At 55.1% G+C, this 262,023-nt stretch overlaps 109 protein-coding genes across 109 annotated transcripts; 67 read left to right on the top strand and 42 right to left on the bottom strand.

Annotated features, from left to right (window-relative positions):
* Positions 1–175: 175 nt before the first annotated feature.
* On the bottom strand, positions 176–5,108 carry PG998_012921 (uncharacterized protein; the record flags this gene model as incomplete). Its single annotated transcript, XM_066879737.1, has 2 exons — positions 176–2,053; positions 2,124–5,108. 2 exons carry the CDS (start codon positions 5,106–5,108, stop codon positions 176–178), a joined length of 4,863 nt encoding a protein of 1,620 aa, XP_066726121.1.
* Positions 5,109–5,736: 628 nt separating this feature from the next.
* PG998_012920 (RNA recognition domain-containing protein) lies at positions 5,737–7,218 on the top strand (the record flags this gene model as incomplete). The annotated part of the gene is made up of 1 exon (XM_066879736.1): positions 5,737–7,218. The coding sequence occupies one exon, from the start codon at positions 5,737–5,739 to the stop codon at positions 7,216–7,218; it is 1,482 nt and encodes a 493-aa protein (XP_066726120.1).
* A 3,170-nt stretch (positions 7,219–10,388) lies between these two features.
* PG998_012919 (uncharacterized protein) lies at positions 10,389–12,189 on the bottom strand (the record flags this gene model as incomplete). The annotated part of the gene is made up of 3 exons (XM_066879735.1): positions 10,389–11,609; positions 11,690–11,797; positions 11,989–12,189. The coding sequence occupies 3 exons, from the start codon at positions 12,187–12,189 to the stop codon at positions 10,389–10,391; spliced, it is 1,530 nt and encodes a 509-aa protein (XP_066726119.1).
* Positions 12,190–20,963: 8,774 nt separating this feature from the next.
* PG998_012918 (uncharacterized protein) lies at positions 20,964–22,471 on the top strand (the record flags this gene model as incomplete). The annotated part of the gene is made up of 2 exons (XM_066879734.1): positions 20,964–22,352; positions 22,415–22,471. 2 exons carry the CDS (start codon positions 20,964–20,966, stop codon positions 22,469–22,471), a joined length of 1,446 nt encoding a protein of 481 aa, XP_066726118.1.
* A 6,441-nt stretch (positions 22,472–28,912) lies between these two features.
* On the top strand, positions 28,913–29,997 carry PG998_012917 (uncharacterized protein; the record flags this gene model as incomplete). Its single annotated transcript, XM_066879733.1, has 3 exons — positions 28,913–28,984; positions 29,124–29,268; positions 29,348–29,997. The coding sequence occupies 3 exons, from the start codon at positions 28,913–28,915 to the stop codon at positions 29,995–29,997; spliced, it is 867 nt and encodes a 288-aa protein (XP_066726117.1).
* A 1,676-nt stretch (positions 29,998–31,673) lies between these two features.
* On the bottom strand, positions 31,674–33,389 carry PG998_012916 (mitogen activated protein kinase 2; the record flags this gene model as incomplete). The annotated part of the gene is made up of 5 exons (XM_066879732.1): positions 31,674–32,296; positions 32,365–32,679; positions 32,760–32,889; positions 33,059–33,191; positions 33,277–33,389. The coding sequence occupies 5 exons, from the start codon at positions 33,387–33,389 to the stop codon at positions 31,674–31,676; spliced, it is 1,314 nt and encodes a 437-aa protein (XP_066726116.1).
* Positions 33,390–36,334: 2,945 nt separating this feature from the next.
* On the top strand, positions 36,335–36,721 carry PG998_012915 (uncharacterized protein; the record flags this gene model as incomplete). Its single annotated transcript, XM_066879731.1, has 1 exon — positions 36,335–36,721. One exon carries the CDS (start codon positions 36,335–36,337, stop codon positions 36,719–36,721), a length of 387 nt encoding a protein of 128 aa, XP_066726115.1.
* Positions 36,722–37,385: 664 nt separating this feature from the next.
* On the top strand, positions 37,386–39,081 carry PG998_012914 (Pkinase-domain-containing protein; the record flags this gene model as incomplete). The annotated part of the gene is made up of 2 exons (XM_066879730.1): positions 37,386–37,479; positions 37,778–39,081. 2 exons carry the CDS (start codon positions 37,386–37,388, stop codon positions 39,079–39,081), a joined length of 1,398 nt encoding a protein of 465 aa, XP_066726114.1.
* Positions 39,082–40,970: 1,889 nt separating this feature from the next.
* PG998_012913 (ADP-ribosylation factor 6) lies at positions 40,971–41,873 on the bottom strand (the record flags this gene model as incomplete). Its single annotated transcript, XM_066879729.1, has 3 exons — positions 40,971–41,134; positions 41,287–41,433; positions 41,624–41,873. 3 exons carry the CDS (start codon positions 41,871–41,873, stop codon positions 40,971–40,973), a joined length of 561 nt encoding a protein of 186 aa, XP_066726113.1.
* Positions 41,874–44,311: 2,438 nt separating this feature from the next.
* PG998_012912 (DNA-directed RNA polymerase I subunit RPA43) lies at positions 44,312–45,710 on the top strand (the record flags this gene model as incomplete). The annotated part of the gene is made up of 2 exons (XM_066879728.1): positions 44,312–45,611; positions 45,673–45,710. The coding sequence occupies 2 exons, from the start codon at positions 44,312–44,314 to the stop codon at positions 45,708–45,710; spliced, it is 1,338 nt and encodes a 445-aa protein (XP_066726112.1).
* Positions 45,711–46,953: 1,243 nt separating this feature from the next.
* On the top strand, positions 46,954–50,355 carry PG998_012911 (uncharacterized protein; the record flags this gene model as incomplete). Its single annotated transcript, XM_066879727.1, has 3 exons — positions 46,954–47,426; positions 47,596–49,663; positions 49,708–50,355. 3 exons carry the CDS (start codon positions 46,954–46,956, stop codon positions 50,353–50,355), a joined length of 3,189 nt encoding a protein of 1,062 aa, XP_066726111.1.
* A 1,119-nt stretch (positions 50,356–51,474) lies between these two features.
* Positions 51,475–52,306, bottom strand: PG998_012910 (40S ribosomal protein eS24; the record flags this gene model as incomplete). The annotated part of the gene is made up of 4 exons (XM_066879726.1): positions 51,475–51,554; positions 51,626–51,707; positions 51,779–51,872; positions 52,224–52,306. The coding sequence occupies 4 exons, from the start codon at positions 52,304–52,306 to the stop codon at positions 51,475–51,477; spliced, it is 339 nt and encodes a 112-aa protein (XP_066726110.1).
* Positions 52,307–52,806: 500 nt separating this feature from the next.
* PG998_012909 (uncharacterized protein) lies at positions 52,807–54,007 on the top strand (the record flags this gene model as incomplete). Its single annotated transcript, XM_066879725.1, has 3 exons — positions 52,807–53,037; positions 53,212–53,339; positions 53,386–54,007. The coding sequence occupies 3 exons, from the start codon at positions 52,807–52,809 to the stop codon at positions 54,005–54,007; spliced, it is 981 nt and encodes a 326-aa protein (XP_066726109.1).
* Positions 54,008–54,723: 716 nt separating this feature from the next.
* On the bottom strand, positions 54,724–55,014 carry PG998_012908 (uncharacterized protein; the record flags this gene model as incomplete). Its single annotated transcript, XM_066879724.1, has 1 exon — positions 54,724–55,014. The coding sequence occupies one exon, from the start codon at positions 55,012–55,014 to the stop codon at positions 54,724–54,726; it is 291 nt and encodes a 96-aa protein (XP_066726108.1).
* A 620-nt stretch (positions 55,015–55,634) lies between these two features.
* PG998_012907 (uncharacterized protein) lies at positions 55,635–56,977 on the top strand (the record flags this gene model as incomplete). The annotated part of the gene is made up of 2 exons (XM_066879723.1): positions 55,635–55,752; positions 55,815–56,977. The coding sequence occupies 2 exons, from the start codon at positions 55,635–55,637 to the stop codon at positions 56,975–56,977; spliced, it is 1,281 nt and encodes a 426-aa protein (XP_066726107.1).
* Positions 56,978–57,641: 664 nt separating this feature from the next.
* On the top strand, positions 57,642–59,069 carry PG998_012906 (GTP cyclohydrolase II-domain-containing protein; the record flags this gene model as incomplete). The annotated part of the gene is made up of 3 exons (XM_066879722.1): positions 57,642–58,550; positions 58,637–58,906; positions 59,022–59,069. The coding sequence occupies 3 exons, from the start codon at positions 57,642–57,644 to the stop codon at positions 59,067–59,069; spliced, it is 1,227 nt and encodes a 408-aa protein (XP_066726106.1).
* A 3,485-nt stretch (positions 59,070–62,554) lies between these two features.
* PG998_012905 (uncharacterized protein) lies at positions 62,555–63,055 on the bottom strand (the record flags this gene model as incomplete). Its single annotated transcript, XM_066879721.1, has 1 exon — positions 62,555–63,055. The coding sequence occupies one exon, from the start codon at positions 63,053–63,055 to the stop codon at positions 62,555–62,557; it is 501 nt and encodes a 166-aa protein (XP_066726105.1).
* A 4,590-nt stretch (positions 63,056–67,645) lies between these two features.
* Positions 67,646–68,077, bottom strand: PG998_012904 (uncharacterized protein; the record flags this gene model as incomplete). Its single annotated transcript, XM_066879720.1, has 1 exon — positions 67,646–68,077. One exon carries the CDS (start codon positions 68,075–68,077, stop codon positions 67,646–67,648), a length of 432 nt encoding a protein of 143 aa, XP_066726104.1.
* A 42-nt stretch (positions 68,078–68,119) lies between these two features.
* PG998_012903 (uncharacterized protein) lies at positions 68,120–68,413 on the top strand (the record flags this gene model as incomplete). Its single annotated transcript, XM_066879719.1, has 1 exon — positions 68,120–68,413. One exon carries the CDS (start codon positions 68,120–68,122, stop codon positions 68,411–68,413), a length of 294 nt encoding a protein of 97 aa, XP_066726103.1.
* Positions 68,414–68,904: 491 nt separating this feature from the next.
* On the top strand, positions 68,905–70,008 carry PG998_012902 (phosphoesterase; the record flags this gene model as incomplete). The annotated part of the gene is made up of 1 exon (XM_066879718.1): positions 68,905–70,008. The coding sequence occupies one exon, from the start codon at positions 68,905–68,907 to the stop codon at positions 70,006–70,008; it is 1,104 nt and encodes a 367-aa protein (XP_066726102.1).
* A 282-nt stretch (positions 70,009–70,290) lies between these two features.
* PG998_012901 (uncharacterized protein) lies at positions 70,291–71,220 on the top strand (the record flags this gene model as incomplete). The annotated part of the gene is made up of 2 exons (XM_066879717.1): positions 70,291–70,407; positions 70,501–71,220. The coding sequence occupies 2 exons, from the start codon at positions 70,291–70,293 to the stop codon at positions 71,218–71,220; spliced, it is 837 nt and encodes a 278-aa protein (XP_066726101.1).
* A 62-nt stretch (positions 71,221–71,282) lies between these two features.
* Positions 71,283–72,898, bottom strand: PG998_012900 (uncharacterized protein; the record flags this gene model as incomplete). Its single annotated transcript, XM_066879716.1, has 2 exons — positions 71,283–72,689; positions 72,797–72,898. The coding sequence occupies 2 exons, from the start codon at positions 72,896–72,898 to the stop codon at positions 71,283–71,285; spliced, it is 1,509 nt and encodes a 502-aa protein (XP_066726100.1).
* Positions 72,899–73,480: 582 nt separating this feature from the next.
* PG998_012899 (D-serine dehydratase) lies at positions 73,481–75,423 on the bottom strand (the record flags this gene model as incomplete). Its single annotated transcript, XM_066879715.1, has 4 exons — positions 73,481–74,132; positions 74,225–74,558; positions 74,633–75,085; positions 75,156–75,423. 4 exons carry the CDS (start codon positions 75,421–75,423, stop codon positions 73,481–73,483), a joined length of 1,707 nt encoding a protein of 568 aa, XP_066726099.1.
* A 416-nt stretch (positions 75,424–75,839) lies between these two features.
* Positions 75,840–78,632, top strand: PG998_012898 (subtilisin-like protein; the record flags this gene model as incomplete). The annotated part of the gene is made up of 5 exons (XM_066879714.1): positions 75,840–76,088; positions 76,165–76,637; positions 76,693–77,983; positions 78,034–78,227; positions 78,275–78,632. 5 exons carry the CDS (start codon positions 75,840–75,842, stop codon positions 78,630–78,632), a joined length of 2,565 nt encoding a protein of 854 aa, XP_066726098.1.
* A 654-nt stretch (positions 78,633–79,286) lies between these two features.
* Positions 79,287–80,153, top strand: PG998_012897 (uncharacterized protein; the record flags this gene model as incomplete). The annotated part of the gene is made up of 1 exon (XM_066879713.1): positions 79,287–80,153. The coding sequence occupies one exon, from the start codon at positions 79,287–79,289 to the stop codon at positions 80,151–80,153; it is 867 nt and encodes a 288-aa protein (XP_066726097.1).
* A 134-nt stretch (positions 80,154–80,287) lies between these two features.
* Positions 80,288–82,106, bottom strand: PG998_012896 (uncharacterized protein; the record flags this gene model as incomplete). Its single annotated transcript, XM_066879712.1, has 4 exons — positions 80,288–80,484; positions 80,573–81,308; positions 81,373–81,755; positions 81,806–82,106. 4 exons carry the CDS (start codon positions 82,104–82,106, stop codon positions 80,288–80,290), a joined length of 1,617 nt encoding a protein of 538 aa, XP_066726096.1.
* A 944-nt stretch (positions 82,107–83,050) lies between these two features.
* On the bottom strand, positions 83,051–85,227 carry PG998_012895 (Melibiase subfamily; the record flags this gene model as incomplete). Its single annotated transcript, XM_066879711.1, has 2 exons — positions 83,051–84,776; positions 84,848–85,227. The coding sequence occupies 2 exons, from the start codon at positions 85,225–85,227 to the stop codon at positions 83,051–83,053; spliced, it is 2,106 nt and encodes a 701-aa protein (XP_066726095.1).
* A 410-nt stretch (positions 85,228–85,637) lies between these two features.
* On the bottom strand, positions 85,638–87,604 carry PG998_012894 (uncharacterized protein; the record flags this gene model as incomplete). The annotated part of the gene is made up of 2 exons (XM_066879710.1): positions 85,638–87,269; positions 87,413–87,604. 2 exons carry the CDS (start codon positions 87,602–87,604, stop codon positions 85,638–85,640), a joined length of 1,824 nt encoding a protein of 607 aa, XP_066726094.1.
* Positions 87,605–88,670: 1,066 nt separating this feature from the next.
* Positions 88,671–89,575, bottom strand: PG998_012893 (endo-1-4-beta-xylanase; the record flags this gene model as incomplete). The annotated part of the gene is made up of 2 exons (XM_066879709.1): positions 88,671–89,325; positions 89,424–89,575. 2 exons carry the CDS (start codon positions 89,573–89,575, stop codon positions 88,671–88,673), a joined length of 807 nt encoding a protein of 268 aa, XP_066726093.1.
* Positions 89,576–91,078: 1,503 nt separating this feature from the next.
* Positions 91,079–92,502, top strand: PG998_012892 (FAD binding domain protein; the record flags this gene model as incomplete). Its single annotated transcript, XM_066879708.1, has 3 exons — positions 91,079–91,583; positions 91,684–92,053; positions 92,142–92,502. The coding sequence occupies 3 exons, from the start codon at positions 91,079–91,081 to the stop codon at positions 92,500–92,502; spliced, it is 1,236 nt and encodes a 411-aa protein (XP_066726092.1).
* Positions 92,503–92,725: 223 nt separating this feature from the next.
* PG998_012891 (uncharacterized protein) lies at positions 92,726–94,072 on the bottom strand (the record flags this gene model as incomplete). The annotated part of the gene is made up of 1 exon (XM_066879707.1): positions 92,726–94,072. One exon carries the CDS (start codon positions 94,070–94,072, stop codon positions 92,726–92,728), a length of 1,347 nt encoding a protein of 448 aa, XP_066726091.1.
* A 1,184-nt stretch (positions 94,073–95,256) lies between these two features.
* Positions 95,257–96,588, top strand: PG998_012890 (uncharacterized protein; the record flags this gene model as incomplete). Its single annotated transcript, XM_066879706.1, has 4 exons — positions 95,257–95,587; positions 95,647–95,961; positions 96,025–96,326; positions 96,355–96,588. 4 exons carry the CDS (start codon positions 95,257–95,259, stop codon positions 96,586–96,588), a joined length of 1,182 nt encoding a protein of 393 aa, XP_066726090.1.
* Positions 96,589–97,113: 525 nt separating this feature from the next.
* PG998_012889 (uncharacterized protein) lies at positions 97,114–99,242 on the top strand (the record flags this gene model as incomplete). The annotated part of the gene is made up of 3 exons (XM_066879705.1): positions 97,114–97,381; positions 97,500–97,555; positions 97,614–99,242. The coding sequence occupies 3 exons, from the start codon at positions 97,114–97,116 to the stop codon at positions 99,240–99,242; spliced, it is 1,953 nt and encodes a 650-aa protein (XP_066726089.1).
* Positions 99,243–100,088: 846 nt separating this feature from the next.
* PG998_012888 (uncharacterized protein) lies at positions 100,089–100,818 on the top strand (the record flags this gene model as incomplete). The annotated part of the gene is made up of 2 exons (XM_066879704.1): positions 100,089–100,250; positions 100,351–100,818. The coding sequence occupies 2 exons, from the start codon at positions 100,089–100,091 to the stop codon at positions 100,816–100,818; spliced, it is 630 nt and encodes a 209-aa protein (XP_066726088.1).
* Positions 100,819–102,649: 1,831 nt separating this feature from the next.
* Positions 102,650–103,816, top strand: PG998_012887 (acyl-CoA thioesterase II; the record flags this gene model as incomplete). Its single annotated transcript, XM_066879703.1, has 3 exons — positions 102,650–102,727; positions 102,837–103,226; positions 103,286–103,816. The coding sequence occupies 3 exons, from the start codon at positions 102,650–102,652 to the stop codon at positions 103,814–103,816; spliced, it is 999 nt and encodes a 332-aa protein (XP_066726087.1).
* Positions 103,817–103,951: 135 nt separating this feature from the next.
* On the bottom strand, positions 103,952–105,116 carry PG998_012886 (FAD/NAD(P)-binding domain-containing protein; the record flags this gene model as incomplete). The annotated part of the gene is made up of 2 exons (XM_066879702.1): positions 103,952–104,237; positions 104,323–105,116. The coding sequence occupies 2 exons, from the start codon at positions 105,114–105,116 to the stop codon at positions 103,952–103,954; spliced, it is 1,080 nt and encodes a 359-aa protein (XP_066726086.1).
* A 1,076-nt stretch (positions 105,117–106,192) lies between these two features.
* Positions 106,193–107,978, top strand: PG998_012885 (nonribosomal peptide synthase GliP-like protein; the record flags this gene model as incomplete). Its single annotated transcript, XM_066879701.1, has 2 exons — positions 106,193–106,323; positions 106,523–107,978. 2 exons carry the CDS (start codon positions 106,193–106,195, stop codon positions 107,976–107,978), a joined length of 1,587 nt encoding a protein of 528 aa, XP_066726085.1.
* A 335-nt stretch (positions 107,979–108,313) lies between these two features.
* Positions 108,314–110,710, top strand: PG998_012884 (nonribosomal peptide synthase GliP-like protein; the record flags this gene model as incomplete). The annotated part of the gene is made up of 1 exon (XM_066879700.1): positions 108,314–110,710. One exon carries the CDS (start codon positions 108,314–108,316, stop codon positions 110,708–110,710), a length of 2,397 nt encoding a protein of 798 aa, XP_066726084.1.
* An 881-nt stretch (positions 110,711–111,591) lies between these two features.
* PG998_012883 (cytochrome P450 monooxygenase) lies at positions 111,592–113,200 on the top strand (the record flags this gene model as incomplete). The annotated part of the gene is made up of 2 exons (XM_066879699.1): positions 111,592–111,767; positions 111,898–113,200. Coding segments are annotated over 2 exons (1,479 nt in total), but the record flags the coding sequence as incomplete, so codon positions are not given.
* Positions 113,201–114,005: 805 nt separating this feature from the next.
* PG998_012882 (uncharacterized protein) lies at positions 114,006–114,868 on the top strand (the record flags this gene model as incomplete). The annotated part of the gene is made up of 2 exons (XM_066879698.1): positions 114,006–114,051; positions 114,141–114,868. 2 exons carry the CDS (start codon positions 114,006–114,008, stop codon positions 114,866–114,868), a joined length of 774 nt encoding a protein of 257 aa, XP_066726082.1.
* Positions 114,869–115,648: 780 nt separating this feature from the next.
* Positions 115,649–116,797, top strand: PG998_012881 (FAD binding domain-containing protein; the record flags this gene model as incomplete). The annotated part of the gene is made up of 1 exon (XM_066879697.1): positions 115,649–116,797. One exon carries the CDS (start codon positions 115,649–115,651, stop codon positions 116,795–116,797), a length of 1,149 nt encoding a protein of 382 aa, XP_066726081.1.
* An 82-nt stretch (positions 116,798–116,879) lies between these two features.
* Positions 116,880–117,613, top strand: PG998_012880 (Tryprostatin B 6-hydroxylase; the record flags this gene model as incomplete). The annotated part of the gene is made up of 2 exons (XM_066879696.1): positions 116,880–117,196; positions 117,325–117,613. 2 exons carry the CDS (start codon positions 116,880–116,882, stop codon positions 117,611–117,613), a joined length of 606 nt encoding a protein of 201 aa, XP_066726080.1.
* A 170-nt stretch (positions 117,614–117,783) lies between these two features.
* PG998_012879 (uncharacterized protein) lies at positions 117,784–119,161 on the bottom strand (the record flags this gene model as incomplete). Its single annotated transcript, XM_066879695.1, has 2 exons — positions 117,784–118,022; positions 118,075–119,161. 2 exons carry the CDS (start codon positions 119,159–119,161, stop codon positions 117,784–117,786), a joined length of 1,326 nt encoding a protein of 441 aa, XP_066726079.1.
* A 1,677-nt stretch (positions 119,162–120,838) lies between these two features.
* PG998_012878 (uncharacterized protein) lies at positions 120,839–121,750 on the bottom strand (the record flags this gene model as incomplete). The annotated part of the gene is made up of 1 exon (XM_066879694.1): positions 120,839–121,750. One exon carries the CDS (start codon positions 121,748–121,750, stop codon positions 120,839–120,841), a length of 912 nt encoding a protein of 303 aa, XP_066726078.1.
* A 998-nt stretch (positions 121,751–122,748) lies between these two features.
* Positions 122,749–124,207, top strand: PG998_012877 (methionine aminopeptidase; the record flags this gene model as incomplete). The annotated part of the gene is made up of 3 exons (XM_066879693.1): positions 122,749–122,791; positions 122,867–124,011; positions 124,064–124,207. 3 exons carry the CDS (start codon positions 122,749–122,751, stop codon positions 124,205–124,207), a joined length of 1,332 nt encoding a protein of 443 aa, XP_066726077.1.
* A 567-nt stretch (positions 124,208–124,774) lies between these two features.
* PG998_012876 (uncharacterized protein) lies at positions 124,775–126,126 on the top strand (the record flags this gene model as incomplete). The annotated part of the gene is made up of 2 exons (XM_066879692.1): positions 124,775–125,343; positions 125,637–126,126. The coding sequence occupies 2 exons, from the start codon at positions 124,775–124,777 to the stop codon at positions 126,124–126,126; spliced, it is 1,059 nt and encodes a 352-aa protein (XP_066726076.1).
* Positions 126,127–126,731: 605 nt separating this feature from the next.
* PG998_012875 (uncharacterized protein) lies at positions 126,732–128,048 on the top strand (the record flags this gene model as incomplete). The annotated part of the gene is made up of 1 exon (XM_066879691.1): positions 126,732–128,048. One exon carries the CDS (start codon positions 126,732–126,734, stop codon positions 128,046–128,048), a length of 1,317 nt encoding a protein of 438 aa, XP_066726075.1.
* A 1,357-nt stretch (positions 128,049–129,405) lies between these two features.
* PG998_012874 (uncharacterized protein) lies at positions 129,406–130,091 on the bottom strand (the record flags this gene model as incomplete). Its single annotated transcript, XM_066879690.1, has 2 exons — positions 129,406–129,856; positions 129,967–130,091. The coding sequence occupies 2 exons, from the start codon at positions 130,089–130,091 to the stop codon at positions 129,406–129,408; spliced, it is 576 nt and encodes a 191-aa protein (XP_066726074.1).
* Positions 130,092–130,155: 64 nt separating this feature from the next.
* On the top strand, positions 130,156–130,473 carry PG998_012873 (uncharacterized protein; the record flags this gene model as incomplete). Its single annotated transcript, XM_066879689.1, has 1 exon — positions 130,156–130,473. One exon carries the CDS (start codon positions 130,156–130,158, stop codon positions 130,471–130,473), a length of 318 nt encoding a protein of 105 aa, XP_066726073.1.
* Positions 130,474–131,040: 567 nt separating this feature from the next.
* PG998_012872 (uncharacterized protein) lies at positions 131,041–132,785 on the top strand (the record flags this gene model as incomplete). The annotated part of the gene is made up of 4 exons (XM_066879688.1): positions 131,041–131,267; positions 131,304–131,627; positions 131,668–131,811; positions 131,876–132,785. The coding sequence occupies 4 exons, from the start codon at positions 131,041–131,043 to the stop codon at positions 132,783–132,785; spliced, it is 1,605 nt and encodes a 534-aa protein (XP_066726072.1).
* Positions 132,786–134,048: 1,263 nt separating this feature from the next.
* On the top strand, positions 134,049–135,474 carry PG998_012871 (uncharacterized protein; the record flags this gene model as incomplete). The annotated part of the gene is made up of 4 exons (XM_066879687.1): positions 134,049–134,201; positions 134,271–134,687; positions 134,739–135,285; positions 135,341–135,474. The coding sequence occupies 4 exons, from the start codon at positions 134,049–134,051 to the stop codon at positions 135,472–135,474; spliced, it is 1,251 nt and encodes a 416-aa protein (XP_066726071.1).
* A 144-nt stretch (positions 135,475–135,618) lies between these two features.
* PG998_012870 (uncharacterized protein) lies at positions 135,619–137,417 on the top strand (the record flags this gene model as incomplete). Its single annotated transcript, XM_066879686.1, has 2 exons — positions 135,619–135,817; positions 136,195–137,417. 2 exons carry the CDS (start codon positions 135,619–135,621, stop codon positions 137,415–137,417), a joined length of 1,422 nt encoding a protein of 473 aa, XP_066726070.1.
* Positions 137,418–137,515: 98 nt separating this feature from the next.
* Positions 137,516–139,207, bottom strand: PG998_012869 (uncharacterized protein; the record flags this gene model as incomplete). The annotated part of the gene is made up of 6 exons (XM_066879685.1): positions 137,516–138,065; positions 138,138–138,164; positions 138,230–138,298; positions 138,349–138,466; positions 138,528–138,864; positions 139,010–139,207. 6 exons carry the CDS (start codon positions 139,205–139,207, stop codon positions 137,516–137,518), a joined length of 1,299 nt encoding a protein of 432 aa, XP_066726069.1.
* A 1,510-nt stretch (positions 139,208–140,717) lies between these two features.
* PG998_012868 (uncharacterized protein) lies at positions 140,718–141,468 on the top strand (the record flags this gene model as incomplete). Its single annotated transcript, XM_066879684.1, has 2 exons — positions 140,718–140,960; positions 141,079–141,468. 2 exons carry the CDS (start codon positions 140,718–140,720, stop codon positions 141,466–141,468), a joined length of 633 nt encoding a protein of 210 aa, XP_066726068.1.
* A 62-nt stretch (positions 141,469–141,530) lies between these two features.
* On the top strand, positions 141,531–143,107 carry PG998_012867 (uncharacterized protein; the record flags this gene model as incomplete). The annotated part of the gene is made up of 2 exons (XM_066879683.1): positions 141,531–141,734; positions 141,860–143,107. The coding sequence occupies 2 exons, from the start codon at positions 141,531–141,533 to the stop codon at positions 143,105–143,107; spliced, it is 1,452 nt and encodes a 483-aa protein (XP_066726067.1).
* A 1,194-nt stretch (positions 143,108–144,301) lies between these two features.
* Positions 144,302–145,328, bottom strand: PG998_012866 (uncharacterized protein; the record flags this gene model as incomplete). Its single annotated transcript, XM_066879682.1, has 5 exons — positions 144,302–144,376; positions 144,447–144,549; positions 144,604–144,654; positions 144,722–145,208; positions 145,286–145,328. 5 exons carry the CDS (start codon positions 145,326–145,328, stop codon positions 144,302–144,304), a joined length of 759 nt encoding a protein of 252 aa, XP_066726066.1.
* An 830-nt stretch (positions 145,329–146,158) lies between these two features.
* Positions 146,159–148,048, top strand: PG998_012865 (HET-domain-containing protein; the record flags this gene model as incomplete). Its single annotated transcript, XM_066879681.1, has 1 exon — positions 146,159–148,048. One exon carries the CDS (start codon positions 146,159–146,161, stop codon positions 148,046–148,048), a length of 1,890 nt encoding a protein of 629 aa, XP_066726065.1.
* A 3,811-nt stretch (positions 148,049–151,859) lies between these two features.
* Positions 151,860–152,300, top strand: PG998_012864 (uncharacterized protein; the record flags this gene model as incomplete). The annotated part of the gene is made up of 2 exons (XM_066879680.1): positions 151,860–151,889; positions 152,103–152,300. The coding sequence occupies 2 exons, from the start codon at positions 151,860–151,862 to the stop codon at positions 152,298–152,300; spliced, it is 228 nt and encodes a 75-aa protein (XP_066726064.1).
* A 645-nt stretch (positions 152,301–152,945) lies between these two features.
* On the bottom strand, positions 152,946–153,386 carry PG998_012863 (uncharacterized protein; the record flags this gene model as incomplete). Its single annotated transcript, XM_066879679.1, has 1 exon — positions 152,946–153,386. One exon carries the CDS (start codon positions 153,384–153,386, stop codon positions 152,946–152,948), a length of 441 nt encoding a protein of 146 aa, XP_066726063.1.
* A 3,751-nt stretch (positions 153,387–157,137) lies between these two features.
* Positions 157,138–157,431, top strand: PG998_012862 (uncharacterized protein; the record flags this gene model as incomplete). The annotated part of the gene is made up of 2 exons (XM_066879678.1): positions 157,138–157,325; positions 157,377–157,431. The coding sequence occupies 2 exons, from the start codon at positions 157,138–157,140 to the stop codon at positions 157,429–157,431; spliced, it is 243 nt and encodes an 80-aa protein (XP_066726062.1).
* Positions 157,432–157,927: 496 nt separating this feature from the next.
* On the bottom strand, positions 157,928–158,585 carry PG998_012861 (uncharacterized protein; the record flags this gene model as incomplete). The annotated part of the gene is made up of 2 exons (XM_066879677.1): positions 157,928–158,170; positions 158,226–158,585. The coding sequence occupies 2 exons, from the start codon at positions 158,583–158,585 to the stop codon at positions 157,928–157,930; spliced, it is 603 nt and encodes a 200-aa protein (XP_066726061.1).
* A 940-nt stretch (positions 158,586–159,525) lies between these two features.
* On the top strand, positions 159,526–163,189 carry PG998_012860 (uncharacterized protein; the record flags this gene model as incomplete). Its single annotated transcript, XM_066879676.1, has 3 exons — positions 159,526–159,598; positions 159,653–161,184; positions 161,810–163,189. 3 exons carry the CDS (start codon positions 159,526–159,528, stop codon positions 163,187–163,189), a joined length of 2,985 nt encoding a protein of 994 aa, XP_066726060.1.
* Positions 163,190–163,309: 120 nt separating this feature from the next.
* On the top strand, positions 163,310–163,873 carry PG998_012859 (uncharacterized protein; the record flags this gene model as incomplete). The annotated part of the gene is made up of 1 exon (XM_066879675.1): positions 163,310–163,873. One exon carries the CDS (start codon positions 163,310–163,312, stop codon positions 163,871–163,873), a length of 564 nt encoding a protein of 187 aa, XP_066726059.1.
* A 430-nt stretch (positions 163,874–164,303) lies between these two features.
* On the bottom strand, positions 164,304–165,122 carry PG998_012858 (NYN domain-containing protein; the record flags this gene model as incomplete). Its single annotated transcript, XM_066879674.1, has 1 exon — positions 164,304–165,122. The coding sequence occupies one exon, from the start codon at positions 165,120–165,122 to the stop codon at positions 164,304–164,306; it is 819 nt and encodes a 272-aa protein (XP_066726058.1).
* A 455-nt stretch (positions 165,123–165,577) lies between these two features.
* On the bottom strand, positions 165,578–166,605 carry PG998_012857 (uncharacterized protein; the record flags this gene model as incomplete). The annotated part of the gene is made up of 2 exons (XM_066879673.1): positions 165,578–166,369; positions 166,495–166,605. The coding sequence occupies 2 exons, from the start codon at positions 166,603–166,605 to the stop codon at positions 165,578–165,580; spliced, it is 903 nt and encodes a 300-aa protein (XP_066726057.1).
* Positions 166,606–168,488: 1,883 nt separating this feature from the next.
* PG998_012856 (uncharacterized protein) lies at positions 168,489–169,076 on the top strand (the record flags this gene model as incomplete). Its single annotated transcript, XM_066879672.1, has 1 exon — positions 168,489–169,076. The coding sequence occupies one exon, from the start codon at positions 168,489–168,491 to the stop codon at positions 169,074–169,076; it is 588 nt and encodes a 195-aa protein (XP_066726056.1).
* A 210-nt stretch (positions 169,077–169,286) lies between these two features.
* On the bottom strand, positions 169,287–170,687 carry PG998_012855 (uncharacterized protein; the record flags this gene model as incomplete). Its single annotated transcript, XM_066879671.1, has 1 exon — positions 169,287–170,687. One exon carries the CDS (start codon positions 170,685–170,687, stop codon positions 169,287–169,289), a length of 1,401 nt encoding a protein of 466 aa, XP_066726055.1.
* A 1,111-nt stretch (positions 170,688–171,798) lies between these two features.
* PG998_012854 (uncharacterized protein) lies at positions 171,799–172,902 on the top strand (the record flags this gene model as incomplete). The annotated part of the gene is made up of 1 exon (XM_066879670.1): positions 171,799–172,902. One exon carries the CDS (start codon positions 171,799–171,801, stop codon positions 172,900–172,902), a length of 1,104 nt encoding a protein of 367 aa, XP_066726054.1.
* Positions 172,903–173,389: 487 nt separating this feature from the next.
* Positions 173,390–174,928, bottom strand: PG998_012853 (uncharacterized protein; the record flags this gene model as incomplete). The annotated part of the gene is made up of 1 exon (XM_066879669.1): positions 173,390–174,928. One exon carries the CDS (start codon positions 174,926–174,928, stop codon positions 173,390–173,392), a length of 1,539 nt encoding a protein of 512 aa, XP_066726053.1.
* A 3,655-nt stretch (positions 174,929–178,583) lies between these two features.
* On the top strand, positions 178,584–180,495 carry PG998_012852 (uncharacterized protein; the record flags this gene model as incomplete). The annotated part of the gene is made up of 3 exons (XM_066879668.1): positions 178,584–179,140; positions 179,314–180,217; positions 180,355–180,495. 3 exons carry the CDS (start codon positions 178,584–178,586, stop codon positions 180,493–180,495), a joined length of 1,602 nt encoding a protein of 533 aa, XP_066726052.1.
* A 135-nt stretch (positions 180,496–180,630) lies between these two features.
* Positions 180,631–181,047, bottom strand: PG998_012851 (uncharacterized protein; the record flags this gene model as incomplete). Its single annotated transcript, XM_066879667.1, has 1 exon — positions 180,631–181,047. One exon carries the CDS (start codon positions 181,045–181,047, stop codon positions 180,631–180,633), a length of 417 nt encoding a protein of 138 aa, XP_066726051.1.
* A 1,467-nt stretch (positions 181,048–182,514) lies between these two features.
* PG998_012850 (uncharacterized protein) lies at positions 182,515–182,946 on the top strand (the record flags this gene model as incomplete). Its single annotated transcript, XM_066879666.1, has 1 exon — positions 182,515–182,946. The coding sequence occupies one exon, from the start codon at positions 182,515–182,517 to the stop codon at positions 182,944–182,946; it is 432 nt and encodes a 143-aa protein (XP_066726050.1).
* Positions 182,947–183,082: 136 nt separating this feature from the next.
* PG998_012849 (uncharacterized protein) lies at positions 183,083–184,716 on the top strand (the record flags this gene model as incomplete). The annotated part of the gene is made up of 2 exons (XM_066879665.1): positions 183,083–184,398; positions 184,470–184,716. The coding sequence occupies 2 exons, from the start codon at positions 183,083–183,085 to the stop codon at positions 184,714–184,716; spliced, it is 1,563 nt and encodes a 520-aa protein (XP_066726049.1).
* Positions 184,717–185,912: 1,196 nt separating this feature from the next.
* PG998_012848 (uncharacterized protein) lies at positions 185,913–187,245 on the top strand (the record flags this gene model as incomplete). Its single annotated transcript, XM_066879664.1, has 2 exons — positions 185,913–186,422; positions 186,523–187,245. 2 exons carry the CDS (start codon positions 185,913–185,915, stop codon positions 187,243–187,245), a joined length of 1,233 nt encoding a protein of 410 aa, XP_066726048.1.
* Positions 187,246–187,431: 186 nt separating this feature from the next.
* Positions 187,432–187,959, bottom strand: PG998_012847 (uncharacterized protein; the record flags this gene model as incomplete). Its single annotated transcript, XM_066879663.1, has 1 exon — positions 187,432–187,959. The coding sequence occupies one exon, from the start codon at positions 187,957–187,959 to the stop codon at positions 187,432–187,434; it is 528 nt and encodes a 175-aa protein (XP_066726047.1).
* A 665-nt stretch (positions 187,960–188,624) lies between these two features.
* On the bottom strand, positions 188,625–189,149 carry PG998_012846 (uncharacterized protein; the record flags this gene model as incomplete). The annotated part of the gene is made up of 1 exon (XM_066879662.1): positions 188,625–189,149. One exon carries the CDS (start codon positions 189,147–189,149, stop codon positions 188,625–188,627), a length of 525 nt encoding a protein of 174 aa, XP_066726046.1.
* A 732-nt stretch (positions 189,150–189,881) lies between these two features.
* On the top strand, positions 189,882–191,302 carry PG998_012845 (uncharacterized protein; the record flags this gene model as incomplete). Its single annotated transcript, XM_066879661.1, has 2 exons — positions 189,882–189,969; positions 190,044–191,302. 2 exons carry the CDS (start codon positions 189,882–189,884, stop codon positions 191,300–191,302), a joined length of 1,347 nt encoding a protein of 448 aa, XP_066726045.1.
* Positions 191,303–191,611: 309 nt separating this feature from the next.
* Positions 191,612–193,522, bottom strand: PG998_012844 (serine carboxypeptidase; the record flags this gene model as incomplete). Its single annotated transcript, XM_066879660.1, has 3 exons — positions 191,612–192,491; positions 192,533–193,044; positions 193,106–193,522. The coding sequence occupies 3 exons, from the start codon at positions 193,520–193,522 to the stop codon at positions 191,612–191,614; spliced, it is 1,809 nt and encodes a 602-aa protein (XP_066726044.1).
* Positions 193,523–194,705: 1,183 nt separating this feature from the next.
* Positions 194,706–195,922, bottom strand: PG998_012843 (NAD(P)-binding protein; the record flags this gene model as incomplete). Its single annotated transcript, XM_066879659.1, has 4 exons — positions 194,706–194,842; positions 194,915–195,037; positions 195,140–195,338; positions 195,389–195,922. 4 exons carry the CDS (start codon positions 195,920–195,922, stop codon positions 194,706–194,708), a joined length of 993 nt encoding a protein of 330 aa, XP_066726043.1.
* A 1,565-nt stretch (positions 195,923–197,487) lies between these two features.
* PG998_012842 (uncharacterized protein) lies at positions 197,488–198,487 on the top strand (the record flags this gene model as incomplete). The annotated part of the gene is made up of 2 exons (XM_066879658.1): positions 197,488–197,573; positions 197,644–198,487. 2 exons carry the CDS (start codon positions 197,488–197,490, stop codon positions 198,485–198,487), a joined length of 930 nt encoding a protein of 309 aa, XP_066726042.1.
* A 102-nt stretch (positions 198,488–198,589) lies between these two features.
* PG998_012841 (uncharacterized protein) lies at positions 198,590–199,898 on the bottom strand (the record flags this gene model as incomplete). The annotated part of the gene is made up of 2 exons (XM_066879657.1): positions 198,590–199,323; positions 199,514–199,898. The coding sequence occupies 2 exons, from the start codon at positions 199,896–199,898 to the stop codon at positions 198,590–198,592; spliced, it is 1,119 nt and encodes a 372-aa protein (XP_066726041.1).
* A 1,184-nt stretch (positions 199,899–201,082) lies between these two features.
* On the top strand, positions 201,083–205,529 carry PG998_012840 (uncharacterized protein; the record flags this gene model as incomplete). Its single annotated transcript, XM_066879656.1, has 9 exons — positions 201,083–201,319; positions 201,386–202,438; positions 202,518–202,953; positions 203,011–203,244; positions 203,411–203,593; positions 203,657–204,195; positions 204,273–204,366; positions 204,425–205,009; positions 205,069–205,529. 9 exons carry the CDS (start codon positions 201,083–201,085, stop codon positions 205,527–205,529), a joined length of 3,822 nt encoding a protein of 1,273 aa, XP_066726040.1.
* Positions 205,530–206,426: 897 nt separating this feature from the next.
* On the top strand, positions 206,427–206,612 carry PG998_012839 (uncharacterized protein; the record flags this gene model as incomplete). Its single annotated transcript, XM_066879655.1, has 1 exon — positions 206,427–206,612. The coding sequence occupies one exon, from the start codon at positions 206,427–206,429 to the stop codon at positions 206,610–206,612; it is 186 nt and encodes a 61-aa protein (XP_066726039.1).
* Positions 206,613–207,494: 882 nt separating this feature from the next.
* PG998_012838 (uncharacterized protein) lies at positions 207,495–208,024 on the top strand (the record flags this gene model as incomplete). The annotated part of the gene is made up of 2 exons (XM_066879654.1): positions 207,495–207,779; positions 207,818–208,024. The coding sequence occupies 2 exons, from the start codon at positions 207,495–207,497 to the stop codon at positions 208,022–208,024; spliced, it is 492 nt and encodes a 163-aa protein (XP_066726038.1).
* Positions 208,025–208,339: 315 nt separating this feature from the next.
* On the bottom strand, positions 208,340–209,632 carry PG998_012837 (uncharacterized protein; the record flags this gene model as incomplete). The annotated part of the gene is made up of 3 exons (XM_066879653.1): positions 208,340–208,852; positions 208,926–209,212; positions 209,323–209,632. 3 exons carry the CDS (start codon positions 209,630–209,632, stop codon positions 208,340–208,342), a joined length of 1,110 nt encoding a protein of 369 aa, XP_066726037.1.
* A 503-nt stretch (positions 209,633–210,135) lies between these two features.
* Positions 210,136–210,720, bottom strand: PG998_012836 (uncharacterized protein; the record flags this gene model as incomplete). Its single annotated transcript, XM_066879652.1, has 1 exon — positions 210,136–210,720. The coding sequence occupies one exon, from the start codon at positions 210,718–210,720 to the stop codon at positions 210,136–210,138; it is 585 nt and encodes a 194-aa protein (XP_066726036.1).
* Positions 210,721–211,293: 573 nt separating this feature from the next.
* On the bottom strand, positions 211,294–211,746 carry PG998_012835 (kinase-like protein; the record flags this gene model as incomplete). The annotated part of the gene is made up of 1 exon (XM_066879651.1): positions 211,294–211,746. One exon carries the CDS (start codon positions 211,744–211,746, stop codon positions 211,294–211,296), a length of 453 nt encoding a protein of 150 aa, XP_066726035.1.
* Positions 211,747–211,766: 20 nt separating this feature from the next.
* Positions 211,767–214,112, bottom strand: PG998_012834 (protein kinase; the record flags this gene model as incomplete). The annotated part of the gene is made up of 2 exons (XM_066879650.1): positions 211,767–213,979; positions 214,040–214,112. 2 exons carry the CDS (start codon positions 214,110–214,112, stop codon positions 211,767–211,769), a joined length of 2,286 nt encoding a protein of 761 aa, XP_066726034.1.
* A 1,006-nt stretch (positions 214,113–215,118) lies between these two features.
* On the top strand, positions 215,119–218,083 carry PG998_012833 (uncharacterized protein; the record flags this gene model as incomplete). Its single annotated transcript, XM_066879649.1, has 2 exons — positions 215,119–217,439; positions 217,510–218,083. The coding sequence occupies 2 exons, from the start codon at positions 215,119–215,121 to the stop codon at positions 218,081–218,083; spliced, it is 2,895 nt and encodes a 964-aa protein (XP_066726033.1).
* Positions 218,084–218,656: 573 nt separating this feature from the next.
* On the top strand, positions 218,657–220,524 carry PG998_012832 (uncharacterized protein; the record flags this gene model as incomplete). Its single annotated transcript, XM_066879648.1, has 5 exons — positions 218,657–218,768; positions 219,169–219,500; positions 219,561–220,022; positions 220,076–220,198; positions 220,276–220,524. 5 exons carry the CDS (start codon positions 218,657–218,659, stop codon positions 220,522–220,524), a joined length of 1,278 nt encoding a protein of 425 aa, XP_066726032.1.
* A 713-nt stretch (positions 220,525–221,237) lies between these two features.
* Positions 221,238–222,269, bottom strand: PG998_012831 (uncharacterized protein; the record flags this gene model as incomplete). Its single annotated transcript, XM_066879647.1, has 3 exons — positions 221,238–221,341; positions 221,368–222,131; positions 222,196–222,269. The coding sequence occupies 3 exons, from the start codon at positions 222,267–222,269 to the stop codon at positions 221,238–221,240; spliced, it is 942 nt and encodes a 313-aa protein (XP_066726031.1).
* Positions 222,270–222,756: 487 nt separating this feature from the next.
* PG998_012830 (uncharacterized protein) lies at positions 222,757–223,812 on the top strand (the record flags this gene model as incomplete). The annotated part of the gene is made up of 3 exons (XM_066879646.1): positions 222,757–222,828; positions 222,915–223,002; positions 223,055–223,812. The coding sequence occupies 3 exons, from the start codon at positions 222,757–222,759 to the stop codon at positions 223,810–223,812; spliced, it is 918 nt and encodes a 305-aa protein (XP_066726030.1).
* A 126-nt stretch (positions 223,813–223,938) lies between these two features.
* On the top strand, positions 223,939–225,358 carry PG998_012829 (ankyrin; the record flags this gene model as incomplete). The annotated part of the gene is made up of 2 exons (XM_066879645.1): positions 223,939–225,090; positions 225,122–225,358. The coding sequence occupies 2 exons, from the start codon at positions 223,939–223,941 to the stop codon at positions 225,356–225,358; spliced, it is 1,389 nt and encodes a 462-aa protein (XP_066726029.1).
* Positions 225,359–225,851: 493 nt separating this feature from the next.
* Positions 225,852–226,940, top strand: PG998_012828 (uncharacterized protein; the record flags this gene model as incomplete). The annotated part of the gene is made up of 1 exon (XM_066879644.1): positions 225,852–226,940. The coding sequence occupies one exon, from the start codon at positions 225,852–225,854 to the stop codon at positions 226,938–226,940; it is 1,089 nt and encodes a 362-aa protein (XP_066726028.1).
* Positions 226,941–227,454: 514 nt separating this feature from the next.
* PG998_012827 (uncharacterized protein) lies at positions 227,455–228,096 on the bottom strand (the record flags this gene model as incomplete). Its single annotated transcript, XM_066879643.1, has 1 exon — positions 227,455–228,096. One exon carries the CDS (start codon positions 228,094–228,096, stop codon positions 227,455–227,457), a length of 642 nt encoding a protein of 213 aa, XP_066726027.1.
* A 1,656-nt stretch (positions 228,097–229,752) lies between these two features.
* Positions 229,753–230,520, bottom strand: PG998_012826 (uncharacterized protein; the record flags this gene model as incomplete). Its single annotated transcript, XM_066879642.1, has 3 exons — positions 229,753–229,852; positions 229,918–230,297; positions 230,380–230,520. 3 exons carry the CDS (start codon positions 230,518–230,520, stop codon positions 229,753–229,755), a joined length of 621 nt encoding a protein of 206 aa, XP_066726026.1.
* Positions 230,521–230,646: 126 nt separating this feature from the next.
* PG998_012825 (uncharacterized protein) lies at positions 230,647–230,892 on the top strand (the record flags this gene model as incomplete). Its single annotated transcript, XM_066879641.1, has 1 exon — positions 230,647–230,892. The coding sequence occupies one exon, from the start codon at positions 230,647–230,649 to the stop codon at positions 230,890–230,892; it is 246 nt and encodes an 81-aa protein (XP_066726025.1).
* Positions 230,893–233,387: 2,495 nt separating this feature from the next.
* Positions 233,388–235,241, top strand: PG998_012824 (uncharacterized protein; the record flags this gene model as incomplete). The annotated part of the gene is made up of 3 exons (XM_066879640.1): positions 233,388–233,898; positions 233,960–234,353; positions 234,413–235,241. The coding sequence occupies 3 exons, from the start codon at positions 233,388–233,390 to the stop codon at positions 235,239–235,241; spliced, it is 1,734 nt and encodes a 577-aa protein (XP_066726024.1).
* A 1,414-nt stretch (positions 235,242–236,655) lies between these two features.
* Positions 236,656–237,954, top strand: PG998_012823 (uncharacterized protein; the record flags this gene model as incomplete). Its single annotated transcript, XM_066879639.1, has 1 exon — positions 236,656–237,954. The coding sequence occupies one exon, from the start codon at positions 236,656–236,658 to the stop codon at positions 237,952–237,954; it is 1,299 nt and encodes a 432-aa protein (XP_066726023.1).
* Positions 237,955–238,696: 742 nt separating this feature from the next.
* PG998_012822 (uncharacterized protein) lies at positions 238,697–239,992 on the top strand (the record flags this gene model as incomplete). The annotated part of the gene is made up of 5 exons (XM_066879638.1): positions 238,697–238,834; positions 238,891–239,018; positions 239,246–239,358; positions 239,428–239,636; positions 239,705–239,992. 5 exons carry the CDS (start codon positions 238,697–238,699, stop codon positions 239,990–239,992), a joined length of 876 nt encoding a protein of 291 aa, XP_066726022.1.
* Positions 239,993–240,096: 104 nt separating this feature from the next.
* PG998_012821 (uncharacterized protein) lies at positions 240,097–241,902 on the bottom strand (the record flags this gene model as incomplete). The annotated part of the gene is made up of 3 exons (XM_066879637.1): positions 240,097–240,821; positions 240,872–241,345; positions 241,488–241,902. The coding sequence occupies 3 exons, from the start codon at positions 241,900–241,902 to the stop codon at positions 240,097–240,099; spliced, it is 1,614 nt and encodes a 537-aa protein (XP_066726021.1).
* An 870-nt stretch (positions 241,903–242,772) lies between these two features.
* Positions 242,773–244,331, top strand: PG998_012820 (uncharacterized protein; the record flags this gene model as incomplete). The annotated part of the gene is made up of 4 exons (XM_066879636.1): positions 242,773–242,785; positions 243,068–243,083; positions 243,148–243,461; positions 243,532–244,331. 4 exons carry the CDS (start codon positions 242,773–242,775, stop codon positions 244,329–244,331), a joined length of 1,143 nt encoding a protein of 380 aa, XP_066726020.1.
* A 787-nt stretch (positions 244,332–245,118) lies between these two features.
* On the top strand, positions 245,119–245,743 carry PG998_012819 (uncharacterized protein; the record flags this gene model as incomplete). Its single annotated transcript, XM_066879635.1, has 2 exons — positions 245,119–245,476; positions 245,544–245,743. The coding sequence occupies 2 exons, from the start codon at positions 245,119–245,121 to the stop codon at positions 245,741–245,743; spliced, it is 558 nt and encodes a 185-aa protein (XP_066726019.1).
* Positions 245,744–245,759: 16 nt separating this feature from the next.
* On the top strand, positions 245,760–246,200 carry PG998_012818 (uncharacterized protein; the record flags this gene model as incomplete). Its single annotated transcript, XM_066879634.1, has 1 exon — positions 245,760–246,200. One exon carries the CDS (start codon positions 245,760–245,762, stop codon positions 246,198–246,200), a length of 441 nt encoding a protein of 146 aa, XP_066726018.1.
* Positions 246,201–247,011: 811 nt separating this feature from the next.
* Positions 247,012–248,806, top strand: PG998_012817 (cytochrome P450 3A17; the record flags this gene model as incomplete). The annotated part of the gene is made up of 4 exons (XM_066879633.1): positions 247,012–247,089; positions 247,169–248,293; positions 248,347–248,427; positions 248,531–248,806. The coding sequence occupies 4 exons, from the start codon at positions 247,012–247,014 to the stop codon at positions 248,804–248,806; spliced, it is 1,560 nt and encodes a 519-aa protein (XP_066726017.1).
* Positions 248,807–249,715: 909 nt separating this feature from the next.
* On the top strand, positions 249,716–251,757 carry PG998_012816 (uncharacterized protein; the record flags this gene model as incomplete). The annotated part of the gene is made up of 2 exons (XM_066879632.1): positions 249,716–250,751; positions 250,817–251,757. 2 exons carry the CDS (start codon positions 249,716–249,718, stop codon positions 251,755–251,757), a joined length of 1,977 nt encoding a protein of 658 aa, XP_066726016.1.
* A 713-nt stretch (positions 251,758–252,470) lies between these two features.
* PG998_012815 (uncharacterized protein) lies at positions 252,471–253,346 on the top strand (the record flags this gene model as incomplete). The annotated part of the gene is made up of 3 exons (XM_066879631.1): positions 252,471–252,688; positions 252,742–253,055; positions 253,099–253,346. The coding sequence occupies 3 exons, from the start codon at positions 252,471–252,473 to the stop codon at positions 253,344–253,346; spliced, it is 780 nt and encodes a 259-aa protein (XP_066726015.1).
* Positions 253,347–253,815: 469 nt separating this feature from the next.
* PG998_012814 (uncharacterized protein) lies at positions 253,816–255,670 on the bottom strand (the record flags this gene model as incomplete). Its single annotated transcript, XM_066879630.1, has 2 exons — positions 253,816–255,125; positions 255,292–255,670. 2 exons carry the CDS (start codon positions 255,668–255,670, stop codon positions 253,816–253,818), a joined length of 1,689 nt encoding a protein of 562 aa, XP_066726014.1.
* Positions 255,671–256,907: 1,237 nt separating this feature from the next.
* Positions 256,908–258,988, top strand: PG998_012813 (cell division cycle-related protein res1/s.t1.c1; the record flags this gene model as incomplete). Its single annotated transcript, XM_066879629.1, has 2 exons — positions 256,908–256,979; positions 257,051–258,988. 2 exons carry the CDS (start codon positions 256,908–256,910, stop codon positions 258,986–258,988), a joined length of 2,010 nt encoding a protein of 669 aa, XP_066726013.1.
* Positions 258,989–262,023: the final 3,035 nt, after the last annotated feature.

Genomic DNA, 262,023 nt, shown 5'->3' with positions numbered 1-262,023 from the left:
TCCACTATGCATACAATTAAGGTCGTAGCTAAGCTAAAAGCTTGTTCACAGCTTGTTAAGCGGATATCAAGTCAACACGCGACCTTCACTAGGGGTCCAACGAGTCTTCCGAGTGGCTGAGCTGTTTCCAGCTGTGTATGCCCCCTCAAAGCCCTGCATCTCGCAAAACCGCCGACTAAGCAGCCCTTCGAGTCTTGACGCGATTCTTGTACACAGATGCCGCCGTTCGCGGCTTGGCCACACTTCGAACAGGCTGCGATGAAGAGTAGCCCAACCTCCTTCCGCCGGCGGCTTTCTTGTCGCGACCGTCCGTGCCAGAAAACTTCTTTTCCGGTAGTTTCTTCTGGGCCCATCCAGACCCATCAGGTAAAGCCGTCGGCTCATCCGGGTTCCATGTCTCATCATCCTCGTCATCTACGTGATCCTCAAAGTGTTCCGGCTGGGAGTCGGAAAAATGCTCGTCGTCAGATGAGTCGGAACTTATCTCGACGATCTGAGTTCCGGGCGGAATGGAATGCCGCATAGATGAACTAAGCATTGGGGGAGACTTGCGCTGCTTGATAAAGGGGCTGATGGACTTGGTCTTGCGTTGCACAGGAGGCGGGGAGATGTCGGCACTAGCGCGACCTCGTGATGCTGGGAAACGGCCCTGCGACGACAGCAACATATTGTTCACGTCGGATTCACCTCCGACCATGGACGATGTATCAACAACGGGCTTCGACTGCGGAGCAGTCTGGAAGCTATCGGGAATGATGTTGGAATCCTGGTCGGCGTTTGGCTCTTCCGGTAGCTCTTGAAAGCTGTCAGCGAATTCCTCATTCTCCGAGCTTAAATCCGGTGGTCGTTGAGACTGTCGGTGTGGCTCCTGAGAACCGAACCACTGAGATGATAGTTGTGAGCTTTCCCTAAGTGCGGTGCCCAACGAGGGGATCGAGGAAAACGACTCGTTGGAATCCTCGCCGCGCTCGTCCTTCAATGCATCTGCTGCAGAACTGGCATCTGTGACTGGACTGTAGGTAGGAGGCAAAGGCAAACTAGCTTCTTCTTCAGCAGGCTGTTGCTGATCGCTGATCTCAAAGCGACCTCTCTCGCCTTCTGTGGTATCTCTGAAAGACTCGGATTCGGGGATTTCCGTCGTTGTCGTAGGAAAGTCAGGCTGTCGTCCGCTGTAATCACTGCTGGCGGACGAAGGACGCACGATCACTTTCGGATATGCCGACTGTGGTGTTCCGGTCAAGATGTCTCCATTGGTATCATTGAAATGGGTCGTTGGGACTGAGGATTGCTCGCGTGTGGGCGTAGTAGGTCCACCATCAGGGAGGTCGTGCTCCACACCATCAGAAGAGGGAACAGCCAAGTCCGCAGCGGATTGGCGACTGCCTTGTCTTGGCTCTGGCGATCTTGAGACCCTCTGGCTAGAGCTTGTAATCTGCGAGATGTCAGATAACGGAACGTTGATGAAGCGGTGACCTTGGCCTGGCTGACCGTTGGAAGAATTGGATGGTCCATTCGTCAAGGAATTCTCTTCTTGGGTGGGACGGGGTTCCTCAGCCTCCACGGCTGCCGGTTCGCTGTCCATTCTGGAGTCCATGGTGGTCTCGAACGTAGGGTAGGTCGTCCCGTCATTTGCATCATCCTGATTCCCTGAAGCATCACTGGGATTGACAACTTCATCCGCTGAGTTTCCCATTGTCACATCAGCCTGTCTTTCCCCTAACGGCGACGTTGCCACCATAGAAGTCATTGGATCTTGTCGAACCCTTGGGTCCATCATGGTAGTATAGCCATCCATGACAGAAAAGCTTAGCTTTCGGCGATTGTCTTCGTCAGAGTCGTCATCCTCGTCGTCTGCGTCATCGTCGTCCGGAACCTCGAAGCGACCGTAGATGCGCTTTCCCGTGTGCTCGTCGTATTGCTTCTCGGGGCGTTCCAGATGGCGGTCTCGCTTCGCCAGGATGACTTCAATGGCATCGTCGCCGTGTATTTCAGTGACAAGACCAGTCAGATCCATGACTTGCGGTTGCCAGTTGACGGCCTGGGATAGGATAAACTAAATCACAGAAGTTAGCAAATGCACTATGGTATTGGACACGAGACTGTTTAGGTTAAGATGTACTCACTTGTTTCCACGTGATGACCATGCCAACCTGTGCCTGTCCCGGTTGGAGTTGCCTCAGAACACCCAGATCCTTGGGCAAGGAGGGGAGATCATCCAAATCAGAGTAGTTACCCTCGTCAATCGAGTTTTCAGTTTTGCTGACTTGCTCGGGCTCGACATCGTCGTAGTTGAGTCGCAGGTTCTCGTCTTGGCTGCCGGCTTGGCCCTGGTAACTGTAGTACGAATGCTCCTCCATCTGCACCGACTCGTCATGCTTTCTTTTCTTGCCAGCAAAACTAGTCTCCTCCTCCTGGTCCTGGTCATGGCCAGCCTCGTCGCCACCACGCTTTTTGCCCTTTCGGGACCTATTGCCTCGCTGTTGGGGATCCCATCGCTGCTCAAAGGGGAACGGCGGCTCGCTCAGCTCAACTCCTTCGTACCAACACTCCACAGCTGAGTACTCGATCTTGTCGCGCCAGGTATCCGGGTCTTCTTCCAAAGCTTCCGGGTCCGTGGCTGTATCCTTAGCAAGACTCCCTGCGTTTTCAGCAGCGTTCGTCTCCAGCCGGGCATTTGGCAGTGGCCGCACGTTCTCCATGAGCTTAGCACGGAGTGCGCCCTCATCCTCCTTGGTTTTGGGGTTACGGAGACCGAGGGCGCCAAAGAGCATACGACGGCCCGCACCTAGATCGACACGACGCCTCTTCTGAGCGGACGCTTCCGGATCGGTCTCCTGACTTGTAGGCGTTGCGGCGCTCTTATCGCCGGACTCCCCTACATCAGCAGGCTCGGGCGTTGATCGATCACCACGTCTTCGTTTGTTACTCTTTTGCGAAATCGTGGTGGTATCTTCAGCCTCCTGGCCACCATCCACTTCCAGTTCACCATCGCGGCCAATGACCGCGCCGCCGGAGTTCAGGGCATCGAGTAGTGCTTTCCGCTTGGCTTCGAAGAGCTCCTTTTCCGCATCTTGTTTTGACTTTTGCGAATCGGCTTGAGACGTGGGTTCGGCTTGCTCCGTACCAGCATCCGGACCTTGAGCTTCCATTCTCTTGTTTCTAGCTGCAAGTCGGCGCCGGGCATTACGTTGCTTGGTGGACTGTTTTCCAGAACCTGGTGGCACCTCGAGCTGCTCGGGTGCTATGGGGGTCTGTGACATTTTTGCTGCGCCGGTATTTTGAGCTGGTTGAGCAGTTGTATCACTGCTAGCAAGTGTTTCCTTTCCTGGTGGTGGATTCCCAACACTCTGGCTCTTGGGACGAGAACTTTCTTCCTCTGGCTCTGAATCCGAGCTTGAATCCTCACTGCCGGACTCGGAAGTGGAATCGGCTTCGTTTCCGCCAGAGCCAGGGGCAAAGTCTTCGTCGCTGCTTTCGCTGTCACTGTTCTCATCGTCACTGTCATCATCGCTGCCTTCACCGTTACTTTGCTCGTCACTCTCTTCCTCGCTGCTATCACTAGAATCTTCGTCGGACGAAGAAGTATCGACATCGCTATCCGGTTTTCCAGTCCCCTTTCCACCGGAGGCAGGTTTGACGGTGCGTGTGGCAGAAGCCTCTTCAGGGCCACTGTCACTATCGCTGTCGCTCCCACTATCACTGCTTTCAGACTGGCTGTCACTACTGCTGTCGTCGGAATCGCCACCCGCTGGCTTGGGTCCTGGCTGAGCTCCCGTGCGTGTATTTGAGGTCGGTGCTGTGCTGTCGTTTGGCTCCTCGAACACTATGTGGTTCTTAGCATTGCCTGGCGTAGCGGTTGTCGAGATAGAGCCAGCGGGGAGGCCACGACGGTCGAATTTCTTGACGAAGTCGTCAACTTCATCATCCGCTTCATCATCGTCCGCTTCTTCGTCCTGGTCATCTTCATCGTCTAACTCGGCAGCGGATGATGGGACGCTTGGAGCAACCCGGCCCTTGTCAGACACTTTACTCGAGATGGCATTTTTGGTACTTTCTTTTTGCTTCATGGACTGCTCTCGGGTCCGTTTCTCAAATTCATCGCGGGGAAGAACAGGCTCGGATATTTTTCGGAGAGCCTTGTATGCTAGATGCAGATTGCCGCCGTACTTCTGGAGCATATTGTCGCAAAAGACAGTTATCTTTGGAAATGCCGCATGAAGAAGACCGGGGTCATCCAGAGTGCTCAAATCCTTCCGGTTCGAAGTAGTAGGTTGATCGGGATGTTGATCGTGAGAGTCAGCCTCCTCCTCTTCTTCACGACCAGGCGGAGACGGAGCTTCCTCTTGTGCTGAATCCTGTTGTTCTGACTCCATATCATCATCTTGACCCTCGTCTTGGCCCTCATCTGGACTCTCGTCTTGACTCTCGTCGGCATCATCCTCCTCTTCCAAATCCGACTCTTCATCCATTTGGTCTTCCTCAAAATCAGAGTCGTCGTCATCTTCGTCTTCGTCCCCTAACTCATTGCCAAAGTATTGAGGCTCCGTATTGATAGTAACGCGCTTAGCGCCAGTGGGGTTTTCCTCGCCATTTGTCAAGAGCAGCATTGGTTCATCTTGTTCTGGCCCCTCGAGGTCACTGTGCTCGTCGTCGTCAGGACCCTCTTCTATTGCCACTCGTCGTCGCTTGCGGGGTGGAATATCGAGCGAGGGTCGGCCCCTGGGCGTCTTCAGAAGTGGCCGTCCGAAAGGGATACCGTCGACCAGATGCTTTCCATCCTGCGAGACCTGGTGGCGACCAGAGATTCGACGCTGCTTCAGGTCGTTGGTCAAAAGGGGCCGTATTCGCACTTGATCGCCCTCCTTCAGGACGGAGCGCACGGGCTGGAAATGAAGACACTCGAAATTGGATCCATCGGGTCCCGTGAGCTCGACGGCGTAGTCCTCCAAGCCCCAGTCGCTGCTTTCGAGGGGGATGATGTCGTTGACCTGCTCGAGCAGCTTGGAAACCGTGGGGGTTTCCTCAAGGGAAACGGGCCAGACGACCTTGGCCTCGGGAAGGCCGTTGCGGCGGACGGCCAAGTTGAGGCGTATGTGTGTTTGCGACATTATGAGGTAAGGAGGGACAGAAAATCGAGGTACACAAAACAAGCTGCGCAAGTCGGATTTTGGTGGCGATGCAAGCAATGATGAAATGACTGAAACAGAATGGGTATCTGGAAATAAAAAAGGAATACCAAGTACAAGACTGTTGCGCTATGCCCAGCGCATTTTGTACACCTCCAGGACCTGGTTGATCGTCGTGAAGGATAGTCCAGGTTGTAGGAAGTTGGGATGTTCGGTTTGACGTTGGACGTACTTGGTAGAGAGCGCGACTGGTTCACGCGTTGGAGGCTGAATGCGACGGAAGGAAAAGAAAAGTTTGGTGGGGTTCTGAACCATGTGGGGGTACATTGGAGCATTGAAGGTGCTAAAGCAAAAAGCTAGAGCTCCAAAGAGCTTCGGTTCCAGGGGACCAACCAGCCAACGATGTCATTCAGGCCACACCCTCCCACCGACTTGGAATGTTTCCTCGACACCAACTTCCAGCCACCAGCCAAGCACCAGCCGAGCACCATCATCTCACGATATCTACATCGTCTTCTCACATGGAAAAAACTACCGGCGGACCCCCCAGATTGAACCAGAAGTACGGCTTATCGAAATCTAGGTACTTCACAACAACGCAATCGACATCATGTCGGTCCTATTGGAGACCAGCCTGGGCGATATCGTCATCGACCTACTCGTAGACTATGCCCCGAAAGAGTGCGAAAACTTCCTCAAACTGAGCAAAATCAAATATTACAACTTCTCCCCCGTCCATTCCGTCCAACAGGACTTTTCTTTCCAGACCGGCGATCCGCTGGGCCCGACAGCGCCTTCTTCCGATGGCGGCTCGTCCATCTGGGGGGTCCTCGGCGGCGCCGCCAAGAAGACATTCACCGCGACCCTGCACCCGAAGCTGAAGCACGCCGAGCGCGGCACCGTCTCCATGGCCACGACGCCGCACCCGACCAACCCCGAGGTGCGCCTGGCCGGCAGCCAGTTCATCGTGACCCTGGGCGACCACACCGACTACCTCGACGGCCGCGCCTCGGTCTTCGCCAAGGTCGTCGAGGGCTTCGACGTCCTCGAGAAGATCAACGCCGCCATCACCGACAAGGAGGGCCACCCCCTGGTCGACATCCGCATCAAGCACACCGTGGTGCTCGACGACCCGTACCCCGACCCGTCCGGCCTGCGCGCGCCCAGCGCCTCGCCCCCGCCGTCCAAGGCCCAGCTCGCCACGGTGCGCATCGCCGACGACGCCGACCTGACCGAGGAGGTCGACGAGGAGGCGGCCGAGAAGAAGCGGCGCGAGGCCGAGGCGCGCGCCCAGGCCCTCACCCTCGAGATGATGGGCGACCTGCCGTTCGCCGAGGTCAAGCCGCCCGAGAACATCCTGTTCGTGTGCAAGCTGAACCCGGTCACGACGGACGCCGACCTCGAGCTCATCTTCAGCCGGTTCGGCACGATCCTGTCGTGCGAGGTGATCCGTGACAAGAAGACGGGCGACAGCCTGCAGTACGCCTTCATCGAGTACGAGGACAAGTCGGCGGCCGAGGCCGCCTACGCCAAGATGCAGAGCGTGCTGATCGACGACCGGCGCATCCACGTCGACTTCAGCCAGAGCGTGAGCAAGCTCAGCGAGGTCTGGCGCTCGGGCGAGAACGCCAAGCGGCAGCGGACGGGCGGCCACGGGGGCGGCTGGGGCGGCGTCGAGGGCTTGGAGAAGTGGCGGAAGTACCGCCACGAGGACCGCAGGGCCGACCGCAACGACAAGTACGGGCTGGTGTACGGCGACGAGGAGATGCGCGGCAGGCACGCGAGGCAGGGCGACCGCCCCGAACGGGACGACAAGGACGCCGGCGGCGAAGGCAGCAGCCGCGCCGACGATGACCGACCCAGGCGACAGGATGGCGGACGGGGAAGAGGCGGGATGCCTGACTCGAGGAGGCGGAGTCGCAGCAGGAGCCCAAGAGGAGGAGGAAGTTATCGCCGAGATGGAGGTGGAGATAGGGGTCACGGTCGGCGGGATGATGGTCAGCGCCGGCGGGATGACCGTTACGATGGGAAAGACCGCAGAGATCGACCAAGAGACAGGGGCTCGAGCTACAACGATTACCGGAGGCGATGATTTCCAGAATGGGGAACTTTCAACCCCCATTTTTGGATGGAAATCCGCGAAGTGGCATGGATGAATCATCAGGACCTGCATCAACTTTTCTGGACGGCTGCATTTTCAATGTTGTGGTCGAGGGACTGCGATCCCGCGCTACAATTTACGGAAGTGAGGCAGCAAGCGAAATGGGATTGCAATCTCACCTTGGGCTCTTCATATAGAGATCCTATCGTTCAAGCACACGTTTGCTAGGCCCGGTAGACCTTACGCATAGCTTGCATGATCTGCTTACGTCTCAGCATATCAGTTTCGCTGATAGAGAGCTTTTGCAGGTTTTCGAGGCCACGTTCCCACGCTCATACTCATAACGTCCGAAAAGAGAGAGAGAGAGAGAGAGAGAGAAAGTCATAACGGGTGCTGCAATAGTAGCTGAGCAAGTAGGTACTATCTTTCTCGAAACCAACATGCCGACTTTTACTCCAGCCTCCATAGGCCACCTGGCATTGTAGTGATGCATTGATCAAGCTCGAGTAGGAGCCCGGGAGGTCAGTCATCCCTTGTAAGTGGTGGGTCAAGCCCACAGCTATCCCATCGATGGATGGGGTGCAAAAGCGCAAGGCAGGCAGCTCGGAAGACAATGGTGTTGTTAAGCAACCACAATAGAATTGGTGGTTGGTGGTTGATGGTGTGTACATACTTCAGTAGTAGTCTTTTGACATTTACATAAACCGGTTCCGTTTGACCTTTCCCACCCCTTTAGCAATGCTCGTGCCACCAGATGCAATTTTTTCGAGGCTCGTCTTTCCCTTTGCGGTCAATGGTATCTCTTGAATCAAGCTGGCGCAGCAGCGGTGATAATGATGATGGTGCTTTTGGAGAAAACAAAAAAAAAGTGAAAACCTCCATCCAGTCTTGCTTGACCTGTCCTGCAGCCAGGTCAAAAAGAGAGAAGAAAAATAGAACAATTCCCGAAACAGCGTACAGACAAAAGGATTCCGTAATGCACTAGTAGTAACAGAAACACCCCGAAGGATGGAAGGCAGCAAGGAGGAAGAAGAAGAAGAACGAGCTATTACATCCATTCCCCCGAGTACTGACTGTATCCGCGATCACCTTCTTCGCTTTTTCACCCGCGCACCCTCCCTCTCTCTACCCAAGCTATGCTCCGGTCTGCGAAACCAGAGTAGTTGCTCTCTTCCCCGCGACCCAACCCGACGAAAAAAAAGTCTAATAATAACCCAATGCAGTGCAGTAAATGTGAGAGAGGCATTCCAAAATGACGAACCGAAGCAGTAAAACAAAAAAGCGTCCAGCGGAAGTGAAGGGCGCGTGTAACCAGAACGCGCACCACTCACTCGCTCTCCCGGGTAAAATGGTTGAGCCGGTCGGAACTGTCGTTTTGTATGATGTGACGTGTAAGTTGTCTCAAGGTAGCAAGCAGTAGGTCAGATCGGTCTTCGTCGGGGATTACGCGAGCGACTTCGAAAACAACAGCAACAAATAAGACGTAATCCAAGATAATAATAAGTAATCAAAAAAAAAATTGAAACTCGATAGACGGACAGACGGACATGCAAAAATAAAGAAGAAGAAGAAGAAGATAAGAGCCCCTCCCCTGCCGGCCAAGCTAGCACAGCGGCCGGCCGGATATGCACAGAACGCAAAGGCAAAGCAAGCCCCGCCACGCGGATCCGGGATCCTCTGACAGATCATGGGCCAGGGATCAGGGGTCCCTTGTTTGATGATGATGCTGTTGCCATCTTCGAAAGAGTGAGGAGAAAAGTGAGCAAGATGGGGAGAATATGATAGATGAGGGGGAGAAGGCCTGGTGAGGAGAAAGAGAGGTGCGCCACGTGTGACACCGTCGGGACGGGACCTCCCCTCTCGAGGGGCGGGACGAGTCCTAGGCCGCATATGCTGTGGGTTCCAGGTACGACCTCTCATCCGTTGGCGAGGGCCAGGGCCAGAACGAAACACGAGAGAGAAAGAGAAAGAGCATGTATTATGCATAACGGTCTTTTTTTCTCTTTTTTTAGAACACGAGGGTTGGCTGCGTGAGTGCATATCAAAGCTGAGAAGTGACAGCGGCAGGAAAAGGGGGCGCAGTCGGTGAGTGGGTTGGGTCGGAAGGTGAAGACAAGACCGGAGAAGGAGGGAGAGAGCCGTTTCGGAATAGATTACGCCTCTCTGCTCCCGACAAGCGCCACGGGGCAAAACAAGACAGCTGTCATGGGCATGTGGCTCCTCGTCGCCCGGTGTGCGTGGGTTGGGGCGACAGGGGGGGCGACAGCCAGGCACACACACACACACACACACACACACACCGACCAGGAAAACGTCGAGGCGAGATAATGGCGATGACGTTGCGTGCGAATGGGGCCCACCCCAAGGTGAAGAAGGGGCGGCTCGTATGAAGGACGAGAATGTTGGGCGGGCGTCGGGACAATCAGATCATCTAATCAGAAAACCAAGCCGTGTCGTCCTCAATGCTGCTTGCTTGCTGTACGCCTGCTGTTGTATTGCGCTGCTGTGCTGCACAATGTCGTGTTCGTGTTTCCTCTTGTATGTGTGTGTACCGGTCGTGTATGTAATGTCGTGCCGTGCGCCGCTAATGAAGCGTTGACAGCCGGTGATGCCCAGGGGGGCGTCAAGCTTCGGGACAATGATAGGGAATCTCGAGGCTTCCTCACTGGCGCACCGCACCCGCGGGGTGGCAAAGACGATGATGATGATGTCGATGATAGATGACAAGCCCACAGTCTGTACCTGACAGCGACGTGGGGAAGGACGGGAAGTTTTTCTCCAAAAGCGCCACCACCCCAAGGGGTTGCACAGCAGCATGCCGTTCATGACGGGCTTATCAGCGGGCCCCGACTCGGCACGTATGTAGATACACAAGCACAGCATTCAAGCCCAAGCTCGTAAAACAAGGGCCCATCCCCCCTTTTTTTGTTGTCGGACTAGGGGGTTGCTATCCGGTCGGTTGTATGTGTTGTCGTTGTCACGGTTAGGGGAAAGGAAAGGGGTTGTTGGTTGGGGCGAAATGAATGGTTGGGGAGGAAAAGGGATACACAAACACACAGACTCTCTCTCTCTCTCTTTCTTTCTCGGCGAATAGCACGAACTGGACCGGACTCCAAAGCCCTCCTGGCCTATCCAGGCCCATCCTGTCGTGTCCCCCCTCCCTAATGCCCTCGCAAGTGGTGTCTCCCGCTGCGCCCGCTAGACGTCGCACCAGCCCCTGTCGTAGTCCCGTCGGCCCCGACGTCGTACTCCTCTGCCTGCTGCTGCTGCTGCTGCGAGCGATGCGAAGCGTAATGCTGATGGTGGTGATGACTAAGATCGTGGTGACTAGTCCCTTGGTCGTGAGCGTGAGCGTGGGCGTGGGCGTGGGCGCTGCTGCTGCTGCTGCTGGGCGCCATGTTGGGGTGCGCGTAGACGCCCGCGTGGGGGTGGTTGGCGTGCGACACGGGCACGTAGTCGTGCCCGTTCGCCAGCGGTCCCCCGCCGCCCCCGGGCTGCGAGCTGCCGCGCCGCGACGCCGCCGACGCGTCCGTGTGCACGTAGCTGTCCGCCGCGCCCCCGTACTCGCCCGCCGCCGCGTAGTGGCCCGCCGCCGCCGAGCGCGAGGTTCCGCCGCCCGTGCCGTACGACGCGGGCGAGTCGAAGTCGCTATAGGCGCCGCCGCCACCACCACCCTCGGCCGCCGCCGTTTTGCCCGAGGCGTACGGAGACCCGGGCCCCCCTGCCGCCGCCGCTGCGGGCAGCCCGTCGGCGGCGCGGTACGCCGACAGCGAGGACGACGAGCTGGACAGCGTGCGGTGCGGGTTCGGCAGGCGTTCCGAGGCCGCCGCGCCGCCGCTGCTGCTGTGGCTGTTCTGGCTGCTGCTGGGCAGCGACGCCGCCATGCTCGACAGCGAGAAGTTGGGCAGCTCGCTGCTGCTGCTGTTGACGGCGGCCGCGGGGCGGTGGACGAGGCTCCCGTAGGGGTAGGTCGACGCCGCGGCGGCCTCGGCCGGGTCCACGTAGACGGACGCCGCCGCGGCTTTGCTGGACGAGGAGGACGTGTTGTAGCGGTACAGCTGCTCGACGGGGTCGCCCTGGCCGAGGGTGGTGGGGTAGCCCGGGTACCCGCCCAGCCCGTAATCGGCGGCCGAGACGCCGTCGTCCGGGTACGCGCCGCCGGCGCCCGTCCAGGTCGAGTAGTAGGCGCCGCCGGCCTTGCCGCTGGTCGCGTACCCGGGATACGCGTTCTGCCGGTAGGCGTCCGCGCTCATGACGGCGCCGTACGTCGACAGGGGTGACAGCGCGCCGCCGCTCGAGCGAGCGTGGTAGGCGCGGGCCGTCTCGACGTTGTAGCCGTAGTCGGCGCTCCCGTCTCTCAGGTGCGTCTCGGTGGAGGAGACCTTCTCGTCGTGGGAAAAGTTAGTCGGTTTGGGGCCGCAGAGGAGGGGGGCATGGGACAAATAGGCAGAAAATAGCATACCCTTAGGAAGAGGCAAGGCTCATGACCGGCGTTCTTACAGTTGGAACATGGTCCGCCGTTTCCTGGATCGCCACTACACCGGATCTTGCGCTTTCGACATCGACCGCACTGTTTGGGGAAAGTACACGGTCAGTTATTGTTGTAATAGTTGATGACCCCTTTCTGAGTTGCATGCCTAGATGTGACTGAGGTTCAAGCGTCTCTCTGGGCCGTGACCGAGAAAGAGGTATGAGTCAGGGGTAAGAAGGGAAAAGGAGAATATGCTATTGTTGATGATGTTGTCATTGTCCCAAACTTACCGCCACGGCGATCCTCTTGCGCGGAGCGTCGTCGGAATCTCGCTCGACCATGGTCTTGGAGAAGCGCGTGTCGTGATGGGAGGAAGGGAGATGGTGGTGCGAGTAGCGCCTGTCAAGGTAGCCAAGGGGATACGGCGGGCAGGCACGGCTGTATCGACGGCTCGTTTCACTGGACGTGCTGTAGCATGCCGGAGTGACCATGGTGGGTGAGTGAAATAAAAAGAAGAGGAAATCTCCCTCTTCTTCTATCTTTTTCTTTGGATCTCCCTTTTTAATTTCTCTCACTTACTCTCTCTCTCTCTCTCTCTCTCTCTGGGTAGTAGCTGTTGTCTTCCGTAACGAGAGGCCCACACCTGGGATCAGGGTGCGGTGCTGCCAAAAAGTGGGTGAGTAAGGTGATATAGATTGTGTAAGGAAGAGAAGAGGGAGGCAGACAGAAAAAAGGGGGCGGATGAGTGAGTAAGCGAGTAGTATGGGTCGCTCTCTGCAGGAATTGAGAGACAAGAGCGTCACAGACTAGAAGAACTGGGATAAAAATAAAATTTGGTAATAACAATAACGCAGGAAAGGACAATGTAGCCGCCGGTGCTTGTGTTATGCTGATGCCCGTCGTCACCGGGGCTGAGGTCGTTCCTAATCTGGGGCCACAGAGCGAGCGAGCGAGTGAAAGATGGAGGCCAGAGGTGGGAGAGTAGACCAGACGAGTCAGGCAGTATGGTGCTGTTCTTGCGCAAAGGGCCGAAGCAGCAGCGGCGGCAGCAGGGGGTGGCGTGCGTGTTGGACTGGGTTGATGTTTGACACACATACATATGGGTATGTTCGGCAAGTAGCCCTGAACTTGGGTCAGCATGGGATCAGTGTTCAAGCTCTCTTTGGCCAGATTGCCCTCTTCATGTAAGACTCGAATGTTTCATCAAGAGGTGCCGGTCAGACTTGGAGAGGGGCAACGATGGAGCAAGTTTGCAGAAGCGCGGTTGAAGTTTCCTCTAATGGGATGGCGCACGGGGAGGGGATTGGATTGAAGAGGGAAAATAGGATAGGTGAGGACTGGTGGTTTGGGAAAGGGAAGATGGACGAGGCTACAAGTTCCATACCTCCATGTTATACGTGGTGTCACTCGGGGAAACGGATGGGGAGCCATAGCGAGAGAGGCAAAGACCGAAACCGAAAAACTGTATGAGAGAGTCGTCAAACTCCATGGAAGCAGCTGCGTTTGCAGACCAGAACCCATCAGGCCATAGTAGTTAGTCTCTCTCTCTCTATGTAACTCGCACCAGCCAATTTTTCGTAATGATGTACTAGGATAACGATTCACAACATGCGTACCCAGTCAGTCAGTCATCCATCAAGTTGTACTTGTTGCAATGATTGACAGGCCAGACTGGAGGGTACACCAGCTCGTCGGATAGCGGCATGGGCTGTGTACTCTCCTTACCCTTACTTGCATGAGACCCACCCCGTAGCCATGTGCCAGAGATTGGTGTATCCCCCCTTAGCGTACTTGTCAAATGTCTCGAAGAACGAATCTGGATCTCACGGGGGAAGCGGGGGAGGGGGAGGGGATGGGACGCTGGGCGGCGGCAGAGCTACAGTACGTGAAAGTGCAAAAATGGGGGCGCCAGGGGTGGGTGGTTGCCAGCCGGGGGAGTGGACGCGGCTGTTGACCATCCCAGCCGCAGATCCCCAGAATAGCCGTTCTGGGATTGACCAGCCTCCTTCGCGGTTCGTCGTGAGATTAGCGAAGAGGGCGAGAGCCGGGTGAGCTGATCCGGTCTCACAACACATATACACGCCGGGGGCGGTCCAATGACAGCTGGCGCCGTCACCCTAGCCAAGCGTCACCTGCCAGGTACAAGTCGATATGCAGGGTTATTATAGTGTATGTACCGTACCTCGTGCGGTTGAGACAAGAGAGACCCTTGGGGTGAAGGAGAGAGAGAGCGATGTACATAGGTAGAAGATGAGATGAGAAGGAGGAGAGGGGAGGCAGGAAATCGTACGTAATCTCGTGTAACATGATCCGAGAACCCAGTAGCCCGTAAGCTGAAACCAGACATCTCGCTCATCGAGACCCTGAAATAGGGAGGCGAAAGAAGGCGGATTTGAAATCACCGCCCAGATACTCCCAGCGATTCTCCTCTCCGCCCCGGCCTGGCTAGTATGGTACACACAATGTATGATTGTATGTAAGGCAATGTAGTGTCATGTAATGTATGTATGTATGTACTTTTGGGCCGAGGAGCCAAGGCCGAATCGCCCGGCCTCTCAACAGAAATCAGATGTATGTGATTCACGGCGTAACGTGCTGTACGCGTCCATGATGAAGCCAAGCAGGTGACAGATGGCGGAATCATGTGGGGAGCATTGGGGGTTGAGGGGGAGATCAGAGACGAAGGGCAGACAGAGCCTGGACGGGCAAACATGGCGATGAAGAATCCAGATGATGATGTGGTATATTCTGGCGATGACCGCACATCTCTCTCCTCGTCTCACTGACGAGGCAAACGCATGGTAAGACAGCGTAACCACATTGGTGTCTCCCATCTTAGCTGCCTGCCCTTCAAGTACGGTAGAAAGGGAAGTCGACGAAGAGATCCAGCAAACGCATGACGCAAGACGCAGGACGTCGTCATTCACGAAGTCCAGAGAGCACAAGCGCCCCCTTTGGCTCAGTGCGGCACGCGTCTTCCTTCTAGACTCCTTGTACCGGGCAAGCGGGGCCCCATGTCTGTCTCTGCCAAGGACATGGGATGCGGGAGTGGATGGCAGGCAGGCATGTACTTCAACCAGGACAAACGGAGCTTCGCCGGGGAAGCGTTCCTGCGATTCTTAGAGACATGCTGGTCATGCAGTGTGAAGAAAAGCCGTTGAAGAAGAGAGTTGGGTAGCATCCAGCCTGCTGCTGCTGCTGCTACTGCTAATGCATCTGTCATGTTTGCTTGTCTCCTCCAAAAGAGGCAGTGATGGTAGTGTTAGTGGTGGTGACGGTGACCACCATTATGGTGGTGTTACTCGTCCCTCCTCTCTCGTTCTCACTCTGCATCTCCAGGTCTCTCAGTGACAAGCCAATAACCTAGTCCAACGGCAGGGCATAGGGCAAACACGATGGCCTCTGACGACTGCCTTCTCTAACAGTTACACGACTCCACACCTGCAGGAGGAGGCGTAACGTCTTCTATTGCCGGAGTTGACAATAATTACCTTGTAGGTACTACCACTGCACCCCCTAGGTCCCCTTGTGAAGTCTGTCACTCGGCCACTCTCGGGGTATGTATATGTATGTATGTATGTATGTATGTATGTATGTACATTGTCGTCGTGGGGGTCAGCTGAGACAGCGTAGCTGGGGCTGTCGCGTGTTTTCGCCCTTGATATTGCATTCATTGCTGGCATTGCCGAGGAAGGCCGAATCGAAGTTCACATATGAGCAGCACACCACTGGCAAGCAGCAGGGTGAGGCAAGGAAACGTGGACGCGCATAGATATTACCCAGACGCATCGTTCGGGCGTTCGTCGTCTCCTCCTTCACGGGCACATTTCGTGTTGGGAAGAGCAAAAGATTGCATGTACACCCAGACGAGAAAACGGCCCGGTCACAACAGGTCATGATAGACGGTTCGCTCAACTTCTGACATACCTCTTGTGTTTCTCGACATGTCACTTCTCAACTCTCAACATTGGACTCTTCTCTTCCTCTCCCTCCCTCAAACGAGCGAGCGAGGGAAACGGACACAGGCTCGAAAGATGGCCGGCAGGCCCATGCTATCGCACGATCCGATTCGTCGGACGAGGCTTGGATTGGGGGAATTCGGCTAGGAGAGGAGGAGAGGACAGCCTTTCCGTTGTGTGCAGTTTGCCTCCAGGCACGTGGGAAGCTTTCACCGTGTGTGCGTGGGTGTCTTGCAGGAGGGTGTTTGGTCCAATGGGTTTCCGACTGACACTTCATGGACACCCGGGTCCCTGCTACAGGGCTGCTAGCCCGGATCATGTCATCTAGATTTTTCCAGATAGGCGCAGATAGGCGATACGAAGGGTTGCCAAGAGGTGCCATTGACAGATTCAAGCAAGCAAGCAATAGTAAACAGGGTGTGGGAGGAAAGTGTCCTGGCCTCTGACGCTCATACCCAGAGGCCCCCAAAAGCCACGAATGTAACCTGCTGCACCGAATTGCCTGCCCGCTTCGGCGTGGCTCAGACATACCGCTTTCCGCGAACCCGGCTTTGCAAGAAACCGATTGCTTGCTCGCTTTTGTCGCGGGGGGAGAAACCAATCGAAGCAGTCCACGCTGGTCTGCATCCTCGACCTCGTTTCCGCTCCTACATACGAGGTAGATAGGTAGATAAAAGATAGCGAGCACACATGTCGACTCCGAGGAGCAGACTGTATGATGGGCCTGGTCGCGCGCAACAGGCCTCCGCGTTTGATTGGCATGCACGTATAGGGTTAGGAGTAGGAGCACGACGCGCATCCTCGAGGGTTGGGTCATCGGGCCACTATCCAACTGGGCAGGCCGGCTTCATACCCGGGATAAGTGGTGCGAAGCAGGCTGCAGTGCTCTCTGGATGCATTTCCATGCCCGTCGACGACAGGCGAATGGTACAAGCAACCGACCGACGGGCCATGGCCTTGGTGTTGTGAATGAATGGCCTGACTAAGCGGATACAGACTCCCCGTGTCGGTGCTCACCTTGGAACGATCGTGACCGACGGCCCCAACGTGAGCCTCAAGTGAACAATTACAGTAGTCATGGTCGGCCGGTTCGCGAGGGCCGTCCACGAGAGACAAGAAATGGCTGATGTATAGTAGCATCTCGATAGCGGCGCAAAGCGCACAGCAGCAGGCAGCAGGCGCAAGTAAACCCGAGAGTGGACAGCGGAGATTTCACTTCCCCCAGTCCTTTAGCGGAAATCTGCAGTAGGCTGCTTTGGACGCAACACAAGCCCATGCCACTACCCGATGAAAGCGTGGGACGAGGTCTGGGCTGATTGGCCGGGGGAGGACCTGTCTCTGATCATTTGTTGGTGGTTTTAGGGGGCCTGGCCAATGGGGAGAGGGGGCAAAAAGGCTGCTATATCGGGAAGATGAGGTGCCGTCACCACGCCTTGTCCCAAGTAGAATGCATGCAAATACTAGGAGATGGGTACATACATACCTAACTTACTGTATTGGAACAAACCCTGGGGGGACTACATAGTTAGCCCGTTGTCAGTGCTGGAGATATAGTACAGTAGTTCCGTACGTTCGTTCTTTGCATGAGCTGCCCCCTGTCCTGCCCTCGACTACTTCTCTTCGCAGCTACTACACACGGTTCTGCTATCAGTAGGTTGAAGGGCGCGACTGTTTCGGGAGGCAGAATAGCATCCTGCTGGTCCCTGGCGCCGACATGCTAGGAGCGGTCTTCTAGAAACCAAGACATGTCTTTCCCGTCGTCGCAGGTGCAGAGCTCAGCTCTCGGAGGAGATGGTTCGTAACGTGGGCGTACCGAGGATACGCCGGCTGGCCTTTCCATGGCGATGCCCACCTGTTGCATGTTGTATATACTTGTAGGTGTCCAGATACGAACAAGTGGAACCCCCAATCTCACCAGGCATAGTGAAATAACGTGAGGAGAAATCGGCCCATGTCTAAGAGGCATTTTGATGGAAGGGGAAGCTGGAGTGGATTGTGGTAGGATCACGATAAGCCTTGTTGTTTTTCTGCCGAAAAGGGCAACCAAATCGAACTCAGCACATGTCATGCGGGTTGTGCTGGCAGAAGGCAGGTGCTGCTGGGACGGACTCGTCTAACATTGCCTCTTGGTGCAGATGCATCGAGCTGAAGAAAGCGGCGTGTTATGTAGGTGGTGCGCCCGGGTGCATTCCCGACATTGCGTCGTCTATTCTGTCAACAGCATGTAGGAGATATAGCAAGCCGAGCGATATTGCATTGGCCTGCTGCAGAATCTGACGATGATGTCTGAGGTTGGGAGATCTAGGAGAGCGAGGTCGGGGAAAGGCTCCGGATGTCGGTTGCCGCCGCCACACCAGTCTCTGACATCTCGGTTTCTGTTCTCCAAGCCTTCGATCGGCCTTCTACGACGTGTTACAAGGCCAACAGACCAGGGAAAGCAGCATGTAGAGCCGTCAGGGCGTGCGAGTGTGCATGCAGGCAATCGGTGTTTGCTGTAGTCATTACCTATATATTTCCAAGACAAACAGAGTAGCAAAGTGGTGTCGGATGATGCTGGCTGGTGGACGCAGTTGGCAGCTGGTTGCATGCACCCAGGCCAGGACCGACCGAGTCGGCGATGAGCGGGAAAGAGAACATGTGTCGTCTTATCTTGCCCTTTGGAAATGTCGCTAGGCCAAATCATGCTGGATTAGGAAGAGTCGATTTCCCCGTCTTTCGCATATATCCGCGCCTGGCGCGTTCGAGGGACTGGGGAGGAGGAGTCCAGGAGAGTCTGGAGAGTCTGGGCTCTGGAATGGTCCGACAGCAATGTATGTGGCGCGGGCCCGATTAAGGCATGATCATTTCATTTGACACTGTCGACGGACGAGAAGAAGGGCGGCCAGAACAATAGAATGGAGATGAGCCCACTTGCGCCAGTTGCTATCAAGTAATGGCTGGTCAGCTCCGTGTGTCAAGGCAATCAGCAATGGATTGGAGATTTGAGGCGGTCACTATCTCGCAGCTGCGGCGGCTTGGCACTGGTAGTTTCAAAATTGGGAAGGAATGCGGTGTGCGCCAATGGCAGCTGCCAAGAGACTGTCCAGAAAGTCCACACCGATTGCTGACATCAGTCGCGGTCCGCTAATCGCCGGTTCAGGAGAAGGCCTTCCCTGTTCCTGTTCCTCTTCCATCTGCAACCGGCTGGAGCCATTTAGGTCGTGTTTCATTGGCTCGTTGGAGTCGCTGGATAATTTGGGTCGGCAAGGATGGGCTTGTTCGTCGTGATGTCACTTCGTCTACCTGTCCCCAAATCTTTGGTCAAAAGGTCACGCGGTGCACCACGCGACTCAGATAAGCAGTGTTGCAGTGGCCAAGACGTCAGCTCCAACCAAGATCTGTCTTTCTTTTTACGTAGGCGAATTGGCCAACTGCCAGGCCTCTCCGCATCCATGCTTTTTAGGGCATCCACCAGAGGTTGGGGTGCATTGGAATTAGTGGTTCTCCAGCCTGTAGCCCTTGACAGCAGGGGACTCTTCAGGGGGGTCGAGGGTCTATCCGACCGTAGTCCGACCTGCTTATCGCGGCCTAAGCCCATTAGGACGCCAGCTTACTGGCCAGCAGTCGCCCATTGGTTTTAAGCTTCTCTCTCGGCCCCCCTCGTCGCCCCCTCGTCGCCCCCTCGTCGCCCGAGGGCCGGTGCCAGGTTCGGCCAGGGGTGTTATCTTCGAGACGCCGCTGGAGATTGGAGAAAAGCGCTCCCAAGACAGAAGGCCAAGCAGCCTCATTTCTTAGCATCCCTTGCTCCGGTCATTGCCCCGGCGAGCACCTCCTTATCTCGGATTGGCACAATTGCTTGTTGCTGGTCGCCAATCGCTCTGGCTTCCACGTGTACACACATTAGGGTTCCTGCTAGCCGGTCTATCTCTGGGGTTCCGACGGCTTGGAGGCGCTGGACCTTGGCAAAACATGGCAGGAGGAGCGCATATATAGAACAAGCCTTCTCCGTCATCCCTCGCACCCGACTCTCGCTTTTTCTGACTTTGCATGAACCGTCTTCTCGGATCCTTCTCTGCGACGACGCTGAGATTGGGTTTCTGTCTCTCCCCCGCGTGCCCACATAATGCAAGCAGGTGCCGACAGATTAGACAGAAACTGGTGACGAACACGAACAATGACTCGCCCCCTTCGGGGCAAAGCCACTCTGCGGCCTCGCGGTGGAATTGGTGAGGTAACAGAAACCACCGCCCCGCGTCACCAGGCCCACTCCTCATCAGCGAACGCTGGTACGATTTTTTTTTTTGGGAGAGGTGAGAGGGCGAGTTTGGTTTCGCGACCTGACCGAGCGATGGATCGTGGCCATGGTCCGGCCGCGACGAACAGCCTAACAGAGACAAGGGCGAGAAGGGACGGCAAGCTGGCACACTGGCACGACGAAAACACCCGTTTGAATCTGGGATTTGGAGATTGACTTGCAACGATCAGCCGGCCTAAACGCAATCTTATGACTAACCAATAAGTCATCTTCCGTCTTATTCGGTCACGTCCAGTCCCGAACAACCGGTTGGCTCCGTCTTCTCCATGCCAAGCTGGCACTTTCGTTGCGAGTTATTGGAACCTTCTTGCGCATCCTGGTTGAGCAAGATGGCAGATGCGAGCGAGCGAGATGTTGAGTTGGGTTGAGGGAAATACTATGGGGCGCCAAAGAGGGTTTTCCCGCCACCGCCTGGTCGGCCCTTTGGCAGGCGATAGGCGAGTAGGCCGAACTTTGGCTGCTGACTTTTCGAGCGAGTCGAAAAAAAAACCGGATCAGAAGGGTAAGAGTTACACTATCGCTATCTGGCAAGCTGGCTCGCCCCGTGGTCCCCGTCCGTGTTTCGCTTTCCCAGTCTGCCCTTGGGAGGAGCAGAGATAACAGCAACTCGGCGGCACCCCCCATACCCTGTTGCAGCCCATGCCTGACTACCGACCCAGGACTTGAACGGCGCCCCCGGAGGGGAAGAGATATGCAGTAGTAATCCGACGACCCACCTAGGGCTCGTTTGGATCGTTACTACTTCGGCCGCATTTAAGAGGCAGCTGGAGTCTCTTGAATAAATTTTACGCCAGAGAATCTCTTTCCAACTCTCTCTGTCCGTCCGCGTGTGCCTCTGTGTCGCTGCTTCCTTCTTGTGCCCCCCTCCCCCCCTTCTCCCGCGCTCTCTAATATACCCTGGGAGTCGTATTTGTCGCGTGTCGCCAATTCTATATTTGTCACAGCCAAAAAAAAGAACCTTGTTTCAACAACCAACCAACCCTCCCTCGTTCCTCGCAGCACCACCGCCAAGATGCAGGAACGCAACCATGACGACGGCATCTTCCATGCCTCAGCCGACACCAAGACCAACGGCTCGACCGACATGAGCGAGAAGGACGGAGTGAAGATAACGACGCCGCACTCGCAGAGCTCCGTCGACAACGGGGTCGGCCAGATCACAGAGTTGGAGGCGCAAAAGGTGGCGCAGGGCGACGCCCACTTCCACCGCCTCGGCTGGAAGCGCCTCACGGTCGTCCTGATCGTCGAGGCCATCGCCCTCGGCAGTCTCAGCGTGCCGTCCGCCTTTGCCACGCTCGGCATGGTGGCCGGCGTGATCCTGACGGTCAGCATCGGCCTGATCGCCATCTACACCTCGTACATTGTGGGCCAGGTCAAGATCGCCTTCCCCGAAGTCTCGCACTACGCCGACGCCGGACGGTTGATGATGGGCCGGTTCGGCTACGAACTCGTGGGCGCCATGTTCACCCTGCAATTGACCTTCCTGGTCGGCTCGCACACGCTCACCGGCGCCATCGCCTTCCTGAACCTCACCGACAACGGCGCCTGCACCATCGTCTTTGGCGTAGTCTCGGCCATCATCCTGCTCGTCCTGGCCATCCCGCCTTCGTTTGCCGAAGTCGCCATTCTGGGCTACATTGACTTCGTCTCCATCATCGCGGCCATTCTCATCACCATCATTGCCACGGGCATCCAAGGCAGCCACGCCGAGGGCGGCCTGGCCCAAGCCGCCTGGTCCGCCTGGCCCAAGGAGGGCGTCACCTTTGCCGAGGCCTTCGTCGCTGTCACCAACATCGTCTTCGCCTACAGCTTCGCCGTCTGCCAGTTCTCCTTCATGGACGAGATGCACACCCCCACCGACTACGTCAAGTCCATCTGGGCCTTGGGTCTGATCGAGATCTTCATCTACACCGTCACCGGCGCCCTCATCTACGCCTTTGTCGGTGTCGACGTCAAGTCCCCCGCCCTGCTCTCGGCCGGTCCCCTCATGTCCAAGGTGGCCTTCGGCGTCGCCCTGCCCGTCATCTTCATTTCCGGGTCCATCAACACCACCGTCGTCGGCCGCTACATCCACGGACGCGTCTACAAGAACTCGGTCAAGCGCTTCATCAACACCCGTGCCGGCTGGACCTCGTGGTTAGCCCTCATCACCTTCATCACCCTGATCGCCTGGGTCATCGCCGAGGCCATCCCCTTCTTCTCCGACCTGCTCGCCATCTGCTCCGCCCTCTTCATCTCCGGCTTCACCTTTTACTTCCCCGCCATGATGTGGTTCATGCTCATCAAGAAGGGCAAGTGGAACTCCAAGGAGAACCTGCTCAAGAGCATCGTCAACGGCCTCGTCTTTGTTATTGGAATTATCACCCTCGTCGCTGGTACCTACTCCGCGATCGTTGATATCGTAAGTTGCTCCGCTCGCCGCCTTGACCACAAAATTCGAGTTGCTAACCCATTATGTCACAGATCCAACAATACCACGATGGCACCGTTCGTGGCGCATTCACTTGCGCCCCCATATAAGCGACGGTCGCTTACGGATATGGCAATGTTTCTTTTGGGCACGGTGGTGGGAATTTCGGTTAGCTTCAAGGGGTTATGATTATAAGCGCGCGCATTTGCCGTGGGGATGATTTTTTGGTCATCCATTGTACAACAACATCAGCCATGATGATATTTGGCATAGGAGGTGCAGCGATGTGTCGCCCCTGTTTGTGGGCAGCGTCGCACGACCGGTCCTCAAAGTGTCTATTGCAACGTGCTTAGCACTTTTTCTGTACAAGACGAGAGAAGGTTCCACGAATATTAACGAATATTTATGATAAATGATGAACGTCAACTTGACTTGGGTTCTCTCGTGACATGTGTACTTACTAACGTATCAGACAGCTGTGCGTCTAGCTGATGGTGTCTTTTGCAACCTCCCGGTACTTTTCGGCATTGTTGTTAGCATCGCCGGTATCACGATAGGCGGTCGTACGACTATCACTCAATCGACACTGCGCCGCAACCTCGTGTGTGCCACCCGTCGTTGGTAGTCCCGTCCAGCGCAGGCCCCGTGCGTACGTACAGGAAGGGACAGGCTTGCCGCGCCCAATTGTTCCGTCCTTTCGCTGATCCAATCTTGGGATCCGAGGCACAGCACAACACAGCTTGGCAAATCAGGATGCCCTCCCTCCTTCTGCATCCGCTTTTCGGTCAAGCTTTGGACTCTGATTTGCGCGGTTAAGGGGGAGAAAAGGAGAAAAGGGGGGTAAGGGCGTAATGCAAGTTTACCACACAGTTCCGAGGATGTAGGTGTGCTGCGAGAGGGAAACGCCGAAACCTTACTTTGTTTCGTTCCATTCAACGACGCTGCAAAGTTGCCAGACCGCCGCGGCGACGGGCAGGTTGATGGGGGAGAGGGGGGGGACGGGCGAGGCTGAACTCGACGTGCGCGCGTATCGTTCTCCTGCACCCCCTTACTGTATGTGTGTGTGTGTAGGTAGGGCATAACCGAGCCGCTCCCTCCCTCCTCCCCTCTTCGGCCGTGGGGAGGTCGTTGTGATTGGGGAAAGGTTCTTCTTCGCCCTTGGGACCTAGAGGAAGGACTCTGTTGCCGCCGGCGTGACTCGGGCGTCGTTGGCCATGCTCTTCCCCGATCGGCGCGTACGTACACGGCTGGCCATGGAAAAGGGACGCCTGCTGGACGCGCGACCCAAGTGTACAAATGGACTTTTTTTTTTTTTTACAGACCAAGAAACAATCCGCCTCTCTCCGTACATGCGGCATGGCATGGTAGGCGTGGCCAGGCCGCCCAAAGGAAACGAATGGGCTGTCTGTCCTCCTCTTGTCGCTTCGAGCTTCTTTTATGGCAAGCAGATGGGAGAGCACAGGGCAGGCACCTGACGCGCGAACAGGACGGAGGGGAGTAGTGCAAAGAGCCTGACTGACTACTGTGACGAGCCTCGTCATGGGCGGGTAAATAGCACCACTGCTGCACGACGTCAAGTAACACACACAATTGCGGCGTTGCTTGCACATGTCGGACTCCCTCGTCGGGTATCTTGGTGACAGCGACACGAGCCCAACGAACTCACCTGCCTGGTATAAAGCTATCTAGATCCATCTTCGAGTACATACGACCACATGCACCTGACAGCTAGGGATCCCGTCCGCTCTCCCATATATAAGCAGGTGACAGCCGGATTAGTAGTTGCGTCGGTGACGAGCAGCGAATCCCTGGTGTTGTATGTTTTGGTTTTCCATTGTTTTCAATTTCTTTTTATTGTTTGGTGTTCTGGTGACACTGGCGCATCGGAGAAGCGAGCTGCTCAAGGGCAAACTATGGTCTGACGATTGGCTGCTCTTTCTGTTGAAGTCCAAGGGGCAGAGACATGAGAAGGCGCACGAAGGCTTGCACAGTCAGTCCAACCTATGACAGCTAGAAGAAAGCATCCGCACCGGCTACGTCATCCCATGAAGTTCTGCCTGTATGGTGTAATTGTGTACCGACGAGCTCCCGACTTTACATGTGAATAATGGTAGTTCGCCATTCGGGGGAGAGACCGCACGAGGCTTGATGAGGGACCGTGTCAGTCACCAGAATCGATGAACTTGCATTATTCATGTCCTGTCCCTGAACAGATGGGCCGACTGGCATTACCTCGACCTCCTCTGATAGGTCTTCGCTTCCTGGCACTGTCTGTGCCGCATGCGGTAGCACTTCCTCTCGGCTTCCCGCTCTCTCAGGCTGCCGGCGCAGGGCCGCAAGTTGACGAGCGGCCCCAATTGCCCATCTTGTGCCAGGGAACAACAGTGCCCGAGATATGCGCCGTTAGAACGCTGTCATTTCGGTTTTGGATTCTATGTGTACATAGGAATTCTCGATGGCGACAGGCCCTGGACGTTTCCATCCACGTGGGAAAGGGTGATGATCTCAGTAGTGTGTTTCCTTCCCCTTTGTTGGGCCTTCTCTTGCGCCGATCATGTCGATGCGACCAAAGCAAGCGCGCTGGGTGCGCCTTGGGGTCGGTGGCAATGGTTGGCAGCGACAGCGAACAACATGCCAGAGGAGGGGGGTTGTCGAGCTAATCAGGGATGGCGCCCGAGCGAAGGTGGGATGGAAGAAGAAAGGGGGAGGGTCGGCTCCGAAACGAATGGAGAAGCCGGGCATCATCCATTGCTTCCGAGATTCCGAGTGAGTGAGTGAGCGAGCTGTCATCTCCAATCCTGAGACCCAACAACAGCAATAAAAGAAGGAAAGTAGGATCGAGAGTGGTTTCAAGTCTGGCACGGTTCGAGTTGCCTTCCCTTTACGGAGGGCTCTAGTCTGCCAGGTTTGCCATGCGATGCTTTCCCGGTGGCTTCAGGCCGAACCTGGAAGAAATCCCCAAACAACCAGGGATGGCAGTGTTCTGGGCTTTGTGGCTGGCTGCCATCGTATCTCTTCTTTGCTTGGCATCATCCGAATCATGATATCAAAAAAGTACGGATGATCCTCGTGATGGATGACGGGGTTGTTGATGGTGGTGGGTGACAGTTGGGGGGAAGGGGGGGACATTGGACGCTAAAACGAATATCAAACATGGCGAACGGGCTTTGAAACCAATAGTGGACCGAGACCGGATCCCCTTTCCTCGTGCTCAACCAGCACATCGGTAGGGCCAGCCAGTCATCCGCAGGAAAGTAGAAACGAGTATGAAATGAGGAGGATGGCGAAGATGCAGCGCGCCCGGTCAGCCGAAGTGAAGTAGTAGCTGCGCGTCTCGGCGTTTTAGTTGGGAGCTGACCCGACGAGCACGAAGAAGCAGACCCCTCGGCGGCGGCACATCCCTACCGCCATGCAAGTTACCTATTAGTATGTAGTTTCACGATAATGCGCAGCCGTTCTTGGGGAGATACCCCGTCCGAGTGCCCGGCCGAACGTGCGCGGGTATGTGAACCGAGCGGGTTTCCGTTATATTGATTGACATATGAATCCATACAGCGCATTGTTTCCCTCCACTCGCCTTCCTCGGCCCGGGAGGCTGGACTTACAGGTCGCACAATGAGGTCCGGCTTTCTTTTTCTTGCCCAAGGCGAAGGAGGCGCATCTATGTACATGCCATTCTTCCTGCAGGATTTCTTCTGTCGGGACCACGGCACTATCGAGAATGAGGCTCCTTGATCACGGGGTTGCATCTTGCCAAATCCCGCTAGTCATTGAAGCTGTTTTGTGTGTGTGCATTCTGGACAAAACCTCGAACCAACAGCCATCTTTTGGCATGTTTGATCCTGCCCGCTGGGAATTGACCGATGCGACGTCGTCCAGGGAGCGGGGACCAGATCGTAGCATCGAGGCCTCGACAAACTCTACCTTGACTCACATCTTACAAACCTCAGCAGAGCAGTGTTGGCACTTCCCATGTTGATACTTGCCTATCTACGAGCGACGATATCTTGAAGTTGAGCGACCGACATGTTAGGAGCATCTCTTGGAATCTCGACATCTGGTTGGGCTTGGCTTGGTTGCTGGCGATTTTGCTCGAATTACAACACTTTCACGGACGGAGTAAATAACCCGTCGCACCAGATCCCGAGTTAATTAGTATAGCCAGGGACATAGCTAGATAGGTAGCTGCTTAGGTGCAGATCTTGAAACTCGAAGGCTCGGGAAAATTGCATACTCGGCGACTCGTATTTCCATGTAGGTAGTGTTCGTCCGACCTGAGCTAGGAACAATGCGCCGCGCACCACTAGCCTCGAGAGGGGTTTTTCCTTGTAAGGCTTTTCCAGATCATGGCGAGCTTGACCCAGGTAACGGACCGAGTCGTGTTTCCCACTTACAGCGGAATCTGGAAACGATATTCTTACGAGTTGCAAGCCAGTTAAGCTCATTAGATCCAGTAGTGTGTAAGCAAAGAAGCATTTCTTCATCGTTTTCCTCGTGCAGTAGTCCTGCCGACACCGATTGAATTTAATTAAACCCGTCCGCTCGCTTATCCAGCTTTCCTGCAAGGCAAACCAGGCAAACCAGGTGCCAGGCTCTGTTCTACCAAGCCAAGTCCACATACATCCTTGGCCCGCGGGTGGAGAGGATTGGGTTACTGTCAGGGTCGTAATAGGCAGGAGGATCACGAGGGCCCATGCGTCGCCCGCCCGTCCAAGGCTTGGTAGTAGTAGTAGTAGGCTAGATAGGGTCTGGAGCGGGCGGCACAAGCACACAGGGGAATGGCACTCTGACGAAGAGGCAAGCTGAGAATAGTTAGCCTGCTTCCTTCGGGAGAGGGACAGACGGGCGCGCCTACTACTTGGTTGCTATAGCAGTTCTCGTTATGATTACTCGTTAGCCGCGTCGCCTGCCGTAAGTGAGATAGATCTAAGTCGTATTTGCGGCGGCGTAGCTGAGACATACAGACGGCCATGACTCTCTCGCGAGCAACATAGAAAAAAACGGATGACTGACAGCGAGCGATAACGAGGGGAGCATCGTCTTAACGCCATTCGGCCGATGCGACATCTCGTCCGCTTGATCTGATTGCGGCACTTTGCCCCGTGCCGCGAACCCGAACATTCAGATGCAAAGGCCGGATCCATCCTCATCTACACACCAAGACTTCTCTGGTCCGATGTCAGATGCCCTCCTCCTCCTCCTCTTCTAATCTCGACGTCGACTGCCTTACTGAGATCCCATCCATCCCACCACATCTCACGAGACCCGTGGAACACTTGAACCTTTGGGTAAATCATATCGGAAATGCACCTTCTGCAGATGCAAGGATCGTTCGTGTGCGCGCCCTAATGTACTGTATATTGTCTTGTCAAAGAGAAAGACCCTGGTCCACCCATGCCGGGAATCCATGCTCCATCTCCGTCTCTCCCCTGCCCTGCACCTTTCTAGCACCAGCGCCCGCGGTCCCTTGCTCATTCTTCATCCTCTCCATCCGGCTGCATATCGAAGGCCATCTATCTAGCTAGGTAGCTAGGGTTTTTCCTGCCTTTTTTTTCCCTCTCGCTCACTCACTTATAATCTCACCTGAGTTTCCTAAAGCTGCACGTAGCACCGTCCGTTCCTGCATATGGCTGTAACCAGACCAAGGCTTACATACTGACCTGAATACCCACCCACCCATGAAGCGAGCGAGGTAGGCATTACCTAGTCAAGGAGGGGGGCACGAGAGAGAGAGAGAGAGGAGGGTCATGCTTTTTTCTCTCCCCATCGTCTGCCGTGATGCCTGCCTGCCTGACTGACCCCAGTACTATGTACGTGCCCCATTCCCAGTTGGATCGCCAACCTTAACAATATCACGGTTTCGAACTAGAACCCAGGGGGTGAAGCGAAGGGTAAGTTCCTGCTCCCAACTCGGTAGTCGTCGTACGTAGCAGGTAAAGTGAAGTAATGAGCAGATCGTAGTGACCGCCCGTGAGGATATAAACACAAGCACCCTCCCCCCCCCCCGGCTACCCTCAGTAAGAAGGAAAGTGCCAGCATCAGTAACCATACCCGGGGTTCCCACTTGTTTTCCTCTCTCGTTTTCTCTCCTGCTCGTCTGCTTTCTATTATAAACCGGCTCAGGATCCGCTATATCTATCCATCGTGTGGGGGTGTAGATTCCATCTCCGTCGTTACCATACCTTTTTTCCTGGTTTGCTTGCTTGGCATCCATTGCTGTTCTATTCTTGAACAACCACCTACATACATACCATACAGCCTTGGGTTAGCTCCGGAAGCTCACCCACCCGCTTCTATTCTTAAGCGCCCAACGGCCGCCCGAACCGGTTACACGCACACACTCCATCTATTAAGGGAAAAGAAAAGAGAGATAAAAAGGAACAGCCATCTCTATTGTTTTCCTAAGTCCTATCGGTGGCGCGCGCTAGACAACTTATTGCAGTTTTCCAGAATTCGCTGTTATATCCTCTCCCTGCTTCCACCGTCATCATTCCCCCAGTTCCGGACTTATACACACACACAAATACACACCAAAACCAACACATCCGATAATGTTGCCTCAAACTCTTTTCGTGTTGGCTTCGGCTCTGTCTGCTGTCACGGCTGGCCCTGTGAGAAAACGAGTAAGTCTTGAATTCTTTCTTTTTGCCGCCCTGTTTCTCCATAACCATCTGTCTCGCCTTGGCCCCTTGCCCTCACCACTACCTGGGCAACGAGCTATTCGCTATAGCAGATCATACCAGAGGCTAACATCATATTCAGTGTGGCGGCAAACCGGATGTCTCGTCCAGTACGGTCTTGGAAGCCTCAACAACAGCATCAACAGCAGTGTCTGCAACCTCTGCATCGGCGTCCTCATCGGCATCCGCTGCACCCATCACTGGCCCTAGGCTCCCTTCCACTGGTGGTATGTCATACCCTTCGGTCCCTGAACACATCCCCATGTGAAAAATATAGGAAACTAACAAAAGCCTCCTCCCGCACAGCCGGCACCCAGCTCCCCGCCGCGTCCGGCCAGCTCCAGCACATCGTCGTCGGCCACGGCATCCAGAACTACACGTGCGCGCGCGCCGACTCGGCGGCCTCGTCGTCGACGGGCGCGCTGGCGGTGCTGTACGACATCACAGCCCTGGCGCCGGGCGGCGGCGGCGCCGCGTCCATGAGCGAGGCGGCGTGGGCGGCGCTGGCGGGCGACGTGCTGCACCAGACGGCGATCCCGCTGAACATCGTCGGCAACGCGCTGACCAAGTACGCGGCCGACGTGGCGGCGCCGTTCGCCGCGGGCGGGCGGGACGCCGACCTGGCCATGGCGGGGCTCGCGGCGCCGCTGAAGGCGCTCGGCCGCCACTACTTCGACGCGGCCGGCGTGCCGACGTTCGACCTGTACGGGGCGGACCAGATGCTGGTGGCCAAGAAGCTCAACGACACGGCGGCGCCCGCGGGGGCCGACAGGGGGATCCTCGACACGGGCGCCGTCGCCTGGCTGCGGCTCGGCGACAACGGGGCCGGCGGGTCGCGCGGCGGGCTGTCGACCGTCTACCGCGTCTACACGTCGGGCGGGGCGTCGATCGCGTGCGCCGAGGCCAACACGACCATCAGCGTGCCGTACACGGCGCAGTACTGGTTCTACTCGTAGAGCCAGCCAGCCAGCAAGCGAGCGAGCAGCGGAAAGAAAGGAAAGAAAGAAAGAAGAGGTGCGGGGGTGGATTTCTGTCGGTCATACAGCACGGCGGGTTAGGGTGGGTAGGTGGGTGTCGCGTGCGAAAGACTACGATACGATACGTACGAACGAACCCACGGATGGAGAAGTGGGTGGTGGGATCTAATATTGGGTATTTCTTCTGCCTCTTACGGCTTCACATTACAGGGACAAGGCGTTGGCGGTTTTGTTTTTTGTTTCCACCGGGTTTTCAAAACGGGAAAGGATGAGATGTCAGATCTACAGGGAGAATGAACCTGAGAGGGCTGGGGATGACAAGTAGCCTGGCGACACGATTACGTTATTTTTAAACTTCATTTCTTATAATGGCATCTTATGTAGATGGAATCACCACAGTCGAGTTGGACGGCGGCGTCCCGTCTGCTCCTTCATATATAGATCGACAAGTTATTTATCCAAAATATTCAACACACAGAACCGTCATTTACTCATCGTAGGCACATCTGTGATTGAATCTCGACTCCCAGAGCTTCTATCACGTACTGCTACGGCTTCGAACTCGTAGCAAGTAGCTTCAACATGCAAAGCCCGACCTCGAGCGTAAATGTGTATTGCCTACCCAACTCGGCACCATCCCTCCCTCTTCGCAGTGGACATGTCTCGAAACCAAACCAAAAACCCCCCAAGTCCCCCTTCCCTTGCCTTGTCTCCCTCCCCTTCTTGTCTTTCGCCGGAGGTTCGTCATGTACGTCCCTTATGCGCAAAGCAATACAACACACAACCGACCGTTGCAGAACCGTGGTTGCAGCCGACTGAAGCGACCACCGACAGCAGCCACGAATCACGACCAATCATGCACCAATCAATAAAACCTGCATTCACCTACCTACCTACATATAATACGACAACCACACGCACGCAGCTGCTTGCATAAGTATTGACAAGTCTGCCTGTCTGCCCGCCTGACAGCTAGGTCCCCCCCCGGCGGAGGGCAACCCGCTCGCATTTACGCGCTTCGCAGTGGCTGCCGCCATGCCACACGCACTCTCTCTCTAACCAGGGTTTATTTCCGTCCGGCCAATCAAGCACAATGGGATGGGGGACCGTCTCGGATATTAGGATTACTTGGAATTGGATTTCATCTCGTCTCGTGTAATCAGGAAAGACTTCTTTCTTTCTTTCTGTCTCTCTCTCTCTCTCTCTCTTCCCCTCTCGATGGTAAGTTTTTGCTGCCGTCTTCAAAAATAAAGAACTCGAGTAAGACCAACAAAACGCTTGCTCTTCCATGCTCTCTCTCCCCCCTCCCACACCTCAATTCGCGACATGAGAAATAGAAAAAAAAGGCCAAGATAAAAAACGAATTCCTCTGGGATGTGGACGCCTATGTGGTGGCGCCCAGCCTATACCCGGTTTGCTTTTTGATAGTAGTATAAGTTTGGCGCCCAAGTGGTGGTTGTATCCAAACATGGCATGGCTGGCACAAGGCGCGTTGACGGCGCCGCGCCCCCCTCCCAAGCCGTGGCCCCAAATTACCCAGTGTCAATTAGAAACCCGACATCTGCCAATCAGATGTCTCCTTTCCCGCTAGATAACCCTGTAGCTGGCCAGATCTTGCTTGGTAATACACCCCTCTCTCTCCCCGCCCGGGTTCTTCATCGTCTGTCCAGACCGCCCTGGAGCTCGGCTTCTAAGTTGCCGGCCTGGCCCCCGTACTCCTGCGGGCGGGGGTCCTCGTGCGTCCACTGCCCTTGGCCGCTGGGCATGGGCACCTGGCCGGCGCCGGGTTGCTGCCCAGCCGCGCCGCCGGGGCCGCCCGCGGGCGCCGTCCTCACCTGCTGCCGGAAGCGGTAGACCTCGTCCAGGATCATCTTGCGCATCTCGCCGACGTCGTCCACCACCTCGAAGTCGAAGTTGAACGTGGTCGGGCAGTCGGGCTCGTCCGTCTCGTCGTGCCAGATCTTGAGGTACGGGTGCTGCAGCGCCTCCTCCACCGAGATGCGCGACGACGGGTCGAAGGCCAGCATGCGGTCGAGCAGGTCGAGGGCGTCGGGGTTGGCGTTGGGGAACAGCGAGGCGAAGGGCTTCTTGGCCATGTACGGCAGGTTGCGGACGTACTCCTGGGCTCGGGACGAGCCGATGCGGGCGAGCGTCTCTTCGTTGGGGGTCCCCAGGATGTGGAGGATCTGGTTGAGCTGGTCGACGTAGTCGCGGCCCTTGAAGAAGGGCCGGCCGCCGAGCAGCTCGGCCAAGATGCAACCTACGGACCAGACGTCGACTGGGAGTTGGGGGGATAGCGTCAGTATGGGTTCAGCTGGCCAAGACAACAGGCAATGCGTAACTCACTAGCTTTAGTATAGCTCTGGAAGCTCAGCATGATTTCGGGAGCGCGGTACCATCGCGTGGCCACGTATTCCGTCATGTAACCGGCATTTTCCTCGGGGTCGACCGAGAAACCTCGGGCCAGACCGAAATCGCAAATCTTGAGCTCGCAGTCGGCGTTGACGAGCAGGTTGCCGGGCTTCAGGTCGCGGTGCAGGACGTTGGCCGAGTGTATGTACTTCAGGCCGCAGAGGATCTGGTAGATGAAGGATTGGAAGTGGGCGTCGGTGAGCGGCTGGCCAGAACGGATAATGGCCGCCAGATCGCATTCCATCAACTCTGCCAGTCGCGACAAGTAGTTAGCAAGGGGCCCGAGACGTAGCAGATGCGACAAGCAGTCGGGGCTTGCTCTTGCTTACCCTCGTAGAGGTATGTCTCGTTGAAGTTGTCCGGGCGGGGGAATGTCCATGTCATAGAGACATGTGATCTAGAGAATGTGCAACGCATGGTGTCAGCGGTCTTGTGCAGATGGTCTTGTGTGTTGTGGCACTGGTGTTGATTGCATTCTGTGCTGGTGCTGGTTCATATCATGGTGGGGGAGGGGTCAATTCATCGTCGGTCGCGTTTCCGCAGCTGCATTCGCTGGGATTGGAATTGGAATTGGAATGGAGGGGTTGGCTTGGTTGGCTTTCTGCTTTTCTTCTTCTCTCCCACTTACATTGCGGTGGCCTCGGAAGTGCTGCAGCAGCTTGATTTCGCGCAGAGCACGCTTGGCTAGGATTTTCTTGCTGAAGACATTGGTGACCTTCTTGATGGCGACGCCCTCGTTGGTCTGGTTGTTGACGGCCGCACTGCATCAATAACCGTGTGTCAGCCAGTATACCACGTCAACGGCCGGGTTAAGTAGTGTGGGCGGCGCAGCACAGGTGCACTTACCAGACAATACCATAAGCTCCTTGGCCGAGCTCCTTGGTGACGGTGTAGCGCTCGTCGACGATGAAGTCCTGGTTGAAGACCTTGAAGACCTTGCGTCCCTGTAAATCGGCCATGGTGTCTGTCTGTCTGTTGTCTCTTGCTGTTTTCTTCTGGGTGGTAGTGGAGGGTTGGAGAGGCGAGAGGCGAGAAGCAGGAGCAAGAGGCAAAGAGAAAGTCGAAACGTCAAAAGTCAATCTGAGGAGATCCAAAGCAAGGGTAGCTACTGCCTTCCTTGTCTGTCACAGGCCGGAGATAGCTTTGGACAATGCAACGGGGTGGGCAAAACACAATGCGATCCCGGTCTGGTCTGCCAGCTAAGCGCTACCAATGTGAATGTGGACCGAGACTGTATACGGAGTATGTAGAGAGAACAAAGAAGGCCGTCCTTGTTGGAGCGTCGTCAACTTGCGGTTGCGATTGCGGGTTTGGACTTGGGCCTCTTCGATTTGTCTCTCGTATTCTCAATCCCACTTGACGTAGATTTGTCGTCGTTATACCAGCAAAAAAAGGGTGAGGGGGGTTTCTTCTGTCGATGCGACAGTGAAAGCGGGGAACCCGAAAGCTGCCTTTTGGAAAACGGGTACGGAGGGGGGAGCCAGAGAGGGGAGGGAAACTCGTCCCAGTAAAGGCCAATGAAACAGACAAAGATTGATATCTAGCAGATCGGGCCGTTCCAATTTCAGGTTTCAAGGCAAGGCAGGACAAGACAAGACGAAATAACAAGAGAAAAAAAATCCCTCTCGCGAAACAAAAATTTCCTCACGGCGCTTTACAACTTTATAGAAGAGAGCCAAGGAGTAAGCGGGAAGCAGGTAAGGAGGAGGAGGAGGAAGAAGAAAGGGCTGACAGGAACCAGGGGAAAAGACAGACACGCGGAAAAGCAGGCAGGCAGGGCAGGGCAGTGAGGGCCATCATCATCATCGGCACGGCAGCTGCAGGAGAAGGGCACTGCACTGCACTGCACTGCTTGACAGGGAGAGCTGATCTACGCAGCATCGCGGGCCATGATAGGCCAGATGGCGGGTTTCGGAGGGGGTGGCCTGCTCTCGTAAGGCGTGCAAATCGTCTGCCTGGATGCCTGCCGAGAGAGAGACAGAGACCCTCCATTCAGCCACGAACCGGCCGACCGACCGAGTTGGGTATGCAGCCGGCTACGTATAATCAGATGCAAATGTGTGCGGCTGCGCCGTCTGACGAGAGACTCTACTATCCTTCCTTCCCACTTGGCAAGCCGTATATAGTCCCCCCTCCGAACCATTGGAGTTTCTCATGGAGCCCGGTTGCATCGACAACGGACTAGACAATTTCTAAATCTGGCATCAGACATCTGAATCCCTAGAGTGCCCATATGTGGTGGTTTCTTGTGCTACACCGAACCATGGCCGTGGGAGTTGACGTAAAAGCTTGGCTGCCGGGCAGGGCAGTGAGAGAGGCTTAGGGACTGCTAACCGCTGGGAGAGAAATCCGGGTCTGTGATTGGCCCGGGCCTTGGGACTTCATGTGGGAGCAGAGCGGCTAATGTGAGTAGTCAAAGGGCTATGTGAGTATTAGTAGTTGAAGTCCATTCTTCCAGTGTCTCCAACACAGTCAGATTTGCCTTGGGGGCCGGACAGGCTGACAGGATCTTCCATTGTTCTTCTAGATGCATTGAGCATGTGTACACATGGAAGCCTTATCAGTACTGTATCATGTCATCCAGCCAACCTTGTATTTTAGTTTGGCTGACGTAAGAGGCAAGCCATGCCGACACCTGCTGTCAGAATCTAGAGGTTGCTTTTCCTCTTCAGCTATCTTCCGTCAAATGGAAGGCCGTCATTGAACAGAATACGTCACCGTCTACGTGCGGTTGAGCGGCATCGAATTATGTAAGTATCGTGGCAGTGGCATGGATTCATCGGATGGCAGGATCCCACCAAACGGACCCCGCCCTCGCAGCAAGCCACGCCCACGTCGTATCCAGCAAGACCCTCTTGTCTCTGCTCCTCCAGGCTGTTTCCATGTCCAAAAAGCCGAAGAAGAAACGAAACTCTGTAGGCCAGTAACTCCAGAAGTAAGGCGAGGGAGTGGTGAGTGGGATCAAGGAGGTTGCAGAGTGTCCGGTCGCATTTGGAACAGCAAAATCGATACCTACCAACTAACCAGCTAGCAAACTTGCTTGACTGACGACCAATCCGTCTCCAAACTGGCCCAAGCTACCCCACACGGCGGCTCTTGGCGACCCCGTGGGAGGCCGACTGCTGGCCAGCCGTTTGGCAACCACCGCAGTAGGCCGCGACAGTAGGCCGGCAGCTTTTCTGGGTTTGCTCGCTCCCAGCTGCAGTCTCCGCGTCGCACGAAACAGCAGCAAGCCATGATCTACGCGGGATGGGAGGAGTCATCGCCATGTCTGCCATGGCTTGTTGGAACATCCCGAAAGAAGGGCCTAGCTTTGTAGTGACCGGTAAAAATGTGAGATTGGTATATGAATGAGTAAGTCATCCGTTCAAACAGGGCTGCAATTGACTTTCTGTCACTTTCCGTCCCTGCTACTTACTCGCTTCTCTCCTATCTGAGTCTGTGACTCTTTGTTTCCATTTCCCACCTCACGTGTAGCGAGCGCCTGGCGTGTCTGCTCTTTTATTTTTCATCCTTACTACCCTTCAGGCTGTCGCTGGGCGATCTCCTGCAAGCATACCCTCTTAAATAATTTTCTCTCACCATATACCGGGTGACTTAAATACCATCATAGCCAGGTCGGACTTTGCAGCTATACCTTGGGGACTTTTGGCTAGACACTTCCTTCTCCGACCGAAAGTCTTATTGCCGCTCTTAATAGACAAGAGAGCATATCGTCCCCGACAGAAGAAAAAAACGAAAGATCAGAGCCATGTTGTTCCAATCGACCCCGTGGATGCAGATCCACGTGATATGGCTTCTCGTCATGCTTCCCCTGATTCAGGGAAGCCCCATCACATCCCAACTCCCCACCCAGCCGGCAACGACAACCACATTGTCATCCTCCGCAGCATCGTCATTCCCCATGGCCTCGCCGTCCCACAAACCCGTCATCACCGCGACCCCGACAGCCGCAACCCGAGCGCCCTGCCCCACGACATCCGACGTCTCCGTCGTGACAGCCGCGCCCCTGGTCCACGGCACCGGCGGCCTCCTGCGCGGCACCGGCGGGGGGCTGGTGCCCGGCAACCGCACCCGCCACCACTACAACAGCGTCAACATGAAGTTCGTCCAGACCACGTACTGGAGCTGCGTGCAGTGGCCCACCACGATGCACTGCGGCTGGCACGAGCCCATCCTCGACGCCAGCAACGGGGCCGGCTCGCGGGGCCGCGGGCGGGAGGGGGCGCAGCGCGCCGTCGGGGCCGGCCTCCTCGCGGGCCTAGTCGGGTTCTTCCTGGCAGCGGCGTGATGCAGCAAAGTAGACAAAGCTCGCGCGCGCAAAAATTCTTGTAAATATATTACTATTACTTTCAGTGACAAAAGTCCGTTCGGCGGAGAGCATCGGGCAGTCCCGGTGGATGGGACATGATGCGCAGAGTTGCGCAGGTGTAGCTACCTGCAGGAGTTCCGGGATAGGACAGGCGTCCGGATTGATTTACATGGAAGGATGTAGCAATGTGTCAATAAAACCTGCAATGCTTCTGAACATGTTGGATGCCGAAGGAGACTCATCTTGTCCCGCCACTTAAGCATTTAGTTTGGCGTTCATGCGCCACAAATCGTGGGCGCAAGCCACATTTCGTCACAGCATTCATTTAGGTTCGAGCCGAATGAGGACGAGACACGGCCTTGATCATATCATTCACAACTGCGCAAGGCACATCGAAGCCGGGTTTATTGATTTGTTCCCAAGTTTCGTTCTCTTGCATCCATCCTCAACGCGGCTACTTGCTTTCGAGTTTGGACGTACGTACATACATACAGGGCCCCATGTAGCGCCTCGAAACGTGGATCAAATACCCGAGGTGATCTCCATACATACGCCCCTTACATAGAGTACAGCGATTCTGGTGCGACCGCTCGACCGACTGTTGGCCTATGAACAAGCGGTCTCTGCTCGCTCCCTCGTTCCCATGAGTCTCACGAACCCGCAGTCCAGCTCCAGCGCACCGTCTTCCACGGCGCGGGTCCCAGGCATGAAGAGGAGCGTCCAGGCTACGTTCGACGGTAGGTCGGTTGGTTTTTGTTTCTTCTCGAGATCTACGGACCTGCATGCTCTCGGGGGCCGGCCAGTCAAAGGCTCACTCCACCCCATGGATGGACGACCCTATCTAGCCTATAAGCCTATGCATCGTTTTCCCCACCGAACAAGCCAAATGCCAAACCCTTGACCCACCGGCTACCTGCCTACCCCATGCTTACTTTCTGAAACCCGTTGGTTCCGGCGACCTGTCTATCCATCCTGTCCCTCCTTCACGTTCCCATGCTCGTGAGAAAAACAAACAGCCGCTGATGAGACGAACAGACCCCAGCGACCGCGGCCTCGGCTCCGGCTACCAATCCAAGGTGCGCGTCGTGGACCGGTACAAGGTCATCGGCTTCATCAGCAGCGGCACCTATGGGCGCGTGTACAAGGCCGTGGGCCGGCAGGGCCAGCCGGGCGAGTTCGCCATCAAGAAGTTCAAGCCCGACAAGGAGGGCGAGCAGATCCAGTACACGGGCATCTCGCAGTCGGCCGTGCGCGAGATGGCCCTGTGCTCGGAGCTGAGCAACCCCAACGTCATCCGCCTGGTCGAGATCATCCTCGAGGACAAGTGCATCTTCATGGTCTTCGAGTACGCCGAGCACGACCTCCTGCAGATCATCCACCACCACACCCAGAACCCCCGCTGCCCCATCCCCGCCACCATGGTCAAGAGCATCATGTTCCAGCTGCTCAACGGCTGCCAGTACCTGCACGCCAACTGGGTCCTGCACCGCGACCTCAAGCCCGCCAACATCATGGTCACGTCGGCGGGGCAGGTCAAGATCGGCGACCTGGGCCTGGCCCGCCTCTTCCACAAGCCGCTGCAGTCCCTCTACGGCGGTGATAAGGTCGTCGTCACCATCTGGTACCGCGCCCCCGAGCTGCTGCTGGGCAGCCGCCACTACACGCCCGCCATCGACATGTGGGCCGTGGGCTGCATCTTCGCCGAGCTGCTGTCGCTGCGGCCCATCTTCAAGGGCGAGGAGGCCAAGATGGACAGCAAGAAGACGGTGCCCTTCCAGCGCAACCAGATGCAGAAGATCGTCGACATCATGGGCATGCCCACCAAGGAGCGCTGGCCCTACCTCACCAGCATGCACGAGTACAGCTCGCTGAGCATGCTGCAGACGCCCATGATGCACCACCACTCGTCGCACCACCAGCACCACCACTCCTCCTCCTCCAAGTCGTCGTCGTCGTCGTCCGCCTCGACGTCGCACCTGGAGGAGTGGTACTACCGCACCATCGGCGCCCACGCGGGCTCGGCGACGTCGTCGCCGGCGCACGGCAACGGCGGCGGGCTGGCGTCGCTGGGCGCCGACGGCTACAAGCTGCTGGCGGGCCTGCTCGAGTACGACCCCGAGCGGCGGCTGACGGCGCAGCAGGCGCTGCAGCACCCCTTCTTCAGCACGGGCGACAAGGTCAGCAACAATTGCTTCGAGGGGCTCAAGAACACGTACCCCCAGCGCCGCGTCAGCCAGGACGACAACGACATCCGCACCAGCTCGCTGCCCGGCACCAAGCGCTCGGGCCTGCCCGACGACAGCCTGGCCCGGCCGGCGAAGCGCGTCAAGGAGGCTTAGGAGGGCAAGAAGTCCGTCGTGATTGGAGACGCGCTGCGCAAGTTCTTTCCGGGCTACAAGACACCTGAGGCGGTGGAGGGAGCTCCGAAGAGCCAGGGGTTCAGGAGGAAGAGGAGTCTCAAGAGGAGGCATCTCAAGAGGAGGAGTCTCAAGAAGAGGCGTCTCATGATGATACCCAAGAGACAGGATCTCGGGATGACTCACAAGAGACAGAAGACCATACCCAAAATTCAGAATACAAGGTCTATCTTATGGAGAATGGGGCTGCCACCATCTAGTACTCCACGGCCAAGCAGCAACCAGAGGAACGGCAAGAAGACCAGAAAGATAGCGACAGCGAAGCCACCTGGCGGTTGGGCGGTTGAGCGGTTGCCGGTTGGACGAAGAGATAACCACGACTGCGTGGTAGCATAATAGGAGAACAGCGGTAATGGGCAGACAGTTAGATAGGCAGCGAGCATGTCCTGGTAATGTTGGTTTGCGTTCCAGGGCTGGCGAGGTTCGGGGGCCGGCGAAGCGAGCTGCTCGATACTAGCTAGATAGACTTGGGCGTGTAAAGAGTACCGAGTTATAATACAAGTTCACAGATCCTCAATACGTTCTTGTGAGGCTGGAAGAAAGCTTGCATGATAACATGGCGATAACGGTTGTTCCCAAGGTATCCCAGAACGCGTCCCCCTTTCCGTTTACTTCACCACGTCTTGCCTTGCTCTCACTACACAACCTCAATGGTAGTAGAACGAAGTACAAACAAACATCAAGAAAAGAAGTTTGTTTTCAAGCCACACGGACGGACAGCCAGACAGACACAGGAACAAGCATCACATACACACAACCTCCATTATTAACCTAAAGTACGTTGGTCTACTCCCCTCCCTGCCGCTTTGGTAAAAAGTCGCCCCGTTCCCAACCCGTGCGCCACGACATCGTTTCTGCTGTCTCTCTTTCTCCAAGTCGCGCAGCTAACCACCACCCAGGATGGATCCCCCTGCTGATGTTTTTCTCTCTCTCGTCCCGCCCTTGGGGGAAACCCTGTGCTATCTAGCCGTGGCTAGGGTAGACGGAGTGAGAAAAGCGGCATGTGTAGTGTGTAGTAGGTCTTGCATCTTGCCGAGTAAGAAGAAGACCTTTGGTGGCAATGAAAACAAACAAACAGGCGGTTTGCGATCGAAGCAGCAACTCCTTTTCTCTCCCTTCTTGCTCGTCACAGGGCTCTTCCACCCCCGTCTCTCTCTCTCTACCGCTGTTTCGCTTAACACTTTCCATTTCTGCAGAAAGACCGCTTGCCGCAGTCACTCTTTTCTCTTCTCCAAAAACATCTGATCCATAAGGGGTGACTGCCGAGATACTACAACAATCGAAGGCCAAAAAAAGTAACAAGGTACAAAAACAGCAACTCGCGGTTCGGGGGAATACTAAACTAGAAAAACAAGAGAAATAATAAAAAGACCATGAGCCCGGATCGGATGCCTCCCACCTGAGCCATATATAGACAACGAGGCGTTGGGGGGTTGTGGCAACACCTCGAAAGAGAGAACGGCAACCGTTCCGTCAGCCCAATCTGTGTATAATTTGATTCCCGTTGAATGTATTACTTTCGGTTTCGGCTCTCTGCAATCGAACGCATGACGGAAAGGAACCAGGCTGAAACAAGACTTGACCAAGATTCCGGAAACCGGGTTTCAGCGGCAGTATGGAGGGACGCGCTAAAAGACTTGGGCCGCGGGATGTAGTCGTGTGTTATGGTCTATTTGTTGGGACGGGACTGGAACGAGATAATAAGAGTGGTAGGCGTTGGACGGTCGGAATGGCGAGTAAGGGGAGGGCGCTCAAGAAATACCGGCCGGATGCTCACGGTGGTTCGAAATCGGCTAGGCGGCGCTGGTCTCCTACTTCTTCGCAGGCGCAGGCGGGGCCTTGACATTGTTGGACAGCCAGGCCAGGCCCTCGAGCAGGCCTTCTCCCGTGGTGGCGCACGACGGCACGACGTACCAGACCTTGTCCTTAAGCTTGTTCAATTGAAGCGCGTCGGTGACTTCTTGCGGTTTCATGGCTAAAAGAGTGGCACACGGTAATCGTCAGCATCCTTTCTCTCTCTACGTACGGGACGACTCCATCCAGGAACTGGGTTCGTGGTGGGTTCTGGGGTGGGTTTCTGGGGAATTGGACCCAAGTGGGAGAAAGGGGGCGCGCGGGATGACCTACCGTTCGAGACATCTTGCTTGTTGGCGAAGACCAGCAGCAGACTGTCCTTCATCTCCCGATCGTTAATGATGCGATGTAATTCTTGCTTGGCCTCGTCGATTCGCGCGCGGTCCGCCGAGTCAATCACGAAAATGAGACCTTGCGTGCCTAGAATGTGTAGAAAAGACCATGTCAGCGGGGTGTTCGTTTTGAAGGAAAGCTTGTAATCGTCGCGTCGGCTTGCTTCGCAGCAGCCCTGCCGCCTCATCGCCGAGCGCATGCAAGTGTGTGCGTGTTTGTATGTGTGCGCGCGCTCGACTCGTCTCGTCGTCCTTTCTGGGGGAGGAAGCTAACTTACCGCTGAAGTAATGCCTCCACAGAGGTCGGATCTTGTCCTGGCCACCGACATCCCAGACGTTGAACTTGACGTTCTTGTATGTGACGGTCTCGACGTTGAAGCCGACGGTGGGAATGGTGGTGACGTCCTGGCCGAGCTTGAGCTTGTAGAGGATGGTGGTTTTGCCGGCGGCGTCGAGACCCAACATCAACAGGCGCATCTCCTTGGATCCGAAGATCTTGCCCATCATTTTGCTAAGTTGGCCACCCATTTTGGCGAGAAGCTGTTTGGTTCCTTTTTTTCGTCAGGCCTTGCTTGTGCTTCTTTTGCTTTTATCGATGTTTCTTCCCCTCCCGGTAGCGAGTTGGAAGCGTTCTGGCGACTTGTTTTCCGCGGAGCAGCTCCTTGGTCGGGTCGCTTTCGTGTTGTTGTCGGGGGTTCAGGGGAGAAGGAAGTTGCAGGAGGATGCGAAGGTTGCCAAAAGGGGGACAGCTCACGCCCAACAAAATCCAACGTTCGCAAGTTCGTTCGGGGGCGGCAGGCACAGGAACACGGAACAGACAGGACAGGACAAGACAGGATGAAAACGAGTTTTGGCCAGGTCGAGGAAAAGGAGGGAGGAAAAGGCACGAGCCGAAAATTGGTATTATCTGCGGAGAATTCTCTGAGCAGGTTGTATTCTTGGACAGGTTCAGGTTAGGTCGGGATCGGGTCTGATTAATTGATCAAATGGAAATGAGAACAGGCAATCCGTTTTTGGTTGGGTGGTACCGGCCGGAGGTGGGAGAGTGGGAGTGGGTGGTGGTTCTGGTGCCGGTACCTGTTCTGGTACCTGGCCTGGGCTTGTAGCTAGCCAGCTAGGCATCTTTAGGTTCTGCTTGCTAAAATGGCCGCTCCTCAGGGCTCCTCAGGGCTCCTCTCTTGGGGGGTCTACTCGAATGAATTGAATTCACTCACATACATACATATGTACATGCATACACGCCCTCGCTTGTTTTGTTTTGTCGCACTCGATAGCCGTAGGGAGTCATCTATCTCGTTTATAAATGCATGCAAACACGCATTATCGTCGGTTGAGCGCTGCTTCCCATGTTTATGTTTCGTTTCCAGCAGCCCCTGGCATTGGATGCAACAATACAAGCTGCACCTGATCCAGACCAGAAATGAGACCCCTACTGCAGCATGTAACGCTAATTACCTCCCCTACTCCCCCGAGGGCTTGCGGAAAACGTACATGCACGTAACTGCTGCACGTGGCACCGCTCCGGGTATACGAATTGGTGATTTCGTCACCGTCCGCAGTCATGGAGGCTGAGTTGATATTGCCAATTCAACCCGGTTAGGTAAGCAGCAGCAGTCCCACAGGCCCGTTCGTGGCAGATCGGCATATTCATCTCACGAAAACCTCATTGAGAAACATGGCCGACAAATGTTTCCGTTCGGCAGACCCCAGCGTGCCATCCCTCCATCGGCATGAATCAAAGCATTGCAATGTGTGTAGCGGCCAATATAACTCATCGGCATGATGTCCTACTTGTTCGTCTCGCATTTCCGAGACGGCTCTAGGGATCAGAAACGTTGCAGCACCCGTAGCACCACACCCTCTTCTGCTCCACTATGGGGAGAGCTTGATTCAGCTCAGAATAACTCATGAATTGTAATATCTGCCCTACACGCATGTTTGTTCAGGCCGATTGTTTCTGCTTCCCACGGGCTGAGACAACGAGCCGATGCCGCCTAGCGGAACTTGAGCTATGATGCGTGGCCAACGCTTTATGCACTGAGCATGGAGTGCATTAGCATCTTCCCCTAATGAGTTTCCATACGGCACATCGGGAGCTACAACTCCAAAGCGTTCCTTTTGTCCACAGCGTGCAAGTCATATGGGCAAAGCACGTCTGATCAGCCTAGTCATTGGTCTGCCCATCCTGCAGGCGGATGGCGTGTAAGCTTAAACGTGCCGCGTCAGGGCAGGGTGTGCCGCTGCGGGTCGAGCCGAGTGCCTGGTTGATTCAGTATGTATGTTTGAATCATGGGAACAGCCTTGCGCTCTGAGTCCCTTGGACTGCATGTGACAATATCACTGTAGAACATATCGCGTTATGGCTCTATGGCCTCGTATGAATCGCCATTTGTCATGAAATGCCTCCGCCGTGATAGACATGGCAACAAAGCAGTAACATCAATGCTAGGCAGGCTTCTGCCCCAGATTGTCATCAGACGACATGAGAAGAAACACGGGCACATAGTCATCGGGGATAACCGGCTTTAAGCTGCCATGGCTGGGAACTCCCACCTCTTCTTGTTATTCGTCGCAGAGGGTGAAGCCCAGATAGGTATTGAAGTGTACAATACAGGGGAAGATGTAGAGGCTTATCGATAGCGGCGGGGGAGAGTCAATTGATTGATTCTATCGATTGGCCCGACGTCTTTTAAGCTTTCGGTACGTACCGCTACCTAGTGTGCTCTGCAGCGTGGAAGTACCTGCGTATCCGGCGCTATCTTATCGCCAACTCTCTATCCTCCAATTTTTTTTCTAGCTGGTCGTCGCAGAGGTCGAGTCTCAATTCGCAGTCGGACGATTCCCCACCAACCAAGCAAAAACAATCTTGAGCAGCTCCTCGAAAACCCAAGAGTCCCAACCTTCAGCATCCCATTTCGTCTCAAGTGGTGTACTTCGAGAGCACCGGACGGGTGCTGCCAAACATCATGGCTGCCGAGCAAGTTAAAACAAAGGCGAAGCGCGAACACAAGTCAAAAAAGCGGATACGAGATGGCCAGGAGGACGCCGAAGGCGCCGAGGTGCAGCGCAAGCACAAGCGCTCCAAGAGCGAGAAGCCCGAATCGGTAGCAGACGAGGACGAAACCGTGCCAGCCCAGCAGAGCGAACCAGACGAGGCCGAGGTGCCCAAGAAGAAGCGAAGCAAAGAGGACAAGGACAAAAAGAAGAAGAAGAAGAAGGACAAGCACAGCAGCGAAGAAGCCCCCTCGGAACCGAGCAAGCAACCACCGCAAGATGACGAAATGGACATCGACGAGCCCGCCGGCGTCTCGGCCACCGGCCACCTAAAACAGATACCCCAGCAACCGTTCCCCTTCTTCAAGCAGACCGTGTCGCGCTACCTGCCGCTCTTCCCCGCGGGCATGGTCGAGCCCGTCGACGGCTACGCCGAGCAGCACCTGAAGCCGCTGCTCAACCGCTACGTGCGCGAGTTCAAGGGCGTGCTACTTAACTACCGCCGCGTCCGCCTGGGCGAGGCGCCCAACCGCGGCTCGCTCACCGAGGCGAGCGACATGGGCGGCGACGACTGCGACGAGGCGCTGCTCGAGACCATCGACGAGTACGCCGCCGGCTTCGGCTGGCTGACGGCCGAGGTCGACCTGTTCAAGCCGTCCCGCGGCGCCCCGCTTGAAGGCGTTCTCAACATGGCCACCGAGGGCCACCTGGGCGTCGTCTGCTGGGGCATGTTCAACGCCTCCATCGAGGCCTCGCGCCTGCCCAAGGGTTGGAATTGGGTCAGCACCCTGAGCAAGAACCGGTACAAGGACTTCAGGCTCCCCACGCCCGAGCCGACCGAGGAGGGCCAGGAGGCGCCGGAACAGGACGGAGAGGGCGAAGGCGAGGGCGAGGGCGAGGCGGAAAAGGAGGGCGACGACGTCACACAACTATACAGCACGGGCTACTGGGCCGACGAGAACGGGCAGAAGGTCGAGGGCACGGTGCAGTTCCGCATCAAGAACTTCGACGTCGGCCAGAGCGGCGAGTACGGCTACCTCAGCATCGAGGGCACCATGCTGGACGCCGACGAGGAGCACAAGCAGGCGGTCGAGGAGCTGGAGCGCAAGCGGCGGCGCGACCTGCGCGGCGGTGCTGCCAGCTTCGGGGCGCGCAAGACGCGCTTCTTGCCCGACTTCAGCGTCACCAAGTTCGGCGCCGACGACGAGGAGGAGGACCAGGCCAAGCGCGCCGAGATCTGGAAGGGAGCCGGCCCGCTAGCGTCACGGCCGAGTAGAAGAGGAAGAAGAAGAAAGACGATTCCTAATGTTCACTATGCACTGATGTCTGACAGCGGTCATGCCTTTTTCCCAATTCGCCGAGTCCCAGTGATGTGTGCGAGTTTCCGGATCTTTGTGAATGTATAAGCCATTGAATGGGATGTCGCTTGGAACCAAACTTGCTCCCCCTTCTTAGTCCTCGACCATGCTTGCTGCGTGCCTTCGGCCCTCGCCCTGGTTCCTAGCATTGAAATCCGGAAGGCCACCACCCTTCAATACCTGGGCCCATTCGTCGCATCGACGGATTAGCTGTAGCCTTTCCCGCTTGCTGCCCTGATCTCGGCGTTTGCTAGTATCCCCAGCTCTCGGCGTCAAATAGACTAGCGACACCTGCTTAAAACGAATCCAGCTCATTCCAGGTTTCGATCGAATTTTTGATTACCTTGGTTTGAAGGCTGGTTCCCGATGTAATAATTTCGATTTGTATATCCCCATTTCCCATCGCCGGAGCCTGGGCCCTTGACAACTTAAGCAAACACGACACTGCGATGAGAACACAGTTCCGTGCGTGTGAGCCTTGATGAGCTGTCCCGATTGTACATTGACCCCCTATTCAGATCCACCAGCCACACTTGTGGCTGGTCAACGATCTGATCCAACGACACCTGATTTGGGGCACATACGAAAAGATAAAGGGTGACATAAAGGTCGAGGAGTCGTCCCGCAATACTCTTGCCATTCTTTATTCCTTCTTTTACCCCCTTTATTCACTCTCCCAACCCGCCGCTTCATGACGATCAGAGCTCCTTGGTGGGAAGTGACCAACATCGCCCGTTACAACACCACCTTTTTGCGAATATCAAGGTCATGAACCTAGGAAAGCTCTTCCTCTTTTTTGCGGGGGCTTTTGTCCGTGACTGGCCGGCATTTTCTATGGACGGGCTTTGACGTTAGTAGGGGATATGCCGAGAGAAAAGGGGCGGCTTTGTCGACAGGGTCGTCGCTACAAGGAAACAAGGAAGCACGGAACCTTTGCTCTGTTTTGCGATCAAAAGTGTTGTTATTGCAGGAACGAGGGTGGCTTTTGCTACAGCGTACGGTGTTTTATTTCTAAGAGAGAAAGAATGTACTCGTTTTATAACCTAGTAATGGTCGTTGAGTATGATTCGGAGTATAAGAGCGCTGTCGATCCTCCTCTCCTTATTGTCTTTTAGTACTCGACAGATCAACCGAACCGACACAGAAGAACTACATTATTCAGCTAGAACTTCATCCCGACATTCGTAATTCAAATTATCGACTGTTTCCCTCGCATTACGCCAAATCCGCACTAATATTCATTGTACTCTTGTACAATGGCAGCTAACACCAGGGGGCAGACTCCTGCCGCCAGCCCATCCGAGCTCATACTCAGGGAGGTCAGGGACATCAACCGAAAAATTGAGGAGTCGACTCGCTCCGGTGCGAACGTGCTCATCCGCGTCGCGCAGGACAATGGCCAGTTCTTCGAGAATTACATCGGCCAGATCACAAACGGTACCTATACCGAGGCGGGGAACCTGGACTGGAAACTGTTAAGCAAGTGGGTTGTCGAGTCGATGCGCCGGGCCGCCGGCCACGAAATCCGTGCGGATGAAGAGGACATCACACAGTTTACTGTGCTCGGCATCGGCAACGCAAAACTGGCCGTGGACAGATTGGGATTCATCGGTCTCCTGATCGACTGGAAGGAGGGCACCAGGGCGTTGCCCCGAACCCCAGACGGGCACTCGATATGCATCGAGTTCGAGAGCGAGTTTCTCATCAGAGAGAGGAACAGGCCCCATCCGTCCGTTGAAGGGGGGAACGACGAGGCAGAGGTCCCCGAGGGGCCGCCGGGATCCGTGCCGCCGGGACGCCTTCCTTCCCTGCCGCGGGGATCCGTTCCTCCCCCCGGCGAGGGAAGTGCGGAGGGCCGACGAGGAAAGGAACCAACGCGCGGTTGCGAGAGCGCATAGGCGGGTAACTGAAGAATCGTCGTCGCCCGGCGAACTGCTGCGCGACCAGCAACGCTTTGGCAGTGGTTCCGATGCAGTGAGCACCGACAGCCACGAGGACGCCGTCTACGAGGGCAATGATGAGGCGATCGACAATATAGAAACGGTAAACAAGGAGAAGAAGGGTAACAGCCCGTCCGCCTCGGAGCTGGAAGAGGGGTATCAGGACCAGCAGGTCCTCGAAGCACTCGACCGGGCGGGCCCGAGGGCGGACATCAGGCGGGGCGGCGACGTCTACTGGCGAACCAAGGTCGAGGTCTTCTTCACGAACAGGGATCCGGCCACGCGGAAATTCGCTCTCCCCGGGCTCAGTTCCCCGATAGAGGACTATCAGGCCGCCGCCATCGTGTGGCTACTGACCAGGATCCACGACGACAAGGTAGCCGGGTGCATGCTTGCCGACGACATGGGGCTGGGCAAGACATTCACGACGTTCGCGACCATCATGGCACATCACTATTGCCAATCGGCCTTTCGCGAGGTGCAGAGATCCTGGAATCAAAGGTCCTCGAGGGGCCCCTCACCAGCCGCTCGTCAATGGCAACATAACGCGAGGGACGCCCAACCGGGGGTCGCCTGCCCGCGGCAGGGCAAGAACCCCTACGGGCTACAGTGCCCATGCGTGGTGGGCGGCGTGGCGAGGCAAGTGGTAGAGAGCATGCCCGACTTGCCCAGCATCGTTGTGGTCCCTGCAAGCGGCGCCGAAATCTGGGTCGGCGAATGGAACAAGTTCGTGCAGAAGGATGAGCGCTACCCTTCGAAGAGCATGGAACTGTACGTCGGTATAGATAATTACAAAGACAAGCCGAACTTGAAGGATTTCTGCGTGGACATGACAAAGGCTCAAGAAGACGATCGCTCATCCCAGGCCGACGAAGACGTCGAGAACGGTATTCTAATCAGGCCTAGCTTGCCCTTCATAGGGGGCAGTAGCAACGTTTTGCTACTAACAAAGGAGCGTACTTCCCACATAATGAGAAGATGGACTGATGGCTTTTACTCCCAAGTTGAGTGGACAGTTCCCTCCGCTGAGCCAAATTACCAAATGGCCGGCCTCACACCAGTCGCCGGCTGTGCCATCATGATCATGGATGAGTGGCACACCTACAAGGGCAGCAGCGGAACCGGAAGGGAAAACAACGGTCCCTTCGATTTGTTGAGCAGCTTCAAATTCCAGAACAGCCCCACGCTGGCTGTGGGATGTTCGGGCAACGGTATGACGGTCGGTCCAGCCGGGTGGCGGCGTCTGGTCACACATACACTGGATAGCATCAAAAGACACAAGTTTGAGGATGTCCAGCTGGGCCGGCTCCGGGCCCTAGCCACGTACAGAGACCTGATAACCGATTGGGATGTTATGCAGAGAAACGTGGAATACTCGGACGGGACCTCGAAGGAAGTTGTTGATGAGAGCAGAGGCCGAGTTCAAACTGATTTCGTGCGGGGGATTACCAAAATGATGATTCGTCGCACCAAGGAAGACAAATTCCGTGAGCAAGCTATCGTGGACATCGCAGAACCCGTGATGACGACGATGCCGCTCAAGATCCCAGAAGGGACCCCAACACACAATGTGTTGGTTGATTACTTCCAACGAATCCAGCACTGGGTGAGACTCGAGCACAAAGACAGGATGGACCAATGGCGCGAGGGCGGCAAACAGGGACCGGAACCATCGCTGGCCAGGGCGGAACGCATGGTCCTGATGGAAAATAACCCAGGTGGCGGCAATAGGAGGAAGAAGACCGGGATGCGCAAGCATGGCCACAATGCCTTCACCAGATGCTTGCGGGCCGTGACATATCCGGACGTGATTCGCATCGCCAACTCCAAGGACCTGACACACCTGAGGCCGTACTTGAACAACAGCGCAAGATTGCATCCGCTCACATCCGCTTTTACCGACGCAACCCTCAGGCCTGATAGAACACCACGATCTATTGTTGCCATGCTACGAGCGTCACCGTTCCATGACCACATCGCAGCCTTGCAGAAAGGCTCGCCCAAGTTCGAAGCCCTTTGCGATCTAGTAGCAAAGCAACTTCTCCATACCAGGCGCGACTCGCCCGTCAGGGCTCAAAGACGACAGCAGGGCCTCTCCGATACGGAAATCGGGGGGCACCGCCGGCAGACGGAAGCGACGTTCGACACATGGTTGTCTTTACGGAATCCCCGCTGTCCGCATATCTGACGGCGTTGTGCCTCCAGGCCAGGTTTATGGACAACAACGAGACGGACGAGAACGGGCGGAAGCAGCTCTCGACCCTAGTCGAGGTGATCTTGATTCACTCGAGCCTTCCGCCCCGAGCAGCAGGGGCAAAAACAGCGTGGAAGAGCCGTAGGGGTGCCTTCGAGTACTTTAGTCAAGATTGCGCACCGACCGACAAGAACAAGATCCTTGTGGGCACATATCAGCTCATATCGACCATGCATAACTTCCAGCGAGCCTCGAGCGCTGTGATGCTGGACGTGTCCACGCCGGTCCAGAGGCAGCAGGCTAAAGACCGCGTCTTCCGCCGGGGCCAGGTCTGCACGGCCCAGATCACCGAGATGTATTACCGCAACCACGTCTTCGAGGCCCAGCGCCACCAGAGGATCGAGGGCAATCTGAAGATGGAACAAATCGACTGGACTGCTTTCGGGGGCGTTGCCGAGGAATTAGAGGAGGGCAACGATGGTCACGACCCGGATTACATCTCGGAGGGAGAATTATACGGTTAGAGGCAATTACATGTAGTATTGTTTCTTCCTATGTCATGGGCGTTTGGGTCATAGGTCTGTTTCTATCACCGAGAATGACTTAATACAAGCTTATGTATAATTTGATTATCTTGAATGTGTGTGATGCGTGATAATCGGAAAAGACTATTTCAGGGGGTGTCGCCCCCAGCATCCCCCATCACGAACCGCAAGTTTAGGCCAGGACATCGAATTAAAGAGCTTATGGGCATCTATCTCATTGACATCGCACAGCTAACTTCAAACATATGGCGAAAGTAGAAGAAAGAGGAACGAACTTACTGACCCGTACACTGGCTGCAGATGGCAGTGCCAAGTCACCCCGGGCAGATAAGGGGACTGCGGCGTCTGACTTCTACTTCTGGTCTTCACATAAAAGAGGCCAAGGTAGAAAAAATGGAAAGAGACAAGCATCAAAGAACAAATGTTGCCGTCATCTCTAGCTGACCCTTGTGTCACCCAGGTGTGACATGATATCTCAAGAGTTCCGAGGGAGGTGGGTCATCTAATTGCATATCAAAAATGTCGATGACGGACTATCATCTACAGATAATTCACGTACTCAGTCTCGACCACCGATGGCAGACGGAAGAGAAACAGTGGACCGGCTTGGATGGAAGCTCCTTGGAAACGCTAGCGCGTCAATACTTAGAAACACATATCCCGATGGCGTTGCACGAAGCGAAGACGGATGGGTGACTTCCAAAAATGTTCATTGCGTCTTTGTTGGCATGGCTTTTGCTGCGCTGGTCTGGCGGTAGCACGGATCACATGTAGAGGCGGCTGGTTTCAATCAAAGAGCTTGCTTGGGTACTTAAAACATGTTTTCAGAACCGGAAAACCCTTTATTGTATGCTACCGTGAATGGAAGAAATTCGTCTCATTCATGTCCAGCCGTTGCCTCGAAACAAAGTCGACCAGCCAAATATCAATAGGCCGGTGCGAGACCGAGACCGAGACCAGTATACGTTCGTATCAGATGTATTTCACATCTGGATATCGTTGATCTGTATAATGCACACAATAGATGCACCCATAAGCCAGCCGATGCCGAGAGCCAAACCCACCCGGCCAAAGACAAGAACTCCTGAATCAGATCGTCTATTTCTCCTTCTTGGCCTTGGCACCCTTGACCTTGGCCGTACCACGCAGAGTCTTTTGGCGGTTCTTGCGTTGCTTGCCTGTTCACCAGAAGAGTCAGTATTGCTGGACCAGCAGGAGGGAGACGTGAGTCGTGATGGGGAAAACGTACGCTGCTGTCGGGATGCGCGCTCGGGCTTGACGGCCAGGCCAACGCGGACCAATCTGTACTGGGGCTCGAACTTCTTCATGGCCTCGGGGAATCGTAGACGAGGGCGAAGCCGGTGGTCTTGCCACCACCGAACTGGGTGCGTAGGCCGAAGACGGAGACCTGATCCTTCTGGGCCTTGTACATGCCGGAGATCTTCTCACGGAGCTGGTCCTTGGAGATGTTGGGGCGGCCGGGGTGCAGAATGTCACTGGAGAAAAAAAGCCAAGGTCAGTTTCCATTGTCCAAATCAGTGTTGTGCTTTCCCCGCGGTATCCTGCGCCGTCGGGTGCCAAATGCCAAATGCCAAAAATGCCAATTGCCGTTTGTGACTTGCGCCAGCAGCCAGAATTGCCAGCCATCATCTTCGTCATCCCAATAGCCCTCTTCTTCTTTCGTTCTTCCGGCTTGCCACACTGCTGCTGGTCGGAATCGGGACTCCCAAGATGATGGATTTTGATGGCTCTGCTGAGGCAGTTTGACGGCGATTCGATAGATGAGGCTCGCGGGCGGATGGCATCGCAGGGCTTTGGCGGCGGAGGGAGGAAAGAATTGTACTCACACGACCATCTGCTTGCGACCCAGGAGAGGGTTGCGGATGAACTTGCGAGTTCGCAGGGTGACGGGGGTCTCGGAGTCAGCCATGTTGACGATCTGGCGCGATGTCTCTGCTGATCGAAGTTGTCGTGGATGGGTTGAGAGAGATGGCGATTTGGGAGGGGTGGGAAGGAAATGTCGACTTTCGCCCTTATTTTTTCTTTCTGACCTTAGTGGTTCAGTATCCGCTCTGGCCTTTGGTGGTCAAGAGTGTGCGTTGCTTTCATTTGCTTAGGCTAAGCCCAGGGTGTTGCACTGGCCCGTGCGTTCTTTTGCTCTGGTGGATTGGTGCACCTTTTTTCGCACTTCGAAGCCCTACCCTAATCAATTGAGTCTTGTGGCTTGTGCTCTGTCCGGCTGCTCTGCCTTCTGCCCTACTCAAGCCACCGCCACAACTGACTGCCCCACGCCTCAGCTCTTGCCTTTACATACCTTTGACTCACCCCACATTTCCCGAGTGCTCAGTTCTGTTCCTTGTCATCCACCCGCAATGGAAGTCCTCGGTTGCTACATGCATTTCAACCCTTCTTTGTCCAGCTCCAGCTCCCATGGATGAAGTCAGCGTCAATCGGTTTTGCAGCCAGTATCTGCAGCTGGAAAGAGACTTGGACTACCCCACGGGCCAGCTCTTGCGGGAGGCCCATGTTCAAGACGCTTTGCATCATCGGCTCTTTGCGGGTGATGCGCTTGCCCACCCGCCCCCTGCAAGATATCAGGTCCGGGTGTTGAAAGAATTGGTCTCGAGGATCGAAGCAAGCATCGATGACTGGGAAGAACATGTAAGGCGTATATCGAATCTACATTTTTGCCTACTGGACACAAATCGATGACAATGAGTAACGAAACAATACTATGATCATCATCACCTTTGCCCTTCATGTGCCCATTTGCATTTCACATGGCACCCGTCCCCCTGTCCCGTCAAGATACCCCAGCCTGACTCCATTTCCTAGGGAGTGTCCGACGACCTGATGGCCCAGCTCTCGGAGCTTCTTGCGGCGCCCATGCCCGAGGAGCTCATAGCTGTCCAGCAGAAGGCCTATGTCACATATTCACAATCGTTGCTTAGTGGTGACTCCGGGTCCGGGGCAAGCGCAGGCCCCTATCCACATGTTACTCTCCTCGAGTCGCGCCATCTCATCTCGGCCGGCGGCACCACCGGGCTTCGGACCTGGGAAGCCGCTCTCCATCTGGGCCAATACCTCTGCACACCCTTCTCTTGTACAAGACAAGCGAGTGCTCGAGCTGGGCGCCGGGACCGGCTACGTCTCGATCCTATGTGCTAAACATCTGGCTCCATCTCAAGTCATCGCCTCGGATGGGTCCGACGATGTCGTGGCTAACCTTCCCGAGAACTTTTACCTGAACGGGCTGCAAGATTCCCGGGCCATCTCGGCCATGGACCTGAAATGGGGACACGCTCTTGTAGGCACCGAGGAGGCTGAGTGGAACGGTGGTCAGCCCATTGATCTCGTGCTTGGCGCCGATGTTACCTACGACGAGAGCGTCATCCCGTCGCTTGTCGCTACCATAGACGATCTGTTCGACATGTTTCCGCGCGTCCTCGTAATCATTACGGCCACGGAAAGAAACCGTCAGACCTTTGATGCTTTCATCAACGTCTGTCAGAAACGAACCCTTGATATCGAGGAGGTCAAGTTTGACATCACCCCTCAAGACGCGCAGACCGGCCCCTTCTACAGCGACAAGGTACCCATCCGGATTTGCAGGATCACACGAGGGCGATAACGCGACTGTCTGGCGGTACAGGCCCCCTGTTCGTGCTTTGTGTGTTGCTGGAATGAGTCACTGGCCGGCGTAAGCCAGTGAGTGCGAAAGCGACCGAAAGCTTGGGGCTGACAGTTGCTTGCTGACCACGACACCCACATGGTTGTCGTTCATTTGTTGAATAAGGATTATTACCCCAGGTTCGTATGCATGGTAACCCACTGAGATTATCCATCCCAGATTGGATATGCCGGATGACTCAGTTGATGCTTGTCCGTCGATGACGGCAGAGTGTATGCGAGGTTTCTGACCGTCCCGCAACTCTCATCATGTCTTGAATGGGTTTATCCGTAGGGAAAGCCCAGGCAGAGTCTCCGTCATACATGACGAACTATGAAGACAGACGGAGTTTGCACTTAGTTTCGGTGACTGCATTCGTGAGGCACCCAGTCCAACGTACATCTCCATCGTGTCTAGAAAGGGAGGAGGGGCAATACCCATGATTTAGATACAGCGGAAGAGCCTTGTTGTCGCTTTGGTCGTTTTTCACATCCATGGTAGAACAAGCAGAGGCTTGGCAGCCTGCAGCTATGATTGGAGTTCGATGTTTAGTAACCTAATAACCGCATTGACGAGTTGACGAATTCACGAGTTAACAGTTCATTCAACAAATTCACAATCGCTAGAGAAATGAGGTATCGAAGTGTATATAGAACTTTTATTCCAACCTTTGGAAGTTAGCTGTCGTGGTTACCCGGCGCTACGCGCGACGGCGCCGTTCCGTAGACATCGACAGCCTCGGTGGGTGGGCCGGTGGCGGTGAGTGACAGGTCGGGCCACAGCAGACAGGAATTTTGTATCAGTGATGTTCTGGCCAAGTCCGACTCTTCCATTTTGGAGCACGCTAATGGATGCCTGCCCGCCGGCGACGACTCATCGTCCTCGAAGGATGCGGGTGCCTGGCCGTCCGGTAGCGAGTCCGAGTTCTTAATTCCGCCCTTGTCAGTCGAATCCATATCGCCGAACATTGCTTTGAAATCACCTGGGCCCTGGGTGTCCGAGGGTCCGGCCTTGCCAGCACATCTGGTTTTCCCCTCTTGGCGTAACCCAGTAGCGGGCAGACTAATATCTCCGCCTTTTTCGTTTTCAGTGGACAGGGTTGCAAACCTATCCGTGGTGAAGGAAGGATGCATGAATGAACTGTTAGTAGGGGGATGCTACGAGTAAGGAATCCCGTGGATTCGGTGACTATTCCCAGGTTGGGCTGTCTCCGGTGTCACTAGTTTAAAGTACGGGGCCGCGGCGTTGCAATCTGCTCACACCTACCGCGGTCTGCTCGCTGCCTACCGACACCCGTAGCCAACAGACGAATGGGGAGCCTGGCAAACGGCCCGAGGCGTCTTCGAGATGTCGCGGCCATGGAGACTTTTCTAGGCCTTCTGCGGTGTGTTTGTTGTTCCGACTAGACAGATATAAAGCGGACCGTACATTGCATTGAACGTCGGGTTGGGGGTCATACCATATAGCATCTACCAACATACCACTACTAGACTCACCTTCATAAAGAGTCGGTTTGTTGTGTTTTATTTTTCTTCCGACGTGATTATTTTCTTCCCTAAGAGATATATTTAATCTTGACCTGCCCATCATGTCGCCCGAACAGACTGTCGAGCCTCCTCGGTTCGAGTCGGAGCCTACGGACCTGGCGCCGTTAAGGCAGCCGCTCCAGTTCCCCTTCTCCGGCCGGGTTGCCCCGAACCCACTCAGTAAGTATCGAGCTCACCTCATTGCCACAGCAATGCACTGACCGAACCCTCTTTCTCTACAGTGAACGCCGCCATGAGCGAGCGGCTTTCCACCTGGTCGGCGACGGATCCTGAGGCCAGCGGCATCCCCATGCCGGAGTTGATCACCCTGTACCGGCGGTGGGGCGCGGGCGGCTGGGGGCAGTTGGTGACGGGCAACGTCATGATCGACCACGACCACCTCGAGTCGCCGGGCAACCCCATCGTCCCGCTGGACGCGCCCATGTCGGGCCCGCGGTTCGAGGCCTTCCAGCAGCTGGCGGCGGCGGGCAAGGAGCACGGCAGCCTGATGGTGGCGCAGGTCGGCCACGCGGGCCGCCAGACCACCGTCGCGCCGACGCCCATCAGCGCCAGCGACGTCCAGGTCCACGCGCCCAAGATGGCCGCCATGGGCAAGGTGTTCGGCGTGCCGCGGCCCGCGACGAAGGAGGACATCCAGCACATCGTCGCCTCCTTCGCCCACGCCGCCGAGTACCTCGAGAAGGCCGGCTTTGACGGCATCCAGCTGCACGGCGCCCACGGCTACCTGCTGGCGCAGTTCCTGAGCCTGACGAGCAACCGCCGCACCGACGAGTACGGCGGCAGCCTGGAGAACCGGATGCGGCTGATCCTGGAGGTGACGGCGGCCATCAAGGCCAGGATCTCGCCGAGCTTCGTGCTGGGCATCAAGATCAACTCGGTCGAGTTCCAGGAGCGGGGCTTCACCGAGGACGAGGCGACGGTGCTGTGCGAGGCGCTGGAGAAGGCCGGCTTCGACTACGTCGAGACGAGCGGCGGCACGTACGAGGCCGTGGGCCAGGTGTACCGGCAGGAGAGCACGCGGCGGCGCGAGGCGTACTTCGTCGAGTTCTCGGAGCAGATCGCGAAGCGCCTCGCCAAGACCAAGGTCTACACGACCGGCGGGCTCAAGACGGCGGCGGGCATGGCGGCGGTGCTGCGCAGCGGCGTCGACGGGCTGGGCATCGGGCGCGCCGCGGCCCAGGAGCCCGACCTGCCGCTCAAGCTGCTCTCCGGCAAGGTCGCGGGCATCATGAAGTACGCCCTCGGCGAGGACGACACGTGGGCCCGCGTCGGGTCCGCCGTCGTGCAGATCCAGCAGATGGGCCGCGGCGAGGAGCCCATCGACCTGACCGACGCCGAGAACGCGAAGAAGGTGCAGGCCATCTTGGCCGCGAAGGCTGCGTAGATATAGTTATGGTTTGCCGGGTCAAACGAGTCACATTGTGATCGCCCGAGTCAAATACCGGGAGACGAGACAGTCGCCGCACCAGCCAAGGCGTTCATTCCCTCGTCGTCGGTAATACCGAGGGACTGTATTCAAACAACTACAGGTTTCCAAAACAGAATAACATGTATATACAATACCAGTCATGGCGAATGTGTAAGCTGACTAATGTTGGGCCTATACTGACATGTGTGATGAGCTAATGATCAATCACCCCAAAAATGGGTCGAAGGGTCCCCTGGAAAGTGAGACAAGCCTAGACAAGCCCAGGAAAAAAGAGGCTAAGGTTAGATCATCATCAAGCGAATCTTCCGTCCCCTTCCATGACTGCTATATACGCCGACTCTCCTAGATGTGAAGTCCGGATCTTGTGCATGCGTTCTCTTGCTCATATTTCCAATCCACTGTATCCTGCTTTCCACCAAAGCCCCCGATAGAAGAGTTTCTAGATCAATCAGTCCGTTGCCCACCCCACCACGAAAGACACACTTCCCCCAAAAGAACCCCGCCATTGCCGAAGCCGAACGCCCGCCGCCTGCCGGGACATCCAACAAACTCTCTGTCCTCTTCTTGGACATCGCAAGTCCCCCCGTCGCATGCGAAGCCGAAACCAATTGACGGACCAATGGACCCAGGGAAGGACGCTGGCCAGGCTGGGCAGCAGCAGAAGGAGGGACAAGAACAACAGCATGTGCTGCCAGTAGCCACGCCGACAGAGCAACTGCCCTCCTTCTACTCGCCGAGGACGCAACCGACCGTGCCAGACCATGAGGGCGACACCAAGCTGAGGAGCGACCTGCTCAACATCTCCGCATTGGCCGCGACCGCCAACCCGCACCCAGCCGCCCCGACGTCGGCGCCCTCGACGCACGCGACCGCGACGGGCGCCACGACGCCCAGCACGGAGCAGCCGCCGCCGCCCTCTCTGCTTTCGCCGCAGTTCACGCCGCCGTCGACGCCGGGGTTCGCGACGCCGAGCTCGGAGTCGGAGCGGAGCCAGCAGCTGCCGCGCGGGGTGCCCGTCGACACGGCGCGCGACGGGGCCTCGAAGAAGCGCCCCCGGCTGCTCGAGACGCTGCCCGAGGTGCAGTGCGTCGTGCGCGCCCGCATCCCCACCGTCGCCGGCACCGAGATGTTCCTGCACCTCTACACCAACAACGTCGACAGCAAGGAGCACCTCGCCATCGTCTTCGGCCCCCACATCCGCAGCCGCTCGCTCGACGCGCCCCGCGACGGCGAGACCGAGATGGACCGCATGGTGCGCGGCGCCTACACGGGGCGCCTGTTCCCCGGCCGGACCCAGAGCGGCATGATGTTGTCCGGTGGGGGTCGCGCAGCAGCAGGAGGAGGAGAAGAAGAAGAGGGGGAGAATTCCGCGTCACAACAACAACAACTACAACCGCCACATGCTGCTACGGCGCCCCTGGTCCGCATACATTCCGAGTGCTACACGGGCGAGACGGCGTGGTCGGCGCGCTGCGACTGCGGCGAGCAGCTGGACGAGGCGGCGCGGCTGATGTCGCTGCCGGCGCAGGCGCAGCACGGGGGCATCATCATCTACCTGCGCCAGGAGGGGCGGGGGATCGGGCTGGGGAGAAGCTCAAAGCGTACAACCTGCAGGACCTGGGCAGCGACACGGTCGAGGCCAACCTTTTGTTAAGACACCCGGCCGACGCGCGGTCGTACGGCCTGGCCACGGCCATGCTGCGCGACCTCGGCCAGGACCACGTCCGCCTGCTCACCAACAACCCGGACAAGATCCGCGCCGTCGAGGGGCCCAACCGCGAGGTCCGCGTCGTCGAGCGCGTCGCCATGGTGCCCCTCAGCTGGAAGGGCAAGAAGGGGGAGGGGTTCCGGAGCCAGGAGGTCGAGGGCTATCTGAGGACAAAAGTGAGTTTGCATGCGTTACAACAACGCCTATCCGTTCTCCAAGTGTGCTACTCGTACACCTAGCCACCAAATTCAAGTGTGGTGCACATTTGCTAATGAAAAACCTGCGGCACAGATCGAGAAAATGGGACACATGTTGGATATGGGCGGTATGCCCCCGTAAATCGACGCCGAAAGGAAGCAACTATTCACCACCTTGTTATGCGATGCGATATCGGGTGGAAGGGTCATCAGACAACCATCTACTGAATGGCATGCTATATCAAGGAAATATTATATATTTATATATTTTTGGATATCGCCAAAGCATCTACTCCATGCCCGGCACTATAGAACTGAAAAGATTACATCCAAGCTGCGGCTATCAGTCTACTATTCCCGTCACCAATAATGGCCAGCGTTACCTGTTGGGACCGGCTGGGTAATAGGCCTTAATGTTCGAGTAGCCCCTCCGACATCATCTTGCGACTCTGTTATAGTCCATCCCTAACAAGTACCGACTTGAAACGCATTGCTTTCTTGGGAACCTATCGGGGCATACGGCTAGAGTCGCCATTGGTTGAAGTAGAGAAAACGGAGAACATTGGGGATGGAAACACAGATACTAGTTTCTTTCCTTTTTTCCCCCTCTTGTGTGGTCACTTGACCCTATCCGTCTGCCGGCATGCCTTCTGTCAAACGGCGACATGGCCCCAATGACGGCGAGCCTTGTGAGACATGATTTCAGCCCGATGGACCGATGAGCCGATGGGTACGGGATCGGTGGGTTGGCAGCTTGGCGAGCAGTTGGAGGGGAACGTGCTCTGTTGACGATGAACAAACGATGATGATGACCGATCCTTCCCTTCCCTGTGAGTGCACGGCCACACACATTCAATGCAACGAGGGTAAGGGGGTGGGGGGTGTGAAGATATCACCACCATGGCCGATGATATCATAATCATCATGCTGCTGGGCGCGGCGGGCCAGTAAGCGAATAAAGCCTTACAGGGCTGCTGTCTACAGGCAGGAGCTGAAGCTCCCCGAGTGAGTGAGAGAGAGTGCACCGGCCACGATGATGTACACACTTCACTAACGCCGTCACACGTACGGACAGCTCACAGATTCCATGCATGTAAACAAAGTGTGACCTGCGCGGCGCTGCCCCTGCTGGCGAGGGATTGGCCGAGGCGGGAAGAGACTCGATCAGAAGGCTGTCTGACGTATGCAACCGTGGGCGACGAGCATGGAGGTAAATAGCTAGGACCTGGATGGTCTACAAGTCTACGAGGCGGCAACTTTGCTAGAATTTGGTCCCGGTTGCGCCGGCGTCGCTTTGCTTTCTAGACGATGCTGGACGGTTGACGATCTCCATCAGTAGATATTGCGCAATTCTGCCGCCAATGGTTCGGATTGGTTGAGCAGAAGTCGAGTGTGGTTTCAATCAACTATCCCGGAATGATACCTCAGCCTGCATGTGCGTCTGCGCCTGGGAGCCAGAGGTCCGGGTATGGACAGGGTGGCGTTCTATGATCTGCACGGTACGTGATGCCGCTGTCCAATAACAGGCAGCGCTCTCGTTCTGCGCCGGCCGACTCGCCGATGAAAACGTACAATGTAAAAAAACTTGTTGACGTTCCTAGCAGCCAGCTACCAGTGAGTGAGTGAGTGACCTTTTCCCCGCCAAAATGGCAACGAACCACGTTGTGTTGATGTTTCCCCCTGGAATGGTTGGGCGTCTGGTGTTTGGGGGTTATTGGCGATGACGAGGATCCATGCATGGTGTGAAGATGAAGTCAGTCGTCGTCCCTTGTTGGGGCTCGTGTCTATCAAGGATCATCCCCCAGGGCTTCCCCCAACCAGCCACATCTGCTTCCAGCAACAAGGCGAGGCAGTAAGCAACGGACACATGTATCTATCTATCCATTACGGCAATCTCGATATTTTGGGAATCCAGACAACAACAAACATTCCATCAACACCTAACTCACCAAGAGTGAGGCTGTGCATCGCATCGCATCGCAAATCCTCCGGGATTGGGGGTGTTGGGGGCGTTGCCCAGTCGTGGCACATTACGCTTACCAGTTGACATCATAATGTCTTATTCTAGAAGATGTGTCAGTCCCTGAGAGAAGGAATTCGTTCTGCATCAGGCGTCCGGCATCCTTGCCCTCACCTAACCTTCGGGACCACCGTCTGCGTTGTGTGTGTGTGTGTGTGTGTATATGTGTGTCTCAACTCTTTTTCGAAACACAATCGTCGGAGAACCCTCCCCAGAGAACTTTCCTTGAATTCTGGGGATGGAATGATAACCACATGGATGGCTAAAAATATTCGTTTCTTGGCATCTAGCTTTCAGACCTGCATCCTAGACTACGTCAACCACAGGAAATCAAATCAAATCGAGAAGAAAAAAAACCAAGACCTCATGATCAGTCACTCTGACCCCCATGCCGGGCGCCAGGAGATCAACAACATCCAAGGGGTGCTAACACGCTTAGTTAGGCGTAGTGCAGTTATGATGTAGTGTGCCGTCGTCCCTTATGTATGTATGCGGCTTGAAGGAGCTGAAGGTCCGCCTGTCAAGCAGTAGAACCTCCCATCGGGAGAGATCAAGATCGGGCATGGCAACTCGGCACAATCCGACATCCACAGAAAACCGGAATGTGGCGATCTTTTCGTATGTCGTTGTCTTTGTGGCGCTTTTTTCCCCTTCCAGCTTCAGCTTGTTTCTAAGTATGGCAGCTTGAATAATTCCCGACACACCGTTGGGAGCTAGTCGCAGATCATCGACAGGCCTACTGTTAGCTGTATGGGTGCCCGGACGAGCAGAGTATTCACACATCACGGACTTGAAGTAGATAAGAACTTTTGAGTCTTTTTGTCAATTGGGTTTTTGTGTGATATTAGGTAGTGGTATCTCTGTTGCCCATGGCCTGCGGCGGGCTGTGGTATCGCCATCAACTATCTTCTTCTTCGTCTTCTTCTCTCTGTCATCTCGCTCTATGCCTTTTTGCACTCCATCCCGTAGTGTGATCTCGTGAAAGATATACCGTGAAAATGACTTAAAAAGATAAAAATAAAACCCTCGAAGTGCTTAGTTCACCCAAGCGCCCGGTAAAACGCCACGCCAAAACAAACAAACATTTCCATGCGCTACCGAAGAAGCGCGACCGGTTGAAAGAAGTTTCTCTCGAATGTGTGAGTGTGTGTGTTCCCCCCAATCCAGGGGGAGGGTGAAGAAAACGCCAGCCTGCTCTCGTGAATGCCGCCGTTGCGCCATTGGTAAAAGACAGGCACAACCCTTTTTTGCGTTTCCGAATCCACCCGAATGCTGCCATATCCCAGTTCCCTAAGTTCCCTGTCTGGTTCGTGACCGACCAAGAAAGAAATACGGTGTGAGGAGGCATCGTGCGTTCTTCCGTCGGCATCATGCTCCTCCTCTTTGTTGATTAAATTATGTCACTGGGGAGCCGCGAGGTGGATTGGATCGTCGTCATTAGTAGACGACCCAACCACTTTTTTCCTTGCTGATCGAACCCCACGTTGCGCGACGAGCCCCGAAATTATTTCCCGAGTGGTGTGGAAATAGAAGAAAGGAACAAACAGGGGGAGGGGGATCAACCCCCTTCCCCTTTCCCAATGTGCGTGCCCGCGTGATGATCGAATTCAATAGTCGACGGGCCCGCCGTTGCTCCTCCGGCGCCGCCCCGTGCGCAGCTCGCGCTCCGTGTCCATGAGGCGGGTCTGGACCCAGGCGCGCATGGCGCGGTCGCGGCGCACCGTCTCGCAGTTGAGCAGCTCGGTGAGGGCGCGCTTGATGCCCTCGTTGACGTCGCAGAGCATCTGCTCGTCGGCCGCCATCTCGTGCATGACCTCCTCGTCGAGCACGGGCGCCAGCTGCTGCGAGTAGATGCCGCCATTGTTGGCGGCGGGCGGGATCGACGAGCGGCGTCGGTGTTGCCGGCTGGCCCGTGGCGGCGGCGGCGACAGGCTCCCCGTGGACGAGGCGCTGGAGATGGACGAGCTCGAGGACCGCGGGTTCAGCGTCCGGGTCGGCGATACGGACGGCGACGTCGTGGCCGTCGACGTCGTGTACATGGGGCACAGCTCGTGCATGTGCTGTTGCAGCTCGTCGTGCTGGTTCTGGAGGAGGATGTACTTCTGCATGGCGAAGTCGCCGTTGTGGTGGTGTTGTTGTTGTTGCTGCTGGGCAGCTTGGCCCAGTTGCGATTCAAGCATGCCGCTATACATTGTGGTTGATGTTGTGCGGAGTTGTCGTTGTGGTGGTTGAGGAAGTAGTGTTTGCTATGGAGGGGGATGTTGGTGTTGTAGTTACAAGATACTCTAGTTTGCTGCGAGGTCCTAAAATTGGGAATAGCGAGCGCATCGGAGTAGATGTGGTTGTCGATGTGAGATGTGTTGACAATGGATTGGTATGTGGCTGAAAGGGGGAATGTGCCCTGTTGCCGTGGTAGGTAGGAGGTAGTAGTAGTAGTAGTTGGGATGGATGTGTGCCTGTTTTATGAAAAAACGATTTGGTAGAAAAGGTAGATAGAGGTGCTGGACACTCTTATTTTCTCTGGGAGCGAGGGACACGATAATAATAAAGAATTCACAAATGTTCAGCTCTCGGCGGTGACGTGATAAGGCCTGGGGGTGTAGGTCTAGTACGTGTGTAGGAGTGGTGGGAGTATGTATGTATGTGGCACGGAGGGCGGGCTGAAAGGTCCTTGGGGTGGGCGGGCGGTTAAGTATGTAAGTAAGTATGTTTGTACTCCTTTCTTCTCTTTCTCCTCCGATGTCCCTATTATTCTTCTGGATGTACTAGAACAACGGCGGGTTGATTGCTCTCTGCCCTGTCGATCCCTGAAGGGGAGTGGGTGGTGGACATTCGGATATGGGCCAGTTTCAGAGGGAGTCAAGTCGTTACCGCACGTGGCAGGGAGTGGCAGCAGGAGGTGACGCGGCCGCAATCACGATTTGATGTAGATCTCCACACCGACACAATAAGGTCAAATCGGGCAGGGAGATTATGATGCCAAGTTAGATGGATGGTGGGTGTTGGATGTGTTGTATCTTGTTTTTTGGTGATTTAATTCGGGTTGCTCAAGCAATGATTTGTGTGTGTGTGTGTTGTGTGTAAGTTGTATATGGGACAATCAATCCATCGGCCCTTTGCAGTAGTTGGAGGATATTGATTGATTGACTGGGGGTGGTGATGTGGTTGGATGGCAATGGATTCTGACCAACTTAGGAGACATATAACTATTGGCAATGGAGAATCGATCGAAAAATAGAGGAGACAAGGAAGGACGCGGCGGGACGAGGAGGTGGTGGTTTTTATGTAAGTAGTGGTATCTATCCTCCAAAACAACGTTTCCCTCTGGATTGGTGTGCTGGATGCGATATGATAATGCGTGCAGCGTGTGTGGACGTGTGTGTGTGTGGCTACCCAACGGGGTGGCACTTTGGGTTCTCTGATAGAGAGCCAGAATGCAGTAGATTGCAGTAGCGGCAGCAGCGCAGCAGCCGCAGCAGTGATCAGTCACTAGCGAGGAGGAGCAACGTTTGTCCAAGTTCGTCCAAGCGGCCCCCAAGCAGCCAATTAGCCAATCTTGGTGCGTATGAGATGATGGTTCAGGTTCGCAGCAACTGCAACCTCCTGCTAGCTAGTTCGAGAGTCAGGCTAGCTGGCAACCGACTGGAGAGTTGGGCCCGGCTCTATCTCTTGCTTTATATCCCAAGCGCCCCCCGCTAGATCGGATGCAGACGTATTGCCGCCTATAGTCAGGACTCGGTTTGACGCTGCGACAGAGCCGGCGACAGGTGCTGGTGATGTGGTACGATGATAACCTGAATCTGCTTCGTCGTCTGCCGTATCGCCCCGAATTCCTATGCAAGGCGCAGCGGCTGCGGGGGAAATGGAATGGGAAATGGATGGATGGGATGCATGGCATTTCCTTACTTACTGTGAAAACGATGGAGCTCACCGGTGGGGGGTAAGAGGACCGTACGATGCTTTCCAATTGGATGTCCGTTATTGTTTGTATGGTATTATTATTACCTTACAACAAGCTTACCAGTTTTCTCCCCGAGTCCTCCCTCACCCATCACCCCCTCATTTACCCCTTGGTGCTTGGCTGGCTTGCTTTTTTTTTTTTGCCCACCTCCGATCATAGAACGGTCCAGCCCCAATGGGGCAACATCCAGATCGATAGCTTCCCAAGCTACTGCCTGCGCTGGCTCAGGAAAGTCGGGTAGGAAAGAAATAAAACGGCGTTCCTCTAGTAGATTGCTTCTAAACGTCCCGGCTCTCAGCTTGGCTGAGATAGCGGTGCATGCCTACCACTGACGTGACGGCCACGGAATTTCCTTGAAATTATCAACTTAATTTTTCCTTTTATCGCGGCACTAGAAGGATCTAGGCTGGATGAGAGAAAGAGCGAGAGAATGGCAGAATGGTCGCCAATATCCATCCATATGCCTTTTCCTGCTTCCGGTGTCACGATCAGTGGCATCACGTCGCCCGCCAACGGGCCAAGGAAAGGAAGAAAAAAAACGCGCGGCGTGCATCGCCGAAATATTCCATATCCCCATCCCCATTCCCATAGTATGACAAACAAACAAGACTGCTGGACGTTTCTCGGGCGCGCCATGGGAATGTGGAATGGCTGCCGATGCATGCAGAACCAAGGGGGCGACACACGAGGCACAAGGCACGAGGGGGAGGGGGAAGAGAGAACACAGGCAACAGGGTACTGCTGAGGGTCCCCGAACAAGCCAATGCGATCTCTGCAACTCTGCCTCTTTCCCCAAGATGCCAAGTTGCCAACATCCGAGTGCAGTTCGTGCGGGGTGTTAGCTGCATACAGCGAAGTAGATGGCAAAAATAACTCTACCGTACCAGCCTGCCGTTCTTACGATACGGCGCACACCCAGGCAGTCAGGGGCCCCGTCGGCCCAGAGTTCTGACTTTTCGCTATATGTAGGGCCAAGCTGTCAGAGCGGACCAATGCAGGCCAATGCAGCTGACAACGCAACGGCCGCCATCGGGCGCCTCCCCAAGCAGCCAAGGGTCGAACCACCACGCCGGCGCTTACCCAGCCAAGAAACACAAATGGCAAAAAACCTTCTTCGTCCATTGCTGACGATGGTTGACGAAACGAATTGTCGCTGTTTGGCCACGGCTCGATTATCCAGTCTCGGACCTCCTCTGTTTGACCAAGCCAGGATCTGCCTGGTAAACATGGCCAAGTATTTGAATTCCAACGGCCGAGGAGATGAGAGGGAATCGAGCAATCTGTTTTGTCAGACACTCTCGGCTTCAGCTTCCCAACCTTATGCAACACGTAAAAAGGAGATGGCGGCCAATGAGACGGTGGTCCAGTTTAAAGGACACTCGCTTCGCTTGCCATATCCTGCAGGTGAGTTGTCGCGGCTACCAAGCCCATCCATGAATCGTTCGCGGTAAACCCCGTACCCGTAATTCCCCATGATCAGACGACTGAAGCGACGATGCACCAATCAAGACCCATCGTGTTCCTTCGTAACATCTCCCTCTCTCGTGAGTCTCTGCTGTTCCTAACATATACACGGGGACCAAGAGGGGAACATGTGCGTTAGGTGAAATCATAACTCACGCTCTGGTCTTGGACAGAGTGTATCTGAGCTCCCGACAAGCACTGTTCCTATCCCGGCCGGGCGTACAAGCCGTCGGTCGACAGCTCAGGGGCAATGGCTACTAACTACGTCACATATTGGCGCCGAGGGGACTGCTAGTGAGGGAAGGTCTGCAGCTACGCAGCCTGCACCAGGACGGCGCCAGACGAACGCTTGCCATGCGTTCTGCTTTCTCGATCCCGAGAACAGCGTTCCCAGGTCGTCATCATCTTCTACCGCGTTTCTTCGAAGTGACTCGTTCGACGGGCTGCGGAACGGCGGGCCGGACCTCGCGACAGCAGTTACTCGACCAAAGTGTCGCCGTCCACAGCAGGAGGCAGCTGTCCTGGGCTTTTGCGCAGAAACGGCGCCGGGGAACAGACCCTGATACCGCGTTGCTACTGAGACCTGCGTGCGACTGCTGGCCATACGGCCTTCTACTTGCCCCGATTAGCAGCAGCAGCAGCAGCAACCAGGCCTCGCGTCGACGTGCCTTGGACATTTGCTCGCCAAGGAGAGAGCCTGACGAAAGCCGAGACGGCATGTCTCCCGTCCAGCTCTCTGCTCGAGATGATCGTCATCATGGCTATCTATGAGCTCATACACGACCTCTGCCCGGGCGGCTTCCCTCGGCGCCGGCCACACGGTTCGCATGGGCATCGTAATGGGGTTCCGTAACCGAGAGCACTGCCTCCAGATGTTCCGCGGCCTCGTGGCGAACCGGACGTCAGGAGAAACGCAGGGCGCGGTTGGCAGTCGTGGTTTGGGATCAGTATGTAGAAGGTTACCAATAATTGCTGCCGACTTACATAAACTTTATGTCAAGTATAGGAGATTGGATAATGCTTACGCAAGGCAACGTTTCCAGCCTGCATTCTGGCCCTTCAAGCCATTCATGGCATGTCTCGAGCGACCCCGAACCTCATCCGGGGGGAACGGCTCCCCCGCATCCGACGATTCTTGGTATCGGGGGAATGCTTGGGGTCAATAATGCCCGCTCTATTCGTCATGTCTTCCACCACGTCATTCTCGAACCCAACAGAAGAGACGATGAATACGGGCTCTTTCCAAGTCTTCCTACCTGCCTAGCTGCGCCAATCAGCCCACCTCCTCGGCCTCGTCCTGCGACATGGCGAGAAGCCGATCACGAGACCGCAAGGGCAGCAACAGCCCATCGTGGCGAATGTCGATTATACTACTTCCTGTCGAGGCGGGGAACCAGCTTTCCCATCCGCGAAGCTCGTCAGCTGCAACACGCCATATCGGCTCACCCGGCACTTGTGCAGCAGCAGCAGCAGCAGTCGCAGCCGCCAAGCGGGCCCCGGGGACCCCGGAGACCTTGGCGCTGGGGTAGAGCTGGGGTAGACGAAGAAGGAGGTGGAGGTGGGGTGGGAGCAGCAGCCAAAGCCTCGGCAGCCATGACAGCCGGTCAGTGGCTCTCTCGGCCCGCGTCGTCTTGTGCGGTCTCTCCTCGTGCAACGAGCGCTCGGCCGAGGAGGCGGAACGGCAACCGCTGCCTCTCCGCGGCATCTATGGCAGCCCCATCTCCTCTTGCTGGGGACAGCAGCAACCATGACGATGAGCACCAGGGACTGGCATATTGACGATAAACAGGATGACGACGACGAGGCCGAGGCCGAGCGCAAGTGCCGCCGCCGCCGCAGCAGCAGCAGTAGCAATCCCCTCGTCGGCTATTGCCTGCACCAGATTTCTAGTGACTTCGAGCGACTCGTTCATGAGAGTGAGAGTCAGGAGGCAGCGGGCTGGATCCAAGACGTTTTGAGGCTGATGGTAGGTGACCGGCGCCTACTTGACCAACATCACGAGTTGGCCAAGCTGCCTACCAATTTTGGATTCACGGTTTGAGGGTATGGATATTGCAGTGTAAGTGTTTACACATGGGCACTTGCGTGTTCCTCGTATCTCCGGTGTATATGCTTTTGGCACAGTCACGAGAAACAGGGAGTCTGGCACGCACGCCTTTGGGCCTTCATCACCGACAGCGGCTCGACCATAAGAGAGGAAACTCTATACTCCAAGGAAATGTGAAAATGTGAGTTGGTTACCAGTTTGGTTGGTTTGAGGGCAATTAAAGCTGCTGCCTACCGTGTGTGGTCACCGTGGCATAATTGAAAGACAAATCTTTAACTCCAGAGGCTCTTGGTAGACATTTCCGAAACAACGTCAATTTTTTATTGCTACTTAAACAATCACTCTCATCCCAAATGTGTGAAATAATTTTGACTTGTTTTTCCTTCCTCAACGTAATTTTTCAGAAGCAAGATCAAGGGCAGCCGAATACACAAAATCCAGATCATCGATTCCGCCAACTCGCTTAGACTCTAGCAACTGCAACCATGTCCGAGTTCCAATCCCTCCTTCAGAGGCCACGCCCCTCCGCCTGGGACCGGTTCCGGCGCCGCCCCTGCGTGTACCTGGCCGAGAAGCTCCACGCGCGACACCAGCGCCATCTCCCGACACCGCCCTCGCCGTCTCCGGAAGCCGGGACCAAACGGGCCCCAGGGACGCCACCGCGCCGTGACGACCACCGCCCCGTGTCGGTCGTCTGCATCTCGGACACGCACAACAACAACGCCCGCTGCGACCCGCTGCCGCCGGGCGACGTCCTCATCCACGCCGGCGACCTGACGCAGGCCGGCTCGCCCGCCGAGCTGCAGGCCGCCGTCGACTGGCTGCGCGCCCAGCCCCACCCCCACAAGATCGTCATCGGCGGCAACCACGACGTCGTGCTGGACCCGGCGCGCAGCGACGAGGAGGGCCGCGAGGTCGCTCCTCCGGCGGCTGCTGCTGCTGCCGCCCCCGGCCTGCGGCCCCGCCGCGACGAGGCCGAGCGCGCCCGCCGCGTCGACTGGGGCGACGTCCGCTACCTCCACGACAGCGCGGCCTGGATCGCGGTGGACGGAGGCCGGCGCCGGCTGAAGGTCTGGGGGTCCGCCTGGACGCCGCGCAACGGGAACTGGGCCTACCAGTACCCGCGCGAGCAGGGCGCCGAGGTCTGGTACGGCGCTGTGCCCGACGACGTCGACATCCTCGTGACGCACGGCCCGCCGCGGGGCCACCTGGACGCGGACGGCCATTCGGGCTGCGACGACCTGCTGCGCGAGGTGTGGCGCGTCGTCGAAGGATCAGGGCCGGGATCGGAGGACGACGCCCTTCGTTGTGGTCGTCATGGCCTCCGGCTTCACGTCTTCGGACACGTCCATGCCGGCCGCGGGCACGAATGGGTCGCGTTCGACTCGGTGCAGCGCGCGTACGAGCGCACCGTCTCGGCGGGCGGGGGCGTGTGGAATCTGAGCCGGTTGGTGTGGGCGTCCGGGACGGCGGCGCTCTCGCGCTGCTTCTCGGCGCCGGCGGAGGCCAAGTGCCAGATGGTGAACGCGGCCATGGTGGGTGGACTACGGGACGTGGTTCAGCACCGTCCGATCAAAGTCTATGTTTGAGACTTAGTCCTCTGATCTTGAACATGGCCCTTGCATGTGTATTTCCCTAGACGCGTATCGATGCATAGAGAGCGATAGATGATTAAAGTAATTACATATATCATTGGGCACTGTGAAAGCATTTAATTTAGGCCACAAACAGTGCTAGCAACCCCTACAAGGCACTGTCCGGGGGCAAGGGTCGGAATTGAGAACGTCGTTACACCCCGCCTCAGCAGTACAAGAAGACTCCCATTAAAACCTCTCGCAGACATTAATTACTTCAAACAAGTTATCTTCAACATGCCCGTCGAGGCAGCCCGACCTAGACCCGTTCGGATTCTCGTCTTGAATCCGAACTCGTCCAAGTCCATGACCGAAGGCTTGATACCCGTTATCAACTCTGTCGACCTAGGGCCTGTAAGTATCCTATTACTATACATTTTTGATTATGTTTTACTTCTTCCACTGCCCGCCCTCCTTTTCTCCTCGTACTGACCCCCCCCGCGCCAGGGCGTCGAGGTCCACACCTTCACGGCCCCCGCGCCGGCGCCGGCCAGCATCAACAACGCCGAAGACATCGCCGCCAGCCTCGCGCCCGCCCTGAACCAGGTGGTGGACGACGACTGCTACCAATGGGACGGCATCCTGGTGGCGTGCTTCAGCGTGCACCCGCTGCTGCAGGCGTTCGCCGACCGCGCCCTGGGGCCCGCCACGGGCATCTTCGAGGCCGGCGTCCGCGCCGCCACGATGCTGACGAGCCACCAGCGCAACGGCCGCTGGGGGGACCGGTGGGGCATCGTCACGACGGGCAAGTTCTGGGAGGAGCACCTGCGCCGCGGCGTCGTCTGCGAGCTCACCGGCGACCCCGACACGCCCTTGGGCCCCAAGAGCCGCTTCGCGGGCGTCGAGTCGACGGGCCTCAATGCCTCCGACTTCCATCACGGGGTTGACCCGGCCGTCGTCACCGAGAAGATCAAGGATGCGACGAAACGGCTGCTGACGAGGAGCACCACCAGAGTCACATGTATTGTTATGGGCTGTGCGGGTATGGCCGGTCTTGAAGACACCATCCGGAGTGCTGCATCGGAGGTTTACGACGACCGGTTTGCTTATGGGATACTCCATGTCGTCGATGGTGTCCGAGCAGGCCTTGTGCAGATTAACCAGATGATCAAGGATGAAAGATTGCGCCCGAAAAGGCTGAAGGATTATGATTACTGGTTGAATTGATAGGCAATCTATAGGTAATAGTAGCAGCAGCCCCCTGCTGAAAGAGACTATTCTAATCCAGGCTATTCTAATCGATGTGTCCTGCCCCAAACCTCATCCGCATTCGCCTTCCCCTTGGTCTCCGGTACCCTCCACCACACAAACAGCGCGCAACCCGCCGCCAGCGCCGCAAAGATGAAGTAGACCCACCCCGCGCCCCCAAACTGCTGGTTCAAGGCCTTGTTGATGAGCGGGAAGAACTGCGCCACCAGGAAGGTCGCGACCCAGTTGGCGCCCAGGGCCCAGCTCTGCGCCGCGCCGACGGCGTCCTGCCCGACCATCTCGCTGGCCATCATGAAGGGGACGGGCCCCAGCCCCACCGCAAACGAGGCCACAAAGCACAGCACCAGAAACGCGCTCAGGATCTTGACCTCGAATAGGATCGACAGGGCGAGGCAGAGGGCGCTGGTGCCCTGACCCGCGATGGACAGCAGGAGGCACGTCTTGCGGCCGAGCTTGTCCGGCAGCGGCGAGCACGCCACCGTGGTGACGAGGTTGATGACGGAGATCAGGATGGTCAGCAGCGCCGAGCTGATGGGTAGCAGGTCGGCCAGAAGGGACACCGAGTACATGATGATGGAGTTGATGCCGCAGAGCTGCTGGGACAACATGATGCCTACGACGGCAATGATGGCCGGGCGCGTGAGGGGATCGCGGATCACTTCGAGGAAGCTCTTGTGCGAGCCCGATTCGCCGGGAGCTTTGCGGCCGTTTGCAGTGTCCAACCCTGCTGCTGTTGTCGGAGGAATGGCAGCGTTCTCTCCATCCAGGAGACCAGCTTCCTCTTCTGGAACAGCTACGTCGGGTCCCCAAGAAACAGTCTCCTCGTTGATGTCGTAGCCCGATCCGCGGATACGCTGCAACGTCTTCTTGGCCTTAGTGACGTTCTCGTTGGCCGCCATCCAAGCCGGGCTCTCGGGCACCAGCAGCAGCCCCACCGCGTGAACAGCCCCGACGACGACGCCCGCGCCGAGGACCGCGCGCCAGGCCGAGCCATAGCTGAAGAAGTAGCCGAGGGTCTGCGTGAGCAGGATGCCGACGTTGATGCTGATCTGGGTCATGACGCCGAAGAAGCCGCGCTCGCGCGGCGGCGCCACCTCGCTGATGTACAGGGGCACGATGACGGTGGCGGCGCCGGCGCCCACGCCCGCGAGCAGGCGGCCTATAGCAATGACGGGGACCGCGGAGGCCAGGGTCTCGACCGCCGAGCCCAGCACGAACAGCGCGCTCGTCAGCCGCATCGCGAACAGCCGGCCTTTGGCTGACGACGTGGGACCGGCGCCCAGAGACCCGATCAGGCCGCCGATGGTGAAGACGCTCTGTACGGCGGCGAAGGCGGTGTTGTCCATCGGGATGCAGTCTGGCAGGGAGCGGGTCGAGATCGACTTCTTTCGGCAGGTGATGACATCTTCGGGGGCGTTCAACTCGGCCTACAGGTAGAAAGTAACATTTCGGTCAGTCTTCGTTTATTTGCTCGACTTGGGAGCGGCTGCCATAGGCAACTGCTGGGAATGATGCGTGGGATATTGTCTCGTACCAAGTGAATGCCGAATTGCAGGGATCCTAGGGTGCTAACGGCAATGAGGAAGATTAGGTAGGGAGAGACATCGCGCGTCCATTGTCGTAACCCCGACGACATGGTTCTGTGCGGTCGAGACGATGGCGAGGAGATGTTGCAATAACAAAAAGTGAAGTTCCAATATCTATTTCTAGGTAGAAGTGCAGACCGTTCCTTAGGTTAGGTGTTGGTGAAGTCAAGTGTGTATGTATGTAGGGAGCAATGATGTCGATCCCAAGGCCGACGGGATGTTGAGATAAGATTAGGGGATTAGGTGCCTGGCTAGGGGTCATCTTAGGTAAGCTTTACCCCGCGCTTTCGCTAATTCGCATCCACTGCACCGCCTAGAACCCCTATTTGCCCCACTAATGAATCTCAACGGGTTCAAAGTTATCGAGTCCTCTTGCCCAGTGAACAATATTATCCTGCCACTGGCTGTCTACCATGTTCTCATCGGGCTCTTGACTTTGTTCCTCGTTTGGCGGTGCATTAACGCTAGCCCTACCGCTACCTCCTCCAACACGTAGCGGCGGGCGGATTTTGCAATCGGCACAGGAATGGGTAAAGTCCTCTGCAAACGCGCCGCTCGCGTTGTGTGGGTAGACAAATGTAATGTGCTGCCAGGTATCGCATGTTTCGCAATATATTGTATGTCTGTCATCGTCAGGAGAAATCTATGATGCGTGGTTCTTCATCGTCCTTAAGAACTGGCTTCGAATTTTGCGTCGTTGTAGGAAAAACACCCTGGTGGGTTTTACCCGGTGGCCTCCTCTCTTCACGATTCTCCGTTGTAACGTTAGCATCTCTGGCATTATCTTCAAGCGAAGGGAGGCCCTGGAAGTCTTTGTTCGACAAGTCCGAGACGTTACAACGTTGCGACATAGTGTCTGAGTCGTCATCAAAGTAATTGTTCTGCGAGAAGTAGTCTGCAATTCGCGCGTCGTCTGGCCAGGGCAGCGATTGCAGGGAGAACGCATGAATGTGTTCGGCAATATGATAATATAGCATGTCCGAGTCCGACGTGCCGGTGATGTTACACAGGGGGCAACTACTCACGCCAAATAGGGAGGGCCCCAAAGCGGTACGGACCGCGGCTGCTATTTGTTCGTCAGAGACTGCGTCGGCATGATAACTCCGGATATGCTGGGTAAGAGTCTCGACGGTAGTGAAGAGGCGGGGGACTGTGCCAGGCATACTGCAGTACAGGCACCGCCACGACTTCCTATGATCGTGCTCAATATGCGTGAACCAGTCTGAACGTAGCCTGTACATTGCTTCAGGAGACGGACAGTCGTCAAGAATGCACGTATATGGTCTGATGTCGTTCATGAGGTGCTTTCTTAATAGGAAATAGTCGTTAGTACTGGGTGCCCACCGATTTCGCATGGCATAATAAATATCACTTACTTCCAGTGTGTACTTTCCTGGTACAGTAGTGGAAGACTCTGACAGCAGCAAGGGCATTTGAACCGACCGAAGCCTGCCTCGACCTTAGGAGGTTTTGGATAGACGACTTTGGCCGCCGTCGTTGTGATTTGTGCCATGGTGGCTGGGGGTGGCAGGGCCTTGGCAGGTAATGGTAACAGGGGTGGTAGTGTGCCCAAAGAGGACGCGCTGGTGCTGGCTAATTTAGACACAACTTCTATGCTACCGAGAAGCTTCATGTCTGGAGACTCGCGAGGTATCCTGCTCCCAAGCTCCAGGTAGTAATCCTCACCCTGGCGACTTGGGACAAGTATATCTATTCCAGGACGCTTAGGGGCTGGCATTTCGGGGGCTTCTTCGTGTGACGCATGGTGAGCTCCTGCGACTCACGCATGGCACACACGAAACGATTTCTCCGTCGCAAGTTGGCCTCTACCAGGCGTTTCTGAGCAGGCGTGATGTCGTTCTTGAGAACGTCGAGCCCTACTCCGAGTGGTCCTGGAGGCCGAGAGTTTACGATATTCTCCAGATACGTCTGTAAGTCTCCATAGTTATCGGGATGGAAGACCTTGTCAGCCTTGCGGAATATCAAGGGCGTCCCGCCATCTCCAATAGCGAGGGAAATCCTTGTCAGTTCATTCATTAGCTGCTCCACGTTACGCATCGCTGAGGTAAGAGCCGTGTAATCATTGACGTTGTTATCCAAGTGCAACTCTGGCTCTGAATCCGACGATTCATCCGAAAAGGGGCTGAAAGATCTGGATAGGGCTTCCGGAGGCGGCAAGCCGCCTTCATGATGACTACGGGAAGCTTGTGCAAATGAGGCTGTTGTAGATGAGTTGGCTGCAGAAAAATCAGCCCTCGTTGTTTATTATACAATATTGTATGAATGAGAATGGGCTGAGTGCCATACCTAGACTTAAGCATTGCTGGATGCAGCTGTGAAGTAACTTGAGAACATGAACAATGACGTTCCGCGTATGATCATCAGGGCTGGGCCTTCCATCCACTGGAGTGTGATATCTCATAAAATCAAGAGCCCAGAGATCGAAGTCGGCCAGTCGATTCTCAGCCCATTCCAACTTCATCAGGTCCGCACACGCCAGACAATCCAGAAACGAGACACGGCATACAGAAGCTGGTTCTGCTATGTCAATGTTTAGGGCTATTGCCGACGTCATGACGACTATTCCAAATATCCAGGGGTGCTGTTGGTCGCCGGTCTTCACACGAAACGAGATGTCCTCGCCCTACTAGACTCGTCTTCGTGTTGGCAACGACAACGGTGTAGGCTATGTTAGACATGAGGGTATCGAGAGAAGGCAAAAGTATAACCGAGCACGAAGGCATCTCTTCTAGAGGCCGAGTCTCAGAATAGTATTCTTCTTTCGCCTGCCGCGACGCGCTGACGGCGGGGTCGAGACCAGATGCAGATATTGCCTAGGCGGGGTTAAAAGCAATGATGACATGCCTGTAGCCAATCATCCATGCAGCAGCCAGCCTCGCTGGCGAAATGTATTTTCTAGATACTCTGATGCTCTGTGATTTCCTCCGCTGCACATTTCATAGTCAAGCGGCGCAACTCCACCACCGCAATATGTCACGTCGTGATGAAGGCATCCCTCATAGCAGCGATGACCTCCTCAAGTTTGCTCAGGATGCTTTCGACAAGACCTCCACGTTGGCTGCCGACATCGGGGTTAAAGAGGTATCGGTAACGGCCCTCAGACTTGCTGCCGAGCTGCGCATCGCGAAGATGACGATTGAGACGGCAGACGATGCACACTTTACTAAGCTTGAGAAGAGGTCGCGCAAGCTAGTAAAACACTTAGAACGTATCTGCTGTGTGAGTCTCATACAGATTCCAGTAGCTCGTTGTTTGGACCTTGATTTGATATATTCACTAACATCTTTCGGTGCAGTGGCCAAATGCACCAGCCTATGGAAGTCAGTCAAACCTCTGCAAACTCGTGCGCCCCGACTTGATGGAGGACGCCCTTGGATCGGAAGTTGGTGCTCGTTCTGGCATCACCGAGTTCTTGCGCGGCCCCGACTGGATCCAGAAAGATTTACTTAAACGGCTGAAACGCTTTTCGAAAGACTCTCAGGCACGGGCTGCCACAAACGACAGAAACAACATCCAAGCGAGCAGGGCAGCACCAAATGAATACCCGCGCGAAGTAAATGCAACACTATACAATGTATTGCGCTGCCATTCTGCTTGTGCTTGCGGTGCAAACCAGCAGCCCGACTGCAAGCAAGGCACACACGCCACTAGATTACGACTCCAAGCCGACATTGTCCGGTCGAAAGAGGGCTTCGGCTTTGATATACTAATGCATTCGTGGCCAAAGTCCAAAGGGCATTGGCAAGATATCCAGCTTCGTGTCAAGATGTAGGTTTCTCGGCCCTTTGCGTGGTTGAAACGGTAGCTTATGCCCCCCAAACAGGAAAAGCCAGAAGCGTGCTCGATACAATTACGACACGACCCCGGTGGATGATGGGCAGCGCCCAAAACTTGTTGAGTTTGGATCGCTCTGCAACCTGATAAATACCAGACTTTGGTCGCGTCTAAATCTCCAGATCCACGACTCTCAACTTTATCATCTTTGGGAGGGAGTTCCGCTCCAGCAGCGCGTCCGATCTGACCCCAGCCTACCACTAAGGGTTATCCTGGATACCTATCGTCTATCCAACAAGATGAAGTTGATATTGTGCTACATAATTGCGCGTTCATTCTGGCAGTATTACGACTCTCCATGGATGAGCACTGCATGGTCCAACGAATCAATCCATTTTCTCCTTGAGACGTCTACTACGAGCCAGCCGGAAGGACTTCTGTATGCTTCTAAACCCTACTTTGCTATTACTTTTGAAAATTCAGAGCAGTACTTCCAAGAGTACTGCGATTCCTACTCTGTGATATTCCGGTATCCACGTATCCTCGCGCTCTGTACGTTACTGTTGGAGATCATGCGAGGGCAGGCCTTTGAACCGGATAGCTTTGACACCGCCGAGGCACGTATCAACGCGAGATGGGATCTGGCAATACGCACTCTCGAAGATCCAAGCCAGTGGAATAACTTCGAGTACACCGATTTCCGATCCGCCTTGGGGAAATCGCTTATGAGCAAGACATTCGACGTAGCGTCCGCCAGGACTGGATCGGGGCGGAATGATCTCAAGCATGACCTTGGCCACAGAAGAACGATACTGTATGATGTCCTCATAGAACCGTTGCACAATCTCTTGAATTTCTTGGGATTTGAAGATGCCCTGGATTGCATTGAACCCATGCGGCCAAGCGAACGCGGCCGCTACTACTCCGATCCACCTAGCGTTCCGGGAGTTCCAAAGCCGTGCACTTCGGTGACAAGTGCAGAGAGCAAGGATACAAGAGCTTCGGTCGACTGGGTCGAGGAGATAGTAGAGCTAAATACTCGTGTGTGCAACTCTGCTACACACACGGCCCTCAAACCACACCCACGGCCTGTTAGAGTTGCCGTTTTGGATTCTGGTTATGACGAAGACTCGTCATTCTTCCTGCCGCTAGTTCGTAGCCGTAGGGTGGAAGGTTGGAAGGATTTTGCCGGTGACTCGGCTTGCCCAATTGATGAGAACGGCCACGGAACGCATACCGTGGCCCTAGTGATGAAGATGGCGCCTACCGCGGAGATTTATGTCGCAAGGATCGCGCGAGATCGAGATTCAATGAGCAAAGCGCCCCATGCCATCTGCCAGGTAAGTATTCCTGTCCAGACCATCAATGCTTCTGCCTAACTCCGTGGAAGGCGATCAAATGGGCGACAGAAGAATGCAAGGTGGATATTATATCCATGTCTTTCGGGTTTGAGTCCGACATAAACGAGATTAGCATGGCCATCCGTGAGGCCGAGCTGTATAAACGCGGCAACATTCTCTTCTTCGCGGCTGCTTCCAACTCGGGGGAAACAGGAGAGAGCTGTTCCCAGCGCGCGACGACACTGTCATCTCCATACGCCAAACCAATGCTTTCGGACTTTTCTCAGACAGGAACCCACCCGTGGATACCCACGGACCGACGGTCTTTGGCACACTTGGGTCGAACGTGTCGTCGGCCTGGCTGAGTAACGTCGACGGAGAGGTCGCCAAATCCGGTTCTTCGGTTGCTACCGCCATAGCTGCTGGGATAGCGGCGATGATGCTGACTTGTGCTGATTTGGGGTTTGCCCAACCGGAGCCAAAACTACCACCAGAAGTGGAAAGGCTCTGGACACGACGAGGCATGCTCTCTCTGTTCCTCAAGATGTCGGAACATATGGGGAACAAGTGTCAATTTTTAACCCCCTCGCAATTCCTTGGGTCACCCGATGGGCTTTGGGCCGGAATAATTGATGCTTGTAGGCGGTAGTTCGCTAAGGTGAGAACTGGCATCCATGGAACGTCGATATGGAGGCACTCGGATGCCTCATCGTCGCGGTCATAAAGCCAGACCTGGACAATATAACGGGCATCACACACAAAACGAATGACAAGATCATAAGTGTATTAGTACCCCTTAACGAGCATGTTGACTTAACTGAACTGGGCGTATGCGTTGGAGAGCCAGATACTAACCCTTGGGCATACGAGGAATTGGCGCCACCATATTAACCCCCTTTGCCAAAGGACTGACAATCTACTGAATAGATGCGCAAAAGCATGGTTCAAGTCGCAAGACTTGAGACTTTCACATACGAATTCATGGATTACTGAAAGAAAGTCATATATAAAGGGTGTCTACTGACACTTTGGACAAAAACTCATTATAGATGCAGGAGTGTGGCTGTGTAGAAGAGCTGCAGCCAGACCACAAGCGCTGTCAGGAATCGAATACCCATATTCTACCAATAGAAGCGGCAGCAGCAGCAGCAGTGCCTGTCAGCTACGGGGCACATATACTGCCTACATCACGTGCCTAATGGGCCAGCCTGATTGATACAGCTGAAGACACCCAAAATCTAATTCTTCAATAGAAGTTTGATTCCGTGTAGAGGAACGAACAATACTGTCCGGAAAGAAAACCATGGCCCAAATCAAAACGTACCTTTTGGCGCCCAACTTCACCTACAAGCCCTCAGGCCCGATCCAGCTAGGCAGCATCATCGCCGACCCGCTCCGGCCCACCAAGACGCTCTCCTCCTCAAAACTCGCCGACTCCACTGCGCCGGCGGTGGAGACCGTGATCGAATACGACCACGTGCTCTCCCAGGGGCGCGGACGCTCCGTGCGCACCGGCCTCTGGGCACACTTCCTCCAGAACGTGGTGGGCGGAGGCGTGAACGCAAGCCGCGACGCCGAGGCATCCACCACGTACCAGATCGATAGACTCGAGACGAAGTACCTACGCGACCTGCCTTCCGAATCCGAGCTGCGCACAAGACTGGAAGAGCCCCGCGTCCGCGCTGTGATCAGCGCCTCGCGCGTCTTCGGGCGGCACGCGCCGGTGTACATGGTCAGCGGTCTCAAGATCGCGCGCGGCCTACGTGTTGCCGACGTGAAGAAACGCACGATCGGCGGCGGCCTGTCGGCAGATGTACCGGTATTGCCGGACGGGGTACTTGCCAGCATGGGCGGGGAGCTCGGCGCTGAGCGCCGGGACGAGCGGACGAGGTCGTTTCGCGGCGGCGAGGAGGATGTCATCTTTGCCTATGAGTTGAACGTGATTCGACTCCGCGGGCGGAAGGAAAAGGAGACTGTGGAGGTGGATACGTTTAGGCACGCGGCGTCATTCTTAAGCGAGGAAGAAGAGAAAGAAGAGGAGGAGGAAGAGATGGATGTCTCTGTGGCTAAGGCTGAAGTTGCGGACATTGTTGAGAGTGGCATGGAGGTAAATGAGACGAATATTCAGGAGCAAAATGGGGACATTGTGGTTTGTGTGACTGCTGCTTGACATTTGACTTGTTGGAAGGAAATAAGCCCAGGCCGGGCGACGGGGCAGTTCAATTCAAGTGCAATATCATGCGCAGAGGAATCGTACAGTACGATGTAGTTTCAATCCATTGTTTTCGGTAGCTGAGCACCTGTTCAATCCCATCCCTGTCCACCCGCCTGCTGAACGAGACATCGTTTGGCTCTGGGGGTAAGCACAAAGTACCACTGGGGTTCCATATCCGCGTCGCTCATCCCCTCGAGAGTTGACATCTCTACGTCGGGGAATCTATGAAAAAACCGCGCGGCTGCGAGCCGTATCTCGAGTCGGGCAAGGTGCAAGCCGAGGCACACTGCGAAGTCGCGGAAAGACAATAACAATCAGCGACGAATCAATGCCGCAACAGGGAACTGGTCGGTAGGCAAACCAGAACTACGTACCTCGACTCCCGCCCCCAAAGGGCAGGAACACGTCTTTCATGCGCTTCGTCGGGTTCTGCCAGCGCTCCGGCCAGAACCGCTCCGGGTCCGGGAACGCGTCGGGGTCGCGGTGCAAACAATACGCCGACGTCGTGACGATGGCGCCGGCAGGCAGGCGGTGGCCACACAGCTCGGGCGCGTCTGGCGGGACGACGCGCGGCAGGGCGGCGGGCACGGCGGGGTAGAGGCGCTGGGTCTCCTCGATGACCATGGCGAGGTAGGGCAGCTCGCGGACCTGGGCGTCGGTGAAGCTGGTCTGGCCCGGCAGGGGCAGGCGCTGGCGGATCTCTTGGACGAGTTTCTGCCGGACGCCGGGCGTGCGGCACACGGCCCAGACCAGGTAGGTCAGCGTCTTGGACAGGGTGTCGCTGCCGCCGATGATGTACGCCTGGGCGTCGGCGGTGAGCTCCAGGGGCGTCAGCGCGCTCTCGTCGCCGCCCACCGTCGGCGTCCGGTACAGCTTGCTGAAGAGCGTGTCGAGGGCCGTCTCGGGGCTCTCCAGCACCAGGCGCTGGTGCCGCTGCAGGCAGTCGTGCGCGTACTGCATCGTGCGGGCCTCGACCTCGTTGGCCGTCTTGAGGCATTCCAGGGGCAGGGCGAAGGGCACTTTTCGCAGCCACCGTGTCAGGGATGGTAGGGCCGCGCGCACCATGAAGGTATTTCCGGTGGTCTCGATGTCTTTGATGTACTGGTTCTTCTATTGAAGGGATTGTCAGTTGCATAGTCGGGAGAGAAGAAGGATAAATCATGATATCGCCTACCTTCCCCTTTTCGAGCATCCCGAAGGACTCGCCGAAGCTCAAGAGGCCAATGAGGTCTGTCGCCATGAAAAGCCACCACTTATAAATGTCAGCTGCTCCTCTCTCCTTCATTTCGAAAGCCATCTTTTCTATGGCCAATTGGACCTTGCGATCGATGAGCGGAACCACCGACCGCAACCCGGTCTCGAATAACGGCTGCGACAGATTACGCCTGCGGCGCCGATGAACAAGCGGATCGGTCGCATTGAACACGTTAGGCGTTCCGAGAGCTAGCGTCTTATACCAAGGAGACTTCAGGAACTCTCCTTTGACCCTATAGATGGTTTGGACAGCAGCCGGGTCAGAGATGTCGACTTCATGGGGCGCGGTGCGGACGATAGGCCCTAACCAACTTAATTAGCATCGAGTAGTAGCAAGTAGAGTGCTCACTGACCGTATTTAGCATGAAGCGACTGGACGTATAGCGGCGCCCGACCCCGGAGCTGATGATAGGTGTATAATACCGAAGTGAACTTGGTGTACCATGGGCCTGGAAGTCTAGCCAATGAGTTATAGGAGGCGGCTGTAAACAACTGCAGATAATCTGTTAGCCTCATCCCAAAGCAAGGCGGGCCTGTCCGGGTTTCTAAGATGACGCTCACTTTCACTGCCAACACCACAAAGAACACAGCGAGCCAGGGGAGATAGGTATCCGGAAGGACTGAACCCTTGCCGCCGGATTTGTCGAAGGCCATGATGACATTTCTCTGTATCCTTCGCTCTCGGAAAATATGGAATAAAAAGAGAGAGACCTGTGGACAGGCTGATCCATCCCCCCTCTAGGAGCTTAACTTATATATTCTCGTATGGTCAAATCATTACCGCGAGGCAAGCCCGAGATATCCTGTCAGTATAGTTCGTCGCACCCTCGCTGCCTGACGTACCCCGTCATGGTCGAACTTTGAGCTGCCCCCGAACATCTTGGTCCCGCACGCCAATCTCGACGCCGGCCACATCAGGTCCCCGGCTCTGCACGAGGAACATGGGATAGCGCCCGAGAGGGGATGGACTTGCGACCGAGCTTAGTCCATTCTCTTCGTATTGCAGTCGTTGGCCACAAATAGTAACTCTTACCCTGCATATGGTTTCCGCGAACAGGCTGTAAGCTCTCGTCCCAAGTAGACAAGCTTTCTCATTTCATCTCCATTTGTCAGCAGGAAAGACGCTCGCTGTTTTCTCGGTCTTTGCTTCTGACTGGACTTTGGGATTCGCTTGTGCCAATCAACGCATGTCTTGGGGACCGAGTTGACGTCATGAGATGCCGGTCTAGACTTGGGTGAATACATATGCCATGGTACTAGAAAGAACTAACGGTCCCTAGCAGTAATCTCTGTCGCTCTCTGAGGTCGCTGTCAAAGTTCAGATTACCCGCGCCGTCCTTCGTTGGGGCTTAGGCGGCCTCCTGGATCCAGTCGCTAATGTGTTTGGATGGGCAGTTGTAATCCGTTTGTGTTCACTCACCACTTTAATGAACTAATCTTATAGATACCCAAAGCATTTCGGAAGCTACAAGATTGATATCGATAATGCATTCAGTATTGTACCATAAAGATGTCCTGAAAATGAAAACCCCCTAGCAACGAGTGAGCCCATCTGGCGGATCATGAAGTAACCGCAACAGCAAAAGGAGGAGACATGTCTAACTCCAGCTGATAGAAAACAGTCTGGCCCCAATCTTGGAGGGAATTGTAGCACGCAGACCGGACCCTGCAACTTCCAGCTTCGTCCCTGGCATCTCCGGATAGAGCAACGAGATCGCAACATCCTTAGAACCCATGATGAAGGAAATCGGCAGCTCGCACGATTCTTGGCCGCCACGACGCCAAACCGCCAAGTAGCACTTTCCCGCACCCCTTTCTCCTCCGGACCCATCACCGCCGCCATCGACGACGCGCAGACCCGCCGCCAGCCAATCGTCATGCCACTTGGCGAAGCCCAGCGGCCAGAAGGGCACGGCCGCGGCGATGTCGCGGCGCATCTCCTTGTAGACATGCATGCCGCGACAGACGAGGTCGAGCTGGCGGGGCGCGAGCAGGTCGAGGCGGCCGCTGAGGTGGACGCGGCCGCTGATCAGGGCGTTGACGACGGTGAGCGCGTTCGTCTCGTCGTCCCAGCCGGGCTGCGGATACGCCCAGGTCGCGGCCTGCTCCGGCGCGACGGCGGTGTGGATGGCGGCGGCGATGGCGGCGTACCGCACGGGGTCCTGCTGGTCGCTCGTCGACTGCAGCGTGTGCACGGCGTTCATGGCGTCGTCCATGCGCTGCGCCCCGCTGCTGCAGTTCTCGATCACCAAGCCCGGGTGCCGGTCCAGCAGCCCCGCCACCCAGCCCAGATAGGCGCGGTTGTGCCCCAGCTGCCCCGCGCCGGCGCTGCTGCAGTCGACGTCGGTGCCCTGCGTCACCTCGATGTTGTAGTCGAACTTGAAGTAGCGCACCCCGTACGTCGCCACCAGCCGGTCCACGACGCCGTCCATGCGCGCCACCACCGCCGCGTGCCGGAAGTCGAGCTGGAACCGGTTCTTCTCGACGACGCGCGCGCCGTCGCGCTGGAAGTAGGCCTCGGGCGGCAGGGCGTCGGCCTCCGCGCTGCGCGTCCCGATCACCTCGGCCTCGAGCCACAGCCCCGGCTGCAGGCCCGCGGCGCGGATTCTGTCCAGCAGGCTTCCGAAGCCCATGGGGAACCGCTTCGCCGACGGCTCCCAGGCGCCCACGTCGTCCCACCAGTCGTTGTCGTCGGCGTACCAGCCCGCGTCGATGACGAAGTACTCGGCGCCCGACCGGGCCACGGGCTCGATGAGGGCCAGGATCTTCTCGTCGGTCGGGTCGCCCATCAGGCAGTTCATGTAGTCGTTGAAGATGACGGGGAGGTGCTGGTGGTCTGGGTGGTCTCGGCGGATGCGGCGTCGGTACTGCGTCAGCGCTCCGAACGCGGCGTCGGCGTCGCCAAAGAGGTGGCATACGGCCGCCGTGACGCTGGTGAACGTCTCCCCTGGGGAGAGCTTCTGTCGCCAGTCGTGGTCGTTGGAGTCTGGGCCGCTCAATGCGAGGTAGATATCGTCCTTCCAGTCGCCGAGCTCCCACTTCCAGGAGCCATTGTTCTCAACCTGCCAGAGCCACGTTTCGGCATTGTCGCGGCGTTTGAGCATGCCGATGGGCAGGTGACCCTGGGTGGAGAAGGTACCCCTATTCGACTCGTTGAATATAGACATAGGGGCTAGATGCCCTTGGTCAAGTTGGTAGACTCCAACATCATCGAGACCCACGTCAGGGAGAGATCTTTCATGCCACTGCGCCTCCCGGAACCAAGTGTTGGTCGCAGAAGACACGGTAAACTCTGACCACCATTCATTGGATCTGGTGAGCCCCCTATCACAAGAGAAGAAATCTGCGTCACGACAACATCTTTCTTCCCCTCATTATGGATCGTCGTGCTTGACCGCAGGACTGAAATTCCATCAAAGAGGGTGAGGTGGCATGTTACGGCGATCCCAGTCTGTTCGTCGTGAAGTGTCACGTCGAGTACTTTTTGCCCGACCTGGTGGGATATGGAACTGGATTTGTACTTAAGTCGTGTTCCGACATAGCTCCCGACAAGTGCCTTGGAAGTCTTGCTCTGCGAGTTTCCCTCGCCGCTGAGGCGGACTTCGCAGAGAGGGGTTGCCGAGCTAGCGAAATGGGCAGTGCCCTGAGTCCGAGGAGGTGCACCTGCAGGTAATATGTCTTGGAAATACACGCTTCCATCTTCGTCCACGTGAAGTGATACTTTCACCACATCATTGCTGAAGGTGATTTCGGTCGGCTTCTCGGCGGTGGCCATGGTAGTATGGCGCGTATTGCAATTGCTCAGGGGTTGAGGGGAGATGGTATGACTTTGACCTGAGTTCTACGAAAGGCCTCTGCTTTCGAGAACTGATCATACTCATGACTTTATATGGCAGCCAGCGTCACCTCAAAAGCACTATCCGATTGGATCGGCTATGGTACTGTTCACCCTTGGCAACCTACTGTGAAGGTCTCTGGTATAATTGCCTAATACGACTCCTTCCCCGCAGTCAAAGACACGCTCTCCGCACCCCGCCCCTGGCTTCGGACGTAGAGCCGAGCCTGTTGTGCATGCTAGGCAATCATTTCAGGTCAATGCCCGAAGCAGAACTTACGTCCATGGGAGCGAATATCGAGGCTTTGTTGGCATCATGGCAACTGATTCGTCCAATCTAGGCCCCTATTCTAATCGCTATTGCTGGTGGACCCCCCTTCCGCATCCTTTCTCTGAAGCCGCCGCGCCACGTTCCCCGTCAGATACTTCTCCATATTCGGCACGAAGCAAGCGAACAGCACCAACAAGAACCCAAATGGGATGGTCGCCAAGAACACCACCCTGAAGCTCGCCACGTAGCTGTCCCGGACCTGCCGCGCCACCGCCGCCGCCACCTCGCGGGAGGCGCCGGGCACCCCGGCGAGGCCGTCGTCCGCCGCTTTGATCGCCGCAAACAGAGCGGCCAGCGACGACTCGGGAAGCCCCGCGCGCACCGCGGCGGGCCCGACGTCGGCCGCCAGCCGCGCGGCCACCTGCGTGTTGAGGACGGAGACGTAGAGGGCCTGGGCGACGGCGCCGCCCATGGAGCGGATCGAGGCCAGGGCGCCCGCGGCGAGGCCGATGTCGCAGGCGTCGAAGAGCAGCGTGACGCCCGGGAAGGCGATGTTCTCGTTGAAGCCGACGGCGACGGTGGCGAAGACGCCCAGCGTAATCACGCCCGTGTGGTTGGTCAGCACTCCCGCGAGGCCCGCGATGAAGCCCGCGGCGCACACGGACGCGCCGACGGCCTGCAGCTTCACCCGCGGCACGAACGAGATGGCCAGCCCGCCCAGCGTCTGGCCCAGCAGCACGCCGCCGCCCACGACGCTCGACTGCCAGCCCACCTCGAGCACCCCCGCGCCGAAGACGCGGCCGATCAGCGTCGGCCACAGCACCGTCAGCGAGAAGTAGACCATGGAGCTGAGCGTGGCGATCATGACGACGGCGAGGTACCCGACGTTGCGGAAGATGCGCGGCGGCATGATGCCGCCGTTGTGCATGACGAACTGCTCGTAGAGGCCGAAGGCCACCAGCGTCGCGACGCCCGTCACCAGCGTCCCCAGCACGGGCGCGCTACGCCAGGGGTACGCGCTGCCGCCCCACGACAGCCCGACCAGAAACAGCGTCATGCCCGCCGTGAACAGGGCCAGGCCGCCGAAGTCGAGGGCGCGGAGCTGCTGCCGCTTGGTGCGGCCGCGCACGTGCAGCTGCTCGTAGCGCGGCGGGTGGTAGAAGACGGCGTAGAGGGCGACGGTGACGACGGAGAAGATGATGCCGAGGTAGAAGGACCAGCGCCAGCCGCCCACGCGACTTGGCTTTTGGTCCGCCGACGACGACGGCGACGACGTGTTCAAGATGAAGAGGCGCGCGATGGCGGGGCCGAAGACGGCGAAAGGCAGCGACGACAGGAACACGACGGTCACGATGGGACCGCGCAGCCGGTTGGGCACGAGCTCGCCCAGGACGACCTGGTGCGACAGCTGGCCCGCGGCGGCGAAGCCGTTGAGCAGGGTGGCGGCGACGAGGGCGCCGACCGAGGGGGCCGCGGCGCCGACGACGCAGCCCAGGGCGCTGAGCCCGTTGCACCCCAGCACCATCCAGCGGCGGCCGAAGATGTCGCTCAGCCGGCCCACCAGCAGAAAGCCGATGCCGTTGCCCAGCAGGTACGCCGTGCCCACCCAGCCGATGTCGGGCGACGGGCCCAGGTCCGCGTCGATCAGGCTCAGCGTGTTGGCCGGCATCACCCAGCTCAGGTAGGCGCAGATGCTGCCCGTGCATGTTGCCTATGCAAGTGTAGTGACATGAGTGAACCAAGCGTTGTTATTATATCAAGGGCGACGGGGAAGTTTTGAGAGGGGCGGGGGATCTCACAAGATCGTGTAATAGAGTGAATGGATAGGCGGGACGTCGATGTTTACTTGCTTACCACGACTGTGCCAATGAACTGCGGGCTGCGGAAGTAGCCCGCTGGTAGGTTTTCCACTTCACCACCGATGACTTTAGCTGAGACCAGGTCGACGGTGCCATCAATGTGCCTTTTCTCCACGACGCGCTCGACCCTCTCGGCTCTGTTGTCCTTTTGGGCGTCCATGTCGGAACGGTATTGCAGCTCGGGCATTGCGAAGTATCATCGTCTGGAACTCGGTAAGGGGTGCCACACCACATTATATAGTGACAGATCTGTGTTTCCGGGTATCTCGTCTCTTGCATCTAAGGAAAGTGTGTGTCGCCGAAGTCACACCTCCCTGTATGCGAGTCAGAAGGTCCTTCGCCTTATTTGGGGAGAGGTTAGCCTGCATGTTACGTCCTCGATTTCGATTGGCATTTCGTTACGATGCGAAAAACATGCATTATCACTTCTCCAACACGCATCGTGTCTAACAGCGACATTTACGAACAGCACTGCAAAGCGACGCGAGATTGCCGCCGACTCGACGTTTTGTTTGGCCACAGCAGCGCCAAGCCGAGGTGACCCCTCGCCAACATGCTGTGTTCGTACTTTAGCTGTATGCAGTGATCATGTATGTCTCGTCTATGCATGGCGACCAATTGTAGGTGCAACAACTCCCGAGCGGATGTCACCTTGAGGTTACAGTCACTTGCACACGGCATATTATAGGCAGCTGGCTAGCTCTTAGCTGGCGCATATAGTAGAGTGAGGAGATAGCAGAAGTTCAGAGCTACTATGTTGGAGTACGGCATCTACGCTAGGTGATGGGAATTTCCTGGTGCTGCAAATGCCGGGGCATGGGAACTTCAGCGAAACCATGTCTTCGCAATGGGAAGTGGAATGCGAGACATTGTCCAAAAAAGGGAAAAGGTGCACGAATAAGTCGTCTTATTGAAAGCAGTCAACTGATATAAGCTCAGGGGTTCGGCCCGCCCCTGAGACTTTGCTGGCGTACAATATTCCCTTGACAGACAGGGTCTAGCGACACTGGGAGTAGTCTTGTGGAACAAGCGAGTCAGTCGTGGGATTCTAGAAGCTGTGCTGGAAGTCAACTTACATTCGTTGGAAGCCTGGCAAGTTCCTTGGGAACAGCACGTCGCGCCCCTGCAGAGATTCATTAGTACAGAGCTCTGATCCAGAATGCCGAGGAAAAAGAAAACAAACGACTTACGACCATCCTTGGCCTCCGCATTGAGCCCACATGGCTCCGCACTGTATCGACGCGTTAGCGAAACTAGAAAGGGAACTCCAGACCACGGGGTAAAGCACTCACGTTGCCGCTGGGCGGGCTCGTCGGCTCGGAGGTTCCCGGCTGGGTGGTGGGGCTGGGGCTCGAGCCGCCGCCGTTGTCGCCGCCGCCGGAGCTGCCGCCGGCGCTGAGGGTGATGTCGGAGGAGCCGGAGCTCTGGTAGCCCTCGGTGGCGAGGATCTGGTAGTCGTGGGCGCCGAGGTTCATGCCCTGCTTGGCCCAGGCGGCGAAGTGGTTGGCGATGGTGATGGTGCCGGCGGTGCGCTTGCTCGAGCGGATCGACCAGTACTGGTTGAAGGTCGACGTGCCCTCGATGGACGGCTCGTTTACGCGCTGGCTCTCGTAGATGTCGTACGTCGCCCCGTCCGACGTGAAGCTGCCCTTGTGCTGCCCGCCGCTGCCCGGGTTGTACGGCCCGAAGTTCTCCAGGATGTAGTACTCCACCAGCGGGCTCTTGGTCCACCCGTACAGCGACAGGTACCCGTTCGACCCCGCGTTGAAGGAGCCCGAGTACGTGATGGTGTGGCTGCTGCCCGGGTTCCAGCCTTTGCCGCCGACGAAGTTGTTGCAGTTCTGCCACGACACGCTGTACTCGCCGCCCGCCTTGTTGGTGTACTGCACGTTGCCGCCACCCGCGTTCCTGCACACACGCCAGAGATGGGGTTCGTTAGCAAATCATTTTTGTCGTTGGTCGACCCGAAAAGCTGGACGGGCCGTGGTGTGTGAGCCGGGGCTTACCAGAAAGAGTAGTAGTATCCATTGTTGGTGCCGGTCTGGCTGTTGCTGATGGACTGCCGAGACACCAGATCGCCCGTCATCTCCGTGACGTTGAAGGGGAACGCAGCAGCTCCGGCAGCCAACAGGCCAAGGAGCGCAGCGTGGGACAGCATGATGGATCTTGGGTGATCTGCAGCGATGGAGTGATTTGCCGTCTTGGCTGTTGCTTGTTTTCCCTACATCGAGAGTACCAAGCAGCGGCGAGGGGCGTCCACCGTTATATATTTTCACTTGGCATTGGCTTGGCCACTTGCGTGGGAGCCAGTGGCGGCTGGCTTGGTGCTTTATCTTGGTATCTTCTCGATCCGGTCCGGAAGCTGGACTGCCGTTGTTGCACCCACTGGGCCGGGAATCCACAAGCGAGCGCCGCCATGACTGCTACCTTCTCCTCTGATTGACGGAACCTTCGGACCTAGAAGTCACTCTTCTCGTGATTCTAATTATCTGCATTCAGCTACACTTCGACGCCTCTTTCAGGTGACCAAGAGGAACGAAGGCTAACGTGCCGAATTGGCATGACATGGGCAACGGGATGTGTGGAAGTGATGCCGCAGCATCCATGCTAATCCCCTACAGGAGAGCAGGCACTTTAGGCTAAATTGGTGCGTGACTAGTACTCATTGATCGCGGGGATTTGAGATATTCCCCGATATTTACTAAACTTCATCTTGAGCTAATTTTGGTCAGAACTGGTGATGATGTTGGAGGTTGAGTGACTGTGTGGATTTCACGCCAATCCCACACCATCACTCCGGAAGGCCTGTTCCAGTATGGCGTGTTGGAGCAATCTAGGGACTGAGATCTTGCGGCCTTTGAGATAGATTGCTGCTAAAATTGGAAGCCCGCAGGCATTACTCGAAAACTAATGTGCCATCCTACTTTTATTGTTATGCATCAGCTAGACCATAGCTCAATTCGCTTAGACGCAGACCCATACGTCAACCGGCAGCCCCTGAACAATATCACATCCGCCCCTACCGATGCCCACGCATCGGAGATGGTGCTGGTGCCATGGTTCGGGTTTGGTTGGTCATTCTGGACCACCCTTCGCCCGCGCGAGGTCGTGAGCCCAACAATGGCGATGATGGGGCAATGCGATCGCAACATGATGTTGATGGGTTGCTGAGCACGTACAGATTGATAACCAAGACAGACGGAGAGGCCATCGCCCCTCAATCGGCTGCATCCTAGGGACGTCATCGCTGTTTACTTTGAGAGCAACACCACGATGCTAGATTTAGCTGGCACAACATAGTTTATCTAGACATTCTATGCATTACGGAAACATTATTGAGCGGGTGATCGACTCTGCGATACATAATATGGAGCTTTTGGCAAGTAAGACGGTTTACTGATGTATCACACAGCCTTCAGCGTACCCCGCCGTCGCATTGCATATCTGCAACTGTGCGGTAGGTAGACCTGGTTGCGGAAAGAGTAAGCCATCCTTCCAACGGAGATCTGGAAATCTCCAGCGACGGAGCGAGTCCTACAATCCTAGATCCACCAACGACAAGGAGATTCAGCACCGGCGCCACGATTGAAAAGGCCTCTCTGTAGCTTTATATACCTTTCCCAACACAGAACCATCCGAACAAGAAGACTCGCAGCAGAAAATGGCTAGTCCTAGCACCGACACCAGCAAGCTGAAAGTGCTCATCGTCGGCTCCGGCCTCGCAGGCCTGACGGCCGCGCGCGTCCTGCGCCCGCACCACGCCGTGACCGTGTACGAGCGGGGCGACGCCTCGGTCGCGACGGGCGGGCAGGGCATCGTGCTGGGCAGCAACGGGGCCAAGATCATGCGGACGCTGGGGTGGGACGCGGCGCGCGTCGGCGCCGTGCCCATCCGCCGCTTCGGCCTGTTCGACGGGGACAACAAGCCCACCGAGCGCGTCGCCGACATGCGGCTCGCCGACCGCTACGGCGCCGACATGTTCGCCCAGAAGCGCTCCGACCTCCGCGACGAGCTGCTGCGGCTGGCGACCGCGCCGTCCGTCGAGCTGGGCATCGCGGGTGCCCCGGCCGTCATGGTGTATAACAACGCGGTCGTGGGCCTGGACCCCGAGGAGGGCGTGGTGACTTTGAGCGATGGATCGACGGCGGCGGGCGACGTTGTTATAGGTAAGTTCGCAGACGAGATCATCTCGGCTACTTTGCATATCCCCGCATCGACCTCTGCGAAGCTGGACAGGCGAGACCATCTAACCCGCCGCGCCCACAGTCGCCGACGGGATCCACTCGCGCCTTCGCTCCACCATCGCGGGCGAAGGCTGCCCGCAGGCCAAAAAGACGGGCCTCTCAGTGTACCGGGTGGCCGTCTCGCTTGACGAGGCGAACCGGGCCCTGGGCGACCTGGCCCCGCCGCCCTGGTGGGAGCCGCGCAACGCACAGGTCTTCGTCCACGGCCCCGAGGGCAGCCGCCGCTTCGCGACGACCTACCCGTTTCGCAACCACACGGGCTTCAACTTCTCGTGCATCCTGGTGACGCAGACCTCCTCCCGGAGCACCACCGAGTCGTGGCACGCCGACGGCGACCGCGACAAGATGCTCGAGTACTTCGGGTGGGACGAGGGGCTGAGGCGGATTCTCGGGTAAGTGGAAAAATTGTACCGATATGATAATTATATCTGTCCTCGTCGCGTGAAATGCTGATCGATGCGGAAAATGTCGCATATTCAGGGCGGCGGCCGAAGTGAAGACCTGGGAGCTGCAAGATTTGGAGCCCCTGCCCACCTGGACGCGGGGCCGCGCCATGCTGATCGGCGACGCCGCCCACGCCATGACGCCGCTGCAGGGCCAGGGGGCCAACATGAGCATCGAGGACGCCGAGGGCTTTCGGCTATTGAACTCCGAAGAGGGGACGCGCCGCGAAGACGTCCCCGCCCTCCTGCGCCGCATCGAGAGCGTCCGCCGGCCCCGCGCGGAGAGCGCCGTGGCGCGGACACGAGACACCCACGCCAGGCTCTCGATCACGGAGAGCATGGAGTCCAATGCGGACTTCTTCTACAGCTACGATGGCATATGCGCTGCACTGGCTTAGCGGGAGGCTGTCGAGTAGAGAGGGGGTGGGTGAGATGAAATTGAAGGGAAAGAGTCGCCAGGAGCGCAGGCACATCTGTGTATGAGTCATTAGACTCTATCTTGCAGTTCTCGCTATCAACGTAGCAGTATTAAAAGGTCTGGTGGACATAAATTAATATCCATAAAGTCCTTGAAATGGGAGATGCTCTGATGTATGCTAAATCCCTCTCACACCAGAATGTTCACCAGACAGGCTGAAAGTAGTAGTTGGGCGATATCGCAAAAACCCCCTTCACTGGATCCTCGCGAGCAGGAGCATGATGAGGCACGACCGCCCCGCCCGGCGCCTTCGGATTCCCGTCCTCGTCGACGCGCACCAAAAGCCCGTCGCGCTCCGCCATCCAGTCCTCGCTCCCCGCGACGTAGGCATCAGTCAGCCCCCAGACCTCCTTGTCGTCGGCCTCGCCGATCTCGAAGACGTTGAGGCCGGCCCAGTTGCGGCTGCCGACCACGCCGCCGCCGTTGTCGGCGACGGGGCGGAAGAGGTGCTGGAACAGGTGGCGGAACGCGCTGGACCGCTCCATCCACAGGTCGGCCATGTCGACGTGGCGCAGGGCGCCGCGGTCCTCGAGGATGCGGTTGCCCGGCTGCGGCGTGAAGCGCACGAACAGCCGGTCGACGCGCGGCAGGCTGAGCAGCAGCTGGCCGACGTGCGTCGACAGCGGGAAGATGGCGATGTAGTTGAAGTCGACCACGGTCCCCGGCAGCAGCGGCGTGTTGTTCGGGTACTCGCCCGTCCCTAGCAGCGCGCTCAGCATCGACGGCGGCGACCGCAGGAAGAACTCGTACGTCGAGTAGGCCCGGATCGACGAGCCTTCGTTCAGCAGGATCGACGTCCACGGGCGCAGGGTGAGGAAGGGGCACGGGGGCGCGGGCACGGCGCCCTGGTAGGAGGGTGGTGGCGGCCGGGCCGCCGTGGTTGGGGGCGGCGGACCACTGCTCGATCCCGGGCTTGGGGGGCTGGGGCTTTCGCTGCTCGAGGGAGGCGACCGGCGAGAGCGTGCGAGCGAAAGGATGTGGTACGGGATGTTGAAGGACCACGCGTCGTCGAGAAACAGCATGCGGCTGAGGAAGGCGGCCAGCGTCGTCGGCGGGGCCATGATGGTGAAGCGCAGCGGGTCGACGACGGCGAACAGCTGGTCCCACATGGCCTCAAGGTCGGCGGGGTGGATCTGGTAGGCGACGCGGGACGGCTCGACGCCCTGCTCGGCGTAGTCGGCCAGTAGGGTGAAGGTGACGACCTGGCGCTGCAGCCCGTGGCGCCGCAGGAAGCGCAGCAAGGGGGCGGGACACAGGCCGCCCGCGGCGTCCAGCGACGAGAGCACCGGCTGCCACAGCACGTTGCGGAACAGGATGGGCAGCGCCAGGGCCCGCCACAGCCGGCTGACCCGCGACGCGCACTTGAGGGGGACGACGTCGCTCTGCAGCAGGTCGTGGCTGGGCTGTTCGTGCAGGCGGCGCTCGGATGGGGCCGGGCCGGCGAGGAACTCGAGAAGCTCGGCGAGGATTTCCCGTGGGAGACGGTCCATTGCTTTTGTCAAATGCCGTGACGGGGCAATTTCTTTTTGGTATTCTGGACAAGTCTAAACAGCGAATCAATTGATATATTCTCTAGTCAGACTGAAATTCATTTGCCATCTAGACGCGTTTTACTCGACGAGGTTATGTGGAAATACAGGCAACTGGATTGAAGCACACAGCCAGGCGAAAGTTAATGATGCGCGCAGCACGTGGTTTTGGCCTGTCGTGTCTGAGCTCCAATCCTACTGCTCCTACTGTTCCTGCGACAGCGCAATGTACTCGAACACCAATGTCGTTTGCATTGTTTGTATTCTCAGAGAGTCGACGGAAATGACGTCAGAAGTGGGCGAACAGCAGAACTCGGGAAAATATCCCGCCCGCCGTCACTGATCTGTGCCGCTCTGGCTTGCAGGGACCGAGACTCGGAACCTTCTTCATCTTTCATATAAATGACTTTGCATAGACTGGCGGTTACATCCCTGCCCGAGTGTAGGTTGCCATGTCATTCTTCATACCACGATGAAATTCTGCCGAAGACGCGCCCAGTCAGCCGTTGGTAATAGCCTAGGCGTGCGGGGTGTACGGCGCTAGTCCTATAGGAAGAGGGCATTGCAGAAAGCATTGGAGTAAAATAATTGGAGCTGGGTGCCAGTTAGCTGACGACTAGGAGGCAGGTGGGATTTCCGCAAGGACTGCGACTGGTCCATCTTCCCCGAAAGGAACGATGCCACCCTGGAGATCCAACCGAAAAAGCATCTCCCCAGTAGCCGAGAAAAGCTATGCCTTGACAAGGCATGTCTTTGCAAGACATTATGAAGCCTTGCCAACTACCCGGAGGCTTGCAACCTACCCCTCAAGCCTTTCTTGCCCCCACTGCCGACTACTGCAAGCTGATCGTCTCGGGACGAGGGATTCCCTCCGACGTGTCAGGGTCATGATGCTACAGAAAATGTGGCAACCCCCTACTTGTTGAATCGTGGTGCGGAGAGAGGCACAGTGGCAGCGGTGATAGGGATTTGCCAGATTCAAGTGATAAGAAGGTGCTGTCCTTGTATGTCTGCCATGGCTGGTTTCCAGTTGGTCCTCCTTCTCAACACACTAGGAAAGAGCTAGCCCACCATAGAACACCACACAACACCTTCACTTCTTACCGAGACTCGCCGGCATTCATTTCATTTCACTCAGCTAAGCCATGGCGACCAACAAGCAGCGCCCTCCCTTCCGAGCGGAGCACCTGGGCTCCCTTCTCCGGCCCAAGGAGATCACGGATAAGCGTATCGCCCTGGACAACGCCAAAGCTCTGGAGATTGTCCAGGACAAGGAGCTCCACGACCTCGAGGACAAAGCCATCGATGAGATCGTCAAGGTGCAGCTGGACCTCGGCTTCCATGCCATCGGCGACGGAGAGTACCGCCGACACCAGTTCTGGGGCACCTTCTTCCCCAACCTCGAGGGCTTCGAGGAGATTCCCAACCCGGACTGGGACATGTTCCGTCTCTACGTGCCGGACACGGCGGCTTTCAGTAAGTTGAGCGGATATGATGCGGGAATCGGGAAGCTCTATTCTGACTACGGCCTATAGCGGAGACGGGCCACAAGCCCGGCGAGACCATCGTGTGCACGGGCAAGATCAAGCACGTCGGCTCCTCGTACATGGCCGACTGGGAGTACTTGAAGAAGCTGGTGCCCGCGGACCGCGTCCGGGAGCTGAAGATCACGCTGGCGGCGCCCGAGTGGTACCACCTGCGATACAAGAAGGGCAAGGCGTACCCCAAGGAGGTGTACGCCAACGACGCCGAGTACTTTGCCGACATCGCGGCCGCCTACCAGGCCGAGCTCAAGACGCTGTACGACGCAGGATGCCGCAACGTCACCATCGACGACCCCAACCTTGCCTGTGAGTCCAAGTCAATCGACGCCTAGTGCTGTTGTGAAGGCTAACATATCGCTTCCTCTTCAGACTTCTGCTCCGAGAAGATGCTGGCGGGCTTCAAGGAGGACGGCGAGGACGCCGAGGCGCTGCTGGACTCGTACGTCAAGCTGTACAACGACTGCCTCAGCGGGCGGCCGGCCGACATGCACGTGGGCATCCACCTGTGCCGCGGCAACTTCGCGTACAGCAAGCACTTCAGCGAGGGCGGGTACGACCGCATCGCGACCAAGCTGTTCAACGGCATCAGCGCCGACACGTACTTCCTCGAGTACGACACGGCGCGGGCGGGCACGTTCGAGCCGCTGAAGCACCTGCCCAAGCACAAGAACGTCGTCCTGGGGGGTCATCACCAGCAAGTTCCCCGAGCTCGAGGACCTCGCGATGCTGAAGGAGCGCGTCTACGAGGCCGCCGACGTCGTCGCGGCCGGCGCGGGCCAGACGCGCGACGAGGCGCTCAAGAGGCTCGCCGTCAGCCCCCAGTGCGGCTTCGCGAGCCACCACCTCGGCAACTCGGTCACGCGCGACGACATGGTGGCCAAGCTCAAGCTGGTGCGCGACCTGGCCGATTCCATCTGGCCCGGCGAGCCTTGATTGGTCTGTTTGGTCTTGCTCTCCCCCGTGCTAGTCTCTAGGCTATGGTGGCTTTTTGGATGGAAGCCGTTGGTTGCAAGAAATGTTCTTTTACCCCACCATAGCAATTGCCAGCGTTCTAAAAGTCGGTCAGGTCGTTTTCCATTCGCCAGCCCGTCGCGTTAGTTCATGTCGTCTTTGCGTGTCTATGCAAAACACATCGCTGATGCATTGATGAGCTGTCAAGCTGCATTTCAGTGATCAGCGTGTGCCTCTGTCTCGGCTTGATGCTCTGTTCTAGATTGTTGTCGGTTTCCAACGTCAGCCAGCACTGCCCCGCCATCCGTCCATTTCGTGCCCCTCCCCCTGTAGCCCCTGTAGCCCCTGTAGCCCCCCTGTAAGAACCAAGTCTATGGCGGGGCAATCCAGTTCGCTTCCCCGATTTGATCGACTGTCACACCCGTTCTGTATTCCGTCCACCAACTCCTTAAACATTTACCCAACCTGCATTCTTCCCTTGGACATCCATTGATATCTCTCTTCACCATGCGCGAAAAGACAGAGCTCCCTCCCAACGAGTCGCAGACATACAGTTCGGGCAACTCCAACGGTCCCCCGGATTTGAGGCTGGTGCACTACAACGATGTCTACCACATCGATGCCTCCTCGGCCGAGCCCGTGGGCGGCGCCGCGCGCTTCATATCCCTGATGGAGCACTACCGGCACGACGACAAGTTCAAGGGACAGTCAGATCTGATCACCCTGTTTTCCGGCGACGCATTTAACCCAAGTCTCGAGAGCTCAATCACAAAAGGTAGATCCCAAGTTCACGCATGGTTCCCCCTGCACGGCCTGCATTCGCTTCCCACCGCTACTTGGAACCTTCCCCCTGTGGCGCCCAAGCCAACGCTCATGCTGACCAAAACCGGCAGGAACTCACATGGTACCCATCTTGAACAACATTGGAACAGATGCTGCAGCCATTGGGGTATGTTTACTTCACGAGAAATCTCTTGGTAGTTTTTGAGCCGTGCTGACCGTCATAGAATCACGACCTGGACTTTGGGGTGCGCCAGTTCCGCTATCTGGCGTCCAAGTGCAAGTTCCCATGGCTGGTCGCCAACATCTTGGATCCTGCTTTGGGGGAGAATGTGCCCATTGGCAACTGCAAGAGGACGCACATGCTCACCTCGTCCAATGGCATTAAGATCGGCCTCATCGGCCTGGGCGAGCGCGAGTGGCTGCAAACGATTAACAGTCTGCCGCCCAACCTGATCTACAAATCCGCCACCGAGACGGCCAAGGAGCTGGTCCCGAAGCTGCGCGAGGAGGGCGCCGAGATCGTCATCGCCATCACGCACATGCGCGAGCCCAACGACGACAAGCTGGCCGAGCAGACGGACGGCCTCATCGACATCATCCTCGGCGGCCACGACCACTACTACAACCACAAGCTCATCAAGGGCACCCACGTGCTCCGGTCCGGCACCGACTTCAAGCAGCTGTCGTACCTCGAGGCCCGGCGCCGGCCCGACGACTCCAAACGCTGGGACGTCGACGTCGTCCGGCGCGACGTCACCTCGGCCATCCCCAAGCACGAGGATACGGTCAAGCTGGTCGAGAAGCTGACGTCCAGCCTCAACGCCACCCTGCAGAAGCCCGTCGGCTACACGGCGGCGCCGCTCGACGCGCGCTTCCGCACCGTGCGGCTGCGCGAGAGCAACCTCGGCAACTTCGTCTGCGACATCATGCGCCACTACTACGCGGGCGACTGCTGCATCATGGCATCGGGCACCATCCGCGGCGACCAGGTCTACGTGCCGGGCCCGCTGCTGATGAAGGACATCATGAACTGCTTCCCGTTCGAGGACCCGGTCGTCGTCATAAAGGCGTCGGGGCGCAACATCTGGCTGGCGCTCGAGAACAGCGTGTCGCAGTTCCCCGCGCTCGAGGGCCGGTTCCCGCAGGTGTCCAACATCCAGTTCGCCTTCGACTCCAGCAAGCCCGCGGGGGAGCGCATCGTCTCGGCCACCATCGGCGGGGAGCCCGTCGACATGGAGCGCAAGTACGTGCTGGTGACGCGCGGGTACATGGGCCGCGGCAAGGACGGCTACGACAGCCTGCTCATCGAGTCCGAGGGCGGCGAGTGCGAGGAGGTCGTCTCGGAGGAGAACGGCATCCTCATCTCCATGATGCTGCGCCAGTACTTCCTGTCGCTGCGCGTCATGGGCAAGTGGAAGAACTGGGGCAACGCCATCCACCGCCACTGGGACGCCGTGTCGCAGAAGGTCAGCACGTCGCACCCGCACATCGCGCCGGGCCCACAGAGCCCCAACGCGAAGTCGTCAACCAAGAACAACAAGCGCGGCTGGGACGACTGGACGCCCGAGAAGCTGCGGTCGCGGCGCGCCAGCGTGGGGATGCGCGAGGAGTCGGACGCCGAGAGCAGCGACCAAGAAGGCGACGATCACGAGGCGGAGCACGAGGTCGAGGACCTGGACAAGGAGCTGCAGATCATGCGCCGCGTCGTCCGGAAGTGGAGCCGCATCGCCGGCGTCCAGTGCCACTGCGGCGACGAGCTCAAGGAGGGCGAGTTCGAGATTGACTGGACCAAGGCGATTGCGCCGCGGATCGAAGGGCGCATCGTCATGGTTGGTGGGGAGATGCCTAAATAAGAAAGAAGCAGTAATGGGAAAAAGGGGGCGTCGACGACGATACATTCATAGACAGTTCAAAGCCGAGAGAATACATGGCCTCTTCCCAGCCGCAAGGATCAATCGATTATTGTTTGTTTGCTTGTATCTTCGGTGATACCGTCGACCTTTATTAAAATCTTCCCAAAACAGCACTCGGGCAACAACAGCAAACAACAACAACAAAAGTTATTGTTAGATTTGGGAGATCTCGTCACCTCATATTCTCACCGAGACCCCACAATAGACAGTCAAATAGCATGTTTCTTCTCCCTCCTGCTTTTCCCGTCCTCGACCGAGAAGGCGCACACCGATAGCCAAGTGCCCCTTCACCGCCCACCTCGTGCAACGAGCCTCTGAAACAACGTGAGAAACCACCACCCCCAAGTGCAGGCGAGCTGCATCATCTACATGTTACTCGTGCGACTCCAGCCAGGCCTGGGGGAGTCATGTCGTGTCGCACGAGCAAACGGGGGGGGTGCTTATCACGGGCGAGTACATGGTCGGCTGGCTGGCTGGTGGGGGCCGCGGCCACGTTCTGCCTCGAGCTTCTTTTTCCTCGTGTCTTGTCGTCTTCGAACAATGTGTCTCGGGAAGGAAGTGTTTGAGGTTTACTTGTTCGTGTGCTGCTTCCAGCTTTCCCCTCTCCTTTTCCATTTTATTTTCATTTTCTGTTGGCGGGTTTTGACTGCCACTCTTTGGCTTCAGTTTGGTCAGGACTTTGAACAAATATTGTATTAGACCAGATAGATAAACAGAGTCATTATTTTTAGATCGTCCCAATGCCCTGCGCCTGAGTGGGAAACACCATACGAATCCAGCGGCAACATGGGAGATCCAGGGCCCGTCGCTGATCTTGGTGTGGAAGGACGTCTTTGGACAACAGCCGAGGAACAAAGAGAGAGCACATCAAACGCCGAAGTCGTGATCGGGTCGGAGAAGGGGTTTCTGCAAGCGAGTCAGTCTGCCGTCGGAGGTGACAATAGTATGGTAAGCAAGGCTCTGGTCCGTACCGCTCCCCCTTTCGCCTTCACCCTTCCCACAAGCACGGAGGCCCAGCATATGCTCACCGATATTGCAAACGCAACAGCTCACGTCAGAAATCACCTCGCCCGCGCCCTTTCCTTCGGGGACGGCCCCCAACACGCTCGTAACCGCACCACCACCCCCACCCTCAGCCGCGACGCCAGCCGCCGCCACGACCTCTTCCTCTTCTCCTGCAGTCGCCCTCCGAAGCCTCACGTCGTCCCCGCCATCGTCCAGCCACCGCCACCCCACCACCCCGATCGCCGCCGAATCCTCCTCCACAGGGACGACGACGACGACGCTTCCCGACGACACGGACGGGGGCGGCGGCGCGGACAGCGGCCTCAGCACGGCCGCCGCCGCGGGCATCGGCGTCGGCTCCACGGTCGGCGGCGTGCTGCTTCTCGTGCTGGTCGGCTGGGTCGTGCACCGGCGCAAGCGGCTGGCGCCCACGGCGAGCCGCGCGTACGACCGGCCGCTCAAGGACCCGGCGGCGGCGGAGGTGGGAGGGGAGGGATCGAGATGGCACTGAGCGGCGGCCACCACCAACGCCGACACTCTGCGCTGCGCGGCTCGGGAGGGGTGGCGGTGGCGCCGGAGGATCGGGTTTGAGACAGGGGGTCGAGGGCGAAGGAGGGCGTGCGGACTGGAAGGAACTTTAATGATGGTAGAGAGGGTTTCTTGGTGGGGATGGGACGTTTGCTTGGGGGATCTCATGTACGGCGAATAGATACTCATGATTAAAATCAAGATCATATGCTATAGGATGTTTAAGATAAATACCACTGTGTGTGATCTATATTTATTGAACGAGAGACGGGAGGGATTCACACGCCGGTCAGCCATGACACCTCTTTTAACCCACTGCGACCTTGCTACGCTCTTAACAAAAAGGATTCGATAAAACTAAGCGTGCGGTAGCTTTTAGGGACCGGCTAGCTATTATAATGAGCTGGCTATGGATCGTCTTCCACCATCGAGGAGGCGCAAGGTAAGGAACGGGTCGGTCATGCTCCCAACCCAGACCGCCGGGACCACCAAGTCCAGACTAAGACTGTACAGCTAAACACAGCAATAGTGTCGACGCAGAACAGCCATGTTGACCGCTGCCCTTCTTCTTTCGTAAGCTCATGAAGGTTCATGCCAAATATTCCCTGTTTATGAATCTAGGAGTAATACTGTGACAAGGCGAATACGTCTGCTGGAGAATAGCTTTAATTACCACAATCAGTGTCAATGGAAGGTAAAAAGGTAATGGCTGAGAGGCGGCCGACGCTTGACGAGATTTCATTTGCCGCTTGGCTCTTCTGCATGGCCGCCTGCGTGCTTTGGAGCGTAAAGATGTTGAAGATCTAGACTGGACAACCAGGCGCAAGACACGTTTATGTAAACTGGTTTGCTGTGACAAATCCCACCAGGCTAATAAGGTCATTGGTCTCTTTAACAAGCTCCTCCAGGCGAGATGAATGATCTTCTAGGGTGTAAACCGTCTTCTTATTCGCGGTCTTCTCAGCCTGTCGGGCATTGTTCCTCCCGACCCTTACTGTACAATTTACGATTGTGACTCTCGACTGGACTGTCTTTGTACAATACGAAGTAGGATGCACGTGACTTGATAACATTATAGTCAATCAATAAGTCTTGAAACAGCCCCAGAACGATATCCGAGGGGTTTCCATGAGAGTCAAAGCCTGATCTTGGTGCTCCCATATCTTTTGAAAAGAAGACAAGCATCTCTCGACTACAAAGCATCAAATTTCAAATCAGCTCTGTTTTACTCAAGCCCATGTAGCAAATTGCCGAGACAGAGCAAACCTTCGCTGGTTGGAGCAAGGAGTATCACTGTGTTTAAGAACAACGAATTCAAGATAGGGCAGCTGTGGCTGGTAGGAACCCACACTCGTGATAGTTTAGACTCAACGTCATCAACGAGAGGCTCAGGGGTATGAAATTGGACTAATGGGATTCAAGGCATGAGATTCTTCATATCTTATAAAAAAGCATAAGTGCACTATGTAACTGGTCGGCACCAAAAGCAACTTGACAGAACACGTTGATATATGGGGTGGCTGGTATGCAGCAATGTTGACGCTGACGTAAGCGAGCATTTGCATGTGCTTCCTAGGTACAGTCATGTCGCGCCGGCTGGTCGGCACGAGCGACTTGACGATCCCCGCAATTGTCATCCTATAGGTGATATCTCCCCATCAGAATCATCATTGGTGTTTACACATCTGTCTTATTACTCGCCATAAAGCCTTTCGGTGACAATTGCCAGTCAAATTAACCACCACTAGTTCTTGTGTCCTAGAAGGGTGATTGCGTCATAAGCGCCGCTCGAATCAATGTCTCAATCAAAAGCCATGCCGACGCTGCACCAGCCACCGCCCATAGACCCTTCGCGGGCTCCCATAGAGCACCAGCTGTTGCTGACTCCCATGGTGCCCATTCGAATCCTTACCGAAGACCAAGATCTCTTCACGAATACCTAGTAGGGCACCCCGCCGTCATTCTTTCTCATCTCGATGCTTATGCTGACCCCATCTCCAGCCCCTCGTGGCAGCCCCTCCGGGCCGGTCCTTGTTTGGAGGAATCCTGATCGGCGCCTCCATCAACGCCGCCCAGCAAACGGTGGGCCCGGATTTCTACATCCACCACATGAGCTGCACCTTTCGAGCCGCCCCCGATGCGACAAAGCCGCTCTTCTACCGCGTGGCCCGCTCCAGCGACAGGAGGTATGGCGCGGTCAGGGAGGTCAAAGTAGAGCAGGCTGGAGTGGTTTTCTTCTCGGCAGAGTGCAGTTTCTCGCTGGCGACTGAACGATCCAGCAGTATAAGCCATCAAGACAAGCCGCCGCTTCAATTGAACTCCCAAGCTCTCAAAGTTCCGCCTCCGCCTCCGGTGGCGGACAATAACGAGAAGGCCTTTACGGAACAGATGGTGAGATCGCAGCTGGCTTTCAAGTAATCTTCTTGACTAAACATCGGTTCTCAACATAGGTTCTCCCGGGGTTCCTCACATGGAAAGGGCTAAAAACGACGAAAGATGATATCGACCCTTTCGTCTGGCGGGATTATCCACCAACCCCGAAGCAGGCCGAGGCGTCGTCTCCCTCGACATCCAACGTCCTGTATTCCTGGGTCCGCCCACGGGGTAACATGTCCAATTTGCGAACCAGCCACATGGCGGTCCTCGGCTGCTTGACCGATGTCTGGGTCCTATCCAGGCTTCCGGAGATGGTAATCAACCCTTCATCGGCCTCTGGCGGCCCGAAGATCCCCAATACTAGCAGTGAAATGCCCTTCATGTCCACGTTGAATCACACCATCTGGTTTCACGACCCCTCCGTCAAACTCGACGACTGGCTTCTGGTCAAGAAGAAGAGTAGCTGGGCGGGGCAAGGAAGATGCTTGGTTGAACAGCAATTCTGGGATAGACACGGAAATCTGATGGCTACGTGTATCCAAGAGGGGACCTTCAAGGCGAAACAGACCAAGATGGCAGACAAAACTGGCCAGAGCAAGATCTGAGAAAACAGAGATGGCCGCGTATGATAGCCATCTTGGCTTGGGGTGTAGAGTTAGTCTGTAATAAAATTCGTATTCACTTGAAACACTAGGCATGGTCCGGTCTAAATATCGCCATAGAGCTACGAAGATAACCCCTTATTCTTGTCGCCGTTTCGCAAAATGCTCGACCATTGCAATGCCACCGTCATCGTGGAAGAACAATCCCTGATACATCAGGGTGGCCTCTGCGTTTTGTTTTGCACGCGCCCACATGGCCTCCTCGAATTGCTTGAGGCGCGTATCCATCGGCGCCATGGGCCTCTGGTCCCAGCCAACCCCAGCCACGGCATGTGCAAGATCTAATGCGTCTTGCATAGCCAGGTTAACGCCGACTCCTGCAAACGGCGTCATGAGATGTGCGGCGTCCCCAATGATGGTGATTCTGAGCAGGAGATTAGTTAAATAGTAAGTAGCCACACTCTCGACTAACCTCGAGAGATGTGTATCAACAGGATAAGCTTGCTAACCTTGGATGGTGATTCCATCGGAAATTGGGAGGAAGCGTGAAAAGCTGCCGCCCGATTGTGTCTGGTTCACTGTTGAGAACCAATGATTTCTGCACACCGGTGAATTCCGAGAATAGCGCTGCGATGATCTTTTCGCGAGCTGTGCTATGGGTGAAATCGATCCCACAGGTCGAAAACCAGTCGATCGGCAGTCGGCCGAAGGCGTACAGCTGGATGTTGCCGTTGCTGTTCCGCTGGCACATGATACCCTTCTGTGATCCCAGATTGAGGCACATGCCCTGTCCTACATGCTCAGAAAGGCCCGGATATCTGCTGTCAACGCTAGGGATGTAGCAGTCGAGGCCCCCTATGCCTGAGTAGGAAGGCGTCGTATCGCTTAGGAACGGGCGCACTTTGGACCAAGTTCCATCGGCGCCAACGACGAGATCGATGTCGGGCTCCTCATGGCCATCTGCGAATACGAGATTGAGTTTCGAGTTTTCCAGTTCCTGGATCTTGAGCAGGCGGCATCCCCATTTCACAGCCTCGGGCGGCAAAGAGCCCAGTAGAAGGTCCGTCAGCTGCGTCCGATCAATTTCGGGTCGGTTGGCAAACTCGTCCGGGCGGCCTGGATCTCCTCTGCTCTCGTCCATGAGCACCTCTCCGTCTGGGGCGATGATTCTCAGAGTTTCTCCCTCTGGCCTGGCGAGCCGTTGGAACTTTTCGAGGAGACCGGCCTCTTTGAGGGCGCGTTGTCCCGAGTCCGCATGGAGATCAAGCGACCCACCACGGTTCTTTTTCATGCCGATGGGCATTCTTCTCGAATACCTTGCACTTTATGGACGCTTCTTGCAACAGCCTGGCCAAGGTAAGACCGGCAGGCCCAGCTATGGATGATTTTCAGCTTTCATCCTCTGGGGTGTAGCAGATGCATGATGGAGTTGGAGGTGCCTTACCGCCAATGACTGCGATTTTCCCGAGTCGCCATGGTATGAAGGTTTGCAAAGGAATGTAATGATGACAAGAGCTGAACTCTCAAATACGTACGCGCCCAACAGTGGCTATGTAGATTTAATCCACCAATTGCGAGTGTTAAAAGATTTAGCCTGTGTATTGCTGTGCCGTTACAGTACAGCGATCCTTCGGTGAAGGATGTAAGCGAACTTGGCGTCATCCACGACTAAGACGGAGATCCAAGCCATGATCCTAGCCGCTTGTCTTCGTAACACGTAAGCTTGTATTGTTAGTCTTTTGGTCTTGAATCAAAACTGTATGTCTGCACTTTAAACAAATACCTTCCAGTCTCAGGCAAAACAGCCTCCACGGAAAGTAAACCCGTTATCATGACTTTGTCAAGGGGGATGGCGCTGCTATCCAGCAGCGTAACAGCTATGAGTGTATCATACAAGCAATGTCAACGGTGCTCGGTGTCAGCACCCTTGAGATTAACCAATCCTCAAACACCGTCACTTTCCTCAAGCTCGGCGGCGACTCGCTGTCTGCCATCCTTATCTCTGCAGAATGTAAGAAGAGCGGGATCCATATATCAGCCAACGCCTTTCTTCGAATCGCACCCATCCAAGCGATATTGATGGAAGTGGCGAGCTCGGCGCGGTATATAACAATGCCTCTACCGAATGAATCACCACCGGTGTCTCATACGACTAGGGAAGAGACTCGAGGCGCGTCTGCCTCTCCGCCCTTTACAACTGGGACGGTGACAGTCAACGACCTATTGACTAGACTCAACATGGATGATTGGACAGACCTGCAACTGCTCCTACTACGGGAAACAGCCAAAACTAGACATCGGAACATCCTAACCATATCCCAAAACTATTCTGGATCCTACAATTTAGAAGACTTAGGGAGAGCCTGGAGGGATACGATTATGGCCGAGCCAATATTCCAGACCCTTCTTCGCGACATGGGAGTGGCAGAACAGCAGCTGCTTCCTTGGGATATCGTCGAGGTCGAGACTGACGAAGAGTATAAGCGAGAGGCTTATATAGCAACTCATGGGTACGACTCGATATCCAGACTTAAAGTGATCGCCTTGGGTTGCTCAAACGTAACCCCGAGGAGGGCAGCTAGGTCCACGATGGTGATTTGGCGCATACACCATGCATTTATCGATGGTTACTCTGCTCGGATCTTGATTGAGAAGGTCAATTGCACCTTGCGGGGAGGGGACCAAACCCGTCGGGGGACCTTGTTTCAGAGAAACTTTGCGATCCTTACGTCTACTACAAGAGCAGAAGAAAGCATCAACAAAACGCTTCTGGGAAGAGAAGTCCAGGGAATTCCCATTCGCTGCGGGAGAACTGCTGTTGAGCCCACAGAGAACGGCCAAGACGGAGACCTCGCGCGCGCAAGGGTCCTTCACAATCCAAGTTCCGGATGAACGCATGGCCGCTGCCACCGCGGAAACAGGACTTACTACGACGGTATACTTTGCAGCAGCGTGGTCACTCACACTCGCCAAGTTCATGGACCTTGATCAGGTCTGCTTCGGCGTCGTGCTTTCGGGGCGTGACTTGCCCATTCCCGGAGCCTTCGACGCTGTTGGGCCGCTCATCAACACCTTGCCGTTGCTTGTGCGGGTGCCAGCCAAGGGAGATATGGACATGCCAATCGGAGAGTTCCTACGCCAGATACAGGATGGGATGCTCGAGTTGAGTGCCATGCAGCACTCACCGGTTCCTGAAGAACTGAATATGAGTTTCAACACCATTTTGGCTACACAGGTCGGATGCGACAGTGGAGAGCCGCTCTCCATTCCCGTGCCGTTGGGCCAAGACCGACTCGACATGCAGTCCGGAATCCCGCTCAATCTCGTGCTTGAGCAACAATGCCTCTTGAGGGCGTTCTATTCAACGGAGTTCTTTTCGACGGAGGACATGGTCAATGTGCAACGAGTCCTCGAGTGCACCATCAATCGTCTGCTGGACGGGAGCCAAGGAAGTCTTGTGTCGACGATCTGCGAAAGGCTCCCAAGAAGTCTGGAAGATGAGGTCAGAGACTGGGGCAATTGCGAATCTTCCGAGAGCCTTGATAGTTCGAAAGACAACGACCTGGTAACACTGTTCGAAAACGTGGTGGCAAGACATCCCAGCGACGCCGCCATCGTCTGGGGCAAGGAAACGATTTCATACAGAGACCTGGATCTAGCGGCTTGCGTCGTTGCGCGGAGCCTAGGCTGGCTAGAGCCGAACGAAATTATCTGCGTCTACGCCGACCAATCGGTCAACTGGATCATTGCGATCTTCGGCGTACTCAAAGCAGGGGCAGCGTATGCCCCGCTGGATCCTTCGGCGCCAGGCCCTATACGCCGAGCCAGTTTCGAACGAAGTGGTGCCCGTGCAGTGGTTTACCCATCACAGGGAATCCTTTCCCAGGTCTTGGATCGCGCAAGTGCAGGCCAGAGACAAGGCACGTCGCACGAATGCTTGTCGCTGGTGGTCGATGAGCTACTTTCGGAAGAGAGAGCCCGGTTGCATTGCGGCAACGGCATCTTGTACCCAAGACGGCGCGTCGCCCGCCCGGATGACCTCGCCTACGTGTGCTTTACGTCCGGCTCGACCGGACAGCCCAAGGCAGTACAGTGCACACACAAAGGCCTTGTGGCCTTCCAAAAAGACCCACCGTTCGGCTGGGCGCCTCAAGGGGTGTGGTAGTCGCGCGACTCATGTCCCCCGTGTTCGACGGCAGCATCCATGAGGTCTTCTCTGCGTTGACCTACGGAGCCACACTGCGGTTGGCGTCTCCAAACACAAGCGAGCACCCGTTCTCGCATCTACAGGATTGCGACTCGGCTGTGATGACACCATCCATCGCGAAAGCACTGAACCCAGATCGGTATCACCGACTCAAGAATGTAAGTAGGGAAATCGGAGAGTGATAGGATTCGTGGTCGGCCAAGCTCACAATGGCGGTATAGGTTTATTTGGTAGGCGAGCCCGTTCCACAGAATGTCTGTGATGCCTGGTCCCAAAATCATGCGCTATACAACATGTACGGTCCAACAGAAGCAACGTGCGGCGCAACGATAAAGAGGCTATTGCCAAACAAGCCCGTGACTCTGGGAAAACCAAACCCATCGACCAGAGTGTACATTCTTGATCGCATGCGCCGATTGCTACCACCTGGTGCCGTTGGAGAATTGTACCTTGCCGGTATACAGGTGTCACTCGGCTACATTGGCCTGCCCGAACTAAACTCAACCAGTTTCATGGCGGATTCTATACTCCCCCATTCGAAGCAGAAGATGTATAGAACTGGCGACTATGGGTATTGGGACAGCAAAAGTGGCGAAATCTGCATTACAGGGCGCAAAGACAGACAAATCAAGTTGCGTGGGTTCAGGTTGGACTTGGATGACCTGGAGGCACGCGCGTCCATGGCAATCCCCGAATGCCGTGCTATAGCCATGGTTCGCCTGGACGACCGTCTCATAGCAGCTTACGAGGCAGCTTCGTCCTTGGGCAGCGGTGTCAACGAGATGCTTCTGAAAGAGCGAATGGGGGAGGTTCTGCCACTTTATGCCATGCCCAGCAGGATCTTCGACGTGGGCAAGTTCCCACTGACCACAGCGGGTAAGCTGGACTATATGGAGCTTCGAGCTTTGGTCAGCTCAAGAATCATGGACTCTGCGAGTCGGCCCCCATCCCGATCCAAGAAGGCGAGTCCCACCGAGAAGCTGATCATCGACGCCATCTACGACTTGGCGGAGATTAATCGAGGTGTGGTCATAGATCCAGATTCCAACATCACGGCACTCGGTGGCCATTCTATCCTGCAGCTACGGTTGGCGAGCCGACTATCCTCGCTGACGCGACGACGACTCACAGTGCGGAAGATTATGGAGAATCCTCTCATATCACATTTAGCATCTGCAATCGATGCTGAAGTGGTCCAGGACAGAAATGGTCGTGGAACGGATAGTCACAACCGTCCACTCAGTCCTATCGGCCGAGATGGGGCAGAGATGCTTGGAGGCAGTCGGATATCCCCTATCGAGCTTTATTGGTTCCAGAAATATTGCCAAAATCTCGGGACTTCTTCATTCAACGTATCACACGTTACGAAACTCCAACCTGGTTTTAGCAGACATCAAGACTTAATCGCGGCTTGGAATAAAGTCCTATCGACACATTCCATCTTGCGTTGTAGATTTGGGGAGTCCACAAAAGTGGGTGACGGCATAAGAAGGTCCTATGCCAAGAGGCCTCCCCGGGCTCTATACGTCGAAGTCTTGGACCTTCGGGAAGCCATCAACATGGAGTTTCACCTCGAAACCGAAAATCCGATACGAGTTACTATCTCAAAAGAGCATATGGTGGTCTGTGTCAGCCACATAATCTGCGACTTCACGACACTGAATCGACTATTCAAAGAATTCGTCGCCGCATTCCTTACGACGAACGTCGATATATGTGGAAATGGGGGATTCCCTCTGGAATCGCCTGGAAGACGGTATCAAGAGACCACCTGTTGGAAGACCAAGACCGACAAGCCTACGGCTGAATTTTGGGAATCATACCTCTCCGGCATAGATCATGCCAAACTGCCTCCCCACATGAAATCATCTCGCACTGCGTACGCTGGCCAGTCTCTGCTGTTCAAACTCACCGACGACGCATCATCTTGCCTCAATAAAACATCGAAGTCCATAGCTCTCACTCCCCACCAGCTAGTTCTAGCTATGGTTTCCCTCGTCTTACAGGCAGATCACGCAACGAAAGACGACCTGATCCTGGGAAGCCCCTACTTCGGACGCCAGGAGATCGACATGCGGACCATCGGGCTCTTCTTACAACCGCTCCCCATCCGCATATGGCGTCGGGCGGTCCAAGCGGAGCCCGGCACGGAGACCAGCTCCCTGGAGGCGTTCTTCCGGGGGGTTCAGCGGTCGGCGTCCCTGGCGCTCAGCCACGGCATCGAGTGGGGCTCGCTCATGGAGATCCTCTCGGCCTCCGAGGACGCGGGTTTGCGCGCGGCGGCCGCTCGGCAGGCGCCGAACCACCCACTGTTCGACACCGTGGTGTCGTTTCACGGCCTGCCCCGAGCCGGCGGGCCGGCGTCCGCGGTGAGCCTGGCGCCCGAGATCGCCGGTACCGAGGACCTGCTTTGCTGGTCCGATGGCGCCAAGTTCGGCCTCATGTTCGAGTTCTCGGAGGTCGGCGAGTCGTCGTTGACGCTGAGGATCGAGTACGACACGGCGCTGTTCTCGGCAGACGATGTTCGCCAGTTTGCGCGCCGTGTCGACGCTGGCATGAAATGGGTGGCTGGAAATCCTGGTTCTTCCCAGCTCGAGGAACTAGAATATGTCTTGCAGGACGTAGACAAGGGAGAGAAACACAGCCCTCAGGAGGTGGATTTTGGCACTGCGCTATCAGAGCTATCGTAGAACCCGTCGCGAGCGACGTCAAAAGATCGCTAGTGGTCAACGGAGACCGTATCCTGCACTACATATTTGACTCTGATTCTGATTTGCCTGAGCAAGCTAATTGGCCTTGTTGAACAAGGTATACCTTTCAAGGTATGCAGTTTCGATACCAGAGGCTTGTCTAACAACCTTCCATGCCACCTCGGCGCCTTCGAGGTTGGTCGCGAAGCCCAGGGGGCTGTGCAAAATCATGGAGTGGGAAGAGAGGTTTCGGCGATCCTTCAGATATCCATGCTCAGCAAGGAAACAATTCCACAAGCAGACTAGAATTAAATTCTCAAGCGCACTCATAGTATTTTGGTAGAGGATTTACAGGCTCGGGCAAGAGCGGTTGCATTCCAGCTAGAACAGAAAAGGAGCACGCTCCGGGTTATGACCTTTTACAGTGTAGTGCATATAGAACTCCGAACATTCTGATATTTCCCTGGGGGCCATTTTCATTTGTGGGTCTGTTCTTGATTGAGGACATGTTGTCTTCATCGTTGTGTCGTGCTTACGTGTGCTTTTTGGTCTATTGGAAGTACACCGATGTTCACGTCCGAGGCCTTCCCCACAACTTTCAGGTGGTGCAAAGTTATACGATCGACTCATCGATCAGCAATTTCTCTGTATATGTGCAATGGCTTTTGTACCCAACTTCGAAGATGGCTTACATGTTCCCACAGCGTTACTTTCTGCTGCGATATTGGCTATCGTGTTGAGTCTCCGAAGAGAGAGTATACGCACATTTACCGCCTCCTTGCTATCTAGCTCAATACACGTGAGTTTTGCCGCCCATCTGGTACCTGAGATCTATAATTGGTCGCAATGGTTGACGGCTTGTATCTCAGATTGTTTTAGTTCGCTTCTTCAGCATCAAACACCTCCATGACGGGACGGACCTGCCATCTCTTCCATATGCATTTCCAAACGGCCAAGGGAACGTTGAGAAGTTCCTTCACGGCCGCGCCAATAGTGCTAAGTGGAAGAGAAAATACGGCGAGCTCTACCGCCTTTGGGCAGGTATGAGAAGTGAAGTGTGAGTCTTCTACGCCTTCATATTACAAGCTAGTGTGACCCCTGGCATTGTCATACTAAGCCATCTATATGGGACAATGGTCGCATTTTGCGATAGCAGTGTCGTTCGTCATACTGAATCGCTTTATTAGCGTTTTAACGAAAGCCGCTCATGTGCAAGCCGTATTCCGTGACTCCCACACCCATGTCAAAGCCCACGCAAACGGCAGTGGCTACCTCATGGATTGTCTTCTGGGTTCGTGTCTCGGTCTGATCAGCGGCGGTCCCTGGCGTACGCTGAAGTCCAGAGTCGAGGCGCCATTTCTCCATCCATCCATGGGCATATATACGACCGACCTGCAGGACTTCACCGGTAGATACCTACGAGAGCTTGACGTGAGACGAAGGAAGCCAGAGGAGTACGGGAAGCTGCATCCTGTTCACGACCTGAAGCTGCTCCCCTTCCTCTTCGTTGCAAGGATACTCTATGGGCCGCTGGATGCAGAGCTGGAAGCGGAGTTACTTGAACTTATCCCAGTAAGAGAGCAGCTGTTCAAGAGTGTCATCGCAGGGGGCGTCACGAGATTTTATCTTGCAAGGCTTCTCGCCCATCCAACGATGCGCAGCCTTGACCGTTTCAAAAGCCGCTGGGCGACATGGAACGACAAAGCGCATTCTCATGCCACCAAGACCCAGGGGCAACAGCCACGAGAGCCGCCCATCATCGATATGTACAAGTCGGTCAAGGATGGTGCTATATCACGCGAACAGCTCTTACAGACGCTGGATGAAATGCTGTTTGCCAACATCGACGTCACAATGGGCGGGGTGTCGTGGGCTCTCGTTTTCCTAGCAGCCCATCCGACGGTACAGAAGGCCCTGCGGGAGGAGATTCGCGACCACAGTTCGTCTCCGGTAACGCGCGACACCTATCTCCTCTCGTCGTGGTCCACAAAGCCGACCCTGCTCGGCGCCTGCATCCTCGAGGCCGCGCGCCTGCGGCCGCTGGCCGCCTTCTCCGTGCCCCAGTCCTGCCCGACGCCGCGTGTGCTCGACGGCTTCCTGGTCCCGGCGGGGACGGATTTCGTCGTCGACGCGTACGCGCTCAACATCCGGGATCCGTTCTGGGGCCCCGACCGCGACCGGTTCCGCCCGCAGCGCTGGCTGGAGCGGCAGCAGGGCGGGCGCGACCTCCGCTACCACTACTGGCGGTTCGGGTTCGGCCCGCGGACTTGCCTGGGGAAGCACGTCGCGGACTTGATGCTGAGGACGCTCGTGGTCAGCTTGGTGGAAGGCTGGGAGTTGTCTCTGGACACCGCGAGCGAGCACAAGAGTAAAGACGTGGGAATGGACGGTGAAGCCTTTGGAACGGGCGAAGAAGACATGGATTGGCCATGGGATGATGAGATGTGGATACATCATCCGGATCTGTTATTGAGGCGTGAGGCTTTGTAAAGATTTGGATTATGGCAACTCTCAAGACTTGAATATAGCGGCCGCTGTCGATAAACAATGTGATGCACAAACCTGAACCCAGTTACCAAATGAGCTTCGTTTTTCATAACTCTCATCTCACATTACCCGTAGACACGCATAAGGCATCCTGAATCGTGGTGTTCTCCTCATACCACTATAAGCTGCAGCAATGGCAGCTCGTGTGACTTCTTCCACCTGACTTCTTTTGGCTGGAATCAAACCAACGATTACTCCAGTATGCCAGGCCCGTCTGGGTATACACGGACTACCTGGCCGCCTGAATTTACAGAGTAGGAACCCTTGAAACACCAAGTATTCATCTGTTTGCTTGATGGTAATTTCGCACTTGTGATGAGCGTGCATGTAACCAAATTGGACATCCGTTTGCCTTCGATGCTGGTGGCGACGGTTGTATGCAGTGAGCTTTTCCGCTTACATGGAGGGTGGGATGGGCGTGGGGTGTGTTACATACGATAACTATGGGGCTAATCAAAGGCGGTGCCGGATTTCGATGCGGGCAGGGGGCCAAGACGGGCCTGTTACCCGTTGCGTGCTGCCTGGCGACTTTGGAAGTCCTGTAAGTACCCACGATACTGGCAAGATGCAGGATACCCCGCGTACGGGGAGAGAGAAGCGGGTGAAGTGAGTTCTGTGTGATGGTATTACTTAGACTCCGTTCCTTTAATGGGATTTCATGAACAGGATAACAGGATCTGGCAAATCGCCTCCTCTTGAATCTTAAACTTATCTCTTCTAGTTTGTCACACTGAATAAAGATCTCGCTATGTCACCCCAGCCATATACTGTCTTCATTACCGGCGCCAATCGGGGTAAGTCCAAATCCAGACAAGTTCAGAATCCTCTTGAGACCTTGACCGCGTCTTGATACTAAGCTAACCAAAGATTTATTTCACACCAGGCATCGGGCGCGCATTGGCAGAGGCCTACCTGTCGCGACCGAACCACAACGTCATCGCCAGTGTTCGGAACCCAGAGGGCACAACCCTCAAAGCCTTCCAACCAGCAGAAGGAAGCCGGCTTCTGGTAGTCAAGATTGAGGCCACGTCGGCCAGTGACCCCGCCGCCGCCATCGAAACCATCAAGGCCGCTGGAATCACCGCGCTCGATGTCGTGATCGCCGTTACGGGCATCAACCCGACGAGCGCCTTTGCCGAGGTCAAGGACATGGACCCGGCGAAGCTGGAGGAACTCTTCCAGGTCAACACCTTTTCGTTCGTGAAACTCTTCAGCGCTACCCACCCGCTGCTCAAGGCCGCTGCCGACAACGCCGCAGCGCGTGCGGGAACGCCCAAGCTCGTGGCCATCAGCTCCTTCGTGGGCCAGCTCGTGGAGATGCAGTCCAACATCCCGCTCCAGGTCGGCGCCTACGGCGCCAGCAAGGCGGCGCTCAACTACCTCGTCCGGCGCGCCCACTTCGAGAATCCGTGGCTGGCCTGCTGGGTCATGAACCCGGGTTTCGTCCAGACCGACAACGGCAACGCATGCGCGGAGCTCTGGGGCATGGGACAGGCTCCTGATGCCCTGAAGGACGTGGTGCCCGCCATGATGGCCAGGATTGACGAGGCCACGCCCGAGAAGTCGTCCGGCAAGTTCTACAACTTCGACGGTACGGAGCTGACCTATTGAGGAGCCTAGCAGTGCCAGGGCATTGAGTAGTAGAAGTCACGTGCGTCTAAGAGGTATAAAAGCCTCTAATTGACTGCCTAGACATCCGATTTACGCTTCCTTAACTACGAGTTGCTAGTATGCCTGTCGGCTTCTTTGTTCACAATACATGCATGCAGCAAGGTTCACACGTCACACCATCCCGTGTAAGATCGGCGTAATCAATAAAAAGATTTTTGCGTCTTTATCCAATGCCGCGGATGATGTGAGATCTGGCTGATTGGACACCCTACCCGATTCTTACATAAGCTTCTTGGTACGGCGTAATGCCCTCTATGGACTGAGATGGCTTCCAATGACCTCATGTTTACGGCAGGTATATCACCTGAAAATGTACGTCTAAACAGTGCATGGATTGGGGCCGGTATACTGAGCGGGTGTGGCGTGACCGGTGTAAGATCGCGTTGGTTAGCAGCAACAACTTACCCCTGAACCCCCTTCACCCCCAACCGCAGCCCCAATGCAAGTATTGTCATTATTTTGGTGTGGTAGACGGATGTAATCATAAAGCAAACAAAAAATACAGCAAACTTCGGAAGCGAGTACGTTCATGCAAGTAAGACGACGCACCATGCACATGTCACGAAAATGAATGTGATGTCGGTAAAAGACCAGTATTAGTTAGGATCTTTCATCCATCGATTCATTCCATATAAATACCATGAGTCCCACAACGAATTACACTGCCTCAACACTAGATAAAGTTCTGATCGTTATTGTTAGAAATATAAAATTGAAAAAATGGTAGCTTTCAGAGTCCTCTGTTTCTCCATCGGCACTGCCGTCTCCGCTGTCTTTGCACAGTCAACGGAACTCGCGGATTGCAAGTGCTTCCCGGGCGATCCGTGCTGGCCGTCCGAAGCGGATTGGGCATCCTTTAACCGCACCGTCGGCGGCCGCCTCGTAGCAACTGTGCCCTTGGCCGCCCCCTGCCACGACTCCGCATTCGGCCCCTACAACGAGTCCGCCTGCGCCGCCCTGCGGTCGACATGGTGGTTCCCCGAGACGCACCTGTCCAGCTCCTCGTCGCCCATGGCCCCCTACTTCGCCAACGCCAGCTGCGACCCCTTCGCCGCCCCGCACGCCCAGTGCGTCCGCGGCACCGACCCCCAGTACGCCGTGCGCGCCGCGGGCGCGGCCGACTACCACGCCACGCTCGCCTTCGCGGCGGCGCGCCGCCTGCGTCTCGTGATCCGCAACACGGGCCACGACTACAACGGCAAGTCGACGGGCGCGGGCGCGCTCGCGCTGTGGACGCACCACCTCAAGGACACGGCGGTGGTCGACGCGTACGAGAGCGCACACTATCGCGGCCCGGCCCTGCGGCTCGGCGCGGGCGTGCAGGCGCACGAGGCCTACGTCGCGGCGCACGCGGCGGGGCTGGCTGTCGTGGGCGGGGCTTGCGCGACCGTCGGGCTTGCGGGCGGTTACTCGCAGGGCGCCGGCCATGGGCCGCTTAACTCGTACGCCGGTCTTGGCGCGGATCAGATACTGGAGTGGGAGGTGGTGACTGCGGCGGGGGACCAATTGACGGCCAGCCCCGTGGAGAACTCGGATCTCTACTGGGCCCTTGCCGGTGGCGGCGGCGGCACCTACGCGGCGGTCGTGTCGGCGACCGTTCGCGCTCATCGGCTGCGCGTAGTTTCCGTCGCTAATCTGACCTTCTCCGCCGCCGGTTTGTCGAAAGATGTCTACTACGACGCCGTGCGGACTTACATCTCGTCGCTCCCCGCCATGACGAGGGCGGGGACCTGGCACAACTGGGTGCTTTTGGCTGATAGCTTTAGTTTGCATCCCACGGTTGGGCCCGAAATGGAGGCATCGGATCTCGATGCGCTCATGCAGCCTACTCTGGCATTTTTGAACAGAAGTGGCATTCCATACGGTTAGAAAGCCCCCTGTCCCACAATTCAGGCCTTTCCTTTTCCTCTCCCTTATGAATATGCCCCCAGCAGCCATACGAAGTCAAGCAATGGAGGTAGATCGGTCGCTGACGAAAGAGGTAGAGTACCGAGTGCGGCAGTTTAGTAGCCTCCTCGAGGCTTATGACGGAATGTTTCCCCGCGACAATGTTACCGAGTTCAGCCTAGGTGGCCGGCTCATCCCGAGGTCTGTGGTGGAGAATAATACTTCGTTGACGGCCCTTATGGATGTGTATCGGTACATCAATGACCAAGGGGGCATGATCGCCGGATCCGCGATGGACGTTTCGGGCTTCCCGGCTGGTGGAGTGCAAAACGCGGTGAACCCCGTCTGGAGGCACAGCGTTTTCAACAACGTCATTGGCCTGTAGGTCTTACCCCTTTTCCTCCCCTCTTATCATTCACCCAGCTACTCTCCTTGAACCAAGATGCGCCTTCCTACCCCACTCATGCTAAATGATAGAATGGTCATGCTGACGCACTCTTTGCTCATAGAGCGTGGGATCCCTTGGACTTTGCGGCAAACAAGGTACCCCAGGAGACCATCACGAACAACTTCATGCCGAAGCTCGAAGCACTGACGCCGGGCAGCGGTTCGTACAGTAACGAAGCGGATTTCCGACAGCCGGATTGGCAAGATGCCTTCTGGGGTAGCAATTATAAAGCGCTGAAGGAAATCAAGAACAAGTACGATCCCCACGAGCTGTTCTATGCCTTGACGGCTGTGGGCAGTGATGAGTGGACTGTCCACGAGGACGGGCGGCTTTGCAGAATAGGCACATAAAAGGGGCACTAGTACTGTCCTCAGTCCGATAACGTATATATAAACAATCAAACGTCAAACACCAAATACGAAAGCCCCAGTGAAACCGGGATTCTCCTGCCAAGCCGTCGCTGTCGGATCATCGGTTCCAATGACCCTCCTCAGTTTTGCGTCCCAGGAGGTCTCGTCCATCACGATCTGAAGCAACCCTGGGGTCTGCCAGAAGTTTTGATGGGCGCCGTGGCTTTTTCCCAAGCCCCATAGCCCTTCCAACGCATAACGTAGCCGTCCCCGAAGTCAAGCTTGCCATGGCGCCTAAGCGCGTCCAGGCCCGAGCCATTTCTCCGCAGCAGCATCTCCAGGCACCACAAATGGGCGCTCAAGAAATACCGCTCGAGGGGAACTTCGCAGCATTCACAGTTCTTATTCACTGTGATACTAGGTTAGTCGCAGGTTAACAGAGAAGACCGTCGCTTGCTTACCTGTATTCAGGACTGGTCGGATTGCAGATCCAAGATCCGAGCAGACACAACGGATGTCTGCCAACTCGGCCAGGCGCACCCAGGGTAGCATGTTAAAATCTTGGACCACACTGAGCCCGATTCCTTTGTCTGGCTTCTCTATCAAGCCTCTCAACTCGCGGCCATACACCCTCGTTCCTAGGAGGGTCAGACGCTGGGGAGGCTCACAGTTAGCGACTGAGCTCGTCAATGCATGATGGATCCGTAGAAACAATGACTCCAGGCTTGTAGCGTCCCCAAAGCCTTCGACGCCGATGACGACCTTGTCCCCGTTTTCTCGGAGCACGGCGTGGGCGGCCGAAGAACCATCGACAGAGGGGGCGGCTGTGGGGAAGGCACTAGGTTCATCTGGACGCCGATGCGCCCTGAGCGCTTCGATGTGACAGAGATGGAGGGCCAGGCTCAGCTTGGGCACTAAAAAGGCCCTTTGCGCCTTGTAGTCTATGACCATAGCAGTTTTCTCGCAGTCGCTGCTCAGGGCTTCGGCGTACTCCTTGGAGGGCTTATATGCCTGAATATTGCTGACGAAAGTCACCGTCATAGCAACATTTGCTGCCAACTGCGCTGGGCTTGTTACCATCGCTGCAGGTCCACTGGATACACCCAAGCTGTACCCAGTACGGTGTAGAGTCCTTCTCCGTTGCTCTGCTTTACTCCAACGCAGGTTCGTAGTCAACTGGCTCGTACCAAGCAGGATTTCAGCTTCCCTACACCAGCCAAGAAATACTTTAGTATTCTGGAGCTCCGTAAGGTCTTGCATCTTGAGCCATTCACCCCTGGTTGCCTCCAGTTTGGAGTGATTCATGATGCCGTCATCTGAGCCAACTCTTTCCAAGTGCCACTGAATTTGGCTATGGTCGTCTGAGTTTCGTTGTATGGGGATCACGGCGGTTTTAAAGCCCCCAAGAATGTACCCACCAGACTCATTGGTTATAGAACAGTCGTCTTCGATCTCAGAAATAGGATCGATCGAGCAGGCACTATCCTCCGAGTTCCCATTGTCACTAACCCAAAGGTATTCTCTGGAAGCAGACAGATGACAGAGCATCGCGAAGCTCATGCCAAGCCCCTTTCCCCATGGCCTTGGGATCGGATGCCACACAACCATACTGGAAGTGAAAAGTTGCCTCCAACATGAACTTGGCTCACGTTCTTCTGGCGATAGCGGTTTCAACGGATTCAACCCGTGGGCCATGAAGTCGAGTTCCTTGTCAATGTTTAGTTCGCTCCAGACAGCTCCATGACTTTTATACATGGCACCATACCCTATCGCCGTATTCTCCGGGTGTAGTCGCAAAGCAGCACAAATCCAGCTTATTGCTTTTGGAAGATCTTGGTGATATCCTGCAGGTAGCTGTATTACCAATACATCGCGGGTACATCTGTAAAGTTGGGCTTCCGACGAGTATGCTAACGAATAGTCCAGCGAGACGGGGAAATGGTGCTGCCCCGAGCCATCAACGTTCTGTAGGTGGACGGCGACTGACTTGGCTATAATATGAAGTGCCGATGAGCTTGCATCTGGCCACAAGGCTTCGAGGTGTTCCCTGCTTGTCGCTATTTCAAACTTGTCGTTCGATCCAGTAATAATTGCTGTGCTCGCTATGTCGTTGAATATCTCCTGGGTATAGGGCAGCTGGCAGGTTTTGTCCTGGCCCCTTTTCGCCCTCAGGGATAAGATAAAATCCGGAACCTGCCATGAGCTTGCAAATAATAAACTCTTTTCACGTCTTTCTCCAAAGCGTAATGACTGGGTGGCGGGTCTTAAAAACAGAGATTGTTTCCTGATTCTCGCACTCTGTTCGACAGAGAATGGCGCTATTTTGGCGATCAGATCTAACAGCGTGCTGGTGCTTGGTCGAGTTTGATTCCATTGACTCACGATTGAGTGTACGAATAAACTCGTCAGCTGGTACTTTTCGGGGCTTGTGAGTTGTCCCCCTTCGGCACAGCACCGTATGACACTCTCGGAGACCCTGGAAGCGAGAACGCCTCTTTCGGGCTTGTCTCGGAGTTTACCAACACAATCCCGGGACAGAAGAAATTCAACATCGAAGGGCAAGACAGGCGTTGCTTTGGGACGAGGTTTTGCCAGGGACGTTTGGGACTGTCCTGTGAAATCTTGATGATCATCCCCTTCCTCTGGAACACCGTCGTTTTTGGCCAATATTAGTGCTGCCTGGTCCTTGAGACTGCCAAAAGCCCATGAAGCCATTGTATACCCAAATATGTATCTTTTTCACCCCCCTGGGGGGGAATGACTTGCAGTTAGGCGACGTTCACCGGTCCGGTGGTTGGTCGAGTATAATAATAGCTCCGTACCTTAAAAGGTGGTACGAGATCTTGGAATCGCGGTGTGCGTGGTATTCGTAATTCTAGTGATTGTGCAGGCTGGGTATGGGGTGAGAGGAAGGAGGGGAAAAGCCTCAGGATATTCAATCCTGCTGCCTGCACGAAAGCGACTTCAAGCAGGAGGGCGGTACTCACTGTTGATTGGTTGGAATGCGAATCAGCATGTAGTAAGACACGGGTTGCGTAACACATAGCCTCACTACCGTGGTAGTGGCGGTGTGTTAACCCGCATACTGAAGCTTGCTTTTGTCGAGCTGACGAGGGAAATGCAGACCGCACGCCCAGTATGAGAGAAGAAGAACCTCAGAGAATACCCGATTTTGCTGACTGCACAGAGCGGGAACAAACGGTATCTTGTATAAATAACAACTATCTAGCCGAAAACATCGGTAAGCACTTTCCCATACGCAGTGTAGGACGACCCCATCTTCTCAACATCGTAGTCATTCCAGTACCCCGCTCCCTCGACGGAGCCCTCGGAAAACCACCTGGCGAACTCGGCCTGGGCCGCTTCGGGAGTCGTGCCCTCACTGGGCTTGGCGTCGTTGATGACCCACTCGACGGGCGCGATCTTCATGCCGCCCAGGGCCTTCTGCCATGAAGCCGGGTCGTTGCCCGCGCCGCCGTCGTAGACCTGCAGGTAGACCCGGTCCAACAGCTTCTTCTGGTCCGTGTTAATGCGGCCCACGGCGTCGGCCCAGAACGCGCTGTTCGTGTAGGGCGCGATGGTGTACTGCAGCCCCAGGCCGCCGAGCATCTTGGCGAAAGCGACGGTGCTGGTCATGTCGTAGACGCCCTCGTCGTCGTTGTTGAGCGCGTCGACATCCCACGCGGCCGCCAGCGCGGCGAAGTTGCGGTACAGCGTCGACTCGGGCCCCGTGCCCTCGGACGCGACCAGGTCGCGGATGATCTGGAACGTGGTGTCGTGCGAGACCAGCGACACCTCGACCCGGTCGACCTGGGTGGACGCGGCCGTCTTGAATGACCGGATCTTGTCCGACAACGCGGCCCCGCCCGTGTAGACGCCCCCGCTCACGACGGGGGCGTCGACGGCTTCGCCTGCGTCGCCGGTCGAGTAGTACACCAGGTCGCCGGCGTCAGTCAGGCCGATGCGGAAGATGAGCAGCGTGTTGAAGCCCGACGTCGTGAGGCCCGTCGTGTTGGATTGTAGCACGTCCTTGAACAAAAACATGCTCTTGGGCGCGGCAGCGGTTACTGATGAGACGCCTCCCACCAGGAGTAGCACGCCGGCCAGCGCCGTTTGCATGCCACCGATCAAACGCATTGCAACGGTTCTTCTTTTTCTATTTCTGATTACCCAGGGAGTCAATGTGATAAAGAGTGGTGGGTTTGGGGCTGGCGAAGATCAGGAACTACCCAGTCATTTTGTAGCACTCGCCCTCCTCTGGAGCGGGCTGGCAGGGCGTCATCTCTAGGACCTATGATTGGTGGCAATTGAAGGAACAATGCCCCGAGAGTCAGTAGATGCAGAAAGGAGGATGTAATGCACCCTTGCTACCCTGCTTAGACTTGGGAGTTCCTTGCTGGGAAGGACTCGGCATTGTAACGTTTCTATACGAGCTCTCGTGGTTGTTGCGGGGATGGATCTGCATCGGGTCTTGTGCCCCGCCGCCGGCAGCCATCGACCGTCCACACGATGGCTTTCGTATGGGTGGAACAAGTCGGAAAAAAGCCAGTGGGAACCAGGGGAAAGAGAGTAACAGAGCATCTAGTAAGTAAAGCTTGATATTGTATGCCGAGGCAATGGGAATAGCAAGTGTACACCGAAATTGACCCGCTCCCTGAAGCAGGCCGGCAGCCGAATCAAGCTTGGGAACGGGCCGCAGTAAGCCAGCCGTATGGCCGTTAATGGGCGGCTTGGGCAACCGACATCAGTGACGAGTAAAGGATCAGGCGAGTCGGGTAGCTCAACTCGGCTACATCTTTCGAGAAACTCTAGACAAGAAGCTAGGTAGTAATGGGCGCCATCCCGACATCAATTGCTAGCAAGGGCTGAGGGAGCAGGATGTTGGAGTTTGGGAGTAGCAAGCACCACTTGTACAATGTGACGTGGGTTTTCCATCACGCACTTGTGTTGGTTGTTGGCGACAGTGGTGGGCTGACGATGGAATTGCTGCTTGACCCACCCACCACCTACGCCCTTCAGTGTAAACCCGTTATCTTATCGCAGCCGGGCACTACAAAAGTTGGCGGGGTACAAGGTCGCGAGCACCCAAAACTCGAGCGCAGTTATTCGCAGTCTCTCCGCACAAATTTCCAAAAATGGCTGCGCAAGCTCCGGTAGACGAGCTCAAGAAGCTCAGTGGTAAGCCTTGTTACTTGTTATTGTTTGTCCTTTCCATGAACCATTGCGTCTAATTGCTTGTCATTGTTTGCGCAGTCAGCAACGGCACCGACGGAGCCGACGGCAAGGCTGCCGCAGCTACCGCCGAAGAGCACTCGGGAGGCGAGGAGTCAGATGATGAGGGCGACGACGCCGCGGCCGGTGGCGCCGCCGAGGGTGCTAAGAAGAAGAAGAACAAGAAGCGCAAGCCGCGCAAGAAGAAGAAGGCCCCCACCGTGCAGACCGACCCGCCGAGCGTCCTGATCTCGACCCTGTTCCCCAACAACAGCTACCCCGCCGGCCCGGAGGAGGAGTACGTCGACGAGAACCGCTACCGCACCACGAGCGAGGAGAAGCGCCACCTCGAGACCCTCAACACCGAGTGGCTCGCCGACTACCGCCACGCCGCCGAGACCCATCGCCAGGTCCGCCAGTGGGCCCAGAAGAACATCAAGCCCGGCCAGAGCCTGACCGAGATCGCCAACGGCATCGAGGACAGCGTGCGCCGCCTCGTCGGCCACGACGGCCTGACCGAGGGCGACGCCATCAAGGCCGGCATGGGCTTCCCCACGGGGCTCAACCTCGACCACATCGCCGCCCACTTCAGCCCCAACGCCGGCAACAAGACCATCCTCCAGCAGAACAACGTCATGAAGGTCGACATCGGCGTCCACGTCAACGGCTGCATCGTCGACAGCGCCTTCACCATGGCCTTCGACCCCATGTACGACAACCTGCTGGCCGCCGTCAAGGACGCCACCAACACGGGCGTCAAGAACGCCGGCATCGACGTCCGCCTGGGCGAGCTCGGCGGCCTCATCCAGGAGGCCATGGAGAGCTACGAGTGCGAGATCAACGGCACCTCGTACCCGGTCAAGTCCATCCGCGGGCTCGCGGGGCACACCATCCACCCCTACAGCATCCACGGCACCAAGAGCGTGCCCATCGTCAAGACCTCAGACACGACCAAGATGGAGGAGGGCGACGTCTTCGCCATCGAGACCTTCGGCACCACCGGCACCGGCCACGTCACCGACTCGGGCGAGGTCTCGCACTACGCCCTGCGCCAGGACGCACCCAAGGTCGACCTGCGGCTCAACTCGGCCAAGACGCTGCTGCGCGTCATCAAGAACAACTTCAGCACTCTCCCCTTCTGCCGGCGGTATCTCGACCGCATCGGCCAGGAGAAGTACTTATTAGGCGTGAGTAGCCCGATCTTTTCAATAGAAGTATCGTTACTAATGTATCCCCTAGCTCAACAACCTCGTACAACAAGGGATCGTCGAGGACTACCCGCCGCTGGTGGACAAGAAGGGTTCCTACTCTGCTCAATGGGAGCACACCATCCTGCTGCGCCCCACTGTCAAGGAGGTCATCAGCCGTGGAGACGATTACTAGATTCAAAAAAATGACTTGGCTACCAACATGTGCAGGATGATTTCCCGTGATCGCGTAGATTTTCTCATCACTTGCTAGTCGGCTTGTGCACCGATATGATAGCGCGGCTCTTTTGACTGCGCGCGTATTCAGCCAGATTGCACAGCTGTCCAAGGCAATCCTGGCAGGCTTACGGCTGCCTTGATGTGTTTAGCTCATCTCTTTCATTGTCCAGTAGCGAGCCCGATTTCTGCTGAATAACCTAGGGCACCTGGAAAGACAGATACACGAATTGACAAGCCGTATATCAGATATGAATGGTACGTATGCTCTGCAATCAACTCTATTGCAAAGAAGCTAAAGCATTTCTGGATGCTTAGATGCAGTGCATTTGACGGACATAGTCCTTTTCCCTCCTTCTTTCGATTGGTCCTTTTCGATATTGAGTGTTGACATGGATGGACGTCATCAAGTCAAACGCCTGCCGAGCGATGACCAGGACATGGGCCCAGACCCGACCATAGACATTGACGGTCGAGCCAGGCAGGCACGCCGAGGACTGAACTTTGCGAACTTCCTGCTGCGGTTATGCCTCAGGTGTCAGAATGGGACTTGGATCCGACCACGCAGATTATACAGTGGACTTGGGAGGACCTAGAAGGAGAATGGTACCTGCGCAGCGTTCTCCCAGATTATAATTGGGTTGCATTCAAGTATGACACCACCAACTGCATGGCTGTGGTGATAGCCCAGAGCATCCTCGATACCTTTGCGTCAGACAAGGATCTGGCATTGGTCTGGAAGAAGCAGGAGCTATCGGGGGTGCTACGCCTGATAACAAGCACCGTCATCCGCAGCCAGCGCTTCATCAGCAGCAAAGGGTTTCAAATGTCCGAGGAGGAGCAGCAACAGACGATGGACTCCCAGAACTGCCCCGATCTGCTCAAGAGGTTGCGACAAACACTTGTGTGCGTGGATCAAGATTTGCCCGCGAGGCCGCTGGCCCATCCGGGAGGTTTGTGCAACATGTGCGGAGAAAAGACCGATTCCGTCTATGGGCCTGTCTCAATAGGTCTACTTAGCACTAGCACGAGCAGACATGCCAAAGCTGAAGTTGTGTGTACGACAGAGGAGGGGACACTCGAGCGGCAGTGGAGGTACGTTAGGCATTCATCAAGCCCCTTTCGTCTTTTGTATGTGTGACCCAACGCTGACGCCTGCCTCTATTTCTTCGTCGTCTACGAGTCATATTGATGTTGAAATTCTGTGTAAGACAGAGGGGGAGCTCGAGAAACAGTGGAGGTATGTTAGGCATTTTCCACCCCTTTCATCCTTATACGTGTGCCCAATGCTGACAGACGCCTGCCTCTATTTCTTCGTCGTCTAGGAATCATGTCTTCCAAGACCTTCGCCCGTTGTGTTTGGTCCAGAATTGTGCCACCCCGAACAGGACCTATACAAATCGCGAGGAGTGGCGGTCGCACATCGAGGAGCACCACAGCATCAAGGGTTATTTCTGTCCCTTTCACGCTTATGAAGCGAAGACACCTTTTCCCCAACGTCAGGATCTGGAGAGGCACATCCGGAACACGCATCCAGCCCGCGAATACATGGAGGGGGAGTGTGTACCGTCGGGCGCGCAGGATGGCACTCGTCCACTTGAAAAGAAACCGAAGAAAAGAAAGAGGAACGATGACACGAGTCAACCTGACACCAAACCGACGAAAAGAAGAAAGAAGAACAATGGTACGAGTGATGCCAAGGAGCTTAATTGGGATGAGCGCGCGCTGGGGCAACTGGTCGGCAGCGGCATTCGTTCGTCCTATTTGCCATCCATGCATCGTTGCCCGTTATGTCGCATGGAATTGAGAAACTCGGATCACTATTTTGGTCATGTCGGGGACCACCTTGAGTCGATCGCGCTGTTGAGTGCGTGGTGATATCGATCAACTCTGGGGCTATCCAGATGCTCTGAGATACTAGAGATATGCATTATAAAATGAACACGTCTGATACCGGTCTCCCTTCGAGAAATGGTGCTGTTGGCGATGCAATTACGAACATCTGGTTTAGGCTAAATATTGACAGTCCATCTTTCTCACCGCCGCCAGTCGCGATACCTGTTTCCTGAGTTACATTTACTTAGCTTACTCCATTGACGTAGATGATTTGTGGGACAACCCCATGTTCACAATGCGGAGTATGTGGAGGATCGTCACTTCGTCCACAAACACGCGACTATACAAGGATACCCCGTGTGGGTGGGTAACAGGTGGCCGAGGCTCGTCATTTACCGACCCCGGATACATACATACCAAATAAAATGCTGCTGGATTCCATCGCTACTAAAGCTTATTCATCGAAACCATCTTAGATCTCTGACGCGATGATGGAGGCATATTCCTGGAAGGCCTGCGGCCTGTGGTGCCTGATGAGCTTGGCAGCTGTGACAACCGCCAGCCCTTTAGCAGAGCCGACTGTCATGGGTCCCACACCTCCAGCAGCTTTTACAAATACAACGACACCAAAGCCCCGGATGATCGCCATGACAGACGTCGTCGGATCCGACGTCGAGCCCGACGACATGCAGTCCCTCGTCCACCTACTCTCCGTAGCCGACATGTTCCAGATCGACGGCATCATCGCCACGACCGGCTGGAACCTCGATGGCTTGACCGAGATGCCCCGCATCTTCAGCGTCATCGACGCCTACGAGAAAGACCTGCCCAACCTGATGAAGCGCAGCGGGCAGACCGGGTTCCTGGATGACGAGACGGACCAGCTCATCGGCTACTGGCCGAGCGCGGCGTACCTGCGAGGGGTTATCGCCGAGGGACAGACCACGCGTGGGATGGGCGGCGTGGGCGATGGCAAGGCGACGAATGGCAGCCGACTAGTCACCTCCATACTCGACCGGGCGGACCCATTGGGCAGGCCGGTGTGGATCTCCTTCTGGGGCAGCGGCAACACTCTTGCACAGGCGCTTTGGGATGTACAGAAGAGCCGTTCCAGCGAAGAAACTGATGCGTTCGTATCCAAAGCCCGGGTATACGCCATCACGGACCAGGACCGTCCCTTCTACCCGGAAAACGACTACACCGGAGTCCCAAGAACAGCGCAGACCTGGATGCGGAAGACCTTCGGCTCGAAGCTGTTCTACATCTGGAGCGAGACGGCGTGGCGCCAGCTCGGCCGGGAGACGAGGGACAGGTGGACGCAGTATAAGACGTCGGTCCAAGGAAAGGGGGCCCTGGGCTCGCTGTACCCGGACTACAAGTACGTAGTGGAGGGCGACACGTCCAGCTGGGTGTACGCGTGGCCGGGCGTGAACAACCCGGAGGATCCCACCCAGTGGGGATATGGTGGCCGCTTTGTCGACGCGCTGTCTCCGGACAATACGACCCGGGCATACATGGATAGGGACACCGACGCGGCCGCGCAGTGCACGGAGGCGATCAACTGGACCGTGCAAGATCAAATGAACGACTTCGTCTCTCGCATCGAATGGGCCGCCAGCGGCAAGGGGAACCGCAATCCGATGGTAGTCGTGAACGGCGATAACTCCCAGCAAGTCGCGACCATGACTGTGGCGCCAGGGGCTAGCGTTACGGTGAGTGCGGGTGGCACTATGGATCCGGATGGCGATGCGTTGAGTTATGAGTGGTCGCAGGATACGGGCGTAATGGGAACCGGGTGGACGGTATCTATCCCCTTGGGCGGAATCTCGACGCCCGATGTGAGCCTTGAGGTCCCGGCCGATGCTGGCGCCAGGGATATCCATCTTATGCTTCGCGTGGTGGACGATGGAACTCCGGCTCTGGCCACATGGCGTAGGGTTGTCATACAAGTGGCTGCCAACTAGATCGCCCACGCGTCAGCGATCCATGATACCATCCACCGTGGGACGATGCCTCACAGATCAGCCTAGATATGATCGCGTCGCTGTGAGCTCACACTCCTGCCCAACTCACTCCACAGCCATACCAACAAGAAAGGCATATGCATAGCTGCGAACATCATTGAAAAATGTACTGTATTGGGCACTACTCACTCCATTGGTTTTACATTGACTCTATGGCTATTAACCAGCTTTCAGCCCAAGGCAAGAGTGAATTGACCTGTGTTCTGTGTGGATACAACGTAAGTTTGTACGACAGTCTACACCTTATGCGGCAAACATGCGTTTACCATACGCTCAAAAGTCGTTAAGATTCTGGGGGTTGACTTCCGGCTAGCAGGCATGGAATCCGACGGTCGTCTTCTTCGGCTGAAACCCAACGTATGAGAAACCGTGCACCATTGGCAGCTGAACCTCGAGTTGCAGGACAGGCGTCTGAGAGGTTTCAGTCAGGTCCATCCGTGGCTTAAAGTCCATTTTGTGATAGGTCAGAGAGCCGAAGTTGTCGATAAACTGATTTTGTTCTTGTGCCCCCTTTTCAGCTTGTGTCACCTCAATTTTCCGAATCGACATTAGTGAAATATCTCCTGACTCTTCTTCTCTCATCTGAAAAGCTCCTTACTAGTCAGGTTGAAACTGGTTTATAAATAAGTGTGATTCTACCCCTTTTCAAGGCTCATCCGTCTCCATCGCAACTCGCCACCCCAAAAAAGATTAAATATTTCCCGACGATCAATCCTCGTCCAAATATGCAATTCATCACCATCTTGCATGTTTTCTTTCTCCTAGGCGCTGTCCAAGGAGCGTCGGTCCCAACACCAACGCACCTGCCTTGCGAGGAGAAGTGCGCAGCTGAGTACAACAAGTGCATGCAAGCTTCTGCTCACTCTACCAAAGCGGAGATAGCATGGTCAGGCCCTCTTGCTCCTATCTATCTTCCCATTTGCTGCTGACCATATGTATGACCAATAGCGGGGATGAGCTCCGGCGTTGCCTTCGTCTTTGTCCTTGAATAGTCGGAGAAGTAGATGTAATATCAGGCATGGCAATAACCATGGATGATACGGGACGGGAGTCTAATGTCATGCGAATCTAGCTATGCATGCTACTTTCGTTCACGTGATGGCGAAAATGGAAAGGCTGTCCAGGGAATATGGATCAAGAATCAATTTCTTCGTAACACATGGCCGCTCATTACATTACTTGCTGTGATGCCCGAAAGATGCCTTCGCATGCAAAGCCGACGTCCAATCATCATGAATGCCCAAATCCTTTAGCTACTAAGAATGGGCGCCGCAGCATCTCCTCCCGCAGTAGCTCCTCATCCCACGATCGAAGTTGTGAGCGCATCGGCTCCGACGAGATACGTCGTGGGCAGCGCGGCCGTGAAGCCGCGCGGGATCAGCATGGTCGGGAACGGGACGCCGATGTACTTGGTGAAGAGGACGCTGACGGGGCAGGTGATGACGACGGTGGACGTGGCCGTCGTCGTGACGACGGGCGCCGTCGACGTCACGGCCGTGACGCCCCCGTCGCTGCACGCGCTGAAGTACTCCTCGTACCCGTCGCAGTACGTCGCGTAGCTGGGCGTCACGGTCGGCTTCACCGTCACGGTCCCGTCCAGGCCCGTGGCCGTGACGCCGCCCGCGGGGGCGATGCCGGTGGTGCGCTTGGCGAGCGGGGACGGGCTGGTGGTGATGATTTCGACGGTGCCATAGGTTGTGAAGGAGGATGAGTTAGTGGTGGTAGTATATGTGAAAGTAGTCGATGTCCTGCGTGTTTCAGAAGCGGATTAGCCATTGTTGTGTCACCTTTACTATAGACGGATCTGCGGGAGCGAGGGAGGTTCTGGAGAGCCTCTCGCTACCTGAGTCGGACTTACTGAACTGGCGGCATCACTGTCACCCTGTTCAAAGCGGAGCAGTCGGCCAGACGAGACAAGCGGTCCGGCGTTCCAGTGGGGTCTAGCAGGCCGGCCGAACATCTACCCATCCGCGTGGTTAGCATTTCTACCTACTAACAGACCAATAATATTATGGAGAGGCAACTGCGCTTTACTTACTTGTCGACAATGACGGAAGAGCTCAGAGTCGTGGCACTGGCAGATGATTGTGTCAACGATGACGATGATGATTCCGTGGTGGGCGACGACGTTGATAACGATGCACTTGAGCTTGTGGACGAATCGATGGCGAATGAAGAGCTTGACGATTGCACCGACGAAGACGAAGTAGGGGGGTGCTGGCAGAGCTGGATGTGCTCTGCGCTGAAACCGCCGACGAGCTGGTCGATGATAGACTTGCCGGTGGGTGCTGGCACTTCTTCCCCGCCGACACCTCAAGGACGAGGAGCGCAGCAGGCAATGCCTGAGACCAAGAGACCTTCATGATTTTGGTGTATTGTTCTCTCCACGTCCTGTTCAACCTGGGGAAGATCCGGGGAACATTGTCAATTGCGCAAACTCATCGAGTCTCTAATAAGGAATTCGGTGACCAGATGTGAGTGGCTAGTTGGGCCAGATGCCAATGGCCATATCGCAATTTATCATAGCGCGCCGGCTTAGTAGTGGAGTTTTCGCATGCGCTATTGCCGGATAGGGTGGTCGGTCGGGGCCGCAAAGAGCGAAACAACCAATCAGGTCTCTGGAAAATGCCAATTCTAGATCAGCTCTATGCTAGCTCCATCTATATAGTCAGCTATTCAGCTGCCAGCTACGGCGCCACCTTGAGTCCGGCACTTCAGCTCCCCAGATTAGCGCACGGTCGAGTCGACTCCAGATTTTCAGCTACCATGGCCTGGACCCCGATGGTAGCTCGTCGTGTTCTAGATCCAGGGGCATTGTTTTGGTTCTGTTTTCTTCTTCAGAGAGTAACCAGGCTTATTGCTGTTCTTAACCGTACACACCCAACATGTGGCTTTCAAGAACGCTGCTGGGAATCCCCGCAGACTTCCGGCGATGTCTGCCATACTGTTCGACTTCATCGGCTTCCTGCCCATCACTTTGATACTGTTGGCAGTGTTATCTGTGCTACATGGCCGGGCATGGACTGTCACCACCAACAAAGTCTTTATCGAGGATCATGTCGGTTCTATCAAACCTGAGTCGATTTCTTCACAGCTCCCGGTTTTGGGGCACCTCATACACTATCTAAGAGATGGACCCAGCTACTTCAGCCGGTTATGGTAAGCCATTATCCAAACTCTTGAAAACAGACACAGTGCAACTGATGAACACAACAGCCTCTTAACGCGGGCGCCCATCTTCACGATTCAGATTGCCACGGCGAAAGTGACTCTGATCCAGCCGGAGCTCGCGAGGTACCTGCCGAAGTTGAAGAATGTTGGTCTGAATCCTTTGGCCCTGGACATGTTCCAACGAAGCCTGGGGTTCGGGGAGTTCTCTTCGGCTCTGCTGCAGGAAGCGGACGAGGCAAGCAGGCGGGTCGGACGTCACGCCTCGCGCATGTTCCGCGAAGAGTTTATCCCTGGCCAGCGGCTTCGCCACTACGCCGAAAGGATAGATAGCTACATCCAATCTGATCTGTAGGTTTCCATGATGCCCCTATCTAAACACTATACTGAGCGAGTGGGACAGGGAGAAAGTCACGAGCCAAGATATCAACATCGAAGACTGGATCTTCAAAAGCCTAATCGGGTCAATTGGTAAGGCTATCTGGGGAGGCGGTGATGGCCCCTTTGTCGATGAGGATTTCTTGACTCATCTACGGTACGTATGCCCCGTTTTTGTAATCGTGCTATATTACGTTTTGTTAATGCTGATATACGTATAGCCATTTCTTACTGAATGTTCGAGCGCTCAATAACCCCACAACGTGGTTTATTGACAAGAGCTTCCTGGAATCGAGACGGATCGTGCGCGAACGTCTGGCCCAATCACTGTCGTTCGAAGAAGATCCCGCGCAGGGCGAGCGAGATCGACAGGAGAACCATGGTCGGAAAGATGACGAAGGCTTATTGGATCGACTCCGCACGCTGTGCCGTGATCACGGGGCGCCTCCCGAGGGCTGGATCGACTACCAGCTCCTGCTCATCGCCGGCCTCGGGCCGAACATCATGGGCGCCGCGACCTGGCTAGTGTACCACATCCTTCACGACCAACACCTGTCAGCATCCGTCCGCCGCGAGATTGATCACCTACACGAGGAAAGTCGCGAGAGCGCCATCGATCTGTCCGAGGTGCCTGCCACCTGTCCTCTTCTGTACGCGACGTGGCTTGAAGTCCTGCGGTTCCACGGCACGTTCACCCTCGGCCGCTGGGTCCATGAGGACACCACCCTCGCCGGCACGTACCATCTCCCGAAGGCGTCGTACGCCTTGGCTCCGCTCACCCCGCACCATTTCGACCGGGCGGTCTGGGGTAACGATGCGGACGAGTTCCGGCCTGAGCGCTTCCTGAAGAAGGATGGGACATTCGATCCTGACGTCAAGAAGAAACTTCGCGTCTTTGGTTTGTTTGGCTCCGTCTGCCCCGGGCGGTTCCTCGCGACCAACATGGCCATGACACTCGCCATACGGCTGTTTTCAACCTTTGACATGACGTGTCGGCCGGGAGAGGAGTTCGTATTGCCAAGCGAACGCAAGGATACAGTGGTTGGTTTGGCGTCGCCCGACCGGGAGATTTTCATGTGTGTCACGAGGCGGAAGCTCGCCGGAAGGTTACGGATTACGTGGAAATCATAATACATCAAAAATGTCAAAAGTCGCATGATCGAACATAGCAATGTGATTAGAAAACGTGGCGAATGTTCCAGGTCAGCCTGAGGCTCTCGATAATCCGGCAAGCCTTGTTCAATGGCGTCTGTCCTCTCACCAACCCCCGTCAGCCCAAAATCCGGAAGTTGGTGATGGAATCTCCGACATTGCAACCTGCTTTATGAAACCGAAGCACTTCAAGAATAAAGACCTCACCCGGGCTGTCGAACATGGTATTACACGTGAGAAACGAATCCAGGTTCATGGGACCATGCGTCTCCGTGTGCTTGTCCATTAAGTCAAGCAATAGTGCTATATTGGCATCGTAATGTCGCTCCGATCGAATGAGATGCGTCACGGTAAATCCAGCTGCGAACATTCTGGACCGCTCTGTTTCCGCCTTCGGGTGCACAGTGAACTGCGGAGTCACACGGCGATGATCTGGTATGGTAAAGAGTTGATACCAATCCGGCTTTGCGTTGCATTGTCATCATCAGCATCAGCAACCGCACAAGTTCATGACGCTGTTCACGCGCACTTCACGTAGGGAAGCTGTAAAGAGATGCTTGAGCCCATCCGGGTGACTCACGTTCAAATCGTTGGGCGCGATCCGCATGAAGAATCCGTGTTACTCATGAAGCCGGTATATGCGGGTGCTGCTACCCCTCGAGATGATAGGGGTTGATTTGACAACCTTCATCTTGGTATAAATGCGTTATCACTTGATCGTGACTAATGCCAGCAACCTCCAAGTATCGAATGGTATTAGTTGCCTGGAAGGTAGGTATTTGGCGCACTAAAGCCGCCATTTGTAAGGCGCTGATTGCTGGGCTCATAATGCGATGATACTATTCGTGCCAGCATCACCAATGTCTCTCTGCGGGTGCAAATTGTCATATAAAAATGAATTATCCATCCGATGGAAACTAGGCGGGCAAAGAACAGTAAGCAGTTGGCCCTTTTCAAGAGGCATTTCAGTGCAGTGATGCCGTGACCAATTAGATGATGCGCTTTGTCTTATGTCGTCTGAAGGGCGTGGGGCATAGCCAGCCCACTTGCCCGCCGCCTACTGAGACCCCGCCAACTGCGCCCTGGATTTGGATTTTATTTAGTGCCCGCCTGCCCTACTCTGGTGGCATGTTGATCAATTCCGTTCCGTCACTTTCACCGCGACTGCGCGTTCCAACAAACCTTACGGGAACTGTATATATATAATCCACGCACGACCGACAGCGAAAATATCTCGTCGCCATGGGGAGCGAAGCACCGGCCGCGTCGCCGGCCAAGAAATGCCTGGGCGTCGACTGCGACAAGGATGCTGGTGATCTGCAGTGCCCGACATGCCTGAAGCTCGGCGTCAAGGGCAGCTTCTTCTGCACCCAAGACTGCTTCAAGAAGAGCTGGGTATGATTGCCCGCCACGCGCCACCATGCTATAGTTTTGGGAACTGACCGGGTCGCATGCTTCCAAAAGAGCCAACACAAGGCCCTTCACAAGTCCGCCCAAGGCAAGCCTCAAGATGCTTTCCTCCACAGAATCATAACCCCCGGGCTCGTCTCTGACCCCGATCCAGTTACCGGCCACTTCAACCCCTTCCCGACCTTCTCCTTCCCTCCGGGCACCGTCCGCCCCGTCTATCCTCTGTCGCCGAGGCGCGTCGTTCCCAAGTCGATACCGCACCCCGATTGGTCCGAGACGGGCATCCCGAGAGCCGAAAACCGCTTGCACAGAACCAAGATCGACCTCCTCGACGCCAAGGCCCAGGATGCGATGCGCAAGGTCTGTAAACTCTCGCGCGAGGTGCTGGACATCACGGCCGCCGCCATCAAGCCTGGCGTGACCTCCGACTACCTTGATGAGATCTGCCACAATGCATGTGTCGAGCGGAATGTGAGCGCAACCCCTCTTCCGTTGGATTTCGTTCGCCTCTAACTTGCGCAGTCATATCCTTCTCCCTTAAACTACAATAACTTCCCGAAGTCGCTTTGCATATCGGTGAACGAGGTCATCTGCCACGGCATCCCCGACCAGCGAGTCCTTCTCGACGGCGACATCGTCAACCTCGACATTTCCCTGTACCACGAGGGCTACCACGCCGATCTCAACGAGACATACTACGTCGGCGATAAGGCCAGGGCGAACCCAGACGCGGTCCGGGTGATCGAGACAACACGGGAAGCGTTGGACAAAGCGATAGCCATCGTCAAGCCTGGCACGCCCATCCGGGACTTTGGCCGCGTCATCGAGGAGCACGCCAAATCCCGAGGCTGCAGCGTCGTCGCGACATGGGGCGGGCACGGCATACACACCGAGTTCCACCCGCCGCCGTGGATTCCGCACTACGCCAAGAATAAGGCCGTGGGTGTCTGCAAGCCGGGAATGGCCTTCACCATCGAGCCGATTCTCACCGTCGGGAAGCCGCGCGAGGTCTACTGGCCGGACAAGTGGACCAATGCGACGGTCGATGGCAAGCTAAACGCTCAATTCGGTTTGTGTGCCCAAACTAGTCTTCCTATCTTGTCCACATGCTGACCTGCGCCTAGAACATACCTTGTTGGTGACTGAAACCGGAGTCGAAGTCTTGACGGCGCGGACTGCGAGCTCTCCGGGAGGGCCGATCCCATTGCCAACAAGCACAAATGGAGATGCGGACGCTAATGGCGCTTCCAACCCATAGTTCGGCGTGCCGTTACAACTACGTCGAGCCAATTGACGCGGCAAAGCGGATGGCCCGCATTAGATCATATTTGAATAAATACACTGATCGGCGCATCAGTTACGACAAAGATACCCTGGGGGAATGTCCCGAACTCACATCATCATGCAAGAGGCGCTAATGGGGATGCTCGCAACACCTTCTACGTCCCGGGTGCCTAGGATCTGCGAATTATCGTCTTCTGCCGTGAACAGTCGATCCTGCTGCGTTTCTCGTCCCAGTGCACTGCTCAAGGCCGAGTGCGACATGGTCTATGTTCGTATCAAATGCTGTTGCTGGAGTAATGCCCATGTTCCGCCAATCAGTGCGTGTGAGAGGCCATCTTCGATTAAAACGCAACACCCCTGCCAAGGGATTCACCTTACCCACCCGACGAAGATTTGCAACGGAGAATTGTGTCCAGCACCCCCTGTGAACATCAGCTGATTGCGGATCACTTACATAAACACGTGCCCCTTTGAAGGCAACTCCGCCGCAAAATAAAATTGAAGATAAAGCGCAGCCATTCCAAAACAGCCGCTCAAATAAACAAAACCTGCTACGTTCGTTCGTGATGGGATTCATTCGGAGGATTTGTCGTCTAAGCACCCAACCATGACGCTCTTTTTGCCCTTTGGGCTTGGCTACAGCTGCTATTGTTGCACCATGTCGGAGCCACGGCGGCTCCGCCCTATTCGCTAGGGAATACGATTGAGGCGGACCTCATCTTCCCGCACCAAGACGGCCGCTACGCAGAATCGAACAACGGCGTCCCCGTCGTCATCGGCATCCAGAACACGGCCGCTGCCGCCCGCTTCGGCTTCAAGCTCAGGTGGCAGCTGCTGGAGGCGCAGGACCGCCGCGGCGAGGTCTCGGTCATGGTCGGCGGCGGCGGCCCTCTCGCTTATCCCGGCATGAGCCCGAACCCGTCCGCGCGGCTCTTCGAACAAAACGCAAATTCGACCATCACCAAGCCCGACTGGGGCACCACCGCCACGACCACCAAGCATCTAAGCCCGGGAAACTACACGCTGCAGTGGGCTTTCGGCGTGGCGCCCTACTGCGAGTTCGGCAAGGAGGAGGAAGGTACGGCCCGGTACGAGCTCCTGCGGTGGCTGACCAAGGGCGAGCTGCGGTTCGTCGTCGTCGGCGCCGGCGAAGCCGCACCCCCTCCGCCCCGCTCCCTCCTATCCAGCAGTGCTAAGGGTAGCCACGGCGACCGAGTCCATGATGGAGGAGAACGAAGCGACGGCTGCCCGCGCCTCATGGGCGTCATCAACTACGCGTCCACGGCGTCCTGGGACCGCCCCGCGCAGACGCAGACGTGGCCCGGCGGACCCGGCGAGCCCGCCTGGTCCCGCGTGCTCCAGGCTACGACGGTGGCGTGCGCCGTCACGGCGCCGCCGACTTTTACGCCGGGGCCGTGTCGGGCTACGGTCGACCCGGGGGTCGAGTCGAGCGTGTTCGACCGCATGGGTTGGCCGCTTCGGCCGTCGTCGTCGTCGTCGTCACGGTCGCGGAACAAGACTACTGGCGCTGCCACTATGACTCACGCCGGGACTAGAAACTCGACTGCGACCGCGTCTAGGAGTTCTACTGCGACTAGGAGTTCTGCCGCAACCAAGAGCTCTGTTGGAACCATACATTCCACTTCATCGAGTAGTTTCCTCACAACGACAAGTCCCACTACAACTTCAAGTCCCACTGCCCCGAAGGAGCCGACGATGCTGACGCCGACAATGGCCATGTCAGCCACGGAGCGGAAAGATGTCAACAACAATGTGCCTGCCTCCCCAACGGCACCAGCCGCGGACCCCGCAAGTTTCCCCGGATTTATCAACGCCGGCGTGTTGCTGCCGAGTCCATCTGGTCCTTGTCTTATGCTTACTTATGCAGCGCTCGCACTGCTGTCGCTCTCCCTCTAAGCCAGCCTCACTTACATAATAATACCTACTTCCTTTCCTAACTTTATCCTCCTAACCAAATGAACTGGGTAATATTCAATATTATCAAGGTACTCGGCCTATCTCACGCTGTATTGGACCGTATACTCCTTCCTGCACGTAATGCCTTCCAGCTCCTTGTCCGACTTGTGCAATATGAACTCTTCGCTATTGGAGTCTCGCGACGACATCATGGCCGCGGGCTCCTCGGAGTAGTACGCGGCGGCCGAGTGCGTGTTTTTGCCGCCGTCGTCAAGCCCCTGCCCATGCGGCTGCTGTGCAGGCGCCACCCCCTCGCCGACGCGCCGCACGATCGCCGCCGACGAGCCCGTCTCGCTGCTGCCGGTCCGCACGCCCACCACCGCGCCGGAGTCGTTGTCCATGGCCATGACCTCGTCCCAGCTCTTGGTCTGCAGCTCGAACTCGTCGACGTTGTGGCTGCCGAGCCGCGTCCGCCGCTTCGGCGCGCTGCTGCCGATGGTCTGCAGGCCGTACTTGCCGTGCCCCTCCTTGTTGTACTGCGGGTACGACGACGACTTGGCGCCCGTCGAGTTGAGCTTGAGGACGCGGCCCAGCAGGGGGCGCAGGAACTGGGCGCAGGCGGCGATGATGCCGATGTTCAGCTGGAGGCTGTGCGTTTGGTTAGCAAGCGCGAGGGCAAGGGGTACGGGTGGTTTGTAATATGGAGGGATGACAACTCACTTCTGCCAGAAGTGCACCCAGTAGTCGCTACGTTGGTCGTACTGTTAGCATACATCCACCAACACCTTTTGGGAGGTTAGGGACTCGCTTACAAGGTATTGTCTGGGCTGCCACCTGTCGTTAGCATGAAGACGGCCTTGCAGATTCCGGCAACAATTGAGCTAAGAAATGATTAGCATAAACTAGTCAGATATTCTGTGGCAACACTCACAAGTATCCGAGATTCAGAATCGCTATAACGTAAAGCCGCAATCGCAACTTCATCTTCAGGTTCCAGACTATGGGAATAGGCAGAACACCCAGGCATATATCGGTGAAGATGTTGCAGGCTGTGCGTGAGTGATGATCAGTACGACAACTGACCAATACGGTATTTGGGAAATGGCATACAAATATTCCAGTACGTGAGATTGAGGAACATGTTGAAGTCGAAACATCGTGGGTCGAACGGGTTCATCCACTGGAACTCCCACCAGCCCGAGTACGGCTTGCAGTAGGTGAACAGCACCACCGTGGCTTGGATGGTGTAGAGAACCACGAACACGATGATGGCGTAGAGCGAATACTTGTACCACTTGATCTCTCTATTCAGTCTCATCAAGCTGAGCGCCATGGAGATCCTCAGAAAGCCCATAGCGAAGCCGTCCGTCATGACAGTTTTCCAGAAACTGATGTGTTCGAAATGCACGCGCTGCTCGGGGGTATCGCCAGTCCGTGGCGTCCGAGCCTGTACGGGATTTGCAGACAGAGACATATCCAGGAGCCAAGGGCGATGAACTAACTCGGCGGGTAAGTGTCAGTCAGTCAGTCGGTTGTACGGGCATCTCGATCTAAGAAGGAGGGGCCACAAGTGGCAGACAGGAAGAACGCACGACAGAGAGGAGAATGAAGCCGTCGTCCAGACCGACCGACTTCACCATGAATGCGCGCACATAGGTGCGCAGAGCGACAAAGGTCAAGGCGATGAAGTGGAAGACGGCCACGACCCCGACGATCCGACCGGCGTTGCTCGCCTTGGCGTAGTCGGAGTCGGGATCGATCTGGGGAGGAGGGGGCAAAGACGGATCCATGGGCAGGTGTTGATGCACATGCAAATGGGGCTTCCTTCTTGGTTCGATCTTCAGGCCAGTAACATACTGCTTTTATTTTTCTCGAGCCACCCGAAAATGATTCCTCCGCGAGCGTGTTGCGGGTAAGTACGATCTCGTGAAGTGGAAGTCCCAATGGAAGAATGGGGAGGGGGGAATCGCTCGGGACAACCCTGAACCCAAGATCGTATGTGGGAATTCTGGGATGTTTAAAACAGAGCCTTGCCCTCAGCACCAAGGGCACATGGTTAACGAAACATGGCTACCATGGTATGCAGAGTAGCGAGTGGTTCGGTCTTAACCGCATTATAACCGGATTCCGAACATTTACACTGATAAGAGGCAGAGTCCCCCAGGTTCCTCTCCGAGTGCAGACTGAGATGGAAACCGCTTCCTGCAAATGCTACACGCCACGCTTTTCCACAATCCAATAGTTTGTCGGGAACAATTACCTGAAATGCAGTTACCTAAAAGATCCCAGCCGCCGAGGGCAGGTAATGAGCACAACCTCTTGCCTCTCCAAACCCAGCGCTCTGGGCCTTGGTAACGGCGGACCGTCGCCAGATCCAACCTTGAATGACAGCAGTATGACAGCACCTCAGACAATAAAGCATGCGACTCTGGTCATGCAATGCTACGGCCAAGCAATCTTGGAGAGGCCTGGATGAAACGCCGATTGCGGCGCGGTGCAGGAGAATTATGTGCTTCCTACTCATGCTTGATCAGATCGGGAAGGTGGAACAAAGCAAGGCAATAAAACTCTGCTGCAACTTCCAGGCGCGAAGTAATTCCATCGCCACCCTCCCTCAAGCAGGTTTCAACAAGCAATAAAGGCGTCTGCCGCAGATGCCGCGATGGCTGACATGCGTTTACGCACGCGGAAGGGATGCAGGGGGCTTCGTTACCGAATAAACTCCCGTCACTCGCAGGTCTGCCACATGCTTATCGAGATATATCTCGCGTATCACGATAGCTTCAACCAACGTACTGCAACGAGAAAATCGAACAGTTCTTCGCACTTGGATTCTGTAGTTCTGACGACATTGCGGTCAGATCATTTCTGGTGGCGTTTACCTATGCACCACCAATCCTTCGCTTCACTTCATTTCAATATCAAGCCCAAAACACAACGTGGTCGGGAGCACTGACGAAAAAGAAAAGATCCCGATACCCGACGACCATGGCCAGCCCTGAAAATGGAAAAGGACCGCCCCTCGGGCCACATTCCTAGAACAGGGAACAGGGCGCAAGATGTCGACCCAGCCCTGTGAGGTTGTATTTGCCCCGTAAGGCTTTCCCGCTCTTGGCAGTTCCCCCCATGCGGCAGGGGCTGGTGATTGGCGGGCTGCGGAACAGGGGGTGGTGAGCTGGGACTCGTGCGGGCGGGCCAACATGCATCTCGCTCGGCTATTCCTCCCTTCTCCCTTACTCGACCACGACTGACTCCTCCCACCCTCCGTGACTTCGGCGGCCGAAGTGTCCGCAAGCGTTCATGAGGGCCACCTCAAGGGCGACCGGACCTACCTATCCGCTTGCCGCTGGGCTTCTGTTTCGCAAAGCGCACCGTCCCCCTGCGCCTTACGCGGCTTGGCAGCCACCCTTGGCCGCTCCGTGGGGCTCGGATCTGAAGCCGGATGCGCGACGACAGGATGAGTTGGGACGAGAGTCTCCTCTTCCTGCCGCAAAAGAAACAGGTTACAGTCCCGATTTCGATATTCCAAATCGGATCAAGGTGGTGCGCGCATGTTGGGCCAGATAGACAACTCGGGCAATGATAGACAGTCGCTCTAAACTGATCGAACTGAGCTGCGGCGCAGCATCCAAACTGCAACACAAGCAATGAACCTTTGCAGCAGAGCAGCTGCTCTGCCCCGATCCTGCATGATGCAAATTTCCGATCGGTCGAAAAGGGCCATGAGTTCGTTGCTAATGTTGCATCCAGTCCAGATGCCCTGTTGTTCTCCACGATCATTCGGTATCGCAACCTGCAATGCTTCTTGACGCTGTGGTCCCCAACTGCCTCGGTAGAAGAATTCCGCGGAGACAAGTCACGGGACGGGCGATGCCGTCTCGGGCCATTCCCCTTCTCACCCCCTACTGCGTGCACTCTGCCGAATAAAACCCAGTCAGTCATCGGCTTTAGAATGGTCCCGATCTCACCCTTCAAGCCGCACGCTATTTGCTGCAGTCCTGGTCACATTGCACACCACCCGCGTGTGAACAACCCCAGCTTGCAACTGTAGATCAAGTCTCATCTTGGTGTACTTCGTCACTCATTCTGTCTCAGGTCTTCCAAACAGTCATCATGCCTAGCTTCAAGATCCAATCAGCCGTCGGCCTCCTCGCTTCTTTCCTCGTCGCCGAGGCGGCCGCCGGACTATGCTCCAAGGCCGACACTGTTGAGCGCGACGTCGTCGTAATTGGTGGTGGTGCTGCCGGCGCGCATGCCGCCGTTTGGTTGCGCGACCACGGCAAGACGGTTGCGTTGGTGGAGAAGAAAGATACTCTTGTAAGACTTTGCTTTACTGTTCTCGAGTTCCCAATGTTTCTCCTCAAGGCCCATCTGCCCATGACTCCAATCAGCAGTGCAACAGCTTGCTCGGAACAACCGCTGACATATGCCTGCGACTACAGGGCGGCCACACGGCGGTCTACCATGACCCCGCCACCGGCACCCCCATCAACGTCGGCGTGCAGGCGTGGATGGAGTACAAGGACACGTTCGACTTCGTGACGCGCATGGGCGTCTCCACCAACGGGTCGATGCACTTCGCGGCGCTGACGAGCCAGTACGTCGACTTCCAGACGGGCCGGCCGGTCGACGGCTACGTGGCGCCGGCCGACGCCGCCAAGTTCGCCGCGCTGCAGGTCTACCTCGACGCCTGCGAGAAGTACGAGGACATGCTGCTGCCGGGCTTTTTCAAGTTCCCGCCGCCGGGCCAGATCCCCGAGGACCTGCTCATGCCCTTTGGCGACTTCGTGGCGAAGCACAACATCTCGGCCGCCGTGCCGCAGCTGTGGCAGTCCACCGTCCAGGGCGTCGGCGACTTCATGCACGTCCCCACCATGTACATCATGCAGGCCTCCCCGGCGCCCATGGTGCGCGCCCTGCTCGGCAAGGGCGCCGCCGCCGTCCCGCCCTCGGGCAGCCTGCACGAGCTGTACGAGCGCGTCGCCGACTTCCTGGGCGACGACGTGCAGTACTCGAGCCAGGCGGTCGCGTCGACCCGCACCGAGGCCGACGGCGTCAGCGTCGTCGTCCAGAGCAGCGTCGACGACGGCAAGAACTGCACCATCCACGCCAAGCGCCTGTTGATCGCCATCGAGCCGACCGCGGCCAACATGGCCCCCTTCGACCTCGAGCCGGCCGAGAGCGACGTCCTGAACCGCCTCGGCTACACCACCGTCTACGCGGGCATCGTGCGCCACCCCGCCCTCAAGGTCGGCACGTCGTACGGCAACACGTTGCCCGGCGCGGCGCCGGCCGACTACACCGTGTACCCGCTGCCCGCGCAGGTGGGGCGGTTCGACTACCTGGACATGACGTCGGACATGTTCTCGTTCACCGCGGTGGGCACGGACAAGGACACGCCCGCGAGCATGCGGGCGCTGATCAGCCAGACTATCGAGGACATGGTGGCGACGGGCGTGGCGAACGGCTCTGCGCAGGCGCCCGTCGAGTTCCCCGTCTTTGCGGACCACGGCATGATGCACTCGCGCGTCTCGGCCGAGGAGCTGCGCGCCGGCTTCATCCAGAGGCAGCTCTCGCTGCAGGGCCGCCGCTCCACCTGGTACACGGGCGCGGCCTTCACTTCGGCCTTCTCCACGGTGCTCTGGGAATACAACAATGTGCTCCTACCCGATGTCATCAAGGGGATTTGAGGGAGGTGGAGAACCAAGGGCTGCGGAGGATATGGTGGTCTACTTACAGCCATGTAACTCTAGGTTCAGACATACGACATATAATCAAGCGAAAATGACTTTGTTGCGTTATAGAAGCCAAACGGTTTTCAATTCTCATCATTGCAGTCCATGTATTACATTATCCATACTCGAGCTTCTGTCCGTTGCCAGTTCTCACCATCGACCATAGCTTCGTAACTTCCACTGGATGAAAGACAAGCAGGGGACCGAAGGTTCGACGTTGATCAGGACCCTGCGTAAATATCTCACTGGCCGCCTTCCCGGGCTCTTCTCTTATAACACGCGGTTTCACTTGGCGAAATGATTCAGCGCACAGTCCAAAGTTCATAGAGTCTGGCATTACTATGGTCGAGCATACCCTCGTCATTTCTGACATTATCCGCCTTCTCCTCCAAAGATTTCCGAGTGAGTCAATCCCGACCTGTTGGCTGACTAGGTAAATTCTGATGCTTTGGGCGTAGCCCGGTTGGCAAGTTCCTGGCAAGTCGCCTGCATTCTAACGACACAGTGTACGACGCCCTGGAGACCCTTGTCGCCCAAAGATTTGAGGAGCAAGCCCGCGCTAGAATGAGACATGATGTTCCAGAACACGTAAGGTCTATCAAATACGCCTGCCTCCGATTTAAGCTCATTGGGTCACAGAGAGATTGCGTTCATTGGATCATGAATAATTTCCCCAAAACGAAGCCATGGACTGTGAAGCGGGTTGTCAACGAATTAATCGCACTATGGTATGGGTCTGTCCACATCACATCGGTGGTAAATGCCATACTTGGAAATCCAGCTTATGTTGTATTGAGGCTTATAATCGGCCTTCCCACAGACGGCCTGTTTTAATGCGAAGCACCACTTTGCCTGGCGTAGTTGGCTATACCCATATGCTAGTACCAAGGCAATTCTGAAACCAAAAGCCTGAAGTATGGGAGACAGGGGGCAAGTATATTTGGAATGATCGCGATTAGGCAATAGGTTACATCGGGACTGATTATTTTCGCATTATACGGGACGCAGGTGGACGAAGAGCGGATTAGCGACAAGGAGGTAACCATGATGCCTTGGCTGGCCAAGGTGCAGTTCACTGCCAGCTCGTGGGCACACCCCCATTAAAACCAATAGACATCCATAAGTATTATGTCAAGCCTTATCCAGCCATTACCAGGGGATCTCTTTACCATCAATGGCGCCTATGAACTTGCCGGAGACATTGTCGCGAGTAGCTCCATCAATCTAATTCAGGTCAGTGGCAAGAACCGCAGAATAAGCCAAGGGTAAGGACACGGTCGTTGAGCACACTCACCAGCTTGATGATCTTCTCGGCGCTGTCCGCCATTGTGATCGGCGCCGCTTTCAATCCCATGTGCTCTCTGGCCGTTTTGTTTCCCATGTCAGAATCGACCAGCCTTGATTGAAGAAGTCAGTATCGAATAGTATTATGGCCAAAAGGAAAAGCATACCCTGGACTGGCAGCAACGGAAACGAGCCGATCGTTGCCAAAATGGGCCGAACTTGAGCAGTGGACCTCTTGTTAGCTTTCGGTCTAAACTCATCTTAGGGAATATGATAGTCGCTCACACAGTGATCCAATTCAGGGCCGCCTTCGAAATGCAGTAGGCCGGCGCTTTCCACGCCCGGAGGCTGCTCATGTCACCTATGGAGCCCGCCTTGCTGCTCATGGTTATCAACTTGGGGCTTCGCGACCTCAGCAGTAGCCCGTGGCAGGCCTGGTACAGGGCCAAGGGCCCCAACGTGTTGACGCGAAAGGCGCTCTCGACCGACGCCAGCTCCACCGTCTCCAGCCCGACGATGGGCGGGCTGACGCCGGCGTTGGCGATCAGGACGTCGATGTGGTCGATGCCCGCGGCCCGCATCTGCTGCACCGCCTCTTTCGCGTCGGCCTCGGACGCGCTCTCGATCTTCACGATGAGCAGCTTGGCTTCGTGGTTTGCGGCGGCGACGGCCTGGAGATCCGCAACGCCCGGTGCGCTCTCGTCGCGCACACTTCCCACGACGGTGCAGTTGGGTCTAGAGAGATACGACCGGGCCAAGGCATTACCAATCCCTGTACATAGGTAAGCAGTGTCTGCTATTGAGATCGTGCGGAGGAGACTCCAAGAGGTTGCTTTCGAGCCTGCTCACCTCGGCCGACCCCGCTGATTACGACGACAAGTGGCTCGGGCATTTTGAGATGAAATGGTATAACGACGCACTGTTGACGATACTAATTGTTGTCGGAACGAGGGGAGACTCTCACGTATTGGTATTAAAACGGAATATCAAAGATAAGGGGAATGGCCTGTCAGCGTTGTGCTTGCTTCTTGGTGACTGTTTCATTCGGACTGATTTCTGACTAAAAGTCCGATAGTACGACGGCAGGCTGCGTCACCATGCATATAGCCATTGGTTCTCATGTGAGTTCCTCCGTCACTCATGTGAGTTCCTCCGTTCCGGGATCAACGCAAGGGAGAGTCTGACCAAGCAAGAGAGGTGCTTGGTAACCAACCAAAGCCAATTACTAATAAATCAGTTGACAGACAGACTAGACGTTGGCAGACTGACTAGGCTGAGGGCCTGTGGGGTGGTGTAACTTGATTCGTCTATAGCGCCAACCTTCTGTACTTTATTTCGACGTTCCTCGTACACTTCTGGGCAGCCGAAATGTTTGGTTGGGCACCAGCTCCTCACAGCGCAAGAGGGGGTGTATACCGCCTAGAAACTATCCGGCAGAGTCCTCTCTCATAGTTGAGGCAATAGTTCTGTAAACACAACCATGACAGTCAACCGACAGCAACGCAAGTCCTTGCGCTAGACTGCTCAGGAATCCGTGAGATTGTGCTTGGCGTGTGCGATAAGCGGGGTACCGTCATCTGGAGGCAGGCCCTTGGCCGATGCATCAGTTTCTTCCTTCATGCTTACATCCCTATGGTCTGTCAACATCCCCCAGCTAAATCGAAAGCTGCTTCTACATTTGAGGCATATGCTAGATTGCCAAATATCAGTGCCGAACTCACTATGGCACCCAAATGGTGGCCTCGACAACAGGAAAGACACAGGCGCCGGAAAAGACGCAACACCCCGTGTGAGGCGTGCAAGACGCTGCTCGCATCAGCAAAGCTAGTCAGGGCCTACAACGACGCTGGAAAGATCCCCGACTTCAAGACGCCAGTCACTATCGCTTCCAAGCCGTTTAAGAAATGGACCATACCCGCCTCGGAACTGTTCAACGGTTGCGATACTCACCAGCGCTTTCTGCACCCTTACGTATGGCGCCCAGCAGGCGAGAAGGTGATGAGCATAGATCTTCTGTTCGACCGGGGCAGGCTTCAGTTCTATACAAACGCCTATCACGAACACGACGATTCTATTTGGGGCTCCTCGGGAGCTGAGCTCCTGCTCCTCAACGGAGATGGCGCTGGACCAGGCTTTGCATTGGGAAGACAGCTGGATGCCCAGTTCATCGATATCGAGTTGCTAACCCATTGGAAGAAGACCTGTACGGAACATCATGGAAATAAGTGCTTAGAAAAGATGACGATCCTCGCCCACCCGCTGTCGTTCCTCATTGATACGCAGCAGATGTGTCTCGTCCCGGCCACGCCCGACATGGCCTATGTTACCCTAAGCTATGTCTGGGGTCAAGTTCGAATGCTAAAGACCACACAGGAGAACGTGGCAGATCTGCAAAAGCCCGATGCTCTGCAAAAGCTTGGGAGTCAGGTGCCGAGGACAATCCGGGATGCCATCGGACTTGTGCCCCTGCTGGGAGAGCGATATCTTTGGGTTGACTCACTCTGCATCCCACAAGATGACGCACATGTAGTGCAGCTCCATGTTGCCCAGATGGCAGCCATATTCGAACATGCCTCCGTCACCATTGTTGCATGCGACGGAAACGATGCTGAATTTGGTCTGCGAGGTTTGCGCCACTCAACACAGCCTAGATCTCTACCAGGTGTTCTACCCTTGGCGCCAGGGGTGACTCTTGCCGCTAGGACAAAAGTCCACCTTAGTCGAACCCCCTGGTCTCGACGCGGATGGACTCTCCAGGAACAGGTTTTCTCCCGCAGGAGCATATTATTCTTCGAGGACACGGTCCAGTGGGTGTGCCGGTCATCAAAGTACTACGAAGATGTCGACTCGCCCCACGATATCCCGCCCAACGCGCTAACGATCGACGGAGGGGAGATGCGCGCACAGCTAAACCCGCTAGACCTGTCCCTCAACGTCCCGGACCTAAACGTGCTCTGCAGCCTCATCGGCAACTATTCGGAGCGGGAGCTAACCTACGACGAGGACGCCATGTCAGCCTTCTCGAGCACATTTGGGGCTATGCGAAAAGCCTTCCCCCGAGGCTTCATCCATGGACTCCCCATTTCATTCTTGGATGCGTCGCTGATATGGCGCTCGAGGTCCTGTCGGATGGTTCGCCGGGAAAGCTCAAGACAGGGCGCCCAGTGCCCGCCTAGCTGGACATGGGCGGGCTGGAGGAATAACTTCCACGGGCTCGTTTGGGAGTCTGCTTGCTACATGAAAAACCCACCCCAGGGCATGTCCACGGCGCACTGGCAAAGGTTCCAAGTGATCCCAACGCTGGACTGGTACACGAAAAAGGAGCCCGGGGATTCGGAAGAAGAGCAGCGCATCCCGTTTCAAAACGAGTGGCATGACTACAAAGCTAGGTACATGGGTAAAGAGCACGACCTCCCGGAAGGATGGGTATACAAGTCAGGAGAAGAGGATGCGGGCGCGTTGTTTATTGCGTCTCGGTTCAAGGAGGACCCCGAGTGCCAGATCACAAGCACAACATCACGCATCTCAATACTATCATCGCGCCGCCTTGGGTGCCTCCACCGATTTATCGCGGATCTGCATCAATTCTATGGAGTTGCATTGCTACTTTGACGGCTTGTGTATACACTGCTCTCCATCTGAACGTCCCCAAAAGAACAGGCTGGCGATCACAGCTTTTTGCCAAACTCAAATGGGTGGTGATTGGGATATTCATCCCCGAAGCCACTATTACGATGGCAGGAACACAGTTCATGGAGGCTAGATGGCTTTCTCATGAGTTGACAAAACTTCAGAAATCCGATCCTACGGTGGATCAGGAGGTGAGTGCTTCTATACTGCCAGAAGACCGATAGTGACTGACTAGCTCTCATTAGTTCAAATTCGATCTACAGTACGGATTCTTCGTTGTTATGGGTGGTTTGCAGGTATCCTTCAAACATCTAATCGAAGAATAGCCTAGAGACAATCGCATCTTTGGCAACATTACTGGTGATAACTATCGGCAAACCCTTTCATCGGTTGGCATATTGGCACTTGCTCGGGCAAGGAAATGGATCTACATCACCCCTGAATCAATTGCCGACCGGAGCAAGGCCAATGCTTTGCAGAAGGGCCTTGTTTCTCTACAGATTACCTGGATGAGCCTTCAATGTATATCTCGGAAAGCGAATGGGCTACCGCTTACTCACATTGAGATTTATACAATGATACACGTTCTATTTGCTATTATTGCGTATGGCTTCTGGTTCAAGGTATTTTACCCCGGCAATTGCATAGCCTGGGCAGTCACTAACTACTATGCAGAAGCCGCTTGATATAAATGAAGCTGGTACTGTTGAGTTGGAAGGCTTCTATGACACCTTCAATCTCTTGCTCTTTGAGCACCGGGAGTGGCAGCGGATTCGAGATGGACACGTCTTTCTCTCCATTGCTAATCAAGACGATGTACCGGTCAGAGAGATATTGCGAAGATGCAGCAGTACCTCAAGTGCCACAGACGATGACTCTATGCGCGCTAGAACAATTGACATGGCCGCAAAATTCGCACAGCGGGATTTCATCATGCTGGAGCCTTCGGAAAGTTTACCGTGCGGATTGCACTTTGCGCATTCCAAAACACTAAGCCAAGCTGAATACATGACGCTGCACAGTTCCATGGATGCATATCAGACCATGGACAGCGGCCCAGTTCTCACCACACGAGATATATACCTACCAAAGATGGTAGGGCTTCACACGGGGCCAGATCTCGGCGTCCTGAAAACAGGAGAGGTCTGGTATTATAGCAAGAACCCTCTCTTGCCGTTTCTGAAAAATGGTCGTCCCGAATCAAATGTAACATACCAACCTCCTTTCCAACAACAGTCAAATATCCTCATGCATCAGGAAGGGCAAGAACCGCAAGGCAGTTTCGATATTTTCTGGGCCATTTTGGTCGAAACTATCTTGGGCTACGTCGCGTATGCTGCAACTTTCAACAGTTACCAGATCATGCATTCTGTTGCGATGCCCTTGCATTTGCCATCCCAGACTGAAGATCGCTTGTGGACAACAGCATGCATTCTTCCAAATTTTGAATCAACGGTTCTATTCATTATTCATTCTATCGGCAATAGATCCATCATCAGGATTTTCTTCCCATTGTTATATTCTCTGTTTGTGTTGGCAAGACTTTTCCTAATCATCGAGTCATTCATTAGCATCAGAAGTGTTCCTGTCGGTGTTTATGTTGTTCCAGGGTGGTTGCAGATGATTCCACATTTGTAAAAGAAGCGTTTCTCAATCAAGCTATTGTTTCGCATAGTTACACACTGTTCCTGGGCTGGGCTACGTCGCTGTGATGGTTACCTTTCTCTATCAATCCAAGAGCGCGCAATTGGGAAACAAATATGACTACGGTGCTAATCGCCAAAATATATGTCACCAGTCACTGTCTGGGAACCGTTGACCACATTGGATTGTACAACATTTCCCCAGATTGTGATGCCACCTGGCTCAGTGCTTGTTGTCCCCAACACTCGCTCCTTTACCGGGATGCTTCTCACTCTTGCAAAGCTCTGTGGCTTTTCGTCCGATAGCCTCAAGCCCTCGATCCACCGTTTCAACTCCCCGTGATGCTCAAGAATCCAGGGTCATTTGGGCTGGAAAACCGTACCATGTCTCGGTGATTGCTCGGGATACCAATAGCGGTATATCCAGGCAAGGCTGCCGATGTCTGCGGCACAATCTGTAAGATCCCGATAACGGGATGTCAAAATGCGTTGTCGGGAATTCCATATCTGATGGAAGTGATTGATAGATCTACTAACCTCGCCAATACCTGGCATTGGCAACTCCTCGTAGCAGCAGGAGATATTGATCGGCGCATATCCATCACAAGCCCTAGAGCGGAGCATTGTGTGAAACGCATCCTGAATCCTAGATAGAACTTCCGAGTCTCTCCTTAGCACCCCCAAGATCTTTGGGTTGGTGTTTTTGATAAGCCCTATCAGCTTGGCGAGGCGTTCGGCTGACGTCGCCAGCTCAGAGCCAGAGTGCGGGGTGCCAAGGAACAAAATCCCATGGGTACATTCCAGTATGGCCCGCAGGTGAAGCTCGGAACTGTTCTGAGACGCTAGCAGAGCCTACATCCGAAGGAAATTTAGCACGGAGAAAGAGGTTGGTCAATTGAAGCCATATCAGCAGTAGCTTACGTCTTCACACATGAGCCCGCCCATGCTGTGGGCGACCAATATAATCGGTCGGTCAATCTGCAGGCAATTTAGCCGAGTGTCCAAGGTTTTGCCACTTGTCGGTCGCATTTACACTTTGGCTCTGGGCTCGGTAGGACGAGAGCAGGCTCAGGAAGTTCTTTGCATGGTTGCCAATGGTGTTGCTCGACACGACACCTCGCACGCTGATGGGATTTGAATCGTAGCCGTAAGCGAGAATCCGGCAACCGGTGATTTCCAACGGTAACAGGGAGGTTCTTGGTTTTCATGTGGGTAAGCGCCCGTGGTTTTGTGGTTTGCTGTCCCGAGCATCCAAATTGCTGGTGGGCCAGGGTGCTAAAGTGCAAGCTTGTCCGCCCGCCGCTATCCAGCGGGACGAACACCGTTGGGCGGCACTCTAGAATGGATCCCGAAGGTTCTGGTCGCTCTCAGCACAGGTGGGCCCAGTAGCGAGAGCCGCATCGTATTAGCGCCCTCCTGCCTACGCCGCATCCCTCAAATCTCGGATCTATCCAGCGAAGCTTGCCCCAAATGGAAAGACTTGCGCGACTACCTGGTAGCACATCTCAGATCCGTCTAGGAGAAACTTCAGATGGCAGGATTGACAGCTGAACAGGTCAATCAAGATTTATCGCTCCAGAAGAACCGTTCCGACGTATTTCTCCTTTTACCAAGCGCCTTCGGAAGGAGTCGATACCTCGAAGCGAAACGTCGCTTTGGCTGCCCCACTCAGCTTTTGGCGGAAGCACCAGTGCAGGCAGGGGTCGCTAACCGCTAAACTTGAGCTACGTCCAATGCCGCATTGTTGTTCCTCACTTGGTTCGCGGTGCTCCTTCTTGACCTGTTGTCATTTGAGGAGTGTCTCTTTACCCAGTGCACATGGACCAAATCATACGCATCTACATATACTGGTCAGAAAAACTGGCAGTCAGGGATGCTTCATGTCGGAAGCTCGTAGCGATTGATTTTTAAACCGATGACTCCCTGTGGTGATCTGCCGATCCTAAATGGGTCTTCGGCAGCAACTCTGCTCTAGGTTTGTCAGCACATACCGTGAAGGGCAGGGCATGACCAATTGAACACACAATTTCCAACTACATACGCGACATCAATCGCTCTACGTAGTCGGTAGGTCTTTCTTATCCTGTTAGCTACAGTTGTAGACGTTTCCGAGTAAAGGCGTTCCCAGCTTTACAGTCCCGATCGATCCAATGTTTGCGCCAACCGAGCCAATTGCACCAGTAAGAACTCGTGGCTCCAGGATGATTGTAGTGAAACCAGCGAGTCCTCCACCGACTAATGCATCTCCTAGTCAAATTTGCATTCAGGCAACTAATAAAGAAGGGTTTGCGTATGTATGTGAGTAAGCAGGAGACTGTTTAGTTCCTTTATATAGACGAAAACTCCGTAAAACTATTAGCAATCAAAACTCGACCATCGAATTCAGAACAAAGCAATATTCAAAATTCGGCGATATCCACCTTCATTCTCGAGGCGTCCCTTTTGAGCTGGGCATGGCTCAAGTTGCCCACGCGACCATCCCGGGCTGCGCCGACGTCGGCTGCCCGCCAGCGCAGTACTCGAACGTCGCCCACAATTGCACCATCGGCCAGAGGCATGCCAAGAACTTCCTGCAGGAGCGGCGCCCATAATGTGACATTTAGGGTCGCTTCATCCTACGCGTGGTTCTATGCGATGTAGAGAAGTACAGGCGATGCAATGTATGTACCATGGGCTTCTCCTTATCTGCTCGATTAGGTGTCGTCACAAGCCCATCAACCGACAGATGGGTATTGCAAAACACATGGGTTTCATCGCAGTAGAAACCTTCCACATTGTTCATCAAAATGTTGCGTTTCTCACGGAGTAGTAGGCATAATCTTGCTTCTCTTAATATAACGGCGAATTTTCAAAATAAGTAAAAGGCAACTTCAACATCATACTCATACGACCAATAAATGAATGATCAATGCTCCAAAGCTCAGGTCTCCCACCTCATCGAGAAACCTCCCCTAACTCTCAAGTGGCCGAGCCAACTGATCGAAGTCATGCCGGCTCAGCTGCTCTATGTGCGGAGTAGAGCCTGGAAGAAGCTGTGCCCGAAGTACTGCGGCGGAAACCCCATACTTGTGTGTGTCATTTCCACTAGTTAGTCTTTTCTCGACGTCGTGGAGTGCATACAAAACCCTTGCTTTCTCATTCCCGCACAGGCTGATGTCGTTGAAGATTTCCAGGGCTGCCTTAAGACTGTTTCTATGTCATAGTTAGCGACCTGGATAGATGCACAGCTTTGAAACTTACCTAGCCGACTCAAAATAGCCTTGCTCCGTTTCGCAAAGCCCGATCTTGAAGTGCAATGAACCGAAATTGTCAAGATGCGGCTCGTCCGGGTAGACTTGCCTCATAGTGTCCAGAGAACGGTCATAGTATTCCTGAGCAATGTCCCATTGCTTTCGCTCATAATACACTCCTCCGATCTCCTTCAACATTACCGCAGTTCTGGGAAGCATGTTAGTCATATGTTTCAGAAATTGCTGGAAGACGAACCGGTTGTTCATTGGTATGTCTTTACCAAACTCATCCTCAAGGTTCTTGAGAGCTTCCTGGAAGCACTCTTCAGCTCCGTCCAAATCCCCTAACTTCTTGTGTAGCACTCCTTTGCATCTTAATGCATTGTAAAGCTGTGACTTCTTGAACCCTGGGAGGCCTTGACGAAGCTTAGTAGAAGTCTCGAGCATAACGAGTATTTCGCCTTTGGCTGTCTCATCTGGGTGCTTTGTGCCTATCATAGCCGTAGCCTTCTCGGTGTATGCAGCGCACAGTTTAAGAGACACTCTGCCAGTCTCCTCTTTAACTCTCTCCAGGATTTCAAGTTTCGAAGTTGCAGATTTGAGCGCTCGGGGGTAATCATAGAGTAGGTTGTACAGTCTTAAACTGCAAGTAAGATACGGAACGTGAAAATCTTGCAAGTAGTGCTCTGACGATGGGGCCACAAAGCGAGACATCAGGCTCAAAATTTCCTCGGCCTCCGCAAAGCGGAATCGATCCAGCGAGTACCTTTGAGAAACGTTAATAAGAGTCTTTAAACTATGTATAGAAGATACATACCAAGTATACTCTACCATTAGTCTTGGTAAACTTCTTGTCGCCAATTCCCTCTGACTATCCGGTGTGCACAGTTTGTAGAAGTTAATCATGTGCTTCACCTGAGGAACCAACCTTTCACAGAGAAGCCTTTGCTTGTGATTGTCTTGTGCAGAGAAATTGACTTCCTCGGTCAACACGTTAGGCCAGTAAGCTGATGTCAAGAACACGGCAGCCTTCAACGCGTTCTTAGCTCTGTCGGTTGCTTTTTTGGGCGGCGGAGTGACAGTTTCTTGAACGATAGAAGGAATAGTGATGCTATTCATCTTCCTTTCTGTACGTATGAGTGACAGTCGTGCTAGCGCTGTAATGCTTTTCGAAAGGTTCTCGGGTAAGTGAACCTGATCTGGGATAGAAGAGTGCGACTGGTGGAAGAGCTGTCGAGGAACAGAATCGGTCTGCATTAGCGCAATAATTTCCAGGAGCCTGGTATCCTTGTCGGATAGTTTGGAGAGAGCTAAAGACAATGCCAAGTCGTCAGCTTGGCTTATTGCAGCCATCCCAGAACGAGAAGCTGGCACGGGGAGCTTGTTCTTCCATTCCTGGCTATGATTTGCGCAATGTTGTAAATTGCTGCCCTCATAGTCGATAATTCCAGCGATCAAGGAGATTGTCATTGGATAAGACCCCCAGATGCGTATGATCTGTTGAGCCGATATCGTAGCTGATTCCTCGTTCGACCCTCCTGTGGAATCCAGTAGCATCGATTCTCCGTCTTTTACTCCCAGAGGTCCAATTTGCTGGCCTTTAAGACCGCCAGAGGCTTCATTCCGGGCTTCCGTATCTCTTCCAACCATCAATACGCACCCATGGCCTGATTGCGGCCACTGCTCAACCTCAATCTCCTCGAAGCGGTCGACATTATCGATGACAAGCAACCAGCGCAAAAAAGGCCCCCCTCTTGCGACATATTGCGAACTGGTCTTTGAAACCATGCAAACACATTATTCCGTATTATAGACGGATCTTCCTGTGTTTGCGACGTCGAAATAAGGCCCAAACTGGCCGCAAACTGCGTGTACCCATCCATGAGATTCGTCCGAGAGCTACCATTGAGCCAGCATACAACATCGAACTTGTGTTGCCATCTTTTTACAAACTGGACCGCTATCCGAGACTTTCCAACACCTCCAGGGCCGGTAAGTGAAATTGCTTTCATCGCAGTCTGGTTGTCTAGCTCCTGTAGCGTCTCAGGCAATTCGTTTGGGAAGAAAGTGTGGCAAATATCTTCCAAATATTTTTCCCGGCCGAAGAATTGTCCCAGATATGTTGGCATAGCTCTTGTGCATATGCAGGGTATGTTTAGGTCTGGTTCCTGACGAGCCTGTTCTTGCCTGGTCCCGTCTGCATTGATAGCACCTGTCATTGTAGCGTCCCCTTCCTCTTGTTCGGATTGCGGGGCTAGTGGAGGTATGTGTCCTTTCCCAGTAGATTAGCCACATCGACAAACACGTAACACCCTATAGCAGAAGTTTAACACGAGTTGGGATCTTCTCTTACCAGGATTCAAGTGGTCATTGTCGGTAATATCTGATCTGGACAGTCCATCAACTTATGATGACCATTAGCGCATGATGTAAACAGGATAGATAATGAGAGTCTCTTACCCGTGGCACCAAACCTAGCACTCAAATCTGTATGTGGATTGCTACAAACGGTGCGGAGAAACCTCCCAATCCTTCCCCTCAACGCACTGGCACTGTTTTGAAGGTCCTGTGCGAGATCTTGTACCTCAAATCTCCGTTCTTCGTCTGGTTCGGCGAAAAGAAGTTCCGCAATCTTTCGCCTGTGTTTGTTCCCCAACGGATCCCACTTGTTTTCCCTTTTCTCGTGCACAATGAGTCCAGGGTGTCTTTCGAACTCTCTATCAAACTCTTCAGTCAAGGTGCACAAATCCTTCAGCTCGAGCTGTTTCATTTTCCGTTTCAGGTTTAGGTTTGATCTCCCCTTTGGAAGCACAAATCTAGCCAGTGCTTTGGAGGTACCTTTGTTCTGCGCACGGAATCGTGGAGTCTCCAGAAAGATGAATCCAGAGATGCTGAAGATAAGCCGATGGTAAGGTTCATTGGTTTTCTTCAATTTATTTGCTCGCAATAACGCCTGTAACGGTGTTAACGTCATGGAAATTGAAGTGTCAAACTATTCCAGTAACTTACTGATTTCAAAGTAATACCAGCCATCCCATAGGCTATGTAAATTTGGGGTCGAGGCAGCTATTAGCAGTTAGCCGAATGATGTTCAACCCATGCAACAACAAGGCACATACTGGTTCTCGCATAGCTTGTTCCACGAGGAAGGTGCACAAATTCACCTCTTTGCTTTGTAAAGAGATGATGTCGGCGGCATCTCGAACCTCTATACCGAGGGAATGCAGTTGCGTTGGGATGCTATGTTCGCCCACATCAATGTCACGTATTATCCTTAACCAGTCAATTTGAAGGGTCTCGGTGTGCGCTACCGATACACCACTGACGACGATTAGGCTAAATAACTGTCAATGTCTTGGTCTTTGCGTTCCATTCAGTGAAAATGTTACTCACTCAAAGTTACTCGGATTCATCATGGGAGTCCCATGATGGGACATTGTCATGCTGGTCGGCCGAATATTGCTGCTACAATAGTGTTTTAATCGTGCACTGCCAATTGCTGGGCTTATTGAGGTGGACTGATCAAGGCTGAATGTTTACAAAGTCTTCACCCATGAAGGGAGCCCATATAAGTGCCGGTGTGCAATCGCAACTGACGCGCCGATGGCTGCTCCATACCTGGTAGACATGCCATGCAATAAGCAGCCACCTCTTGGCGAATGACGATAATACCAGATGCCCCCTCCACCAGACGATACGATCAGGCGAATCGGATCGTTGTCGTTGTGCGTTGGTTTGACTACAAACACACCCCCTCCAGTTGACGCCTGATTTAGCTGCACAATCGGAAAGAAGCGTCCAATGACAGCCATGGACGTTGAATCACAGCCCCGAGCCTGCCTCTAGATCGGGAGCTTACGGGCAGTCTAATACCTTGAGGCGTCTGGCAACTACCCTGCTTGGCCAGCCTGATTATAAGTGAGGCGAAACATTTCGCGAAGCAGCCAACAGCAACACTGTTCCACCCACCATATTCTTCAATTCTCGGGAAGTGCAAAAAGCCACGGGCGTAATCATTTGATGAGAAGCATGCGAGGTTTAATTAGTGCATTGATTGCATGATAGTCACGTTCTGGAATTCACGAGTAGACAGATCTTCTTTTTTCCTCTTGGTTGATCCAACTCAACCTTGCTGAAAGCTGAGTATCTACTCATTTTAACCAGATCACGCAATCAATTCAGAATCGATCTTTTCGAGATGTCATCGCAAGATTTCCAAGACAATGCGAAATTGCAACCATGGCTGGTTGACTTCAAAGTCTCCTTGCCTACTAGCCCTACCCGGTCTGACCAACGGCCAGATTGGCTTCAGCCCGTGTCTGGGGCCTCTGACACATCTTCCAACACCCTACTACGGGTCGAGTTCTTAGACCTGTTTGTTACAAGGTGTGGTTTTTACATTGACGTCTGTATTCGCATAACACTGACATGTTTTAGACAATCTGTCCAGGATATCGCTAGCCCCTTCAAGTCGCGCACACCACTGTCCTAATCCTCCAAAGAAGGGCATCATGCTTCCGGGTTTCCCATTTCATGCATCTAGGTAGACCATTGCTCTCACTTCGACGCTTTCGCGACGGTCGATAGTTTCTGATGGATACTGGGTCGCGAGATCGAATGATCCATGGGGGACACCTTGTTGGAGTTAGTCTAGTGAATGTGTTATCTGATGCGTACAATTACCTGTATTTCCATTGGTGTCGTATTGCCTGAAAACGAGAAGCTCATGTTCCTGTTGGTTACTCAGATAGCACCACCGTTGCGATGGGTGATAGTGGACAGCATAGTTCTCAGCTATCCTGCCCTCGTCACCATCAATCTTGCGCAATACATGATCTTCAGCCGTTAGATCCCGGGACGGAACCACTGTGTCAGCATCGCACAGTGCAATTGGCCAGTCTTTTACTGGCCCTCTCAATGGTTTCCACACGCTTTTGGGGGATGTGGATCAGCATGATGCTACTTTGTAAGAACCTGTTAGATGTGACCTACTTCACGTAAACCACTCTGTTGCCAGCGAGATGAGCAAATGCATCTGAGTTGTTCGAATTGAGTCCTTTGATCATGCCTAGAACTGAAGCTCGGGTGGCGTCTGTAGCTTGTGGATAAGTAGCTTTCATAATAAAGATGGGCAATGGCAAAATACCAATATGGACATTCCTTGTCGGTTGATCCCTAGCCAGCATGGAACTATCAGTGACCTCTGGGTATCGTGCATCTCGTCGTCTAATCTGCATCACCTAGGTCAGCTGTGAGCTTAGTTCCATTTTCGGCTGTCTCACGAACATTGAAATCAAAAACCTGCACGGCTTTTGCCTGCATGTAACCAAGCAGTGTTCGGCTGATCTCGTCGCAGTAACAGTCAATGATTTTCTGCTTGACATTGAAGTCCTCGTAACGCATTTTGCTCTCAATCTCGATGACCGCGATTCCGTTTCTCAAGAAAGTAAGTTCATGCTCGAGTCCCCTCAAATCACGTATGGGAATGTCATTCACTGTCTCCCTAATATGGTTGGTGGGTGGCACGCTGCTAGAGGCGTAGTGGACTTTGTATGGCTTCTCTTTCGCATACAATGGGTCCCTGGCTAAGAATGCCATTGATGCTTGGACCGGGAAAGATGTTGCGTTGACGGCCGCGGTGTCCATGACTGCAAGAATTACAGTAGCACAAAATCGTTGATCGGCGAAGGTACGTTCGCTACCAGCATATCTGGTGCTCAACTCGGCTTATATACACTTGCATCAATTTTAAGGCACCGAGGTGCATAAGTAATTCAAAACCCGATAGACGCAATATCCGACAGGTTCAGTGCCCGATAGCTCAGCCTTACAATATGTCAATAATCTCTGATAGACTTGATACCCAATTCCTTGTTGATACATTATCGAGCTAGAGGTACGGAGTAATTATGTACACATGTGCACACTAAGTTGGTGTGGTGTCTGCAATGCCAAACGGATGATGCGAATCTCCGATGGGGGTGGCGTAACAATGCAGCCAGTACACAGCACACCCTCCGCAAAACAGGCTTCAACCCAAAGCCTTCTACAAACCATGACGTTTAGTCCAGAGTGAATCAAATGCCAATCCCACTGCTACTGATGCTGTTTAATAGTTATTAACCAGCCATTCAGCAGGGTTCTAAGATCGTTTGAATTCATTGATATCCCTTAGTCATTTCGAAATACATAAGTTAAATTGAATCACACCGGAGCATACAAAAGGTGCCCTCGTGCCATATTTTACAGTCTAAAAGGTGGGAGGCGTGTTTGGTTGATAGAATCTCCCTGCCGGATAGGTGTGTCTGTAGTGACTGCATCCTAGCGCTTCTGGCCCCGGGGCTGTGTTGCATTAATCCCTGTGCCCAGGCGAGGTTGGCTCTGCAGGCGGGAAGGTCTACTCTCCGGGCAACGCTCATTCCAGGGCTGAGGCCCAATAGTTCACTACTGCTTGTACATACTCCCCGCCCCAGGCCAGTTTCCACTGAGTTTTGTTTACGGAAATCAGAATACCGTTCCAGTCCACTGGACGATTGCACGAGGATTTCCTGTCTCTGGAATATAATCGCGACCTGGGGAGCCAAAAATGGATGTTTCGGGGATAACTGCAATTGATAGCCCCCAGGAGCCCAGTCGAGATCCAGGCGCTAGGCGTCAAGGTGAGTGCTCCCAATTGATAAGGCTCAATGGAACCGGAGACTAATCAACAGTAGGGGGTAACTTAGATCCAAACAAGTATCGCAAACTCATAACCAAACACTCAACGATCACTATCAGTACTTCAATCTTCTCTGGCCACGAGTACGAAGCACTTGCCGACTTCTTGAACGAGACCGGCTCGAATCCGGTCCGAAGGCACAATGACATTGAAAACGAAGCTATCGCATACACATGGCTTGGCGAAAAGGAGGCTACACCGAAATACATTGGTCGGGAGCTTCCACAATTCCCATCAAGCTCAGGAACATTGGTTTTCTTGAGAGGGTACCAAACCCCGCGAAGAATTCTCGAGATTGGTAGCGCCTACCGATTGGACCCCGAGTTCTTCCAAAGGCATCTCGACTTTCTACACAGAAGTCGACGTCCTAAACAGAGCTTGGTGTCACGCATCCCTAGTTCACAAAAAGCTATACTGAGGCTTTCCATTACCACGGTTGGCCGGCTCGATAGGTCGCTTTTCAAGGATATCAACAAGGCAAGAACGGAGGCATCTCGCCGCATGGAGGCGTACCTAAGGTCTTTGAAAGCCTATCAGCACAACAGCGGCGATTCCATAGTCAGAACATTTGCGATGCACGATCTAAAGGAGTTCAGCATTGAGCAGATGGCGACAATTATCATCTGCAAGAAGCCAAAGGACAATGCCTGGCTATGCTTTGTCTGGCTGGATGCCGGGGACGGTGAGCGAGATGATTCCATGGGTCCATGGCTCGGAGATGACAACGAGTCTACGGTTTTTGAACCTATACCACTATACCGGCCCAATATAGCATTGGAGCATCATTGGGTAGATAAACCACCCTTCCAACCCCCTCACGGACACAACATAAAGCAAAGCATTCGCACATTGCCGTACTTCTATGGACAGAAAACCCATGGCTTGACTGCTCGGAACGACCCATTCTATGCCCTGAATGAGCTATTCACATTCGTAGCATCCTCAGAACTCTTCTTTCTGAACCTGATAGAAGAACAAATCAGTCGCAACATGGACTCTAGCGTGGACAAAAAGTCGGATGCTATGGAGTCCCATGAAAATCTTGCCTTTTTCAGTCGAATCATTCAAGAGCATGTCCAGCATATTACGAACACACTATCTACCATAACCTCACGCCCCATAAACGAGATCTGGCCAAAGCAGGATGGCCAGACGGCTGAATCAGCTTCAATATGGTTGTCCAGAGATATGAGCTCCGTTCTCGAGAAGGCCGAGGCTCTGCAGTCAGCTTGCGTTCGCGGCATGGACGTGATTATGACAAGAAGCTCTTTGGAGGAAGCCAAACTCAGCGTTTCCCAAAACCGACGTGTTCTTAAATTGACAGTCTTGGCATCTTTCTTTGCTCCTCTCGCTTTCACAACTTCTCTCTTTGGGATGAATTTTGTAACGCCTTCTACGGAGCAAGGGCCGTGGCTAGTGGTTACGATTGCCGCACCCCTTGTGACTGTGGCCCTCCTTATTCTTACTTGGGATCAATCATTTGTGGAAAACATTATGCTTACTACGACTAATGTGATAGTGGAGGTAGTAACTAAGGCGATGATAGGTCTTGAAAGGAAGTTAATAAACGAACGTCATGTGGGCCGTTCGTTGCCTGCTTAGTTAGGTGGATAGTCTTACCTTTCCAATCTGATGTAGTTTAGCTTGATTTAACGTTGTCAACATACTTCAACGACTTTTTCTTCGTCGAATTGAATGGCGGCGAGAATATATATCTCGTCTTATGCAAGACTAACGGAAACAGCCATTGGTTCCTTACGATATCACAGGGACTTGAATATACACCCAGGACTATGTACATGTAATTAACATTATAGAAACACTATGAATCCCCCTCTTTGGCTGACCTTTCATCAAACCGAGGTAACGGGAGGGAATAGACGCATAGGGCGTAGGCAACATTATTCTTAAGTACAGACGATTAGTAAAGTGGACATTACAGATCGTGATATCTAATGAGTTGTAATGCATCTCTTCTATGCATACCAAGCTTTATATAAGGTAAACAACTCAATATATGGGTAAGTCAGAGATTATATACGTAAGTCACTTGTTAGGAATAAAATGCATGGTATAAAGTATAAATTAACCCTAACCCTAAGCAAACAACGTTGCCCTACAACGGGTCATCGCCCAACATAAACCTGAAAAGGGCAAGGCTCTGGCAGGCCTGAGCTGGATATGCTATGCTTTCCGGCCTCTCTCGGTCGAAGAGCTAAGCCAGGCCGTGGCGGGCTTTGAAGACACAAATGCAATAGACGGCCCTACTTTCGAAGTTCTCTGTGCTGGATTGGTCATCATTGATAGTTCTGGAACTGCCCGCCTATTGCACCATACAGCCCATGAGTTTCTGGAGCAGAGAAACGTTGTCCATACTCAAAGGTCTCATGTTTCGTTGACTCAGAGGTGTGTGGGAGTACTCCAGGAACGTCCTACAGTAGATGGAGTTCGTAGCACCACATCGGCATATCTAAGGTACGCCGCAGAGAATTGGGGCTACCATTTGCGACGGGCAGAAAACGAACCGGCAGCCTGGGCCTCTGCCATCAAATTCCTGACAGACGAGTCAGCAATGGCTAAAGCCACAAGATACATGGAGAACATACCTTCCCATCTCAAAGCGAAAGCCACTGCCTTGCACCTATCTACATTCTTTGGGTCAAAAGCTCTCGTGCTGCACTGCATAGACTCTTTGCACATTCCCGTCGACCCAGGAGCGACAACTGTTCACGCGGCAACCCATTGGGCTCTGATATTCAAGAAGACACGCATGCTGGAGGTATTGCTACAAAAAGGAGCCAACATCAACCGCCAAGATTCCAAGGGGAGGACGCTGCTTCACTTGGCAATATCGAACGATGACGAGGCCAGCACCAGGATATTACTCGGACAACACCGCCTTGGCCTGGATGCAGATATCAAAGACAAAGGAGGTTCCACTCCGCTTCACATCGCCGCTAACGAGAACTTTGCGTGGGCCGTCAAACTTCTGCGCAGCCACTGCCGCAATCTTGCTGTTGAGGATAAAGACGGGTTCAACGCGATCCGGCTGGCTTTCTCGAAAGGCCATGAGCGCATCATCCGCATCCTTGTGGAAGGCAAAGCCGATATCAACACACCGTCAAGCCGAGGCGATTTCTTGATTCTGCACCGCGCTGCTAGCAATGGAAAAAACGATCTGGTCCGCTTTCTCATCTCGGAAGGGGCGGACCTTCATAAGCTGGATGGGGATGGGTTCACCCCCTATTCAGTTGTCAGTCAAACAAGGATGTACGGGAACGGCGCACACGTTGTTGAAGGCGGGTGCATACCGGAACGCGAAAGACAAACTTGGCGACTCCCTCCTGCACAGTTTCATCGAGCACTGGTCCAAGATCGAGGACAAATCTTTGTTCTGGATACTAATCGAATACGGATGTTCGTTGGAACAGAGGAACTCGCAGGGGATGACGCCGCTCCAATTGGCTGTCGCTCAGAAAAACATGTCGGCGGCCTGGTTGCTGGTGCACAAGGGGGCAAATCTGGGGGTTAAGAACCGACAGGGACTGACGCCGCTTCACATTGCAGTCATCAACAATCGACTTTCAATCGTCCACTTCCTTCTGGATCAAGGCGCCGACTGCGAAGCACTCGACAACGAAGGGCATTCCCCATGCACGCTGCCGCCGCGCAAGGCTACATCGCGGTGATGGCTGCCTTTCTCTGTCGGGGCAAGGGCATACAGATTAAAAACAAATCTGGCCTCACACCTCTGCATACAGCTGCGAAGACGAATCAGTCCGAGGCTGCCAGCTTTCTTCTTCAATATGGGGCGGACCCGAACATTGGTGACAGGTCTGGCCGCACGCCCTTATACCTAGCCATCGTAGAAAATTGCCAGAACACTGCCGCATTACTTCTCCAGGCCACTCGGAGACCCTACACGACGGACCATGAGAAGCAATCTTATCTGCACGTCGCGGCCTTCTCCGGGGAGTGTGACTTGGCCGAGACACTGATCAGCAATGGCATTCTGATCGACCAGCAAGACGACAGGGGGCGAACACCACTGCATGCGGCCATCGTCGCTCACAAACCCGATGTTGTGTCTCTCCTGGTTCGCAGGGGTGCCAACGTGTACCTGGTGCATGCGGACGGCCGTAATGCAATGCAGCACGCGGACATGCTCGGGGACGAGGAGTTGATTCTGGCGTTGACCAAAACCGGGGATAAGTAGTTGTGGGATAACGCAGGGAGGGCTATATGGAGTTTGCGGGTTGAGTAAGGCGTTGGCATATGCCATGGGAGCAGGTCTGCTATTTGTATGAACTACCCTTTCTTCCATATTCTCTGCGATATGTTATTGAATAAATAGAATTGGCCTGCATATCAGATCGATGAAGAGCTATGTGAATTGTGATTGGCTCAATTCAAGCGTCACATGAAAGCTGCTATTGTAATTTGGGACACGTTGCGCCTTGCCTAGGACTATCTTCTATTCCGCCCCTTTCCTGTTAAATCAAGTGAGATTGAATCCTGTTTTTGCCGATCATTCTCGTACCTAAATCGGTGGACTGTGGTATCTAGATAGCTTGAAAACCCCGATTCCCTTATTTGACTCCATATGGTTGAAATTGAAACGACGCGCGATAGGTGATTTAGACTTTTCAGTTGGTGGCGTTATAATTGTTGTCGCGCGCGTAGACGACGGGCGGCTTGCCCTCGCCGGGGATGCGCTGGGTGGTCTCGAACTTGTTGGTGGCGACGATGAGCTCGCGGAGCTTGAAGAAGCCGTAGTTGCGCGAGTCGAAGTCGGGGAAGCGCTTGGTGATGAGGATGCCCATCTTGGCGAGCGAGGCCCATCCGTCCTCGTCGGCGACGTCGCGGGCCACGACGCGCAGCTGCGTGATGACGCGCGAGTCGATGCTGGCCGGCACGGGCGCGTTGTGGGTCTGCACCTTCCGGGTGGGCGACGCGAAGCCCACGCCGCCTGCCCCTGCCGCCGCGGCGCCGCCGTCGCCGTCGGACGCGGCCGGCTGCGACTTGCCGATGGCGAGGTTCTCGACGTAGATGAACTTGTCGCACGAGGCGACGAAGGGCTCGGGCGTCTTGCGCTCGCCGAACCCGTACACGACGAGGCCCGACTCGCGGATGCGGGCGGCCAGGCGGGTGAAGTCGCTGTCGCTCGAGACGATGCAGAAGCCGTCGAACTTGCCCGTGTACAGCAGGTCCATGGCGTCGATGATCATGGCCGAGTCGGTCGAGTTCTTGCCCTGGGTGTAGGCGAACTGCTGCATCGGCTGGATCGACTGGCGCAGCAGCTGGTCCTTCCAGCCCTTGAGGCCCAGCGTCGTCCAGTCCCCGTACGCGCGCTTGACCGACGCGGTGCCGTACTTGGCGACCTCGGCCAGCAGCAGCCCGACCGCCGACGACTGCGCGTTGTCGGCGTCAATCAACACCGCTAGCTTGACACTGGAGTCGCCCATGGCATATGATGGCATAGATTTCGGCAAGGTTGAGAAACTAATAAATGGGCAAATAGGGAAACGTAAATTGAGTTTGATGGGAATTGAAGGTAGCTGGCTCTTTTAGTTGAGTCGATGCTTGCTTTATTTTACAGCTTCCATTGTTTGTTTCAAGGGTGTGGTGGGGGCGCCAGGCTGACGGGAGCTAGCCTACCCTAGGGGGATTTATTTATATTTTCAACGGTAATTAGCTGTGGCTGTCCAACATAAAACCAACAAGCTTTTTGGCACCCAAATTCGTCTACCGTGTTCTCAAGGGCGAAGCGGGCATCATGGCATGATGTAGGCGGCACAGCGAACGGCACAGCGAAAGGCGCTTGTTGCTGCGGGGTATCCAGTCTTCCAGTGCAACAAGCGCTAACACAATGCCTGCTGCCTGCACGCCCTAGCGCTGTGCCTCTTCCGGTTTTAGTGGACTATTGCAAGTAGTCTGTCTGTCGGCCCGTGACAAGAGCGTCAACAGCGTCTTTCGCCAGGGGGAGTCCAAGAACGAGCGCACGCCATAGGGTGAAGCTCACGAACTGCAACCAGGCTCTATGCTTCGCCGCCCGTGCCTCTTCGCGAATGAAGCAAGCGGCCTTGCGCGGTCCCCAAAAATACACCTCAATTCCCATCAGATAGGGACATATAAGTTTACAGCTGTATCGCGTGTGAGGCCCGCCATTAGAACACCTTCGCCACTCCAAGTTGGGCACAATCCACACTCCTCCTGCGCCTCCCTCGTAGCGGAAGAAAAGGGGGCGCCGGATCGAGTCGCGCAACGCCTTCCGGACTTTTCCAATCTCGTATTCCCTCGCCTCGAGCTTCAAGTGGGTAAGGCTTGGCATATACCTCGGCTTGAAGTTGTGCAACAAATTTCCCATGATCATGTACTGGGGCTGGTTTCGGGGTGTCTGTAACCAGTAGCTGTCGGAATCGCAGGTGGAAAGTATGAGGCTTTGGACACGGAAAAGTGTCGAAGGGCCCAAGGTATTCAGCTTACAAGAGTAAAGCCGCAAGGTGTCCATTTCCTCGTTGAAATAGGAATCGACGAACTGATTAGTGATCTTTCGGTACCATCGTCGTGTTTCCTTTCGTGATTCCCGATTGACCCAAAGGGTGACTGGCAGGTTACGCTTTGGTTTGCCAGGATATGAATGTACGTGATCATGTCCGCGTGTAGCTACCGCCTTCGACTGAATCACTTTCGGTGTCCAACTCGCGCGCCACTGAAAACATTCCAAATTAGTGCTGGCTCCCTACTTTGAGTGTGTCGTCGTAGAATCAATGCAAGAGAAGACGAGTGAGAACAAAGTCAATTCCCGATGATGGGATAGATGGCTATTGAACATACAATCATGAGTCGAACTTCGACGGGGAGACGTGAGAATTGCTTGAACTCCGCCGGCTCAAAAGGCTTCGAGACCCATTTGAGAGCGTTTTGGAATGAGGTGAGAAAATCCATCTCGATGTCACGTATTGGGTGCACTGGTGCAACTGATTCAGACCGAGAATGGTGACTTTTGAAGAGAGAAGGAATGAACAAACTGTCCTTTGTCGTTTCAGTTCGATATCGAGCAGCTAGGCCAACAGGAAAGAAACGGTAAGAAAGTCTATCTCCCAAAATGTGCGCACACGAATACACTCAGTACCATATTTGTCCTTCAGTAGTTTTATCAAAGCCTAGAGCTAGCAGTGTGATTCTGGCCCGCTCCCCCCAAGACCTCGGTCTTCCAGCTATAAGCCGCTCCAGGTCGTATGCCAGCTTCTCCATCTCCGTCTTGGGCAGTGAAAATGATGCTCTCAGGGGCTGTGACTCAAACAACGGCCAAAAGCAGAACTCCAGAAGCAAGATGTTGAAGGACTCCATGGGCCCGAACAACGTTGAACCGGGTTGTTTACCCATCTTCGTAGCCACTGGAGGTTGCTTTTCTTGAATAAGAGAGTACCCCAAAGTGAGTTCGAGAGTGTAGAATTGCTCGTTTGGCATGAAACCAATTTCAGGTCTTTGCGCATTTGCTGGCATCCAAGGCGTTTCCAATAATTGTATGAAGAAGTATGTCACCGCCAAAGAGATGCGGCAGCGTTGCCGGCCAGCTTCCACCATCTTTAACGCCAGCACAAAGCTGAGAGTGCCGCTCCTGAGTAGCATGTCTTCTGGGGTGAGGCAAGCGCTATGATGAGGCATATCGAGTCAAATCACGGGATACTCCTCCCTGATCAGCTCTTGACTCTTGCAGAATCTTTGACCCGTTGCATGGCCATGATGGTGAGGAGAAGGAAGACGATGCGGATGGCAGCGATGGGGGAGTACCTGGAGCCATCTAACACGACCAGCGTTGGACATGATTGGGTAGTCCGCCGAGGCTCGCCCTTTTCTATGAGCAATCATGAACTTGGCACTGCACCTCCTCCCGTTGACCCCCTTCGCTTCTATAACCAACAGTCTGACGGTAACGTGGAAAACGACAATGTTTTGGAGGAGGAAGGACCTTCGTCCTCTTCACCGCAGAGACTTCCTTCCCCCTAGCTCCTAATGAATTGGTCAGTCGCGGCACTCCCGTCACCGAGAGTTTTTTTCATCGAAAACCCATCTTCTACCACCAAAGGTTCGATGATGCCGTGGAAATCGACGAAAATGTGGAGGATATGAAGAAAGATAACTTCGTGTCGTAACCTTGTCGCGTCTATACTGCCATCAGATGCGAGAGGTGTCGAAACTTCTTCAGCGCCAAACCCTCAACCTAGAAAACACGGACGTGATAATATACATTGACGTTACAGGCGGGAATCGGTTGTGCAGATCCAAAGGCTGCCATCAAGGAGTTCCTGGCTTCTCATTTCCAAGCGAATCTATTGACTCATCTACTCATTGGCCAATCCGCCAACAGAAACATAGAGTCATAACAACTCCCAACGGGCCACTGCGAAGTCAAAGATCGAACGTCATCATGTTGAAGGAAGCAAGAGCGTCTGGCATCCAGAACAGGGTCGGAAACACCACGGAGCTTCTCAAAGCGAGCCACAGGCAGTCACGAATTCCCAGTTCCGCAACAGACTTCGTCATGATCAGTTTCGCTCTTTCCCGAATAACGAAGCCCACCGCCATCACTGCGACTTCCATTTCCTGCCAGCACCATCGCGGATTGCCTTTCTTCAACTCAGTTTCAACTCTTCTTCTGTCCAAACCTATCACCACACATCATCATCTCCCAAGATCCCAAGAAGCAGCCAGAAGCAAACTCGCCACTCCACTGGATCATCTCAGCACGTCTTGATCACATCGTCCCAAACCCCAGACAAAAAACCCAATCTGCCGACCAACTCAGCCAGACCAGAACCACAACCATGGCCACCAACACGCCCGAGAACCAGCCCCCCTCCCAGCCCGCCGCCGGCCCCTGCATCATCTGCCGCACGCCCACCACGCGCCACTGCTTCACGTGCAGCGGCCCCTTCATCTGCAGCTTCGGCTGCAACAAGCCGAACGGCTGCCCGGCCGCGCCGCACGCCGCGCCGTGCGGCCACGCGGGCCAGACGACGGCCGACGCCCTGAAGTGCAACCTAGTCGAAGAGGGCCTGATCCCCGCCGACCGCGCCGTCCAGCGCGACTACGGCTTCGACCGCTGCCTGCTGCCCGCCGACCAGGCGCGCCTGCTCGGCGTCTACCGCGTCGTGCTGGTCGACCTGGGCATCCCCACGGCGCGCCTCGACCAGTGGCGCGACGCCAAGAAGCTGCGCCAGAACATCGGAAAGCTGCTCGACGACTACAGCGGCCACGACGACGAGACCGAGGGCCAGAAGGCGGAGAAGAACAAGACCTGGGTTCCTCCGGCCCAGTACGTGGACTGGTTCAAGGAGCATGGATATGTCTTCGACGGGGGCATTCATGGCAGTCATCCCGAAGAGCACGAGGTTGAGTTTCTGTCCCAGTGAAGGTTGGGTGATGGGAATTGACGGCTTCTTGGGATGTCTTCGTTGTCCTCGACCGCCGAGCAAACCTTGTGCTCAATGGCATTCGTTGATATTGGTAGCTGCACATTGTAATATTAACGACCGTTGCGACTGGAATCTGGTAGAAAAGGGAAAAGAGCAGGAGGGGGCATGCACTTCTTGGCTTTCGGTGTACTTTTAATGCAGTTTGAATTAATCTCCAAGAGCACTACGCATCCTCATTTTCACATCAACTATTTGGGCCGTGACTTGTTGGGTGATGTACTCTTGTATGGTTTCAGACATGTTTTCCTTTAACCAGTCTGCCATGTACTCCTTCACCCTGTCCCCCATGCTGTCCCTCATCCAGTTCTCCACCTCATCACCAATGTCTGGCATCTGCCTCCCGAGCTTCTCACATTCGTCGTCGAGTTCCCCGGTGTGGACAAGAATAGACTCGATGGCCTCCTCGCTCTCAACTTGGCGTTTCTCCAGCATACCATAGCCTTCCTCCAGCTCGTCGTGACGTCCCTCGAGTTCCTTGTTCCGCCTCCGAAGCGCTTTGACATCCTCTTGTAGCTGTTCGATTTGTTGGCGTTGCCGCTCAAGCTGGAACTGCAGCCGGCCCTCGGAGGAGTCGAGCCTCCATGAAGACTTTTCCGAAAGTTGCGTTGCCCTTGGATGTCTTCGTTTGGGGGCTGGGTGCAGATCGATGTCTTCGCTCCCGCAGTGTAATACGCGTTTGTTAGACGTTGAAGTCCCGCACTGCTGCTCGCCATCTTCGTATGCTGGAGGGGCATAGTCGCGGGCCGGGCTCTCAGCAGAAGCGGTGGTGGCGTCTGATCTGTCCCTTGGCTTGCGACCTTCGCTCGGGGTTTCCTCGTATTGCGGGGGTGAATCTCGGTAACGCGAGGGTGTATCGACGGCCACAGTAGCAGCATCCGACTCGGTCGCAGCTGGTGTGGCGGGAGCGGTATCTTGTTCTTCGGACGTGAATACCTTGCCGCCTTTGCCATGGTACAGACTGCGAAGATCCACCATCCGCTCATACGCGTGGCGCTGGGCTGCCGTTAAAGCCGGGAACTGCTGAACAGCATGGGCGAAATTGCGAAACTTCTTCATCGGTAAAACGTTGTGAGGCATGTATAGCGAGAACGACGAAGCGGTCGCGAGAGAAGAGGCCGAGGCCAACACGCGTCGCACTGGACTGTCGGGACTGTCGTCGAGGTTGAAGTCGGCGGGCACGACGAGCTGGGCATGACTGCCGGTGTGCAGCTGGAACTGGAGGCGCGTAACGAAGCGCGCACCGCCCAATTGCTCGCGGACAAGATCAAGGCAACGCGGTGTTTGGTCGCTTGTGTCGCTTGTCTCGCAAGTTGTGTGCCGTAAAGAGATGATGCGATCGGGAGTAATCTGCACATAGATCATGGTTTTGGTGGAGGTGCTGTTGGCGATGGGGACACTGAGGCGAAACAGGACTGAGGTGGAAGGTTTGTACAAGGCATCGAGTTTCAAGGGCTGATCGACGAGTTCGGGGCTACGGCCATCGTTGTCATCTTCGCGTACCGCGAAGACCGAATGGGCAAAGCGCGTCGTCTCGTCGGCGGATGTCATTTCGTACTTGGGTGTTATGGAGCCTAAATGGGTAGTAATCAAACAGTAGAGGGCAGATGCTTACCGTGATGATGGGTTGCCTTTGTCTTCCCTTTCGCGACAGGCCGAGCACACGGTTCACAGCCGACGAGATGAGTTCCGACAGGATCCCGACCCTACTCGAGGAGCGTTGGGGACTCTGGCGCGAGCAGTAGAATGATCGGGGCGACGGGTGACCGGTCCAAGCATGAAGCCCGAAGGCAACAAGGTGGACGAGTTCCGACGGAAGCCCAATCCTACTCGCGCAGAGCCGGCCAAGCCAACAGGAGCAGTAGAATGGCCGGGGCGACGGGTGACAGATCTGTGAGTTGCTTACACGTGAGCGAGACTGAAGCAGAAAGAGTCGAGCGAAGGAAAGTCGAAAGAGGGAGACGTTGAAGTAGAGATGGTGGAGATGATGGATGGATGGATGGAGACGGGGACGGGATGGATTGATGATTGATTGACGTTGGTGAATGTGGATGGATGAATGAAAAGATGGAGTTGAAGTTGGAGTGGGAATTGATGAGAGAGATGACTAATAATTGGCGTGGCTGGCTGATCAGCAAAAGTGGGCCAGTGGGATAGTGGGGCAACCGCCTTGTGGACCTTGGAAATCAGGAACAAGGCAAAGGCAGTTAGTTGGTGTCGGGGTGGTTCATTTGATTGTTTCGCACTTGCCTTTCCTGCTCCAAGTTACTCACTCCTCAGCTCCTCCATGCGCCGGTTTTGCTCGGTGACAAGGCCTTGGGTTCGGGTTGCGACGATGGAGTACGCTTGGTAGGAACAACTGATTTAGTTGATGATGACAGATGAAAATATTTCATTTGCTGTGTAGGGAGTCAATCAAGGTTGAAAAAGACGAGCATATTTGTTGCAGGTTGAAACGTTGTGTGATCAGTAGGCTGTCAACGTAAATAGTGGGGTAGACGAGACAAAATCAGCTCCGATTGGCCACTCCTCGAACAATCACCAGCACGATTGTGGTTGATGCCTATTGTGTCTTCCTTCTCACCGATCAAATTTTTCGGCTCGAACGCAATCAAAATCTTTAGGAGCAAGAAAAATCAGACTGAATAAGAAGATAATGAACATGGAAAGCAACGACCACGATGTCTCAAGCCTGGCTAGGCTGCCGCAGAACTCAGTCCCCGGCGCCGGCCTTGACCTCGACGCCATGGCATCCAGCGCACATCCGCAGTCCGGTTCGACCCTAATGCGGCTGCCGCGGGAGGTGCGCGACATGATTTTCCATGGACTGTGGGAATCCGGCCGTGGCGCTCAGCACCTCATGTTTCAGGATGGCCGCTATCTGCGCGCCGAATGTCTCGACGAACACGGCGCTGGCTGGCCCGTAGACGGGGAACCAGATGCGGATCGCGACAGGACATTGAGAAGGCGGCTGGGAATGGCGTGGGGAAGCCACTGGCGGTGCGAAAGAGCGTTCGTCAAAAGAGCTCATCGACAACAGCAGCAGCAGGAACAAGGAGAAGGAGTGGCCGCGGCAACAACAGATGTCACAGAGGGAATTTGGTACGATCCCTGTCCCACCTTCTTCGCCGTGCTTTTGGCTTGCAAGCAACTCTACCTCGAGCACTGCACCAGCATATTTGATTTCGTCGACTTCGCCTTCCATGACCTCGAGACTTTGCATCAGGTCGTCGCCTTCCGTCCCGTGGGGCCCTGTTCTCTGATCCGTCATGCAAAACGTCTTGAACTCGCCGTGCGGTTTGCATTCTGCCACTCTGAGGACCTGCTACAAGTACAAATGGGCTTGTGGCGTGAGTGCTGCATGGGCTTAGAACAGGCTGCCGCCACCAATGGTGGCGGCGGCGGCGGTAGCTTAGCATCAGTTTACCTCTGGATGGATGCGGACGTGGGCACCAGGCGCAACTTCAGGATCCAGCGCTCCGAGTTCGGGGTTCTCGAGATGAGACGCGACGAACTCTTTGATAGACCCGTGGACCCGTTCACATTCGGGCCGGCGCTGGCCGCCATTACTACCGTCGACCTGCCCTTTTGGTGCTCCTCAACGGCAGAATTATTGAGGAACGCGGGGCAGCGGACGGTCCGCTTCCTGCCTGACATGATAAAATCTGGTATAAGCAAAGAAGACTTAACCCGAAATTTGATTCCTCAGGGGCTCATCGACCTCATTTGCCGACTCAGGCCTTTGAACGAGCCTGAATCCAACTAGTCAGAAGTTAATAGGTCGTGTCGGTTTCCCATGGGATGGGAGCAGAGTACCGGGCAACTTGCATAAAGCAACCTGGTAAAGTCATGGTTCAACTGTAGGACACGGGCGGTCTTCTGTATTAAATAGGTACGCGTTGTGGTACAAAGACACACGAATGGCCTTGCACTTTTATTTTCCGTCAACTACATCTCACCCACCCCTCCATGTTCTGCAAACCGATATTGAGCGTTTACTTGATCAGGCTGATGCTATGTAATAAGATGATCTCGAGTTTTTAACAGTTCCTGGAAAGATATGCTATGCGGTTTCCATTGAAATACTATTTCTTTTGAATGTGAAACTCACCAAGTCCTTTTTGGCCGTGGCTTCGTTGTTGCGCACGATGTCGACTTTTCTTGTTCTGACAGCAAACTCTGCAAAATGCAACAGGCCTCCCAAAACAAAGAAAAAAGCGCAAAATGGAAAGCAGGTGCCGTCTGTCCCGACGTCAACACTCAAGCGGCGGAAGCCGCTTCCCATCCTCTTGCAGGCACGAGTAGTACCTGCCCTGCGGCTCGCGGCTCCGCAGCTCCTGCAGGTAGTGGTCGTCGTCCAGGCAGTGGTGGCCCTCGGCGAAGCAGGCGGGGCAGATGTCGTAGTACACGGCCACGAGGCAGCGGCCGCAGTGGTAGTAGTGGTCCGCCGTGGGCGCGTGGCAGCGGCGGCAGCGGATATTGATGGGCCAGGCCACCATGGTGTCCTCGGCCGCCGGCTCGTCGTCCGTCTCGTCGACCCCACTTAGCTCCCTGATCCGGCAGGTCTCGGTCTCGCCAATGCTCACAGGCGGAAACTCTTCGAGGAGGAGCCGGACAGGCGGGCGATCCTCGGGCCGTGCGGCCCGACACATGGAGACGACGCGGTTCATAAAGGGCGGCGCCTTGCTAGGGTCCACCATGGGCAGTTGCGTGTCCGCCGCGACGCCGACTTCGTCGTCTGGGTCGAGGCGAGGGACCGTTGATCTATAAAAGGCATCTTCGTTCGCTGCGATGCACCACAGGATCAAGCCCAGTTGGTAAATGTCGGTGGCTGGCTCCACCGGTATGGCAACATCGTCACCTCTCGGCCGTCGGCACTCCGGCGGGATCGAAAGGTCTTGCAAATCATCCGCGTAGGTGAAGGAGTGGCGGAAGGCGTTTAGGAAGGTCACGTTGTCATGGTCGTCAATATAGAGGCCATTCCGGAGGAACCTGCCCAGCGAGCCATGCTTGAGCCCATTTCCGTGCAGGGCGGAGATGCCCTCGATAATCTGTCGGCACCAGCGGTTTCGGCGAGTCCAGTCAACTACTGTCCCGTGTTGTTTGGCGCTAGCCAAACGGTCTAAAAGCGGACCCTGTGATGGATTTCGGCAGAGAAATCCAGTGATGCAGTTATTCTCGTCCTCGACAAGATGAGTGAGAGAACGGAAGCCGTTTTTACCGTGTAGAGTGAAAAGAACCTTTAGGGCGTAGCGTTCTTCGTCCATGTGATCGTCCCTTGCGTCAAAACGGACCGCAATTAGCCAACCAGATGATTTCAGTCTCGCTTGGAGTCGGACCGCTTCGTACTTCCAAGCGATGGGGTAGTGGATTAGCTCTCTCTCCTTGACTCTTGGGAAGTTCATATGCTTGGCGTCGGCCGAGATCTCTTTTAGATACTCTTGTGTTCTACGACTCTGTCGTAGGTTTCGGTCCACGCTGAAGTTTCCTTCTGAATGACCCAGGAACAACTCAATCTGGGCATCTTGTGGCAAGGGCCCTTGTGTATTGAGGAACTCCACAAGCTTATCTTTCACTTTCTTGATCGGCTCATAAGCCTTTCTGTATCCTATGCTCGCTGGCTTTGCCCTTAGTGCCGGCCAGTATTTCGAGTCCCTGTTGATCTCCACCTTGAGTATGTTGCGTGTGAACTCCCGCCGGTTGAGAATCAGCATGGTGTAGTAAACATATCGAAGGTTCTTGGACTGCAATATCTCCTTGGAGTCATAGAATGCTATCGGGTTTCCTTCCATTGTGTAAGTCTCCGGGAAGAAGTTAGGGGAACATTCCAAAAGAGTAACAGGATCAGGTTGCCGCGTGTATGTATTATATCGCTGCAAACTTCTTGATGGAACTTCGTTGGGTTGGTCGGCACATGTCATCTCAGATCCCCCTTTGGTTTGGGTTGCCAGCGCAAGCACAGCGGAATTGACCTCAGCCGCCAGCTGCGTAGTTGACTCGGTCAAAGCCAATAGGGCTCCGGTTCCGGGATCTCGGGCTTGCAGCAAAGTCTCTATCCGGTCCAAGCGAGAAATCTGTGAACTGAGTAGAGTATCAAATGTTAATGGGTGCGATCCGGGTTGAGCACCAGCCGCAGGACGCCGGGAACTACCTACGACAGAAGTGCGAAACTTAACGCATCACGCGCATCAGAGAGCCGTTCACGATGGTGGCTTATTTTGTTCTGGTGCATAATCCAGGCTTTTCTCATCCTTATACTTGACTCTTTCGGCTTTTCGGCTAGTATCTTGGTATCTAGCAGGTTGCGAAGTCCTTCGCTGCAGTTCTGAATTTGAGCCACAGGACTGGATAAATATTGGTCGACTGCTCCATTGGAACGTGCTTCTAGGGATTTGAGAATCGTCTGTAGGTTATCCAGGAGCTCCTGTGCGAAGGATAATCAGGGCCTGATACGATTGAGCAATGCAAAAGATGGCCGATTATACTCACGGTGAGTTCGTTAATCTCAGTTGGTGCGTCTTTCCATAGCCGTGTGCTACGGCGCACACCTTCCACAGTCTTGTCAATTACGGCGACAAGAGTCACTACGCTGGCAACGAGACCGACGGGCTCCATCGTGGGCCAAAACTTGCAGTCACCTCGTCATTTTTCGATCGATCAGGTCAGGGCGGGGTAAGAAGATAATCGGGTAAAGGAGGCACCAAGAACCTGGACACGGGCATGTTTATGGGCAAGGTTCAGAATGCTGGAGGCAAATCGCCTTCGCCAATCAAAAATCCCAGGTCTGGCTCCATCAAACGAGAACGCCCGGTGTGCGAAGTACTATTATACCATGACCTCCAACACAGCCCCAGGTTAGACGAAAACCATACGGTGTTCATGTTACACAACATACAGCATAGCCCATTGCCATCCTTCACCCGTCCAGCCGTGCCCTTCATCGGAAAGCGGTAAGCTTGAGTGTAGCATGGGTCACTGGCCCCTGCTGGTGCATGACCAGGCGAGGATGGGACTGGCAAACGTGGCGTGATGTCTAATATCTACATCGGTCTGTAATATGCACGACGATGTGTAATGCATATGCACGGCGGCACCAGACTACGATTGTCACATGCGCCATAGTTCTCCATGGGGAATAAGAAGGACGCGAACTGCAGGGGTGCTTCCAGAAGAGGTCCTATGCTATGGCCACTGGTGTGTTCTACCCATGAGAGGAAACGGTGTGACATCGCAAGGCGTGATTGAAAGATTCATTACGATTCGTTGATGGCGACTTGATGTAGCATGATCCTCCAAGTTGGGAATCGGGGTATATTCAGAAGCAAAACCCCGACGGAGCAGGGTGGTATAACCCAGGGTTGCATAGTTGAGTTTTTTAACAACCCTCCAAGGAGACTGTATTAGATTGCCATAGATGACAGCATGTATGATGAAACTATGAGGCATACAATTCATCGGATGTGGACTGGAAGGCAGGAAATCTTCATCGGGCGATATCCACCGGATTAGTGATCGCCAACGATTAGGATGTAGAAGCCGATCCATGGTGTAGGTGGAATGCGGTTCTGGATTAATATGTGACTGAAGAGGTAACCCGGGATCCCCCTTGAGATTCCTAGTTTAGGAAGGTCGATGTGTCTTGAGTTCCGAGATTGCATACCATGGGGATCTCTGGGAGATTCCAGCCAATCAGGCCTGCTGGTTGGTTGCGAACCTCTTAATTCAGGAAGTCCTGTCGGTGGTGGGATGGAACGGGTGCCGATGACTGTTATCTCTCCACCGAAGACTTGTTACATATGTACGGGCCGTGTAGGCGTCCACGAGAACAGCCGGGGAGATTTAATTGATGGTTATTGGACACGACCACTGCGAGGCGTAGCAAACTGCGTCGTGGTGTGCCAGCACGGAGCGGGTTTAATGCGGGATACCGTCATAATACGTCACAGGGCATTGCTATCGTTGCAAATATGCCTTGTTGCCTGCCACGAGAAAGGCAATTCAGCCTGTCAGCCTAACGTCTGCCTGGACATAACGTGGTACAGGCCGGCAATTGTTACCCCGAGAGAATCCTACGAAGTGAAGTCGAAGAAATCATATGCAGTTAGATAGAATTTCTAATGGCGGCCTCTAGCAACCTGATGGTTCCCGGGTAAATATTCACTTCTCTGCAGCCCGTTGGGAGTTCTGGATTGGCAGAATTAAAAAGGAGCAATCTTCTTACACAGTTATATAGCAGTGATTTATTCCAAGTGTATGCTAATATGCCCACTCAGAGCCAAAACGTCCATGTTTGCATGTGACCGACCTTGACTTTGAACCGAAGGGCAAAAAATGAATAAAAGAATGTTTACATGGGCTGCAGGTGAGATACAAGGGGGAGCTGAATGTTAACAGCTCACCTCATCTGAGACCTAATTTTGATACTTGCTTTCTTGCTGGCGACTTGCATGGAATTGGAGAAACGAACACCAATTCCATTGCCTCATCCATCTGCTACAATACTATATGCAGCTCATTGCTACATTAAATTCAACCCCACGAGTTGCATTCAAATCTTTCATCAGACCCCTGTTACAACAGCCTGGCCGCAGCCTTCAGCTGCCGTGCCCCGGACCAATCATCACCCTTGTTGAGGCAACACCGCTCCGCCTGAGACTGAACCCACCGCGATTCGTCATAGTTCTTAATCAAACCCTGGACTTGAGAGAGCCCCCAAAAGGTTGCGTTTCACACGCTCAACGTACGCTAAAGGGGATAGCCCAAGAATACTGCAACCGGCCGCCTCGGAAACGAGAAAGCAAGCATTGTCCGTGCACGAAATCAGGTATAGCAGTGTGGCAAACGCCTTAGGCAAAGTTGGTGAGGCCAAAGGTAAGACTTCATAGATACCGTACAACCGCAAGAACTTCTCTACGCGCATGTGGGCCGCCGTCGACCCGCGGACGGCCGGGAGACTGGATGATGCCGGGCGTGCGCAGGCTGTTCCTACGGGTACACAACTAGGAATGCGGCCTACTGGCGGTGCAGCACAACGGCTCAGTGCGATCGCCGAAAGACAGAGCGGTGCGCTGAGAAAGCCTTGTATAAATGCGGAGGGCGGTACAGGGAATTATGCAGGGGCGCCCACACACAGCCCGTTTGCGATGCGCCTCGCTTTCAGCTCACCCCCAGCTCGTGTTTATGGCGGATTATGCTGTGTAAGCAGACCCTGGTCAAGATCTTCAAGATCTTCATAGTTGATAGCTAAGTTTCAAAGCGAATCCTTGTGGCAATGGTGATTTATGTGATGTTTGCCAACATAAAAAGAATAGCGCTGCATGGCCAGTCAACGTCTCGGACTCTATCAAGTCACAATTTGCCTTCCAACTCAGCAGGCGCTTCCTCGACATTGAGAAGTAGCACGCACCTATAGCTACGAGGCCCACGCAATCGAAGGGGGGCTACATAATGATCAGCATGGACAAGTCTTCTTACAAGCCGATCGCTTCACCTGAGCCACCGGCCAAGTGTCGCCAAATATCAGCCTTCAAGAAGGCTCTGATGCTCTTCCCAATCTGCTTTTCAACCACGATTAGCTACGTGCTGCTTGCCAATACACAGCAGAGCTGGACCGTCCCCAACGGCTTCTATTACGACTGGATCACAGATAACAGAGCATCTACACAAACAATTGTTCAAATCCTTGCAGCAGTTTTGGGCATATGTCCACGGTTGACCGTTGCTCAAGGCTTCAATTTCTTAACTCGTCGCTCTCTATCCAGCCACCCATTGTCTCTGGACTTCATCGATTTCTTGAATGGCCTCGCCATGTCCCGAGTCAACTGGTCGCTTCCGTTACCTTACCTGCCCTTACTCTGCATAGCCGAACTTCTCGCCCTTATCCCCGCGGCACTATGGGCAGGCGCTTTGACACCCGTTTATGTTCCTATGACAGCCAAAGGGCCATTTTGGATCAAGGTCCCGACCTGGAGCAATGCAACACAGGACATGTGGTGGCGGAACTGGTACGACTATGTCTATCAGGGGGCACAACTCTGCAGACAGAACTTGGGATTTTCTCCTATGCTGTGCATACGTCCCGTTACGGCTATCTTCTCAATGACGTCTCTGCAGCATCGACTCTGGATGGGAAGCACCCCACGTTTACGAAAAGCGACAACACAAACTACACCTATAGCGGTCGCTCTTATGGCGCAGGCTCATCAGTTGGTCTCAATGATAGCTCCCTCACCCAGGCGCCACACATTGTCGCTTACAGTTATAATGAGACTGCCTACCACGTCAAGTACCAATGTACATATAACGGATCTGTCAAACAAGCACTAGAGGAGCGTGAAATCCCGGGTCAAGTCGTAAAACAATACTTCACACACCCAACCAGCCAGGAGGCAGGATATATGACCGGGAATTTTGCTGGAACGGACAAAGTTGTAGCATCAAGCACCGTCTCGGAGAAAGAATTTGTCCTCAGTACGATGGGCTATAGCACCCTACAGAATGTCTCATGTTGGACAGACATCGTACCGACACTTTTTCAGGTCAATGTCCATATCGATAAAAGACAGATCTCTGTAATCCCAATTCCGCAGGCCGAAGTCAGCAACCTGGAACCACCGTATAGGATCGCCATTAAATGCACAGATTCAATGGCCGCCTTAGCCATGATATCCAGCACTTCATATACGTCGATCTTTCCAGATATGTTGATGAACAACATTTACAAGGTTCAGAAGCAACGTACAAATGAGACGGTCGAGCAGAAGAACCTGCGCGGGGTCGCTGAATCAGCTAATGCTCTTTTTGATCAGTCGTTCATTGGAGATGCCAGCGCTCAACTGGTTATTGCCCAGGAATACTCGAACCAGAACGCCACAGTCACCGTACTGGCACTCACCGTAGGTCAGCCCGTGTTCATCTACCTCGCTGTCGCCATGAACACTGTTGTACTCATAGCCTCGCTAGCCGAAGCTATACGTACCAAGTTCTGGAGGGGGCTGACCAGTTTGGACATGACCAACACCAAGAGCGTGATTCTTGCCAGTTCAGCGGGGGGTACTGCAGTATACCAGCACGTAAAAGGGGTATATAAGCTCACTCATGGTGAGGAGTGGGAGGGGGACAACGACAACAAAGTAGTGGGGAAAGTAAAGGTCATGTTGACTCATAGTCGAGGCATTCCAAGTATATCACTAGCGACATAAAGACTACGTTATTTTAGTATGAGATAGTGTTCGTTCTTTGCCTCTACTCATCCCCTGGTACTCCATCTGACTCTGTCAGTTTGGCCATGGTTGAAGCCGTGACAACCGCCCTAGCACTGTTAACAACATCCAATATTGTATTAGGCTTTATACTGTGACCGGCCTAATCGAATGCTCAATGGATCTTGGTGCTCTGTGTGCGGGTGTCGAGGCGCTTCAATGTCGACTTCATGAACTTGTCGAAAGTGTTGAGTATTTTGTTGTTGTAGTTGACAGCCCCATAATCCTTCAGTTCAAGGGAACGGATCTTTTTTGTTGAGTTCTTTAATGACACGGTCTCGCTTTGCAACGTCGTGATCCTTTTTTATAGCAGCGTAATACTTCTGTTCGAGTGCCAAGTTGTTCATTGCAATAGCAAAGTTCTGATTTGCATTAGCAAGGTTCCGCTTTGCAATAATATTGTTCTGCTTTGCAATAGCATTGTTTTGCTTCGCGGCCTTGGTCTGTTGCAGCTCAGCCTGGGTATCTTGGAGTTCCTTTTCCAGCATAGCGTTACGCTCTGTAGCCTTTCTCAGCTCGTCCTTTATCTTTCCTGTCTCTACGGCGTGTACACCCACGGGGTTCTGGGCGTGTCTTTTCTTCCACGCGTCCAGGAGGGCCTTCTGCACGTGTAACGTCTTCACGGCCACTTGTTCGTCATCTGTCGGCATCCGAGGTTCGGTCAGTTGGTCTGGTTGATAACAGGAGCGAGAAAACCGTCAAATCAATGCTCACGTACAGCTCAGGTCTGCCAGCAATCTGTGTTCGGAGCCATCTTGGCTTGATGCGTCGATCCAGACGCCGGTGTCGCTGAACTTGGACAAGTCTACTGATTCGCCATTTAAGATTTGTTGGCTGAGGCTTTTGGGGGCTGAAATTCCCTCGCTCGTACTGCTGGAAGTGCTCATCATGGGATATCGGGCTTCTGTAGTGTGTAACTCTTGATCACGAGAAATAGAGAGGGAGCGAGGCAGGCCTCTTTATACAGAATGCCCTAAGTCATCGGAGAAAGGAAGCTGCCATGAGGTTATTCAGCCTATTTGAGTTCGATCGATTGAATTTGTTACAAAATAGTTCTCAGGCTATTGGGTATAATGGCCACTTGGTTACGTGCGCAGATTTAAAAAGGCAGATTTATAAGGTTTCGTTTCTTTAAGGTGCATTTAGACTTCAGATGTACAGAAGTATCGCACTATTATGAGTAGAAAGAAAGAAGGGCTAATATGTAAAACACCTCAGACATATCTTTAGGTAAATGTGGTTGCTGCTTTCCAGATTCCAGGGAGTCATCAAAAGTGTTGATAATGAAGTCATAAACCTGGCAGACTCAGCTAGCTTAGAAGCAAGCTCTATTGCTATGGATAATATTCTGGAAGCCGTGGCTGCATTCGAAGCGCATTATGCCATGGTTGTTTGCATTAGTCTACAACTGGCTACACCGATTCCCACATATCGAAGCTTGGTTCAACCTTGAGATGGTACCTTTTAGTGGCATATGGATGTGCAAACTTACACCGCGTATAATTGCCGGTTGCTTCAACAAAGATTAGATAGCATAACCGCCGTCACATCCCGCGCATCTGCCGTCCCATCTTCACACCTGAGACATTGTTGTTTGGAAACTTTTAAGTTTTGGTCGAAACGGTGAGCGTGATGGCCAAGTCCAATCGGAATGGCCGGTGCTAGATGATCTGCTGACGTCCATTTGTTGTTTGGTTGCAGGGGTCGCCCTGATGGCTTGGCACCGAGGCACCGGCCAGCAGCGGGTTTCCTTGTTCCCGAATTCCAGGTAGCCCGCGGCCCCCAATGCATCCGCGTGCATACGAGCTGTGGGAAACCGGCAGGTTGGCCTGTCAGCACCAGCCCCAATGCAGAAGATATGTCGAAGAGCGGCTGAAGTCTTCTCCAACACGTCAGCCTTGGCGAAACGCGTCAGCCCATCAATTGCATGAGAGGGACACGGGTGATATTACTGTCTTAGGTCGGCCTGTTTCTCCCCCCGCACAATCCGGGACAAAACCTCACTCTCCCCTTTTGCTCACCTACACCAAATCCACTCCCTATCTCAGCCTATTTTCTAGTGGAATTAGCTCGGAGCGGCCACTACTGAGACGAATTCTCCACCACACCGGCAGATAATGGGCGAAAAGTCGGGATCCGAGTTCATTGCGACTTGCGCGAACCTGGCAAGATGGGCCGAGTCGGGGTCGAGGGAGATCGACGCACTCTTGGATGACAGCGGCGCAGCGCCACCACACAACGGTCGCGCCGGCCTCTCGCAACTGTGGCCCCTTTCCGGCTTCCTGCGGCAATTGCGCGACGAGGCCAACCGACTCAAAAGCACTCTCGAGGGGGCGTCGGTGGTACTATCGCCGCGAGTGCAGACAATATGCTCAACGTACCTAGTGGAGTGCGATGCGGCGGGTGCCGTACTGACCAAGCAGCTCATGCGGCTCACGCCGGAGACGCCGGCGGAAACCATCAACATGGCGACGGTGCAGCAGTACGAGTGCTTCGTAAAACCCGTCGTGATGCTACTTGTCGTCTTGTTGCAGACTCTACAACAGTAAGACCACAAACGCAGCAAGGGTTTTAAACCAAGAGACACTACTAACCTTGCCCACTGTTTAGGAACTCAATAGTGAAGCAGGAGGAAGGGCTGGAGGACGAAGATGTGAAGTTGCTGATGATAAGAGTCGGATCTTCATGTCGAGCTATTGGGAGATCAGGAAAGTCGGGGAGCATCCTCCTCGAAAGTCCGAGTGGTCGTTTATCCTCGTCCTCAAAAGAAGCTTCTTTCGACACACTCCCTCCTGCGTACGAGGCGTCCCAGCCCTCTCAAGACTCCTCCCACCACGCTCGGATAGGGTCCACCACATCGTCGGCCATGACAAGTGGCAACGGCGCAAGCAAGGATCGATCGTCCGCCGGCTTCAAGGGTTCTTCTCCAAGCCGTTCCGCGCCGCGACCGACGCGCTGCGGCCCAAGCCCGAGCCTCTGGTGACGCCGCTGTGCCAGGCCGCCAGCTACGGCAGCGTGGCGCAGCTCAAGTTCCTGCTGGCCGAGGGCGCCAACATCGACGGCCGCGACGAGGAGGGGAAGACGGCGCTGGTGCGCGCCGTCGCCGCCGACCAGCTGGGCGCCCTCGAGTACCTGCTCAAGGCCGGCGCCGACCACCGCGTCTGCGACGGCGGCGCCGCGGGCCGCCCGCCGCTGTTCCACGCCGTCGACGCCGAGAACGGCGGCGCCGTCGACCTGCTGCTCGAGTACGGCGCCTCGGCCCTCCAGCGCCACGACTGGTCCGGCGAGCCCTACCTCGCCAACCTCGTGCGGCGGCGCGGCGCCACGTCGCCCGAGTGGCTCGAGCTGCTGCTGTCGCGCGGCGGCGGGGCCGACGCCGCCGGCCTGCTCGACTGCTGGATGCAGCCGCTCGTCGTCGTCGCGCTGCAGAAGTCGCAGCAGCATCCCTCCAACGCCGACGCCGACGATGATGGCGACGAGGTCGTGCGGCTCCTGCTCCGCCACGGCGCCAGCCCGGACACCCGCGACGCGAGCGGCTACCCGCTGCTCCACCTGTGCGCGGCGCAGGGGCGCGGCGGGCTCGTGCGACACCTCCTCGAGCTCGGCGCGGACCCCGGCTCGAGCGACATCAACGGCACGCCGCTGCTCGTCACGGCGGCGAAGCGGCACGACGTGGCGCTGGTGCAGACCCTCCTGGAGCACGGCGCCGACGCGAACGCGCACGACATGTACCTCAAGCACGTCCTGTTGGTGGTATTGGAGGACAGCAAGCTGGGCCACGCGGACAAAGTGTCGTTGCTGTCGCTGCTGCTGCAGCACGGCGCCCAGCCGCACCAGGCCCACGACGTGTGGAACGTCACGCCGCTGGAGAAGGCGCTGGGCCCCTTCCTCGCGGCGGTCGAGGGGGCGGAGGGAGCGCGCACGGGGAAGCGGCGGCGGCGGCGCTGCTCGAGATCCCGGCGCTCCTCCTGCGGCACGGCGCGGACCCGGACCAGCGGCTGGTGGGCAGGAAGAGCCGGGACGGGAAGCCGCCGCCCACGATGCTGACGCACGCGGTCGAGCGGGCGCGCAGCCGGGAGCTGGCGGAGCTGGCGCTGGATTGCGGCGCCGACGCGAACTTGGCGGACGACGAGGCGGACCCGGGCCGCGCGCCGCTGGCCCTGGCGGCGCGCAGTGGGGACAGGCGGCTGGTGGAGATGCTGTTGGAGAACGGGGCTAGAGTAGAGAGGGGGACAATGTCGGGGCCGGGCCCGGTAATGGAAACTGTCGTGAGATCGGGGAATAATAACCCTGAGATTGTCCGGTTGTTGAAGGCATGACGGCATTGGTGTTATGAAAGAGAGGAATGTCCCTCGGATCAGAGTGCAGCAACTACACGACTAATACTTATTCCCTCGGTGTCGCAGCATCGACGTCAAATCAAGCTTGTGGCATAGTGCAGAAACCATCCCGACACGATCGTCTGAAGTTGTCGCGAAGTCAATAATTGACCGTCCCGACAGACCGGGCGGCTCGCAAATTTGCCTTTTGATCAGAGACAGTCGGCATTTGAAATCGGGGAGCATGCAGAAGTGGACGACAAAGCCGATTATCGAACAGGACTTGGCTTCTTACTGCGTCGACGATGGTCGGGTTCATCTTGAAGATTTCTTTCCAGATGCAAGAGGTTGCTATTAATAGCATAGCAATGGGGCAAAACGATGGGGACCCCAAATTGCTAGCAGCGCCGCTAATTCAGGAACGGGATTTGAGACAAACTCTCCGTCTGCAGTAAGGCGCTGGATTAACGGCGACTCCCGAAACGACTGGTTGGGTTCTTAGTAACTAATCAGTCCTGGATGGTTCTTGGAGGATTCGCCTGCACCCCTCGCACCCGCTTCCAGCTTCTGGTGTCTCGAAGCAATTTAAAATTTCAACACTTTTGTTTTCTTCATTACTAAGGCCCTTGAACATCTCCTGCAGACGTCGTCTATTAGCCGGGGCTATGCTATCGAGACAGGGTTGATGGGAGGGGCTGAAGTGGATAGTCCTACCATCATCGCGCCGACTAGTGGACGGGGGCAATCTGGGAGCCCAGTAAGCAGCCCTGGAATGCCAGTCAGAATGTCTGTCAGTCGGCTGCATGAGGAGCTGAGCTTACCCCCCTGTACAATACATGGCTATATTTATCAAACGTGGTGCCTGAAAGTGCACTTCCTTGTGGACTGGTTTGCATCAACAGAAATGGGCCAATCGTCCGCCAAGCCAGTAGGCAATCTAGACAAGATCGTCATCGGCTGATGTTTACTTACTAAGGGGCATGGGACATTTGCGGCTGACATGCCGTTGTGGACAACCCGTTCCGAACATGGGGGAGACGCCCACATACATATAATACACGGGAGCCTAATCAGGATTTTCCAGAACTAATACCAGCAACCACACACTCTCGTTCACCTTCACTCATTTACTCGTTGAGTTGTTTAGTTGCTTTAGTATCCTAATTCCACCCCTCCTCTTGCCAGTCGTAACCACAATGCTGGGCTCCCTCCCCCTCGCCTTTCTGGCGGCCACGGCCAGCGCGGCCAGCATCTCGGCGCGGACGGAGCCGGTGCGGCCGCGGTGGCAGCCGGGCAGCACGCCGATCCGCGGCGTGAACCTGGGCTCGCAGTTCATCGTGGAGCCGTGGATGGCGGCGGACGCGTGGCGCGACATGGGCTGCGGCTCGGCGGGCGACGAGTGGACGTGTGTTCAAAACCTGGGCCAGGACAAGGCCGACGCCGCCTTCAAGAAGCACTGGGCCTCCTGGGTCACCAAGGACGACATATCCAAGATCGCCAGCCTCAAGCTCAACACCGTCCGCATCCCCGTCGGCTTCTGGATCAAGGAGGACCTCGTCGACCGCAGCAGCGAGCACTACCCCAGGGGCGGCCTCGAGTACCTCGACAAGATCGCCGGTTGGGCTAGCGACGCTGGGCTGCAGATCATCATCGACTTGCACGGAGGTCCCGGCTCGCAGAGTAAGGATCAGTCTTTCACCGGCCACGTAAGTTGCCTCCCCTTTTCCTGTTCTACCCGTTCCCCCAACATCACAGTCCCCCAGCCGGCCAGGTAGTTACTAGTGCTAACGTTTGCCGGTCGATCAGGGCACCTCCAACCCCGGCTTCTACACGCAGGCCAACTTCGAGCGCGCCAACAAGTTCCTCGAGTGGATGGCCGAGCGCATCCACAAGAACAAGAACTACCGCAACGTCTACGCGCTGCAGGTCATGAACGAGCCCGTGCACGCGGGCGAGTTCCCGAGCCAGGCGGCCGACATGGTCAAGAACTTCTACCCGGCCGCGTGGTCGCGCATCCGCAACCGGGAGAAGAGCCTGGGGGTGGCGGCCAAGGACCAGCTCAACATCATGTACATGGGCCAGTCGTGGGGGTCGGGCGACCCGGCCAGCCACCTGCCGGCGGACCACGCGCTGCTGTCGACCGACGACCACAAGTACTACCGCTGGGACCCCCAGTTCGGCGAGGGCTCGTCGCGCCAGGACTACCTGTCGGCGGCGTGCGCCGACAACGGCCACGGCCGGAGCGTCGTGGGCGAGTGGTCGCTGCAGGTGGCCACGGACAGCGGCGACGACAAGAGGTGGTCCCCCAAGGGCAACGAGAACAACGCCGACCTCAAGACTTTCTACCGCCAGTTCTGGGGCGCCCAGGCCCAGGCCTACGAGAAGGCCGGCGGCTGGGTCTTCTGGTCCTGGAAGTGCAACTGGATCGGCGGCTTCAGCGAGTACCGCTGGTGCTACGAGGCCGCCGTCGACGCCGGCGTCATTCCCAAGGACGCCACGAGCGCCAAGTCGGTTTCGCCCTGCAAATAATTATGGGTTGCACCATGACTGGAGTTTCTTTTTTTTATATAACAATTCCGGCGCTCCCGCTTTCTTTTCTTGAGACAAACTTGTACAAATAATCACGAATTCAATTGGTCTAGCCTCAATCACTTGACAAAATGTCGTTTATATATCCATCTACCTTCCAAATTATTCGCCTTCGCTGTAATTATTCTAGAAGTACGCCCGCACATTTGACGCCGCAGCGGGCATAGCCGCAACGATGGGGGCTATAGCCGCGACCCACTGAAGCATCTCATCTGGCTGCGTCTTCTCTTTGTTTTTTGCCGTGTCACTTGATTTCTTTGTTCCCGCAGAACCTTCAGATATGGGCTTATAAGCGTTGGCAATATCCTGTTGAATAATAAATCCATTCGGCTTATTGTGAAACTCCACATGGTGCATCTCGAAGTGGTGGGTGCCACCCGACCCCTGATAGATTGCCGTGACCACCGGCGGGGTCAGCTTCTCGCCGCCGCCAACATAGCCGGAACTTGAACTGGTAACCGTAAGGGGTCCGATTGGTGAGCAGCTGTCAGCGGAGCAGGACTGAGAGTTCTCTGGGCTGGTGTGGCTTTCATCGAGCGGGATGGATACAAGCGGAGCTTTGGGTGAAATGATGACAGTGCCGCTATCTGATACGACAGCAGACGGGGGTTCCCCAGTCGTTGACCCAGTGGTTCTGGACCAGAGTCCGAACATCTTGGAAATGGCTAACGTTGATGAAATGCAACTTTGGTCGTGGGAGGTGGCTTTGACTCAGAAAAACGTAGGTGTAATGGTTCTTCGTGTTCATATTAGGCGAGTAGCTAAACCGGATTTACAAGGAGAGTCTGTATGACTTAAGTAGTTGGGCCGATTTGTCCTGGGGACCGTGGCACGTAGACGTTCGTGTCAACAGATTTCTTCGAGAAGGTACTCGATGTCCATAAATTATTTCTTTGGGGGCCCATAAGGTGATGTCCAAGGGGTGTATCGCACGGCTCTTTGCCAACAAAGACATTATTAGATCAATAAGCATAGTTGGCTTAGCGAGCCGCAGTATCGAGCAAGAAATACCACAGTTTCCACGACCATTAAGGTAGTATGTGCAAATCATTTATCGTACTCGAAGCTGCTTAGTGTCTGACAATCCCGAAGAATTCTCGGGTTTGAAGACTCGGAAATTTATCATTGATTCCGCTATCCCCAAACTAACACCACCATCTGGCCTCATACAAAGAGATCGTGCCAATCTTAGGTACGTATGAGTTTTGCCTACAGGACTGTGTGGTAAAGCTCTTTACTTCCTCTGACCAACGCCTGGGCCTGGTATTGCAATCATCGTAAAAAGTTATATGTAGATTAAGAGAAGCAGTATCTATCGTCTATTCATCTTCATCTTCATCTTCATCCTCCTCTATCCGCGTCACACACACATGCGTCACGGATCTACGGTTGGCGGCAAGAAAGAAGAAAGACAGGAAAAAAGCAAGGATAGCACTGCCCGTGATCCTGTCTTGAGTTCGGCCCTGACGTTCATGGTCGAGCTCGCTTCTAAGCCGCCCATTCTCCTCCCTGGCCGCCGCAAGAGGAACACCTTCTCCTCCTGTACTAGGATTATTTACGCTCACATTAACGTTATTATGATTATGAACCGTGATTGGGGGTTCCGAAGTCGTATTCGTGGGGTCTGCCGCTGGTTGGTTTGTGACGGTCGCGGCAGAGGCTGATGATGAGCGGCATTGCGCGCCGTCACTTACAAAGCCAGACAGCCTGTGGTCGAGGGCGTTGGTTCGGACAGTATCGCTGCCGAAAGATGGGCGGCCTGATGATGGTGTCAACTCTGCGTTGCTGGGCTGATAGCCTGGTGTGCTGCTGATGCTGCTACTGTTGGTGCTGTTGGATGCCATATTGCTGGGATAGGGACGGGGGGATACGACGTGGTGGTACGCCGTTGCAGAATGAAGTGTCGACCGAGGCAGTGCTGTCCGAGTAGTAAGTAGACGTAAACGAATCGCCGGTAGCTGTAGAATCAGTGGAGTATTGGTAATCCTCGTCATCTGCATCACTGCCGCCTCTGGAGGGTCTTGTTCTTGGCATATTGGTGGTAGCTGGTAAGTGGTAATTTGAGCTGATGTATATCAAGTATGAAAAAAGCTACTATTGAAGAAGACTTGCTCTCAGTTAAGTAGTCGAATGAATCTGTATGTCCTAGCAAACACCGGTCGTGCTGCTTTCACTTACATGTAGCTTCGACAGGTTCGATGGCCGTGCGAGATGCGATGCCAGAGATTCTTGTGTGTGTGTGTGTTTCGCAACACGTCTTTGTTGAATAAGACATTCGTCGCGGAGAGAATTTGAGTTGAGCGACGCTGCCATTCCAGAATATTCAATAATCGGTCAGTCAATCGCAGCTACCCCAGGTGGGAAGGACGGCCAATTTCTAGTGGACGCCGCCCAGATTTTAGCCCCGCAGATGAGGGAAGCTCCAATTGCGTGGGCTGAATAAACCGCCTTGGCCCGAACCCATCAAAAATTTACCTGGACAGCCTTCAACGTCAATTGGCCATGTCGACATCGTGATCCTGTCTGTCTCTCTTTCTTTTGCAACTCCCTTGCAGTCAACAGTGGAGGATCGGACCATGTTCCCAGCACCATGGGTATGCCGGCGCTGCGCAACAGCCCTGGCCCAGCCTCTACGGCGCCAATTCCTTCGCTATGCTAGCACAGGTACGCTTTCATCGCTTGCCCCCACGACCTCCCACTCGCCATCCCGACTGACCTGATCCCGATCCCGCCAACAGACGCAGCAGGCACGACCCTGCCCCCCGCCCTGCTCCAGCGCGCCCGCAACCTCGCCGCCGAACACGCCACCCTGGCCACGACCCTCGAGCAGACCTTCGACGGCAAGGCCGCCAAGCGCCTCGGCGAGCTGTCGCGGGTGGCGACGGCCCTGCGGTCCTACGACGCCGCGCGCTCCTCCCTCGCCGAGCTCGACCAGCTGTCGCGCTCGAGCGACGCGGAGCTGCGGCAGCTGGCCCACGACGAGCTGGCCAGCACGCACGCCCAGCTCGCCTCGCTGGCGACGGCGCTGTCGGCCTCGCTGACGCCGCGCGACCCCTACGCCCACATGCCGTGCCTGGTCGAGATCCGCCCCGGCCCCGGCGGCATGGAGGGCCGCTACTTCGCCGATGCCGTCTACAAGATGTACCGCGCCTACTGCGCGCGCGTCGGCCTGCGCTGCAACACGGTCAAGTACGACGTCGCCGACGGCGCCGAGACGGCCGGCGGCGGCGCCGTCAACGAGCTGCCCCTCGCCGAGGCCGTGCTCGAGGTGCTCGACGACGGCGCCTACGACCTCTTCCGCGCCGAGGCCGGCATGCACCGCGTGCAGCGCGTGCCGGCGACGGAGAAGCAGGGGCGCACGCACACGAGCGCCGTGGCCGTGTGGGTGCTGCCGTCGTTCCCCGCGGCGCCCGAGGCGGGCGGCGGCGGCGGGTCGTCGCCGGGCCCCGAGGCCGACTTCGAGAACCCGGAGTCGGACTTCTACATCGACCCCAAGGAGGTCAAGACGGAGAAGATGCGCGCGGGCGGCGCGGGCGGCCAGCACGTCAACAAGACGGAGTCGGCGATCCGGCTGACGCACATCCCGACGGGCACCACGGTGTCGATGCAGGACTCGCGGTCGCAGCACCGCAACCGGGAGGACGCCTGGCGGCTGCTGCGGTCGCGGGTGGCGGCGCAGCGGCGCGAGGCGCAGGAGCAGGTGGCGCGCTCGCTGCGCAACTCGGTGCTGGCCAGCAGCCAGATCACGCGCGGCGACAAGATCCGCACCTACAACTACCAGCAGGACCGCTGCACCGACCACCGCGCCGGCGTCGACGTCCACAACCTGCCCGACGTGCTGCTGGGCGGCGAGTCGCTCGGCCGCCTCATGGAGTCGGCCCGCGGCTGGCTCGTGGGGCGCGACATCCAGCTCCTCATCGCCGAGGAGGAGGCCAAGGCGGCGGCCGAGGCCAAGGGGCTGGGCAGCGGGAACGGGAATGGCAAGAAGAAGAAATGATCGCAATTGGGGGTTGAATAGCCGAGCGACACCAACCAGAAGTTTTCACTCGCGAAGGAATTGTACCATATATATGAACGTGGCTACCATAGACATGCCTAGTCGGAACTCTATCATAAGAAGCTCAACCGAGATCTTTCCGTGGGTCATAAACCAGTCCTACACCGAAAGAACTATCGACATCTTCTCATATCAACATTGCGTACACCTGTTAAAGTAGAAAACCTACTCGGTATCGTGATTAATTGCATCATTAATTACTATTACTAATAGAGCGACCCCAATTCGGGTCTGGCCCCTTTTCCAGTTCTATAGCTGGAACATAAGCCCAGCGACCAAAGCAGCCACGACCCACCCACTCATAGACAAGGCAGCCTCCCCATCCGCCGCGCTGCTCTTAGGGCCCATATCCTTCTGCGCCACGCTCATGTCTACGACCGAGGGCCCCGTGCCGTTGCCGAGCGCCGCGGGGTCGACCTGCGGGTAGTCGGGCTCCGTGGTGAAGGCCTGGACGGAGCTGAGGTTGGCGACGCGCCCCAGCAGGACCTCGAGGTGGCGGAACGCGGCGCTGGGCGCGTACTGCGGCACCATGTGCCCGGACAGGTCGACCGTGACGTACGTCAGTCCACGCTCCGTGTGCGTCGTGCCCAGCACCCCCGCCCCAGCCAGGGTGGCGAGGCGTGTCGGGTCCACGCCCTGCGCCTCGATGGCGTCCTCCGACGACAGAGCGTGGTAGGGTACGTAGAAGGGGTCCCGCGGCGCCGTCTGGAACCCGAGCTTCCCGCCCCACGTCATGTTCTGGATCGTGAGCAGCGTACCGTTGGCGATCAGCACCATGTCCAGCACCCCGTGGCCGATGATGACGTTCTGCGTCGCCTCGATGACCTGCGGCACCTTGCGGAACGCGCTGGGCTCCGACTGGTCTTGGTTCTCGGCCCCCGCGAAGACGGGCTTGGACGCACACGAGGTCCACGTCACCTCCTCGGGCGCGTGGATGGCCTTTTTCACGTCGGTGCGGTTGAAGTAGGGCTGTGTGCCCACGGGCGAGTACTCGATGGAGCCCGGGAAGCCGAGGACGTCGTACAGCAGGGGGCAGGTGGTGGCGACCTGGTAAATGTCGAAGCAGGGGTTGACGGAGAAGGTCGCGGCGAAGACGACGTTGAACAGGTCGTTGCACTCCTTGGTGAAGCTGTTGGGGGTTGCGGTCCCGGCGGCGGGTATTGGAGGTACTTGGCGTTGTAGTCGGCGAAACCGCACGACTGGTGCTGCTCGTGGATGGAGGCCGAGAAGGAGTTGTTGAACGGCATCAGGTTCGTAAAGTAGTCGGCAAAGGGCACAACGACGGCGCTCGTCTGGACGAGGTCGTCGCCGATCGAGGGGTCGTAGATGAGCATGCCCGACACGTTGTAGTACGTCTCGTCCTTGGCGTCCAGCATAGCCGAGGCGATGTACGGGCAGTACATGCCGGCGTAGGACTCGCCCGTGATGTAGACCTTGTAGCCCTGCAGGGCGAACAGGTCCACGAAGTTCTTCCAGAAGCCCAGGAACTGCGCCGCGAGCTCCTCCTCGTCGGTGATGGTGGCGTTGCCCGACGCGAAGCCGGTGCCCACGGGCTGCTCAATGTAGATGATGTTGGTGAGGTGGTGCCAGCTCCACGGGTTGGGCACGGGCTTGTAGGTGCCATATTGCCAGATGAAGGGGCCGTTCTCTTGGATAAGACCTTCGAGCGAGGAGCAGCCAGGCTAGGTGGTTTGGTTAGCGGCGGGGCCATTCCATTTCGCTGTTCCTGGAGGCTTCACTTACACCGCCGTTGAGCCAGATGACAATCTCCTTCTCGGCCGCCTTGTTGGTGGACGGGAAGAACCAGAAGAACAGCTTCTCGGCCGCATTTAGGTCTTTAGTGATTGACAGCAAGCCCGAGTAGGACTCGCCGATGTCGAAGTCGACGTCGGGAATGCCGGTACCATTGACAGCGTATGCTAGAACGGGCTGGGTTAGAATGTGGCTCTGCGCTAGCGAGACGGCTAACTCACAAGAGGTGTTGGTGTTGGCGAACTTGGGTTTGGAGTTTTGCCTGGGGAACAGATGCTGGTGATCTGTGAAGAGCCCGGAGTTCCGGGGCAGGACAGGCGATTTCCTCCCCACATGTTGCAAGCTGCGTCGTGCCTCAGTGAAGCTTGCGGCCGACAGCAGCGCCGAGATCGAAGTGCACCACTTCATGTTGCGAGTAATCCAAGTCCAGAAACACAAGATTGGTTCCCTCCCAGTCGACCTTACTTGCGAAGGTTGCGGTGTGAAGATGAAAGTTCCTGGCGCCCACGACTTGGAAGAGGAAAAGGCAGACAGCAGAGGAAGTATGCAGGTAAGACAAGATCGCCACTGATAAGGACGATCGCGGCGGGGACCTCGGGATGATCTGGACCAGAAAGGGTGGGAAGCGCATGCGGGCTGGCGAGGTCAACGTAGCATCCACATGGAGCCGTAGTGCCGGAACCCATGCTGCATGGTTGATTCAGTTTGCCTTGGCAGCGTCGGCTGGCAGCCTGCACCACCGACAGAATGCATCACATACTTGAACCGACTGGCCGGACTCAGCTTGACAGGAGTTGCGCAATGGTGACGTGACAGGCATCGATGGGTTGACGGGTGGTTGGGACTCGCGATTGCGATTGCAGCGGGACACCAACTGTGCCGCTTCTTACTTCTTGACCTGCCAGAAGCGGACGTTCCTTCCTTCAACCACACGCCACCTGCCATGATTGAAGCCTGCTGGTTTCCACTTGATGGAGCCTAGAATTACAAGCCCTCGCTGGATGTTGATTCCCCTGGAAGAAAGCTTCATTTGACAGCCAAGCAAAGCTTGAACTGACCGTCGTCCCAGCAGAACTGCTGGCTGGCGGGGAGAATGTTTGTCTGTGGGCCTGAGGCCTATTTTAGTTCAATCCCCAATCTCCATGCACCTGCCTAATCAAGCCTGGCAACTCCAATTCGATCTTTTCTGTTTCCTCTTGCAGCTTAGACGCAACGATCCTAATCAGTTGAACGGCACAGTAGTTGTGGAAAGGCATTACTGGGCTTAAGATATCACGTCATGCGATGAATGAATCGACTAGGGCCAGGCACGACAAACCGCTCGATGAGGCGAATCAATCATGTTTCTTGAGGAGTCAGGCACAGCTTGGCAAGCCGACCCCGCACTTCCCCTGTCGATGGTTCGGTGAGTTCGGTGAGGTCACAAGCGATGTGCTAGTCAGGCACGTAATCAACTGAACATCACACTATCTCAATTCAAAAGACGCAATTACGAATACAGTCTTTTAACTCGAAGTATCTTTATGAATGACCCCTGATATCGCCAAATCAACAATCAGCCCCAAACTGACGCCCATCTCTTTTGCGGAGTTTAGTAGGCGAAAGACTGTGAAACTAGCTGTTCACCAACCTTCCAGAGCCTCTCAGCGTCGATGGGGTCCCGCCCCCACGGTAGCATCTCTTCACGCTTCACCGGATTGCAGTCCTGCAGATAAGATCCGTTCAATTCTGCGTGTGTTCAATCGTCAGCAGGTCCCGAGAGGCTTGTGATGGGGAGCTTTGAGTTCAGTAAAGACTTACCTGGCGCATCCAGGCTTGGGTGAAAGGCCGCAACGACGTGGGTCGCCACGCCGCTCTCCAACGTCTTGGTCTTGAAACCTTTTGCCAGGATGGACCTGTGACCCTGGATTCGATCGAGTTCACCTATATTCGGCAGAACGGATTAGTCAGACAAAAGCCATCGTTTCAATAGTCCTGATCCTCAAGGGGATCAGTCGTTGGCCAGTATGGAGTGTCTTGGCTTACTAATTTGACTAAACTCTTCGTTCTTCACGTCCCTTCCCAGGTTGGTCCAGATGACTCCCGGGTGCAGACTGACAGAGACCAAGTTTTTATTGCCCAACTTCTCAGCCAACGAGAGGGAGAAGAGCATGTTGGCAGTCTTGGATTGCGCGTAGGCGGTCCAGCGGTCATATACTTTGCCATCCTTGAAGAAGAACGTTAGCTACTGTTGGCAATGTGCACACTCGGGTACTGCGATGGTTTGTGACGTACCTCGAAACCCAGATCCTCAAACCGAACGTGCGAGAAGCGATGGCCGTCGCTGCTCACGTTGACCACGCGGACCGGGACGCCTCGGGCGAGCATCTTGGGCAGGAGCAGGTTGGTGAACAAGAAGTGGCCGACGAAGTTGGTGCCGAACTGGCGCTCGATGCCGTCGACGGTCTGGGCGTACGGGCAGGCCATGACGCCCGCGTTGTTGACGAGCACGTCGACGGTCTCGTCGAAGGCGTTGACCTCAGCCGCCGCCGCGCGGACCTGCAACTGCGAGCCCAGGTCCAGCTCGACGCACCGGACCCGCACGTCGGGCGCGGCGGCGTGGATCTGCGCCGCCGTCTCGTCCGCCGTGGCGCGACTGCGCGTCGCCAGCACGATGCAAGCGGGCCGCTGCTTCGCGATGGCCAGGGCGAAGGCGGCGCCCAGGCCGCCCGGCGTGGCGCCCGTCACGAGGACCGTCTTGCCGGCGATCTGGGCTTGGCAGTCGGCCGCCACCTCGTCGGCGGTGGTGTCGGCGGTATAGGGGCTCATGTTGGTGGATGTATGTTGTCGAGTTGAAAAGGGGAGGTGATATAGAAAGAAACGTTGGAAGAGGCTCTATGGATGTGCTTGGATGAAGAAGAAGATGTAGATGGTTGATTCCATACTCGAGGGAAGCCCAAATATAAATAAGGGACGCTGGCGGCGCCAAGTTCTCGATCGCCGTTGGTGGCCAGGCCAGTCTTACCAATAATGGCCGATTTTCAGCATTGCTTCTTGCAGAATAGCATTGGAATGCAAGTCCACCCCATTGTCATCTCTCTATTCCATGGTTTGATTTGAAATACGTCGTTCGTCTCGCCATCCTGTTCCTTGGCTAACATCGCACCTTTCCTATTTTGGTCGAATTTCTGAAGTCCCCTTACGGCTTAGTAGTCCCCGCCCGCCGTCGTCGCCGCCGGAGCTAGGCGAGACTCCGATCATATGGCCGATTAATCAGCCATGTAAGATGCGCTAGATCTGAAATGGCCGAATTAATTCGACTTCACCTCCCGTTTGGGGACAAGACCTTTCTTGCATTGTCACCCAAGATTAGAAACAACATCACCTTGCCGCAATGCAGGCCGTTCCACCCGGTCCAGTCGAGGCGGTCTTCTCACTTGGTGTGGGGACAGCTCCGGATTTAACATGCGGCTCCGGGGCCACCACGCTATTTCACTACTCGAACGGACCTGTCAAAGTTCCTGGGCCATGGAGCCGAGGACGTCCCAAAGGCGGTCAGCTTTCCCTTTTCCTCAGAGTCCTCCGATCAGGCAATTTTAGGAACATCCATGCCGTGCACAGCGTTGACAATATGCAGTAGGAGCAACCCGGAAGGCCCCCAAGGAGAAAACCGGTGACTACCGATTCGTGCACCTGACGCCCGGGCAGAAGTCGGCTGTGGCCCGCAAGAACGCAAGCCAAATGGTGGCCAAGAAAAAGGGTCGTAATCGTGTGTCGATTGTGTCAGGCCAATTAGAGCGCCAAACGACAGAGAACCCCAAGCCAGATGTCCCGGGGCTAGTCGCGCGGCTCAATCTGCACCAGATTCAAGGCGTGGACCCCTTCGGTCAGGCCCCCATCAGCCTGGAACCGTACATGCTGGATCTTCTGAGACTCTGTGAACAATCTCTCCCCCGCCCCTATCGAATCCAGCTCCCCACTGACCGATTTGCATTCGCGCAACAGACGTGGAAACGGTCTGGAAGAACTTCTATACTCTGGAGGACCTTGCCGGAAGCAACCCCGTTTCCGAGTTCTGGCTCCCCAGGGCATTCGAAGATTCCGCGCTGATCCATACTTTTGTCGGCTGCTCCGTTGCCTATGCCTACGGCTATCATGCCATCGCTTTCCAAAGTCGGGGGGCTGCGACACGTACAGGACGCAATCTCGATTGTCAAGAGGCGTCTGGAAATCCCGGCGGCTACGTTTTCCAGCAACACTCTCGCTGTGATTGCTGGTATTGCCATGCTCGAGGTTCGCCCCCTTTAGCACTCATGTTCTTGTCATTTGTCGCATTTGCCTGGCTTACATACCGTTAGAAAGGGGCTGGAAACCACCGGAACTGGGAAATCCACATGCAGGGTCTCAAAGGCTTGATAGAACATCGTGGAGGAAGGCAGCTACTTGATCCTGAGCCTACTGTTCTCCACAAGATATACCGGTAAGTACCAGTCCCCCAGTGAGCTGCCCTCATGTTGTACCTTGCTAATCAGGTTCCCCCAACCTTGAAGCGCTGATCTATTCGGTTGTCTCGACACCGGCCAAAGATCGTGGTTCAAAGGGCCCTCCGCCATCTCGTTCGGTGTCCTGCCCACTGCGCCGCTCCGCAGTAAAGGCTTCAAGGCCCTTTTCCAGGTGATGGATATTTGCCCGCTCCTGCAGAACTGCGTGCGGGAGCTGGAATCATCCGTGGCGTTTTGGCCGGCCCGTGGTAGCATAAACCCGGGCCGTGATATGGGAGCTGTTATCACTCCGAATGGTAATTGCGCTGCATCCGAAACAGCCACGAAGCCAACACCGGTACAGGCCATGTACATGCGAGACGCGCTAACGGAGGTACAATACGCCCTGGTTTCCGACGAAGTCCTCAAGCATTGCGACCGGGAATCACGAGGCGGCCGCATCAACAACTTTTGCCGCATCAGTCTGATCCTGTACTCCCTCACCATCTTGCACGAGCCAACGCCGTCGTATACCCTGGGGCGACAGATCGGGCTCGTATTTAGCCGTGCCTACAGCGACATATTGCAGCATGGATCGGAGCCCAGCCCTCCTTTCACCTTGGAATCCGGGGCTTTTTCGGAATATCTTCGGTCGATCCCCAAAGACTTCTGTCTATGGGCTCTCTTCCTGGCGGCTGTTGTAATGGAGGGAACAGAGTGCGGGACCAGCTCCCAATTCCGAGCCATGTTTACTCAGCTTGCCACAAAAGATACGGGCAATGTCATTGATGGCAGCTACGCGGATCTGAAATCTCGCCTGAGAGGGTATCTATGGGTGTCTAGTATCCATGACGAAAGTTTTGAGCGGATGTTGGATGGTTTACCACGTGTCACTGAGGATGATAATTCCTAAAAGATACATGATTGGTTGCTCTCCAATAAGTTATACCACTATGCCACTCAGTACTTTTTGTGATCCACTATCATCTGATCTCACTCAAATTTGTAGCTCCCCTCAGCAGCCGCCCTGGTCTCCCTGAGCAAACCGTGATCCATCAACCCGCTCCCTCCAGTGCATGGCTCTCCCTAGAGCCCTGGAGTTTCCATTGGTCGTCAGAAGTACCTTAAAAACCTTTTCATCGCCGCCCGCAGTCCTTATCAACTCGATCAGTCTAACCAGATGTGACAGTTCTGTCATTTCGTTAACCATCTCCAGCCCTTCTATGACGAGTGTCACCGTCGGTGGGGCGTATGAAAGTAGCTGCTCGATCATGTCCAGTGCCACTGATGCTCCGCTGATGGCACCCGTAGGATTTGATTCGATTTTCTCCAGCGTAAGCCTGGTTTCTGACTCGAAGGTCGCAGGCAAGAGGTTGATGAGTTGATCCATGACAGAGGTTGTGGACTCTGGCGACATGAAGCGGTACCTACGCTTGCAGAAAAATGCCACACACGGTATTTCGGCTTTCATAGTGACTTCGTAGATTCTGAGAGCCGTGAGCGACAAGCTCGAGCCGGAGTCCATAGCCACGGGGCCTTCCACCCATAGAAGTTGTGACGTTCTGTTCTGGATCCATGACTGAATGCGTGTCGAAACCTCTTCTGGGATCATAGGCGAAGTAGTACCTCTTAGGATGTTCTTGAGTTCATCTCTTCCGTCATCGGTGAACTTAGTAAGTACAAGGTCGGCCTGTCGACGTAGATCGGTACGTGAGACCCAATACGAGGTACTGGCAAATGCCTCATCATCTATTGCTTGGGTCAGCCTTTTGGTGCGGGCTTTTTGATTAGGAGAATCAACCTTGAGGGACCTGATCCTTTCCTAGTTGGTCTTCATCCAACTCCGCCAGCATCGCTTCAGTGTGTGAATTTTCCTCTTGATCTATATGGACTTAGCAGATCACATCGCGTTTGGGAGCTTGGTCATGTTGACACCCACCGTGGAAGAACTGCTGTCCAACTGCGCACAGTGTTCCGGTCGAATCTTTGCCAATTCTCCTGAATCCTTCCAGGAGTAGCTGACTCTTCGCCTCAATAGCAGCCGTGGTCTCATGTCGAACATCATCTGCCACAATGCGAAGATCCTGGTTGCGGTCAATCCTCTCAACAAGGTATCCCAGCTTCTGCTGCGTAACTAGTTCCGCGGCATGGCGTATGCTCGAAATGGCTTTGCGGATATTGGCGGTCAGCGGCTGGAAATGCCGGGCATGGTAGTTCTCATTGAGGTACGCTTTGAACCGCTTGCTCTTGGATTGGTACCAGCACATTGCCTCGTATAAGAACTCGAAGATCCGGATGTATAGCTTGATCACGCGAGGCATCATCTCGGCACGGTTCCCGACGTCGCATATCTTGGGGACGTCGATGAGCTCTTCCTTGATCTCTACGAGCTCCGAAGCGAAAGCCTCAGCGATGGTTTTGCGGTTGACAGAGACCTACTCGACGACTTATCAATATCCACCATATTCCATTTGGGTCCAAGGTGTAAAGGGGGGATATACCCTGGCGATGGAGGTGAGCACACCAGTCACAAGGCTCAAATACTTGTCATTATCGGGGATGATGGAAAATAAGTATGAATGGTCGTTCAGTGTCCCAACAAAGGTTTGAAATCCTTCCACGAATTTGCCGCGGGCCCCGAGCCTCTTTTGAGCGAAGTCCGACGCAGCGACGTCCACAGCCTCAAACAAGGCCTCAATGGAAGGGAGAGCATGACCTCTTGAGGTGCCAGGAAAGCGATGTCCAAAATCGGCCCAGAGTTGGGCGACCTTTGAGCACTCTTCTTCTAAAGTGCGCTTGTCGCTTTCTCTTCAGGCGAGTTAGTGATATGGATCATGTAGTCGAGTAAAGTAGTGAGAATGATACCTAGATGGATACTTGAATCTCAGCCATTGTTCGAAGTCGCGTGCCTCTGAATGTTTCCTCGTCTCTTTCTCAATAGCCTCAAGCGCCATGTGATTGAGAGCCTGATCGACCGGCAAGGCTTCATCACTACCGTCAAGTCCAAGACTGAATGTCCGGACTACCGACGTGACTCTCGGTTCAGACGCATATTCAGTCATCATAGATCGTACCTGTTGGGCTAAACAAATGGACGCAGTTAGCCTAAACCGACTTCAATGGATCTGTATGCACCACATTGTCCACAGGCCGTGGTTTCTGACGTGAGCAGACTCTCGTCTCGTAAATACCCCTCTTTCCTGTCTCCGATCCTTGCAGCCATGAATTCTCAGCGTTAGTTAGGAAGACATCTTCAACGAATCAGAAGCCAACACTGTTATCTTGGATGCTGACTAGCTTCCATAACAGAGCAGCTTTGATGCATAGATGCCTGAAGCGCCAAGGCAGCCGGCAGTCGTTGGAAAAGGCTTTGTATCTCGCTATGTTGCTGACCCCTCACCCTTTTGTCTCTGATGCCCAAAGAAAAGGCAATACCATACTTCATTGCACAGTCTGCTTTTCAATTTGACGTTTACTGCACGCAAGAGGTATCTCATCAACTGATATCATGCCTGCGACTGATACGGCCGGCAATGACTCTACATCGACAGAGAAGCCGGCGCCGGAAGATGCGTCAGGCTCGGACTCTGTCCACGTCGGAGGATCGGCTACTACGAAGGGGGATGAAGCTATGTCCGAAGATGACGCGAAGGCTGATCACGAGGAAGCTGAAGCTCACGGTCCATGGAACAGTGATGTCGACCCAAGAGCAAAGTTCATATACACCGCACCTCTATTCTGTCCAGTAAGCATGAGATCGCATGGGATATTGATGGACTACCGGATCTTTACCTGCCCCCTGTGTCATCAGAGCCTCACTTCCAAGAGTAGGAGAGATTCGAGTTCTGTGTCAGGAACCGTTTCTAGCTCCGAAGAGAGTGACGACGAGCCTGACATAAAGCTTGTTGTGAATACAGTCGACATGCGCGATACCCATGATGATTGTATCCAACGGACTCCATGGCCGGCGACATTTGACCTCCAGGAGGCCAGGAAGAACGTTGTGCACAACAATCTGGCGTTTGAGGTCGTGACAGTATTGGAGACGTCTGTTCTTGGAACTCGTGGAAACCCCCCGAATTCATATCGGAATCAAACACGATCGGCGACCGATATCTTGGACAATGCAACCATCGATATTGAAGTTCGCCAGACAACCATTACTGTTCATTCAAGAGACCTGGTCAGGATGATGAAGTCGGTCGTTACATACTACCCAGGTGTCAACCTAAATGGCAACACTGTCCGTCTTGCAGAGCCATTTGCTCTGATCACACATCACTATTCTCAATTAGAGACGTTCCTAGCGAAGGCGGAAGACTCGACCGCACTCCAAGAAGGCAAGGCCCAGAAAAGAGAGAAGAACATGGTGCACCGCCAGCTTGAATCCTTACTCGAATTTGTGAAACAGCCGAAGTACCACTCGCCCGTCGAGGAGGAAATTGCACGCAACGCAAAAGGGCTCTGCACCTTTCGCATGCTGTGGTACCTTTTCCGACCTGGGAGCACTGTTTACCTGTCGCGTGACGGTAGGCTAAGCGCCAAGGTTATCTCTCACGTCAACGTCGATGAGCGGATCCTCCGACCTGAAGCCAAATGGATCAGCCCATACGAGATCACACTTTGGTACTTGGACTTTGACGGGCGACATGTGGGACGATCCGAGGAGACTGTCAGCATACCTGCTTTCGAGGGAGAAAGACTCGTCACATCACTCAGGCTGTTCCCCGTCGAATATCGCGACAACGCGGATGGCGGAGAAACCAAGAGAGAGCTCGAAGAGTTGGGCAGGAGATGGTTCGACTATCTCCTCGGTGCCCAAGCACACTACAATGGAGAGCTCATAGGCCCTCTGAGTCGCCAGGTCAGTGTTCTACAGCATCGCCAGCGCCTTGGTGTACCCACCTTCTTTGCAAGCACCTGAAAGCGGCTGACAAACGTAGTTCGACGGCCGTGTATTTATTGACAATACAGCATATATCGAAGAAGAATCTGCGAAACCATCTGCACCGCCGCCGCGCCCGAGGGTTCCACCTATGCCCCCTGGATACAGAGCACATCGCTTCCCCGGAGAACCACCTGCTTGGCCTGGGCCTGGAATGCCTCCACGCCCTGCAGCGATCGAGTATTCCGCCCAAGACATACCAACCGTAGGCGATATCGATGATCTGGGCGAAGGCCTCTCTGTCTGCTCGTGCGATGACTGCCGTGGCAAGCGGGTACATCCTCCACCCGGATTCCAATGGGCCGCTTACGATCTCATTGATCCGAAAACCACCAGGAGCCTGGAAATGCCTGAAGGCCCTTATGGTAAAGACCATCGCTACTTGCTCTGCTCACACCGACTGTTCGGATTCGTCTTCAAGTCCAGGAAATGGGGTAGGTGCATTTGAACTTTTATACCTTTGTGTCTCTGGCTGATAATATCTGAACTAGAGGTCCTTCATGTCAAGTTTTGCTCGCCTGCACGAATACAGCCCGGGGCCATCAGGTCACTCGTCATGCCCGAAGACAGGAAGATAATGATCCAGGCTTTGGTGGAACAGTACAATACGGCAAGTTCGAAAGATGGCAGTGTCCGTCGCAAGCAATGGGGGCCGACTTCATCGAGAGCAAAGGAGACGGCCAGATATTCTTGCTTCATGGTGGACCAGGGGTCGGGAAATCCTTGTAAGTAACAACCTCGTCATCAATCCCTGCCCCCTTGAGCTTGCTTGGTCATTGAAACTGACAGATTTGTATAGTACGGCAGGCAAGTAACACACGTTGCCCAGACTTTCCGATTCATGCCCTGACTAATATTCATTGACACCAGAATGCATTGCCGAATTTACAGGCAGGCCTCTTTTGTCACTAAACGTGGGCGATATTGGGACGTCCGAAGAGAAGGTCGAGCAAAGACTTTCCTACTGGTTCAACCTTGCGGAGAAGTGGGGTGCGGTGATGCTGATCGATGAAGCCGATATCTACCTCGAGAGGAGATCCGTCTCAGATCTCAAACGCAATGGGATTGTGTCGGGTAAGTGGCGCATACCTGGTTTTCCTCCATATTAACCCCGTCTCACCCCATTGAAAACCTCAGTCTTTCTTCGCTGTATGGAGTATTACAGAGGCATCCTGTTCCTTACCACGAATCGGGTGGGCCAGTTCGACGACGCCTTCATGTCGCGGATTCACCTCATTATCCACTACGAGCCTCTCGGAGACCGCGAACGACATAAGATCTGGACGCAGTTCTTCGAAAAGCTGGAGGATGAAAGAGGCGACATCTCCATCGCCAGCCGCGCGAGGAACTACGTGCTCAACGACCCGCAGATCACCAATGTGAAATGGAATGGGAGGGAAATCCGAAATGGTAAGACGAGCTCCAGGAATGGAATGCACCTCCAGCTGACTTTCACTTCATTTTGGTTAGCTTTCCAAACGGCTGTCGCCCTTGCCGACTACCAATTCTCCATGAAGGAGAACAAGGGAGAACACGAGACAGCTCAGCTGGACCAAAAGCACTTTCAACAGATTTGCGGCATGGCGTTGCAATTTAAAGGCTACTTGAACAATCTCCATGGCATGGATGAGCAAGGAAGAGCGTTTGTATCAAAGTCGAGGATAGATGACGACTCGGTACATTGAAGGCAGCTTTCTCTATGAATTGATCGTACATAGGTTGATAGGTCTAGCGATTTAGCCTGCCCATACAGTGCCTTAGCGCTTACGGAAAAGGCAGCGCATCCAATAGAACGCTAGGGCAATCCCGTTGCACAGCCCCCGAAAGCTGCATTAAAAGAGAGCCCGGTTCCGATCTCACATACCACAAACCTTTACATACTAATACCTACTTAAATCTTCACAGTTCCCATGAGTCCATCACGCGAGCAATACTTGAGAGACTTTTGGGCATGCGCAGCCGAAACCGGAACGAACCCGGCTGAGAGTGTCATCCGGCACCCACCAAGTGCAAGTAGAGCATGGCTTTGCGACAGGAACCAGCAGATCTCACTGCAGCTGACAGATGAGGATGTCTTGGGCCTAGCGTCCACAGCCAGCGACGGTGTTATTCTGATCGAGGATATCAGCTTGGATTGGATTGCTACCCTGGGTTGCACATTCAATATCGATGTCTTGTTCTTCTGCACATACTTGTCAGGTCTACGAGGCCCGTCACCATGGAAGGCAGTCTTTGGCAACGGCGGGCCGAGTATCAAACGGCCTACTGAACTACGTCATAATACCCGGCGCGGTCATTCAGCCGACTTTTATTCTCATATCTCCTATCACATCGATGCGGTGTTTCAGCTGGGACAGCCAGACCAGATGAAATCGATTCCACAATCTAGGCCTGGAACGAATGTCTTCCATCGTCGCGTGGAGAAACACACGCCGTTTGGGTGGGAATCTGCCACGCGCATATCATATTGCCGGCTGAGAATGGACCTATGTAAGGACATCCTTCTTTGGATAAGTAAACATTGAACTACTGCTAAATATCAACGACAGACTTGTTCTTGGTGGACGCTCCGACCAACACTTACCTAAAGGAAGACAGGCCTTCAGCGATGCCAACTTTGCATCTCCCAATTTCGATGAGCCGTGGAGGTTTGATTTTACCGCCTCTGTTCTATCATGACCAGTACTCTCTACTCGAAACGATGAAGGAGTTCTTTTCCCACGCTTGGCATTTCTCCGTCTTAATGGGTCTGGACGTCTCCGCCGAGACGATCATGTATCTCCTAGCGGCCTCAACGTGGCAAACCAATCTGCGGGCAGTGGACCGAAAGCTGAAGCACATAGCCTTCGCCGACATTCGACGCCCCAACATCAAAATAAACGACCAGCTTCACGACATCCGCGAACTGCTAGCACAGCTCCAAACCCAAGTCGCCAACGCCAAGCGGTATATCCCCGAATTTGTTCGAGCCGAGCTGGTAGACACCAAACCCCCCCTTTTGGTTTCCTGATTCTACCTTCGATGAGATCCTGGACGAGTCGGAAGCAGCGGGCAGGTTCTTGATGGACACCTTCCAGCTCCTGATGAGCTCCATCAGCGTGTTGGATTCCGAGACCAGCATTCAGCAAGCCCGCTCTGGGCAAAAGCTTACCCAGCTGGCTTCGATCTTCATACCGTTATCCCTTGTGACCGGCATATTTGGCATGAATATCAAGGAGATCAACGAATCCCCGTTGTCCATTTGGGTAGTTGTGGTTACATTTGCCATTACAGCGTTGTGTACGATGGGCATTTTCCGCTTCTTGGACCAACGAGGAAGGCAACGTTCAACGGATAAGGGACTACTTTCAAGGATGATCTCATTCATCTTCGGTTCATAGCAGCTCCTTGGGATCTTTCCTTGGATTTTTCATGCTTCACATCTCTGGGAGTCGCTGTTATCAGTTATTGTATTAGGCGTGGCCGGGCAACTACCACCAGTCTGCCAATCACGGTGACACGCACGTCAACTAGTTTGATATCGAGCGGACGACTGACTGTCATTGATTGACTCACATCATGTTATGGCGGTATGCCCACATTCACTTTCGATTCCAGGTGACAAGTACGATGAGGGTTTGCATAATATCTTACCTAATCATATCTCTACATAAGTATCTTCGAGGATAGTCTATTGACCCCAGACAAAGTCATTCCAGCGGCCCAGTGGTATGTCGGGTACAGACTGTGACAATGTCTGTTCCAACATGAACTATATCCTTTCACTTGCCGAGCATGCGTTGTCATATAGGACTTTTCCCAGGTCCGTGGGGGGCAGATGTGTGGGTATATAAAGCACGTTCTTCGTTCGTCTGCGAAAAATGTCTAGCAATTAGAGCAAAGCACACCCTATCTACTTCAAGTCACTATGAACTCCAAATATCTTCTGCAGCTCACTATCGCCTTCGGCCTTACATTGGCGATGCCGTCCTTCGCAGCTCCAGTGTCGGATAATGAGCACAAGGAGCCCCCCGAGCTGGCCAAACGGGAGAGCTACTGGGGTGCAAGTCCCGATAGCTCCCGCCAATTCTCTACATTTCTAACTCTGTTGTAACCAGGTATGCCACGTGGCCGAAAACGCATGCCACTGGGCTGGAAAGAATAAGAAGGGCATCTGCACCTGCAACCCTGCCAACAATGTAAGGTGCTCCGTTTTCTTGAGATTTCTTCATCTGTTTACCCTGCCAGGTCACTAACGTACGAATAGTGTAAAGTAGAAAATGGGGCATGCTACTATGTCGATGTTACCTTCGCCTGCATTTGCCAAAATAATGCCTAGATGGAAATTGTACATCGATTCTCTTCTCTATTAGGGGCTGATCAGAGGTTATGACAAGTGCGTTTAGAAACCATGGAAACTGATCAGGTGCTAATTCAACGTGGACTCACATGGCGGTTGTCCTTGTCAGGGTCGAGGACCGGGTTTTTATTTCGCTTTTCTGGGAGAGTAGGGTCACTTTCATAGATTATACAGGCCCGGGGGAAGGTCAATGTTCTATGTCTGACGCATTAAAATGTTCAAAGATATGTACGACTGTGCGTGCATCCCACATACCGCGACTGCGGGAAATACTTACTACCAGTTCTACATACCGACTGATGTCTCGCCACCATCTTTCAGTACGAGCAGGCAACCATGCAAGGATGTGCGTGCATGTGTATACCGCATGACTGGGGTAGCTGTGGCTTTGCCAGGGTTAAAAGCTGAGCTTAGGTCCAGGGCTGGGGTTCGGCAGGATGGTGTGAACCAGGGTCGGCATATCCCACCCCGGTCAGTTGGGGGCGGGCAGTAGGCGGCGGGCTACTTCGAGATATCGTATTTTATCAACTTCTTTCCATGGTGGTCAATCGGATCCCTGATTTCTCACCACTACCTCCTTTCGTTTCATCCTGTGCTTGCTATCAAATAATCATAGTCCAGCAAATGGATACTACCATGAATCATGCATCCGAGGTGGAGGAGCAGGCGCTGAGGGGACATCTCAAACTGTCCAAGATCGCGCGCCGCGAGATGTTTGACCGAGAAGCCGCCCGCGGGAACGACAACACCCTCTGGAAGACCATGGAGAGCGTCATCTCCCAATTCGGCGCGCGCTACGCCCAGCCCACGCAGTTCTCCATCGGTTACTACGAGGTCCATCTCCACGACCTGTGGTACATGTTCATCGCGTCGAGCCAGCACATCGACGACGACCATGCGGGCCAAGACCGGCTCATCCGCGTCCTTCTCCACGCCCGGGAGCGCGGGCTTATCACGAGGACAGTGCCGGGCGCCACGGGCGCATCTGGACAGACCTGCCCTTCCTCATCGAGGACGTCCACGACGCCTGGAAGAAGGCCGTGAAGGAAGCGCCCACCTGCCAGCAGTGCGCGCGGCAATGCCGCAACCTGACGTCGGCCGTCGCCAGACTGGTGTCGGTGGGTCTGTGCGTGGCTGGCCTCGGCCAGTGCGGCCTGGAGCACTGATGAGTCGCACCAGCCGACCCCGTCTTTACCGGACCCCCCAGCTGTCGTTGCCAGAACAGGCTTCAGCCGTGACAGGTTCCTGTCCTGGATAGATCTAATAGCAGTCATGGGAAATCTAGTGGATGACGAAGAAGTCTGGCGGTGCGAGCGATTGATCAAGTCGGTGTGGGATAATGCAAGTAGCCTTCGTCGTCAATATGAAGACGGGAACTCTCCGTAATCCATCCATGGTGGCAGAAAGATGTGAATGTATAGGTTGAATAGAATGCGGCTTTATTATTCTAGGATACTGTGTTGATCGTATTTTGCATTTTATCACGACTGTGGTACCCGCGAGTCGGCTCTGATGACGCCCTGGTCAGCGCCGTATTCGACTCCTTGCCTCTCAGCCACTTCTGAGTCAATGTCATATAGTTCTGAATCGACCTCCAACTCGGTGTCTACGGCCGCATACGTTCCTTGGGTCAGGGACGCCATCGTCAGACTCAGTATCACACCGACACATCCCACAACCGTCAGAGAATTAACGCCAGAGTGCCATATGAGCCAATCGAGAAGAATGGCCCACAAGACCTGAGAATAGATCATGATGGTCGCGCTGGGAGAGCGGTCGGACCCCAAGCCCGCAGTCAGGAGGTACTCCATACAGAAGCCGACGAGGCCCAAGACCAACAGCAGGCACCAAGATCCTAAGTCGCTGGGCCAGACCACTCCAGGTAGGACAATGGAGCCAATGCTCGTTACGACGAACACGCCCCAGCTGAAATAGTTGACGCTGAGAAGGGGGTGCGTCCTGGTGCCAATTCGATGGATGGACGAAAGCGCGATCTTGATTGATACATCTGGTCAGCCAACAAACCTACTCCGAGCAATTTAGACGAGAAAAGGAAACGCCACTTACAATACCCCCCGCCACTCCAACCATCCCAGCCAGCGTGCCTTTGAGTGATGCATTGGGATCCGGGGACACACCGTGTGCAAGCGCACCCGCCTCGCCGCCCGCGGTTGTGCCGAAAAGGGGCTCAGGCTGCAAGACCAGCACCACGCTGACGAGCGCAACGGCGCACGAGACGCCGTCCAGGAGCGCGATGATGCCGTTGTCCAGGAACCTGGTCAATATCAGGGCGCCGAGCGGTGCCAAGAAGTTGAGGGCCGTCGCCTCGCTGAGCGAGAGGTATGAGATTGACACTGATATGACGCGGCACAGGTTTAGCCTCCTTCCATGGCAACAAGGGTGTGTTTTTGTGTCTGCCAACCGCCCCGGGTCGGGAGCGGTGGGTTGCCTCTTCTTTACTTACCGTAGAACCCGCAGGCCCCGAACAGACCCCCCACGGCGCGGAGAGCCAACAGGGGTCGCAGCTCCGGCGGCCCGAGGGGGAAGTCGGGCGTCTTGGCCCAGCCCAGGTACGCGGTGCAGCCCAGGGCGGTGACCAGGAGGCGCACCTGGAGGACGGTGAAGGGATGCACGTGGTCTTGGGAGCCCGACCGGGTCTCGAGGATCCGGGCGAGCGCGTGCAGCACCGCCGCCATGAGCTGGGAGCCCAGGACCAGCAGGGGCGCCCGGTGTCGCGCCAGAACCGACGTGGCCGACTGTCGTGCCTTTTCCATCATGACCAAGTTGTCAGCTGGCGCGATTATGCTGTCGAGGAGAGTCAGCAAGATGTGGTAGTTGGTGATGTGGAAGGGTTTGCGTACATTCATGCGTTTTTCTAGAAGCGTGATAGAAGATCAGTCATTGGTTGCAAAGCTATGTACGTCAGTTGAAACGGATGCGCAACTTGCCGTTTTACAGTGGTGAGCTTGGGTCAAGAGCCTCGTATCTAATGGAGACAAAGTGGAGATATCATGGCCCCTTAATCCCACTCTTCCCGACCCCCCTGGCGACGACAGACAATACCAAGAGCGGGGCCCGGGGTTTGGTACACTAACAATCAATAAAGGCCATCTCACGATAATTGCGATGTTCACAGGGGAAAGCAGTCAGAGGCACGTGCGCCATCATCAATAAGTAGGCGACCGTGACTAGCGATTTTGGATAATGATCAATTAACCATTACCACCAAGAAAGTCCTTCCTTTTCCCCTGGGTAATACGAACATCGAGTTCTCTCCCTAGGCCGGACATGGACCGCTGCTCTCCAGCACGATGTTGCAGAAGTCGTGCTTCTGGTAGTCGGTGAACCCGTACGCATACCCGTCGCCGCTGTAGCTGCCGGCCGCGTACGCGCCGCACGCCTCGGCCACCCACTTGACGGCCTCCAGGGCCGACTGCCGCGTGCACACGGCCTGCCGGTTCCACTGGCAGTAGAAGGCCACGACGAAGTCCGCCACGGCCCACGTCGTGCCGAACTTGCCTCCGGAGCACGTGTTCTCCAGGTTCGACAGCGCCGTGTCCGTGTTGTGGTGGTCCAGCGCGATGTTGTCGCAGCCGGCCGCGCGGGCGCCAATGGACTGTTCGTTTCTATGCTCGGTGGCCCGGGTGGTGAGGTTCATGTCGAGCGGGGTGTGGCTGATGGATGGGATCCCGGCCTTGTCGTAGGTGAGCGTGTAGATACCGTTCTTCATCACCTTTTCGCCTGTCAGCTCTGAGAAGCTCACTTTGCTCAAACCCGCCGGTAGGGCGAGGGTTGGGGTAGAAAACAGAGCCATGGCGGCCATGAGGACCCTGGCGAACACGAATGTATTATATGACTTCATGGTTGGTTATTAGGTGTTTATAACGGCTACGATGGTTTGGAGCAGTTTTTAATAGAAGTGAGATTGCTGAGTAGGAAGAAGCTTTCTTACTTCAAATATCTTATATAGAGCTCGGAGCCGAAAAGAGGTTGTCACTTGCTTTCATGAAGTGCTAATAGAATGAATCACCGTGTGTTCGTGTTAGGGAACGTGGATTCTCACAGAAGTTGTTGAAAATGAACGTAGTTGACGAATTTATAGAAGTCATGTCTCATTACTGAACAATGGAAAGCCCATTTGAGCCGGGAATAGACTAGTATGATACAACCAAGAGTCGTGCGAGATGATTCAGGGTGTTTTTCAGTGTCCCAAAACATCAGAGGTCAGTCCATACTGAGCAAGAGTTTGGGCGATGACCGTGAAAACAGCAAACGTTTTATGGGTTAGTATAACCACAGGAATCATCTGTATGAGCAATTGTTATTTCAACATTCCTAAGCCGGGGTAGCAGCATGCTCATTCCCAGCACCGAACTCTCCAAATACCAACCCTGATTCCTTCCCGTTCAGCACTAACCAACTCCCGGCACGCTTCCTACCTCCGCGCCACCGCGGCCTCTAGCGCAGCGGTGACCTTGAGATAGACGCTCCGCGGCGCCAGCTTGCAAGTGTGCACCGGTACAGCGCGGTCCAAATGAGTCGGACAAGGCCAGACCGGCTGAGGCAGCGCGATATCGGCGCCCGCGTCCAAAAGTAACCGCAAAACCTCGCCGTCGCCGTACAACTCCATGGCCAACTGCACGGGTCTTCCGCAGACGATTTTGGGATAGGGAGGATGACCTTCGGGCTTCTCTCCTGTGTCGTACCAGCCGTTTGGTATGGTGATGTACGGGCCGTGGTATCCCACGTTGGGATCGGCGCCGTGGGCCAGCAGGACGCGCACCAGGCCCGCGTTCCCGAACCGCACGGCACGCACGAGCGGCGGCGTGAAGTCCGTCGGCTCGGCAGGGGGGCCCCCATTGGCCCATTGGCCGTTGTCGGACCACATGCCAATGTAGTCATAGTCCCTCAGGGGGCGTCCCCGTCTTCAAAGTCGCTGCGTACGTGTTGCTGCTGCTGATGCTGATGCTGATGCTCGCCCTCGTGTGATGGTGGGCGGGCTTCGAGCAGGGCTTCGACGACGGCGGCGCTTTGCTGGTCGACCGCGAGACCGAGAGCCCTAGTGCAGGAGACGCGGCCGGTCAGCGGCGCGAGGACCTTGACCATGTGTAGGTTTTCCCTGCGCACAGCCTTCATCAGCGCCGGACCCTTGACTGCCTCGGAAGTCTTGTTGGCATCGGCGCCGGCTTCTAGGAAGAGATGAAACAGATCAACTCGGTCATGTTCCACAGCCCATTCCAACGGATTCAGAGGAATCTCTTCTCGTTCAAGAGGTAAATATTTCGTGAAAACAGGCTCCTCGTAGAGAAGGATTGCCTTGTTGATATCGATGTTCCCTTGTTCCAGAATCATTTTGATGACCCGTGTACCGTGATTACTCTTTAGCGCTATCCTGAGTGCCTCTCTCCAAAAGAGATGGCTAAGGCTTTCGCTGTCCTCATGAACTCGAGTCCCGTCGCTCTCTATGGGAGCCAGGTCATATAGTTCTCTTTCTGGGGATTTAACACAGAAGTCTTGGTTAGTGACTTCGTTTTCGAAACGCAACTCTTGCGCATCTGAGTCCCACGCAAATTTCCAGCCATCCACGTCGGGAATGGGCGCTGGCGGCTGACTGTTTGTGTGCTCCGTGTTCTCGCCCCGGACCCTCGCTAGCTCATGCCACCTGGTTATGGGAGAACCCCAAAAGTCGTAGCTGAGTTCATCTACCAACAATCCGTTTTTTTCCAGTCTTCGACATGTAGGATTACTTTCTCGACCTGTAGGATTACGGGTATATGGTACCTGCCGGATTTTAGGTCCCTCAAGTTTAGCATAATAGACAGGACTGATCATATCTGGAATGAATGAGGTGGGGTGCTTCTGCTGTAATTGGCGCCAGTCAATCCCATCGAAGAGGACATGAGATTTGACATCAGATACGCCATTGGCACCTAGGCGTCTGGTCGGGACTTTGTCGAGGAGACGAAGTAACAAATCCGTTGCCGCTGGTTTCATTTCTGCAGGGAGTTGCACGTCTTGGTTGGTGATATTGCGCTTCCTCGCCTCGTACTCATCAGCATAGAAAGGTGGTAGTCCGGTGAGCATCTCGTAGAGAAAGACACCCAGTGTCCACCAATCTGCAACCTTGGAAGCCGCATTCCCTTGAACAAGCTCAGGGGCTGGAAACTCTGGGGTACCGGGCATACTTCGCACCTTGTTGGGACTGACTTCCAATGCGAAAAGGCCAGGAGCGCAGATGCTAATGTGGCCAAAGGGATCCACGGTGATGTTCTCCAGCTTCAAGCAGTTGACGATGTTCTGCCCATGCAAGAACTCCAAGACAGAGACCAGCTCGGCGGCGTAGAACGTTGCCTTCTCGATGTCGAACCTGCGCTCTTCTTGCAGATGACCAAATAGATGGCCACTTGACGCGAAATGGGAGAAGAGACTCAACCCTGCTGGTGACTCAAAAGCATACTTCAGGGGTGCGATGAACGGATGTTTCCATGAAGTTGTCTGTGATGATCCGTCGAACTCGACAGCATGAACAGTCGACATGCCATAAAATCTGTCGAGGTGGCGTGTATTAGGATCGGCGTACTTGTTCGTAACCCAGATAAAATCGTCCAGTTGGATGTTGAGGAGACTGTCTAGCATTCGCTCCATCTTCGAAGCGCCGACCTCTTCTTCATGAAAGGAAAGTATGAGGCGCAGGTGCCCCATGTTGTCGGGAAGATCGATGCTGGCTCCATCTTTTGATGGCCAGGTCTCTAAGAACGGATCCACGGTCAATCGCGTAAGCGGTACACATTTTGGTTTCTGGCTGGGGTCACTCGATCCAAACGCCAAAAGATGAATCGTTAGATCCGAAGACGCGGTGACATCGAATTTGTAGGTCTCTGTCCATACTATACCAGTTCGCGTCCATAGAAAGGCCGGAGCAGGGACTTGGAAGCCATCGTATTCCAGAACGGCGAGTGGACGCCATCGCTTGTTGTGTGGCCTTTTCGTCAAACCACCTGCCGAGGGCACTTCTAACATCTCAGCTGATAGGTGCATGTTATTGGTGCAGTCTAGCCTAATTCTCAAGACTCCCAGTCTGGGAGGGTTGGATGGATAGAGAGGAATAAGATCCGATGTGGCTAGAAATCGGAGTTAGCGGAAGGTACATTGATTGGGACATGTAGTCTTTGTCAACTCACTCAGGTCCTTTGGCTTGCGAGTTGAATCGTTATCGCCATCCCCGTCCTGTCTGGAAGAATGGAAGGCAGACATGATGGACCAAGGCAAAGGTATCAAAATGGATGAACTATGTGGTCAGTATGATAGTACTTGGCGAAAATGAACCATCCAAAACGGCGTCTGATACATTTGGGAGGTTGGTAAGTTTGGAAAGGATTCGCGTTCGTGGAAGGAAACCTGGCTTTTAAAGAAATGCTCAAGGGTGGCGGGGGTTGACATTGACCCACCAATTATGATACGATCGGGGAGGGGGATACATGCGTTATCGGGAATGCTACGCAAAGGTTTCGAGAGTCTAGATGTTATGCACGCAAAAGGGGAAGCCTTGGTTGGGGGAGCAGTGACCCAGATAGCCGGGTCAAGTCGCTATCGTCGGACTTCAGATTAACAGCCCCAGTCCCCTAACCCCCGAAAGCCAGTACCAGGATACAGCTACTTACTATCTTTGTCCATAAATGCAACTCATTATATCTGATTGAAAACGAGAATGTTAGACCGGGAGTCAGAATCGTATAGTGACTAGGAATCCTAAGGGATTCCCCTTGGCTTATATGGGCTATCATTATAACCCATAGGTTTCACGGTGGACTACACATAGTTTCGCCCTGAGGTATTGTCCGCCGTAGTGAAGTCGCCGGACTCGTACAGCTGAGTTGATTACGCCCGCCGTCAGCGCCTCATCGGGATCCCACTCAAGGAACCTGAAGCTACATTGTGCAGGACACACGTTGATTGGCCAAGTATGCGTGGGTGGCTTGACGAGCGCCGAAGACCCCGCAATCCTGTGGTTGCTGTCGCAGGAAGTGTCTGCTCACTTATTTATATTACACGAATCTGGCCTAAGGCATCCCACCTATCACACCTCTACCAGTAACCAATAAATCAGGCGTCGACGCGTCTTCGGTGCGGGGAAATCTAACAAGGCAGGGCTTTCTCTTCCTTATTTCTCACCTTCATACCAACTCTTCATCTCTGGTCCGATACGTTTGAACTTTGCTGTCTATATTCCAAGTGCCATTATACACCAGTGGGAGCCATTATGAACCAGGAATCCATAATGGAGAAGGGGACCATTGTCGTTCCAACGGGGCAGTTGTACCGCAGTACCGACACAAATGAAACACATATACCAATCTCCCGTCAAAGGGACGCGACATCTGACGTCAATTGGGCGAAGCGCGTGGTTGAGAACAGGAAACAACTCGGACCGGTCCATCCGGCGACGCTCTTGAGCATGTTCGAGATCGGAAAAGCACTGCATGGCGACGGACTAGTCGAAAAAGCGCTGGGCGTCTTCCAAGAGCTGCTACCCTTGAATGAGCAGGTATACGGCCGCAACGACGCCGCTACGATTGCGGTGCTGGATGCGGTGTGCGAGGAGCTGTGCAACATGGGGAAATACGAGCAGTGCCTCGTGCATCTCACCGACGAGAGGATTCGTTGCGAGCAGGCTCTGGGGCTGGATCACGAGCGGACGATCCGCGTACTGGTTCATATTGCCCACGTAGGCAAGCTTCTGGATAAAACCGGGTATGCAGCCTATGCGTTATATCTCGCCCTCGACCGTGCCAGGAGGCGCCTCGGCGATAGACACTACGTCACACTGGGAGTCCGGAACAGTATCCGGGAGCTGAAGGAGCAACCGTCGCAGCCCAGCCTCGACGAAATGAAGGCGATACTGCGTAAGAATAACCTTCCGGTGCCAGCCAAGCCGTTCCCAATTGGTTTGTCAGCCACCTGGCGGGATGTAGCGGCGGGGAAGAGGATTGAGGTGATCACAACGGTGAGCTATGAAGCGTCCAACGCCATGTCGCTGCGGATGGGTCCCATCAACGGAAATGAAAAAGCGTTGTCACCGATCCATACACCTCCCCATGTTGCCAACCCGAATAAGATCGAGCTGAGTCGTGTCCTGCCCGACAAGAGTCCGAACCATTCCTTCCAAGCCCTAGTCGACCGCAGCATCCAGGTATTGCCACGAGGCGGAACCCCGGCGACCCGGCAGGCAGTGGAAAAGCACACATTGTTTCTCAAGGGGTTTAGCTGCCTCGAAGATCTCCTCGCAGCCAAGGAAACACCTTTCTGGTTCTTCCAGCGCCGCGAGTCCTTCATTCAGCAGACGCGGTTCCAAAAATGGGATCCCAAGGCTTTGGGGTGTTATGTCCTCCTCCCGACCGGCGGCGAGTTCGCCAACTCGGAGGACTGCGTCTTCGTCAGCCACTACTGGCGGACTCAGGAACACCCCGACCCCGACGGCGAGGACTTGCGGCAGCTGCAGGGCCTGCTCAACGAGGGTTTCTGGAGCAAGTCGGCTCTATTCTGGGTCGACTGGACGTGCCTCCCGCAAAAGAAGCGGACCGGGCCTGAGGATGAATACTTCCGGCGGGTACTAGCAAGCATCCCCCGGCTAGTTCGGGACTGCTCGTTCGTGGCACAGTTTGCTGAGTACCAAGCCCGGCTGTGGGTGCTCTTCGAGGTAGCTGCGTTCACTTTCAACCGGGCTGAGCCGGTAGGGCTACCTTGTACCGACATGTTTGAGCGACATCTGTCGCAAATGCGGGGAGAGGGTGTCAGGGAGGTCCTCAACCGCTACGGCTACCAATGCACCAACCAGGGCGACCGCGAGTGGGTCGTCACCTCGCTCGAGGTTCTGCTGGCGCTGCGAAAGACCGTCCCTAGCATCCATACACGGCGGCAAATCCTTGATGCCATCGATAACGCAGTCGTGCGGTCGTGCGTACACCAGGAAGCGGGCGTGAAGGTCGACAAGGAGCGGGGCCTTCTCAAAGGCCCAGGGGGGGACACCTTTCAGTTCAACCCGCTTCCCGTCCAAAACGGCATCGATGTGCACATCTACGGCGACTATGAGGCGCGGCTGGGACGGGGAATGCAACGAGCAATCCAGAGCGTTGATGATGCGGGAGTTGGGGAGATGGCAAGGGAGTACGAGCGTGCGGGGGAATATCAGATCGCCGAAGCGCTGCACCGACTGGCCCTGGACCGCAATAAAGATGATGTTGTGGCTTCGTACGACCTTATCGCTAACTTTGAGAGCCAAGAGAAGTACGAAGCAGCAGCGGCCCAGTGCCGACAATTCATGGCCCGACACGGTGCCCGCGACGACGTTACCCAGAAACTCGCCGCTATGGAGCAGAAGGTGAAGCAGATGAGGAGCTATCGCACGTGGGTATCCCAGCCACTAGAGGAAACGCTGCACATAGCGGGCTGGCCTGCCACGACCGTCCATCAACCTGTTCTCCGCAACGGGCTCAAGCGATCGTGGCTGCAACGTCTCGACCAGCGCGTCTGGCAAATCGAAGACCCTCTAATCCTCAAGAGCATGGAAGAGCTCGCGCTGCAGTCCGAAGCGCAAGGCTGCCTGTCAGAGCTCGTGCTTGCCCAGCAGATGCACCTGCACCTGCTAAGACAGAGAAAATCGTCCCTCGGGCCCCTGCCACGCCGACACGCGACGCAGCCTCTGTGCCTTCGGTCGGACATGCTTAGCAGTTGGCGATACCGAGGTTGCCCACGTGGCCTACTGGGTAGCTCTCGCCGTGTACGATGTCACGCTGGGCGCGCGGCACCCCGAGTCGCGGGCGGTGCTCGCCGACCTTGCAGGCGCTGTGTTGGCCCGAGGCCGCCCGGGGTTGGCGCGCGGGTACTACCGCCAGCACCTGGAGAGAACACTGGCCGTGGCCGAATGGGGCAACGACGAGGCGCTCGTGTCAAAATTCTTCCTGCACGCGCTCACGGGCGACGTCCAGCTGGTTATCGTCCAGGGGAAAGACGACGCGACTGTCCTGATTATGGGGCGTGCGCCGGGAACGGACGCAGAAGAAGGCCACAACCCTGCGCTGGACTTGGCCGCCAGCAAAGAAGGAATTAGCAACCCCGGATCGCTTGAAAAACGGAATGTTAACCCCGATTCGCCGCAGCAGGTACTGCTGCTAGACATGGAAAACACTGACTTTATCTTTAAACGACACACTATCGCTAGAAAATAACATTTTAACCCTTTTGAATTTATACTCTCTTGAATTATAACCTTTATATAATAACTTCCAATACCTCGCTCGGTTATATTCTACACTTAGGATTAGCACTATCTCGGGACCAGGAGCGGCCTCAAGTCACTGCTTAAGTCGGTTACGGGCATAGACGTCGATTATTTGAGTGGTTGCTTCCTCAAAAGCGCAAGCGCGGCCAAGAAAATGTCCTGGGCTGCAGAGAGGCGCACCGCGAGGGTTGAAGACGTCGCCTATTCGCTCCTGGGGCTGTTTGGCATCGACCTTTTGCTGATCTACGGCGAAGGTGAGAAGGCATTTTGGCGCACTGTAAGAGGAGTCCTTGAGCACGACCTTCCCGCCAAAATGGGAATCGAGGCCAGAGGCATAAAAATTACATTTGGCTTTGTATGGGCGGCAAAGCTGGGGTTCTGTGACCCCTATAACCACTTGGGGTAACCTGTTACGCAGCCTGGCTTTGGTTTTGGGTGTACATTCATTCTACAAGATACGATTTCCTTCAATAACTGTATTCGTGCAGATTTGGATTTCTGACCATCACAAAGGGTCAAGATGATGATTACAGGGTTCATTGCGTCGCAAAAGGCAACTGGGAATGCTTACACCGCTCTGCCCTGGCTTGCATCACCCGTGATGCGCGTCTCGGGCACGACAAGCCCGGGCAGTACCGAAGATCCTGGGCGCAATTTTGGATCAATTGGAGAAGCGTGTTCCCCGCATTATCGAATCTCCAACTTCTGCGGCTGGAATATCCATTTGCCCATCCCCTGCGTGTCGTATCGCAGTTTAGCCGGAGCAGGGGGCGCGTGGATTTAGCCGTACCACCATGTCGGGGCCACAGCCGATATTCCTAGCTCTGCCCACCGTGTCACTTGACTTCGTGGAAGATTGGCGGGCCTGGGCAATTCCACATTGACGTCGGGCTTCCCTTATGATTCGTCAATGGCCTCTGAACAACATGAGATGCACCGGAATTCCCAGGTCTTCCATCCGTCCTGCACCCCGGCGATACTCCCCAACAACCAATCTGCGGGGATCCCATGGGGAATGCTCTAGCGTATAAGTATGTCGGTTCCTGCATGGCTCTGCGAAATCACTCCCACGTCTGCTTCTTGTACTCTTGACCTTTGGACACTACCTTGGCCTTGCTAGTAGAAGACACGCAGACCTCGCGACCATGTATGGCCCATTGACTGTACTGGCAGCTCTGCTGCCCTTCACTTCGGCGCAGCTCGACACCTACGCCAAGAAGGCCGGTCTCAAGTACTTTGGCGCCGCGACCGACTCGCCCGGGCAGCGTGAGAGAGCTGGATTGGAAGCTTCGTACGCGAAGTACGATGCTATTCTCCGAGACGGCAACGAGTTCGGCACGACCACCCCGACCAATGGACAGAAGGTTAGTCAATTCCCCCGACCGGTCAAGCCTGGACTGCAGTACTGACACCCGAACCCCCAGTGGCTCTTCACCGAACCCGAACAAGGCGTCTTCAACTTCACCGAGGGCGACATCGTCACCGCGATCGCGCAAGAGCAAGGCCTGATCCAGCGCTGCCACGCCCTCGTGTGGCACAGCCAGCTGGCGCCCTGGGTGGAGGCGAAGAAGGACTGGACCAAGGAGACGCTGAGCGCCGTCGTGGTGGAGCACGTGACCAAGGTCATGGAGCACTACCGCGGCAAGTGCTACGCGTGGGACGTGGTCAACGAGGCGCTCGACGAGGACGGCACGTACCGCAAGTCGGTCTTTTACAACGTCCTGGGCGAGGACTTCATCAAGCTCGCGTTCCGCACCGCCGCCGCCGTCGAGCCCGGCGTCAAGCTCTACTACAACGACTACAACATCGAGAAGCCATCGCCTAAGAGCGACGGCGTCCTGCGCATCGTGCACATGCTCCAGGACGACGGCATCAAGATCGACGGCGTCGGTCTCCAGGGCCACTTCGTCGCCTCGCGCCCCCGACCTTGGATCAGCAGATCGCCACTATCAATGCCTACGGGGCCTTGGGGGTCGAGGTGGCCTATACCGAACTTGACGTCAGGCAAAATACCCCGGTCAACGCTACCAGCCTAGAATGGCAGGCCAATGCCTACAGAGATGTGAGTACTCATCACCAGTCTTCCTTTTCTATTACGAAACACAAGGAGTGGGGCGATCCATGCTGATTACTTCGTAGGCCGTCGGAGCCTGTGTCCAGGCGAAAGCCTGCATCGGCATCACCATCTGGGACTTCTACGACCCCTTCAGCTGGGTGCCTTACACCTTCCCCGGAGAGGGCGCCGCGCTGTTGTGGTTCGAGGACTTCACTAAGCACCCTGCGTACGACGCAATCATCGAGGCCATGAAGAACGGCACGACGTCGCCGTGCAAGCAAAAGCAGCGCCGTAGGGCCCAGATCGCTGCACGAAGTGCCAAGCTCGAGTAAATATGTGCCAGAAAGTCCGGGCTCGGCGTGGATGGGAGATCGTGAGTTAGCTTGGCGCTCAAATTGCGGCACACCCATGTTCGCATTGTGAATTGCCGTTGATACAAGCCCTTACGACGTGACACAATCGCTATAGCAAATATTTCGGCCCATTGAACTTCATCTCTCACGTGCAAGCCTATGATAATACTTGTCCTACTCCGATTCGCCGATGGTGATTTCACGCACTGAGGGAGTATCATGCATAACGAAAAGACACTGTCTTTTTGCCTCTCCTCCTAATTCTGCTTATTGCTCCGGGATATTGGCTGACTTGAGGTAAGTCAAGTGCACTGTAGTTGGAAACGGGCCATCTCTTGGACAAGCATACTGTGGATGTCAGATACTATAGTGGTGTCCTAATACTCATGAAGCCTCGTTCGTATAAAGTTGCTACTGGCTACTTCCTGATGTGAGGATCGGCACGAGTCACTCATGATCACCTCTGGAAACGAGGCGAAATGCGAGGAATACCTAAGCCTGTTTCTAAAGGGACCATAATTTGACTACCTGCCATACTGCGAGAGATGTTGGGAGCCCACCAAGTGACGACGTCAAGCGTACCGCAGGGTAAGTACTAGCTTTATACTGTCTATTAAATGAAACACTACGTGTTGAGAGTCTAAACATTGAACAAAAATAGAAATATGATCTAAAACACAATGAGAACACCCTTATTGAACCCACCCTTCCTTCCTCATCTCCCCCCTGGTCCACTCCTCTAGCCTTTCAGCAAGCTTCTCATCCTTCGCCGCAGCACTCCGCCAGAACGGCTCCCCTAAGCGCCCGTGAATCTCGAAATACCCCCGCTCTGCTCCGCCGTCATATCCGGACCCGCCACGCAGAACAGGCTCGTCCACGCCCCCTTGTCGGCGGGGTACTGCATGCCCACCATGTGGAGGAGGGAAAACGTGGTCCTCATGGCGAATCCGGCCTCGGTGCCCGCGGTGAGGTTGGTGCCCACGATGCCCGGATGCACCGACGAGACCCAGATCTCGCCACCGCCCTCGCCCCGCGCGAGGGAGGCAGGCGAGCCCGGCCCGTACGCCCGTTGCAGCGTCCGCGTGTGCAGGATGTTGGCCAGCTTGCTCTGCCCGTAGCGCGGCCAGGGCCCGCCCTCGGCCAGGGCCAGGTCCGCGAAGTGGATGCCGCCCCTGGGCGCGGCGAGGTGGCCCGAGGAGCTGAGGTTGACGATGCGCACGGCGCCGGGCGGCGAGGCGGCGGCGGTGCGCCGCAGCCGCGGCAGCAGGTGCTCCGTCAGCACCCAGTGCGCGAGGTAGTTGGTCTGCCACTGGGCCTCGTGGCCGTCGCGCGTCGTCGCGAGCGGCGTCGCCATGATGCCCGCGTTGTTGACCAAGCCGTGCAGGGCCGGCTCGGCGGCGAGCACGCGCCGCGCCGCCGCGACGACGCTCGCGAGGTCCAGGTGGTCCATCTGCAGCAGGTCGACGCGCGCGCCGGGGTGGGCCTTCTGGATGGCGGCGATGGCGGCGGTGCCCTTCTCGACGGACCGGGCGCACAGGTAGACGTGGGCGCCGTGTTCGGCGAGGTGGGATACCGTGTAGTAGCCTCTGCAGCTGTGTCAGACCAGCCATTCGGGCTTCTGGGTATTGGGCGAATGGGATTGGAACTTACATGCCCGAGTTCCCACCGGTAACGATGTAGACCTTACCCTTGAGATCAGGGAGAGTGTCGGGATGGAAAGTCATGTTTGAATCGGGTGCGAGGTTGAGTCAAAGGACGAAGTTGTAATGCAAGATGCCTTTTGATGATACTGGAGGAAGATTTCCAATATGGTGGTTTGCAGTCGATATTTATATAACTGTCTTGGAGCACCGCCCCAGCTATTCACATCTTGAATTCTACGGTTGTGAGCATGATGCATAGACGTTGAACTACTTACACGAATGTGAGCCAGCTGCATGAAGCTAACGATGCCAGCCTAGATTGAAATGTGAGCAGGTTGCATGACGCTAGACTTGTTCTAGTTACAAGATATATTAGTGACCAATACCATCAGGTCATTTTACCAAACCCCGGCTATTTGCGTCCCAGCTGCGGAAATAGGAGATAGGCCAAGTCAATTCCTCCGGCCCCGATTGTGTCAGACAGCTGGTCGATGTGAGCAGGTTGCATAAACCGCCCAGGCTGATGGTAAGAAACTTGCACGCTTCATCAACCAATTCCACACATACAATGATGAATCTGCCTGTTACTTCCGCAGCAGCACCACGCATTCAATGTGCGCCAATGCCACAGTTGGCCGAGGTACGTACCCAGCCCACAAGCTGTGCTGAGACTCAACGTCAAAGAAGGCTTCTCGCGTATCATGCACCTTGCTCACGCGCCTGCAGGCCAGAAGCAGAGAAGACGACTGGACTGGGACCAAGGATGCCGCAGCACGCAGGCGGGCACAGACTAGACTCAATACAAGGGCATACCGTGCGTAAAGGGCTCTTCTGTTTCATTCGTACCAAGTTGACAACACAGCTAGGGAAGCGCAAAGCATTGGAAAAGAAAGGAGAGGCTATTGATAGTACATCCGTTGCAGTCACCCAATCAGAAGCGCTCGTGGAATGCTGGAACATGGAGAAGCAGTCCGTTTCCGTGATTCCTGCGTCCCGAGCCAAGCAACTATACGACGCAAGAAAGCCTTTGGTGTCCTCCATCAAGCGCGGCAAAGCAGGGGTTGACGTATTGTTCCCCCTCTGCCCGGACCACCTCATCACTCTCCTCCAGCTCAACGCCCTGCGCGCTCTGGCCGTCAACCGGACCCTGATCTCGGGCATCCTGGCGACGCCGCTCGACTGCGAGACGGAGACTATACACGTCGTGGCCTACCCCCGCGACCCGCGGCGGCTGCCCCCGTCGCTGCTGCCGACCGCGCTGCAGCAGACGGTGCCGCACGGCGACTGGATCGACATCTTCCCGTCGCCCGAGGCGCGCGACGCCCTGATCCGGGCCGTCAACGACAAAACCATGGACGAGGACGAGCTGTGGGCCGACTGCATCGGCGGGCTGTACGAGGGCTTCCCCGACGACGAGATCGAGCGCCGCGGCGTCGTCGCCTGGTCGCCGCCGTGGGACATCGCCGGCTGGGAGATGTCCGAGGGGTTCCTGCGCAAGTGGGGCTGGTTGTTCGGCGTGGTGCCGGGGGCGCTGGAGGCGACGAACCGCTGGCGGCGCGAGAGGGGGAGGAGCCGTTCGACATCTCCATCTGCGCGACGACCCCGGCGACGGTCTGACCTCTAGGTTGTTGGCTTTAGGCAACAGCATGGGCGCAGATGAGTAAGCACTAGCTGGCATTGCCGTACCCACTTGAGGGTCATATTTGGTATTGACCGAAAGGACACTGGGGCCTATCGCAGTTACCAGAAAATGAACCTTTTGAAACTCCCACGAGAACTGATCGATGAAATTTTGTACCAGGCGACGCTGTGTCGCGATGACAAGACCAGCGTTAAGAGGTCGCTGCGGATGCGTCTCGTCTGCAAGTACTTCGCCGAAGCCGTCTACCCCGCTCTGTTCCGGACGCATCGCCTGGACGACGCCATCTTCAAATGTTGCTTCCCGAACTACCGCTACAAGCTGAAGCGGTACGGCGTCCGGGAACTGTGGCAACGGTACCTGGTGTACCGCGTCACGCTCGAGCAGGACCCGACCGTGGGTCGTTTCGTCGAGGTCCGGGACCTGGCTCGGATCCTCTGCGGGGAGTATGCTTCCCTGGACTACCGGAGTGTCGTCGAAACCCTCTGTTCGCTGGCGCTGGACAACGTCGAACGCGGGCCGGCCATCTTTCGCGAGTGGGGGTCCATTTCATGCGACAAAACGCGGCCGAACACGAACATATTCAGGCCGCTGTATGAAGAAGTGGCGCCCGACCCGAGGCTGAACCTGCTGGCGGCCGCCGTACGCCTCGACCTGCCCGCCCTGGTCGAGCAATTGCTGGCCGAAGGCCACAGTCCCGCCCGGCCCAATTTCTTGTTCCCGCCGGCGACGCAGGTGGCGGCCGAGTGCGGCAACGAGGCGCTGCTGCGCCTGCTGCTCGAGGCGCGGGAGAAGAAGGGCCTGCAGCCCCTCGACGCCTCCACCGTCTTCGGCGCGTCCGTGGCCGGCCGTCTCGACCTGCTGAAGCTCGTGCTGAGCCCCGCGGGCGCCAGCTTCCCCCACGCCTGCGGGTGTGGCAACGCCGCGGCCCCACAGCACAGCTGGCAGACGACCCTGCTCAGCCGCGCCATGACGGCTACCGAGAGCCCCGCCGTCTACGAGTACCTGGAGGCGGCCTGGGCGCCCGGCTACCTGCGGGGCACCCTGCACCACGAGCTGGACCTCGTCTCGCACGCCGGCCGCGGGAACCCGGGCATGGTGCGCTACTTCCTCGACCAGCGGGGCGTGCCGGTGGACGGCGTCGAGGAACATGGCAATATGGACACGGCGCTGGCCATGGCCGTGGGCAATGGCCACGACGACGTCGTGGACCTGCTGCTCGAGCGCGGCGCCGACGTCAACTGGGCCCGCGCGCCGGGGGTCGTCCATAGCCTTGCGGAGCGCGGTCCGCCAGGGCCACGTGGGTCTTGCGCGTAAGCTGCTGGCGCGCGGCGCTGAGCTTCGCTGGAACGTCAGTGGGGAAAGATGGACCATGCAGGCCGCGTTCCACCTGGAGAGCGCCGATATGGTGCGCTTGCTGGTAGAGCGCGGGGCGCCGCTGGACGACGTGGCGCCGAAACTGAGGGCGGACTTGCTGGGCCTTGGGTACGAGACGATGGTGGACCTCTTGGACACGTATACAGTCGTATAGCATCAGTGGGCGGCGACGGCTACGGAGCCTAACATTTAGTATAGCTTCAATTTCATACTGGTCAATATTGGAGTGAATGGAATGGATGTGGCAAAACTGATGTCTCGGGCACAGATGATAGTTGGCGGTGTTTGGGCCTTTTGATAAGAGCCGTCTGATGAATGGTGAGACGTTTGTGGATTGGCGAGTCAGTGTGCGCAAGGCCGCGGTTCTCTATTTGGACTACCAGCCATGCTCACCAACCGATTGTCGCTGTTTCCGGAGTAAAGGAGTCGAAATCTCACGGTTGTCGCATTTTCGATGGTGGGGGTGGCCCAAGCTTCCAGACAATCCAAGACAATCCAAGACCCCCAAAGACGCATGTGATCCGAAAATAAGCATTGCCTCAAGGTTGCATCACCTAAGACGGACTCCCCCGCCATTCCCGTCGCCTGTGAATCAATCAATCAATCAGTAATCCCCCAAGAGATGAGACCTTCGACATAATAGGAATATGAGCCAGGCTGCAGTCGATCATCATGTCTCAGAGTCCCCACAGGAGCGCGATACGGACCCCCTGGTGAGTGAGGAAGAAGCCGCCGCCAGCACCAGCAATCAGGAAGAAGCCGACGACCCGCCTCCTGCGCCCACCTGGCTGCGTCGTCGTCGCCGCGCACCAAACCAGTGGCGCGGCAACTGCCTCTTCCGCCTCCTCATCGCCCTGCTCTTCGTCCTTCTCCTCGTCGTCATCCTCGCCGACCAGATGCGCCACCACCACGACGACGCGCCCTCGGGCGGCGGCGACGGCCCCCGCGCCGCCCCCATCACCCACATCGCCTCGCTGGGCTCCTCGTACGCGGCGGGGCCGGGCATCCCGCCCCAGCGCAACCAGGCCGCCGGCCGCTCCGGCAACAACTACGCCGCTCTTCTGCAGCGCCGCCTCGGCCGCCGCGGCAGCCACCAGGTCGCGCTGACCGACCTGTCCGTCTCGGGCGCGACGCTGCTCAACCTCGTCTCGGAGCCCCAGGACACGGGGCCCCAGGTCTTCGCCCCACAGGTGCGCGGCGTCCCCGCGTCGGCCGACCTGGTGCTGGTCCTCGGCGGCGGCAACGACATCGACTACATCGGCGGCCTGATGCGGGACGCCATGGAGCTGCCCGCGGACCTCTTCTTCGGAACCTCGTCGCTCGACTCGGCCGACGCGCTGGCCCGCCGGTACGGCCGCGTGCTGGACGCCGTGCACGCCGCCGCGCCGCGCGCCGCCGTCCTCGTCGTCGAGTACCTGGTCCTGCTCGGCGCTGACTTCGTGCCGGGCGTGCACGCGCCCTTCGGCGAGGCGCGCGCCCGCTACCACCGGCAGCGCGCCGCCCTGCTCAACAACGGCACGCGCGCCGCCCTGGCGGGCCGCGAGGCTTGGTGCCACGTCGTCCGGGTCTCGGACCGCTCGGGGGATCACGGCATCGGCGCCGCGGAGCCGTGGGTCACGGACTACTTGGGCGTGTCCGACGGGACTCACGTGCCCTACCACCCCAACGCGGCAGGCATGAAGGGGGTCGAGGGAGATCATCTACCAGAAGCTGGTAGAGTTGAAATTGGTCGATGACGATGGCGATGGCGAGCTATGATCGTGTCCGTCATCTATCAGTATGCAGCTATTTTCAGCAAAGTATAGAGATACGGCGGTGATACAAAGATTTCAGCATTTCGTATGCCTTGATTCTTGCTCTATGGTGGTTTCTGGCTCCCACTGGCCAGTTTTTCACTTTCAACTTGGCATGCTTATCCAGAAATAAATCTATCAACAGGAATGTTCCAGATCGGCCTGCAATTGTCCTGTATGTGTCCCAGCGTATCTCCTTGCATGTTTCTCCTCACTTCGTCATCGATAGCAAGAGGATCTCAGTGATCTCCTGCCTGATAAAGTCTTCCTCAAGGATGTATCCAAGCAGCTGCTTATGGGCAGCAAGTGAAGCATTGTCATACTTCGAAAGTCTATTCAAATTGTCTTCCACTGCCGCTGTCAAGAAGATGGGAAAGTCGACCTAGGTGTGAATTGAGAATCGTCAGTATGTGATCATATAGGCCAAGGTACGATGGAAGAGGGGAGGAGACGGTATTCAAGAAGTACTGACCTTTTGGGCGACGCAACCCTCGAAATAACGCAACTCGTCGTCACTGGCCGATAGTCCCCTGTGCTCGAAATAGCACTCCAGGTTAGGGGCCTTGGGGATGTCCAGCTGCAGGTTGTGGTTCCGACACGAGCCCACGTCGGGTCCCATAACGGACCGGCCGCCGCCGCCACCGCTGTCGACCTGGTAGTGGTAGGCCAGCAGCGCAGCGGCCAGGAAGTGCCCGACGTCCTCGTAGGCGTCGTCCCAGTCGTCGCGGGAGACCAGGGTGCCCTCGGGCGCCGCGTGGTAGTCGCGCAGCTTCTTGGGCAGCTGCTTCCGGTACTGCCGCTGCAGGTTCACCTCGGCCACGTACCGGTCAATCAGCGGCTGCGCCCTTTCCTCGTCCGACAGCGGCGCCGCCGCCCCCCGCCGCGCCTGCCGCGCCCCCAGTCGCTCGTGCCAGGCCTGGCGTTGCCGCGCCGCCTGCGCCGTCCGCCGCTGCCACTCCTCCTCGCTCATGACGTCGATCCGCTGCCCGCGCCGCCGGATCTCGTCCTCCCGCGCGTCGGTCCGCCCCCGCGCCATCTCGCTCGCCGTCTCGCCTCCGAAGGCGCCGTCCCAGGCACCGTAGCGGTAGGCGCTCGACATGCTTGACTGCGATGTATCCTCTGTTGTGTCTCTGTCCTAATTGGGGCAAAGGCAGAGTGCTAATAGTAAGCCGTGGGCCATGGTTGTTCCTCGAGAGCACCCGACCCCTAATAAGTCGCAGTGTAAATGCGCTAGGCCGACTGCCATACACTGCAAGGTGATGTCGAATCTGCGTTGTTGCTGCTCATGGTCGACGTCATCTAGAGCCTAATGTAGTTTAATCCGCAAAGTGCGCAGTATCAAACTCGTTTCCCACGTCCTTGTTTTGACCAACTTGTTCTGCACTTTTACGTTAAGATTTGAAGATAATGCACGTGGAGAACTCTTTGTCTACACTTAAATAGGAAGCCTCTAACCGTGTTATAACTTTTAGGATCACAAATTTGCTTTGGCGGTATGTGAGACATGCATATAGCACGCGGACGGCGGTCGACCACGCAATACGACTCACCCCTTCCTCTCCCGCCCCTTTAGGCGCGAACATGTACGCGGCAAGGTTTGTCCGCCGCACGTTGCTACATTTCATACATAAACCCACGAACACGAGGCCGTATTCACATTGCGACGGGGTGTACCAAACCTATTAATGACCCGATGCGCCAAGAATGCAGCATCCGCATACCATTTGGGTTGAAGTTTGATTCTAAAGGCATTTCCTCGGAGAATATCTACTACTAGGGAAAGGCCATGTTAGCTCAATGGTATTGAAAAGCAAACAGCAACCCAGAAGGCAACAAACACAAATGAGAACAGGAACATTGAACGAAGTCCAATCAACCCGAAAGGCTTCAGAAAAAGAAGGAAACCGTTCATCAAAAACCAAAGCGTTCGTCAAGCAAGACTTGAATGCCTTCTTCTATTGATTAGAAAAGTCTCAACTCGCTCTGGTTCTAGGTCCACTTGGGGCAGCCCTTGGAGAAGGTCACGTTTTGGATAGTCTCGTCGGTGTAAGCGTCGTTGTTCTTGAAGACACGGTGGTCGAGGCCGACCTCCTGCGCGGAGCACTGGCCGTCGATGCAGCAGATGTCGTTTGTGATCATGATGTTGGAGTAGAAGCCAGTCTCACCAGCGACGTGGTCATGTATGCCGTCGTGGCCGCGCCGTAAGCCTGGCCGTCGTAGTTCCCACCCCCGGACGTGCCAATGGTGACACTGAACACGCGGCCGGCGAGACAAATGCCCACGTTATCATCAGCAGCCATCTCTGGGCGGGTGATCTCGAGGGACTAGGTAAATTGAAAGAAAACGTTAAATATGTTACGGAGGGGTATTGGTCCGAAAGATTTAGTGAGTAAATGACAGCTAAAGTAAGAGACATGCACACCTCTCATAAGATGTTCGATAATAAATTGCATTCAATTATCATCTCATATAAATGCAGCGTATCGTCTTGAACGACATGTCCTGTGTTCGAAGAGGATACCACCGGGGACCGATAGAAAGTACCCGAGGTTTATGGTCATGAAAGCTAGCATGATACCATAGGGCGCAAGACGCCCAATTGTAATCCCTTGGCTAATATGGTTGGCCATTACTGTGTATTCCAGCGGAGATAAATTACCCACAGCATACCGTAGCCTCCCCTGAGGCAGTCGTTGCGTCACGTCTAATAATGATTCAATGAGAATGACCGCATGGATGAGGTTCAAGGCTCTACTCACTTTACACCAAGGGTCTCCCATTGGAAGATAAAAGCCCCAACAAAGGCACCGATGAAAATGCAGATGATGATGTATCCATTGTAGTACATGGCGAGACTGTTGTTTCGAGGGATCAGGGCCGAAGACTAGCTATCACGGGCAATGCATGGGCTTTTACTCACAGCATCACAAAGTACGCAACCGCGAACTGCATTGTGTGCAACAGGGCCCGCACAGCCTGCTGCAAGGCATTGGGCCGGAACCGAGGAGGACCAGCAGCGGCGCACCCCGGTCCTGCCTCGGCCACCCTGCTGCTGCCCGAACTCGAGGACGGCTTGCCTCCTCGCTGCTGCGCCACATGCACAACGCCGGCCGCAGCCGTCTGGGCGCCACGCTGGCGGACCAGGAAGCGGTCATACTCCTTGACGGCGCGGCGCAGGAGCTCGAGGGCCATGGCGAGGAGGAGGACGCCGACGCAGGTGCCGGCGAACATGCCCGACGACGTCACATGCCACGAGGACGAGATGAAGCAGGAATCAACTGTGTTCCAGTTCCATAGCATCTAGTAAAATGCATTTCACACCTTGGCTCAGTATGGTCCTCCGCCCGGAGGGGCCCGTCCGCGACGATGTTGATTTACTTACAGATATCTTGCAGCCACCTCCCATGCCGCCGTGATCCATGCCTCCCATGCTACCCATTGACGCGGCAGAGGAGGTGCCGGTCATGCCTGTGGCTGTTGGGGTTCCCATGTTCATGGTCATGGGCATTGAGTCGTGGTCCATATTGGCGGTTCTGAGAGTTTGTGGCGTTTGCCTTGCCGTGTGAGTGGGAGTCCTTGACTTGGGGAGAATAACAATCGGCCCTGGTATGCGCAATAGACAGCGGGAGTTGGAACTAAATAGTGAATGATGTGGTGCGACCTCGCCGGTACCAAGCGCAAGACGAATAGCAGCGGGAGAAGTGCGACCAAGCACGTACTTGACCGTTCACTGGCGAGTTATCAGACCGAACTCGCCCCGAAAATCACACCGGTCCCCGCAAGCGTGCTTGCTGCCCGCACGGCTGGCGGTGGTGTTCTGCGCATGTTTGAGCACATTATGAACTTCAGCTGCTACGACGTGCATAACGCGCCCCCGAACCAACCCGCATCATGAGGTTTCCCGGGGCCAACAGATAGACAACAACCCGTCAATGTCCAGGTGCGCGCCGAGCAGCTATATCTTGTCCGTGGAGGCTCCATTGCGCGTCGCAGCCCCAAAGGATGCGCCTAGGCCAGCTGAGGACCCGCCCAGATCTGCGATGTTCGCCGTCGTGCCCACAACTAATTGACCGGGCAACCTCGACGACATCAATTGCGTCGGAGATGCAAACGGTATCTTGCGCATGCATGACCAGCGAGACGTCGATCAACGTGGCTGCCGCGCAGGGCGAAAAGTGAGGGTCCCGCGGAACACTATTAGTGGAACACGACCAGATCAGGCAAAGCCCCGACTTGGGTTATTGTGCTCATATCAGCTCACCCCGTCGGCCGTTACACTACGATCATGGTGTGGTATGTTGACACCTTTGGCGCCATTGGCTCCATGCAACCACTATTGCCGTCCCGCCTGCTGAGCAAATAAACCCGTCGCCGATAGCGAGGGTGCCATCGTCCTAGCTTACGTGCCCGCTGGCCCACGTAGGGTTGCAACCTCTGTTCGACCATGGCAGGTATAAGTATTGCCAGCTTGGCTGCAGCGAGTCCAGTTCTCCCGGTGTCGCCGCCGTTCTGGTTCGATGTTAATACGTCCAATACCTCTGCGCAGCAACCAGCCGCCTGTGTCGTAATGGCTCGTCTTACAGTGACTCAAGCCGTGCCGATGGGCTTCGAGCTTCTCCTATCTATTTTGGCATTTGTTTTGTTTTGCAGCGCCTACCCAGACCAGTACAGGACTCGCCTGTGGTCCATCGGCGGGGAAAGGGGTTGGAACTCGAACCCACACCTCCGCATCTACTTTTATGCCAACTACGAAGATCCCCCAGAGATCCCGTTGATATGGAGCCAAAGGTGAGGTACCAGCAACAGCAAACTATACGTCTTGTCTTACTGACATGTACTCAACAGGCTGACTGACTCGGCATTGGCCATCGCAACCTTGTCACTTGTGCTATGCATCACACGGATGATTCTTAGCTTCTATACCTTCATGATGCCATCTCTAGGCGTCTTTTACGACGCAATATTGGCTCTCTGCTGGTACTACAGCGTAAGCGCTCAGTCCTCAGGGGGACTTCAGTGACCCTGAGCATATCAGCGTCAGACCGTGGTATCTGGAAAAGAGCTGTGACGTTGTTTCAGTGCCAGAGAGGGATGCCTGCGTCATGGGAAAGGTGTCCTTCTATTTTGCTTTTCTCTTGCTGTGAGTGACACCCGGCCCCCATGTCCACATCGTCTTCTGTTAACCTCTGCCACATGAATGGTAATACTGACATGTCTTACGCCAAGGATCCTCCACATATGTCGGGTTCTTTTTTCGCTCCTGAACATTGCTTATTGGTGTGGGGAGAAAGGCACACTGGATGGGTTCCCAGAGAAAGTGTCTTTCGGATTAATCTCAAAATCCCATAACCAACTGTACCGACCGATTGCTGTCGAGGTAGATACTTGGGAGGATATTGAGCCCGCCCTAGTGTATGTAGATCGACCAGGGCAGTAAAGCAATCACATACTTTTCCGTGTTGCCACACTCTTCCGGCAACGACTTCCGAGCCCTCTTCAGAGGGTAGGCCTTTTGTAGGATGTGTCGATGCATGATTGGTAACAGTCCTTGTGGTTGTACTGATCTATTAAAAGCATATCAGTCTAGGTCCCCGCATCGTTATGGGTACTTTCCAGGAAACTGATGATGATTGGAAGAGGGCCGAGATGTAGCGAGTCGCAGGAGAAGTCACATTCGTGGCGTATTGCCACGTCGTAACACATAAGTCTATTCTTTCTCGTGTAGAAATTGATACTCAATATCCTTCTGCCATATCATGTGGCTTCCCCTGGACATATCTGCCACCAATCTATGTAAGGGCTTGGCAACGCACCCTTGCAACGGACATGAACGGGCCAGGCCTTCAATACCAGATCATATCTAGTGTGATACCGACGTCATGTCAAAAAACGGGATTGTGCTGAATTCATTAGGGTGCTAGTTTTCAATAGGTCGCGTCTCAATGTAGTAAGCAAACAGGGTTCTGAAGTTTCTGCCTGAACTGGCGATAAGGAAAGGGAGCTGAATGTCAGTGCTTAAATATCACAAACCTCGCCATGACCTCATAGACTCTTCACTAAAACGAGTTCTTGTACAGTATTAGGTTGCTCTTATTGGCCAAAATGCTGGTCAAGTGGCTGATCATATGGCTTCCTAGGCGTCTTTAGGCAATCGGTTAACTTTTAACAGGGCTGTGTCGTGTCGTATCTGCAGTCTTCGTGTGTTAGTATTGTTGTTGTGGCGGCAGGATTTGAAATATCTTGGCTATTCCGGATAACCAATCCGTAGATCCAAACACTCTGAGAAATGGAATATCAACCTCTTGTATGTATAAGTACGACACATCAGAGGTTTTTTTCGGAACCTGCTCTAATCGTAGCAACACAGAATATTGTAGCACAACCACAATCATGCATCTTACACATGCTGCATCTTTCGTTGTTCTCGCCACGCAAACAGCAGCGAGGACTTACTGTCCGCCCTTAGGCCCGGTCCTTCCAGCCCCCATATCCCCTTCAACATCAAATGGCGTCAAGTCGGCTGTGAAGATTCTAACCGACAACTTGGCGAATTTGGCCGCTGGGTTGAACATGTCGGCAGTGTCTGTTTCTGTCAAGTCTATCCACGAAACCCAACCTATGTTTGACTTCCACCATACACCACCGAAGCTGAGCCCCAATGGAACTCAAAAGGTAGATGCGACTACTGTCTACAGGGTAGGGAGTATTTCCAAAGTGTTCACCGTACTCGGCGTCTTGCTGTTAGAAGGAGTGCAGTTCGACGACCCCGTCACCAAGTACTTGCCGGAGCTACGTGGGCTTCGGCCGGAGGGGGAAGAGGTGAACGCCATCACAACACCCGACTGGGACTCTATCACGATCGGATCCCTCGCATCGCATATGTCTGGTATTGCAGCTGACTGTAAGTAATACGATTGAGTATGTCGCTCCTGAGTCACTTGCTAAGCCCAACACTTGCCCAGTGATCCAAGACATGACGTCGATCCCAGGGGGATCCTGGGCATCACTTGGCCTGCCCGACCTCAGCAACACGTCCGGCCCCGCTTGCGGAGGAGTCTTCGGCCTCCCGCCCTGCGCGAGAGAGGAGTTCTTTCGGGACTTTGGCAAGCGCCATCCCGTCTATGCTCCGTACACGAACGTGGTGTATTCCAACGTGGGCATCGGTATCCTGGGTTTCGTTCTCGAGGCCGTGTCCGGGAAGCCGTTTGATGAGTACATGCGCGCCTCGATCCTGGAGCCGCTGGGGTTGAAATCGACCACGACTGGCCTCCCGCCCAAAGACAGTTCGCTCGGATTCATTCCCGATCTGCCCGTCGAGGTGCACTGGTGGGGCGTGGATCTTGGCTGGCCTAACTGGTATAAATTCACCACAACCCTCCCCAACAACTCAAATATATTACTAACGGCGCAATCAGGGCTGGCGGCTTCTACAGCAACACGGTTGATCTGCTGGCCTTCGGCGCAAGTATTCTCGAAAGCCGTTTACTCAAGCCGGTGAAGACCCGGCAGTGGATGAAGCCCGTCTCGTCCACCGCCTCCTCCGGCATGCAATTCGGCGCCCCGTGGGAGATCTTCCGGGCCCATAACGTCACAAGGGATGGCCGACTTATCGAGATATACACCAAATCTGGCGACCTGGGAAGCTACAGTAACGACCTGGTTCTGGTACCAGACTACGACCTCGTCATCACCGTCCTCACCGGAGGCCCCGAGTCCTCCAACGGCGCCGCGGCCGCCATATATTCTGCCGTAGTGAAGGCCCTGCTGCCGGCGATCGAGGCGGCCGGGAAGGACGAGGCGAAGACGTCGTACGCCGGCACATACACCGACCCGGCGACCAACTCTTCCATCACGCTATGTCTGGATGATGGTCCTGGCTTCACCGTCACGGACTGGACGGTCCGAGGCACCAACGTGTTCAAGAACTTCGTTCGTTTCTTACCTACCGGTGCGCCGGCCTCGGCAGATGTCCCCGTCACTGCTAGGCTCTATCCGTCCAACCTGAGCACTGGCTCGCAGCGCAGCTGGAGGGCGCATTTCGAGGTGGGCACGCCCGAGGAGAGGGCCGCGCTCAACGATGGCCGCTACTTCTGGGCAGACGCGGGTTGTTACAGCTTTGCCCAGCTGGATAGGACGGTCTACCACTTTGCGAGCATGGAGGATGTGGTGTTTAGTGTGGAGAATGGTGTCGCCAGAAGCCTGGAACTTCGGGGATTCCGCGTTGAATTGGCACGGGCAAAGTGATGGATCCCTTGAGTGTCTATCGTATCCTTCGCTCTTCCACATAGACTTCAATCTATTGTATTTAGCAGGCTGAGTTGGATGCTTCTTGTGACACCAAATCTCTCATAGGCGAGCGAAATATGAGGCCTCCGACTCGGACTTGTTATTAAATCAGCGGTGATTTGTTGTGTAATCCGGAAAGCGTTTAATCTCTCTTGCACTGCCACCGAAACGGCCACGACAAAAGTGCCATAGCATGGGGGCTGGATTTCTATTTTCGGCTAATCAATTCTATTAATGCATAAGCCTGTCTTGACCCCAAAAGGTTAGTGCTTACGTGAGATACTTCTCGTCAGCCGCTCGACCTGCTGTTGTCTAGATGCCATATATTCTTCATATACAGCCATTCAGTATCAATTGCGACGCCAATAAAGCCCAACCGCCTACTCAAGCTAGCCTCCGACATACAGGCATGAAGAGGATCAGTCTCTTCAGTGGTGGTCTGAAACCACCTTCACCAAAGGCGCAAGACGAGCCGGACGCTATCGAATCCAGGAAGCTTTCGTTCCCTTCCCTTGCTTCAATCCGTGGTTCTTTGAGCCGCTCCGTCTCGGCGAGATCTAGACGTTCGTTAGTCGACGATAGGCTCTGCCGCCAATGCCGGCAACTGGACCTGCAGAAGGCCTACGACACGACGACAGCCTCGCCGCAGGTAAATGGCTTTCTCGTTTGTAAGCGGCCGCCTTCTTCCCTTACGCCCACATGCAAGATATGTAAATTGTTCGAGGAGGCATTGGCCAGTACCTCTCTCTCAGAGGGTTCGTCTCCGGTCCAGCTACGAGCCTTCCCGCTTCTATCGGTCTTCATACGACAGAGCCAACGGTCGACACCAAACTCCCCTACACTAATGTTGAATCGTGGGCTCTGTGGGACCTACGTACTAGCTTGTTTCCACGGCGGCAATTTCTTTGATAATGGCGTTCAATCAGATCTCATCGATGCCATAGACAGAAAATCGGGTTTTCTGTGTTGGCAAGCCAAGACAGAACAGGCCACACCGTTGGTCAGGGCGAAGGAGGTACCTGCCCAATTCGAACCTCAGGTCGTCCAGGACTGGTTGGGGGAATGTCAAAAAGCACATGCGAACTGTCTCCCTCGTGGATGGCTTCTTTGGGTCACCAAAGTAATCGACTGTAGCGATGGTCGAGTAGTCTCGGTGTCTTCTCTCGAGATAGTCCCAGATTATGTTGCCCTCAGTTACGTCTGGGGGAGCCGAGTGCCGCGGGGGAAAGGCTGGCAAGGATCGGAGTGCGCTCCCCAGGTGGTGAAAGACGCGATTTCGGTGACAAAGGCTTTGGGGTTCCGCTACCTATGGGTGGATCGGTATTGCATGGAGCAGAATGATCGCGTTCGGAAACATGAGCAGATCATGAACATGGACTCGATCTACGAGAACGCTGCCTTGACGATAATAGCCGCTCCTGGGCTTAACTTGGCTCGGGGCCTGCCGGGGGTATCCAGTACGCGGGTCAGAAAGGAGGTGCCATTTCAGCATGAGAACTTTACGGTCTCGTGGATTCCTCCATCTCCGCACGCCGAGATCCTCGACTCACGTTGGTCGACTCGCGGTTGGACTTACCAAGAAGCTACCTTGTCCAGACGTCGACTGGTCTTCACCGACCAACAAGTGTACTTCGAATGTCGGTCGATGACGCGCTGTGAGAGCTTGCACTTACAGCTCTCGCCACAACCGGAAAAGGAGAAGCGACTAGCCGAGTTGGATACCGCTTTCCGCCTTCCCCATGTCTTCAGCATACCGCTTCTGGATGACACTGGGTTCGCATCACCACCAATGCAGGCGCCAAAGAACCTAGTCCCCGTCTTTGGCGCCATCCCGGACGCGCAGGCCTCGCTGCAAAAAGCCGTCACTTTCAATGCTTACACCCAGTGTGTCGAGAGGTACTCCCAACGGACCTTGACCTTTGACAGCGACTCGTTGAATGCATTCGGGGGCATGATCAAGCGCTTCGAGACGTTAGACCAAGCAGCCTTGCGTCACTTGTGGGGGATACCGTTCTTCGACCAGCGCGACGACAGGTCGCCGGAGCAGATAGTGGACTACGCGGGCTTCCTGCTCGCCGGGCTTTGCTGGCACCACGGAACAACGGGAGATCGTCCGACGGGGCCACCGTTCAGCGCCTCGTCGCCGTCGTCGTCGCCGTCGCCAGCCCCACCTCGGCGCCGCAACAAGTTTCCCTCCTGGTCTTGGGCGGGGTGGGAGGGTGCCGTGATGTGGCCCCGCGTCGGCACGACGTACGAGGTGCGCGCGCCGGACCCGAACACGACGCTGGCCAGCATCCAGCTCTCGTTCGAGGACGGGTCGACGCGGTCGATCCCCGACGTCCGCGCGCAGCGGCCCGGCGGCGGGCCCAGCATGGACCAGTACCCCCGGGCGCTCCTGCTGCAGACGTCGGCCGTGGAGAGCGGCGACTTGCCCGCGCGTCGCTTGTGGCTCCCCAGCTCCCCGGGCCGCGGCGAGGAACGGATGGTCCAGCAGATCCAGAGCGGCGACCTCAAGGCCCTTCGGCTGGGCGCCATCGGAGAGAATGGGTATCTACTCGTCGTTAAGAAGAAAGGGCGGTCCTATTACCGGGTCGGCCTGATGCGGGTGGGCAGTGCACTGGTCACGGAAAGAGTACGCAATCAAGATGTGCATGTGTTTAAACTTAAGTAGGTAGTGTGGCATGTACGTGTACGATAGTAGTCCGCCGAGCGATGGATAATGTTTGACAAGTTGAAGGAATATCAGTAGTCTAACTGGAATTGTTGCTTCTATGTTTTGTGCTTATTACTATTATGTATATGCGTATATTGAGCGCCTAAACGCGGCCCGTAGTCCCACCCACCCTACGATACTGGATCCTAATTCGTGTAAGCACAGCAAATTATGATCACAACAATCTGAAAGCCAAGCAGGCTACTTGACTTGTTCAGGATGGCATGCGGCAGTATGCTGCCTTTTCCCCACGAGGGATGGTTCATAGATGCATATAAATTGAGTTTTTAGAGCCTGATCTGCTCGACCGGAACGCAAGAATGACAATAAACAACGTTTCTGTGACATCATTTCAAATCTAGGCTTGATTTAGTATGCGTAAATCAGCTGATTTCGTACCGCGCTAAATATTGACTCTGATGTAGCCCATTATAGTAAAGCTCGTGTGGCCTTGCCTTAGTATTGGGCACTGGATGAGCTTGAAATCAAGCAAGCAACGACTGGGAAAAGCTCCTCATTGCGAGCGCGATGGCGAGACTATGCAATACACCGCTAACCTTTCTCATTTTGGTTCTATCATTTCGATCCTTCTTATGCGTCCCCTTGCTGTGGATGGTATATTTCAAATCAATCTTACGAACTTTGACAGGAAACTCTGCAGAGGTGGCTTTGGCTGGCCACCCCAGGCCTCATAGCAGCCATGAACGCCTCAGTGGCCGAAGAGTTTTCCCTGCTGGGTACTGCGCTGGCAGTGATCATCTCAAGGACTTGCTGGAGGCTCAATACTGTGGGGACTAGGGGTCTCCAAGCGGATGATTACCTGATGGTTGTGGCGGCTGTACGTTAGTCAATCCCCCATTACCATACCTCAGTCACGCTCACCTTCATCAACAGTGCGCGTACTCCGCCGAGACATATCTTGCCTACTCCGTGGGCATTATGTGGCACGGCTTGGCCAACAATGGCATGACCGACGAGGAAAGGCGACTACTTGATCCGTCTAGTGAGGAATACATGTTACGGTGAGTGATCGACGCTAGAACATAAATATTACCCCAGCTAAGGCCACGATGAAGCGTGAACGGGTCGAAAACTCAACTTGCTGGGTGGAACACATATACTTTCCTACTGTGGACAATGAAGTCTGCCATGTGCACTTACTATATCCGCCTCACGGTAAATCATTTGAGCAAACCCCTACAGATGCAGGACTAATGAGCTATCAGGACCGACTTCAATACAAGAGAAGGATATTTATTGGCTTTACTCTCATCGCATCGACATGGATTGCTGCCCATCTTTCCATTCTCCTCGGCTGTCTACCCCTGAAGAAGAACTGGCAGATATATCCTGATCCTGGCAGTATGTTTGCCCTATAGACCTAGATCTGTTTCTTTGAGCAGAAATTTACTAACAGAGATTGTTGTGTAGTTGCTTGTCAGCCTGCCATATCGAGAATCAACATCTTCGTCGTATCTGGCCTCAACGTGCTGACTGACATCTACCTGCTAACTATTCCGATTCCGATGTTATGGAAAGCGAACATCAGGCCTATGAAGAAAGTCGCCCTGATAGTGACCTTTTCAGGTGGCATATTTGTGATTATCGCGGGTACTCTGCGCTCGGTGCTGATCATCACGGTGAGTGTATTATTCTATGTTTTCTGTCGTCGCTGCCGCATTGTCAAACACTTACTCACTCTATTTAGAACCCCATAGACGGTGCCGAGCAGGCTGGATCCTGGGCTATCCGGGAGACCTTCGTCGCTGTCATCACCACCAATCTTCCCATAATCGCCCCTATGTTCCGGTTATGGATCACCCCAATTTTCAATACGGTGCGCAAGTCTGTTGGTACTTCGGGAAGCGATGATCCTGGGATTGGCAATGTCCATCTTGAGAGCAGGGATCCACGACGCGGCAAGTGGCCTCGAAGTATTGACCCGATCCCCTATCCCTCATTTAATGAAAGTGAGGAGCGTCTAAATCGCCCGTAGAGAGATGCGCACTTGAGGGACGTGTATGCGGAGTGGTCCCATGTCGAATTTGTAAACCATGCCCCGGTTTCTTTAAATAATGAAAGAACATATTTGTATATACATCAAGTACGCTTTATGTGTACTCGCTCTTGGCTCACTAACTCTAGCAAATGGCTGTCGTCCGCTTGACGCACAATCCCCTGACCTTGAGAAAGCTCAAGCATCTCCAACTTGAAATTGGTGTCGAACAAGGGGAAAGAGGAGATGTACGGGAGCGGAGTCGAGCAGAGCCAAACCCATGCCAGCACTATCCAGATGAATGCAAGGGCCGTTCCCTGCAGGGCAATAAAAATGTAAAACATGGACCGGTCGAACCCGACTTTGCTGTACGGCACCACTATCGACGCCATTGTGTGGTACTGCGGCGGCAGCGTCGTGGCGACGGTGTCGGACTGCCACGCGGCGTTCCCCCAACTGTTATCGCTGAAGAACCAGAGAGGGAAGGCCAGGAGGCTTTGGAAGTTACGCGAGAGCACGCCGTCGGTAGATAGATCCAGGAGGTACTCATCGCCCACAGCGAAATTCGCCGCCACGGAGGACGCCGCAGGGATGTTGGCGGCGGTGAAGTTGAGAAGCCAGTCAAGGGACCGCTTGTACGCAACCAGGTCGATCGATGGAAGCGCAATTGCCTCGGTCAGGTCCTCAACTGCCATGATGGAGTGGTTGGACTGGGACACGATGAGTGTTGCACGGCGACTGAACACTTCCACCCCATAGGTAATGCTTGGCAGAGGCTTCCTACCAAGGCACTCGTCAAGTTTGGTTCCGTTGGTGCACGAGGAAATGGCTAGAGGAATTGTTAGAAATAAAAGTGGAAAATGTGCTCAGGATTCGTACTTGCTTGCAGGCCTCCCAGAGGCGGCCCTTGTGCTAAGCATAGCTCTATGCCAATGGACGTTTCTGCAGCGCCATACACAGTACAATCATGATTGGTGTTTTGCTCGTGAGGTCCAAGCAATGCGAACTCCACTTGCACTGTAGGAATTTCCACGACTCTGACGAGGGGATAGTCAGAATAGCCTTGCGGTACACGTGGAAGTGTCAGCTCCAGCCCGGCGCTCAGCAGATATGAAAAACAACCGTCTCCCCTACAGTAAATTAGATCTGCCACCGATGCTAACGTGGCATAGGTGACCAGGCTACCAGCTAAGGTATAGTAGCTGTAGGGAAGTGTCGTGTAGGGATAGTCTGGAGCTAGCGATTTCAAATAGTCAAGAAATGGGTGAACGTAGGACCCGTTGAAACTCCCAACCCCTGCCGTCACGTTGTAGTTCAGAGCCGTTTCGTATATAGTCACATTCGACGTGTTATCTATACTTCATGTTAAAACCGGAGATGATCATGGTGCGGTGGAGAGCACAAACAGAAAAGGACTAAAGTTGAAATCCATAGAATTATCATGAAGAAAGCCCTGCAATCATGTTAACGATATGCAAAATACCCAGTGACGTACGGGAATACCTCATTATTGTCCATGCTTTGCTCGAACCACTGACGTTAAATGACCATAGCAGGCTGACCATACCGAGACCCCCGGTCGTTGGTGAAAGAGCAAGCATGCTGCTGTAGGGAAGGCCTTGGGGCCGACTAGTTATTATCCACTGTAGGTACTGGAATGTATTTTGCAAGGCCAAGGTAGTTAACAAAGATAAAATTGCCTGGGCTGTGCGAGCGAAAGAAAGAGTCCAGCTGGCTTTGACCTTGTGTATGGAGTCAAGAGTCTTCTTCTGGCTCGACCTTTCCTGGGCATTGAACATGGACTGTACCAGGAGAATGATGGCAGCAAAAAGACTTGTAGCGCAGAATGCGCCGCAGGCCTGCGTCCATGTGTTGGAGAGGGTGAGCTTTCGGTGCGTCTTCAGAATCATCATTGGCAATGGAGAACCAGGATACTGCATTACAAAGTCAGGTTGTTCAACTCCTCAAATGATGATCCTCAAGTAGTGGAAAGAGAATTATTTCAATTGCCGTTATTTATCACCCACGTTGCAGCCAATATATTGACATGAGCCTGCATAATTGAAATCAATTATCATGAACACAGCCCCCAATGGCCCCTTCCGCCCCATCGGATGATTCGGCATGCAATTCTCAGCCTGAACTTTGCATATAATAATGGTTGACTGAATAGCATTTGACGGCTCACTCCTTGGATGTCGCCCCCATTTTAATCTTTAACCCCCACCCCCGACAAACACATTGCGAAGATAAGGTAGGCTTCCTAGAAGAGTATTTATTTGATCACCGCATGGTGGAGTGATGGAACAATGTTTTGGACATTAAATGTTATTCGAGACATTGACCCCTCACTCATCCAGTCGTCCACACGAAGGGCTTTCAACTGTGAAATATGCTTCTCTTCTACCTATTGAGCTTTTGGATCTGTTGTCTGGCGATGCCGGGATGCACGATACAAGGTTTGTAATTCTGCAACCTAGTTCCCCTATGCAAGCTCGTACTGATGTTGAAGCCTGTAGCAGTTTATAACAAGACGGACCAGACAGAATGTCAAAACGAATGCAACGTAGAATTGGGTGGCTTTTACAGCTGGGAATGGTATCCGATACGCAGTATTACATTCACTGAGATTGAAACTACTCAATGGGAATACGAGGCCAATGGATTGTCGAGCCAGACCCGCCCATGGACTGAATATAACCCTCAACCCGCCCTTATAATAACCAATGAAGACGGTACACATGTACAAAGCGTCACATGGTTTAAGTCCGATCAAACACATGCAACAGTTATGTGAGTCCCTTTATTCTCCAGTGCTGCGGGGGTGTGGATCATATAACTGATATGCAACGAAATCAGAACCTACCCGCATTCCTTTCTTGTCTGGCCAGACAACTACACTTGGAATGGGACACGTAGGCTCACAAGCCTAGTTAACAGCACCATATGCGTAACCGCGGAATCATCTATATTACCATTTCCCTCGGTATCGCACGAGACACATGATGAAAGCTCCACGATCGACGAGTCTGATCTAAAGGGAAGCAAATACGTGCTTGCGGAATATCGTTTTAGTTTATTCCCAGTTCAGGTATTTCAAGATTGTAAGAGTTTAGTAGGGGGGTGGGGAAATTCTTGGTGACAAACTGGACCAGGTATCACTTCACAACGGCGGAAGGAAGAACGGAAGTTTCTTCAGTCGCAGACGAACCGCGACTGACAGAAAACCCATATCATAACCCAGATCCATCACCCACTCCGGCTCCTACTGGCATACCAGCCGCGGCACCCCATAGCGCTATCCCCTTGTTCCCACCCCCAACAGGCGTACATGAAACACCGCCGGAGCCAAAGCCAGCTGAGCAGAAGCCAGCGAAAGTAAACCCGACGCAACAGATGCCAGTGGGCCAGGGATTAGCCGAGCAGATATCATCTAAATCAAAGGGAGACGCGGCATCAGGGGGAGATGGTAAGCTCTTACCTGGCCCAAATATGTACAATCCCACTAACTCATGGCGCTTCTACCACTGCCATTACAGAATCGCCGCCTACCCTACCCGAAGGAGGCCAAATCATTCCGCTGCCACCTGACTTCAAGAACAAGGCAATTTCAGCCCCCAAGGAGCCATTGACCAACACGCTCGCGAACGGTCATATCGCCGTGGCAAGTCAGGGCCCAGATGGGGAGTTCCTCGTCGTTCTCGACCACTCCCAGACGATTACCATATCGACGGCGCTTTCAACGCCCATCACACTGGCCACGTTTGGTCAGACATTTGCGTTCTTGCCACTGGTTACAGAAATAGAAGGACGTCTTGGTAAGCCCGTAACAACAACGCTACCGAACGGCCACACCGCCGTGGGACGCGAGGGCCAACATGGCGAATCCCTTCTTATCCTGGACGACGCCAACACAATCACGGTGCCGGCGGGTCTTTCCAAACCTATGACTGTAACCATAATGGGTGAGACACTTACCTTCTCTCCCAGACCTGGAGCAGCCGTGTCAGGGGATACGTATCACCACTCAGATACCGCGCCGCCCGATGGCCATTTGGCGGTGGCTCATAAGGGCCCGAACGGCGAGTCACTCGTCCTCGAAGGCTCCGGCACTACCATCACTCTACCGGCCCTCTCTACGCCCACTACTTTAACCGCAATGGGCGAGACCATCACATTCTCGCCACCGTCTCCAGGAGAGACTGAGAGGGGACACACCCAGACAACGGCGTTGAAGAAGTCTACGGGGGTCAGGCTAGATTTGAAGCAAGCGGTTGCGAGTACAACTATTGGTCTGTTGACATTCTTGATATATCATAGCATACTACGCTGGGCTTAATAGTGTTTTGGATCATTTAAATGGGTTGACGGTAAGTGGAAGGATGGGTTGGGACGGATACGGAATCCCTTTGGTCCATGAAGCTTAATGATTTCTCTTCTCTCTTATTTAATTATATATGATACCGTTTCTATTACTCTGTTCGCTTCACGTGCACAGCTCATGACTCTTGTTCGGGTGCAGCCAAGAAGAAAGGCCCAGCCTCTTCCATTATTAATAGCGAACGACGCGAATGTCAGATTTTAGCCCAGCATTGGCCAAGATTAGCCAAGCACTATATATTGCTAGCAGCGAATGACATCTACCCCTTGCCAACCCCGGATATTCGAGTCGCGTGGTTAGAGCGGGCTAATCAATGACCCGCCGGCCGAGGCGGCGCATCCCAGACGTCTCTAACTATCGCCCGATGCGCCGTCCCCCGATATTTTGGCAATCCAAATCAGGGCCTTAAGGCCATTTATGGGGTGGCCGACATGTGGTATCTCGGAATTTTAGTGGACTTGTTGACAATCGCGAGGTCTGTCGGCAGAGTTAGTAGTTCCGAGGACCGGCCACTCCCAGCATCCCTCAGCTTATTAATGTAATTATGCTGTTGCCGGACTCCAGATTATACCGTAGTTCGGCCATTGAGGAAAAAAGAGATTTGTCGCCGAATATCGAGGTCTTATTTAAATGCTTACAGGCAAATATGAAGACGTTTTACTAAATGAAACCATACTGGTAGCTGCAACGAACTCCCCTTCGACTATTGTGACAACTCATCCGTGTCTTTTCACGCATCGTCAAAATGGCTGTTGACCTCCAAACTGTGATTGATTCGAACAGGCGCCTCTCCAGCGTAAAGGGGCCCCAAGTCGCGCTCTTCCTGGGCGCCACCTCTGGCATCGGTCTCGGCGCTCTCAGGGAATTCGCGCAGCACGCCGCTGAACCTATTGTCTACTTCGTGGCCCGGAACGCCCAGGCCGCCGCCCCCATCGTCGATGACTTGCACATTCTCAATCCCCGCGGAAAGTACGAGATCATCGAGAGGAACTTGTCGCTCATCAAGGATGCCGAAAAGGTTGCCGAGTACTTCAAAGCGAAGGAATCCTCGCTAGACCTACTTTACATGTCGGTCGGGTTTGTCTCTTTAGATGGACGACAAGGTATGTGCGCTGCAAATATACTTCGGCTCTCGCCATGACTTTGCACTCACCATACGGACACCGTTAGGCACCCCCGAGGGACTCGATGCTACCATGACGACTCGGTTCTACTCGCGCATCCGCGTCGCCCAGCTCCTGCTTCCCCTCCTCAACACGGCCAAGAGCCCGCATGTCATGTCGGTCCTTGGCCGGCGGCCTCGAGGGCCGGGTGAAAGTGGAAGACCTGAGCCTGAACGAGCCACGAAACTATTCCGTAGCCAACGCTAGCATCCACAGCGCGACCATGGGGACGCTGGTTCTCGAGAGGTTTGCGGCCGCGAACCCGCGGATCAGCTTCGTGCACGAGTTCCCGGGCATCGTGGCGACCCCGCTGTTCGGCCGCGCCGCCAGCGGCATCAAGGGCGCCGCCATCAGATACCTCATCGCGCCCCTCCTCTTCCTCTTTGCCCGCTCCCCGGCCGAGGCAGGCCAGCGCAGCCTCTTCGCTGCCACCAGTGGGCGCTACAGCGTCGGCGACGGCATCGTGCCCCTGGTCTTGGCTGATGGTGTGAGCGGTCCTGCGCCGCAAAAGGCTGCCCGCAGCAACGCCGGGAAGGGCATCTTTCTCGTCAACGCGAAGGGCGGTATCACAGATAACGAACGTGTGCTAGGACCGCTCCGGAAGAAGGGCGTAGAAAAGATGGTTTGGGATCACACAGAGGGTGTCTTCAACAGTCTACGGTAATCGTGTCACATCATGTCAAACGAGAGGGTGGGAGTGTATGCTCCAGATATACACAAAGTAGCCCGGCCGAGACTTGGTTTTGTCTCCGGGATTATATTACACTTTTTGCAACGAAATTTTGACCTAGAAGACCCGATCCGCCCGCCCCTTATTACTGTGGAGCGTCGATTTATGCAGCGGACGGGGCGGAGTTCGGAAAATTCTTTCATGGCCGTTCCCGGTGTATTTGTTCCACATTCGGGTGCGGCGACAAGAAAACTACGCCGACCCCAGAATCCCCAGCTTCTCTGCACTAACTAGTATTGGAGCTCCTGGATGCTACGGCGCGCCTCAGAACTGCCGATTGGCCATGGGTCTCCAAAAGATCCTCTGTACGATCACGTGGTGAACAGCGGCGAGTGGACTACGGTATTCAGGTCGCCGGCATTTCACGATGCAAGGATCTCCTAGACTAATGAATGCCATGCGACCCGAAGACCTAGAGGTCACTTGTGGATCCTGCACAACCTAATTCTCCGTCTAGCACCATGCAACGTTGTACATGTCTTTATACAGCCAGTTATGGCTAATCATATCTACTTGGAGCTAGGCAGTTTTGCATAGCACATTTATACAAGGAGTCGGGAGTTATTTGGTCCATGAACAACCGGGCAAATTGTGTATCCACTTAGGGAGGGCAGACGCAACGATACGGATATATAATACACGTCTTGTGCTATTCTTCTCCCACTCTCTTGTTGTTCTCCCAACTTACACACTCTTCAGTTTTCAGACTCTATTATCATCCAGCTGAAACGTGACTCTCCCTGAAATGCCAGGTCGAGATCCTCTCAACTCTCAAGGCACCCACGAGAATGCGACGTTCCTTGTGGGTGCCGTTGCCATCTCCGTAAGTTGGGCGAGCTCTCTCGAAGAAAATCATGGCGTCCACCCCAAGAACCTAACCATTTCATTGCATATACTGCTAGATTGCCATATACATCGCTGCCATTGCCATATACCGATTATGGTTCCATCCGTTAGCCAAAGCCCCTGGTCCCAAGCACATGGCGATATGGGATGTGCCTGGCCAATGGAGCTCCTTCATCAAGATGGACATGGTAAAGCAGGCGCCACTATTGCACCGTAAGTACGGACCCATTGTCCGCATCGGCCCCGACCGCCTTTCCATGGACGGCAGTGTCTGCTGGCCCGAGGTGTACGGAATCCGCAGCACCAGCGATCAGAACGAGTTCAGCAAGATCCGCGGCTTTACTTTCACCAACGACCATCTCGCCCTCATCGGCGCCAACCGCGAGGACCACAGACGCCAGCGGCGCCAGGTGAACCACGCCTTCAGCTCCTCTGCCCTCCACGAGCAAGAGGCCGTCATTGTACAATACGTCGACAAGTTCATGGACAAAATCACGGAGCGTGCTGAACGAGGCGAGCCGGTCAACATTGTGGACTGGCTCAATTTCACCACGTTCGATATCATTGGCGACCTCGCCTTCGCCGACTCCTTCCACAGCCTCGACGGCAACACGACCTTTGTCAAGAACATATTCCGCGGCGTTACTGGCGGGGCCTACCGTCGTTTCCTGATCCAGTTTCCCCTCTTTAAGCTTCCCCTGATGCTGCTGTTGGGGGCCAAAGAGCTTGCCGTGGCGACCGAGGCCGGGGAGGAAAACTTCAGGGTGGGGCGGCTGAAGGGCCAAGCACGCATGGCCATGGGCGCCGAGCCCAAGGACGGCCGCCGCGACTTCGCTACCTACATGCTGCGCAAGGGCAAGGACGGCGAGCCGGTGCTGAGCGAGGGCGAGGTCCAGGGCCTGTCGTCGGCCCTGGTCGTCGCGGGCAGCGAGACGACGGCCACGGCGCTCTCGGGCTTCACCTTCCTCATCACCACCCACGCCGAGAAGCGACGGGCCCTGGAAGACGAGATTCGCGCCGCCTTCGCCGACGAGGCCGACATCACCATGACGGGCACCGGCCACCTCGAGTACCTCAACGCCGTCATCGAAGAGACGTTGAGGCTTTACCCGCCCGCGGCGACGCTGCCCCCGCGGACCAGTCCGGGCGCTGAGGTGCATGGGCTGTGGGTGCCGCGCGGTGTATGTAATACCCCCAACGTCCGGTAGACCCTCCTGACTAACGCCGTCCCTAGACTATCATACACACTTACCAAAGCGCTACCAACCGCAATCCGGATAGCTTTACGGCTCCGGACGCATTTGAACCCGAACGCGTAAGTCATATCTATTCTGGGGTTTCACCGTTCTGTCGAACGCTGAATCACATGACTATTTCGATGAATAACGGCTGACTCGCAAACTTATTCGACCATTCAGTGGCTTCGCCCCAGCCATCCACGCTACAACTCCCGTTTCGCCGGCGACAAGAGGGAGGTTATGAAGCCCTTCAGCAACGGGCCCCGCGACTGCGTCGGCAAGAACCTGGCCTACACGGAAATGCGTGTCATCATATCCCGCCTCCTGTACCGATTCGATATCGAGTTGCTTCCTGGACATGAGCGCTGGATGGACAATCAAAAGGCGTCTTTCGTCTGGATCAAAGGCCCCCTGGAAGTGAAGCTCAAGCCGCGTGCGGGTGTGACTCTGGACTAGCGAGGGCCCAGTATATTGACGTTTCGTAGCCGCTGGGCACGACAATGTATCTTTTCAAGCAATGCCAGTAGTATTAGCAGTATATTAGTATTCCAATTTTATTGACGGTGCTCAAAATAGGGGCGGAAAAGCATCGCTTAGTGTGGGCCGCCATGTAAGACGCGTTGGGGGCTCACACAGTAATAGCCTGATCTGCTTCGGTGTAGAGCCGTATCCCAGATCACAAGAGATATTGGCAAGCAATTATAGCAGCGTCACGCTAAGATACGAGGGTCTTTGTAGTCTGATGGTTCTCGATCTCTCAAGGCACAACATGCTGGTCTTCTAGGTGTAGCACGCTCCCCTCGATTCAGCCTATGCGCCCTTGGGCTATGGTGATAATGAGGCGATGCCCAATATCGGTGCACGTAGACTGCTTATGCTGTGCCACGATCTATAGCCAATAGCTCGGCTTGCCAGCCCCCCCTTTCATTCCACGCTAGACGTTAAGCATGCGCATCCCCTTACAAAACACACCTTTGATGTAACATTGATTTCAGCTGTTTTTCGAATAAGCACGCTTCGCCATCCCCAACGGTTTTGAATCCAATCTAATGAACAGCCACTGTCTAGCTACGTCATCTCCGCGCCTTGTGTCACCCCAAAAAGCCAGGGTATTGGAGTAGGTGACCAATGAACTCCATGCGTTGTCGTTATCTGCTGCATAATCTAGCGTAGTGTGCACCTGCGGATCCGGTGCATCTACAAATGATGGCAGCCATGCGGCAAAGGTGATGCAGTCAATCAGATTTCAATCGCCTCATCGCACCGCGCATCGAGCATTGATTGTTGTCTTCTCATCTCTCCTGCTCGCACATCGCAAAGCCCCCTAGGTTACGTTCGTTGACACGCCCTCCGATCTAGCGCACCATGTCGTCTCGGCAAGAGCCGCTTCTCAATGAAGTAGCCTCCGAGGCCTCTGAACAATCTGAGCGGGGCAACGACGATGAAGGACACACCACGCCCATGTCCATTCTCTCCCGCAATCCCTCAACGCAGTACTCCTCGCTACCTCCTCGTCCGATATCTCCAGCCCGGCTAGAGACATCGCCCCCAAAAGATGGAGAATGTTCTGCCGCGGGATTTCACCTGCCGCCCAAGCCACTCGAACGACGCAGTACGCGACGACGAAAGTTGGCTCTATGTGCTCAGATTCTCCTAATTCTGATTATCTTGGGCGGCGGCAGCTACCTTAGTAGGGAAATCATCTACTGGGGTGACCTAGCTGGAAGAGGAGCACACGATATGGACGGCGATTGCGAGAATGCGAGCGCTTCAGGTATTCAAGGAAGCTTTGTCGTCGATACCTACATTGTCAGAAATCTCACCTTTGCTCGAGCGAAAATCCTGGACCTTGCATGGGATACCGTCATCGGCCAGGGCATGAAGTTCGTTCATGCTTGGATCCTCTATCACGTGGCGTCGAGATGTCTTACTGCTGCAATGGAAAAAGATGCTATCCCTCACAGCACTCACTTGAGTGTACAGTTTTCGACCGTATCGCTGTCATCGCTTTGGTCATCGCTTAGCCTGCTCTCCGCAAAAAGACCACTCCGGGTCCTATGCCTTGGCCTATGGCTATCTTTTGGGATTGCCTACGTCCTCACTTTTGCTATGATATGGAGTGCAACAACTGGTTATATCTCGGGGAGCAGTCCGACCTACACTATCGCCGGTAGCCAGTTCGTTTCCCTTCGATCATCCGAATTCACGCTGTGTTGGGTCCTCGATGATGCTCGAGTCACCCACAGCGGGGAACAAAGGGTTATAAAGGGGCCACAGGCCATCGAAGCTCTTACGATACATCACGACAAGCCAGGTCAAATCTGGATCGAAGCCGAGAAGCTGAAGGCTTTGGAAACCCCGATTGGCAACGATATGGACGAGTTTATGGATATCTGGAGCTGTAAGCTATGCCCTACTAATAGTGTCACGATCGATTACTTACCTGAGAATTTCTTATGGCTACAGACTTTGTTACGAAAGCTACGTTACTAGCATTGCTGCATCCTGTCGCGATGTACGGTTTCAAAACAACACAAGATCTTGATTTGGAAAACATAAACGAGATGCAAAATGATGTTTTCAACTCCTCGAGAATAAACATGTTTGGTGATGGCCAGACGCTTTTCGATGGATTTTGGGCAAGCCTTACATCTATTTCTAATATTGGTGGGTGGCAGATGGAACACGCTCCTAGGATCGCTCCAGAGCAGCGAGTGAATTTCGGGTTTCTAAACAGCACCACCAACGTTTCTGCCAAGAAGGCCAGATTCTTCCGCAGCAACACTACAGCAACCAACACAACCAATCACCTACGATATAGTAGCGCAATCAGCAACCTGCCATATAACTCAACAATATGGCTCGGTGGGGAACAGATCCAACTTCCAGCACCTTTCCTAGACGCCTCCCAGCCATGTTCTAGCTGGCTACGTGACAACGATATGGGTTTCTGTCTTTGCATTAATGGAAATCCCGTAAACGAAAGGTTTGACAACGTACATTTCAGTGGGTGTATCAGCGATACCGGATACAGCTGGGGGTTCGCGTCGCAAATCCTGGGAGTGGCGCTAGCGTTCGAACTGGTTTGGATCGCGACGACGTGGATGATGTGGACGTGGGCAAACCAGCGAAGCGCACTCGTCTCGATGCACCGCCCTGGGACTGGGACGCTCCGCAATATCCTCGACACTGCGGAGGCCATTACCGCGCACATAGGCGACCAGCATTCGGCCTACACAGAGAAGGAACTGGCCAAGCAGATGGAACGCTCGCCGCCGCTCAGGTACGTGGTCGAGAGCCGGAGAGACGTCGAGCATATCGGGCTTCGGCCCATCATGTCATCGGCGAAGGGGGAGAAGGGGATGAGAAGGAGGATCCAGGTCGACGCGGACACGGTATACGGATAAGATATCTCACTTATAGCCTCTCGACGTGTCGTTAGAAGGTCAGGTGAGAATGTCTTATTTCCGGGTCTCCTTAGGTCGATAGTTCAAACAGGGTCGAATTCAATGTAGTAGCTTACCGTATCTTTGACATCTTCTCATCATGTCACAAGATCATAAAAGAGATTTCTTAACGGTAACGTGGCGCTTTAAATGTAGCTTTGCGCCTAGGTATCATTACCCCCTTCATTGCTAATCAGCTGCTGGATTTTTGGTGTTGGGGTGGCCGGCAGTCTCGTAGCCATAGACAATAAAGAACAAGATGGCTTAGTCAAAGTCTTCAGTTTGTTGACGCCGCGATATACGCCGGATGAAATGGTCTACATTTGCGTCGACTGTGGAGATTACACGAGCTGCTGCAACTGCTCCAAGTGCAAGAGGAAGAGGAAGAATAATAATGAAGCTTTAGCAACAAATAGGAACAATGCTAGCTGTAATGACCAACAGGCTATAGTCCCTTTTCTTCATGGCTATAGATAGACTGAGAAGTGGACCAAGCTGGAGTTACAAGGTCTCTGCCTTGTTTGCATCAGAGACGCTCACTATAAAATTAGTAGGGTCAAATGATGATACCAAACCATGAAGTCAGTTCCTAAGACATGTACGGCTCGAAAGGGGTATAAAATCCCGCTTAATAAATTCCCCAAGTTTGCCTTTCTTCACCAACAGTTTACCAAATGTCAAAAAACAACGAGGAACTACTCCTATTCTGGAGACAAAGCAGCCAGCGTGCGGCCGAGCTTTACGAGAGCGGCACCAAGTTCTGGAACAAGACGGATCTTCGAGATATCGAGGACCAACTTTCAACGGAAGCTCGTGAATTCACGGTCCAGTCCATCAATGGCGACCCTGTATCTACACCAAACATAATGTTTGGCGCTCGGGGCCCGATATGGTATGGAGATGGCTCCGATTCTTGCAGCTCGAGGATCTAATGCGCATCTATAGGAAGCCGGAGGTCAGTTTTCGGCATTACTGGCATATGGTCCATAAACAGCCTAATGACCCCCCGGAGACATATCACTGCTCGTACCTGGTACGTTGGATCAACCAGGTCGATTCAGGCTTTATGAGCACTATAGGCAACGCAGAGTCGATATTCAAAAAGAAGCGAGATTCTTGGAACAAGAGTGCGAGCTGCCAAATGCTGAGGTCCCAACTGGCGCAGCTACTGGGCAATAAGAAAGTAACGAAAGTTATCTGTTTCGGCTTAGGCGATATGTGTCGCCAGCCTCCAGAAGGGTGGGGGAGACCTTTTGTTGGTCGGTATGATTTAACATTCGGTGGCTCTCACTATAGCGGAAGTATGTCGGGATCGCGGTAGCAGTGACGTTCAGCTTCTGGCTCAAGATCCCGAGTACTCGGAGCCAGCAAAGGAACTATTGCAGAAGAATGGTTTCACAATCATCGGGCAGTTTGGGGCTGCTGGTTTTGCGGAAATCGACGACGAGACTGTAGTGTTCTCTGCATTCGTCTCAGCGCCATTGAAGCAGATCATTGCAGACATTGCACGGCCTGCCCTCATTACTTGCGTTGAGATTGCGATGGAGTAAGTCGTCACTCCCCTCACCACTGGTCCACCTGACTAACGATGCTTCTAGTCATCGAACACAGTGTGATGCAGACTCTCCACGGACGATCAAAATGTGGGAGGATTATCATATCTCCAAGTTCCCAGTCGCGCCCAATGAAGCACAGCTAATGGGCTCATTGGGGAATCTATGTGTCTATTCCAGAAAGGAAATGGGGGTTGATGCAGTCGATGCAGTCGATGCAGTCGATGCAGCCGATGCTCAAACGTCTGCTCAAACGTCGACGTTTTCCATTAAGACTCGGCATTTTCGGACCAGTAAAGCGGTTCTCAACAAGATAAGAGACAGCGGAATGCAGCAAGGAAGTTGATAGTGAATGACATTGAATTCTAAATATATAATGGTATTCGAAGAAGGACTGCCTTGCCGCTCATGCAACGCAGATCCTCCATAAAGTACTCCTCATGAAAAAAAAACCCAATTTGTTTCGTTAACCTTCGTATATCCTGCGAGCCCCTTTACTGACCAGGAACTCGGCCGTCGCGTCCTTGTGCGCGTCCACGGCCCACTGCAGCGGCGTGCGGCGCCGATCGTCCAGCGCATCCACGGGCGACCCCGACGCCAGCAGCAACTCGAGCATGGCGCGGTAGTCCCCCATGGCGGCGAGGTGGACGGGGAAGGCGCCAAAGTAGCGGGCCGAGGGCAGCGAGACGTTGGCGCCCCAGCTGATGAGCAGCTTGGCGATGGGCAGGCTGCCCTGGGCCGTGGCGCGGCACAGCGGGGTCTCGCCCTTGGTCAGCAGGTTGGGGTCGGCGCCGGCCCCGAGCAGGGCCGCGGCCACGTCCACGTGGCCCTTGGAGACGGCGTAGTGCAGCGACGTCTGGCCCGCCCGGTCGCGCCCGTCGCAGCACGCGCCGTGGTGGCACAGCAGCTGCGTCATGGCCGCGTCGCCCGCCAGCACCGCCGTGTGCAGCGCCGCCCAGCCGTGGTGGTCCGACCCGCCCTCGAGGTCGGCGCCGTAGTTGAGAAGCTCCGTGGCCCGGTCGAGGTGGCCGCGCATCACGGCTTTGTACAGCGGCGTGCGCGACTTGGCGTTGCGGATCGACGGGTCCGCGCCGTGCGCCAGCAGGATCCGGACCAGGTCCAGGTTCTTGGACTTGGCGCTCGACCGCTGCATCGCCGCGTAGTGCAGGGCCGTGCTCTGCTGGTTGTCCTGGACGTTGACCAGGTTGCCGCCGTACTCGAGCATCAGGGAGACAATGGAGTCGCCCATGTCGCCCTTGACAGCCCGGATCAGCGGCGTGCGGCCCTCTTCGTCCCGGACTCGTAGATTGGATCCGGATACGATGAGGGCGGTAAGTATGGAGAGTACACCTTTCGTGTCTTTGCTGTCGTTGTAGCCCTTCATTGCATCCATTTGGGCTAATATGGTGAACGCAGCGCCCTTGGGTGACTTTTCGGTGTCGGATCCCGAGCCCAAGTCTGATCCTGACCCTGTCATCGAGTCCATCAAGTCCAAAGCCCGATGCAGAGGAGTGATGCTAGTGGCTTTGAGCGTGGCGTTGGGATCCGCCCCGTCGGCCAGATACTTGTAGACTGCCGGGTAGTCGCACTTGGAGATGGCGTCGTGGAGCTTCTTGGTGCTTCGGGTATCCGTCCTGTGCGGCGTTTCCCTGTCCGGATGGTTTATCGTCGATGACAGACGCTGAACCTTGGTGCTGATGCGTTGCCTCCGCAGGTCGAGAGCTACTCTGGGTCCCAGCCTTGAGGAGTTGGCGAACTTCTCGGCGGAATTGGGGCCTGTCTTGTGTATGCGTAAATCTATAGTTGCAAGTATCCCACTGCAATGCGTATTAGCTGTGTGCCTTACGGACCAGGAAGAAAGAATAAGCAAGCCCTTACCTGCAGATGCAATCCAGCATCAAGCTGATTGTTGAGCGATTCCTCCGCAGATCTCGTCTTACACCGGCGAAGCCCTCTTCTGATAGTATCACTAGACCCAAGGACTGAGGAAGTCCTGTCACGCTGATGGAATAACGACGCAGCCGGGCGATCTCCGTCTTGGCTTCCAAGAGGCTCGTCTTCATGTCCTGTACCAACAGGTCCAAGCAGCCCTGCAGCGACGGTTGATACTGATATCCGGGTGACTGTGGGTTCGAACCAGAAAGCGGGAAAAGTAGAAGTCGGTCGATAACGGCCCTGGTGATTCGTAGCTCTGCACTGGTTTGACGGAGGGTCGAAAGCGCCGTGGGAACGACGTCGGAGAGGTCTCGTAGTGACTGGATGGCATTGTTGCACACAGCCGAAACCTCCCTGATCAGCGAGGAAAGTGAGTCGTCGTCCATCATGGATATTATAGAAGATTTGCTGGGACAATTCATCTCAGTCAGCCCGGAAAGCCAGGTTCGACACCACGAAGAAGAGGACGGTCGCAAAGATATAGCAAAGTTCATGGTTAAGACAATCTTTCCAGAAGATGCGAGACGTCAGCCCTGGCGAGGGGAGAAGACATGGCCCCTTGTACAAATAGGCTTGCGAGCGAGATGTCGGTTCGGCCCCGTCTGGATTGTTCGAGATTAATTGGTCCCAAGCCCGTCGGGACCCAGATCATCACCGTTCTGATCTGCAACTAGACTGGGCTCCCGAGATGGTAGGGCTCAGAATGGTGATACATTGTCCAGCCTATTAGAGCACTAGAGCGCGGCCACTAGATGCCCATGAGGCTTAGTCGTCCGTCGTGAGCCAGCACCAGCTCGAGCCAGGTGCTCGCGGATCAGTTTCAGGAACACGGCTGATCGCTAGCATCCCTTCAGGCTGGGAAAAAAGTCCGGCGCTAATAAACTGGTATCTCACCACAACGATCTCGGCGGTATTCTGCATGTCAAGAACCGGGCTGAAACAACCGGCCCGTCTGCCCTAATTGATGTGTAAGCATTGTAGAGTCGGAGTTGGCCCGCGAGAGGCCTTGACGCCCCCTCGGGGATAGCCACACTTGACTTCCTACAGTGGCACCGTGGCGCTGTGGCGCAGCGTTGGGGTGGCGGTTAGCGCTTGTGGCCAAAGTTTTTATTTTATTTTTCACGCCTGAAGGCTCAGGCGCCAAGCGCTAAACAGCTTTTTGGTCACAGGCAATTTACGCGAGGCGCGTTTCTGCATCAACCCACTGCCCCCGGCCCTTTGATTTCGCGTCTTCACGCGTGCACATGGGACGAGTCAGCATTTGCACATCCAGAGCCGAGTCAAGCAACAACACTGCTGCTGCTCTTGTGACTTGCCCATTGTAAAGACCGGTGTCTGCTGGAGACCAAGACGTGGGTCTTTCTGTTTGGGGTCAGGTCTATTCTTCGAATTCTCGGTGTCGGCAATTGCGCCTCCTCGATTGGCACGCTCAGCAGAGAGAACTTCACACGCCCCAGGCCGAAGCCACCCATCCTGCTTTCGACGTCACCAAGTGTTTTCATACAAGCCTTCTGTACCCCTCCAGGCCTGTCACACAACCACGCCGTCCCACGGTCATTCTCCACCTCTGCCCTCCATCACCGCAATCTGCATGCTTGTTTCGTAAGGCATTAGGTAGCCAAGATGGTGAAGGCTGCAGCACCAGCGGCAGCGCCTGCTACCGGCCCTGGCGTTTACAGTGCCACCTACAGTGGTGTAAGTATCCCTTGTCAATGGTATACCTCGTTGGGCTGTGTCCTCCGACTAACATGTGTCCTCGGCGATAGATTCCCGTCTACGAGTTCCAATTCGGCGTCGACCTCAAAGAGCATGTTATGCGAAGGAGACAGGATGACTGGATTAACGCTACCCATATCCTCAAGGCCGCGGGCTTCGACAAACCTGCACGTACCCGAATTCTCGAGCGAGAGGTCCAAAAAGACGTTCACGAGAAAATCCAAGGTGGTTATGGCAAATACCAAGGCACCTGGATCCCCTTGGAGTCGGGTGAACAGTTGGCACAGCGTAACAACACATACGAAAAGCTCCGGCCTATCTTCGAGTTCACACCGGGGAACCAGAGCCCTCCGCCAGCACCACGACATGCTAGCAAACCGAAGGCGCCCAAGGCAAAAGCTGCACCCGCGAGGGCTGCCTGGGTCCCTCCTCCCCGACAGCCAGACCTCGAGACTGCCAGTCAACAACTGAACGAGGACGACGCTCCTGACAACGTCACTATAGCTTCCGCCTCATACATGGCCGAGGACGATCGACACGATCTGTTACACTACCCCTCGACGGGACATCGGAAGAGGAAGCACGAAGAGACCGTCCAGGATTTGACTGAACAGCAGCACTCTGTCTACGGGGACGAACTGCTCGACTACTTCCTACTTTCCCGCCAGGATGCACCGACGATGCGCCCCGAGCCACCACCCAATTTCCAGCCAGATTGGTGGATCGACTCAGAGAGGCACAGTGCTCTGCACTGGGCCAGCGCTATGGGCGACATCGATGTTATCAAGCAGCTGAAGCGATTTGGTGCAGCTCTGAACGCGCAGAACATTCGTGGCGAGACGCCCTTCATGCGCGCAGTACACTTCACCAACTGCTATGAAAAGCAGACATTCCCCGTCGTCATCAAGGAGCTGTTCGACACGGTAGATAATCGCGACCACCAAGGATGTACTGTCATCCACCATGCTGCCATCATGAAGAGTGGTCGAGTGACCAGTCACTCATGTTCACGTTACTACCTTGACAATATCCTCAACAAGCTTTATGAGCTGTATGACCCCCAGACTGTTCAACTGATCATGGATACCCAGGACAACGATGGCAACACTGCGTTGCATCTTGCGGCGCAGACAAGTGCAAAGAAGTGCGTCCGTGCTCTGATCGGACGAGGTGCCAGCACCCATATCGTGAATGCAGAGGGCGTACGGGCAGAAGATCTCATCCAAACCCTCAATGCATCCAAGCCGCCGAAAGAGCGAGCCCCGCAGCGCTCGTCGTCGCCCTTCGCCCCCGAGTCTCAGCGACACGTCTCTTTCCGGGATGCTCTCTCCGAGTCCGTGACCAAGCTCGCCGTAACCTACCGGTCCGAGGCCGCTACCACAGTCCAGAACAAGATCACGCCGCTTGTGTTTGAGAAGTTCCAAGATCTAGCTCACAACTATGAGGAGGAATGGAAGGAGAAGGACGAAGCTGAGAATGAAGCACGTCGTATCCTTGGCAACACCCAAAATGAGCTGGCGGCCATACGTGAGCAGATTGCCGAACTGGAAGGTCGCCTGGAGCCCTCCGAGGCTGCGCTCAAGGCGGTAGGCGATGCCACCATGGCCCAGCACGAAGTCTTAGCCCTGCTCGCAAACCAGAACAAGTATCACATCCAAGCCGCGGTTCAGCAACAGCTTGCTATGATGAATGGCGATGATGCTGGCGATGACACGCCCGAGGTGCGACAGAAGCTAGCATCCGAGCTGCGGGAAGTCATCCTGGAGCAACGTCGGGCCGAACAGGAGTACGTCGACGCCTTGGGCCTGTCCGGCACAAGCGAGAAGATCGACAAGTATCGAGAGCTGCTCAAACAATGTCTGGACCAGGGCGATGCTGAGAACTTGGACTCCAATCTCGATGACCTGATCGAGATGATGGAGGAGGAGCGTAGCGAGGTTGCCATCGCACCGGTGAATCCTGCTACAGAACCCATGATGATTTGCTAGGTTTCGCCGATCTTTAGCCCGGTATGATAGATACCTTCCTAGCCCACGGATGGGTACGTGAGCTCCAGGGATAGGGGCCCGATAGCCTAACTCAAACCCAGAGGGCTTTCTTCTTACTGTATGTGTATGTATGTTTTAGTATTTGGCACTGATGACTGGCCATGAGTTGTTACAGCAGCCACGAGGACAACAGTGGCTTGACGGATGGATCAGTGGTTATGAAGGCGTTCAGCGAATGGATTTATGGAAAGGAGGGGTTTACTGTTGTGCCAATCAGCTTGAGTTACTTTGGGTCATGCCGACTACTTGACAAGGTAGTTAATGAGGTTTCACCGAGACATTGTTCTGTGTAAATTTTGTGAGTGACATGTTGCGTGATAGGTAATGCCCATCACCTGGAGACCCCAATGATATCCAGACTCCTCTTATGTGCACCTCGAATTTGGTGTAGGAGTAGCATCGGCGTTCTAGCGAGTTTGTAAACATCCGAGTTGAACACGCCTTGGTATGCATACTTGATGATTCCCATTTTCCTAAAGCCGTTGGGGAGAGCAGAGACTGCTACTGTGATATCGCACAGCCTATGCGTGTCCGCGTAGTAGGATTTGTTCCCTTCGTAATAAAATACATGATTTAGCCTCCTCTTGCTACCTTTATTTGTACATGGAGAGAATACGTCTGCTGTACAGCTCGCCACGTTCGCCGATGGCATGCCTTGGGTTGACTTGGTTCAACGAACCAACTTCGCTTTTCGATGATATGGAGAAGCTAGCAAACGCGACTTAAAAGACCGTGGATTATGATGCTTGAAGGGAGGGTTAAATATACACCACTGGTGAGCGTGTATTCTTCGATACAGCTCGGTTGTTAGAAACCCATGGCTGGCCCGTGGTACGTTCGGGCAGCAGATAATACTACCAGAAGCAGGTAGCGAGTCCGGCCACTCTCCGCACGGCAGGAAAAACGTGGGAGCCCTTTCTGGAAGGGGCAGTTCGTTCCATTTCGTCGTCCATACCCAGACCAGTCTGGCAAAAGATAGACTCCTTTGGGTAATTTGTACATGTATTAACCAACATTGGGCTCCCCAAGCGGTTCGCCTATCTGTGTGTTGAATGCCTACAATGCTTGTTTATATATCAGGTAGCTTCTAGCTTTTCCTCCAAGCTTTTTCGTCTTCCTTCTATTTCCCTGTCCTCTGGGCACTGATAAGAGATATGCTTGCGCAATGGTATCTATCCGCGTGTGCTAGGTGTGTTGAATGGCATGATTCAACTTGTGATGGTGTGCCTTGCTTGTTACGGCCTCGCCTCATTATGTTTCATCGGGGCCTGGTTGATGACTTGACGAGCATTCACTTCCTTGGGAACTGTTCAACCACTAATCCTCGTAAGCCATAGACGCTCGCACAGGCGCGTTGACACATGTCCGGACTTCGTCCTACAATCACATGCTCTGATATCCAGCGATACTGGGCCCCTGAATAAAGACAAGAGCCGCCCTTCTTCGACTGTCGACCTATTTCGACTGTACCTGTAGAGCCAACCCACGGATAGTCAAAGGCCAAGAGACCGGGTGGCTGACTCCGGGAAGGAATTATAAGGCCGGCAGCTACGGAGCTGCGACATCGAGTGCATGTCAGCCAGAAATGCTCACTCAGGGCGTGCACCTTTTTGTGATTACGGTTGTTGTCTTGTTGTCCCGAAACATAAGCCGTCTTTACCTTTTCCCCACATCAAGAACGACTCTGAATACGTCCTGAATACGGGCCAGAAACTATCCTTGCATGGATTTCCTCCGGCCCTTGTCTCTCTCCCCCTGGCTGGGAGGGGCTGGGTAAAACGTCAACTACATCAGCCGTCCGATCCTTGCCTCGTCTATCTTTCTCCCCCCGCATTCCCGGGAGAAGCGGTCAGCCAAGAGCCTCGTCAAAAACGTTGGGCTCTCGGGGATCCTTCTCACTAACTCATCAATGCATTAGGTTTTTGCGGAGAGGAAGGAGTATACGAGCCACACATGAGGACCCTCTAGTAACCTGGTGTCCCTCACCCGCATCCTGAACGAATCCAGAGGCCGTCCTTTCAGGATGAGGGCACTAGTTCTCCTAGTAATCGCCCGAAACATGGCGAGCCTGCTTACTGACCCGGCCTCAGACTAACACCCAGTACGGCTAGGACGGACCATGAGTGGACCCGAGCTAGAAACACGGATTACCGTAAAGAAACATGCCATGCGTGCCTGATTTCTTATTGCCATTACTCTGCTTACTGCGGAAAACAAGGCAGCACAACTGACGCCGTCGCTTTGGTCGTGGGGCTAGCCTCGAGCTGTTCCTAGAAATCATCTCCAGCCCTGTTCCATTTCCCCGAATTCTTAGCTTGCTAAGATAACAGGGAAGAGGCTGCAATAGCATTAATCATCAGTGCCTAGCCTCCAGTGCATCAGAGTGTACAGCCGAAACGGCACCCCCCAAGATAGCGACATAATTTGTATACCGTCTTCTTACCCAAAATGATAATACTTGTTGTCTCTTTTTAAGACAGGCCGTGATAATGAGCCACGAGTACTACTGCATCATCATATGTCGTAAGAATGGCACAGAGCTGGTCACTCGGGCTGAAGAATAAATCAGTACATCGTCCCAAAGGCACCAAAAACGCCGGGTGGTCAGGTGGTTCGCTGGCTCGCTGAATGACCTGGCCGTCTGGGACATGTCTGAAGCTTCCTGGGCCTTCAGTGGTCTTGAGACAAGCGCTGATCGAAATCGAAAACCGAGCTGGTGCTTTTGCTAATTCGGAGCCAGGTAATCGCCACGCGCCTTTCTCCAGCTGGCTGGTCCTTCTCACTAAGATCGTGCGGCTCTGTATACTTACTGGTCTATGCCAACAGCGTAGCTGCTTCCGCTAGTTTGTGGAAGATGTGGCAGCTTTGCTTCGTGCTGCTTTTCCCGTCGAGAAGCATGTTTGGAAGTCGAATACCTACAAGTTGATTGGTCTAGATTCTAGTCGAGAAGCTCAAAGCATGTTAGACGGAACAAG

This window comes from Apiospora kogelbergensis (assembly GCF_038363985.1).
Source record: "Apiospora kogelbergensis strain CBS 113332 chromosome Unknown utg000008l_segment0_segment0, whole genome shotgun sequence".
Lineage (NCBI taxonomy): Eukaryota > Fungi > Ascomycota > Sordariomycetes > Amphisphaeriales > Apiosporaceae > Apiospora > Apiospora kogelbergensis.
This window is presented reverse-complemented; position numbering and strand designations above follow the sequence as displayed.